Source organism: Xenopus laevis, chromosome 8L, assembly GCF_017654675.1.
Source record: "Xenopus laevis strain J_2021 chromosome 8L, Xenopus_laevis_v10.1, whole genome shotgun sequence".
In the NCBI taxonomy this organism is placed as follows: domain Eukaryota; kingdom Metazoa; phylum Chordata; class Amphibia; order Anura; family Pipidae; genus Xenopus; species Xenopus laevis.
In genome coordinates, this window is record NC_054385.1 from 86,645,103 (window position 1) to 86,915,279 (window position 270,177).

Here is a 270,177-nt window from a genome sequence, read left to right on the forward strand (position 1 = left end):
CAAAATGGGATCAATCTCTGTAGAACCCTGTAAAGTGCATTATGGATTTGCTGGATGAATTGAGTGATGAGGATTAAAGAGTATTGATAGTTTGGCAGATATCTAGGTTTGTTTATGGTTGTGAGTGCATTTCCTGTAAATATAGTTTTTAGTCCTGTGAATAAATGAACAGTACTATCTAACTGTGGCTTCCCATAGTAATGCTGGCTTTGTGGTCGAAATTGGACATCAGCATCTTGGAAAGATGAGGTGGGTTGTTTGTACTCTTGTATCACTGTGGTAGCGTTTATCACTTTTTATCTTATCATTAGTTTGTAATCAATCAACACACACAATTATCATCAGTATCTGTCATGGAAATGTAACCCTATCTTGGCCACCACCTGTTTATAGGATATACATCATTAATATCTTACCATACACAGGTCCTGAATCCCCTTTGCTAAATGAAAGGGTACTCAGAATTTCTTGGCAGTGCCTCCACCTAGTAGGATCTGGGGATACACCTATGGGTGGCCCCATTAGGAAACAAATAATACACACAATGCAGTAAAACAAATAAAACTTTATATAACTGGCAGAAAAGAAAAATACAAATACACAATGTTAATCAATAACACCCCTGTCCTGAGGAACCTGTGTGGTAGTCCAACCCTGGCTCAGTCCTTACCAGGTAAAGTCCCACACTCCACCCCTGGTGGATAAAGAGAGTCACAGTCCCTTTTTCCCAAGAGCTTTTAACTTTCCCCAGGTAGCACTACCTGCCCAAATACCTCTCCTTTTGGACAGAGGTAGTTGCTCCCACATAGCAGGCACGTGGATAATACCTGTCTTTACACAGGGGACACATGCTGGAGCCATTCTAAATACCCTTTCCTCAGACAAAAACTTGTTGAGGGCTCACATAGAACTGGTACAGGCATCCACAGTGTTTTACAGAAATCTTCAGGTTGACTCCAACACTCATTTGGAGTGTGAGCACATCCCAGTCTCTCTCATAGGAATCAGGCAGCTTCTGTCACAGTCTCTCTGCTGCCTTGAGGTTCTAGACCCTCCTGGTCAAGTTCCCCAGGCTTGGGGCCCTGCACCCCAAGCACTTCTCAATTCCTTAGGCCCCTGCATCTTGGCTACAGTCCCTGCACTCCCAACTGGAGTGAAACCAGGAAGTAGCATGAGCACATGACAGCTCAGCTTTATGAAGAAATCTAATATAAGTAATTCTTCTTGCTGAGTAATCATTGAACACGTTTCACTACTCACCCAAGCAGCTTCTTTAGTTCTCGGATGAGTAGTGAAATGTCTTCAATGATTACTCAGCAAGTCCAGTTGTTTTAGAATTACTTAGAGATGTACCATGACCTGGATGAATAATAATCTTCATAGTCATACTTAATGAAGAAATGGCTCAATAGCTCATACTGCACAGGGTCAAAGGACTCGCTCCCCCTCCCTTATCCTATTTAGGCCCTACACTTAGCTGGCCACAGCAGGGAATTTCCAACCATGTGGGATTTTGAGACCATAGGGAGAATGTAGCCCTATGGATCCCTACAGAAATTTGGATTCCTGAGGGTTTACCAAATAAAACTATGATTGGCCATTTGGAAGCCACTATGTGAAGTGGCAGGAGGGTCTGTTTGGCCATAAACCTCGTTTTTATGCAACCAAAACTTGTCTCCAAGCCAGGAATTAAAAAAATAGCCACTGGGAGCAACATCCAAGGGGTTGGTGAGCAATATGTTGCTCCCAAGCTAAGGGTTGAGGACAACTGATGTAAACCCTCAAAACAAACTAATGTGAAATTGCTCAGAGGGCTTGTCTAAGCCCTTTCCCAATTTACATTCTTAAGAGATATGTACCATTTTTACACATTACAATGAATAGTCAAGAGAAAAGTCATCTGAAAAATGTCCTCTTCTTCTCAGATTTTTTCTGTTTTGCAGAACTGAGCAGCAGGTGGCACTGTTTCATTATATTAGCTGTGTAAAATTGCTAATATCTTAAAATATAGAAAAATAATATTGTAAACTGCAGGTCAGGACCGGACCAAGCCGGCCAGACAGCCACCATGCTCCCCCCCCCCGTGTGTGAGCTTAGGGGGGAGAGTGGAAAAGGGGAGGACAGGGATGGAAGGAAAGTGTGGCAGAGGGGAGGGAGGGGGAAGTGACATAGCGGAAGGGAGAGAGGGGAGAGTGGCAGAGTGAAGGGGTTTGACCTACATAATTGTCGGATTTTGCTGCAAAGAGCCTTTAAATGACCACGGCATTTAGAAGTTCTACAGATGATGAAAATCCAAGGATCAGTGTAGAATTTACAGACAAAAGTCTCAAAACTGTACGATCAGCATATTCATTTTTTTCAGCTTTAAATGCTCCAACATAAACCCGTGCCTATAGGACGTGATCACAGGAATTAGCAGTGCTAATGAATGGTTTTGTCATTGTATAAAGCACATCATCATGACCGAGCAGCATAGACTGGAGATTCCCCACTGACCATTTGGTTTGTGAAAGAGAAACAATTACTGTTTAGAATTAGTTTAGAAAAAGTTATTTAGAAGCAAAAGTTAATTCCATTTTGTGTACTTTATATAGACAGTCAAGAATGGAGCCCTACTTTAGGTCAGTGCTCATCTTCTATTAGATGGAGTCACAGATGTTGGAGGGGTGATTATAACTGGGGAAGTGTTTTATGTTCTATGATGACAACAATGGTGTTTATTATGTTTTAATTTAAACCAACCACTGTAAGGGCACGCTTGAAACGATTAGTCGCTTATGACAAATCTCCTCTTTTGCAGGCAAAATGTTCAAATCCACTCCTACTGTTAAATAAAGTGTACCACAGACTGTAAAACATATGCGGCACATCGTTCTTCCAAAAGTCGCCCCAAAGTTGCCTTGAGGAAACTTCGGCTGACTTTGGAAAAACAAAGAGACTCATGCGTTTTACCACTTCAATTCACTTTATCACTGGTGGAAAAGCATTTGGAGGAGATTAGTCGCCCACAGAAGAGGAGATTTGTCGCAGGCGTTGTCCTAAGGGTCACTGTGTACTGTCTGATATTCATAAAGAAAATGGCAAAAGTGTTTGCAGTTTAAGCATTGCTCAAAGATTGGACACCTACTCATTTTATATGAGCAAGTAATTGAGCAATATGTGATATTGCTGAGACGGTGCACAAATAGTATGTTATCATTGGTCAGCATTTGTGGCAGATGGTTGTTAAGTTGCAGAATCAGTTCTTTCAGCTACTGGGCAGAACATTCCCATGATGTGGCCTGCACTCTTCCCTCCCTGCTGGTGCAAAATGCATTAGGCCAATCTGAGCTCTAAAGAGGAACTGCAAAGTGAGTGTACACTGACCCAATGAGCTCACTTAAGCTATAATGGTTCTAACTCATGACAGAATCAAACTGCTCTTTAAACTGGGTCACTGCTTGAATGTTGCTTCTGTGGCTCCATTTGAATTGGATGCAAAAATAAGCAACAGTAACATTATGTTAGTGAAAAGCTTAATCTGAGCACATCTAAAGTTCTAGATGTTTCTTTTGACATGTATATCAATTATGACATGTAAATGCAGCATTTAAGGACTTTTCATAGAATTAATCAAAAAGCAATAATACAATTAAAAAGATTTTATAAAGCTAATTTGCTGCACTTTATCTGGGTGAAGGTGGATCAGACAATGAAGCAGCCTGTAACTCAACATCAAGTTTATTACCACTCCCCACCATAATACGCACACAGCCCCCGTTAAAAAGCTTTCAATGCTAGATAAAAAAGAGCCTGAAGCTGTAGGTAATTGTAGGGCAGAAAATAATATTACCTTCAGTAACTACAGCTATACTAGAACCTGCTGCCACTCCTTTGAGGTTTCCAAGACACAACAGACAGTTTGTGCTTTGCCGAGCATTTTCTATTGAAAACAGATTATTATGTACCAAAAAGGAGTATGTTTTAATATTGCAGTACCTAATTTCTAATCCTTTAAATTAAAAAGAGAGTGGTTGAATTGTAAAGCATGACTATCCTGCAGATGCTATATTTTGTGCCCTCTTTGTATTCATAACTTATTGTTAAAAAGGTTATGTTATTTTGGTTAGTAGCGCTAGCACTCCAAGATCATTTAATAAAAATGGAAGCTTAAAATTCATTGTTACAAAGTTATAAAACGTCTACGTATAGTATTTCATCAAAATCAGAGCAGCAGTTTTTTGCCATATCTTCCTGGTCTAGAGGTTAATAGCAGAAGGCAAGAAGATGATGCTGTTGTAGGCTGGGAATTATATATATATATGTATAAATATATGAATGTACTGTATATATATGTATGTGTGTGTGTATACATATATATGTACCACACCCTTGAGTGCACGTTAGCTGTGTGTATTGTATTGTATGTACATGTGCTTGTATTGTGCCACTGACCCACATGTACCTGAGCAACTCCCTGCAACTCCCGGTACCTTGGATGTTCCTCTTGGTAGAATGGAATACAGTCACAAGTATTTCTTTGCAGCAATAACTTGTTTATTAACATCAGAAAAGTCCAATAAATGAAATGAGCTGTCCCTCTTTCAAGGCAAAGTGTACAAAACTGACATCTCCTGCCCAGAGATGAAGCCAGCAATTAGTATTAATTGCCATTCGCTCAAGGCATTTCCTCCCTGTGGGCAGAACACTTTGCAGAGGAATCCTCAGCCTGGGGTCTTGTATTTTTGCACCCTACCAGGTCCTCAACTCACGCACTGAAATCCCTGCACTAGTGGTTCACACAGCACGGGGTCCTAACCCCACTATTCCTCCTTGTTGGAGCGTAAGATGCTCACTATTATCCTTGAGCCTTCCTCTTGCTCCTCGGGCAACTATGACAAAACTTACTAGCACTAGATAACTCTAACCTTTACCAAACTGCAGCCCTGGGCCTGTAACACCTCCCAGAAAGGTGAGGTCCCAGAAAAGACCCTGAGCACATGGTGCTCTATCCTGTCAACAATATTCTCCTGCCATCTACTAGCAAACCTTGAACTGCAATGGACCCAGGAAAAGGGGCATAGCTGCCTGGGTAATCAAAGGACCACTTTAGTTGTCTCAGCTAAATGGGAAACTGTCTATGTAAAACATTCCTAGACCTCACGGTCTCTACATATTTGTTTGCTTGAACTTCAGTTCAAGGATAGAGAGAAGCAGAACTTACTACAATAGCTCCAAAACACTGACTGAAAGAGACCCAGGGTTGAAAGATCCCAGCCTAGCCAAGTTCTAAGTAAACCAAGGAACAGTAATGACTGGTGGAGAGCTGCATCACAGTCAGCATACCCAAGTAATTCCAGCTACAAGACCAACATTCACCAACAGTGAATGAGCCTCAAAGGTGCATATAGTACTGTGTAGGAATGTATTCACAGTAGACTTGACTTGCCCATGTGCTATGGTAGGTGTTAAATACAGGACCCAAGAGCACTGCACTGTGCTTCTTGTGCTGGATTTTTGATGCAACCGAAGGTGCAGTAATTTGCTAGTTGCTAATATTGCCTCAAGTGCTATTTTCTACAGCAGAGCTTTCTGGGCAAGCCTAAAAGTGGAACTCACGTATTAGCCAACAACTTACTGTGAATGTGGTGTGGACCATAAAACGATGGTGTAAAATCCAGGAAATGTGGAAAAGCAAATTACACTTCAAAGAATGTTTAAAATAAATAAATAAAAGGGCAACAGCAGGGAACCTTTTCTAAGTGTAGTGATTAATTTACTTTGTGCCCGATCCCCATACATAACATGCACTTACAAGATTAATATAAATAACTGCATATATAACTCTTATTTGTCCTTATCCTTCATTAACAGCTTCTTTTCAGGTCCAGCCACTTCTGTGTGCCCACAGCTTTGGTTTACTCCATCTTTATTCTCATAGAGATATTCAGTCACTTAGAGGCACATTTACTTAGGGTCGAATATCGAGGGTTAATTAAGTCGAAGGATTTACCGCATTTTCTTCGTTTGTACAATCGAAGGAAAAATTGTTAAATCGAACGATTAAATCCTTCGAATCGAACGATTCGAAGGATTTTAATCCATCGATCAAACGATTTTCCTTCGATCAAAAAAAGCTTGGAAAGCCTCCCCATAGGCTAACATCCCCATGGGCTAACATTGATGCTCGGTAGGTTTTAGGTGACGAAGTAGGTGGTCGAAATTTTTTTAAAGAGACAGTACTTCCACTATCGAATGGTCGAATAGTCGATCGATTTTTAGTTCGAATCGTTCGATTCGAAGTCGTGGTCGAAGTAGCCAATTCGATGGTCGAAGTAGCCAAAAAAATACTTCGAAATTCGAAGTATTTTTTATTCTATTCCTTCACTCGAGCTAAGTAAATGTGCCCCTTAGAGAATTTGGACTCTGTGCCCAAGATCCACACAACTCCAGGAACACTTCTTTTTTTCCAGATACACAGACTTTTTGAGTTCTTTTGTCCAACTCTTTTCACAAACACCAGCCTGCTTTCTCAAGGACTCCCCATTACCTCACTTCCCCTTTTTATTCCCTCTGTAATTAAGACCTCCCTTACCTCCATACGTCACTTTATTAATTACCAAATTAAAACTCCAACAGTTAATGAAATATTTCCACCTTAAAACACACAAAACACGATAAATTATTCATTATATGAACTAACCCATAAAATTCACATAACATGATAAAATACATAAAAAAATACCTTATATTTCATGCTGCTAATATCAGTTGCGTTCATACCATAAAAGCTGCCAGATCAATATCTGCATTTAATCCACTTGTATACATGTATACATCCAATAAGTCTCTTGTTTTCTCAATTTGTTTAATCTATCTCCACCTCTACTATCCCTCTTCTCTACTTCTATATCTATGATCTTTAAGGGAGAGGTTAATTACAGTTACAATAGAAAGGGGAAGTGAGGTAATGGGGAGTAAGTCCTTGAGAAAGCAGGCCGGTGTCCGTGAAACGCGTTGGATTAAAGAACTCAAAAAGTCTGTGTATCTGAAAAAAAGAACTGTTCCTGGAGTTGTTTGGATCTTGGGCACGGATTCCGGATTCTCTAAATTACAGAATATCGCTATGAGAATGTAGCGCTATAGTAAACTGCCTCTTATATAGCAGTTATAGCTACTTTCCTTTGTGGACTCTCACCACAGATGAGCTCTCTTTCTCAGGGGCAAGCCCTCGCAACGAGGTGGAGGAAGGATGTAATGCAACTGTAACTCGGTGCAATAGCACAATGATGGGCGCCAGTAGTTCTTTAACCGTAAACCAAAAGAATATTTATTGAACAATAGAGCATGAAGATGATCAGTACAATTATCCACAATGGAGCATCAAATACCACAGCAGCATTAAAGGAGCTTATACTCACAGCACGCATAGGCTGAATCCCCACAGGCCAGGGAATAACAGCAGAGAGTAGTTGCAACAGGTGTGGGTATTAATATATCTTCAGTACTCAGGAACTCCTGGTTGCTCTTAGGGGAAACCTACCATCCCTAATCTCAACACTTTAGTCCCTCTCTGGGTCAGTATTACCCGGGAATCTTAATCCCACTAATCTCCTCGTAGGAGCCTTGAGCTGCTCAACTAGTTAACCTCTCTATCACTCCTAGAGTGATCTATGAACAAGTATAGCTATCTACTTACTAGGATGCTGGGCTCTAGGGTCAGCACTACCCATTCCCTTCCAGCCTGCTTGGTTGGGCTAAAGTAATGGACCTAGAGCACATGGCTCCTAAACCTTTTATACTCTGGCACAGCGCCACTCAGGTCACCGTGTGAATTGCAAGGGTTACATAAGACAGGAGCACAATACCCCTCCCAACTGTATTTTAGGACCCACTTAGGTATCCAAATAGCTAGGGATGGGCCTGTCAATAAAGTGTAAGGGTGTCTAAGATTTTCACATCCCTACATTCTCCCCCTGGTGAATTCCTTCCGTCCCGGCAAGGAACCTTCAAAGAATCAATACTGAAAATATAGCAGTTAAGGCACATCATGCAAGAAACCTTTTCAAAGAACACATTGCATTACTACACCATTACCTTATAACCTCTTCGGGGTAACTCTCCTGAGTAAACCCAGGTACAATGCATAACTAAAAGAAAACATATCAATAGCACAGTTTCCTTCATGAACAGGTAAACTTTTATTGGTACACCTATAAAAGAACACAAGTTAGAAATACTGCAGTTCAAACACAATCAGTATTCTAGTCCATCAAACATTCGAACCCACAATCCTTTTTGAAAATGCACTTAGGAGAAATTGGATGAACCTACCAACGGACAGGTATTACCTAAAACAGTCCTTGGGCATAACTCCAACTGAAGTAAAACGAAAAACAATCTTCCCCTGTAGAAAGTTCAGTACCTTGAAGGGACAGGAAAATAGGCAGATAGCTCAAAAAAAATAGCTACAAACAAACTCCCAATGGAGTATCAGCAGATTAAATCATGTGAAGAAATCTTGCCTTGGTATCTTCATAGGGGATGTAGTATTTGGGATGGGGTTTGTCCACCCACTGTCCATCTCCCAAATAGACTTCCAAGTTGAAGTACTTGGTGGGGTTATACTTGCCACAGCTTTTCACGGCATTCTTTAAAATGGTGCGGCCATACCACCATTCCCTTTCTATGGAACGCAGATACTGCCAATCCTTCTCTCTCCTCACTTTGTCAGGATTGGTAAGGCAACTGTGGTGCATCTTTTCTTTGCGGAGAATCTCATCTATGAGCCAATTTTCATAAGATGCCGCCACCTTCTCATACACCCACAGTGGTGCATAGGGCATGAAATATCCCCAAGTTCTATGAACATGAAAATTTATCACCCTCTGTACTCTGGATACAGAGGTGAATACATTGGGGTCTGCCCGTCCTGGCAGCACCCAAAAATCTTTTTCCTCCTCAGGGCCAATGATGGGAGGTGCAGTGAAGCTGGAAGGTCTCTCTATAGAAGGTGTTGGCTCAGACACGGCTTCGGGAGTTTCCTCTTCATATTCTTCCCATCCAGGGGCTCTTTTGAGGATGGAGTCATCAGCAACAACAGGAATGATAGCAACCAGTCCTTCCTCCCTCTCTAGGGATATCTTACCCCACTCGTGATGGTACAACTCCGACACGTGAATGCTCTCTCCTGGCTCACTAAGAGTTTGAAACACGGTCACCTTGGGGCACACATTCTTTGTTGGCTCACTAGCCACAGATCGTCGGCTCTGACATCTGACCTGAGCCGGAAGGTCCAATGTGGAAACTCCATCACTGTCCACACTGGCAGAGATCCACTTTTCTAACAGGTCCTCCTCATCCTCCAGGATTGGAGGATCTCGGATGGTTGGTGCAACAGGCGCAATAGTCCCCAACCTGCCAAAAGAAAACTTCCTCCATTCCACATCAGAACTAAGGACTGGAAGTGGTGCAGGAACAGCTAGGGCTGTATAGACAGTCACTGTTAAATCCCCATGAGGTCCCATGCCACTGAGCAATACTTTGCGGGGCAAAGGATCATCTTTGGGGCAAATCGTCACAAGAGGCTCCTGGTCAGTTCCAACATTCTCCTCTGCTGAGGCATGGAACAATTCAGGATTTGAATTCACCTCCCACGAAACATCAGACTCAGCATAGCTAGATATGAACGGCTGAAACATTTCCTCCTCTGAGGATACAAGAGCAGCTTCAGGCCTGCAAGCTGCATCAGGCTCTAACACGTGCCACACCCCTTCTGGAAAGTTCTCTTGGGGTGTGCCAGGGACCCAACAGTCAGGATCCTCAACTGTTAGTAAGGGATCCAAATCTCCCCCTGGTACATCTGAAACTGGGGAAGACACTTTAAGAGGCAAAAGCGCAGGACACGCCAGAATATTTTGTTCACCCTCGGACTTTAGCAAGGGGGTAGTAGGAGTCACATCAGCCGCCCGGCAAGACGGCACTCTTTCGTGACCCGCAGTGGCGATCACAAGTTCCTCTCCCCCTGGTAGAATCAGATCAGTCTGCGAAGCACAATCGCACATGAGCTTAACCTCACTGAGTTTTAAGGCCGGCACTGTTGCAGACACTGAGACAGACTCGGGCATAGACACAAAGTCCATAGCAGGCTCAGGGACCGGTGTAGGGACAGGCTCTGGAGCGGAGTCGGAGACAAGCTTGGGTGCAGCTCCAGATATGGGGCCCGCAGCCGCTGACACCCCGGGGGCACCCTCTATCTCGTTGTAGATGAGAATAGTTTTGCCGCTCACCTTGTCCCGTATCCGGTCCACCAAGGGGGATTGATCAGCCCGCTTGAATGGTCCCATCCACAGATGAGCTTCACACTGGAAACAAACACTCTCCGGATCTTCCAAGGCGTCGGGTGCTTCCAAGTCGCACACTCCACAGCCCGGAATCATGGTTCCCCATTCACTTGGGGTAAAGGTTCCTTGGTATATATACTGCCACTCAGCCTCCACCCGGATAGGAACGGAATCAGCTCTCGCTCGAGGGGGCAAAGACTCCATGGGCAACTCTGGAACACCGGGTTCGGAAATCGGCTCCATAACAGAATTCAGGTCCCGGTCTACTAGCTCCGAAGATCCTAGCAGCATGAACGGCAAACAGGATATCCCAGCCAAGCTATCTTTTAAATTAGGACGTCGCGACATCTCCTCAATAACGCCTCTTAGAGGTGAGTGAGCACGCCCCTTCTTTCTTCGCGGGCTTTCCGACTTAACCCCTTCTGGGCAGGTCAAGGACACAGGGTGTGGCGCAGCAGAAAATTTCTTAACAGCCACTTTTCCTGTGCGAGGGGGAATAGGTGGCGGTATAGCAAAACAGCTATCCACCAACGAGTCTTTTTCCTGGGCAATATTAGGACATTCCTCAACGGGCAAACTGTCACTACAGTCCTTGACATCATCAGCTAGGAACGGATTAAGCCCAGGGGTAGACACATTAATCTCATAATCATCAGACACTTTAGTACTGCAGCCCTCTTGTTCTCCCGATAAACTCGAGCAGTTGAAAGAGTCAGTTACACAGTCACTAAAAGGAGCTAGCGGAAACCCAAATGGAGGGAGTGTTGGCGGGCTCTGGTACCGACAAGGGCACCCTTCCTTCTGTACTCCCATCGGATAGACTCTAGAAGGCCAGGTGCTTTTCTGGGGCACTGCAGGAACCCAATATAAGAGCCGAACAAATCCCTTCTTGTCTGAGGGTTCTCTAGCTACATAAGCAAACGCATCAAATATAGAATTTCCCATTAGCGATTGATTCACAACGTCTATGGGACATTTCTCAGGTACATCATCGACCATAAATGTGTATTCAGGATCCGCTCCCATATCCAGGGACCAATCCCACATTGCAGCTTCAGATAGGGGAGCCATAATGTTTAATAAGGACAGAACCAAGCAAACAATACACTTCTCACTGAAATCAGTATGGCAGCACTGGGGGAATAAGAACTACAGACTTTCCCCACAGTAAGGTGCCTTTTTCCTACTGGGTCCGCACACGCAGCGCCTGTCACACTAGGCTGCGTGCAGTATAACAATTAATGGTTACAGTTAACCCTTTAGAGCCCCACGTTGGACGCCAAAATGTAGCGCTATAGTAAACTGCCTCTTATATAGCAGTTATAGCTACTTTCCTTTGTGGACTCTCACCACAGATGAGCTCTCTTTCTCAGGGGCAAGCCCTCGCAACGAGGTGGAGGAAGGATGTAATGCAACTGTAACTCGGTGCAATAGCACAATGATGGGCGCCAGTAGTTCTTTAACCGTAAACCAAAAGAATATTTATTGAACAATAGAGCATGAAGATGATCAGTACAATTATCCACAATGGAGCATCAAATACCACAGCAGCATTAAAGGAGCTTATACTCACAGCACGCATAGGCTGAATCCCCACAGGCCAGGGAATAACAGCAGAGAGTAGTTGCAACAGGTGTGGGTATTAATATATCTTCAGTACTCAGGAACTCCTGGTTGCTCTTAGGGGAAACCTACCATCCCTAATCTCAACACTTTAGTCCCTCTCTGGGTCAGTATTACCCGGGAATCTTAATCCCACTAATCTCCTCGTAGGAGCCTTGAGCTGCTCAACTAGTTAACCTCTCTATCACTCCTAGAGTGATCTATGAACAAGTATAGCTATCTACTTACTAGGATGCTGGGCTCTAGGGTCAGCACTACCCATTCCCTTCCAGCCTGCTTGGTTGGGCTAAAGTAATGGACCTAGAGCACATGGCTCCTAAACCTTTTATACTCTGGCACAGCGCCACTCAGGTCACCGTGTGAATTGCAAGGGTTACATAAGACAGGAGCACAATACCCCTCCCAACTGTATTTTAGGACCCACTTAGGTATCCAAATAGCTAGGGATGGGCCTGTCAATAAAGTGTAAGGGTGTCTAAGATTTTCACATCCCTACAAGAATAAAGATGGAGTAAACTGGAGCTGTGAACACACAGAGGAGGCTGGATGTGAACAGGAGCTGTTAATGAAGGATACGGACAGAAAAGAGTTCTATATGCAGTTATCTGTTTTAATCTTGTAAGTGCATATGTGTGGGTATCCGGCAGAAACAATTAATTACTACACTTAGAAAAGGTTCCCTGCTGTTTTTATTTATTTTTTATTTTGTATTTTATTTTTCACATTTGTATGTGTGGAGAAGGAGTACTCCAATAATAAAGCAGCAGAGTGGGGAAGTGACTATAAAGTCAAGGGATGATGGCCGTAGGAGATGCAATCTAACTGGAATTCACTATTTACCACTTGCCAAAAGCCTGTCGGCAGCTTATTGCCCTATGTACGGTACCCTCCGACCGATAACTGGGTAAAAAATGACCAGATATTGATCAAATAGTTTTAAAAATCCAGTTGGAGCAAGGACCACATTATATTCATTTATTAAGGACTTAGTCAACATCTGCCAGGTGTTATTTTTAGACTAATTAGAAACAGAAGATATTAAAATGTTGCATCCCACCAAAGAAAAGGATTTGTATATTTGGTAAATCTGGGAGGTATTTTTCTTTGAAAAGAAAGCACAGGCAATGGTATCCTCAAAAAATTTCCACGGGGGGGGGGGCAGGTATGCTAATATCACATAGGGTAGCATCTCACTGAACATTAAACTATTCATGACAATGCAGTAGAATACCTAAATGTGCATCATATGGTAATCAATTAATACACTCCTACCTAAATTAATTTTCATTTATAAAACCATTTACAACAATTATTATTGTTTAATGCTATTCTGCTCTAATCTGCATAGGTGGCATAATTTTTACATAATTCAGTTATCAGGAAACACTTTCTCCATCTTAAGTCCTCCCACTAACGTAACAGCAAATGAACACTCCCTACTGACTGCATGTTCTTAGCTCAACCAATCCCCTGCAAATACTACAGGTAAGCTGCTGCCTACCAATTAACTTTATTACTACTGGCACTGCAGGCTTCCCTTCAAATCCTCCCTAGTACCTTCCAGTATCACTGTGTGAATAAAAGATGATTAAGGCTTGCTTTGGGATAGGAAGTATAAAACATATTTTCTTCAGCTAGTTTCTTGGAACTAGCTGAAGAAGTCAGGGTGGGGAAATTGTCCCCTTTTGCCCCCTTCTACGGACACCCATTAGGAAATTGTATCACAGTCTGTGCAATAAAACCGCATATTTATTTTATTGTTTAATGGAGTTTTTCTGAGTTAAGATATGAAGAATGAGCCATTTGGCTGCTTAAAATGACTGGACAGTAATAAAATTCAGTCTTTGAAATATGGAGACTGAGAGACTGAAAGATTTAGATGTAGACAATTGAATTGAAAGGATCTCAGATTGCAATAATTGGCAAATGGACATATAAAATTGCAGTGGTTTAAAAGGATGTTGCACAAAGGAAATAGGAACAAGGCAAAACATGTCAGTTGTGACAGGCCGGTGAGATAAGATTAATGCAAATGACTCATATAATAATAACTGCATACGGTAGTGATTGAAATTTTGTGAACCATTTTGAATATTTATTGTTACATAAATATGACCTAAAACATGATCTGTTTGTCTTACAAGTCTTAAAACAAATTAATGTCAAACCACTTCAAGAAATAAGTCAAAAACATGAAGCTTGTTCATTTATTTATTGAGGAAAACTATCTAAAGTTACATATTTCTGTGTGTGAACCTCTGGGATTCTGGAGAGGCAGGCGTTTGAATCAATAGGATGATAATAAGATGAGTGAACACAGGTTTGTGGAAGTGTATCATGGCTCAAACAAAGGAGATTTCCAAAAAACAGTTAGGCCCTATATATGCAGAAATATGGAAAATGCAAAAGCATTTGAGACCCTATATGCAGCAAAAGCAGACTGCACTCTGCACCTTGTGCCATATTGAGAAAGAAGCCCTGCACTTGCAACCTGCCTTGAGCAAAATATTGGCCTTTGTATGGCCAGCATAACACTTCCATTCTGGCAAACATATCATGGTGCACAGTTTTTAATAGTAACAGGCTGAATTTCCCCCTAATGGTAGACACCACAATCACAGCTAAAGAGACTTATTTAAATGCTAAAAAGGAATAACTGTTTATAATATACAAGAGCCATAAATATCCTGTAAATGATATACTTATAAATGGTGCTTAGTGATGTCATCAGTTATAATTGATGCCATTTATGTCACTGAAACTTGTATATTAACTCACCTTGAAGTGTTATGACCTATATAAATACATGCCGTCTTTGGCCTTGTGCTTTTATACGGTCATGGAACTCCTCAGTGACTTATAAAATTATTATAGTTTACAATAGGGAGTACCTTATTCACTACATATATCATTTGAATGGTGCTGTCTCCAAGTGGGCCACTAGATGGCAATGTTCTTTGTGTGACATCATAACCTATGTACCTGGCTGCACTATGGAGTTGTCAATGTTCCCTCTAAGGCATGCACGTGCACACACATTTTGACGCCAGCTCAAACTGCAGATTGTGGTGCACACAAAAATTTTGTGTAAAAACACAAACTTTTGTATTAATTCTGACCTGAGCACATCGTTTTTAAAAACTGCGCACACAGGTTTAAAATGTGCACACAACATAAATTTTTTGTGCATATAGCTGAGAAGAAATTAGAGGCAACATTGGGAGCTGGTAAAACTTGTTGAAAGGGTTTAAATGTTAGTTTGCTATTATCACTTATATATTCAACTCAAGACTGGTTCGACTGAAACTTAGTCAACATCTGTTTAGACTAATTAGAAACAGAGGATATTAAAAAGTTGCATCCCACCAAAGGAGAGGATTTGTATATTGGGTAAATCTGGGAGGTTTTTTTATTTGAAAAGCAAGCACAAGCATGGGTATCCTCAGAAATTTCCCAGGGGGGGGGGCAGGTATGCTAATATCACATAGGGTAGCATCTCACTGAACATTAAACTATACATGACAATGCAGTAGAATACATAATTGTGCATAATATGGTAATCAATTAATACACTCCTACCTAAATAAATTTTCATTTATAAATCTGGAAGATGATCGATTCGTGGTACGGGCCGGTGCAGTTTTCTGCTGATAGGAGCACTGGCCCAGACTATCAGGTAAGTAAATACAATCCCCTAACATTTGGCATCTCCAAGTGCCAAATGACTTTCCTTCTCCTTTAAAACATGTTTCATGTATGCCTCCCAATAAATTGATAATGATAAGTGATATTAGTACTTACTGTTACTGGAAGTGAACAGATGGCAAACAGAACAGTCATAATAACCAAGAGAATGAGATGTTCTAGTTCCTCCATGCCTGCAGGCTCTTGTTGGTTTGGAAAGTTGGCACTGAGGATGCACGTTTGACTTTCACTTTTATACATTTGATAGAGGTGTTTCATAATCATCATATTCAAAACACAATAGCTATTATCAGCAGACCCATGGTAGTGCCATATAGCATAGAATAAGCAAGGACCCCTGTAGTTGATTCCTCTGCCATCATTTGTATGAAGCACCATGTCCCAGGGCAATATTGTTTATATCTACCAAAGCCAAATAAAAGGTAAAGAGCAAAACCAATAATAAAAACATACACGACAAGTGAGACCACCAGAGCCAATTTCTTTGTGATTTTGTCTTCATAGAAAAATGGGTAGCCCAGAGCAAGCCAGCAATCAACTGCCATAGCCAGGAGAATAAACTTTTGCGCCAAACTAAAGAATATCATAAAGAAGCTAAAGACTTTGCATAGATGTAGGCTGTCAGTCATAGCAACCAAAGACTGATTTTTGAAATAAGCAACTTGAACCACAGGACAGAGCAGAATCTTCCCATCAGATTGGTTACTGTTAGTACAGTTACCAGGACATAGAAAACAAAAGTCTTCTTGGCATGTAGTTTGTGGAATGTAAAGGGTGATGAGATTTCCCAGGAGGCCAGCAGCAAATAGCAAAGAGCTGGGTACAATGGAATTATTGCTTTGTATTATTTGGCTCGTGGAGCAAGGGTTTAGCTCCATTTGGAAAAGTATTAATGCAGAGCAGAAAACAAAAATAAACAGCTTTTCTCCGTTTGCCTCAGATCAGAACTGCAGTCGCTTCCTCATAGGATGGGCTTTAAAAGGTGGAGAAAAGCATTACAATTTGGTTTAATCAGTTATCTTCCCTTCCATGCTATCATGGAAAAAAGCCATAAAAGTGGTTTTACCAAGGAACTTGTATTTGGGTCATTGTAATTAATTATACTTCTGTTACGAGAATTAGAATGGCTTTTTCAATATCTGAGAACCCTTACTGCAATGTCTGGCAATGTGACATTTGATTGCTTCACAAAATAAGCAGTACTTGATCTTGCTGCATCCCTCAGTGCTGGGGCTTCACATCCACACATTGTGTTTGATTGCTTTGGTCCCTCTGGGAGAATTATAGGAATCAAATAAAGTCACCTTTGACCCCTGTCAACTACGTCACAACCAGACGACTGAAACCCCCTCTGTCTATTGCCATAAGCATAATTCAGTGTTGTCTCGTGATACCCATGTTTATGGAACTATACAGAAACAAGACCATAAGCTTTCCAGTCGAATTCAGGGAAACAGCTGGTTGGACTACTACCAGTTCTCCCTGAAAGGAACAGTGAGCAAAATAGCAGCTGTTAGTAAGGCAACGTTAGAATTTTATCCTAGAACAGAGGGCAATATAACTTTCTATAAGATTACACTAAAATTAGTGGTGTTTGAAGCCGTTGTTGGTGAAAATAAAGAACACACCTTCTTTTTTGGAAGCACCCTTTAAAAACCCAACCTCCATAAAGTGTGTCTTCACAAGGTTTTATTGCTTCAGAGCTACATTTGCTCAAAGTATAATAGCTGTATAAAAGAGGAAAATAAATAATACACAAATCCTTATTTACATTGTATGATTTCTTGCAGTAGGATAGCGATCAGTTGGGATAAATACTGTGGGAGTTGCATGCAGAGGAGTCATATTGTGAAACCGGACAGCTGTATAATGATTTAATTCTTCTGAAATAAGTACACATATCTGAGCCATATGGTAGCCCAGTTCTGGAAATACAAAACATGCAGAAATCATAACCACATTAATTCTTTCATGGAGTGAATCTCTTCTCAATAAAAAGCAATAATAATGATTTATAGCCATGTATTTGTAGCACTATTTAACTCCAGATGTTCCATTTACTAGAGCATGAAAGTGCCTAGGTTATTGCTGCACTGTGTACCCTAATGAAAGATAAGAGCACAGGGCACAAGAGCTGTGGGGCTCTTGTGCAGGGATGATGGATACCATCTTGTTCCACAAGATAGACAAGTTTACGGGTCCCCAGTGGTGAGTTTAGGGAGGGGGCACCTATATGCCTTCCCCCGCCTGCTCCTCATTAAACACATTGCTTCTTCTTGCTCAAGGACAAGGAGTGTTGATTGTGGTGCAGGATGCAAATTGTGAAAAACAGGCCACCTTGTACCTGTTCTTTATATTCTACAGGCTGTCCCACCAAACAGACACGACCCTCAGGTATCAAACAGTAAAGCAGATTCAAACCGATTTAGGGGCTTTTATTCATCTTGGATTAGAAACACTGTAAATCCGATTCTTTACTTGATTGGAGAGTATATACCCCTACATTGTGTTTGACCCATAAGAGTCAGGCTTTCTGAAATATCCCCAAAAAGCATTCTTTATTTGACTGGACTGTATCAACCCCTACATTGTGTTTGGCCCATAAGAGTCAGGCTTTCTGAAATATACCCAAAAAGTACATTTAATGGCACTCTATTTAAAGCTTCCACATTTACCCCAGATCAAAGAACCCATAGCAACCAATCCATTTACCGATCATCTATTTCAAAGAAAACATCTGATTGGCTTCTATGTGTTACTACACCTGGTGCAAATGTTGAGTGTTTTATTACATTACACCCTAAGAGTTATAGTTGTAGAATAGAAGCATCACATGGCACATAGCTATGGCTGTTGAACTAATGACAAACCAGGCATTAATATCTATGCACTACAGAGCTAAACAGGTTCCATAAACAAATTGAAATATATAATTGTGTTAATGTGAAACATAACTATACCTCCATATACCTCTACCACTTCTTCATTGCACTTTGATAGATGGGTATTGTGGCAGACCGATGCTGGAGGTTAAAGTCCCAATAACAGATTCAGTATCAAGCATTCCCTAGCTGTGATTACTGCAATGGTGCATGAAAACCAAAATGACTAAAACAGGCACAAATGCATAGAATTTTGCATGAAAACCAAAAGTACATGAAAGCAGCAGCTGAAATTAGTAAAAATAATTAACCCATTTGTCTGCCATATTTTATACATACCATGAGCCACAGCATTAATAAAACAAGTTAAGTGCATTTGTATCAGTCAGATATGTATTTTTTAACTGGAGTTTTATTAAGCATTTAATCTTACATAACAGCATACACCATAGTGCATAAAGGGAAGGGGATAAAAGGAAGGGAGGAGATTTTAGTGGGGGAGAAAGGGTAGAAACAAAAATGGTTCAACTAAGACAATCAGAAGACACAAGCATTGAAGCTAGGAGTCAAATATTATACTTTCAAAGTATCTAATAGAGGGTGACTGGGATACTTTGTTTACTTTCTAACCACACTCTGTATAGTTTCTGAAGTAATCAAGTTTATCTTCACTATCCTTCTCTCAGCATCTGTTTCTCTTCATTCTCTCTTCATGTAGGAGTTGGGTGTCACATATTCATTGACAGTTTGATCCAATATGTCTTATAAGGGGGCTCCTTTTGCAGAGAAGATGTACCAGAAAACATGTCTCTCTACATGCAGAATTTGTGCAAAAGGCAGTTATTTTGTTCGATTTTGTTTGTACTGGAATCTGTTTTGTTTGTGCTCTGAGCCCCCCTATAAGATATATTGGATCTAACTGTCAATGACACCCAACTCCTGCATGAAGAGAGAATGAAGAGAAACAGATGCTGAGAGAGGAATAGTGAACATAAACTTGATTATTTCAGAAATGATGGATAATTTTTAATTCACTGTATTTAGAAAGTTTCTTATTTCAGTATGATGAAGCTTGTGTTAAATTTTCATTTTCGCAATAGTTCTCCTTTAACAATAGATTCCTTCCTACTGGAACAGATAAAGTAGTGCAGAGAGCGCTTAATGGAACAATTGCCTGTTGAATGGAAAAAAACAGCTGGCACAGAGCCATGGAAAGTTGTATCCCTGACTAGCTAGGCTTGCTAAGAATTTTTTGTGCAGTTATGTAGTACATTTCCTTCATTGAGAAATGGGATCATTTACATGATACTGCTGTCTGGGTAATTTCCCTCCAGGACCACCAACCTGGCAGTGAATTATGGCCCAGTAAAACATAAAGACTAGTGTATATATATATCGGTCATAGACTTGTGATATGCATCTGCACATTTTGTGGAAAGATCATATTCCAGGTGCTTACTCCATTTATTTCTCCCAGGGAAGTACCTCCTTTATTCATGTACCTCCTTCAGTGGCGTAACTAGATATTACTGGGCCCCACAGCAAATTATTTTTCAGGCTCCCAAAATGTTTTGGGGTTGACTTGTTTCTCCAATATTTATTGAAATTTTATATATTGAATTAGGGCCTCATGGGGCCCCTATACCTCCTGGGCCCCCCTGCAGCCGCAGGGTCTGCTTCCTCTATAATTACGCCCCTGACTTCCTTTATTTCAGGGAGGTATGTGCTTATCTTTACAATTTACAAGAGAAATGTTTACTAGTTTTCACACCCTGAAGACCCTGACAGACGAGAAGATAAGCTGGCCCTGAATTCTCACCAGCATTTATGTGAATCGGCAGTGGGAAACATAAGAGTCACTTCGACTTTCTGAAGTCACCCAAAGATGACTCGTGAGAAAGCTTCTGACGACTTTGCAAAGTCAAAATGACTCCTATGATTTCCCACTAGCGATTTACATTACTGCAGATGGGAAAGCATTCAGAGAAGATTAGTCACCTGTGCTTGAGGAGATTAATCATGGGGCAAAAAATTTCTTTGTCTGTCAGTGACCTTAAAGGGAAGGCACTACAGTGCTGTACAATATTATGAATAAGTCTTCTTCTTCATACAATATGGCAATATGGACATTTTCAATCTATATCTGGTAGGGCACATGCACTGATATTGCCACACCGGTGACAAGATTTTTTCTAGTTCACCCAACCTTAAATGTACGTACCTTAATACCAAACTTTTTATGGTTAGAAGTATGACATTTAATATTGTCAGTATGTTTTTTGTTACCCACAATGCAACTTTTTGTCCCATAACACGCATGATGCAATTTTTGCTGTGATGCAAATTGTACTATGTGCTGTTGCAACTTCTGCTTGGCCTCAAAATTGCAGTGTTCCTAAATCTGTAGACGCAAGAATGCTGCAACTTTTGACACAGGCCACTGTGGAAATGTATAATTCCAAGTTTCCCTAGGTCAATAGATGCACTTATGCTCAGTTTGCAATAGGATGTGGGATGGAGGCAGCAGCGCCAATCACAACTATACAGAAGTGCAAGGCATGGCTTTGGATGCAGATGTGCACAATGACTGTGCCCTTTTCCCCATGGCATCTGCAGTTGCGGTCATAAATAGCTTTGGTTGCATTTTATAACTGAACATGGCTGCATGTTACAAACATTGCAATGTGGTACATACTTTGAATATTTCTATACTCATTGCTTCTCCTACAGAGCATGAATTGGTGACCTTTTATATAAACAACAAAGAAATATCTAGTTTGTCATTGTTGGCAAGGCTGGAGGAACCTGTTTTTGCTTTTATTTTCTTTACTCTGCTATATATATATATATATATATACATAGTTAAATAGGTGCAGTTGAAAAAAGACATAAGTCCATCAAGTTTAACCTTTTTTTCCCCAAGTAAATCCTACTTGCCTTATATGGATCTAGAGCAGACATTTCCAAGCTGTGAGGCTGGCTCTCCTAACAGGACATAGACCTGAGGCTGGTTCCCCTAACAAAAGATAGAGCTGAGGGTAGAGTCCAGCCTGTAGAATAGTTAGGTTGAGATTTGGGGATGGTGTTTTTTTTTTTATCTCTGTTGATACTCGTGGAAGCCCATCTTGAAGTTTTATTAGGCTATCTTGAGTGAACACTTATTTTTGCCCTAGATAGTTTTAAAGTATGGTTGAATGGGGCATACAGCAATATGTACATATATTTGTAACCCTATTATGAGCCAAGAGTGACCTGACCAAATGTAAGACCTCCATTGAACTGAATTAAAAAAGAATGGTAGAATGTGATTTCACTGCATTCTAACTTTTTAATGTTTTCAATTGAGTTGTTGAATTTCAAGTTTTTTTTAAGGAAGTGCACAGTCAAGATTTTTGAGTTTTTGAGTTTTTTTCATTTAAATTGTTTTGAAAATTCATAATAATTAGCATTGTATTTTCTCACTTGCTAAATAAGCATACCATATTTTGATAAAACTATGTATCAGCCAGTACTAGGGATGCAAGTATAATACATGCTGTTTGAATTCCACTGTTTAGCAAAACAGTATATCAACTGCAAACAGAATTGCTTTCAACCCCTTTCCTCGAGTAATTACTTGTTAAGATAAATCATCTAAAAAGGTTCCCAAACTGCTTATCTGGTCCACAAGGAGCCGAAATCCAAGGACTAGGGCATTTTGAAAGTAGTTTCTGAATTCTCACCCTGCTATGGCAGGGTGACTGTAAACATAACATTTTATGTATCTCTATCCTTGCTGTAAGCTTATAGGGGTTTGAGCAAAGCATGCACAAAGTGCAAAAGCATAGATGTATTGCCCAAGGTAAGCCAGAACTATTCTACCTGGGCAAGGCAGATAATAAGTACAGGGCTTCTTAGTGCCTTGACATCTTCCACCTAAATATTTCCATAAAGAGCACAACAGGCACATTGGCATCTCTCATGACACCTATTACATGATATAGAAGGGAAGATTGTGCCAAGTTAATATGTCTGCACATAAATATTTAGCATAACTCGAAAGCTTGTAACCATAACAAATTGGGTAGGCTTGAGTCAGAGAGAGCTCATTGTCATAACATTATATCAGGTTTCCAATTTTTCATTCTGAAATTTCTCCTAATCCAGATGGATGCAATTATCATACTGGGAAAGATTTTTTTCCCCACAGTGCAGAAATATAAAAACAGGCAAACTGGCATACTTACAGACAATCATAACGTTATTTTCATTTTGGACTGAATTGTTTCATTGAGCAAAACAAATTTTTACATACGCTGCTGAAATGTAAATGTGCAGATAACATAATGCAGGGAGGCAAATGTTCTTTCCCTGGATAACTCTTTGCCAGCACTTAATGGGTTATCCATTTCCCAATTTCTGCCAAAGAAGCAGAGCAAATTAGTTGTTTTTAACCTAGAGAAAGCAATGTCTGCCAACAAGGTCTGTGGTTTTGGCCATAGGGATTTTTCCTTCCTGAGCACATTAAGTCATATGCATGGGGTTTTCAATCCATGTGCTGAGAGGGCATCTATTGGCAAGTGCTTGTCCCGCAATCCATGTACCTTACTAGCCTTCTCAAAAGGCATGTAGTAGCAGTAGTGCTGCATATTGTCTCTAGTCTAAACCCCTTTTTATATAAATGATTGGTCCATCTAGGGCCTTTCCTCAATGATGGGGCCAATATTTTTCTTTAAATGGAGGGAATTGGGGTTCACAGCAAGTTGCCTCCTTCACAAGTCTCTCCTATGGTTGAGGCCTATTGGTTATTTAGCCTTGATATGATTTTCTATTAGACGTACGATATGAAGATGCAAATTACGGAAAGATCCATTATCCAGAAAACCCCAAGTCCTTTGCATTCTGGATAACAGGTCCCATACCCATTCAATTGTTCCTTAGATGCCTTCCTAAATTGTAGTATCTTCTGAAGCCCAGCTCCCATCAAGCCTCTAAAACAATGAACCTCATATCTTTATTGTGTTGTGCAGAAAGAGGTATACCAGCTGGTGCAGAGCAAGTTATAGCAGGAAGCTTGAACTCCGCTTTTATATGCAAGTAGGATCAAAAGCCCTGTATGTAATTTAATGTACAACCTTGAATAAAGTATAGAACCCTGTCAAGGTCATTTGAAGCTGATAATTCCCAGAATTAACTAGAAAACTACTTTCAATTTCATTATGTGGGATTATGTGGATTTCCCCCCCAAACTGTTAAACGTAAAAAAAAAGTGCTTGGACATGTGCATGCTGGGAGTAGTAACGTAACTAATGTATCATTTATAATAGTTTATAGAGTCGGTGACCCCCCTCCCAGGACTGTTTAAAAAAACATTAGGTGAAAAATGAAACTTTAAACTTCACTTTCATATTATAAAAACGCTCACAAATAGAAGGCAATTGAATAAAGTTTTTATTTCTGGAGAACTATCTGAAACAAACAACTGAAAAAAGTGTTGGAAGGTCAACAACTCCTTAAAAATCTTTTTATATTTTTGCTACCCACATACCCCACCAATGTTCCTGGTTTAAGTTGGACAGTCGAAGGGACCAGACTTGCTGGAAAGTAAGTGGAATTTGTTGCATACCTCCCACCATTTGAAAACCAAGTGTTTGTTGGTTTGCACAAAGAGGATTCCTATCAATGACAGTACAGTGAACACTATAAAATATAAGCAACTTAAATATCTGTATATTAAAGATATGTTTGTAGCTATTGAGTCACTTTAATGTACAAGAACAGTTCAGCAACATATTACAATGTATCTTCTCTTTTTCAAGAATTTGTGATGGCACAGTCCCCCATGCTGTTTGCTGAGCTTGGAAAACAGTTAGATCATCTTGAGTAAAATACTCTTTTCATCCCATGACCTAAATATATTTTTAATCGGCGACATTGTGAAATATTTGTGCAGTACAGTTATAACTTTAACTAAAATATAAATTACAGCATAACGTTTTTCCAACAGTAGTTTTGATTTAATCTCAAGACAGAATATTTTGGCCAATACGTTAAAGTTTGTTTTTAATTGACTGTTACTCTATTGTCAGATGTTATAAACCCCAAAGACTTGATGCATTTTGAAGACACTTTATTATGATGTGTAAGTATTTGATGTTTGGAGAGCCCATAGAATATAAGACTACATTACATTTATCAGTGGGTTACCATCATAAACACCGGTCACTATAAATGTTTGTAACTCTCTTTGACCTTTTGGGAGGACATGAAATGGTAATTAGACAACGTTCAAAAGAATCTGAGAAAATACTCTAGCATAATAAAACGTTTTGGGGCATTTATGTAGGAATTTGTGAGGCATTTTCTCTTTACCAACTGGGGAATATCCCTTAGAGTGATTGGTTAGATTGCCTACATGTGCAGCCTCACCAGGAGTTTATTTTTAAACATATATAAAGTTGTTGCTTTAAAAAGAAATAAGTGACTTAATTCCTATGGGATCTTCCTCTGGAGATAAGCAACTAATTATTCTTCTTATTTTCCTAGAGAACTTTTACAAGCAGAGTTAAACACAGGGAATAAAACTACAACCTTGTTTGTGTCTGGAAGTAGATCAAAGAATTACTCATACCTTTGGTAGTGAAAACAAGTAACAAGGGACCAAGAAATTCCTGTGGTTAAATGGATCTGCAGGCAAGACAACCATGAATCCCACATCATAACAGAAAAGAATAAGCCAGTACATTTTTGTGATGAACAGAATTAAGTGGTTTAAGGATTTGGAGGAAAGGAAACACTTTGGTTCTGCAATGAAAGGGGATAAAAAACTATAGTCACAATGCCCTACAATGTTCTTAAAGGGGACATGTCACCTTAATAAATTGTTCCATATTCTTTTCTATTGGTTTTAACAATCAAAATAAACTTTACTTGCACTATATCATTTTTTAAACTGTTGTTTTCTTCTGTCTTGGAATTCACAATCACAGAAAACAGCCATTTTGAAAACAGTTATTAAGGCAAGCTTTGTATTTTCACAAAATCTTAATTATGTGCCAGAATGGGGGACCTGATGCCCATTACCATGCACTGGCTACACATTTAGATAGTGAGGAGGGAGGGGGGATGAGAGGAGTGCAGTGTCATCTAGGAAGTAAAGTGAAATTAAATGTCAGCCCGCCTCTATGTCTAAGGCATAGTAGGGGCAGGCAATATATGATTTACAAATAGCCTTATTACAGGTATGGATGTTTTAATAAAATAAAAATGTGAGTTTTATGTTTAATTTAAAAAGGATGTTATGTTTAAGTTAAAAATTGCTTTTTTATAAGTGGGTGACAGGACCCCTTTAAGTGCAGGCAAAACCCTAGATAGCTGCTGTGGTGTTGTGGTAAAAGGTGAGCCTGGGTTTTCTCAATAGTTTGGCCTGGCACCACCCATTTTTAGGTTTTGTTGCTAGTCTGAAGATGCACACTAAGTGAAATAAACAGGTTAAAAATGCAACATACATTTCCACTGTGATGAATAGAATGAGAGGTCAGAACAATCTTCTTTAGTGAATTGTTTGCTGACCTACACTGAAGTAATAGTGTAACACTATACAACAACTTAAATATATGAATATTCGCCAAATAGCTCAGATCTGCAAGAGGTTAAATTCCTGACAGGAAGAATCACTTGGACTGCACCAAAATACTGACTAGGAGTGCAGGATGTAAATTTGAATGTTTTACTCTTTATTAGATTCTAATGAGGAAATAAATAGTTTCTAACAGAGCAGCTAACTGTGGGAAAAAATCATAGCCACACACTGAGCAGAATCTTTGCCAGACTATAATCCTTAATGGACTTTCCCTTACCCCCATCTATATCCTATCATTTGGTCTGGCGCCTCCTTATTGCTTTAGCTCCACAGAAAAGGTAAGGTGTCTGCTACTGCTCTAATCACTTCAAAAGTTTTACAGTTGACTTTAAGGGTTATTTCTTTGCTGAATCAACTTTACCTCCAGCTATACCAACTTCATGCTTTTAACAGTTTAGTAGTGTGTAACATGTTCCAAAAAGTGTGTCATGGAGACAGGCAGAGCACATGGGATCTAAAATGTCTGCCATGGGAAAAACCTGTATGCTGTAATCCTCACACTGTCACCTCATTGTTATAAACTGCCTATTGTACAGTGCTGAGGTTGTTATATGGTAATGTGTCATGTATATTAACTATGCTGCTTTTCCTTACAATCTTATAAATCCTGTAATATGTCAGTGGGGATGTATTGAATTAACTGCCTGTTGTAATGTAGGTGGGCTGGTGGCCTGTGATGTACCTGAAAGTGGCAGTGTTCTCCTTACTGTTTTACAGGTATGTTTATACTTATGTTAAAACTTCTCTGTTATGTAAAACCCACTATATGATCACTGTTCTGTTACTCAGTGCTTTAGCTCCACAGAAGAGGTGGGCTGGTGGCCTGTGATGTACCTGAAAGTGGAAATGTTCTTCTTACTGTTTTACAGGTTCCCAGACAGGTGCACACCAATACAACATTATAAAGTAATGGTATATCTGCCTGTGTTCAAGTCCTTATACCTGCTGCAGTGACTATCCCTACACTGGTGGAGTTACAATAGCAAGAGAAGGTTACAATAGCAAGCCATATATAACCGAAGCCTAATATATTTTGCTTACGATGAAGTGTCTTCTCTGATTTTTTTATATTTATTCTCTTGCTGTCGACTGACTACAATACATGGACCCTTAAAGGAACAGTTCAGTGTAATAATAACAACTGGATAAATGGATAGGCTGTGCAAAATAAAAAATGTTTCTAATATAGATAGTTAGCCAAAAATCAAATCTATAAAGTCTGTACGTTTCTTTAAAGGTAAAGTTATCAATATAGGTCTTCTACACCACATATGTGGTGTATAAGTGTAAGTTTGCTATGTATGACAAGAAAGTATCATGACAATGGCATCAAGATTTTAAGTAGGGTGAGTAAGAGTACGGGGTTACTTATAGCTGTCCTCCCCAATTCATAAAAGTCAGGGCTCACATGTGATGGGTCTGGCTACAGGACAGTGCTGCAGGTTAATATATGAGCAATGCAACTGTAAATCAAATACCTTTAATGAAGAAATAAAACAGTAGATCCCCAGTACATATACAGGGTGATTTTAGGGACAGGAGTACACTGTCACACAGCAATGAAAATCCAAGTTGTGCTAAGGCATAAGTAAAAAAAAAAATTGTAAATTCCTAGAAATTTTGCAGAAAGGGGAAGATAATGTTAGCAGATAAAGCAGATTGTCTTTCTGAACAGTTGAAAGAAATTTTACAGACAAACGGGATATCCAAGTTGCACATCAGTTGATAAGGAGTGGGCACATAAGATAAAGACAATGTCAGTTATTTGAAAGAAAATAAGCAGAAAGGGTACCACAATCCAAATACGATGAAAGATAGCTTGTTGTAATAGATAAGAGAGAGCCTGTTTAGAAATTACAAGTAAGTAATACTTTGTCATTTCAGTGAACATCAACAGCATGGGGCAAACAAAATAAGTTTAGCAAGAAAAGGCAAGCTGCTACCTGTCCACTAAGCGAGTTAGCGGAGCAAGCACAAAACACTACTATGTCAAATGAAAGAAAATCAGTAGAGCAAGAAAGATTTAAATATCTTTATCTGAGTGTTAGAGCCATTATATACAGAGCACATTCAACGTCATCATTCAGGCAGGTAGCAGCTTGTCTTTCCTTGCTAAAGGAATATACTTCTACCATTGAAAGTGTATTAAGAAAGAGAAAAAAAAAACAACAAACTTTTTTGCCTAAGTTTATGAATCGGTGTCAGGTAAATAGAATTTGCACACCTTTATATTACAGGACTGTTTCTTTTTATAAGAAAAATGCTTTTCAAAAGTTGACTATTAGAACTGACCACTGTATAGCAGCTTATCTATAACTTATATCAGCACTGGGTGGTTTAACAATGCCTGACTGGTGACTAACAGGTTGGGTGCAACATAAATCATTGCTTCAACAGATGATCAAGCCAATATAGGTTTGTTTTTGTCTTTTTTTGGCTTGATACATGGCATTCCTCACCAATGAGCAAACATGCTCCAATAGTTCATAAAATTAGTATTACCCTTTATTTATAAAGAGCTGACACATTTATGTAGGGCTTTAGGGTTTGTTCATCATTCATATCAGTTCCTGCCACAGAGTCCAAAGTCCCAACCACACATACATATTGGAAGCACCAAAAGCCATTTAACCTGTGTATACTTAGACTGTGGGCGGAAACCTGTGAAAATACAGGGAGAACATCCTTTCAAATAGTGCCCAGTCTTGAGTTGAACTCAGGAGCTCAGCACTGCAAGACTGGGTGCTAACCACTGAACAATCATGCCTCCAAGTTTGGATGCAAGTATCGCAAGGAGCTCAGAAAAAGGTGTTTATGTGTCTTAATATAAATTTTTCCCAAGTTACGTAAAAAGGCAAAATACATATACTTGTATAAGCACAGCAAATACCGTATATACTCGAGTATAAGCCGACCCGAGTATAAGCCGAGGTACCTAATTTTACCTACGAAAACTGGGAAAACTTATTGACTCTAGTATAAGCCTAGACACGACTACAGCCCTGTCTCCCAGCAGCGCATATTCTGCCAAAGCAACCCCCCCAGCGATCAACCAGACTTCTTTGCAAAGTTGATGGTGACAGAGAATTGCCAAACGGATTACTGTGTGCATTGTCCCACTGTCCCACTACCATGTGCAGAGGGTGCTGTGTGATATTGCAGTCACTGTTATTCTTTCATATAACCAACAGAGGGCGCTGTGTGATATTGCAGTCACTGTTATTCTTTCATATAACCAACAGAGGGCGCTGTGTGATATTGCAGTCACTGTTAATCTTTCATATAACCAACAGAGGGCACTGTGTGATATTGCAGTCACTGTTGTTCTTTCATATAACCAACAGAGGGTGCTGTGTGATATTGCAGTCACTGTTATTCTTTCATATAACCAACAGAGGGCGCACTGTTATTCTTTCATATAACCAACAGAGGGTGCTGTGTGATATTGCAGTCACTGTTATTCTTTCATATAACCAACAGAGGGTGCTGTGTGATATTGCAGTCACTGTTATTCTTTCATATAACCAACAGAGGGCGCACTGTTATTCTTTCATATAACCAACAGAGGGCGCACTGTTATTCTTTCATATAACCAACAGAGGGTGCTGTGTGATATTGCAGTCACTGTTATTCTTTAATATAACCACAGAGGGCGCTGTGTGATATTGCAGTCACTGTTAATCTTTCATATAACCAACAGAGGGCGCACTGTTATTCTTTCATATAACCAACAGATGGCGCTGTGTGATATTGCAGTCACTGTTATTTTTCCTAAAACAGCTACAGTAAATGTTGCCAAGTTACAATCCAAATATTACTTGTTCAAGCTATTATTTTTGTCACATTAAAAAGATAAAGACAGCAAAGATGAAACCCTTTTTCATCAATCATAGTATGTCTTGGCATACTATTTATAATTTTGCCATAAAATATTTGCCCAATGCTTTTATATTACCTATCTGAGCCATATCTCCCAACATTTGAAAATCAGAAAGAGGGAAAAATTTTTTTGCTGTGGTAATTTTTTTGACCACGCCTATTTTGTGGCCACACTCCTTAAATACCATATCTATTTTACAAAATGTGTTGTTATGAAAAGTCTGAACACATTTCTGGGGGTTTTAGGGTCACATTTTATGTTATTACAGTTTTGCTAATGAAGGTGAATTGCCCTTTAAGCTGTTAGTCTCAAGAGACCTGCTTATCTTAAATAGTTACAATTGTATATTTGCTGATCTTAAATAGTTACAAATGTATCTGTGCAGGTTCTGCCAATAAGCCTCTTATTAAGTTTTAGAAACTTTGCATTTTTTCTGGTGTCAGTGCAGGAGATTAAAGGGAAACTTGAGACATTTCCATAAAAAACTGGGACTGCAGGCTGAGCTGTCAAAATTGGGACTGTCCCACGAAAAACGAGACAGCTAGGAGGTATACTGATCCCCCATATTCCTCTATGAAAGGGTTGCCATATTTGTGCAGTAGTAGTCTGTTAGCATTAAAAATTCTGACAAGATGAGAAGGGACAGTCAGGTTGGAAAAACCGGCAAGTTTAGGAATTTTAAGCAACAATTGCTTACAAAGCAGACCTGTCGGCAAAAAACATGACTTATAGGTAATTTTTAGGGGTCCATTTATTAAACTTCAAATTTATCTGGTAGAGTTTCTTAAGGGGAAAACTAGAATTTTAGAGGGAAAAAAACCCTAGAATTTTTAGAGATTTATTATACCCCAAAACTGCTAAAAATTCAAATCCGAATAAGGAAATACTCCATCTGAAACCTGTAGAAGTCAATGGCAGATTGAAGTTGTTCCTTGAAATTGTGATCTACGCTGAATAATATGGTTTCGCCAGATAATCCGATAAAGTTGTTTGCAGCGACAATTAGATTATGCCGAGTGTCAATCGTATGTTTTGAATGCTCAATTTTGTCGCTCCTACTTTTTAGGGAAAAATGATTGATTAATGAGTATAATTTGTGGAAGGGAGTTAGGTCGACTTTGATTTAATAACAAAAATTTGATCAATTCGAGTTTTAGTATATAACTTAGATGTACATTAATATTTTCAAGAGTAGTGCGTCAGTATCTTTTTAAACTTGCCATGCACTTAGAGCTCCACACTAGTTAAAGGAAGACTAAATGCAATACTTTCCATTGACTACATTGGTCCATTTTCCTCTTTAGGTCTGATTCACACCTCTCTCCAATGATGGAGGGGTTATGTTTTTATTGGGATTTTTACAGACAAGAATATTTGGGTGCTGCTGCAGAGAAACAAACAGCATTTTTGTAAGAGGCTATGTATTTCATAATGTACATAAAATATAGCATTATTATAAAGCGGATCTGTTCTGGTTAAATAAACTCCATTTATCATATTGTTAATCGTTATGGGTTCCGCAATGATAGCTGAAGTTACCAGAACAGTTCCAAAACCCTTATACAACATTTAATACTGTACTGCCCATTAATTACTAAAATAAAAAAACTTACTCAGTGTACGTCAGAAAGATTTTAGCCAGCACATAATAAATCAGCATTTTGTTTGGCTGCTATGCCACCTAGTGGAAGACCAGTTGAATGTTAAGGGAAATATGGTAGGACAGAGTTCTAAACTACATGGTGTCAGCCTTCAATACCTCTGCTACTGTGAGTTTCTTTTTCTCATGTAATGTTCCAATGAACACTTGAATAATGTCTCTGACTGAGAAACTGAATATTACGGTCATACAACACATGCCCTGGAAATGGTAAATTCCTCCTGAGACAATGGGGGTCATTTATTAACACTGGGCAAATTTGCCTATGGGCAGTAACCCATGGCAACCAACTTGCTGCATTCAGTGTTCTTCTTGCAGCTGGCTTTAAAAAGCTAATCACTGATTGGTTTCTATAAGTAACTGCCCGTGGGCGAATTTGCCCAGTGTTGATAAATGAGCCCCAATGTATCCAAAGGTTTAAATACTTAACGTGACAACACCTTGAACCTGCTGTTCATCAAACGGGTATGAAAGCTCCAGGTAATGGAGTTCCTGTAATGTGTAATTCTTAAAATTATTCTGACATCTTCCAATAATTCATAGGGAGGTCTCGGTATCTCTAGTAAAGGACAATTGTGCAATTATTTTAATACAATTTTCTCCTATCCCATCCCACATTCAATTATTACTTACAGGTCCAGCACTCAAATATGGCTTAACCTAGCATGGCAAAGGGAGCTGATTTTCAATAAGGACAAAGGATTTAAGGTGGCCATAGACACACAGATCCGATCGTATGAATCGAGGATTCGTATGATTTTCGGATCGTGTGTGGCGTGTGCCGACATCTTTCGTCCGGCGGAGATCGTCGTTTGGTCGATCGGTCGTTTGGTCGATCAGTCAGGTTTGATTTTGACCCGACCGATCCCGCCGGAGCTCATGGCACACCGTAATCAGATTACCCCCGATATAGCCATGCCTGTTAATGGCATATCGGTGAAAGATCCGCTCGTTTGGCAACATCACCAAACGAGCGGATCTTTGCATCTATGGCCACCATTACTCCCCCTCCCATATCTAATTTAGGTCCAACACTTAGCTGGCCACACCAGGGGATTTCAAACCATGTGGGGTTTTTCAGACTATAGTGGAACTTAACCCTACACACCCCAACATTATCTTTTAGCACAATCTTATATTACTTTTTTGTTATCCCTTGTATAAATACTGAACTAACCCTTACCATAAATTATTCACTGCACAGGCAAAAGTATTCATCCACAATCTCATTCCCAAACCAAGGGTATTAAATATAAAAGTGGGTCCTCCTTTTGCTGTTATAATACCCTTGCCAATCCTTTGAGGATTAATGGTAATGATTGTGAATGTGTCCCATTTCACCCAAAAATGGGTGAAACAATGAAAGTTTGCAAAATGCATTGTCATTGGACTGATTTTCATGGCGACACAAGCTGTACAACTTTTTTTTACAATACATTGGAGGCTATTGTTTTTTTTTTCGCAGTGAAAAGAGCAAGAAGGAACAGGTATGGGTTGGATGCGGGTCCTACAATGGCAACATTTTGCGGGTTGGGCTTGGATGTGGGTTGAGTTTTTCCTGCCAGCACATCACTAATTGACATGAAAGGAAACCTGTCACCAGAGTTGCTCCTGCCTTTACCTGGCCAGCACATTACTAATTGACATAAATGAAAACCTGTCACCAGAGGTGCTCCTACCATAAGGAGGTTGAGAAACTTGTCTCAGGCAGCAGTGCCCCATGGTTTAGCAGGGGTAGGGAAAAAACAGCTCCAAGTAACTTTAAGAGCCAAACTTCAGTTTATTAAACTAGGAATTCTGGTTTTCCACTGCAGAGAGTGTAACTTGGCTCTTAAAGTCACCAATGGCAGCTTTGTACTGCCCTTGGTAACCTGCTACTAGGAAGCAGATGAGGTTATCATTTGTTTCTTTGCAACACAATATGTGCGATTATCCTAAAAGTTTCTTAGTGCATTGAGTATTACAGGAAAATGTAACTAAAGTTTTTAATGGAAACAATATGCATAAATTTAATATAGACTTTGCAAACCCTCAAAAGAATTTAGCACTCTCTCCATCAATGGAAAAAAAGATTTAAAATGTTCTAGTTTGCACCAGGGTGCGGGTGCGGGCTATGTAATAAAACTTCTGAAAAAAACAATATATTTGAGCCATAAAATGTCACCTTCAAGCAGGTCTTCAAAAATTGTTAGTGCAGTTACAATTAATTAAGTAATTGGAAAAACTCTCTAATGAATAATAATACAATATGAAATACAAATAATTGTTCTTTTCTCTTTGAGTTGCTTTTTATATTTACAACTTTTATTCCACAAGACAGTGAGGAAGCGCTAGAATTTTCTGTTTTATAAAGTTGTAAATGTAAGTGGTGATGAGACAGTGGTGAAGACTGTTTAGGGACCTATAGGATCTGCTAGGCTCCTATAGCTTTAAATCCCTACTCTTCCTTATTTTCTAGTTACTAGGCAAAAGTCCCTGTATCTAGTTTAAGTATTTCACTATCAGTCATTGGCCAAAGGGTGTATGACCACTACCTGCCACACTTCCATATAGTGTTGGAAAGTAGTGGCCTCTTCCTCTTTGGCTGCTGGTGTCCTATCCAACTGGTTGTGCTAATTGAGCCTGGGTACACCAAGGACCAGTTAAGCCACTGCCCTAAAGGGACCTGTACCTTTAGTGACTATGTCTGGAACCAGGAAATCCCATGAACGAGGTTAGCAAGCACAGGTTATACTCTTTAATTGACTGTCTATTTTTCTGGATTGTATTGGTGTGGAGCAAACACTAGAAGTAACCATTGTGCTAAAGTGTGAGATTAACCAGCAGTAGTGGAGTTCATGGTTTATAGAGAGAATGAATGGACAGTTAAATACACGATAGGAAAGCAGTCCAAATATGTATGGGAAAGATAAACATGGAAATTCCAGCGGGTATATCGCAAATCTGAAGACCTTGGGTAGATATTGTTTATAAAATGGCTGGTAGGAACAATCAATTCATAATCATTTCATAATACTCATGTAATTCTCCAGCCAATTTTCCATTTGTGTACAAAGAGACTGCCACTGGAAAATCCAGTACCAACGTCACTGATATATTTATTCCATCCGTTCCTCTCTGTGTCTCCGCCGTGAACTTTCTGTAGCTATTTTTTTTTTCTTCAGTGAAAAGCAAGTTTACTTTTACAGGGTTATAGAGGGACCACACCAATGATACTTATGCTTTGGCACTTATGTGTTTTCTTTTATGCGAAGACTGCTATATGATTTTTTACTTATGCTTGTAATATTTTATTTTGCACATCAATCTGATTTGTTTGGTTAAAATATAGGACTGTCTCATTGTTAAGGTATTTAATTGAAAAGCAGACTGAAAAAGTAAAAAAAAATCAAATTGCATCTTAATAGTAAAAAAGCTTGAAGCTGACATTGCCTCTGTGTCATTTTAAAATCTCAGCTGTTAATATCAGAAACAATATACTTGTTATCAATGTTTGCTCCTGATGTATATGATGAACCGCATGATTATTTTACCACAGTGAATCCTGTACTCTTTCCAAGGGAAAATGGTAGTTACTTAGTTGTTTGGCCACCACAATGGACATTCCATTACAGCAAGAAAGAAGATCTGCTCATAGGAATGCAGACAAACTACTGTGCTCAACAGAAAAGACTTAATGCATTTGAAGAGCATTGGTACATCTCTCATAGATATGAAACCCCCTGAAGTCTAAGAACCAAAACACGAACAAGAGTGTATATATCTTCCAAGTGCAAAAGAACCCCTTGCAGAGTTTGGCAAACCCAAATTCCTATTTTATGCACCAGTGAGTTTAAACATGTGAGCAGTAATCCTACACAAAGCAGCCTTGCAGATGGTTAATAGCTCGGGTTGTCACCTTTTCTGGGAAAAAAATACCAGCCTGCTTTTTCCCCATTAATAACATTGGCATTAAGCATAATAAGGTGACAACCCTATTCATAGCTGAACCCTAGAGTATAAATGTTTTGTTTTTTTTTAATCTACATTGTTTCCTTAGTTTTTTCTTAGTTATCCTCGTTAAGTCGTTTCCACCTGAGTAAAATTCAATAACTATATAGAACCGTACAGAGCTTTGGCTCAAAATGTTTGCCGAAAATAAATAAGAGTTAATATAAAGAATTTTAATTGATCAAATATGCTCTGATATCCTATGGATTTACTATATATATTTAAAAAGAGAAAAAGAAAAAAAGAAAAAAAGATTTAAGCGTGAAGCAATCTATTTCTCTGTTTTTCAACAGAACTGATTATTATATTACACTATTATTATATCATTATATATGTATTTCTCTTAGGTTATATTTTATTTTTTTTTTATTTTTTTGATGAGCTTTTTTTCAATAACATTTTTTCCTTATAATATAAAGGTTTTAAGATTATTTGTTTAAAAACGGCATTTTAAGGTGCACTACAGCTTTGAAATAGTTAACATCAGGAGTTTCCAATGAATGTTAAATACCGGCTTTGATCGGATTACTAGCGTAGGATGATGTCATTTCCTTAAAACTCCTTTAAAAAGCCGTTAGAAGTCTCTGTGAAATTATGCCTATGACTACGTATCGGATGCAATGGTTTTAATGTATTTTGAAATAAAGCAATAACTTTTACTTACTACAAGAGGTTTCCGGTGTGCTTGCTGACCTTTTCCTAAACTCCATAAGTGCATATACCCGCAGCTACGGGTTCGGGGCGATGCACCCGGACCACTTGAAACGTCGGGTGAGTGCTTTTCCCTCATTTACTGGAGACTCTATACCACAATCTTCATTTATGTGATTGACCTGGGGTTTGTACACCCAGGTCACTGCTGTTACCGGGTGAGATATTTCCCATTACTCATCCAGCGAACATATCCAGTAGCAATTTGCAATTTGTATTAGGACTGTGCAGCTGTTATCTTTTCCACCCCCTGCATTGCCCAGTACTATGTTTCTACTGTATAATGCTTGGAGCTGGAGGACCTAGCACATACAGATCAATTAATTTTACACTCCAAAACAGATACTCTCTAAATACTTCTCCCTTGACCATGCACTTTGAGTTAAGCAGAGGTCAGATACAAATAAACTTTAACTGCACATGCTCATTGTCTCCATTTAGGGAGGTGGAAGAGAGAGCTGCAGAGCATTTAATAATGACAGAAAATCATAATATGGGCTGGCTAAACTTGACCATGAAAGGACCAGCTAGTTTCCATATAACACACATCAGTAAGATGGATATTGTACCATATGGACAAATTTGGATAACTAAATTGCACTAAACTTACCAGAAAGCAGAAAAGAAATTCAAATGGTGCAGTTTCATGTTGGCCAAACCATGCATTGATGGAGAGCATTTGTAATTAATTGTGGAAATAAAGAATAGTTTGATCAGACAGAGCACGTTTCGAAGGTGGGCACACACCAATTTTCATATAGCTAAATTAGAAATTAAAACATCAATCTTGTTTTTTTGCCTTACTTTTAAATACTTTATAAATATGTTGTTGTTTTTTTTTATTCCCAATAATTGGGCCAGACCCTAAATACTTTATAACCGTAATGGAGTAACAAGCTGCTACGTATTTGCATTTTTATGCTTGCCAATGGCATTATATAACCCTTATCTGGAAACCCATTCAATTTAAAGCAAATAATTCCAATTTTAAAACCATTTCATTTTTCTATGTAATAATAAAACAGTACCTTGAACAATCCTATTGGGTTTATTTCATGTTATTTTTTAAAGGCTGATTTTTATTGAATTTTGGTAAGAAGAGGGATAGCTTAAGAAAGGCAGAGAAAAGAAGAGGAATTAGAAGAAGAGCTGTAGAGGGAGATAGTCTTTACGGCAAGTGATTCTAACCAAGGAGACTAGATGTTTTCAAATTTCTTCTGGCATCCTCTAGCCAAGTAGGTAAGTTTATACAGCTCCAACTGCAAGTTGATTAAGATGATCCATTTGCGGAGTGAAGACAGCGATGGGCACATGGGCATAAAAAAGCAGTCTCGTTAAGAGTCTGGTGTTTATTCTGCTATGATTTTGATTTCCATATTAAACAATGACAGTGGTTGGTACGATGAGCACAGAGTGCTTCCGAAAATTATTTAGGTAGGGAGAAGTTCTCAAAGGCATATGCCAGAGTTCCATGTAGCTTGGGGACCATTTCCTTAATATGGATCTGATACCATTCTATGATAAAACCATCTGGTCCGAGGGGAAAGACAAAATAGCTTCAGCTAGTTCAAGCTGGGTAATGGCTAATGGGTAATGAGTCCATATATTTGGTTTGGGCATGTGAAAGTTTTGGTAGTGGTATTGTGTTTAGGTAGTTGTGTAGGTCTGTGTTAGAGTGGGCTATAGATATGTAGAGTAATAAATAGAATTCATCATAAATAAATATATTTAGGGGAGGTTAATGTCTCTCCAGTGGAGGATATCATTTTGGGGACAGCCTTGGTGCTCTTGGGTGGCTTGGCAAGAAAGGCCAGTGGTTTCCAATTTTTATCTCCATAAGCAAATATAGTGCTTTTGGCGTGTGTTTTTTTTTAATTAGTTATATTCTGTGCAAATTAAGTAGTGCAGCTGCAAATTTAGCATGGTTATTTGGGATGCATAATCTCCATTATCTACTTGTAGGATCGAGTAGCAACTCAAGTGAAAGGAACAAAGGTGCATGGTCTGAGATTGCTTGGGGTAAGAACTTAATCTCCCGTTCTTTAGTAAAAGGTCCAGGGAGAGCAGTGCTAGATCTATTCTGTGTAAAGAATGGTGTTTTTCGGAGTAGCAGGAGAATTCCTAACTAGCGGGGAATTTCTAGCGCCATACTCTACTTGGTGTATGACAAAGCCCAGTCTGCTAATTTTGATGTGGTTGAAGCCAGCCCATCCAAGGATGGGTTGAAGCAGGTATTAAAGTCACTCATTTTGGGGCATGGGCAATTGTACGATGGCCTGATAAGTTTCTTGTTATACGGTGCCAGTAAATGGTGGGGGGATGTAAATATTTATTAACAGAAGGGGGTAACCTGCTATGGCACACACTAGTATTTGATATCAGCCTGACCTGTCTGAACGACTCTTTATCAGATTAAATGGCAAGCCTTTCCTAACTAGGAGTGATGTATCTATGGCATATGTAGAGTTCCTTTGAGTGGTGCTCATAGGCGACCCACGGCCTCTGAAGTGCAAGGACTATTTAACCTGTCAACTGTGTTTCCTGTAGCAAGAGAATGTAAGTGCTGTATGACTTAATGTAATAAAAATTAGTGCACTCTTCACACGTCAATTTGAGTTGTCAGTTGACCCACGAAATTCAGTACCAATGTTGTTTACCATACGGTCAGTCATCTCAATGATCCGGCATCCAATTAGAGGATCACATTTAGCATAGGGATGGAAATTGCTGCTCCTATTGAGTATCATCACAGACTATATAGCATTCCAGTAAAGTTTGTGTCCAACATGAGGCAGTTATATACCCACCACAATTGGAAGTAGGAGATGATAAACTACCCCTTATAGTAGCCATCCGAATAAAGTCTATGTGAGTGCCTGGATTGGGGAGTGTATAATTTCCCTAACACCATGTTGTGCGTAAATGTGCAGAGTGATCAAGCTTTAGGTGTTGTCTAACGTAATGGGAAGTCTTACCCTCTTATTATATTGGATGCGTTTAGGGCTTTGTACATGTATGACAATGTGCAGGATACCGTTGCAGAGTTACAGCTGTAACCGAGAACGGTTCAGGGCCTTGGGCTTCTCATTGGTCTTGCCTCGATCCCCTCCAAGGCTTCTTTAGGCGTGGTGAAAAAAATTAGCTTCATTGGCATCGATGATTTTGAGCTTTGCGGGGAGTAAACCAAATTGAGGTCATGCAGTGACTGCAGGTGCGTGGAGTAGTTCGGGTTTAGTGACACTGTTGCCCCGATATGCTCTAGTTGTCCTGCTGCCTGTGCTGCTGTTAGCGCTCCGTCTCAATTACAGGGACGAAGACATATCAGAATGGACACATTGGGACCCCTGGTGGTCTGGAGTGTCCTGGAACTTGGTGTAGTGGGCGGTGAAAGCTGCTCGCGGTAGAAGGTGTTTGAGCAACTGTTCTGCAAAGTCGGTTAGGTTACCAACTTTGAAGCCCTGTGGAAGGCCCACTACACAGACATTATTTCTGCTTGCTGCTTGAGCTGTTGCTGCAGGTCTGCAACTTGTGCTGTAAGAAGAGAGCAGGTCCATCCATCTTCAGGATCTTTGAACCCACTGAGCTCACCGTGATGCAACCTGTTAGTTCGGCATTCAGCCACACCCTCCCAGGTTTATTTAATATTTAAATGATTTTTAGCAGACAATGTATGGAGAGCCAAATACTTATTATACTTCTTATTTGGAAAACACCAGGTCCAAAGTATTCCTTATTATAGATGCAATACTGTTTCTAACTTCTGCAGACTCTGATAAGACCACTAGAGGGTATAGTTGCCTCACCGTGCATCTTTCACTTTTGTTCTCAAATACTTTATTAATGCACTGAGCTTTTTCAAAACTATAGATTCACAGTTAATTAATTCTGAAAGTTTTTTTGAGATTTGAGGAAAGATCCGCTCGTTTGGCGATGTGGCCAAACAAGCGGATCTTTGCATCTATGGCCACCTTTAGTCTTTCATGAAATGCTAAAATAATGTGTTTTTGTTTTCATACTTTGTGGTGTTTTACATTGCTCCAGACTAGAGCACTACAAAGAATAAAGAGCAAGAGTGCTATGTAATTAGACAAGCCTATGTACTTGCTTTTAGCATTGTACAGGAACATATCCTTTGATCTCTTCCTAAGTATTTCTCTCTAGGCACATGCAGGCAGTGTTAAAATGATGATAATTTGGGTGGCTTTGTTTTAAATAAAGCTAAGTGATTAGATCAAGAGTGGCTGGGGGCTACAAAGGAAGCAATTTGCACCCTCGCTTGTTTTATTTAGGTGAAACACTTAAAACAGAAGATGTGCCTTAAGCATGATGTGGACCCTCCTATTCTGTATGTTCACCAAGCAGAACATTTTAAGTATACCTTAAATAAGATGAAATACTTAGCATGTGAAGACCGAAAATATTTAATATCTAATTTTGTCTGTTCATTCTGATTTATATTCTATTTATGTATGTCTACAGTCACTACAGATAAATATAAAAATGGCAGACCACAGATGATATAGAAAGATAGACAACAGATACTGTAGAAGATGATAGTATGCAACGTTAACTACACTCTCCTTAAGTAGGAGTATCTCAGTGGATTGCATATTCCATACTATTTTATATTTAAATAATATCATATGCTGTGTACTGTATTGTCCAATAGATTTACACAAGCACATTCAGAAGGTTAGCACTACTGCCTTGCATTTCTCTGGATCCAGCCAGGGCACAATCTAGAAGGAGTTTGTATGTTCAACTTGTGCTAGGTGGGTTTCTTTTACATACTCGTGTTTCCAACCACATTAACTGGCTTCTGACAAAATTGGCCCTACATTGTGTGAACATCATAGGGACCTCAAGCTGCACTGGGACAGGGACTGATGTTAATGATGTATAATCTCTGTAAAGGGGCTGTAGAATATATTGGCATTTTAATTATTGTATCAGTATCCTTTTAAACTTGCGCACCACTAGCTTACTTTAAATTATGTACTTTTGTTTGATCTGTTTCTCAAGGACTATGGCACATATAGAGTTTTGGTGGTCACTTGTATCAGCCACCAAAATAGCCATAACTCACTATGGGCTATTTCCCAGGGACTTAACCCCCTGATACCCCCACGCCTGATGCCTTCAATGGCACTCACCCATTACTGTGCACTTATAAAAATTTTAGTCTAAAAAATGAGCATTCATTTTTCCAGTCTAATATTAAAAAAGGAATGACAGTTGGATTCCAGTGCCATTAGGATATCTGCTGCACCAGCTATTAATGGTTAAAGGTCAACATGGACTGAACCTTCATTGAAGAGTCTAATTTGCTCCAGAGATCAGCCCAGCTAAATATATAGAAGCCGTTAATGACTACATGTTGCTTCAACCATCCCTTTGATCCCAGCAGTAGTGATGGCTGAGGCTCCAGACACAATGGTCTCATTAGTCACAGCTGCAGTGGTCCCTATGTGACTTTAGAGTCAAATGAGAGCTGCACAATGCAACACAGACCTACTTACTTGTACAGAGATAACAATATGCCTTTAGTACTGATGGAAATGATAACTAAAATATTATTTAGGCTACACAATATTGTATTTTATTTTTACAAATAAATAGGATCTTTACACCATGGTTGCATGCCTGACTTCAAAAGAGGCTGGCACAAGCCTGGGACCCACGAAATAGTAAAGCCGGAGTTAGATAGTAAAAGGTTAAAAAGGCTTACATTTTATTTTTCCAAAAATTAAGAACCAGGGCCTGACACGTTTCGTGTCTACCAAGGACACTTATTCATAGGCTGTACAGCGGTAAGCTCTTTCAACACATCTAAATATTGCATATACTGGTTATATATTTGTAAACCATGGTTGCATGCCCTTGGTTTGTTTGTGTGCACCTTGAATGGTGGTGGCCCTTAGTACTTTAAATTGACATTTTCTATTTAGAATTACAGAATGGCACATACTACTTAAAAAGCATATTTTTGTTAAAGTGGTTTGTTTAGGTGAAGCAAGGTCTTACATATAAGCTGTTTTATGCAATATATTTTTTTATAGAGACCTATATATAGTTTCCTTTAACTAAATGAAAATATCCACATGATTTAATAACATTTAACAAGGCAATGACTGAGAACATTTTATGTATGTGAAAAAAAAAATTTCAAGTGGATTTAAAAATGTTCATCTAGAATTATTTCACATGATTTGCTATCTTTTTTAGCTGTGCTCTGACTGAAATAGTGAAATAATTATTGCTTGCGCAGTGAGTCTTTATTCCCCAAACACAAGAAATGATCTGAAACACCCCCGTTCCATAAGAGGACACACCCCTGGAAAAAATGCGCTGTTCTGCATATTCTGTACAACCAAATTATTCATACAAATTTTGGCCGCATTAATGAATGGTGTTTGCATTCCTTTAGCATGTCTCATACTCTCAGCGTGGTTATTCCAACATTTTCTTCTTTCTCCATCTTCTGGGGATTTTGCTTTTTTTCCCTTAATGATGAAATGTCTTGTTATGACAACCGCAAAACCAGAGAGTGCTTTTTTGTGGCTCTCATGATATTTCAGAGAAACAATGCCAAGCATTATCAGCTTCCAAGGGAACCAGGACTTTTATCTGAACACCAGCTGAAGTACATTATAAATAGCTGCCCCCTTGAAATCTGTTTTGACCAAAAGCTGGAAACATTGTTTAAAGGTATATTAAAACAATAGTGAACAAATGTTCAGTCCTGAATTTGTTGCAAGGCCACAAAGGCCTGGGCCTAGGGTGGCAAATTGTTTGGAGCAGAATGCCGTTTAGCCACTCATTGGGGAGCACTGGCGATGTGTATCACCCCAGTGCTCTGGCGCTTGCACTCATGTGCCTGCGGGGGTGCTGGCAGGCGTTAGGACTGTGCTGTCGCGCACTAGGACTGCATGGCCTAGGGGTGCGTTTCTAAGAAATCCAGCTCTGTGCATGTTTATCTTGTGCTTGGTGGTTTTCCTTTGTATAATCATGTTTCCACCCACATTAACTTGCTTCTGACAAAATTGACCCTACCATGTGTGAATGTCATAGGGACCTCAAGCTGCACTGAGGCAGGGACTGATGTGAATGATGTATAATCTCTGTAAGGGGCTGTAGAATATACTGGCACTATATAAATAAATATTAATATTTCAGCTTTGTCAAAAGTAGTGTAATAGTTTGTGAATGAGCAGAGACTACCCATGGATGACGTTTTCCCATATGGATTAATCTGGTATATGTGGCTCAGTAAAACAGCTGAATGACCCACTGGCGGATGGAGTTCAGCAGCACAGTCTTGTTGAAAAATTCTGAACTCACTCTAAGGAAAATACTATTTTTCTAATTATATTAGTGTATGACATGCACCTGGATTGCTGCTGGGCAAGGAACTTCACAGTTCAGTACAGTATATATTATACAATGTCCCTAATTAGTGATGGGCAAATCTGTGCTGCAAAATATGCGAAATGGCGAAAAACTCAGATGTGTGTCAATTTTGACCGAGCTACAATTTTTATACGTGCAACTATTTGGTCCAAATGCATTAAAGTCAATGGGCGATGTGGTGGATTTTTTGCCGGCGAATTAATTCATTTGCCGCGAAATGCGGTAATTTGCAGTAAATTCATGTCTGGCGAATTTATTCGCCCATCACGATCCCTAATCACCAAGGCTACACATTGTACTACATAGACTTTAGGGGTCATTTATGACCACAGTTGCCATGTTTCTTTAACCACAAGCAGAATGCAGGTGAGATGTCTGACACAATTCATTACAATCCAGTACAATTTACACAATTATATTTGTGCTCTGACACTAATCAGACCCAATTGCTCTTTTCTAATTCTGAATGTCGTCATTACCGATGTGACATGCGTGTGACCTGTGCATTTGTGCTCTCTGCACTAGTGTTGTGCCCCCCCCTCGACCCACTCTGATGTGAAAGGGTTAAGCACTGGGCAGGTAAGGGAGCGGTATCGTAAGATCCCTGTTATAAATAAATGTAAAGCACTGTGCAGCTTGTTGCTTCTATATAGATAAATTATGATCCCCTAAAATTGACCCTGCTTAAATAACCCCTTTTGTTAGCACAGTACTCAGGAGTGGCTGCTCATATAACCTACACATCATACTATACATACATACATAATATGTGTGCACATGATCCGGCCCACATCTCTGGCTAAATCTATTATGAAGTAGTTGAACTATAACTAAGCACATTATTAAGAGACTGCAAAAAGCTAACTGGTGCAAGATTACAGCTAGGAGGAGACATTAGAGCCTAACAATCATATACAAAACTTATAACTGACTCTGAGAGTTTATCAGACATAATTGAAGGGAAATTAGACTATTATAATGATGGGTTAGGCCACAAGATGATGTGCGATAAACTGGCTGGTAGTGGTTTAAATGATTCTGCTGTGTTAGTTCAGCCAAAGCAGCCAGACAAGCACAGTAACTTCTGGACTCAGTGGCATTACTAGATATTACAGGGCCCCAAAATGTTTAGAGGTTGACTACTTTTACCAATACTTAGTGAAATTGTATATGAATTAGGGCCTCATGGGGCCCCTATACCTAGGGTTGCCACCTTTACTGAAAAATATTACCGGCCAGTGGGGGGCGGGCACCAAAAGGGGGCGGTCCATGATGCAAAAGGGGGCGGAGCTACATGGCGTGCCGCAAAAGGGGGCAGAGCAACATCGCAGAGATGTCCACAGCGCTGGAAAAAAGGTAAGTTCTTTGCGAATTGGGGGCAGGTCAGGGGCTTTTTTTTAAAGGGTATTGCAACTGCATTACCGGTCAATTTGTAATACCGGCCCCGGCCTTGGCAGGTGTTTTACCGGCTAGGCCGGTAAAATACCGGCCGGGTGGCAACTCTACCTATACCCCCTTGGCCCCCTGCAGCTGCAGGGTCTGCTTCCTCTGTATTTACACCCCTGCTTCTGGTAGATTTATTACAACATGGCAGGTAGGTGTGGCCTGCCCCATTCTTGCTCTCAGCTTAGACAGGAAGAGGGAAACAGGAACAGGAATATGAGTCATAAGACAATGGCAAAACAGCAGGAATGCCCTTAACCAAAATGCCCACACAAGCATATTACTACAACAAGAATAGCTATATCACCTAAAATGATCATATTTATGTTTTGCATACTTTTCATTCTCTACACTCATTATCAGTGCAGCATTATATTTCTCAGCCATTTGTAAGAACTTCCAATTAGGAACCTGTAGTGTTTAACAGCGGCCCTTTTAAGAAATGTTTGTTCATGTTTCTTACTATGCAGCACAGGGGACATTACAGGGAGCCCTCTGTAGCAGGCCAGATACTATGCCTTAGGGATGATGCAGCCATGTGGAGCAGAGCTGGCAACTTTTCATCTTGTTTGTTATATGGCAGTAAGCTTTGTTCTTATTGGTTCAGGAATGTGACTGACAGTATTGCTTCACAGAATGGATATTTTATCTGTTTTGTGAAACTTAGCTTTCATTTTGTGGAAAGAATGAATCATGTACTATAAAATATTGCTTTCTGTCACAAATATCTATTTTGTCATTTAAATCTAGCTTGACATGAACTAGTTAGTTACACTATTATATATTATGTCCAACTTTTTTTTACATAATTCATTCTGTAAGTAACTTTGCACATAAGTGTGTCCGTTACATGGATTTTATACAATTGTGAGACAGATTAAAATGTACAGAATGGAATTCATAATATAATTATATAATTTTCTGCACTAACCAGATTTTGTTCTCCTTCTTTAATAGAAAGAAATAAGTCTTTTGTATATTTTTTTTATATGTGTATGGTCACACATACTTATATACCATGAGAGACATTAATTCTGTGTATTAGGGATAGTTTTGTAAACACTAGAGGGGCTATAAAAGCCCCTCTGGGGTCATCTTGAGAAAAGTGTGCTCAGCACTTAACATGATTGCAATAAAGATCTTAGAGTTTGCTCTTATAATCTGTTAAAAGTATGTAGCTATTGAATCAATATTTGCAAGTAAGGAGGAAGCTGTTGCCCTTGACCTGAAGAGATGGGGAGTTTTGCGGGTATTCGCTGGTTTGTGTTTCATTCTGTTAAACACACAAATAATGCAGTTTTTTTCCTTCTGCAATGATTAACGTGCCCCAAGGTGACCACCTTTAGTCAAACAAAGCCTCGGTGTTCACATAGTAAATTACCCTTCCTAAAGTTTATTGAATGGTGCAGTGAAGCAGTTCTTCTAAGATCTCACATACTGTAATACTCAGTGGGAGATGAGGGTTTATATAGCAGCTTGTACTGTACTGTTCCTTCCTCTCTATTTCCTCTCCTTCTCTGCTGCAGGAAATAAGGGTTGAGTGCTCAGTGACCTGTTAACTGTACGAGTGGAATGGATTAAATTTTCAGTTACTTTGAGGTTACTCCTTAAAATAACAAACTTAATATGCTGGTCCCTGACCCATGTCACAAATAATTATTTTTATTGGTGGTTTTTGCAATATGGACAGAGGTTGTTAAATGATCTTTGTCCGATAAAATCTCTGTGTTTTGCACAATGACGAGGCAGAAAACTGGAATACATGTGTTTAGCTGGAATAGGCAGATGAAGTTCCAACTCCCACGTATTGCTGCTTTCTCTGCAGAGGGATAAAGCAATGAACTTCTGTACAACAATAGCAAGAGAACCACAGGCATCTAGTTTTATTGCATTAGCCAGTTAGACATGGGCATTAAAAGCCACTGTTCAATACTAGACACTTTAGGGAAATGTAATTTATTTAGGGGCCTATTTATCATGCTGTGTAAAAAAGTGAGTATTAATGGTGATGTTGCCCAGAGCAACCAATCAGCTATTAGATTTCAACAGTTAGAAGCAAAAATCTGCATATGGCACTCTGGACCTAAGCATATGGTCAAAGACATTTTAACATGAACTATTAAAGGTGAAATTTTACTTATTTATTGCTTCTTCTTGGTGCTCCGTGTTTTCTATAATTCTACGCTTGTGGCAGCTTGTTGGGGGGACATGGATACATGTGTAGCACAGAAAAGAGCTACCGGTACAGTAGTGGCTCCCTCAATTGTATTTTTACAGTACACTGTTCTGAAAACCTGATCTGGAGAATTATCATAGAAGAACCTTAACCACTCTGGGTTTCCCACAAAATCACTGGGGGGGGGGTTCCTTGTTGTTAGTCAGCCTAAGAAATTCTAGTCCCTTACTGGTCACCATGAGGTTGTGCCTGGCATTTTGCAAGCAATATATTGGCTGGTGCCTATTTTTGAAGAAGAGGAGCCCGGAGTAGTAGGTAAGCAACTAGAAGCAATTGAGTCATGAGGCACAGGCCCTTGGGGCCTATAATAAGATTCAGACTATATAAGTAGGATAGAATGGTAAGATTCAAAATTTAACATACATTATCTATAGGCCTAAAGGACCAGATGAAGAATTTGAATGTCAGCAGAGAGTTGTCAGTGAGAGATGAGGTAATAGTTATGGGAGATTTTTATATGCCAGATGTGGATCGGAATGTGCCAGTTGCTAAAACTTTGATACAGATATAGATTTCTCACTTAAAGTTTCTTTCACACTGTTGGCAAGACAACCAACACACCATCTAGAATTGTTTAAAGTATTTAAAGTATTTAAAGTAGTGGTGCACCTATCTTTAAACATCTTGGAGGCAGTCACTGCACTAATATTTACATTTTTGTATACGTTTAATTTATTGAGCTTCCCAAATACATGAAGTTTGAGGGGTTTATTTATCAAAAGTCGAGTTCTAGAGTGATGTGAGCTTTTTTACACCTCGAATGAACTCAAATGGTTTCTAATTTAAGAAAAAGTTGGAATGTAAAAAACTCAAATCAAGCTTTCGAAGCTCGAATCGCTCAAATTGATCGAGTTTTTGAGTGAAATTGTGCATCTTCAAATGGTTCAAGGGACCTCTGCTATTGAATTCTACATGACCTCAAGCTATTTCCAGGGTTGGGGTATAATAAATCTCAAAAAATGTTAGTTTTTTTTTTCTAAAAAAAACCTCAAAAAAATAGTTTTTTCTTAACCCGAAAAATTTATTTTTGACTCAAAAATAACCTCGAAAATTCGAATTGTTCGTGGAAAACACAACTCGAACCTTAAAGGGATAGTGTCATAGGAAAACATTTTTTTTTTCAAAATGAATCAGTTAATAGTGCTGATCCAGCAGAATTCTGCACTGAAATCCTTTTCTCAAAAGAGCAAACAGATTTTTTTATATTAAATTTTGAAATCTGACATGGGGCTAGACATATTGTCAATTTCCCAGCTGCCCCAAGTCATGTGACTTGTGCTCTGATAAACTTCAATCACTCTTTACTGCTGTACTGCAAGTTGGAGTGATATCACCCTCCTCCCTCCCCCCCCCAGCAGCCAAACAAAAGAACAATGGGAAAGTAACCAGATAACAGCTCCCTAACACAAGGTAACAGCTGCCTGTCAGATCTAAGAACAACACTCAATAGTAAAAACCTATGTCCCACTGAGACTCCTTCAGTTACATTGAAAGGAAAAACAGCAGCCTGCCAGAAAGCATGTCTCTCCTAAAGTGCAGGCACAAGTCACATGACCAGGGGCAGCTGGGAAATTGACAAAATGTCTAGCCCCATGTCAGATTTCAAAATTGAATATAAAAAAATCTGTTTGCTCTTTTGAGAAATGGATTTCAGTGCAGAAGTCTGCTGGAGTAGCACTATTAACTGGTGCATTTTGAAAAAAACATGTCCGATGACAGGATCCCTTTAATAAATAACCCCCTAAAAGTCAGTTGCTAAGCTCAGTGACCTGGACAACCAAAAAGTAGATTGAGAGGCATATTTAGTATAGAATGAAAAGTGTAAATAGACATTTTCAACAAAAATTCTCTAAAATGTTATGTCAGCTTATTCTTTTGGTTAAATCAATGGTGACTGATGTGCAAATATTGAAAAAATGAATAAAAAAAATTAATATAATATGAATTGGAATCCTCCTCCAGATGCCTTAGTTGCTAAGATTTTTTCATAGCTATTCATTTAAGGGTCACACTTTTTGCCTAGTGATATAAAATGTAATTCTAAGTAACTCTCCTTTCATGAAACATTTTCAGTGGTTTTAAACTTATTGGTAATTTCAGTTCACAAATTTTATTGTGTAAACCCCAAAGTAACCCAAAACACCCTACAATATTCTTCTCATGACAAAGTGATTCAACTGCATCCTTCTTAATTACTGGAGCCCAAAACTGCACTGCATACTCAATGTGTGAGGTCTTACCAGGTATGTAAAAAGGCAAAACTATGTTTTCTTGCCTGGGGTTTTCTATGAAAGACAGTAATTTATTCGCTTTAGCAGCCGCTGAATCACACTGCCTAGAATTACACGGCTTGTTATCCACATGCTTTTCTCCACTAAAATCAATCATATAATTTGAACATACATTAATAAAGTCTTCATCATCTGTGACTGGTCAAGAGTTTTTTTTTCCTTCAGCTGTGCTACTCAATTTCATTTCAATTCATAAAGCCAATTGCAAGAAAAGTTAAAGGATAAAATGAAAAGTGTAAATACTTTAATGACATTGGTGAGACAATGTAGTTTAGTCTAGTAACTAATAACATAAATGTCCATATAAACAAAGGAACAGGAAACTTGAGAGTAGATTTAAAGGAGTGTTTCACCTGCCAAACACTTTTTAGATTAGAGGCATGGAACACTTAAATTATGAGGGTAGACTGTCAAGGTTGGGGTTGTTTTCTCATGAGGCGACTTCGGAAAACAAAGCACTCCGAGTGCCGTCCCGTCGGCGATTTTCATTCTAGCTGGAGGGAAGGCAGTGCAGGGAGATTAATCGCCCAGAAGAAAAGGAGATTTGTCGCCGGGCGACTAATCTCCCCAAATCTGACTGTGTATCTCTGCCCTAAATGTATCAATTTTGAACAGTTTCAGGGTCAGCGATCCACCCCATCCAGAGCTGCTTTAGAAGGCGAAAAATTACACTTAGGGGCACATTTATCAAGGTTTGAATATCGAGGGTTGATAAACCCTCGAATTCGACCCTCAAATTTAAATCCTCCGAATTCGAATAACGATTGATCTAAGGATTTTTCTTCGATCAAAAAAAGCTTAGAAAACTGAAGGGGAAGGTCCCCATAGGCTAACATTGTACCTTGGTAGGTTTAAACTGCCAAAGTATGTAGTCAACGTTTTTCTTAAAGAGACAGTAATTCAGCTATTGAATGGTCGAATAGTTGAACGATTTTTAGTTTGAGTCGAAGGTTGTAGTAGCCTATTCGATGGTCGAAGTACCCAAAAAAATACTTCGAAATTTGAAGTTTTTTTCATTCAAATCCTTCACTTGAGCTTAGTTAATGTGCCCCTTAGTAAAGAATTGGAATAAATCTTTATTTCTGGTGAACTATCTGAAACCAACTAATGGTGAACAACCCCTTTAAGAAATTCCAGACTATGGCATCCTAAAGGATTCCCTATTATCACATTTATTAACACATACATGTCCCTGACTGTCATGAAAGGGTTTTAAGGATCTGACACTGAATATGTTTGACTGTTTTGCACCATTATGCTCTGTCGGGGTTTGGACCTTAAGAGGCAGCTCTGAGCTTTTGCAGGTTGCAAGAGGATATTTTCGATACCATTATCAGTAAAAAAAATGGCCCATAAAAATCATCAGCTAGCATTTATTAAAGTATTGGATGAATATGATTTTCACAATGAGAAGTCTAGATTATTGGCTTAGTATAGACATGGCTTGACAGTTTAATCTGATAGACCTCTGCTGTTGCATTTCTATCTGACAAATAACCTGTTGTATTGGGCTTTATGCATTAAGAAGAGTCCCAACAGCTGTTCTTCAATCTGACATTAAACATCTTTCAGTCTTACATTGTTAACACTAGTTAGTGGTTGTTGGTTTTAACTGATTTACAAATCATACCAAAACAGTCACACACAGCCTCCCAACCATCATTCTTCCTCAGCCTGCCCCTTTTCAATTGGTTCTTTCCTCATGCCTCACCAGATACTCTTTGTACAAAATATGAAACGTAAATGCTGTGCCCTGATATAATCATGTAAAAACTGTGCTTGTGTAATGTATGCACAACTCACTGTTGGTGTTAATAACATGTGACTGCAATTTTAGTCTCTTGATTTACAAAAAAAAATCTTAAAATTACCAACAGTAATTTAGGCATCAAACCAGAATGCATAAATGAAAGGAAAGATAAGAAGAAATTATATAGATTTAAAATTATATAGATTTAAAATTAAAGCTTTCTGCTAAATAACTAATGTCCAGAGCCAACTTTTATGCTTTAATGCTATCCGTTGTCACTTGTTTCAATGTCCAGATGGCAGCAGCCTAGATATGTCAAATCAACAGGACAGTCATTGCTTCATGCACTTTAGCCTGTTCCCACATTCTATATCACCACTATCTATTTATAGAGATTGAAACAGAGTACAGTATTAAACATGTACAGTAATTGAAAGCCATTTGTTTCATTTGTAACAACATTGTTTTCTGAAGGGCACTGAAAAAGCACCTACATTTTTAGTCTTTGGTGGGATGCTTAAACTAGGTGGACACCTACTAGGTAGGTTTTTATCTGGTTGCACAAGAGATTTTAATTTTAACATGCTGTAAAATGTACACCAGGAAACCTTAGATCATGGACCCACTTGCAAAATATTCGTTTTCATTATCCTCTGTCATGGACCTCTGGTCATTCCATTATTCTTCATCACATTCTGTTTTCCTTCTCCATTTTGGTTCCTACTCTGCCATGCTTTATTCTTTGATTCTCTCTTCTCTTCTTATTGTAATTTTTTTTATTAGAATGGATGAACAATAAGACTAAAGAAGAAAAGTTCCCTCTGTGCCATTTGCTCATTTACTGTAATTTGAGTGAAGGCTGTCATGATAGTAGCTTAAAAGGGCAACCATGTTTGGGAGTTTTAATCTTGAAAGCAAGCAAGTTGTAGGTAAAACTTATCACCTGTGTAAAATGTATAACAAAGCAGTCTAATTCTTTTTTAAAAATATTTTCTTTCTTTCAGAAGATAGAAAGACATTGATGAGCAATGCCCTGGCTACCAGTACATATATCATAACTGAGCTGTACACTGCCGTATCTGTTTGTGGTCAGCCAGCCACTTGTCCCATATTTCCCCAAATTTGCCAGGGCATCCCTGGGCCTCATAAATCAACTTGTGCCTTTGGGAAATGTCATCAATCAGCTTAATCCAGAAGTTTAAAGCAGGAGGCTCTGGCACTTCCAGGTCAGTAAGATGGCTTTTTTTGCAGGAGCTGTTGTACGCATTGTCTGTCACCCTGGGATAATGATAGTTCTTCAAATGGCCTAACAAACAGAATGTAGGCGTTCGCACTGTTGGCAGTCCAAGAGATACATTTATAAACCTGAGGATTATGACCCAGTATTGCTTTTTTTTGTCACTCTCAGAATACATGCAGGTAGGTGCCCCTTTTTACATTGCATTTGAGACAAAACCCAGAGTAACCATTAGACATTCGTGCAAGTCTGTGTGGAGTCAATTACACTCTGTTTACAAATTTGACGTGTATAAAACGGTCTTTAACCCTTTCCCTGCCAAGAACGTAGGTACTACGTGCTTGGCAGTTAGGAAAAGCCCTAACTGCCAAACACGTAGTACCTACGTTCTTGCTGTAAAGTGCTCCTCTTTGCATTAGCCGTTTCTGCAGAGGGCTCCAGTGCGCTCCCAACCCCCTTGGAAACGAGCACACCAACCAGAGGGGGAGTTCACATGGGTACTGCGACGCGCTGCGTCTCCTCTCTGTCTGTTCCAGCCAGATCGTGATTCCTGCTGCGTGGACTCTGCTGTTAGGACCCCCATGGCTTTAAAGGACCCTCCTGGACTTCAAAACGGCAAGTGGCCTTTGTTACACTTATACACACATTTACACACAAATTCATGTACACAGTACACATTTTACCAACTTAGCTTTATTTTTTTACTTTTCAGGCTTTATTTTTTTTGCAATTTTGTATTTGCCAAAAATATATGGTTTTGGGGGGGTATTTGTGCTGTTAAGGGGTCTTGTGGCACAATACACAGTCATTGGTCTATTTTCACAGAAGGCGAAAAGACAGCAGAGAAAATTCAAATGCACTAAATTTTTTTGGGATACGCACATGCCAGATGCTTTGGTATATATATGCATATTGGGCACCAAACTGTTAAGAAGACCCTTGGCGTCAATATTTAGGGTGTTTTACAATTGTATGTACGAAATTAGGTGAGATAAATGCGGCCAATTGCAATATTTTTAGACAATTTTCAGAAATGTAATAAAAACCGCTGCCTTTAGAGTTGCATTGCAGTATGGTAGTTTGGCGTAAAAAGACATAATTACCTATTTTGGATTCGTCAGAATTAGGGATGCACCGAATCCAGGATTCGGTTCGGGATTCGGCCTTTTTCATCAGAATTCGGACGAATCCTTCTGCCCAACCGAACCGAATCCTAATTTGCATATTCAAATTAGTGGTGGGGAGGGAAAATCCCGTGACTTTTTGTCACAAAACAAGGAAGTAAAAAAAGGTTTCCCCTTCCCACTCCTAATTAGCTTATGCAAATTAGGGTTCGGATTCGGTATTCAGCCGAATCTTTCACAAAGGATTTGGGGGTTCGGCCGAATCCAAAATAGTGGATTCAGTGCATCCCTAGTCAGAATGTGTACTTTGCAAAAATATATGGTTTTGGCGGTATTTGTGCTGTTAGGGGGTCTTGTGGCACAATACACTGTGCTATTTTCACAGAAGGCGAAAAAACAGCAGAAAATTCAAATGCACAAATTTTTTTTGCTTTGAAATATCTATGCATATTGGGCATCAAACTGTTCAGTAGATCCTTGGTGTCAATATTTAGGGTGTTTTACAACTGTATGTACGAAATTGGGTGAGATAAATGGGGCCTATTGCAATATTTTTAGACAATTTTCAGAAATGTCATAAAAAACGCTGCCTTTAGCGTTGCTTTGCAGTGTGGTAGTTTGGAGTAGAAAGACATGCATACCCATTTTAGATTCGTCAGAATGTGTACTTTCTAAAAATATATGGCTTAATGGGATGAACATACATTTTTGTACTTTAAAATGCTTTAAATGTGCTGATTTTGCGGTATCTGGAATTACAGAACTGATATTTGTTTTGAGTACAAATATATATTTACATTTCGAACTGTTTAGAATCTGTTCTTTCCAATAATGTGTAGTTTTTTAGGGTAAACCTACTGTTAGTGGAATGTTTGGCCTTGAAATCAGATGTATGCAGTTTTGTGGAGCGGTGCTTTGGTAGTTTGCTGCTTCTAGTTTTTGATCTATAGAAGTGAGAAATCTCCATAAAACAATATATATTTGGTATTGACATGTTTGGGAGACACAGAACTTTCCAAATCTGCCATGTTCTCGTGCATAAATAAATTATGTTTCTGATATTTGCATTTGTATCATGCCAAAATGTTTTTTTTGTTTTTTTTTTATACACTTAGAAGCCCATATCTTTTTACAGGAGTGGAATTACAACAAAATTCTAGCATATTTTGAAAGTTTAGGTGAAAAGAGTGAAAGAGCACAAAAAAAAGTGAAAGAGCACAAAATGTTCAAAAATGGTCTGGCAATAAAAGTACCGACTTGACCAAATTGGCTGTAAGTGAAAGGGTTAATACAAATGTTTGAGTATGTCCTCCCAGGCCTCCTCATCCAGCAATAGGCGGTCTTGGACCTATTGTTGACATATATTTTTAATAGGGTCAAATTGGCCTTGTAACAAAATGGTGTAAAACCAGCTCAGGGGCTTTGAGAGCTCTTGTCTTCGCAGATACCACTCCAGGGTCTGTTCAGATACCTGTGGGGTTCCCTCTAGGAATTGGGCATGGAATGCTTGTCGCATTTGCAAGAATCTAAACAACATGTGGTTATTTAATTAAAATCCCATCATTAGTTGAGTGAATTGTTTTAGCTCTCCTTGCCCTTCAATATCCCCTAGGTGTTTTATTCTGGCATTGGCACTGGCGTCTGGTAGATCTTAAATTGCTCCAGACTCTTATTCCCCCATAACGGAGGATATTTAATTTCTTGTAAGCCAGTACTACTGTTTTCTGAAATATTTGGGTTACTGTTTTCATGGGGGGCGTCGGTAAATACACTAACGGTAGCCCTCTGTGTAGTTGGTTTGTTAAAGCTTCAAAGGAGGAAATCACTACGGCCTCTGCCACTGTAGCTGGATTGTTAGGGTCTGGATTATGCCACCACCAGGCATATACAAACTGACTAGCCTAGAAGTACTGTAGAAGATTGGGAAGGGCAAGACCACCTTTCTTAACCGTGGCTTGGAGCATCTGCATACTTTTTCTTGGCCTTCACCTGCTAAAGATGAAGCCTCTAATGTAGCTGTCCCCAATTTTAAACCACCTCTTAGTGAGCAGCACTGGGGCATTGTGGAAGGCATACAAATCATTTTAATTACATTTATACAGCCTGGTAGAGACAGGGGGAAGTCCGACCAGTGTTGTAGTTTGGTTCTTAAGGACCTGACTATTGGGTCTAGATTCAGCTCTGGGAAGCAGTACAATTCTTAATGAATCAGAGAAAGTTGAGTGTAGGACTGGCCAGACCAGGGATGACTGATATAGTTGACCAGCTTAAATTTATTGCAATATATGGACAAACAATACCTGGGGAATGCATTTTTAGTAGCTTAAGGCACATAATGTCTCAATGTCCTTAATATATTGATAATGGGTGGAATGCAGAGGACCTCTTGTATTTGTCTGTATAATAGAAGCCTTTGGCATGGCAATGTATGTAAATGGACTATGCTATTTATTAGGATTTATAACAAACTATAAATACTATACTTTTACACAGTAATTATTAACTAAATCTTCAATTGTGTATCTAGTTGGAAGAGACAAAATGAAAGATACAATGAAACCTCAATTTTACATCCCCTGGTTTTAATTTTTCCCTCATTTTTTTGTGGTCCCACCTATATATTATGCATAATACATTTCCCCAGTAATACATTTTCTTGGATTTTACACCATTTTTTTCTGGTACCCTGAAAAATGTAAAATGGGGGTTCAATTGTAAAAGCAATTGCTAAAACGATGTTTCTGATTTTAGAAATGTTGTAGCATCTATTATTTTTCTTCACTGTTAAATATTATACAACCATTTCTTGGGGTACTGATGCATGGCAGGGAGCCCTGGTGTCAATATAAAATCAATCTAATGATTGAATACCATACTGTCTTTTGCACTGACATAGGCTTGACAGTATGTGAGTAATTAGTCCTTGATAAAACCAGCTGGTGATGCTGCTGGTTTCTTTGCATATAGCAGCCATGTGAAACTGATGCCCCATCAATTGAAAGACATGCAACTCCTATAGTTTTCCAGCATTGTAGTCTGAGAAGGAATTTCTAGAACCTTTTATTTCTGACATAGAGAAACTATTTTATTGTTATTAAGGTGGCATTAGCATCTAGGCTTGGCTTTCCAGTTGCTTACTGTGATAGTGAGACCTACTTCATAGTCTAGGAAACTTCTACGCATCTAGAAAAAGGTCACTAATCTACATAATAAAAAAAATGCCTTTTCTTGCATCTCTCAATGGAAATGAATCATGTTTCACTGCCTGCCCTACATGAATATTCTCCAGTAATAAACTATTTCATTTTGTCACAAATTATAGGGCAGTGGCTGGTTATTTGCTAAACCTTTTTTTTTGCTTATAAAATCATCATTTGTACCACTCAAAATGTTAGGTTCCTGTATGTATGGGTGCATATCTTATATTCATATTCAAGACATGATCTAACCAATGCACAAAGGCAGAATTAATTATCATGCTTACAACTATCTGTCATTCTTATTGTGGATACATTTCTAGCTCTTATTCAACAAATTAGTTTGTCATCTGTAATATATAATCATTACATACAAGGCTATCAACAATATCAATTGGGCTCAGTACTAAACCATTTGGCAATCCGCTTGCAACTTTCATCCATGATGTGATTCATTGAGGAAAAATATAAAAAGACATCAATTAAGGGAAATTAGTTATGAAAAAAAAACATTAATAGTGGTAGATAATATTGGTCATGGGGATCTCATTTTCAGCACAAGCAATTATGAGTTTACTAATCACACAGGGTTTTGTGCCAACAAAAGGTCAGCAATAGTCATAAGTTTGCCCAAACAGGTTTTTTATAACAAAGAAAGACATTGGCAGCTTTTAGGTAAAAAATAAACACATATTTTCATGGTATGCTTTATTTAATGGGCTTATAATAAACATAGATGTATATTTCCTTTTTTAATACATATTCCAAAGTGGGTTGTAAAGCTTTAATTTGCCTTAAAATCATTGTTGGTCTCACGCAGCTGTTCCAGCTACACTCTCATGTTCAGCTCACTTTCCAGATGTCATTTATCTTTTGTGGTATCATTTAGCCATTTAAAAAAAAGGGGTTTCTACCTGACCAGCATTTTACCAACCAAAGGTGGCAATCCTAAAATTAAGCTAACATTTTTACTTACCTGCAAGACGAACTATGTTGGGAATAGTGAGGAACTTACATGAACTCCTTTTGTGAGTATGTTACTATAAATACATACTTTACATGAGTTCTTTATGGAGCAGAGCATAAAGTAGTAGTGTTATATATATATATAACACAAGGGAAAGTTGTGCTCACCACAATTAAAGGGCAGCCAAGTTTGGGAGTTTTACTTTGAAAACAGCTAGTAAGTTGAGGGTAAAACTTAGTCCCTTTGTAAAATGTATAATGAAGCAATAGAATTCTTAACGAATCAGATGAAAATTGAATGTAGGACTGGCCAGATATGGGATGACTTTGATGTAGTTGGCCAGCTTAAATATATTGCAATATAAGAACAAACAATCCCTGTTTTGTTTAAAGGGTAAGGCATTTTTCAGTAGCAGTATGCACAAAATTTCTCTGTCTTAAATATATTGATAATGGGTTGAGTGCAGAGGACTCTTGTATTTGTCTATATGTATTTTGGGTCACAGCCTCATTGCACCTCCGCCTGATGGTTTTAAAAATTAGTGGTGAGCACAACTTTCCCTTGTTTGTTATAGTTAAACAGGAGCAGTGACCAGCTCCATGTTGTAGCTCCCACTTGTGTGCAGAGGACCTCTTGTATTTGTGTGTGTGTGTGTGTGTGTATATATATATACATATATATATATATATACATATATATATATATATATATATATATATATATATATATATATATATATATATATATATATATATATATATATATATATATAGACAAATACAAGATTCCTCTGCACTCAACCCATTATCAATATATTTAAGACAGAGACATTTTGTGCATACTGCTACTGAAAAATGCCTTACCCTTTAAACAAAACAGGGATTGTTTGTCCATATATTGCAATATATTTAAGCTGGCCAACTACGTCAACTGCACAAAATGTCTCTGTCTTAAATATATTGATAATGGGTTGAGTGCAGAGGAATCTTGTATTTGTCTATATGTATTTTGTGGTCACAGCCTCATTGCACCCCCACCTAATGTTTTTAAAAACTAGTGGTGAGCACAACTTTCCCTTGTTTGTTATAGTTCTACAAGAGCAGTGACCAGCTCTATGTTGTAGCTCCCACCCCCTCCAACTATAGTCAGGTGATCCCACTGGTGTCTAATAAAAGGGCAGCCAAGTTTGGGAGTTTTACTTTGAAAGCAGCTAGTAAGTTGCAGGTAAAACGTATTCGTCCCTTTTATAAAATGTATAATTAAACCATAGAATTCTTAATGAATCAGATGAAAATTGAGCATAGGACTGGCCAGATATGGGATGACTTTGACGTAGTTGGCCAGCTTAAATATATTGCAATATATGGACAAACAATCCCTGTTTTGTTTAAAGGGTAAGGCATTTTTCAGTAGCAGTATGCACAAAATGTCTCTGTCTTAAATATATTGATAATGGGTTGAGTGCAGAGGAATCTTGTATTTGTCTATATGTATTTTGTGGTCACAGCCTCATTGCACCCCCGCCTAATGTTTTTAAAAACTAGTGGTGAGCACAACTTTCCCTTGTTTGTTATAGTTCTACAAGAGCAGTGACCAGCTCTATGTTGTAGCTCCCACCCCCTCCAACTATAGTCAGGTGATCCCACTGGTGTCTAATAAAAGGGCAGCCAAGTTTGGGAGTTTTACTTTGAAAGCAGCTAGTAAGTTGCAGGTAAAACGTATTCGTCCCTTTTATAAAATGTATAATTAAACCATAGAATTCTTAATGAATCAGATGAAAATTGAGCATAGGACTGGCCAGATATGGGATGACTTTGACGTAGTTGGCCAGCTTAAATATATTGCAATATATGGACAAACAATCCCTGTTTTGTTTAAAGGGTAAGGCATTTTTCAGTAGCAGTATGCACAAAATGTCTCTGTCTTAAATATATTGATAATGGGTTGAGTGCAGAGGAATCTTGTATTTGTCTATATGTATTTTGTGGTCACAGCCTCATTGCACCCCCGCCTAATGTTTTTAAAAACTAGTGGTGAGCACAACTTTCCCTTGTTTGTTATAGTTCTACAAGAGCAGTGACCAGCTCTATGTTGTAGCTCCCACCCCCTCCAACTATAGTCAGGTGATCCCACTGGTGTCTAATAAAAGGGCAGCCAAGTTTGGGAGTTTTACTTTGAAAGCAGCTAGTAAGTTGCAGGTAAAACGTATTCGTCCCTTTTATAAAATGTATAATTAAACCATAGAATTCTTAATGAATCAGATGAAAATTGAGCATAGGACTGGCCAGATATGGGATGACTTTGACGTAGTTGGCCAGCTTAAATATATTGCAATATATGGACAAACAATCCCTGTTTTGTTTAAAGGGTAAGGCATTTTTCAGTAGCAGTATGCACAAAATGTCTCTGTCTTAAATATATTGATAATGGGTTGAGTGCAGAGGAATCTTGTATTTGTCTATATGTATTTTGTGGTCACAGCCTCATTGCACCCCCGCCTAATGTTTTTAAAAACTAGTGGTGAGCACAACTTTCCCTTGTTTGTTATAGTTCTACAAGAGCAGTGACCAGCTCTATGTTGTAGCTCCCACCCCCTCCAACTATAGTCAGGTGATCCCACTGGTGTCTAATAAAAGGGCAGCCAAGTTTGGGAGTTTTACTTTGAAAGCAGCTAGTAAGTTGCAGGTAAAACGTATTCGTCCCTTTTATAAAATGTATAATTAAACCATAGAATTCTTAATGAATCAGATGAAAATTGAGCATAGGACTGGCCAGATATGGGATGACTTTGACGTAGTTGGCCAGCTTAAATATATTGCAATATATGGACAAACAATCCCTGTTTTGTTTAAAGGGTAAGGCATTTTTCAGTAGCAGTATGCACAAAATGTCTCTGTCTTAAATATATTGATAATGGGTTGAGTGCAGAGGAATCTTGTATTTGTCTATATGTATTTTGTGGTCACAGCCTCATTGCACCCCCGCCTAATGTTTTTAAAAACTAGTGGTGTGCACAACTTTCCCTTGTTTGTTATATATATATATATATATATATATATATATATATATATATATATATTAAATTCTGCAAGTTAACATGAACAAAAGCTTCTATTATCACTACAGAATGGAATGACAGTAATACGATCCCGCAATCTATTTGGACATATGCTGTGCTAGAATCATGCAAAGGAGATTAAATGTTCTGGAAATACAATAGGTAGCAAATGTTTAGTACAATATCAGTCACTTGAAGACAAAGCATATGTTCATGGCTGGTCTCATTTCTCTGTGCAAGTAAATGTTCCTGTGGCTAACTGACATGCTTTAGCATCAAGATAGCTTAGATACTATACCCTATAAGAAAAAGACATTTTGCAATTGGTTCACGTTATTATATATTTAACTGAGCTTATGTAATTTCAACTTTTTGATTTTTATTTAAGTAAAGTTAAGGAATATACACGATTATACACAGAAAAAGGAAGAATCAAATAGACCAAATCATTGTTGCATCTGATGTACAAAAAAGTTTGGGTGTTAGCTGTTTTGTTCTTTGACTTTCTGTCCTGTAGTATGTAAGTAGTACAGAAAGAGTCAGATACCTGGACTCAAGCTTGAAAAACAGACACAAAACAGACACAATAAAAGATGAAAGGGGCCTAGTGATCTACCTTGTAAGCACAAAACATACATAGGGGCAGATTAATCAAGGGTCGAATTTGTGAAACTTCGAAGTTCAAAGTTGGTCAAAAAGACCTACCAAAATTAAGTCAAAGTTTTTTTTTGGCCGAATAGGTCCGTTTTCAATCGAATATATTCGGACAAATTCGAATCATATGAATCGACCTAATATCGAATTCTATCAAATTTTTCAAAGTCCACCAATTGACTCCAAATGGGTTCTAGGAGGTCCCCCATAGTCTAAAACAGCAATTTGGCAGGTTTTAGATGGAGAATGGTCGAAGTCTAATTTTTATAAACCTTTGATAAATCTGCCCCATATAGTAACATAGTAAGTTAGGTTGAAAAAAGACACATGTGCATCAAGTCGGCCAGATCTCGATCGGATGGGACAGAAAATCCCGTCGGATCGCGGCCGCATCTATCCGTTGATGCGGTCCCGCGATCCGACCACCCGTTTGGGCATCGTTAGGATCCGATCGATGGGCCCTAGGGCCCACAATCGGATCAGCCCGATATTGCCCACCTCGAGATACATCTCTCCATGTATGGCCACCTTTAGTTGCACTTCTCTGGACCATCTCTAATTCAATAATATCTCATTTCAGCACTGGAGACCAAAACTGCATGGGATATTCTGGATGGAGCCTTACCAGCACTCAGTGAAAGAATACCCCATCTCCCACGAATCTATACCTCTTTTAATACAGCTCAAGACTTTGTTTGCTTCTGACTGGCATTGCTTACTACAGCCAAGTTTATTATCTACAATAAGTCCAAGGTCCTTTTTTATTATGGATTTGCCTAGTGCAGTCCCATTAAGGGTCCCATGCCCTAGTCCAAGTCCATTAGAAGCCCTTGAAACCTATGCCACTTGGGGATACTAGCAGGAGCCCTTGTAGTTGTCTACCTTTACTCCCATGGAGTAGCTTTAATTTCCCTGATTGCCCTGTTTAGCTTAAACTTGGGCCAGTCCAACACAAGCCTTATACATTGAACTCATATCCAACAAGTGGTATACTGCTTATTGTTAGCTCCCAAAGAAAAGAATTGACGCCCACCCCCGGTTGAAGCAACACAGCCACTCTCTGTCTGACAAAATTGTATGAATCAATGTGAAGGGGATTCCTTCCAACTCCTAAGCATGACTATAAACCCTTTATTGTACATCTATTCGCTAGTCTCTGCTTACATTAATGGGAACCAAGAAAAGAGAAGACATTGAACCAAATAAATCAGCATATACAACAGGAATTATTTGGGGCTTTTGTGTCCAAGGATTATAGGTTTCCTGTTGTATACATTTAGAAAAAACTATATATAGATATAGATATAGAGATAAATATATATTTATATATATTGTATATTTATAAGCACTTCTCAGTAAAAATAAACCAAATGTTTGTATGGAAACATTCGCAAGTGTCAAGGTTTCAAGGGCTGCTAGTGGGCTTGAACAGAACAGAGATATGCTTATCCTTTGGAATGTTTCCCAGATCGGAGAGGAAATATCCACTTAGGCCTTAGACAATGGGGGGTTTACAGACATTTACTGTTCTGAGCCATTGTAAAATCCAGTCTCAGAAAATGAACTCCAGAGAAGTACATGAGTATTTAGGTAGTCTCCCTATCAATGGCAACAGTCATACAGATATCTGATGGTAATAAACTGCACTTTTTTGGGCAATGTTTCTGTGTGGTAGTCATAGTTACTACTCATGATGGAGGAATCTGTACCTTAAAACATCCATGGACAGTACTGTATATAATAAGTAGCTCTGTGCTATCACGTTTTAAAATGAATGATTATCCTTTATTTATAGAGCACTAACATATTCTACAGAGCTTTACAGAGATTATACATCATTCACATCAGTTCCCTGCCCCAGTGGAGCTTGCAATCTAAAATTCCTATAACATTCACACATACTAGGGTCAATTTCAACAGAAGTCCGTTAACCAGCATGTAAGGTATATGGAGAGTGGGAGGAAAACAAAATACTTGAAGGAAACGCAAGCAAGCACTGAGTTAACATACAAATTCTTTATAGATGATATTAGGGCTGGAACTGAACCCAGGACCCGAGAGCTGCAAGTCAACAGTGCTACCTATTGCACCAAAGTGCACAAGTACAACAAATAACAAATTTGGCATTTACAGAATGGCCACTGTAATATGTTATGCTAACTGCTGCATTGTGATATACATTTTTTTAATGCAAGGAATTGAAAAAGTACCATATATTAATATGTACTGATTTTGCAGCAGTGCAAGTATGGTCCAGAACCCCACCCCAAAAATAGTTCCAGTCACCATTTGCTTCTGAAAGGCACTGTAGCTAAAAACGAAAGGGTGTTGCATTATTTCATTTTATGGTGTTGGGCATTTTACTCTATATTTGCCATATTGGTAATATTACAGAGAGAGAGCTGGAGTGGACATATATATCAATCAAAATATGGAAGATAACAAATTTATTTTTAGTCCCTCCAAGTAGCATACCTACCAGTACTCTGGCTATAAAACCCTGAAATAGGATAGGAAATAGGACTTCTAGAAAGCATAACTTACTATCCTATGCACAAAAACATGCCAGAAATAAGCTCAGTATGGTGGGATGTCTGTTCTTTTTTTGAAAGACATGAAGGAAAGGGAGCTCAAGACTTCCTTCCTGTCTTTCTGAGAAAATGTATGAAAAGAACAAAATAATATAAGTATGTGTACTTGTATGATGGTTATTATAACTTGACTATTTTACAGTATAGTAGAACATATCTATATATATCTATATATATATCTATATATATATCTATATATATATATATATATATATATATATATATATATATATATATATAGATATAGATATATATAGTGAATAAAGTACCCCCTATTGTAAAATATAAGGATATTATAAGTTACCGAGGAGTTTCATGACCATATAAAAACACGAGGCCGAAGGCCGAGTGTTTTTATACAGGTCATGGAACTCCAAGGTAACTTATAATATTCTCATATTTTGCAACTGGGGGTACTTTATTTATTATAATACACAAGTTTCGGTGAGTCATGTGACAGAAATGACATCAGAACTCACCATTTATAACTGATGACATCAGAACTCACCGTTTATAAGGATATAATTTACAAGATATTCATGGCTTTTGTGTATTATATATATATATTATGCTTTATAGATAAAGTATAAATATATTTGATATAGTATTCTTTAAAATAGCAATCTGGGTAAAAGTCTAGGTAAAAGTTAGAAGTATCTCACAGCTAAACCCCTGTCTAAGGGTAATAGCTAGTCACCAAACACAAGTTATAGTGTTTGAGTCTTAAAAATAACAAATGCAGTAGTAAACAGTAGTGATTTTTAAAAAAAATAGTTTATTAGGACATGAATAAGCCTAGTGTTTGTTGTGCCAATCAAGACACTTACGTTGACAAAAAGTCTTCCATAGTTTTGGATGTGCAATATTCATAGTTAGATTCTCTTTTGGAAAATCTGTTAAATACCATTTTAATTCAAAAAGCAACTGCTACACCCTTTCTTCTGGGGGCTCAGAACATGACCTATGGCAATGATGGCCACCCTGGCACATCCACATAATTAGTGTAGTAGTAGTGCTATGTACCTTTAGAAGTTATGTCAGCAGAGAGAGAGATGTGCTTAGTTACCACCTTATGACCATAGTATCTCTCTAGGTGAAGTTCTTTCTTTTATGCATGAGGATGTGGCTTACTCTTCACATCATGTCTGTGCAGGGTTCAACTGAATCATTCTGCTTCCTAGTTTGCTCTGAATGAGACCAATACTGGAATCATGGCAATTACTGGTAGCCTTGCTTCAATTGTAGGATGAGTGTGCTCAATATCATTATACTTTATTTAGATAGTACCAATATATTTTGCAATGCTTTACAGATGTTATATCATTCATTCATTCATTCCTGTAGAGTACCACTTCAGGTGTCCAGTTTTGGGACATCATCGTAATTTATCCGAGGTGCTCTTGTACAGTACAACTATATCACTGGTTACAGAAATAAAACGCACCACATTAAAACTTCACTTGAGAGATAAATAGTTATGAGTGATATATATATATATATATATATATAATTATTACATATATCAGCAATATTGATGCAATATTACTATCCCATCATTATCTAGGGATAAGTATGCAACACAACATGTTACAAGATGAAAACACAACGTCATACATGGAAAGTTAAAGCAGATGTTGGTCTTGCTTACAGAAACACTGTGCACCTTTCATAGACCTGTATTGTGAAGTTTGAATGCCTTTACACTAACACGTTTAATGACACAGTGGAAGCAGTTTTATTCCTGCCACTTTATGACTGGGGCTGGTCCTTGCTGTGCTGTCTTCAGGGCCACCATCAGGGGGGGGACAAGTGGCCCGGGCCTGAAGGGGGGCCCGGCAGTGCTGCATTTTTTAAAGAGCTAGGCCCCCCTTACGAGCGCCAAAGCCGTGCGGCCATTTCTCAGGTTGCCATGTGCGGAAGAACCGAAAAGCCGAACAGCCGAAGCCCCAAAGCGGCGAAAAGACCCGAAGTTACGAAAACAGCCAAAGTCCCGAAGCGGCGAAAAGACCCGAAGTCATGAAAAGAACCCAAATTGAAGTCCTGAAGTGGCGAAAAGACCCAAAGTCACGAAAGGAGCCGCAATTAAAGTCCTGAAGCGGCGAAAAGACCTGGAAGTCACAAAAGGAGAAGTTGAAGTCCTGAAGCCTTGAGTTCAATTCTACTGAACACCAGTTTGTGGGGTTTTTTTTTTTTTAATCCCCTGGCCACCAATGTATTATTTTTATATTCTATAGGCCCCAGCCACCAATGTTTTTTTTAAAAAAAATTTTTGGGGGGCCTCAATTTTTTTTTTTACTTGTAATGGGGGCCCTGGCACCAATTTTTTTTAACTTGTAAGGGGCCCTTGCCACCAATGTTTTTTTTTAAAAAATATTAAAACTTTTTTGTAAAAAAATTTTTTGGGGCCCCAATTTTTTTTAACTTGCCACAATGTTTTTTTTTTAATTTTTTTTTCTTTTTACATTTTTTTGGGGCCCCAATTTTTTTTAACTTATAAGGGGGCCCTGACCATCAATAGCTTTTTATAACTTGTGTGTGTGGGGGTTACTTTCTTAGGTGCTGATGTCTGTGTGGTCCTTTAAACTGTGATGTGGAGTGGGCGGGATATGGGGCGGGGCTTGAGCGTGAGGGTGGGCGGGGCTTGAGCGTGAGGGTGGGCGGGGCTTGAGCGTGAGGGTGGGCGGGGCTTGGGCCCCAAATGTTTTGTTGTACGGGCCTGTGATTTCTAAGGGCGGCCCTGGCTGTCCATTAGCCTTACAATGGGTGTTCAGGGTAGGTCCCTGGTCTGCCATGGTGGGAAGGAGGGGAAATTGCTCCCAAACTTCTCACGTTTTCCTTATTATGCAACATGCAAGAAGTGTATGAAACTTAGTTTATTTGGGTTGAAATAAAGACAATTGCCAAGTGGAAGGGGTTAAACTTTGCAGTTAATCTATAATGTTTGTGTGTAAGCAGTCATACTATATATCTTCTTACTACAACTTTGCGATAAGTTTCCATTTCTCCGTGACACACAATACGGCCCGTGTCACCATTTGCACCACACACCCGCCAACTCTAGCTCTATGCCCACAGACACATCCATTTATTAGTCGTGTAAAGTCGAGTGAGGGAATGTAGAAGGAACATACACCACACAGCTGCTACTGTTGCTGCAGAACATGCACATACCGACAGCCATCCCTGCGGGCACAGCTGCAACGGCGCGCAGCAAGTCACTTTTCCCCTCCAATCAATGCGCAAGAAGAGAAGAGCCAGGTGTGATATTGCGTTTAGGTCTGAGTGCCCCGTGCTCCAGTGTCTATTGGTCAGCGACAGCCACGCCCACCTTGGGATCTGCCTTGGGGTCGGATGTGGAAGCTCCAGGGTCAGAACTGCTCAGCACACTGGGGCGCGGTGCATATCCTCTTGCCTTGAATGTGGGTCTAGCTTCCATTCGCATCGTTGCCATGTGGGACAGAACTGTACGTCTGCTCCTGCCCTTGCACTGCCTGCTGGCCTTCTCTGCTGCTATATCCCGCCGTGAGCTCTTCCCCTATGGGGAACTGAAGGGAGATGTGCTCCTGCAGGAGGGGGACGATGAGACTTCTGAGGTGGTGAAACTCTCCCAACCGCTGCTCTTCTATGAAGCCCAGTTCAGCAATTTATATGTAAGTATGGCACCTCTCCTGCCAGCCATTCATTCAAGTCTAGCTATGGCATAGAGTATCTCTTCTATGTTCTTATGCCCTTTACTACACAGTTCATTTGCTTATTATAATAATGACTCAGGTTATCATTCAATCAAAGTGCTGTATAATTCCCAGCCTGTGCAGCAGGGACAGTGTGTTCAGTCACTTTACAGCCTATTTATTTGGAATTAATGTAAAGCTTTTGTATATAATCCCCCCTCTTGCTACAACACAGTTTTTATAATGATAAATGTCACAATGGCCATGGAATTCAGCTCAGCCTGAGAATATATGTGGATGGCATTTCAAAATTTGGAAGGGAACTGTACCGTTTTGAGAGAAAATTGTGTATATATGTATATTTTTATTTAGCACTGTTTGTGCAAGGAAACCTGTACAGGCAAAGGGGCAATAGAATGGAAACCGCACATCCGCTTTTTATTTACTTTGATGGATCAAAGTACAAAATTAGAGCTCACCCACTTTCTATTCATTCCTATGGGATTTTTAGAAGTGTATTTATCAGTGGGTGAACGTTAGAGTTCACCATTTGATTAATAAGCTTCTCAAAATTCCATATGAGTGAATATAAATCAGTTGAGTTTTTCCTGTGGTGGGCTCTATCCTCACATTTGATGAATCTGCCTTGTAATGTACTGCTTTTGTGAAAGCTGATGGTGAATACTAACTTATTTCCCTCAAAAAGACGGTAGAGTTTTAGATTATAGGTATAGGTAAGTGTGTCCTGGTACTTTACAGTTTGTTTGAACACTTTTCTGTGTATTACAACTTTATTTGTATCTAATAAGCTACACTTTATTAATTTACTTTTTAATGTCAGTCAAGCCAAATATCTTTTGATGCTGAACATTGGGCTGCTGTACAATTGCTCTTGTGCTTAACTTGCTGCCACAATTTCAACAAATAATAATTGGCTGCAGTGTTAGCTTCTGGTTAATTGACTCTCCGGTTACCACAGTTGTCAGTTTTAACTTGCCTCCAGGGGGATCTACACATCTAACATTGGGCAGGACAGTTGGTTAAAATCATTCTGTTCAAACAGCTTTAGGTCATAACATGTGGCTTATCATATATTTTCATTGACTCTTTTTAGGGCAGTGGCTGACAGAGAGATTTGTCGCCTGAGATGTTATATGAGCGGCTGTGGGCGTCAACTCCCAAAAATGTTTCTCCATTGCCAATAATTGAAATCGTTGGCGGTATGACCAACATATTGCTAATTCAACCCCCAAAGTTTCCTCCAGAGGCAACTTTGAGTGATTTATCGATATGTTGGTCATACCGCTAGTGATTTCAATTATTTGCAATGGAGAGGCATTTTGGGAGTTTTATCGCCCGCAATCTCGGGTGACAAATCTCCCCATCAGCCACTGCCCTTAAGTGGGAAGGCAGAAACTAGATAAGTCCTAAAGAGGTTATATGCCCCAGACCAGTTTCCAAATGTGCACTTTTCATTCAACAGTTTAAATTGCAATGGGTTATTGCCTTGTTTGAATGTAACACTTGTTGGCAAGTTATCCCCAGTATTTATGCTTTCATACCAGTAGAACCTATTTGGATCTTCTTAAGCACAGTCCCAATTTATTGGGTTGTTTTAATCATTTGACCCATTCATACCTTACCTGTTGTCCTGTGCTTTCTTCTGTGACCCCTATTCTCCAGAGGAATTTCACAGGCCCCTGTGCTGCCCCCCACCCCCAGAAGAAAGGATGTGTGCTTAGTTTGTAACACAATAAACATGACATGCTACAGGATGAGCTCTGTAAACGGATGCAAATTGCAACCTTGTCTCATCCACAAACTCCAGCAATGATACACTGTTTTAGAAAGAACAAATATGTAGCAATAAACACAGTTTGGGAAGTTATATCTGCTGTGCAGACAAAAAAAAAGTCAGATCTGGCATATAAGAAGTACCAGTCTTGCCAGCAGAAACATTCAAGAGTCTTGTTAGACCAGGACTCCCATTGCATACATGGATTCAGTCTGGTATACAGCCCCGTTCTTTGTAACCTTTACCAATAAATTTTATCTGTCATTGCTTCAGTTGTTTACATCTCCAGGTCTTTATGCTTTTGTTACTTGGCAGAAATTCTGTGTTTTTGAATGTATATCTTAGAGGCATTTCTCCAAAGATCTGTTAAATCTGCTTTAGCTCATCCATCTGTTATAAAGTTGATGCCCTATAAGGGTAACATTTATTTGCATGAAATTACCATGCTCACGCCATCGACAGCTGTTTCATCCTAACAAAAGCTGTCCTGTATTGTTATTATCCTGTGTAATCCAAACAATGTGCATGGCAGTTTGATAGCTCACATCCTGATGATCCTCGCAAGGTGCTGAAAGAACATTCATTAAGTTTAATATGAAATTTGATTTAGAGCACATGTGTCAATGAGAGCTGAAACTTGAGTACTTTTACATACTGTCTATCTGTACACTTTAGATATCCAAACCCAAACATATTTCCACTCTCACAGCATAGAGTGTAGAATGGGGATTTTAAGTCAAATACTTTTTTTTGCTAATTTAGTCTGTTGGTGGAAGAGCCCTGACCACAGTTACTAAGGATTAGTCAGATTTCTATTTAGGGGGACATAAAGCTTGGTTTTACACACCCAGCTGCTTTTTCCTCAATGATTTTTTTTTTTTTTTGCATTTAAAGGGATACTGTCATCGGAAAACATGTTTTTTTTTCAAAATGCATCAGTTCATAGTGCTACTCCAGCAGAATTCTGCACTGAAATCCATTTCTCAAAAGAGCAAACAGATTTTTTTATATTCAATTTTGAAATCTGACATGGGGCTAGACATTTTGTCAATTTCCCAGCTGCCCCTGGTCATGTGACTTGTGCCTGCACTTTAGGAGAGAAATGCTTTCTGGCAGGTTGCTGTTTTCCCTTCTCAATGTCTCAGTGAGACATGGGTTTTTACTATTGACTACATCTAACAGGCAGCTGTTATCTTGTGTTAGGGAGCTGCTATCTGGTTACCTTCCCATTGTTCTTTTGTTTGGCTGCTGGGGGGGGAGGGAGGGGGTTATATCACTCCAACTTGCAGTACAGCAGTAAAGAGTGATTGAAGTGTATCAGAGCACAAGTCACATGACCAGGGGCAGCTGGGAAATTGACAAAATGTCTAGCCCCATGTCAGATTTCAAAATTGAATATAAAAAAAATCAGTTTGCTCTTTTGAGAAATGGATTTCAGTGCAGAATTCTGCTGGAGCAGCACTACTAACTGATTCATTTTGAAAAAAAAAAAAAGTTATGTTGAGAAAATTGAGTTTGGAATTTGTGGTCTCTGAAAGCCACATGCATTTCATAAATCTATATATATTTGGTTTAGGTTTCCTTTAGAGATGCAAACAGCACAGTTTTGTGTGTCTTCTTTGAAAGGGTGGGCTATATTTGATGTGTTAAATTGTTTACACCGCATATCTGTAATGGTGTGCTGACTGGTGGGTCTGGGGTTATGTAATGAAAACTGCAGCTATTGCACTAGGTCTATAAACTTATAGTAATTGATCATCAGGTTGCATTTACTGGTTTAAAAGCAAAGAACTAAAGGTGGCCAGACACACACCGATAATATCGTACAAAACTTTTTTTTTTACTATATTCGTGCGTGTATGGTGGGAGATGAGCCGACTGATATCAGCCGGCTTGTAGATCAGGCTCCTTTGAAGGCACCCGAACATCAGCCATTGTTAATGACAATCATCAGATACAGGTAGAATTCTATTGTTTCTACCTGTATAGTTGACGATTCAGCTCTACACGTGTCTATTGTACCTAATGAACAATCTTTCTTGGAAAGATTGTAATTGTAAAGTCTATGACCAACTTTAGTGTTTGATATGGGCTGCTGGACCTGGCACAAACTTGAGACTTTTATTAGTGAAACTTAACGCTGGTTGAGCCACTAACAAACACAACTGCATCACTTTCCAAGGATTGAGAATACAGACCAGCCAAGAACTGGGCAGTCGTATGTATGGACCATGTACAGAACAGCTGTGCCCATTGCAATACAGATATAGGACCTGTTATACCACGGTAAAGGATAATTTTGTAAGGAGGTCAAACGCAGATAAATGCTGCAAAATTCCGGGTGCTTTTTATTTAACACACTACATGTTTCGAGCATGTAAGAATCGGTCTAAAACTGTGAGTGAATCTTCTTCCGAAACATAATGAGGTCTTGTTCTACAGAATGCTGTGGGCCTGGGGTTTTCCAGATAAGAGATCATTTTGTAATATAGATCACCATACCTTAAGTCTACTAGAAAATCATTTAAACATTAAATAAGCCCAATAGCCTGGTTTTGTTACTAATAAGGGCTAATTGTATCTTTGCTTGGCTCAAGTACAAGGTACTGTTTTATTATTAAAGAGAAAGGGGTAATCATCTTTAAAAAATGTGCATTATGTATATAATTTGAAACTCGCCAAGACAAGTATCTGTATTCCTTTTATAGATATTGGTGGACTAAGAGATGGGTAAATAATTTCTTCATTGGGTTTTTTCCTCTATAACAGGATTATGAGAGAGAGAGAAATGAGAAGATGTCCTCTACAAATCTCTCTATAAAAATGGAAAATGTTAGACCTGTTGACAGTGAAAGTTGATTTATAGATGTCCTTTTATCTGTCATACATGTGCAGGCTTTTCCCACAATGCCCCATTTCTGTGCAGCCCATGTTATACCAATATGTACAGGAGTGTTTGGGTTCAAAATGCCTCATTTTCATTCTTGTGGGAGATGTCTCTGACTGAGATTGCAGTATCTTTCTTTCTGCAGCTCCTGGGTGCTACTGGTCCAAAGTACCTACATCCTTATAAAATGTTTGACTGGCTTCACTGTAATAAGCAGCGTTTAGAGGGTCACAGTTTTGGCCTGTGGAATATGGGGACGTTGTGTTACACACATAAGCACAGTACCAGCAACAGAAGCTTCTTTGTTACAGTTTTAGGAGGATATAGCTAAGCTTTATGCCATTGCTTGCTTAGTATGCTAAGCATGAAATTCAATTCAAAGTATACTTAGAAATATTCTGGATTAATCATTATAAAAAAATGTGGAGATGTCCATGCCGATGCTCTATGTATGTTTTACCATATCTTTCTCTTCATTTTCATTTGTTTACGAAAATAATCTGCAGTCTAAACTGCATAGTGCAATGTAACAGCATTTAAAGGGGACTTGCCACCCAAAACAATTATTTCAAATTCTATTTTATCATGTTAGTCAAGCAAAATTAACTTTAATTACCCTGTATAAATTATTTGAATCTTGTTTCCATCAGTCTGGGAACTCATAATTATAGCAAGCTGGCATTGTCCACAAAATGGACAGAATCTTGTTTGTGCACCAGAATGGGGGATTTGATGTCCATCTGGTTACACAATTAGATGGTTAATGGAACTGGGGGAATGTGGGAATAGCAGTAAAATCTAGGTCCTAGGAAGTGCTGAATGAAAAGTGAAAGTAATTGCTTGCCCTGCCTCTATGCCTAAGGCACAGAGGAGGGGCAAAAGGTGCAAGGGGAGGTTTGAGCTTTGCGCAGGTTGAAAGTATGGTTGAGTTAGCAGCACCGATACTTAATGTGGATCCACTTGTCCACTTCTTATAATGTAAGTAATACAGGGTTCAGTGCGCTGATATCTGCTGAAAGTGATGTTCCCCCAAAGCCTAGATAAAGAAGACAATATTTAGTGTAGTATGTCTTATACAGTTAGATTATGCGTATTGAAATCTACTCACAATGTTCCCTGCTTAATAGGAGCATATTATCTTTCTTTGTCTGTGTTGTAGTCCTAAAACAGGCTTCACATAGTGAAATATCACCGGAACTTTAGAGATTAGAGTTTGCGCTTACCGAGTGGTAGTGAAAGGAAAGACCTGTAGATTATAATATTCAGTTCTCAGTCTCCACCTATCCGCTTGTAAGAGAGATCGTAGGTTGCGGGGGTGTGTAGAGATGTGAAGTGTTGCCGGCAAGTGCCCTATCTTCTATACAAACTGCTTCCGGATTGGATAATTGTCTCTCCACGCTAGTCGGCGTGTAGGGCTGTGAGCTGGTCAGGTCTCTCCTAAGCTGTATTAGCTCAGCGGTCCGGAGTTTATTAAGGAAAGTTTAAATCGGGCAGATAGCGCTGAAAGATCTCAAGGGGATCCAGGTATAAACAGTCCTCTGGGAGGTAGGGAAATCCAAACTGTTGGAGGGAGTCTTCCTGCCTCATTAGGATAAATTCCAAGGAACCGCAGAGGAGGGTGTCCTGTCGCAGCCAGGTTACACCCCAAACGAACAACAACCGGGCCATCTCTTAAGTTCCGGCGATATTTCACTATGTGAAGCCTTTCTGTTTTAGAACTACAACACTGACAAAGAAAGATTATATGCTCCTATTAAGCAGTGAACATTGTGAGTAGATTTCAATACTCATAATCTAACTGTATAAGACATACTACACTATATATTGTCTTCTTTATCTAGGTTTTGGGGAAACATCACTTTCAGCAGATATCAGCGCACTGAACCCTGCATTACTTACATTATAGAGGATTGACAGCTGAGATTTTTAAATGGGTTTACAACAGCTATGAATGCTTTAATAAAAAAAATGAATTTGGATTTCATGTTTAATTTGAAAAGGACTTTTATTATACAGCTTTATAATCTGTAACGTTGGCTGTAAAGATCCTCTCATTTGGTGAGGTTGACAAACAAGTGGATCTTTTACCAATTTACCCACCTTAAGGGGCCAAATGATCATATCACAATGCAGTAAAATGAGACCACCTTGGCCTTGACCACATTGGCTCCTTGTCCCAACAGGATTTTTAAACCTACCCAACCAACATCTGGCTGATTTTTGGCCATTGCAAATGACCGTACCTCTTAAAATGTTACAATTAATGTACATTGGAAAGTTGGTTGAATTTAGATTATCTTTCATTATCAAAAAAAACAACGGTTATAATCATTGTGTAAATCAATTGTAAATATTAAATACTGGTGTTGTTCTTTCTTTATAGGTAGGGACCAATGGAATTATTTCCACTCAGGACTTCCCCAGAGAAACTCAGTATGTGGATGATGGCTTCCCTACAGACTTCCCTGTGATTGCTCCATTCTTGTCAGATATAGATACCAGCAATGGCAAAGGAAAGATTTTTTATCGGCAGGACAATTCTGAACCAGTTCTCAATCATGCAGCCAGAGAGATCCAAAGGGGTTTTCCAGAAGCTACATTTATTCCTAATCATGCCTTCCTTGTGACTTGGGAGAATGTCGGGACCTATGAGGAGGTGACCCGTCACTCTGCATCGTCCGATAGGGTGAGTAACTGAATATGAAAATTCTTGAATAGAATCCAAAGAGATGTGGGAAAGTCACCCACGCACAATACAGGCTAAGGAAAAAGAGGAAGGAAACTGGAGTTAAATATGGAAAGCTGCATAGCTGTGTGTACCAAAGTGGCCCTTATGGCCTTTTTGTTATTTATGCATCACCATTGCTGGGGTGCAGTTTGCCTATCTCCCCACAACTTAGCTGTGAGAGAAAGGTGGGTGATAACCTGCAACAGCTGGAAGGTTTATCGAAACGTATTCGGTTAAGCATTTCATACTATGGTGGGCATGTACTGTATATGGTGTGCATAGGAAATCAATAAGTTACATAATGTACTCTGTTTATTAAATGAGCGGGTCACCTTTAAGTTAACTTTTAGTATGTAATAGAATGGCCAATTCTAAGCAACTTTTCAATTTGTTATTACCGTAGTTATGTTTTATAATTTTTAAAGATTTCTAAAAATTATTTGCTGTCTTTTGGCTCCTTCCAACTTTCAAATAGGGCTCACTGAGCCTATCTAAAAAAACAAATGCCCTGTTAAGCGACACATTTATTTTTACTGCTACTTTTGATTACTCATCTTTGTGTTCAGGCCATCTTCTACTCATATTCCAGTCTCTAATCCAAATCAATGCATACCTCCCAACTGTCGGGACGGTCCCGATTTTGACAGCTCAACCCGCAGTACCGGGTTTGTTACTGAAATGGCCCGACTTTCTCTTTGATCTCCTGCACTGAAGAGCCAGTAAAAGATACAAAGTTTCTAACTTAATTGGCTTTTGGCAGAGAACCCAGAATATATTTTTAAATGCTTTTGTAACGGTTTGAGATAAGGAGGTCTCTTGGGGAAACTGACTTGCAGCTTAAAGGGAAATTCACCTTCATTAGCAAAACTGTTATAACTCATAAAAACCACAGAAATGTGTTCAAACTTTCATAACCTGACAAATTTTGTAAAATGGACATGGTAATTAGGGGTGTGGCCACAAAAATGGGCATGGTCAAAAAAATTTGTCGCGATCCACGCTGCAAATATTTTTGTCCCTCTTTCTGTTTCCAAAATGTTGGGAGGTATGTAAATGCATGACTGCTAGGGTAACTTGGACACTAGCCACCCGATAGCTGAAATTGGAAACTGGAGAGCTGCTGAATAAAAAGCTCATTTGCAGAATATCACTCTCTTAATAATAGTTAACAGTTGACAACCCCTTTAACTGCTTGTCTGCTATAGAATGCAAAGTCTAAAGGTCTATCAAGGACCTGACATGTTGTAAATGTGAGCAGCTCTATGTCTTTAAATATTTTGCCGCACTGTAGCCCTCTGTTACATGTACTTACTGAATTCAGTTTGGAATTTACAGCATCCCTGTTTGCTATTTGGGTTTGGTCCCTGGGAAAACAGTTGCTTATTTGTTAAAGGGTCGAGGGTTGAATATGGTCACATTCCTGGATACTGGAGGCTTTAGTTGACTGATGCTTTGTAAATGTGTTTCAATATTGTTATGTGGTAGAACTGAGTATTATGAGCCAGCTTCAGTGTTTCAGTGCAGTAATGTCACTAAATGCTTGTTAACACAAGGAACTGTTCTACTATTTTATTTCTGCTGTGCCACTATGTAGGAATGAGATACCCAATCTAAATTAACCTTTGCACAGATATTTTACTTTAATGTTTGCTCAGGTGTTAATGGCTCATCTTTAGCTTTAGGACCATGACAGACGGGAGACTTTGTCATCAATGGGATATCTCCTCTTTCGCAATCCACAAAGCACCTAAAAATACTGTCTGCATCCATTGGAATAGCCACAAGTAAAACTGTTTACATACTGGTATACTGGGTAATAGCACAACAATGAGGAAGAAGGCATTTTCTTGCATTCACCTGGGATTTCCCATAGGTGACAAAGCACCCTGTCGTTGCCCTAAAGGTGGCCATAAACGTAGAGATCCGCTCGTTTGGTGATGTCGCCAAACAAGCGCATCTCTGCCCAATATGTCCATGTTGAAGTGGGCAATATCGGGCTGATCCGATCGTGGGCCCTAGGGCCCAACGATCGGATCATAATTCAGGTGAACGAGAGGTCTGATCGCGGGACCGCATACACGTAGAAATGCGGCCGTGATCCAACGGGATTTTTTAACCCACCTGATCCAGATCTGGCCGACTTTCAGACAGATATCGATCGGGAAAGCACGTCTGATGGCCCCAAACACGGGCCAATAAGCTGCCGACTTGTTCTGTCGGCAGATTTTATCTGCCCGTGTATGGGGGCCTTAAGATTGTGATTTTATTTGTAGTTATAGTCCAGGGACAGGGTCTGATGGAGCAAAGTTTGTCAATTCTATTAAACACAACCACAGGCTTGAAAGTGGAGATACCATAAAATTATAAATATTTACTAATCAATATAAGCTGGGCCACCAGCTGCCATCAGAATATGGGACAATATGTTAATGGTACATAAATAAATGATCCTAATAATAATAGTTAACCATCAAGATGGCCAATTGCACTGCTCCGTTGGGCTTAATGAGTGAGAGGAAGTGGCAGCATGTGCTAATAACCCAAGTCTGAGAAGGCATTTGAAGGGCAGGGGCAAGTCTAGGGAGCACTGTATCAGGGCCCGCTCATGCTGCGATCTACACAAGACGTACAAAGCGCAGCCAGACCCTGAACAGAAGTGCTCTCTCTGAATAAGCATTTCCACTGAGTACATGTTTTGCTTTAGAAAATAGTAATTTAATATAAACAGTCTCTTTATTGAATTTGTTACTATTCCTTTAAGCAAAATCTGTCACTTTGAACAGTGTGGAAGGACTATCTATTTAGTATGTCCCCAATAGTTTGTTCCCAACAGTCATTACTGTATGTGTTTGTTTCCCCCTGTCAGGATTAAACCCTCATGTTAGAGCAGTTGAATTTGGAGGACAATGTTATTCTCTCGAGACCTACCATTTATTTGTTCAAGGCTCTGTAAACTAATTAAACATTTTTCTGCTGTGTTTTGAAACACGTGTTTGAAGTGTAGACAAAAATGGCTTGAGGACACTGGAAAACATCTAGAAAACTTGGGAATTTCTTTCATTTTGAGAACTTCATGACTCTGAGCTGCCAAGATGATTATGTGAGCAAGTGACAAGAACAATAAGTGCAAATGGTCCTGTGATGCCACAAATGAGGGGAAAGTGGTGCTTTATTGCTGCCGCTATTCAGTTGCACTGATAAACTGATAAAAATTCTCACTCGCCTATTTCCAGCAAGTAATCAAACATCAGCATTCTAACTACGCTAGTCAAAGCTACTGCATTTTGGCTGGTTAATGTAAATGTCAATTGATTGATGTGAACATATAGTCATGTTGTGGTATTTCATTGCTCCTCACATCTGTGTGGTTAAAATCATGTTGGCTGGATACAGGACCTGCTGCTTTCTGGCTGCCTTTCGACCTTAGCTTGAAAGAATCCATCTGCTGGTTCCCAGTGATTGTACAGCTATGTTCTCATATTACTTGTATAAAATATGGTATAATTTCCCCACAGTAGGCCCCCACAGCTGTTGAGCATTTACCATCAGGTGCGCTTGTTAGGTCTCTTGCTTGGCAGAATTCTGCTGATCATTTGTTTACTGGTCTGACCTTTTCTTTGCCTGTAGACTTTAAAGGAACTGCCATGACCCTATCCTTGTTTTCTGACCATTTTCCAGAAATTATTCAGATTCTCATGGCACCTTCTCAGGTAGCAACTTGGCTCTATATCTGAAGAGTTACAGGCTAGATTCTACTATTACACTCAACACCCTCACTAGCCATGTGGGAATACTGGGGAACTGAGTGATAAGTCTTGGTATTCACCTGTATAGGAGTATGCATACGACGCTAAAAAAGAGCCCACAAGGCAACTTTGAGGTTCAGGGTGTCATAAATGATGGTTGTTAATTTGGGATAAAAGAATCTGGCCGCCAACTTCACTACAAAAGTTTTGGAAGTTTCATATATTGTTTCAGTATTCAAGTCTATACCTTCGTATGACCCAACAACTTTGAATTTCAACCCATGCGGCAGATTATGGTAAAGTTACAGCTAGCTAGGTTCAACAGCAAGGAGTATTTTACTACTATTTTACTTACATGCTGTTATAACAATTTTATGTGCAAAGTCTGCCCCCCCCCAAGCTCCCTTCCATACCAGTTTCTCCTCTCTTACTGACTAGATCTAACTATGTAATAATAGCAGTACAAATATCAGAAAAGAATGAATATGGAAGATGAAACCCTAGCAAGCACAGTGTTTTTGATGTTTACGGTATTTTCATAAGGGTCTGATCAGCTGTGACAACGGCTATACAGCAAGTGACAAGCAGGAAAGTATAAAGATATATATATATATATATATATATATATATATATATATATATATATATATATATATATATATATATATATATATATATATATATATATATATATATATATATATATATATATATATATATACTTTTTTTTTTTGCCTGACTAAACAGTTGTTGCCAAGAATTTTTATAGGAACTCCGTAATGCAGCTGTCAACTGTCCCACCCAATGTTCCCTCTACTCAAATGAGTTTTAGTCTAAACCCTAAACCTGCCCATACCCCCCCCCCCCCAAAATTGTGTAATTATTGCTTTACACTCCTACAACAACTCATTAAAGCTACTTAAAACTACACATTTGCTCCTGTCTATGGTCACACATCATTCACTTATAGGAAGATTTTGATGAGAAAGTCTTTTGACGAGAAAGTCTTGTGTGTAAAATGTCACAGCTACTGTGTTACTAAATTCATTTTGTGAACTAGTGTATGGGAAAATCTGGAACTGATTCATTTAAATAAATCTAGTCCTTTATTTGATATCTGATTTATTTTAAAACCCACAAAGATTATAGGTTTTTGCTTATCATAATCAATCTACTGAAAGATGGGTTCATTCAGACAGCCAAGGTATACTAATCCGTTCATGGCTTAGGTTCATCTAAGTTCACCCAGTGGAGATTCATATATATTCTCATTGGATGTGCACATTATTTGTATTTAGTCATATTTAATAAGGAGGCAGAAAAACGCACACAGCAGGCCTTTAATGGATAAACAGTACAGCTTTCACTGGGCAACTATAAGATCTCTGATTATTGTATAGCTTTTTAAGTGTCTATTAATTCACAAGCAAATCATCCAAATTCCTTTGCCTTAATAGAAGCCATGACAATAATCATTAATTCCATTATACATGAGTGACAATCACTGCAAGTAAATGTCAGTCTTTTTGAAGATTGTTAACCAAGAACTGAGGGCTGCCTACTAAGCTCTTTGTAAATGAAAAATGACAAAAAATTAAAAATGGTGCTGTCAGAATATTACAGACGGGACATTGTTGGCTTTCCTATTGTGGGTTTGTTTAAAGTTTTCAGATACTACAAATTGACAGCAGGTTTGACACAGGGCTGGTTCCTCTCCCACCCTCCTTCTATAGTTCTGTAGTATTTTATACCAGTTAAGCTCGGAATTGGGTCTTTGCCCAATATTCAGGCATCTGTTCAGTTATAAGTAACACGGTACTGTAAAATTGTAGAGTGAAAACTAACAGTGTGTATATCTCCTTGCACTAATATGTTTGTCATTTCCAAGAAGATGTTTGGCAGCAGTCATTTTGGCACGGAACCATCAATTCTTAAAGAATAGCAATTATAGCAATGGTGTGAAAATATCTTCAGCCAAAACTAGAAAAACCCCAGATAACCTTATATTCATTTTGCCTTCTGAGAGGAGGTACTGTTATCATATTCATCTGACAAATTCTGTGGGGGTTTATATGGCAGAGCTTGGGTTAGAGCTTAGAGAGGCAGTTGCACTATAAGTGCCAAAAGCATACAGTGTTCTATGTACTGAGGCAGAGCCTTGAAGGCATCTTGTATAACCTCATGGTCACAATGTACACTTGGCCCCCAAAACGTTGACTGCTAAAATTGGCACTTGTAGGCTGTGGGTATAAACTATAGTACCTGTAGAGAATTAGGACTGGATTGCTATGTTGAAATGCAAGAACAAGCTGCTAAATAAATGTTTTTGTTTTGTTTTGTTCAGAGAAACACGTTCCAGGCGGTACTAGCATATGATCATTCTGATGCTTACGCTATATTCCTTTATCCTGAAGATGGACTCCAGTTTTTTGGAACTCGCCCTAAAGAATCCTACAATGTGCACATTGAGCTCCCTGCCAGAGTGGGCTTTAGCCGATCAGAAGCAGGACCTTACTACAGTGTAACAAGTAATGAACAGTCGGTGAAGAATCTGTATCAGTAAGTTGTGTCTTGAAACCTCCTTCAAATAATCCCCATTCTCAGAGAATTATGCAACTTTCAGCGACAAATTCTTGAATTTGCTGAAGTCTTAAATTAATTGGACAGATACCTTAGATCTGATATTAGCAGCATTAATTTTTATATCTGGTCAGTGGCCATACATACATACATACATACATTGTTTGATATTGTCTAGAGACTGAGCCTTGGCAACATTCTACCTGACTGATATCTGGTCAGGGCTAGATATAGGTCAACTGTTTTTTGACCATTTTAATGGGTGAGCAACTGCATTGGACTGTGGGATGTGGTCCTCTCCACATAGGTCTGTATAGTAGCAGCTTTTGTAGCTGACTAGAATTAATAATTTTATTGTTTCCATTGAGGACATAATGGACTGTGCTGCTAGGCACATGGGGTAAGCCTGTAAATTTGCATGCAGAATGATTTTTGTCTTGAAAATGCATTCTTTTTGCCAAAATCTACTCTGTGTATGTACTTACAGGCGTATCCCATGCCTGGCAGGACACGCACGGGAACAGAAAATGAACAATGTACCATTGGCTTTACTGTAAAGCTGCTCATACATACATACAGGATACTGTGCAAAACTAATTTTGTACAATTCTTGATTCAGTTGGCAATTAATCCTAACTGATACCCATGTGCTATGAATATATCCATTCATAGATTGGCCATGTTTGAAAATCTAACCTGTTGCACCGTATTTACCAGTGAATAGTTATTGGCAAATTATGAAATGAAAAGGAACCACAGCTGTCGATCCAAACAATTGGAACAATAGAAAGGTGTATCAAAAACTACCTCCCGGGTCTTCCGGTTGAAAATACTGACTGGGGCACAGTGATAGGGGGGATTGGCACCTCTCCAGTAAGACGTAACTTCTAACAATAGAAAGGAGGCCATGCCATGTTTGACCTCTCTTACAATATCCATTCATTGGGCCCATGGTCAGATGGATATCAATTTTGGCCTGTGTATGGTTGCATAAAGCAGTGGATAACAGTACTGTTATTATGTGCTTTTAAGTGATTTTCATGCTGCTTTAAGCACCTTGCAAAATTCTCTGACCTGGTCCAGGCCTTAGAAAACAATAAAATCTGTTTTATCAAGTTACAGGTAGGAGCTACCATCATTCTATATGAGACAAACCTAAGAATAAAATAATATTAATACATAATAATGTAATTGTCTATTGATACTTGGACATTTAAGGAAGGCCATGTCTTTTGTACTTCACTGGTGTCAGTGGATATCTTTAGAGCAAGATTAGTGTATTTTCATGTATTTCTGTTTCCCTGACGATTCTTATTTGTCAATGACTTGTGTACTTTTCCCCTTTTCAAATAGAACAGGCAACGTTGGTGTCCCAGGAATTTGGGTCTTTCACATTGGCAGCATTTGGGAGTTAGACAATGTCATTCCAGCAAAATTCTTTGGTGCTCCCGCAAATGAACAATCACTTGAAAATTCACATACAAGTTTCCCAGAACACAGATTATTTGAAAATCATGAAAATGAAGACAGTATTGATTACCCAGAGTCCTTTTATGAGGAGAGCGAAGATGAGCTGGAAGATAATACAAGTGATGCCACACCAACACATGAAACACATCAAGAAGGTGATTCAAATACTGGAAATCAGGGATACTTAGACATAGATGATCAAGCTTCCAAACTGACCCATGCAGAAGATGAACAGAAAGCTACATCATCTGCTGTGCTTTCGTCTTCACATCAGAATCCTAACTGGACACCTTACACACCCAGTGAATCAGAGACTGACAGAGATGGACCATTACAGGAACCTCAAATTCAGACAGGGGAGAATCTAGATTTGACTAGGGAAGACACATTATTGACTGATGATCTGCCGTCCCATAATGCTCCTGATTCAATACCATCAAATTCTGAAGATCTCCCAATATATCCTGAAAGTGCAGTTCTTGTGGGCAGTCACCCAGAACAGGAAAATAATTTTGAAAGAGGGCGGCAGACTGATGCTGATCCTGGACTTCAAACTGATGGTAAGGAATTTTCATGTGTAGACAAATGCCTTGTTTTATAATAGGCCCATAGCATTGTTTGTGACTAAAGTGTGACTTTATGGAATCTTTACTGTAAAACAGATAAGTGGTGTAATGTGTATCCACTCAGCTTGTGGCACTAAAAAGTCAATGCAGAGGGGTCAGGCTGGTTTATGCTTCAGTTGTCTGCATGCTAGGAGTGCAACTGTTAAGGTTTTGAGCAGCTGTGCCAGGATTTTCTTTCTTGTAAAAAAAAAAACGTAACACCCAAGCCATGGTTGAAAAACAATCTCAGTATTACTTACAAAAGCCTAAAGGAAACAGCACTATTGCTTCAGCAATTATAAAACCCTTCATGGTGCTGGTGCAAAATGAGTATGTATTTGAAAGTTTTTTTCGGAAAAATATCAGGTTAATTTTACTTACTAAATGTTATGTTTTATACCAAGTGTTTTCCTTTAAACCTGCGGGCAAGGAGACTTGTGAGAGGAACCACGGGAGGTGTTCTAGGTTTGCTTTTTGTGCCGATTACTCTACTGGCTTCTGCTGTCACTGCCAGGAAGATTATTATGGAAATGGAGTCCATTGTTTGCCAAGAGGTAAGGCCTGCTATGTGTTTTTTCTTTTACAATTCAATGATATCTATCTATCTATCTATCTATCTATCTATCTATCTATCAGAGTAAACACAGGTTGCAATGGCAGTGCATTCCATAAATGAATGCTTCTTGCACATCTGTACATTCTCTCTTCCAAAACACTGATGTCGCATTCAGTAAACATTAATACTGATGACTTTAAACTGTTGCCCAGGTTGGACATGTTTATCTGTTCTGTCAAACAACCATATGTTCATATAGTTTATGCTAAGAGAAAAGAAGATTAAGAAAAAAAAAATGAAATTTGATATCTTTGTATTTATCTACACTGATCAAATTGATAGGCTGGCTTGGTAAATTTGATCAAAATTCTAGCAACCATCGAATAGCTAGGAATGTTGCAGGATTTTCTATTTGAGCTTCATAAATCTGTTCCTTAGCTAAGAGTTTTCCAAGTCACAACTCCAGACTTTCTAATCGCTACAAATTAGCAGGGAACATTTTCAGAGTGAAAAAATCTAACTTCTGGTCTATAGTTATGTTCTAATTTAAAAAGTCATGAAAATAAGGGTTCAGATATGCACTCAAACGTGCCCAGTCTTGGATTTTGCCGAATCCCGAATCGGATCTGGGATTCAGTGTTGGGATTCAGTGTATCACTAATGTAAATGTGTGTGTGTCTGTGTACAAAATGCAACATTTCTGAATTTGCTCTCAAAAGCTGTATCAAGTAATGCCTTATTTTAATGTTAGGAGCTCCACATCGCGTGAATGGCAAAGTGAGCGGAAACATCCTGGTTGGTCAAACACCTGTTAACTTCATTGATGCAGACTTACACGCATACATTGTGGCAAATGATGGGAGAGCTTACACAGCTATCAGTAACGTTCCAGACCCTGCATCCTGGTCCTTGACTCCTCTTGCTCCAATTGGGGGACTCTTTGGCTGGCTTTTTGCTTTGGAAAAACCAGGCTTTCAGAATGGTTTTAGCTTTACTGGTAAGCATGTTGTATTAGATATATGCATATAGAAATATTATTGCAGGATTCTATGTAAAAAGGAATTTTACAGTTTATTTAATGCAGTCTCCTGAGGCATGAGTTTGGCAACAATGTATCCTATAGTGTGTCGATTATAATGCTGCTATAGGATTTAATCAAATTCTAAAAGCTGAGTGCCATGTAACTTTTATGTTAATTTTTATATACTATTGTCTGTAGTCCCTAGAGATGTATATAATGATGGGCCAGTTGGAAGTTTTCAACAAGATTCACAAACTTTTACTCTGTATGTGGGACCATTAGCTGATTGCAAAATGCAATGACTTAAGCTGGCCATAGACGCAAAGATCCGATCGTACGAATCGTGGATTCGTACGATTTTCGGACCATGTGTGGAGAGTCCCGACATTTTTCGTCCGTCGGAGATCGGTCGTTTGGTCGATCGGACAGGTTAGAAAATTTCTGTCGCCTCCCGATAATATCTCTGCGTGTATTGCCGATCGTACGATTTTCAGAGGGAGACTGTCACTAGTGTTGTCAGACATAAGTATCGTACGATTGCTGTCAGGGGCAGAACATTGGGTGATCTGTTCTTATTTGATCGGAATGGTAAAGACTTTGATCTGAATGGTTAGTGGAGGGTCGGGAGATGGGAAAGTCCGATCGTACGTTGATTCGTACGATCGGATCTTTGCGTCTATGGCCAGCTTTAATTGCTCAAAAGCAAAAATCTGGTTGATGACCTTTTTGATAGCATGTACAGGCCTTAGGCCTTAGTCAGTAATAGAAGTCCATAGTTCTCAAGCATTCCTTCCATTTCTTGCTCAAGCAACATTACAAGATTGCTGTATATTGAGGATACACAAATGTGTGCTATTCAACAATCGGTTAATGTAGCATTAGCTTTATCCTTCTGTGAAAGTATAATGCTCCAGAACACCTGCGCTGACTCATGTATAGCTCTTTGAATCTACTAGGAGCAAAATTGCTTTCTGAATTGCACATTACTCTGCTTTGTAATATGAGCGAACTAATCACACTATAATGTACAGCCCTTATGATCCTGCCTGAGCCTGGTGGTCACAAATTTCTGTCCGAGAAATGCTGGCTCACTCTTTATTTGTGTACATGGCCAGAAGTTAGCACCTGGCCAATAAAAGCAAATAGTTCCAGGAATGTATCTGTGTGTGCATTGTTTTCATTACACTATAATTATAAAGCATGCTAATGTTGTGCAGAATGGGATGTAACAGAGCACAGCATGAGTACTAAACCAGAGCAAACAATCAAGAGTTTACATTCTAGTGTGAGTTTACAGTTTAGAGTAGTGGTTACCAAACTGGTGTGCTGCCTCACTGGGGGAATGTCTTGGAGCAGTGGTGGGGGCTCAGCTTGAATGCTAGTTAGGGTGAGAATTGGGGGGAAATGGCCATTTTCTTTCCTAAATACACCTGACATCCGGACTTGGTCAAATGTTGGAGCTTCAAGTGTGGCTTGAACTGAAAGAGTTTGACCAGCAGCAGTCCGGAGGGTTAGAGAAAAGGTAAATGTATGGAATTATTAAATAATGATCACTTGAAGCTTACTGCTGAATTATCTCTCTCCATATTTCCTGTTTTCTAGGTGCCAAGTTTGTACACAACATTGATGTCACATTTTACCCTGGAGAAGAAGCCATTCATATTACTCAAACAGCAAATGGCTTTGATTCTGAGGGTTACATGAATGTAAAGACAGCAATTCAGGGTAAAATTCCTTATATCCCAGAGACATCGACCATCAAGCTTTCTCCGTATACTGAACTGTACCAATACTCCGGCTCAGGTAATACATTCTTTTTTGATCATTCATGCACAAAATTGTATTAAACTACATATTTATAGTTTTGCTTTATATATTATAATATATACTAATACTTACATTACTAACTATGTAATATTTATTTTGGTTGTTTTTAGTCGTAACTTCAACAGCCTACAGAGAATACACAGTCCTCTCAGAATCAAACGAAGAACAAAAACTATCTTACCGGTTACGGCAAAATGTCACTTACCAAGAATGCAGTCATTCCCAGAAACAGTCTGTTAGTGCTCAGAAGCTCTACGTTGATCGTGTCTTTGCCCTTTACAATAAAGAGGAGAAGGTGCTTCGTTATGCAATTACAAATTACATTGGATCTGTGCATGGTAAGTTCACCCACTGATTATATAGAAATTGTAAGTGCAAGGGATCTCAACTGTGGAGCCATTCTACTTGTTGATTTCACAACAATGGAATTTTTATTCTGAAGCACATTTGACTGCCTGACTTTGTCAACAGCATCTATGACACTTGGGAACAGATCGACTTTTTCTCCACCTACATTTATATGCCCGGGGAAAAACAGCCTTGTCTGGAATTAGCATTTTTCAGTTCAAGTCCTCTTGGAGGACCAACCTTTCCCACCCAGTCCTCTTGGAGGACCAACCTTTCCGACCCAGCAGCCTAACAGAACAGTGGGAAGGTAACCAATTTTGGATAGAGGCATTTTCTTAACTTGGGTGACAAATCTCCCCATGTGTCATGGCCATAACAGTCCTTTAGGATAAGCCTGCCGCTGCTTCAGGTCCACCTAAAAGGGCAAGCCCCACAGTTTGAGAACCACTGCTTTAGAGCAACTGGGCCTATGTTTTACTCAGTGGTGAACAATCTCTTTCACTAAATAGGCTTGTTATCTTTTGTACCCATGTACAGATCCCACAGAAAGGTCTCTGGAAGTCCTTAAGAAACGGGTCACCATAAAATTACACTTGCAGTCATAGTTTGTTGGCCTCTAGATTTATAGCAATTGCCAGATACAGTATACCCATTATACTTTATTTCTATAATGACGATGAACCATGTCCTAAGGGCTGTAATTAAATAAGATTAAACAAAAAGCTGCATCTTTTTCCTACATCTGTGCCACAGTACTTGAACCACAGATGTTATGCACCGCACTTTAGTTGCCCACCCATTGGGGTGTTCTGATGCTTGTATATGTTAGGAGTGACATACAACATTCAAAAATCCTTCGGGGTTTTATCCATCTTGAAAAAGTGACATTATCTTTGTACAAGTGTATGGTTTGCAGCCACAACTGATTGTGCTTGTATACTCTGAGGCAAGACTAGAAAGCATAGCAAGAATGAATAAAGTGTATTTGCAGACACCAGAATAATGCTTTACATGTTTGTGTACAAACAGTCTTTGCTATAGGGAACGCTGGAATGCATCTCTTTCCAGCTGCTCAAACACCTGATAAAAAGCCTGTTGTTTCTCTCTTGGTCTGTCTCTTCTAATCACTAGCGGAATCTTCAAGATTACAAATACCTCTTCATGCACATCAAAAAGATCTGTGCTTTGACGAGGAGCAATAAAAGGGGCTAAGAAATTCACTGCAACAAAATGTCTTTCAGTTCGTTTTATTAAGTGTGCTTAGAGTTGGTGGGCAGTGGGTATTTAGCTTCTTTTTTATGTAACAAATCCACTGTTTTGTAGTTCTTAAACTACACGAGTAATCCAACTCCAGTTTTCGGGTCAGGAAGTCATGCAACTTAATGTGTACCATAAAGTGTCCTGTGGAGGAAAGCTCCTATTCATTAGGCAAACACAAAGATAAAGATCCTTTTGAGAATGTCAGGGAGACAAAGCCTGTAGGTAGTGTCAGGGCAAATTACATGGTTGTGAAAATCAAATGATGCCTTCATTTGTGAGTTAGTTTGAAGAATGTGTAAACAAGCACAAAGTGTAACAGGAGGGCTGACAATTGTCCTGTTTGTATATTTAAGGATGATTGAAGGCCACTTAATCACAAGCTGTCAATCGGTGTGAAAAAGTTAACGATGGATCCCTTGTGTACACATCCCATGTTTGCTTTGTGATGTTGTGTGCTGATTTCTGAGGATTTGGTAATTTTTACTGGATTGTACATTTAGTTATTCTGCTGAGCTTGACTGTTTGACCCAAAAAGACATATCACCAGACAACATGGCTATACACACTGGTAGCCAGATAAACCAGGACAGGCACTGATATAGCTGTACCGAAGTTGGTTTAATAGTTTGACCAGCTGGTGACCTATTTATTTGCCATGAATCTATATATGCACCAATATGCTAATTGACTAGTCATTGAAACATGAGTAGCCACGCATCAGCTCAGTAGCTACAAGGCATCAGATCTGCCAATATGTCGGTGAGATTCTGCACAATTCATTTGGATCTGAAGACACAGGCAGCAATCATCCATGTATGCAATGATAAATTCTAGTATAGGTACTATGCAGAATTTGTGGGACATGGGGTTTTCCAGATAAGGGATCTTTCTGTAATTTTGATCTCCATACCTTAAGGCTGCTAAAACTCATGTAAACATTAATTAAACCCAAGAGAATTGTTTTGCCTCCAATAAGTATTAATTATATCTTAGTTGGGATCAACTAAGCTGCTATTTTATTATTACAGAGAAAAAGGAAATAATTTTTAAAGTTAGAATTATTTGCTTAAAAATAACTCTGAGTTATGGCCTTTCCATGATGCAGAGCTTTCTGGATAACAAATTTCCAGATTAGGGGTTTTATACTTTGTCAAGTTATGTACATTTTAGTTAAAGGGGATGTATAGTCATTAAATTAAGTAAGTGATTCTGTTAGAATTCCTAAATATAGACTAGTATTTAATGTTTTAATTATTTTGTTACTGGTAAAAAGTCAGAAGTTCAGGTTCCTTCGGCTGTCTGCCCAAGAAATCTATGTGGCTACTGATGCCAAAGCCAATTGAAAATCTAGTATACACAGGACCAGAAAAGTACTTTATTCTCCATTTAACCAAAAGCAATGATTCTCTTTTTTTTTGTTAAAAAAAAAAAAAGCTTTGTAAAGCTCCTTTGTTCCTCATACCATTGGTGCAAGTGAATGATGTGCAGATTAGGGTGCTGCCCCCTGCAATCTCATAAATGCAGCACTGCCAAAGTCATAAAAAACTTGTCAGTGTTTGTATAGTGCAAAAAAAGGCACAACAGTAGCTGCCACCATTACACCATACTCAACATGGCACCCTACTGTTTGAGGCATAATTCGACTCTCAAATGAATATTGTATTACTGGTTTCATTCTAATTTTTTTTTTTAGTTGCCAGTCAGTATATTTTAACTTTTCTTTTGTTATAGATTCGACTGGAGAGGAAGACCTCAAAGTTAACCCATGCTATGATGGTACCCACTTGTGTGACACAAGAGCCAAATGCCAGCCTGGCAGTGGTCTAGAATACATTTGTGTTTGTGCATCTGGATACCAAGGAGATGGGAGAGATTGCACTGGTAAGGTCTTCTATGAAGCAGGTAAAGCTTGCTTTATTATAGCAAATGTCTTTCCCTATCCTGACTGCAGGAGCTAACAACTAACATTACATATGTTAAATATTAAGGAAGACCGTATAAAGAAAAAAGGGCAGACACTATGAGCCTAACTACTATAGAGCCCATGATTAAGTGTCTGAATGATATGAAACATGTAAGGCTGTATCCTTGTGTACTGAAATAAACTACGTAATTAATGATTTGACAAGCCTGCCTGGAAGATTGGTCTCTGCTAGTGCCTGCCCTTTTTTCTTTATACAGTGGTACGCTCCCCAAGCTGAGGGTTCAGGGCGGCGCCCCTGGACCTCCCTTCACAACTGGTGAGTTCTATTAAAAAAAAAAAAAAAACGAGATTTCTCTACTTTCATACTGACTACTATCAACAAAGGTGTGTGTGTGTGTGTGTGTGATATATAGATATATATATATAGATAGATAGATAGAGATATATATATATATATATATATATATATATATATATATATATATATATATATATATATATATATATATTTAAGAAGCTTTAGGCCAGGGGTCCCCAACCTTTTTTTTTTTTTTTTTTTTTTTTTTTTTTTTTTTTAACCTGTGAGCCATATTCAAATGTAAAAAGTTCCCTTAGCATGCCAAATGACAGATTTGATTAGCACCTCTATGGACTTGGCAGTCTACCCACTGCAATTAAAACTTGCTTCCAAGCCAAGAATTGAAAAATAAGCACCTGCTTTGAGGCCACTGAGAGCAACATCCAAAGGGTTGTTGCTCGCAAGCCACTGGTTGGGGATCAATGGTACCGAGGGCTACTGACTTAAAGGGAATTTCCATGTAAAAGAAATGAAAGAAAATGAAGTAAATTTTCAATGTACATTTAAAATAAAATCATTTACAATTATTTTTAAATATAATTTCTATTAAATGAGAACTAAACACTAGCTCCCTCCCACAGTATCTATACTTTTAAAATGTTTCCTTGAGTGTCAACCTAGCATAAATCTGCTAGGGGGAAAGTCTTGGGGAAAATCTGTCATGTTTTCCGATACAGATCTTGCAAGAGCATGCACAGTCAAAGCTGATTCAGGACATAGATTCAATGACGCATGCTCCTGCATGATCTGTATCTGAAAAATAACAGATGAGGATGCCGTTGGCATCCACGTAACTTTTTAACAGAGTAGGTGTCAAGATTAGAAGTCAGCACTCACCCTTAGGCTATATTAGATGAGGTGCAAGTCTTAAGTGGCCACTTCCACCTATAGGTGTTGCAGGGAGGGAGCTTGGAGTAGAGGCAGTGGAGGAGGCTGAGGATGGGCACCGACTTATTCAAAATAAGCCCTGCCATTTCAAGACCAAGAGGCCCAAACTGCCCCCACAAGCCCACTAAATAGTGACTGTCTATGGCATCTTACAGCAGCCTCTCTGCCATTTGCAAGAATCTACAGATTACCAGCCTGAGCATGCAGTCATTGTGCTGTATATCCCTTTCTGTTTTCTGCAGTCACTGCTAGTTCTGACTGTAACCAATGTAGCATTCAGCTCTCCTCCAGGACTGATAATCCGATGACTTCTGCTACATCATTTCAAGAAACTGGACTAGCAGTGCAGAGAATAGGAGATTATTATTATGATTATGTATTTATATAGCACAGCTTTGCATAGACTGCTGCCAGCCTCGGGTAATTTACAATCTATACTCTAAACCATGTACACAAACAAGGAAATTACTATTTCAATAATGCTAAGCATATGCAAATATGGAGAGAAGTGAGCTTCTTTAATTACAATAAGATATGTCCTCATTTGTAGTGTATTTAATATAAATGATTGAGTAAAACATTTTGCTAAGTAGCATTTGCCATCCGTAAAACATTGACCTGTAGTAAAGCCCCGATTTAAAGAAAATCAATTGGGGATACACCCTGATCACAGATAGTTCAATGGCAGTCTTCAACTTCCATATCTGGATGATTATAATTGTGAAAGTAAAGGTGCATTAGGATCTAATCACATATAGTAACCAATCAGCAGGTAGCATTTACATGTGTAAAAAGCACACATCTCATTGGCTGAAAAGCACCCATTGTTGCCTCCCTCTAGTGTGTCTTGCCTACCATTTTTAAATAGGACATGTCTTGTTTATTATTGATTTGTCTAAACATTATATAGTTCTTCATTTGCTGTGAATCTGCTAAATCTTGTTTTGTTCTGACATCACTTCTAGATGTAAATGAATGTGAAGTTGGCTTTACCCGGTGTGGCCAGAACACAGTTTGTGTCAACCTCCAGGGGAGTTACCGTTGTGAGTGCGCCAGTGGTTTCACTTTATCTGGAGATGAGCACAACTGCATCTGTAAGTGATCCTGACTTATTGACATGAGATTTGTCTATCTGTTTGATTAGATAAAATGTTATAGTTCTTCCACATCAATGAGACAAATATGAGTATGTTCCAGCATGTGGTCTCCCTGTTCTTGAGTTCGGTCGAGCCTTCTGCTAACCTGCCTTGCTGCTCAGTTGCCTCCATTCAGTCACTCGGCTTTCTAAAACTCGACAATAAAGTCATTCCTCTAGTAATTTCTGCATTTCACCTGTTAATTTCCTTTACATATAGAAGTCTATGCAAAGGAAACATGTTGGGAAAATTACATCAGTATTGTTTTTCAGCATACCGGCACACACTGTATGTATGGTTCACCTGACTATAGTCTGACTATTCTGTGTCTGTACTTTACTTCTACATTTAGTGGCTTCTTCAATAAACCCATGTGAAGATGGAAGGCATATGTGTAACAGAGATACATCCCGCTGTGTTCCCCATGGAGATGGCGTTTACACGTGTCAATGTTTCCCTGGATTTATTATGAGTGGAGAGAAGTGTGTTGGTAAGTACCAATGAATCAACTAATATAAATATATATATAAATAAATAAATAAATATATATATATATATATATATATATATATATATATATATATATATATATATATATATATATATATATATATATATATATATATACACATATATACACATATATACACACACACACACTTATAATACAGATTAAGGATGGAGGTCCCTGCCCCATAGACATTTCAGTCTAAATATATATATATTTTTAATGTTATTAATTTTGCACTTTGTTCACTATTTAGATTGATAGACAAATGTGTGTTTATATACAGACAAGTGTCAGTGCTGACTCTAGCCTTTTAATATCTTATCTTGCACTTATTACAATTACATTAGATTTTCTGTAGGGCATTGTGTAACGGTAGCAAACTTTCATACTGTAAAAGTCTGTGATAATATACGGCACTTCACTGTCCCTGCAGTATACCTAACCCTACAAAAGCTTGCCCGATGTAAGGATCTTACATCCTACATTCTTTTGTGTTCTGACCCCACTATTTAATACGACTTCTTTCTCCGAGGCGATTTAGGATATATTACTTTTTCAGCAATTATGTGTACTGCTTGTGTAGTTATGCATTTTCAAAGTCATCTGCAAACTGGTACATGTTCTTTTGAACTTTCTGCTGCTCTAAAGGTAACCATGCCTGAGGTTTAATAATGCCTCACCGAGAAGCAGTTATCTATCTCCTTACACCAGGGTCCCTAGACTGTTACATCCCACACGTACTTGTAAAATGTGTCTGTGAGGGGGGCATTAGTAAAACTAACACAGATGAACTTCAAAGAACTGGTTTGTGATGCATCTGTTATGCGAGTCACAGGCTTGCCTTTTTCACAGGGTGTTAAAGGGCACCCATAATTATCCATAGCACAACTGTGAAATAAACAGGCAATGTACTGTTGGTGCCATGTGGAAATGTTGCCTGATCATGAGTTCAAGGAATTTTCTGTATTTTCTTTAGTTGGCATTTGTGAGTTGTTTTTCATCAGTCCTTTGCTGTGTAATTTCCGAGCTTTACAAACAATTAGCAGTTCACTATAGGGAGAGTTCAAAACTTTTAGTCCTCTTTCTTCTGCCGATCTCTATACAGTCTCTCTGTTGTATCTAAAGCAGATTATACAATAATGATCAGCACCCGAAATGTGGCCATAGACGTTACAATTACGATTTTTTTTTTCTGGAAAAGATCTTTTTAAGGAAAGATCATTTATTGAAATATACATTTGTTGAGCTGAATCGTCCGATATACAGGTAGAAACAATAGAATTCTGATGATATCGGTCAGCCCCCCTCCGCCATACACGGATTGAATATAGTATGAAAATTTGTTTTGTATAGTTGTATAGTATTATCGGAAGGAAGGATATAAGGCTTTCAGCTAAATTGCCCATACATCGGCAGGTATTGGCCAACCATGACCTAGTTAGCAGCCTACTGGACTATGGGTCTAAACCAATGCCCTTCCTGACCATTGTCTGTTGAGGCCATTCTGTTAGTTGTAGTACAGCTTGAAGCCTGGGATGGAGCCCTCTGAAACTATAAGGAGCTAGAAAATCCTTCACGGGAAAAACCTTAGCACAGTTATCATTCAAATATACAACTTAAAGGAGAACCAAACCCCACCAGCGGAGCTCATGGGCGCCATCTTCCGGATCTTCGTTTTCCATAATGGTGCATGCACAGTTGGAGCAGTCTTCCAGTTCGTAGCAACTGTGCATGCACCAATAGTGCCGTAAATTGCTGTAGGGAAGGAAGAGGACCCAAAGAAAATCTGGAAAATGGCACGACCATGAGCTCTTCTGCACTTACTCTGCAACGATACGTGAGCAATGTATTCAGGACACTTTCAGGGTTAATAAACTATGCGGGGGGAAGCCGGGTTGGGGGACTATCTTGGGTAGTAGGTAGGGGCTTTTCTTATTGGGAGGGTTTAGTTCACCTTTAATGTCTCGTATTCTTTTAAATGGTATAATGCTGTAGAAACCGGAAAATGCTCTACTCCGTTCATTTTTCCACTTGATCTCTGTCTGATATATATTGTCCTACAATTTGCACAAGTAATGATGTGTAGCATGAAGGCTGAATGGGAGTGAAATGCTTTAGAACATGACAGACATAATATCAGTAACATTCTGGTAACACTGTAAGACATAACATTATCTCACTTAGCATCAAAGCCTTATCTTACAACAGAGCCAAATCCTTTCCTTCCCTTTCTTTGAGCGGGGTTTAACTATAGGGTCTCTTGCACGTAGTTATCTCAAGAGTCTCTTGTGGTGCCCCACTGAAGCCATGCTTAAAGTAGGAGATACCCTCCATGTTTTTTTCAGTGATGTATAATGTGCCCTGAATCGCTTTTCTTTATAGATTTGTATCTGTACATATGTGTGGGGAGCTGCAATATTGCTTCCCTTGGGTAAATTAAAGCTAAACCTTCTTCTTAGCATAGTGATTCATTAACACCAAATATTTATAACACTTTGTGACCATCTGTGGTTTCGCACCATGGATGATTTTCAAACGTGGATGAAAATATTATGGCAACTTCACCTCAAGCGTGAATTAAAAGATGCAGTGAAGGAGCTTACTGTTCACACAATAAACTATAGCTGCACCATAAAACAAACCCTTATCATTATTACATGTTTGACTTTGAAACCATAGAAATGTGCAATTTGTTGTACAAATCCAGGTTGTAGCTAAATCTTTAAATTTGTCTTTGCATGCTTAATCTTAGAAAGTATCTTAAAAGAAAATGACATCTATTAAAAAGTGAGCCTGCTATCGTTAAATCCAGAGGAACGATCCTGAAATGTAACGAAATAGTGTGTTCCACATCCTGTTGTATTGAGGCCCCTTTGTAAAGTCCATCCATAAAATAGCATAAAGGCCCCTGAGGCTGAGAGCCCTCATGCTATAGAAGTGAGGTATGTGAATGATCACAGTCCCATTGATCAAAGCATCTGCACACCCCTTTATTTAAGGACTCAGAGTGACAGGCACAAGCTCTTGGAGGGATTCTGAATTGGCAGGAATGAGAAATGGTAAATGCTAACAATGTCAGATGTGACTGGGTGTAAAATAAATAGGAATGGACATGAAAGGCATCAGAAGAGATGTCAGGCAAATCTGATGGTTATGTCTGGTCAGGATTCAGTGGGTGCTAATTTTGAACATCATTCCCATTTCATGTTACTAGTCATGTGCGTATAATTACACTATCTGTTGCACTTTACATTATGATGTATTTTACTCTTCTACAGATGTCGATGAATGCACTGAGCACAGATGTCATCCAGATGCCTCATGCACCAACACCCTGGGCTCTTTCTCCTGTCGGTGTAATAGCGGTTATGAGGGAGATGGCTTCCAGTGTACTCAGATCTTAGGTATAGACAGAAAGCAGGGAATGCTGTCTCTACAAGCACTATATAGCCTTGTTAGTCATTGATGGGATTATCTACGTAAAGTTGGTCACGTAATACAAGATCCTTTCCTTTTGCAAGGACACCAAACAAGTGGATCTTTCACCTATATGCCCACCCTGAAATGAGCAATAGCAGGCTGATCCAAATGTTTGATCCGACAGGAAAATCAAACCTACCCGATTGATATCTGGCTGATTTTTGGCCAGATATTGGTTGGAAAGGCCTGTTGGAAGGTCCTATACATGGTGCTGCAGACATGTAGTTTCCCAGGGGTTTTCCGCCTGCGTGGAGCTTGGAAAGTAGTGAGCTTTTCTGAGTGATAATCGCCTGAGCCACAAATTCACCAGCAGGTCCAGGCAATTACCATTCAAGTCAATTAATGGGCTGCACATTGCACGGGTGGCAAAATACTGGAAATTGGCCTGCATGCATTTTCCCTAAGGGCTTTTAGTTCTAGATCTAACCCCGTATTGTATAATGTTCTACATTTTATATAACATTTATATACATGTAAAACATTTTGAAGTTTCTGAGCCTTTAAACTCCCCTTGAATGAAACAAAATTGGGACAGTAATGGGGCTTATTTACAAACACTGGGCAAATGTGTACCTAAACAGTAACCCATGGCAATTAATCAGATGTTTACTTTCATTGTTCAACCTACAGTGTCTAAAAAAAAATACAATCACTGGTTTGTTGATATGGGGTTACTGCCCATGGGCAAATCTGCCCAGTGTTTATAAATGAGTCCTAACCGATATAGCAACTAAGAGCCTTACATTGAATGCACATAATTAAAACTCCAGTACCCTTAAATAATGTTTAATTTTGTCTCCAGATCCTGAGCCCCTGAGGACTCCTTGCTTAGAAAAGCGCCAGCAGTTGCTTGGACAGCTGCACCCAAGAGGCCCTCGTCCAGTCGTGGGACAGTTTGTTCCAGAGTGTGATGCAGAGGGCAATTATGTTCCATTACAGTGTCATGGCAGCACTGGACATTGTTGGTGTGTGGACAAATTAGGTGAAGAGGTTGCTGAAACAAGAACACCACCAGGCAGGCCATCCCCAAATTGTGGTGACAAAGGTAAATTAGAAATTTGAATACACACACGTTTTGTTTTCCTACAGAAGAACGATAGATATATATAGACGTATTGCATGATCTTCTTTGTCACCTTTTATAAATATGTCAATTATCAGTCTTGTTTACCCTTTATTTCCTATTAAGCAGACCATGCAGTTACAGTGTGATGTAACTTTCTGTGCAGAGAACATTATGCATATTGGCATTTGTTTGCTTTACCCCTTCTCTCCTATGCCACGTAGTGTAAATCAAGGAAAAATAAATCATTTATTCTGCAAATAGCAACTAAGAGTCTTGCATATATTGCACATAATTAAAACTTAGGTACCCTTAAATAATGTTTAATTTTGTCTCCAGGTCCTGAGCCCCTGAGGACTCCTTGCTTAGAAAAGCGCCAGCAGTTGCTTGGACAGTTGCACCCAAGGGGCTCTCGTCCAGTCGTGGGACAGTTTGTACCAGAGTGTGATGCAGAGGGCAATTATGTTCCATTACAGTGTCATGGCAGCACTGGCCATTGTTGGTGTGTGGATAAATTAGGGGAAGAGATTGCTGGAACAAGAACACAACCAGGCAGGACATCCCCAAATTGTGCAGACAAAGGTAAATTAGAATTTTTAATCTAAACACACATTCATTAACACAGCTGTCACACAGACATTTATATATATATTTTCCTACAGAAATACTAGACATATAGTAGAAGTATTGCGTGATCTTCTTTGTCACCTTTAATATAGAGACTGTATGTCACTTGTGAGTTGTTTACCTTCTATTTCCTATTTCATATTAGTTACAGTGTGATGTAACTTTATGTGCAGAGAACATTGTGCATATTGGCATTTATTTGCTTTACCCCTTCTTTCCTGTATCATGTAGTGTAAAGTCAAGGGAAAATATATTTTTTATTCAGCAAATACCAACTGAGAACCTTACATTGAAAGCACATAAATAAAACTAAGGTACATAAAATAATGTTTAATTTTGTCTCTAGGTCCTGAGCCCCTGAGGACCCCTTGCTTAGAAAAGCGCCAGCAGTTGCTTGGCCAATTGCACTCAAGAGGCCCTCATCCAATCGTGGGACAATTTGTTCCAGAGTGTGATGTAGAGGGCAATTATGTTCCGTTACAGTGTCATGGCAGCACTGGACATTGTTGGTGTGTGGACAAATTAGGTGAAGAGGTTGCTGGAACAAGAACTCCACCAGGCAGGCCATCCCCAAATTGCGGTGATACAGGTAAATTAAGAATTAGTTCTAATCACACACAAACACTACATTGGATATCAGTCCCCATGTCCCCTAGTGAAATTAGGCTGTAGAACAAAATGCCTGAGACATTATTAAAATTACAGTGTAACAGTTTTTTTTTTTTTTTTTAAGCAGAGCCCACTCAGAGACCTCAGACAGTATGTGAGAGGTGGAAGCAGAGTCTTATTGAGCATTATGGTGGGAAACCAAGCGGAGAACATTATGTGCCTCAGTGTGATCAATACGGTGACTTCAGCCCTCTCCAGTGCCATGGAAACAGTGGCTATTGCTGGTGTGTGGATAAAGAAGGCAGAGAAATTGAAGGATCTAGAACAGAACCTGGAATGACACCGGCATGTAAGTTTGCAAAAGAGGTGCAAATAAGTACATGTCAAATGGAAGCAATGATTATGGGCATACCTGTTTCTCTGCAGATCCTCTATGCAGATTATAAGACTGATCAGGTTAATATAGGAGTGTTAGTTTTTAGTTTTAAGCTAAAATATCACTGGGATGCATACATTTGTTGCCTTTAAAAGTAGGCTAGCAGTGTATGAAGATATTTAATCTGTGGCCCTCCTTTTTCTTTGTAGCTCCATTTGATTGGATGGGCACTGGCCTTTTTGAACTAAACTCAGAAACCAAAAGCCCTATGTCCAAAAAACCCGCCAAGAAAACACCATGTAATGGGCAGAAATATGTAAAGGAAAAATCTTGCATGAACTAATAACTTATCAGCTTGAGCTAGATTGCAAGATAAAAATACACCTGCTTCATTACATCCATGGTTTTTTCTTTATATTTATAGGTATACCCACAGTGGCACCTCCAACCATGCACCCAACTCCGCGTCCTGATGTGACCCCTCCTGCAACAGGCACCTTCCTCTTGTATGCTCAGGGTCAGCAGATTGGATACTTACCTCTCAACGGCACAAGGCTCCATAAGGATAAAGCCAGGACACTGCTGTCCCTTCATGTAAAGTATCGTCTTCAACTAGTGCACTCTCTGTAGTTATGGAGTGGTACCATATTAGACTGCATTATATGTTCTGGGGGGTAAAAATATTATGTAACTTTAAACTTGGCTAAACACCAAGCAGCATCAAGTCCATGTCCCATTTAGCAGCGTTTATTCACTTGTCTACTGCGTGCTCCTCTTAGATAAGAGACCTGTTATTAAATCTTATCATTGATCTTCTTACTTAGTGATTTGTGGCCTGTTACTCTCTAGAATGGTAAATGACAGACTTTGTAAATAGCTGCCAGCCATTAAGGTGAAGTTCAAAAGAAACAGACATACTGATTTGTTAGGGGGGGTTAGGTTTTGGCTACGGAATGTAACCCTCAAGGAGAGAGCAAGTGCTCAGTACAAGGGCTCAGAATAACTATGGTATGAGGATAAATCCACAAAAATGTGGTAGTACATCAACAGTACATGGCTCATGTCATTCATTAAAACATAGCTTTTGTTTAAACCCTCAAACAAATGAATATAATCCAGGTTAAAATGGTGTTTGTGTTATGCTAATGACATGATATTTTTCTAGTTTTCAAGATATACAGTTAGCAGGTGTTAAACTGCTAGTACAATGAATTTAAAACAAAATCGCCACCTAGATATAAAAACTAGATGTAAACAGTAAAGGTCTTATGGTCATTCATCAATATGAACTTAACGAGCCAAATTCTGCTCTAGAACCTTTCCATACTATAAGCAGATCATTTATACAGCACTTAATATTGACACTGTGGGACCAATGTAAATGATTACAAATATGTTTTCCCCACCAACCAAGGCAGAGTTTTGAGGTATGACTTAGTCACCTGGATGTCAATTAAAGTTTTTATCTATTGTGATTTGAGACGCAAATTGCTGATTTCTGCCTTACACAGGAGCTCTACCCGGTTTCTTTTGGACTGATCCTGCTGCTATTCCTCCAGTGCATGCTTGTTATGCTGCTGCTGGGCTGAATCAATATGATTGTTGTGTATGTAGACCTGGGTCACATTTTATTGTCGGGGAATGAGCCCCTGAAAAATCTCTGGAACTATTTATAATGCACTTGCCCATGATGTCAGTATAGTCTAATGATTTTCTTATTTTACCCTTAGGGTTCTATTGTGGTTGGGATCGATTATGACTGCCACGAGAAAATGGTTTACTGGACGGATGTTGCAGGCCGTACAATCAACCGGGCAAGCTTAGAACCAGGCGCAGAAGCAGAAATTATTATTAACACAGGTAACTGATCTGTAACACTATAGGAAAGTCATTGTGGCTGTGTAACTTCTTGTCTAGATCACCTGCTAGCACTGGAAAAATCTGAGCTACTATGTACTGGAATGGGTACAAACTGGGTACCAGATGCACTGTGGGGCAGTACATCCTTATAATGTGATCTGGGAATATGCCAATAGGAAGGCCCACTAGGAATAACCGTAACATTTTTAAATTCATCAGTGGGCAGGGCTATCACACTGCGTTCGGTTACTGGCTGATCGCCATTTCTTTAAAAGAGAGTCTTGTCTGGATTTCCTAATTTAGAAAACTGGACAGACAGTTTGACCTGTTTTCGTAAGGTCTTTCCAGGTCAAAACCGGACAGCTTGCAACCCTATTTGGAGCTTTCTGAATAATGTTTTTTTGGGTAACGAATCCCATAACTTTACTTAACCTCTACCCTATATAAGCATCTCATCATAAATGGAAATGTATGCATGGAAAGTTAAGGGCCTTGTTATGGACTGTTCCTTCTCTTTCTACCTGAGCCAATGACCAGTGCAATGGTGAGGTTTGCAAAAAAAAAAAAAGTAAATATTGGAGCTGAGTGCTTACCAGTCATTTGTTTGGGGACAGGATCAGTAACAGATTGTGTAATTACATCACAGACCCATGAGTAACAAGCACAGGATCTGTAATGTACCGTTATATGCGGCAGTGAGTAAACACACCACCCTTCAAAGCCCACTCTCCTTCCCCTTTTAGCTATGATGTTTGCTGCTTTAATTTGGGTGCATTGTAGAAAGAAATAGTTGCTATTTTTCTGCTTGCAAATTGGAAACAGGTTTTCAATTGTCTTTACATTACTTCCTGCATCTGCGCTGAAGTGTCCTCAAATGCACTGCAGTGCTGGACAAGCACAGTGAAAATCTTTGGCTGACTAACTCACTGGCTAGCACCACAACATTGAAATAAGAGACACAGCTGAATTACCGAGTTGTAATGGATTGTGCATTCGCAGTAGTGAAATCCAATCACACAACAGACACATTTAGCATCATACATAAGCTGCTTGCATAAAATGTAACAGATTCACTTACCTTGAAATTCTAATAAACGTTGCTTGTTTAAGTAGTTTCAGGGGTTAAAAAGGCTATTTCTACATATTTTTAAAAAAACACACACCAAAGTGGCAAAGAATGATGTGATGAGCTATGATATATTAAGTCTTAGTTATTCATCAATAAAACCTGCTAGCAGTTTGACCCAGAAGCTCTGTGCAGGTTACTAATTGATATGATGGGCTGATATATCAACCTTTACTTATTCACCAGAAGCTGATACTTGCATTTATCAGTATCCACTTGTATTTAGCATGCATATGTAGTAGTATGATCACTGCTGACACAGACACTTCTTTGATTCCATTTTGAATAAATGGTAATAAGAATTGTTCCTTTCAGGGTTGATGAGCACAGAGGGTTTAGCCATTGACTACCTTCGGAGGACACTGTTTTGGACCGACAGCGGCCTAGATAAGATTGAGAGTTCTCGCTTGGATGGTACAGAGAGGAAGATTCTGTTTGACACACAGCTTGTCAACCCCCGAGCCATCACTGTGGATGCAGTGAGAGGGTAGGTCACCACTCCAAGCTATTTGGAATATTCCTTTTCTCACTTTGGACCAAAAGGTGTCAGGAGTAGTATACACTTGTCATCACATCAAGGAGAACAGTTAAAACGAAGGTCACCCATACGGCAGTAAGACTTTTCACTAAGAGGCCCAATTATCAAAGGTCAAATTTCAAATTCATGTCAATTTTTTTTAATTCGAATATACTCACAATTCAACTGGGAGGTTATTTAAGAAAAAAATTGAATGTCTAATATTCAATCGAATGGTTCTGACTCAAAAACTTGAATCATACTCAATTCATACTCGATTCATACGAACCAAGTTTTTCTCCTGAAAAATCTCCAAATGGCTTAAGGTAAATCCATTGATTTGTACATGAACTTGGCAGGTTTTAAGAGGCGAATATTCGAATTAGCATTGTTTCCATGGTCGAGGTGTGATAAATCTCACATTCAAATTTTACATTTGAATAGGGAGATTGAAATTTGAATGTTTGAATTTTGACACTAGAAAATTTGAATTTACTATTTGACTCTTGATAAATCTGCCCTGAAGTGTCCATGAATGTTGGACTGTAGAAAGCGATGGTCAGGGTTTTGAAGTGGCTGTTATACTCTTTTTCTAATGTCAAGTGTATTCCCTGCTCATGTAACACGCCACACATAGGGATTCCTGTAGCTACGAGCCTTGAAAGATGGCAGTTAGGTCTGTAAATAAAGGCTGATGGGTGCAGAGAAAGGTCAGACCTCGGCAGGAGGCAAGCAGTAGGTAGAAAAGCATACGTAACACTTGGATGGCAGAAATAGTAGCGTACACAAGGCATGGACATTGGGAAAAAAGTCTTACAATACGTAACCGTGGTAGGTACCAATGCGTGGGGAACTAAAGCTGCAACGAGTTTCCTGGAGTATTATTATGTGTATATATATGAATCATTCCAGTGATGGCACTTGCAAATGAACCCTAAAGTGACTTGTGGAATTTAAACCGTAGGCAATTTAGAGAAGGCTGCAGTTACTGGCTGCTTGATTTAGTCATTCCGCTAGCTTCAAAAGGCATAATAATTACTTCTACAAAGGGGCATAATAAGCAGTTGGTTGTGTTTTTAGCAAAAGCTCTTTTTCCCTGTCACACAAAGGAACCTGTATTGGACAGACTGGAACAGAGAGGCTCCAAAGATTGAATCGTCCTTTGTAGATGGATCAAACAGGAGGATTCTGGTTAATGACAACATTGGCCTTCCCAACGGTTTAACCTTTGACCCCTTCTCCAAACAAGTCTGTTGGGCTGATGCAGGTAATTCTGCAAAGGAATTTCAAGTCCTTGCCACACAATTGAAATATGTCAACTCCATTTTGTTTTCTGGGAAATGCGGTTCATTTTCTCCCACCATGCATTTCTATTAATCCTGGTTGGTGTGTGTATTTATACTTCTGAAAGTATTTGTGCCATTTGTACACACACAGTACGTTTCCATTGTCATTCAAATCTTCTTTGTTTTAAAGGAACCAAGAAGCTAGAATGCATTTTGTCAGATGGAACTGGCCGACGGGTCATACAGAGTAACCTGAATTATCCTTTCAGTGTTGTTGCATATGCAAATCACTTCTACCACACAGACTGGAGGAGGTACGGTTTTGACGCTGCACAGACAGATGAGTGTTTGTACAGTAACCTATTAATTCATTGTATGGAAGAGTGTATGACTTACTGAGTTAGAACACATGATCATTGTAATGAGCTGTTAATCACTGTCACTTTTCTAGGCACAATTTCTTTGCCACATGAATTTGTCCCACTGACTTCAGTGGGCCACACCAGATGTGAAGTGGTGTAAAATAATAGTTTATATCTGCCCATTTAGCATTGGCCTGGCACCAGATGATTGCAGCAGCTCAAATTAACCAAATCTGGCAAAAAAAATAATTAATACGGAGATAAACCAGAATGAAATATCATTGGTTTTATGGGATTACTGGCCCTTTAAACTAAATAAGAAAAGAAGACCTGTAACCAATCAGATAATGAATTCTAACTGTCTTGAATAAACTACCTCATATTGTGAAATATATAGTGAATAAAGTACCCCCTCTTGTAAAATATAAGGATATTATAAGTTACCGAGGAGTCCCATGACCATATAAAAACACGAGGCCGAAGGCCGAGTGGTTTTTATACAGGTCATGGAACTCCGAGGTAACTTCTAATATCCTCATATTTTGCAACTGGGGGTACTTTATTTATTATAATACACAAGTTTCAGTGAGTCATGTGACAGAAATGGCATCAGAACTCACCGTTTATAACTGATGACATCAGAACTCACCATTTATAAGGATATCATTTACAAGATATTCATGGCTTTTGTGTATTATATAAGGATATTATAAGTTATTGAGGAGTTCCATGACCCTGTAAAAGCACAAAGCCTAACTCCAAGGTCACTTCTTATATCCTCATATTTCGCAACACGATTTTCAGTGAGTCACTAAGCAACAATTTTATAAATGGCGCTTAGTGATGTTCTTGTTTATATCATTATTAGTTGACATTATATTAATGGGTTTTATGTATTATATACCCCCCCAGAATCACCAATAATTATGTGAGGTCTGAGGTATATATAATATAACTGAACCTATTTCATGGAGTGTTGCCATGTTGCTACGTCCATCTCTGTAAGATTTAATTTTATTCTCAGAACTCAAAGCCCATTCTCATGCTGAAACTAATCACAAATCAATAGATAGCAATTGCATGTATTACAGTGGTAAAGTCCCACATTTTGTTGGAACTGCTGCTGCAGTCATGAATTGTCAAGTATTTATTATATCAGGCCAAAATAGAAACAAATATTACTGTCATTATTTTGATTCTATGGTCTGGTTTATTAGGAGCCAATGAGCCATATGTCTGCACAAACTAAACTATATGAGAATGGTAGTCTGTAATACAAATGTATATTTAATATATTCTAACAGTAATAAGCACATAAGCATTGACATGTGTATTGTGTATCTGTAGGGATGGGGTAATATCTATTAAGAAGGACACTGGGCACATTGTAGAAGAATACCTTCCTGAGCAGAGATCTCATCTCTATGGAATAACAGCCGTGTATCCATACTGCCCTTCAGGTAAGTTCACTATGGTTAAAATGTAACACTGCTACGAGGTAAGAGTGGCTTTAACAGATTAAAAAGCACAAGACTGAGTAAAGTGTTACATTCCATACACCAGTTCCCTGTTTTATGGCCAAGAATATTTTCACCAGAAAATGTAAATCGAGAGATTTCTGCAGGTCCCTATCAGACTTAAGGGAAACCTATTTGCAAAAAGTGACGATCCCCTTTCACTAATTTAGTGTTTGAACTGTGCCTATGGCATTCACCAGGCCGGAGCTGGGGTCAGGAAAGAACAACCTTCACATATGGCTAAATTAATCCTACAGTTTATTGCCTCCTCTGTCTGTGCCTAATCCCATCCTGGCTTGAGGCTGTGGGCCTGATTTTGAATGACTGTTTTAAATTAGAGATTTGGTGAGTTATCATTCATTTTGTCTTCCAAATGAGTAATGTAAAATGCTAGCGTCAAAATATACAAAGCTACTTTTAATCACATTTTTTCTATACTGATCGGCTTATTGATCTTATCAGAGGAGAAAAGTAACTTGTGGTAATAAATAGATCATGAGCTGAAATCTCAGGAAACCTTTGCTTCACTATAGACCCAAAACTTGTCACCAAAATGCAAAAAAAAAAAAACACGCAGGCGACTAATCTCCCCGTGTGCCAATGCCCTTAAATCAAATACATCTTTTGAAAGGGGATCCCCAACCTTTTTTTACCCGTGAGCCACATTCAAATGTAAAGAGAGTTGGGGAGCAACACAAGCATGAAAAAGTCCCTTTGGGTGCAAAATAAGGGTTGTAATTGGCTATATGGTGGCCCCTATGTGGACTGGCAGCCTACAGGAGGCTTTACTTGGCACTATACTTAGTTTTTATGCAATTAAAACTTGCTTCCAAGCTTGGAATTAAAAAATAAGCACCTGCTTTGAGGACACTGAGCAACATCCAAGGGGTTGGAGAACAGCATGTTGCTCACAAGCTACTGGTTGGGGATCACTGATATAGAAGATGTATTACGTTTGGATGATAAAAATCTTAAATGTGCATTTCAGGGAGAAAGTGAAAAGTGGAAAAGAATTTTGATGGAAGATCTTCCCCTTGCTGCAGTTAAAGGGATGGCAAAGAATCAGCACAAATACTACTTGGAAACTGCAAAGAAAAAGCTTTATTTTCATGCAAAAAGCCAACAAATATAGTTTGTAAAGTTTTTTTTTACCTCAATTTTTTTACTACTGTATTTTTAAAGAAATTTTACCTGTAAAAAAAAAAAAAAAAACCTAAGCATGTTGGGCCTGCTTGGCACCAAAAAGACGTGCCACGTGTACAGAGATTGCACATGCCACAGATTTTTAAAAAATATTTTTAACTTGTTTAATATTTGTAACTTGAGTTTTTTCAATGGTGCATTTTTATATATTTTCCTTTTCCAATGTAGCTTCTAATACTCTTATCAAACCACATTACTGTATACTGTGAACAGATATGGCTTTGAACTGCATCCATCACAACAAGCTGTTTAGTACATTTGTGAAATATCGGGAACTTTTTGTGCCATAAAAAAGAAAAAAAAATCTTCACAGATAAGTTCAATAAATCCATTTCCTTTTCTGTATGTTTTGTGTGTTTTACCACCTACCACTGAGCTGCAAAATGAGTTAGGTTGCAGACACAGGGATTTCTACTATAAATAGGCAACGAAAACAAAATATTTAGTGTAAGGAAAAAACCCTCTGAGCAATATTAACTATTGGCACCTTCTGATGGTGTATTAAACTACAGGCTTATGTACTAGTTGCTAAAGGTACAAATGTGCCCAATCAGTGATTTCCTCTGTTCAGCCAGCTGCAAGAATGAAAGCAAAATCTTGATTGGTTGCCAAGGATCACTGCCCCCAGTTATAGGTGTGGGTATAACACGAATGTATTTTGCAATGTCGTTTTTTTGTGCTGAGACAAAGGGGCTGATTCACTAAAGGTCGATATTCCTTAAAGGAGAAGGAAAGATTAAAACTAAGTAAGCCTTATCAGAAAGGTCCATCTAAATATACCAGTAAACCCCCAAAGTAGTGCTGCTCTGAGTCCCCTGTCAAAAGAAACACTGCATTTATTTCCTTCTATTGTGTACTCATGGACTTCTGTATCAGACTTCCTGTTTGCAGCTTAAACCTCATTGCCCTGGGCAAGAGCATGCTCAGTTTGCTCCTCTTCCCCACCCCCCTCCCTTCTCTACTGTAATCTGAGCCCAGAGCAGGGAGAGACTCAGGCAGGAAGTGATGTCACACCATGTTAATACTGCAGCTCCTATCCTTAACAAACAGAGAGTTTCTAGAGCTTTTTACTCAGGTATGGTAAAGGATTCTACAGAATAAATATAGCATTCTAGCTTGCACTATTGCAGCTAATCTATTGGCAATAAAATACCTCCGTAGCTTTCCTTCTTTAAGGCACAGTTTTGTGCGTTATTTTAGGAATGATTCATCAAAGTATTTTCACATGCGTTAATAAACATATCGCAAGTGTTAATTCTACATTTCTGCATAGCAGTATTCTAATCGTATTGCCATATTTATAAAATAGAATAAATCTTTAAGCATTATTCACCAACATCTTTTAAGCGATAAAAGCATAAAATAGTGCGATAATCACACTGAAATGTAACACCTCACAGGAGTAGGCTTTACTAAACAACATCAGATGGATTAAGAGGAAGATGTAGTGAGGAGCTGTAGGGCAGCAATTAAAGACCATTATGAGGAACTGGAGCCTTACCTACAGCCAACAACATATTTTCATGATACCTTGGGCAGGTCCAGAATGCACTACGTTCTGTGTCATGGAAATATATTAAGTTTCCCAGGGAAAAGAATGACTAGAACTGGAAAAAGAGACTTCTACTCTGCCAGTGGCATCCAGAATGTCTTCGGTGCTATAAATTTCACTAATAACGTGTGCCTATATCAAATGCCCTAAAATAACGCATGCTATAAAATACCGTTCACAATTCAGCTAAACTGAACGTAAAAATATCACTTCTTAAGTTAGACAAGTGAACTTTTAGTGAATCGATCATTAACGTTAATTCTAAAAACACAAGAAGTCATAAAACTTAAGGCATGCTATAAATAATACACTTCTTCGACCTTTAGTGAATCAGCCCCTAAGTATGATGCAAGGCTGTTTGGTAACGTTTATGCAAGACAATAAACCACCTTTTTGTATGGACAGTGAACTTGAACTTGTGAAAGGAGCACCAGCACCAAGCATAAGGAGGTTTGCTGAAAGTGGGTGCATTTGTTATAATATGTGTTACAGGAGCACCCTCTGCCATTCTGTGCAGTCAAGGGATACGCAGAACAGCTAAACTTTAGATTACTGATGCAGAAGCGATTTTATTACTTTTCTGTTCAGTGATAGAACAGAGCAGAGACGCCTCAGGAAACACTTCCTGCATCAGTAACTTTGATATTCTGTCTGGCCCGTTGTCCAATAAGAACACCATGGGGTGCTCCTGTAATATATACATGATGTTAAAAATCTTAACAGATGAGGGTGTGTGAAACCAGTTTAAATATTATGCTGTAACCAGCCCTGTTCCCAGATTCCACTCACTGAACCGCAAGAGGTTTCTGAAGAAGCTTGAGAAGGCATTTCTTAACAAGATAACAAAAACACCCAACTGATTGAAGTCCCCACACAAAAATGTTGTTACATCCTTTCTGTTGGGATTTGCTTACTTTTTACTTAGAATCTACACCAAGGTGCAATGGTTCCCTGCAATCCAGATTTCCTTCACTGGACAACTCTGTGTCTTAGTTACCAGGATAGCCCCGTCCCAGTGCTCCTATCAGAAGGAAAGAAGCTCCCCAAAGCTTTAAAAGCCCAACTCCACCCCTGTGTCTAGTGATAAGCTTCTTGAAACTACAGAGGTATAGGAAACTATGACATGGGAGTTGTCCATGAAATAAAATCACAGTAAGTATGATACAATTTTCCCTGGTCAACTCCAAGTCATACTTACCAGGACCATAGCAACGAATATCCCCAAATGCGAGTGTAGTAGTTCCACAATGAGAAATCTGGATCCAAGTGTATAATGTATTCTCAGATGAATGAAACCTCCACAGGGGAACATAGAAACACCTAGTACAAACCTGTGAACTCTACTTCTGCAGAGGAAACGTGGACTGCCGAGTAAGAGAAAGAAATAGGTCTCTCTAGAGGCAAAGCCCACACCAATGTAATGAGACCGTGTGAAACCAGCAGGACACTTACACCTGGAGGGAGAGAACTCCATTGAAAGAAAAGATAGTAACAGAGTATATCACATTCTCATTCCTTGCACGATCGGAAATAGCTCAAAAAGCAAAGGCACCTGCAAAAGACGATTTAGTAGGAAAAATAAACACTGTCAGGAAAATTCTACACCCACCAGATCTGTATAACTACATATACAAATGCACCTAGGGGCCCATTCACTTAAGTTCGAGTGAAGGAATAGAATAAAAAATACTTCAAATTTCGATGTATTTTTTTGGCTACTTCGACCTTCGACTCGAACAATTCAAACTAAAAATCGTTCGACTATTCGACCATTCGATAGTCGAAGTACTGTCTCGTTAAGAAAAAACTTCGACCCCCTAGTTCGCCACCTAAAAGCTACCAAAGTCAATGTTAGCCTATGGGGAAGGTCCCCATAGGCTTTCCAAGTTTTTTCTGATCGAAGGATAATCCTTCGATCGAACGAATTGCGCAAAATCCTTCGATTTCGATATTCGAAGTCGAAGGATTTTAATTCGCCAGTCGAATATCGAGGGTTAATTAACCCTCGATATTCGACCCTTAATACATCTGCCCCCTAGTGTAGACCACAGTCTTTCCAAAACTAAACTCTATAAAGCACACAAGGAATACTCAGGATTCTAATCACGGATACTGCAGGTAGTTCTAGATTAACCACAAAGAGAAACACAGTAAAATAACCTAGTTTGGAATCAGAACAAAAAGGGCAGACCTGGAAATAACATGATATATACAACTGGATGAACAGAACAAGGAAGTACACTCTCGGCAGACTATATATCCACCGATTCCTCCACACCCATGCTGAATCAGAGATAGTGCCCAACACACAAATCCTGCAGGGTACTAGTTTGATACACACCACACCTTATCAATGAAAGGTTCACAGACTGACTCACAGAAACTGACTGCCACTCCCGCAGACACACCATACTTCCTACATGGGCTGAAATTGTTCCTATTACCATATGCTCATGATCACCAGCCAAACTAGACTGGATAGTTTCTGGAACGGGCATCCTAGCAAAAATACATGTAGGCATGCATAGCCTTTGCCAGGATACAGTCCTCTTGAGCCTAGAACCAAAAATCTGTTTGGCATGCTACAACACGAGTCCACCCAATAGGAAGTGATAAGACAGACACCAAGAAGTATAACTAACTCATGTAATACTGCTAGAGATTAAACTCTTTGGACTATAAATTACTGGAAAACGTCTTCTGTATCCTATTGCTCCAGCCTGGAACACATCTTCCTTATCCTAGGGCTCTAGCCTGGAACATCAGATAGATCACTAGTTTAAGCATCCAAGATAAGTAAGAATGAATCTAGATATAGGGATATGGCTATTTACCTATTGTTCTGGAATGGAACACACCTACTACCCAAGCCTATAAGCAAACACTTGGTCAAAAAGTATAATCTCCATAGGAAAACTTATTGTGAAGCACCCTGTCTGGAAGTTAACCTATAGTTTATCAATCCCCAACTAGCAAAGCAGGTCTATGGCTGTCTGAAAGGCAAATTACCAACTCGAGTGGCATAGATCCCAAAACCCTGCAGCATGCCGTGATTTCATGCCCATTGTCAACCATGAGGGTTACAATGACAGAAATAATAACTTGTTATAAAGAGACTTTAAATATTTACCTGGATGAAAAGTTTTTGTTGTATGTACAGTCAATCCCTAAACAGGTCTGCTACTTCAGCTACAGCCCCATTGATTGTGTGTGCTTACTTTACAGACAATGTATGGCAAGCATTAATATAATATGGCCCCCAGGTATATACACTCAGTCAGATGACTGGCTCCATATTGTACTGGAGACAAACTGGATAGGCCTGTGCTATAGTCTTACCTAAAAGCAAGGCCCTAAAACAGTGAGACAGTTATGACCCCAGAGCATAGAAAAGTAACTACATTTGCACTCCTAGATGTAAAAATGTAAATCAATGTACACAATGACACGGTCTACTGGACTAAGTGAATAATGAATTGAACCCCTGTAGCCAAAGTAAGAGACCATGATAAATATCATTATCAATATTAGGAATGGCAAAAGATGGCCATAGGTTGGGTTGCCACCTTTTCAAAAAAAATGTTACCGGCCAGTGGTGGGGGCAGGAACTAAAAGGGTGGGCCGTGATGCAAAAATGGGCACATCGCTATGCCAAGAAGACGAAGAGGGTCAAGGGCTTTTGTTGAGAGTATTACAAATTATCAGCAACTACACTGCCCATGAATTTGTAATACCGGCCTCATAAAGGCATTCATTTCCCAATCTCAAATTATACAACCTGGCAGCACAACTTAGGCACATTAAAGATTAAAGAGACCTTCACTTACAGCCCCAGACCAACAGCCTATACCACACATGAACTTGGATTTCTTACTACACACTCTACAATCTGCCAGAAAAAAACTCACCACACCCCCTCCTCTACACAACCTGGAGGACTTTGAGGCAATGCCAGGCCAAAATTGGCCTTCAAGCTACATACTCACTGTGGATTCCCTTTGTCGGCAACTCAGAATTTCAAAATGGCATAACTGGGCCAATCTGCTGACATTGGGACCAAAATGGCATTGAGTAGGCCAACAACTAGGAAAAAAGCATCAGAGGCATGCAGGGCAGCCATCAGGGGGGGACGGGAAGAGTTGTAGTAGGCCCCACGGGTAAGGGGGGCCCAGCCACGCCACACTTACTTGATTAGCCGGGCCCTCCATCTTTCTGAGAGCTGCTGACTTCGGGAATGCATGGACTTTTAAGGGGCCCTGGCCACCAATTTTTTTTCTCATGTGGGGTCCTAGCCACCAATATTTTTTAATGGGGGGGCCCTGGCCACAAATGTTTTTTTTATGGGGGGCCCTGACCACCAATATCTTTTTATTTATTTTTTTTTTTTAACATGTGGGAACCCTAGCCACCAATATTTTTGTGGTGGGGGGGCGGACCTGTAGGTGGGGCTTGCGGTGGGTGCAGCCCAGGAGGCTCAGGAAATTTTGTCATATGAGGCCCTATGATTTCTGATGGCGGTCCTGGAGGCATGCACTCTATTCCCAACGATAAGCACACATATGTTCTCTTATTACCAAGCAAAGAGCTAGGTATCCATGGTGTGGTGTGCCCTGCTGGACAAGGACTGGGACAATGATTTAAATGGATTTTCTATTAGGCAGAAATACTTTGAGCTATTGCAAGGGCATATATAACTCTGTGTAAAACACTAGACCAAGCAACTATCTAAACGGGTCTATCACAATGGCAAGTTACCAGCCCTAAAAACACCAGAAATCTTGAAAGCTACAATAGATCCAACCTTTTCTCTAAAGGCAGCCACCTACACTGAAATGATGCTGAAAATAATTCAGAGGCCACGTATCCCTACACTGCAGACAACTCATAAACCCGGTTGTCCAAAATATGCAACACCACAAGCAGACTTGTTCCACTGCCCATGGGATTGCCACACAACTTCTGGATACAAATTAGAGATTGAGCCACATCTGTCCTGATAAATGATGTGCTGCTGTCCCCTGAATAGACAATGTTCAATTAATACTCACAATGCCAATCAACATTTGCTGGTAGAATCAGAAAAATTTACGTTCATATCAGTAATAGCTAAAAAACAATACCCCAATGGTTGATACACAGCAGCCCACCTCCAGTCACACTCTTACAGGGAAAAAAACGATTTTATGCCTTCCTAATGGAATGGGTAGAGGAATCCCTGCAAAAAGAAAGCCGCACTGACAAACGCTTCTCCACCTGGGAATTTACATTGATACATTACCACTGGAGCATAAAAACAGCTATACAATGGTTGCTTTACCACCACATAGTATGAGAGTAGAATACTACAAGACCCACCTATCTGCAGAATAATAGTGTGTGCAGCATGAGGAATCTGGATCCAGGTCCTTGTTTTCCTACTTTATTACCCCTCTATCCTTTTTCTCTTACTGCCTACTGTCATTTTGTAAATATCTTATGTTTACTTGATACACAGTTTAGTTTTTACATATGTATGGATAATCAGCAGTGCAATGTATGGGAACTACTAACACTAAGATTGATGTAACGCACATTCCTTAATGTATCTTGACACCTTTACAATGTTTACTTTAAGTTCCTTAATGTGCTCTAAATAAAATAAAAAAATAAAGTTTGAAAAAATATATCTCATTATCAGTTTTAAACAACCACATTGTTCAAGCTCTAATTCAATGCCCTGCTATATGAATAAACCCTGGTTTTAACTGCAGAACATACGGAGCTACTGAGCCTTTAACCTCTGCTGCTCCTGATGAAGTGCTAGAAGTATCTGCTAGAGGCTCAAGCCATGGAAATATTTAGAATCCTTGCTGAATCACTAGCCATATATTCAGCCCAAGACCTATCATATGTAGGGTTGCCACCTGGCTAATGTTTTACTGGCCTGATGGTAAAAATCATGCTTGACCCCAATGTTATTAATAGGGAAAAAAATTGAAATATACAGGAAGGCCGGTATTTTTTTCCCAATAAAGGTGGCAACACTAACCATAGGCAAAGGGAGGATCCAGCATACAGCTCATTTTCAAAATATACAGGCAGCCAGTCACGTCATAGAACCTGATATAAATGAATGAATTCCCTATGGCTGATCACTACACATCATAAGCTTGCAGTTCTGAATGTGAGAAATACAGACCACATTGATACCAAATGGTTGTGACATGAAAGTCATCTGCTATAATACAGCAACTGTATAATACCGATCAGTAGGGGAGCGCAGCTTCATACGCCTGTGAGTAAGGGCCCATATACTGAATAGCCTTTGTATAAAAGTTAAAATTGGCCTCAGCCACTCCCATTTATACAAGACCTATGTGTAGAACAGATAACCTACTTGGTTGGACCCTTAAGCCACTATTGACTGGTTATATTTATAAAAGTATAATATTTACCCCCAGCATAGTTGCTGCATAATACCTATATATTGACTTGCTATTGCATTTAAGCAATTCTTAGCTGCTACATGAAGCAGGTGCATGATAGACAAACTGCATGTTTCCAAAAGTAATCAATGTTTATCTTGATTTGAATGTTGTATAAAACAAACATGACACAGAGAATAGTGACCTGTTACACATGGTTACATACAAACCTGGAGGCTGTATAAGCAAATACAACAATAAACACCTAATCACTGAGTGGTGTAACACATACCATCAGTTTGATTGTTATATTAACCAGTGCCAAAACCAGAGAACTGTAGAACATGTACATTTATTTGGTTATTACCTCAGCCAGTCCCAGAACCACTGCAATGTTTCAGCATATACATTCAGTTTGGTATTACATTATGCCAGACTGAGAGCCTTCTGCAGAACACAGTGTCTCTGGCTGCAATTCCCAGCTAATTAGTATCCCAATATACACACACTGGCTCAGAGTTCTACTAATCTACAGCATTGTCTTACCTTTGAAGCTAGCTATACTCTGAAAAATCAGAGTAAAAGAAGTATGTTAGCTAACAAACCCGCACAGTAACAGGACAGAATTGAAATCCTACCTGATGCTTCTGAGCTGCTAATGGAGGGAGTGGGGGAACCTACCTACTCATTACCTGCACCTGAGAGTAATTACCTGATGACCAATAGGCAATCTTTGTATCTGCACAGCTCACAATATCCAAGCTGGCCAATCCATTCTGAGAGTTAAGAGACTCCAGAATCAGGATGGCATTCAAAGCTTACGCACAACTTGTAACCGGCAGCAGACACAGGTTTTGGTTTTTTTTTTCTTGTTTTTTTTTCAAACACGTGGCGAGCACAAAAAAAGATACATGTATTGTGTTAAACCACTTTTTTTTTTTGATGCAACTATGTTTCTCCATTCCAAAAACAACCCTCTGTTCTATTGCTAGCTGAACGCACATCAAGAGCAAGATAATGCAACATAGTGCATATAAACAAATGCAATAAAAAGCAGTAATGGAATAAAACACAACTCTACAAGTACAGGCAGGAAATGATGGAATCAATTACCAAATGCTTTTGTTTGAGTGTTAAATACATGCTAAATGCAGACAAAACACTGTGTGTAAGAGCCCTAAAGACCAAGTTTTTTTTTCAGTTGTAAATGACCTCAACCTTGGGAAAGACTAGTGAGGGCGCCAACTGGCTCTGAAACCTAAATTCATCCATTTAAAGAATATAAACTATATCCCAGTATAGGGAGGAGGAGGACAAAAGGCTTAAGTTGCTTATTAAACATGCCTCACCACAGAGATGTCTGCTATCCACACTCCACCTGGCCAACCCTGGAACTCCAAAACAGAAGTGACTTCCCATCACCCCAATGGGCTGGGCCAGCTGAAACCTCTGGACTAATTGATTAACTGCTCTCCCACGTCAATAAAAATAATAAGGGGTGTAGGGGCCATACGCACCACTGTAGCTTTTCAGGCAAGCCCAGTAAAGCGGATGGATGGGGGGGGCGGAGCACTTGTCAAGCTGTAAGCCGGCCAAGATGTCACATGGATCAAAGACAAACTTAACGTAACACCACTGTGCCTACCTGATCCAGCAGACGAAGCACTGAGAACTCCATACAAATGAGGTGCTTAAAGTTAACTTCTGGAATGTTATAGAATGACCAATTCTAAGCAACTTTTCAATTGGTCTTTATTTTTTTATATAGTTTAATTATATGCCTTCTCTGGCTATCTCCTATAAGGCGGGGAGGAGAAATTGAGCACTGCACAATGGATCTCCTTTTCTGAAGAGGAGCGCAAGCGGAGTTTCAGTAAGTTATTTCTTAATAAAGACTTAGCGATTTCAACATTTAATTTTTCTTTTGTGTTTTTTTAAAAACATTTTTTTGATGTTACTGGTCCTGTAAATACTCCCTGCTGTAATATCAAAATGGAGAAAAGTAGATTAGATCAACATGTACAGTATTTACCTTTGCATTATGTACCTCTAAAAACTGAAGGAATGTCTCTTTAAAAGTTGTGCTACTTTTAAAATGAAAGTAGTCAGTCAGCATTTAGGGGACTATATATAGTGCATACATTTTGTGTGAGGGTAGAGCAGTGCTTGGCTCATTTGTAACACAGACAGGGACCAGAAAGGATCTAGCACTAGCTCTAATAAAGGTAATGATCTTTTGAAGCCAACATTTAAATAATGAGCCATGTTTAATTATTTCCTGCATGAAAAGGGTAGTTTTCATAAACCTTATAAAAATCCCCTCTAATGATTAGGAGCACAATACCTTTAACAGTAAACATGATTTGTTGGTTCTTTTCCGTGCTCTTCTGTAATAACTGGAATCCAGAGAAGTTTCTGAATCTCATGGAATACCCTATAGGCTGAATCTCACTAAAGCACAGGCATGGTGACTGCAGATCAGATTCCTACTGCAAATCAGTTGCTTCCTTTATTAAGAGCATTTCATTATAGTGCAGCAAGTGCTGATCAGCATGTGCAAGGCCAGAGAAGTGGTTCAATGAGCAGGACATTGGTATCTCCAAATGTTTATGCAAAACTGGAAGGATTCAAGTTTTCCATTTCCATAGAATACCTTATAGACTGAAGCACACTGCAGAAATTGGTGGAACCAATGTGGGATAAAAGAATAGTTTGTGGCATAGCCTAGCACAGATTTAATTACTGAAGCGCATAGACCTTGTGCAGCAAAAGGATGGTATTTTATTGGGTAGCAGATTTCCCCTCTCCAAATCATACACTACAATTTTTTCATCTTTCGTCATGATGGAAAATAAGTTCTGTGTTTCAGATCTTTTATAAATAATGTTTTTTTCAACAGTAAACCAAACAGAATGTTTAAAGGGATACTGTCATGGGAAAACAAGTTTTTTTCAAAATACATCAGTTAATTGGGCTACTCCAGCAGAATTCTGCACTGAAATCCATTTTTCAAAAGAGCAAACAGATTTTTTTTTATATTCATTTTGAAATCTAACATAGGGCTAGACATATTGTCAGTTTTCCAGCTGCCCCCAGTCTTGTGACTTGTGCTCTGATAAACTTCAGTCACACTTTACTGCAAGTTGGAGTGAGATCACCCCCTCCCTTCCCCCCAGCAGCCTAACAAAAGAACAATGGAAAGGCAACCAGATATCAACTACCTAACACAAGATAACAGCTGCCTGGTAGATCTAGGAACAGCACTCAATAGTAAAAGCCAAGTCCCACTGAGACTGATTCAGTAACATTAAGTAGGAGAAATAACAGCCTGCCAGAAAGTAGTTCCCTCCTAAAGTGCAGGCACAAGTCACATGACTGGGGCAGCTGGAAAACTGACAATATTTCTAGCCCCGTGTCAGATTTAAAATTGAAATATAAAAAAAAAAATCTGTTTGCTCTTTTGAGAATTGGATTTCAGTGCAGAAGTCTGCTGGAGCAGAACTATTAACGGATGCGTTATAAAAAAAAAGTTTTTTCCAGGACAGTATACCTTTAAAAATAGCACCCCAGTTATCCTCGTCCCTTACCTCCTACCTTAGCCCAGTGTTCCTCTTCTCCAAATAAACACAGACCTTGAGTACTTCCTGTGATGCACCGCCATCTTTTGCGAGCTTTCCTGGTATCACATGTACAGTAGCTTTTATCATATTACTGTACATATATATATATTCACTCTTCCAGCTCAGAGGCCAGATAAACACAAATAGCCTTCAACAAGCCCAGCCCCAAACCATCACAAGTTCATTTTAAATATTTGAGATCTCAAATAATACATTTTTGCTGAGTGCATGCCTGATGCAATTTGAACATTCTCAACTTATGGCCCCAGTTGCCAGATTCACACACACAATTTGCTTCTTTGAAGCCTTGTGTTCTTTTTCGTGTGTGCATTGGCACCTGTTAAGCTTTTAATGTTAGACTCTCCATTTCCTCTGCTGGCAGCATCGGGCAACACTCACATTTTCTCCGTTGGCAGAGAAAACACTTGGTATCACATTTGCCTTAGGTTACTCCATTTTGATTTACTTTGGGGGAAAAGTTAGTGCTGGGGTTTTAGAAAGAAATGAAAGAAAACATTTAGGATAGCATATCCTTAACAGTCAGGATGAGTGCTTTATATCATTGTGCTAAAACTATACATGAAAAGATGGCAGCTCCATGCTAGCTAAGGTTGTTCACTGACAGGAGTTGGTAAGGGGAGAGGGGACAGGTTAAAGTCCTTATCTTCCAACCTTCCCCAGTCTGTGATCTGTTTTAGGATCAGCAATAATTGCCTGAACTGCTACTATAGCTTCATTGATTTTTGTCTGTAATTCTCGCAGCTCTTCAATATGAAGTAATCTCAGGATTCGGGCAGCATCGTTTAAAACAGCATCTAAGAAAAAATACAGACAGAAGATGTTTATTAAAATACCAGCATCTCAAATAGATGCAGAATGCTGAAGTTCAGCTACCTATCTGAATTAAAAGGATGTGAATAGCTACGTTTATCTACTGTTATAGTAAAAGAAAATGAAGATTTAAGGATATACCATTGGGCAGAAATATTAACCATCACTTGATGGTTAATATTTAACAATTTGTTTTCTGAATTATTACAGAGAAGTAAATGTAAAAAGGCAAGGGGGGTTGGGTGTTAGGTACCCCCAGTTGCTGAACCTTTAATCCCCCCATTAATATGCATTCCATTCATTTAAACATAATACACATTCATTTGGGGAGGAGGATTAGCAATTCAGTGTAGTGTTTGAGCAGTCAAATGTTATTCTGTAAAGTGACAAACTGATATTCTGCTTTGATACTTTACCCAACCACTGGGGGGTAATTGTTTCACCTGACCCAGCCCTGTGGGTTTCCGCTGGACTGACACATATAATAAAGATCTCAGATCACAAGTGCCTTGGATATTAGAGCATTTGTTTTAAAGAGGATGTCCATACCTCCTGTGTCAAACCCAAGGATGTGCTTATCCAGTGCAACTGGGAGGCCCTTTAAAATAGAAGAATACAAATTATACATGTTCCATAGCACAAGTACTTTGTGTATGGGCTATATATGGTGAGAATTTTGTACAAACACTATATTATATAAATATATATATAATAGTGTTTCTACAAAATGTTCGCCATATATAGCCTTTTTAAACATTTTTTCTTGCAGCCTTGTACCAGATAGTCTGATATTTGGTTGTAAGTGACTAAGTAGTGTTTTGAAAGTCAAAAGGGAGATTAGATATAGGAGGGTGTGAAATGGAAGAAAAAAAACCCAAAAGCAGTAAACTGTTAAATGAAGTCTCGAGTAACTGTTTCTGGTTGCAGAGGAATAGGAAGGCTAATACAACTGAATACCAGCTAAAAATGTACAATATGTAAAACACAGTAAAAATGTAGTTTTTTTTTAAAGCAGTGATCCCCAACCAGTGGCTCGTGAGTAACATGTTGCTCACCAACTTCTTGGATGTTGCTCTCAGTGGCCTCAAAGCAGATGCTTATTTTTCAATACCTGCTTTGAGGGCAAGCTATATAGTTGCATAAAAACTAGGTGTACTGCCAATTAGATCCTCCTGTAGGCTACCACTCCAAATAGGGGCTACCAAATAGCCAATGGCATCCCCAGGAAATTTTTTCATGCTTGTGTTGCTCCCCAACTCTTTTTACATTTGAATGTGGCTCACGGTTAAGAAAGGCTGGTGACCCCTGTGTTAGGGGCATATAAAATAACCTAATGGTAGGACCATCCAAAATAAATACAATACAGGAGTAGTCTGTTTCACTACTCCTGTACTGTAATATGAGATATAGCGTCATGTTCTTTTTAATAAAAATGCCCCATGGAATCAGGCCTAAACAAAAGTGTTGGCTACAATACATTAACAGGCGCAGGAACAAACATAGTACAGAAATGGTCCAGGACAAATTATGATCATTCCACCCAATATTTTCTCATATACTGTATTTATCATCTTATTACATTTTACACACCATCACCAGGCCCTAATTACAAAGGGGCAGATTTACATGTATGTGTTTACTCCAAATAAATGTATTTATACAGCTTAGGCATATGTTTGACATGTAACAGCTCCTCCTCAGATGTCATTTCTGAACCCCTCTCAGCCTGCATAATAATTTACTCCACTTTCAACAAAAAAAGAACAGTGGTATGACTTTCATTTCCCAGGAACATCAGAGTACTGGGGTGTTTTCTGAACAAAGATTTGTAGTGAATCAGTATTCAGTTGTATAAAATTAAATCAAATGTGAAAGCTGGCTGTGCAAAAATATGGGTACCCTTGTAATTTTGCTAATTTGAATGCATGTAACTGCTCAATACTGATTACTGGCAACACCAAATTGGTTGGATTAGCTCGTTAAGCCTTGAACTTCATAGGCAGGTGTGTCCAGTCATGAGAAAAGGTATTTAAGGTGGCCAATTGCAAGTTGTGCTTCTGTTTGACTCTCCTCTGAAGAGTGACAGCATGAGATCCTCAAAGCAACTTTCAAAAGAACTGAAAACAAAAATTGTTCAGTATCATGGTTTAGGGGAAGGCTACAAAAAGCCATCGTAGAGGTTTAAACTGTCAGTTTCAACTCTAAGGAATGTAATCATGAAATGGAAGAACACAGGCACAGTTGCTGTAAAACCCACGTCTGCGGGCCAAGAAAAATACAGGTGCGGCATATGCGGAGGATTGTGAGAATGGTTACAGACAACCCAAAGATCAACTCCAAAGAACATCTTGCCGCAGATGGTGTATCTGTACATTGTTCTACAATTCAGCGCAAATTTGCACAAATAACATCTGTATGGCAGGGTAATGAGAAATTTCTGCAATCACGCCACAAACAGTCACTTGTTGTATGCAAACGGTCATTTAGACAAGCCACAGTCATTTTGCAACAAAGTGCTTTGGACTGATGAGACAAAAATGTAGTTATTTGGTCATCGCAAAAATCGCTTTGCATGGCGAAGGAAGAACACCACATTCCAAGAAAAACACCTGCTACCTACTGTCAAATTTGGTGGAGGTTCCATCATGCTGTGGGGCTGTGTGGCTAATTCAGGGACTGGGGCCCTTGTTAAAGACAAGGGTCGGATGAATTCAACCCAATATCAACAAATAATGTTCAAGTATCAGTCATAAAATTGAAGTTACGCAGGGATTGGATATTCCAACAAGACAATGACCCTAAAAACACTTCAAAATCTACAAAGGCATTTATGCAGAGAGAGAAGTACAATATTCTAGAATGGCCGTCACAGTCCCCGACTTGAATATCATGGAAAAATCTATGGGATGATTTGAAGCAGAATGTCCATGCTCAGCAGCCATCAGATTTAACTGAACTGGAGAGATTTTGTATGGACGAATGGTCAAAAATACTGTCATCCAGAATTCAGACACTCATCAAAGGCTATAGGAGGCGTCTAGAGTTAAAGTTACATTTGCAAAAGGAGGCTCAACTAAGTATTGATGTAATATCTCTGTTGGGGTGCCTATATTTATGCACCTGTCTAATTTTCTTATGATGCATATTGCATATTTTCTGTTAATCCAAGAAGCTTCATGTCACTGCTGAAATACTACTCCATAAGGCATGTTATAAAATTAAGTTGCTACTTTGAAAGCTCAGCCAATGATAAACAAAACTCCAAAGAATTAAGAGGGGTTCCCAAACTTTTTCATATGACTATAAATAGTGAAGACATTAGAACTGTTAAATGATGAAACCTACCTCTTTCGCGCTGTTGGATTTAGCAACAGCTTCTTGAGACAAGCGTTCCTGTACTAGGATTCGAATTGCCTAAACAAAAAAGATAGTAAGATAGCGTTTACACAAGAAAGAAGGAAATTAGAAATACTTTTACACAGAATTTCAATTATAATCACATAGCCTAACCCTGGTGACAGGTCACAGGCAAGAGAAACAATATCAGTACTTGCTTTAGATCATACAGTGATCTACAGTGCTGGATCTTAAAGGGTTGCTCACCTTTAAATTAACTTTCAGTATTTTACAGAATAGCCAATACTAAGCAACTTTAAGTTTTTTAAATTATTTGCCTTTTTCTTCCGACTCTCAGCTTTCAAATGGGGGTCACTGACCCCATCTAAAAAAACAAATGCTCTGTAAGGCTACAAATTTATTGTTATTGCTACTTCTTATTACTCATCTTTCTATTCAGGCCTCTCCTATTCATATTCCAGTCTCTTATTCAAATCAACGCATGGTTGATAAGGCAATTTGGATCCTAGCAACCAAATTGCAAACTGAAGAGTTGCTGAATAAAAAGCTAAATAACTCAAAAAACACAAATAAAAAAAAAATTAACTAATTTGTGATGCACGGAATCCTGGATTCAGTTTGGAATTCGGCCTTTCAGCAGGATTCAGCGGAATCCTTGAGCCTGGCCGAACTGAATCCTAATTTGCACATGCAAATTAGAGTTGGGAAGGGAAATCACATCACAAGTAAATGTTTTCAGACTTTTGCCTTTCGTTCCCCTAATGTGCATATGCAAATTAGGATTCGGCTCAGTATTCGGCCAGATCTTTCATGAAGAATTCCGGGATTTTGCCAAATCCCAAATAGTGGATTTGGTGCATCCCTAAAACAAATTACAAAATGGTCTCAGAATATAGCTCTCCACATCATACAAAAAGTTCATTTAAAATGTGAATGACCCTTTTAATTAATTAGTTACAGAACTTCATTAAATCATGAGTAGGTCATCACTAAGCTTTTAACAGGTATCATATTTAAAGAAAACAATCTTACTTTTAGCATCATAAGGTAGTCATCATGTCTCTGGATTTGCAGAAGATTTGCCAAAGCCATTACTCCAGCTTTGAAATCAGGATTGTTAACTGTGGATGAAGAACATACCATATGTTTTTGTGGGACACGGCATCACCCTGCATTTACTTATATTCAATAAACATATACAGTGGAAACTCAATGAGTAATAATTCCTAATTAAAAGCCATAGTATTTACTCTACTGCGCATGCTTGTGGTCTGGGGCAGCTTGGGTGATCACTTTAGGAAAGATGCTGACAAGAACTATAATTTAATCTCTTAGAAAAACAATACAACACATTAGTATTGTAGTTGTATGGAAAAAATGGAATCTCCACTGTACAGTGCATAAAAAAAAAACCTAAACATTTTAAAAACTTCTGGAAATGGGCCCAAACAAAGAATGGATTCTGCAGAGAAATGTACAAGCTTGACTTTTCAGCAAAATGAAGCAACTGCCAAAGCATGCACACCACACAGTAAGGCCATTAGAGAGGATACAACTGGACAGCAGTCTAGTACACATTATGAAGTCCAACTTGCAACCTTGAGCACTAGCTACAATGCCTCCAGCAGTCAAGAGCAGCAGGCTGCATCCAATTTCTAGATACAGGGCCGCCAGCATGGGAGTACAGGGGGGAGTCCAGTCAGGGGCAGGGGGAGTCAAAAGGCCTACAAAAGTCTGGTGAGCGGCCATCAATGGTGCAGGTCTTGTGAGCAGGGTCTGGGTGGACCATGGCCATGTTTTAGACATAATGTGACTGGGCCAGATTGGGACATGGCCAGATGTGGATTTATGAATTAAATTCTACATATTTAGCAGGGCCCACCAACAAGCAGGACTAAGTAGCGTGAGACATCTTGATTTCTGATTTCTGCCTAAATGGCATACAATTTGGCACACCTACAAACCCATAACTGTCACACATGCATGCACTATTCTAAATTTGGATCAGTATAACTTCTTAAAATACACAGATAATATTGGATTAATTTTTGCATCTTACCATCCAAGTTTATTAGTGGCTCTGCGCTCTTGGAAACATCAGAGTTATATGGCTTGGCATTCTGATATTTAGCAGCTGCAGAAATATACAAAACAATGAAAATATAACAACTGCAAATACCTCTAGAAGTAACTCATAAATCCATATAAATTTGAATTAATAGTGCATCAAGGAGCAGATAATTGTATAAAAAACAAAAAAAGGCAAAAGCAAAAGACATTGGCCCAATTCTAAAATTGTTTTAGCTTTATAAAATGTTTATTGACCTTTAGTAGTTGCCTCATGGTTCCAGAGTCGACATGAGAAAAGGGAAGGGGTATAATATTTTGTAAACTTAAGAGGTTACATCTCTGTATCATGGTGCCATTCATGACCTTGCTGTCTTGGGACTGTGCTGGGGTCTGAACAGGAGACCGTGGATTTGTTTTTTTAGGATATAATAGCCTCTCATACAAACTTAGCGCTTAGCTTAAATACTGAGACCACAGTCCCGGTTACTCTGCCTTCTCCATCTTTGTGGTGTCCCAGGGAAAGAAAATGTTAGGAAGTAGTTTTGGGACAACTCCACCTCCTATTTCATTTTCCTCTTTTATTCATGAATTTGAGCATTGATTTTAGTTTTTATCGGATGAATTGGCAGTCTATTTAATTTAATTTAATCAATCGAATCCTCAATTGCCTACGTATAATTATTATTTTAATACAGCACTCTCAAGCACTTTACAACTTATGAATTTATTCTCTCTAATTTAAGTAACAATTTGAATCAAATTTTTAAACGTATTACTATTTATCAATTTAGCACCGTAGCACTTAATTTTTATGAATTAACAGCCACCAATTAAATCAATTAATTATTTTTAGAACTACATTTATACACAATTAATTAAGGAGGGTATAAATCTCTGTTAAGGGACCCCCCTATGTATTAATGGTTCTATTGTAACAAAGATCATTAATGGGTCCCAAAGTTTCTTAATTCAATTAATTATATTGCACAGCACTTTATTTTCAGCTGATACAGTTGGATAATTGTAACTTATTGCAAAGGACCGTATAACTTAATTATCTAGTGATTACTTAAAGGAATTGTACAGTGTAAACATAAAAACTGGGTAAATAGATAGGCTGTGCAAAATAAAAATGTTTCTAATATAGTTAGCCAAAAATGTAATGTATAAAGGCTGGAGTGATTTTTTATATAACATGTCAGTCAGAACACTACTTCCTGCTTTTCAGCTCTCTTGGTTTACACTGACTGGTTACCCTGGCTACCAGGCAGTAACCAATCAGAAACTTGATGGGGGGCCACATGGGTCATATCTGTTGCTTTTGAATCTGAGCTGAATGCTGAGGATCAATTACAAACTCACTGAACAGAAATGTACCATGTGGCCCCCCTTCAAGTCGCTGACTAACTCAGAGTTATAGAGCTGAAAAGCAGGAAGTTGGATTCTGGCTGTTTTATTAGACATCTGTTCACTCCAGCCTTTATATATTACATTTTTGGCTAACTAACTATATTAGAAACATTTTTTATTTTGCACAGCCTGTCTATTTACACAGTTTTTATTTTCACACTGAACTATTCCTTTAATCTAGTTCACAATCAGTGGGTTTTTCACTTGAGTGTGTATTATCTAATAGGCAAGTGAAGAATAGCCTATATTGTGACTGCTTTAGTTTAATTGATTAAGTGGGGGTACTTTTCTATCTTCTTTTACATTGTGAATTACCCAATACTGACAGAAGTCAGACCTCTGCTGGAATCATAAGGATAAAAACGTTTATAGTAAACAATGGGCTCTATGGTGCGGTTTGTGTTTTTCAAATGTCTAATATATATTCTTGAAGTTCAATGTATGTAGAAAAGATTAATACTGCAGTTACAAATCTTTTCATAACATAATAATCAGAACATACCATTATCACCATACTCAAGGCGCACAGCAAGACCCAGGAGCCAGTCTATTGATTCTTGACGTTCCTGAACTTTGAATGGACAATTCACATCATTCAAATACTGTTGGAAATTGGTAAACATTAAGAAAGACGTTTTAGAAGCAGAACATAATTTAGATTAATATTGGCATAAACGGTTATTCTAAACATCTGAAGTAAAAATGCCACAAAACCAGGAAACTGTGGTATTTACAGAAAAAAATGGAGTTAAAAAATTTGCAGAGGTAGTTTTATTGGTTTAGAAAAAGTGCAGGCTAAGTTTGAGGAATATACAATGAATTAGCAGTTACATATGTTATACCTTGGAAAAGCAATTTGATTTTGCATATCCAAAGGCAACGAATCCCGCCACGCATTAATGGTTACATTGCACTGCCAGCAAGCTCCATGTATTATCATCTTCATGTATGCACAGATAAATACAATTTTAAAGTATAAATGTTTAAAAATAAAAAGGGACAGAAGAGGGTCCAATGCCCTGCAAAGCTTAAAATATGACTGTGCCAGGAAGGAAAGCTAGCTCAGGTGCATTTATATATGTATATTGCTTAAGTTATGAAACCCATTGAAAGGGGTGTACTAGAAGAAATGATTTCCCCTACCTTGGATTTGCTTGATCTTTATAAAAGCACCTTTCCTTTAATTTACTTTATATTGTTAAACAATTCTTTGGTGACATTTAATATCCTCATGATTTACAAAAGGTAGACAATATTCCTTGATTAGTTGGAGCACCACAGCTCAACAGTTTTGGCCAATGCATTTTACTCACAATTGGCCATTAGATCAGAGGCAAAATATAATGTGTGTTCTAAATGTAATACCAATGATTGAAATAAAAGAACTACAAAAAAAAAAAGCACCAAAGAGAGCTCTACAATAGAACTTCTGTTTAAAAAAAAAAAAAAATAAGTATGATAAAACCCATTAAAAGATCCCGCCATTGCCATCAGCGCCATTGATCACAGTTTACCTTTTCATACTGAGCCGGCCATTCGCTGCTGTGTATATTTCGTAAATTTCCTCTTTCTTCTATCTTGTAATGTCTAATTTTTTGATCTTCTAGCCAAACAAGAAAGTTTCTAAACTCTGTTTCATCTGCAATAAAAATGTTACATATAGCACATCCTTGTCAATATATTAAGTTAGATAATGTTTCAATATATTTCAAAACAGACTTCCATGGCAGGTAAAGAATAACAGACAGACCAGTAACGTCCATGACTAGCCACGATATGAAAAGAATAGATTAAGGATAGATCGGGAGAATAATGCAACAGCAATGAGTTACCACAAACAGCATAATCTAACTAGAAACAGGAGGGCTTATTTACATCTGCAAATACAGTGAGCAAAGTTCAGTGTCAAACACAATTGCCCCACAATGCAGCATTTCCCCCCAAAAAAATTCCAGGCCATTGACGTGGTTGCAAGGATGCAATTGCACTGAAGTCCAGCAGGAATTTTTTCCAGAGTACAGTGTTTGAGTGATGTCTGCGGCCGATTCTTTAGGTGAAACTGCGCTGCGCCTACTGACAATGGGCACAAAAGGGACCCTAAAGCTGAAGTCTGGTCAAGAGATGTCAGTAGGGGTTTCCATGTGTGAGACAAGGTCAGAAAACACTTCCCACTCATGACACTGCTGCTGGACACCGGGAGGAGGAAGAAAGGCGATGCCTGTCAGTGAATAGCCAGGGAGGAGTAATCGATCGCTGCAGTATGGATGGTCACCTTTTCTGAAGAGGAGCGGAAGTGGACTTCTGTAAGTGATTTCTTAATAAAGGCTTTATCATTTTAAAAGTTTCATTTGTCTTGGTGTGTTTTTTTTCATTGTGCACTAACAAATTTTTAAACATTTTTTTATGTTACTGTTCCTTTAATGTACTGTTGTTTATCCATGCCCATCTATAGTTAAAAAAATATAGCCATATTAATCTTGCTTGTGAACTGCTGACTGCATAAGTACTCAAAATTCCAAATGCTATTCATAAATAGCCTACCGGGACACATAGATTTTGAGTAGACTAACGTCTGCCACCATAAATTAAGCTGTATCAATTTTTTTTTGTAAGTATTATAATCCGAAAGAGGTCCATACCTTGGTGATATGCAAAATCAGCCTCTCAACTAATTTGGCAGTTTACTGGCCCATGTGTGGCCCCAACTTGAGACCCTCCCTGACCAATATTTGGGGCTTGGTCAGACATTGATAGAGCTAGCTTAAACATCCTGTCCACTGGCTAATATGGTCCTATTCTCTCTCAATCTGCTGTTCTGGCAATCTGATGATGATGAGATATGGTAATCTTAACACTGTGTTTGAGGGAACGGTTAGTAAAATAAAGACACTAAAACACAGTGCTACGTGAATACCTGTATTCATAATTTGGGATGAACTGAATCCGGGGTTCGGTTCGGGATTAGGCTTCAGCCGCATCCTTCTGTCTGGCCAAACAGAATCCGAACCCTAATTTGCATATGCAAATTAGGGGTGGGAGGGAAATAGTCACAAATCAAGGAAGTAAAAAGGGTTTCCCCTTCAGATTCAGTTCGGTATTCGGCCAAATCCAAAATAGTGGATGGGGGGGGGGTTTCCTGTAAAAACTATAAAACAAAAACTTAAAATTAGGGATGCACCTAATCCACTATTTTGGATTCGTCGAACCCCCGAATAGTTTCGAAAGATTCAGTCGAATACTGAACCGAATCCTAATTTGCATATGCGAAATAAGGGTGGGAAGGTGGAAACATTTTTTACTTCCTTGTTTTGTGACAAAAAGTCACGTTAATTCCCTCGCCGCCCCTAATTTGCTATCTGCAAATTAGCATTTGGATTCAGTTCGACTAGGCAGAAGGATTCGGCCGAATCCGACTGAAAAAGACAGTGTCCCGAACCGAAACCTGGATTCGGTGCATCCCTACTTAAAATAAAAGAAAAAAGTCACTCACAGCAAAAACCATGGATTCTAAGGAAAATTATGCAAAATTTTGAGGGAAATGCGCCCACTGAAATTCACTAGAACATGGGGGGGGAGTAAAATCTGGGATAGAACATAAAACTGGGGTTTGACTGTAACGTGATTTTTAATGATATTCATCAAAACTACAAAACTGCTGAGTCAATAATAAAATGCAAGATTATTGGCAGCAATCTATTTGTATAGTTCTGTTTTGGGGAAATGCAAGTGATTCAGGGTGATGATTATGTAAAGGAAGGCAGTGGGCAGAGCAATAAAATGGTTCTATAGGGGAATAGCATCAAAAGACCATATATCTCTAACACACTCAGGCCACTGAATCCAAGACAATATCAATGCGCGTCACTTGCTGGAAACAAAGGAAACCAGAACAACCATTTAGAGGTAACACGGGAGGAAAAAAAGAGGTTGAACTGCTTAGTCACAATACACAACGTTTGCAATATAAAGACGTCAGGGAAATCTGTTCCTGCACAAAATGTGTCTTTCTGCGCACAGGATTCTGGGTACCGGCAGCACCACGTTACACGGACAGACAGCCAGAAAAGGAATTGACATTGAAGTATTGTATGTGCTGCAACCAAAGTTGATATCTTATTTACAACTCACCTTTAAAATTAAATCCGGCGGGATTGTGATAATCTAAAGCCTGCAGCTTCCTACGGAACATTATGCCTTCAAGTCAGCCTGTTCACAGCTACCCCTTAGAGGAGACTGCGCAGCTGCCTTCTGCAGCCAATCACAACCCTTCATTTACCCCTCAACCAATGAAAGGCTGCAAGTCTTGCTTTAACCAATCGTCTAACCATATTGCTAGCTGTCTGAGTAAGGCAGTTTATGGCTCTTTTCTTCATGCTTATTGTTGGAAAATGTAGAATATTTGAAATAGCAGAAATAACGTTAAGTCTGGCAATTCTGTTATTTAAGCATAACAAAGGAATATAGTATACGCCACTGCAAACACGATTTAACTCCTAATGCCTCCGTCAGAGCCGTGGCGGCTGCCAGTAGTAAATATGGATGCTAATTGCTTTCTGTACGTCATCGCGTTCGAAGGGCAGCGTCAAGGAAGACGACCAGTTGCGTCTACTAAACTTGATGGTGGCATTGAGCGCCTGTAGAATTTAGTATATAGTCAGACAATAAAGTTATGAAATCCTAGTAGAGATATAGTTCATCTAGTGACTGAACTACTAAAGCAAATTTGAGAAAATAATGTTTCTTTTGAGTGTGACCATTATCCTAATGTCCCAAAATAATAAGCACTTTTACTGATAAGAAAAAAAGAATTATACATTCTTCTAGCCAAAACCCTGGCCCAAGCCCTTACAAGTTAACTTTTAATATGTAACAGAATGGGCAACTTATTTTTAAGCAACTTTTCAACTGGCCTTTAATATTTCTTTTTTTTTATTTTATACATGGTTTTTGAACTTTTTGCCTTCTGGCTCTTTCCAACTTTCAAATGTGGTCACAGTCACATCAATGCACGGTTGCTAGGGTAATTTGGACCCTAGCAACCAGATTGCTGAAATTGCAAACCTGGAGAGCTGCTGATCAAAAAACTAAATAACAAAAAAAACAAAACAAATAAAAATGGAAACCCATTGCAAATTGTCTCAAATATCACGTTCTACATCCTACTAAAAAGGTGAACAACCCCTCTAACCAAAAGTCTCAAAATATATTACATGAAATCCAAAATGTGTTTCCTTTCTCGCCTTCTTTCTGGGAAGGTTCTAATAAATTATTGATATTTGGGGGGTGTCCTCTTTATTTGTCCTTGATTATAGTTGTTATTTTTTAATCTATGGGTACAACTACACAGACGATTTCCCCACGATTGTGCCGGATCCGGTGTGCTGCGCCAAAACGCAGGCGTCAATTCTGATGCGACGGAAAACAAGGCAAGCAACAGCAATATCGGATGGTGTCGCAGCGTTCAGCCGACGTGACACGACTGTTGGATGCAGACACTTATGCTGCGACACCATTCCGGCATTTTGTATTTCTTACCTTGTTTTCTGTCTTGACGCCTGCGTTTTGGCGCAGCACGTCGGATCCGGGGGGGAAATCGTCTGGGGAAATCGTCTGTGTAGTTGTACCCTTATGCTCACCAGTGGACCTCTTTTCATGTAAAGACTTAAATTTCATTGCACTAAAATACTGACAGGCTGATCCCATGCACACACATACATGGTGTGAAAGTCAGTGGATCAGCTTTTCTCTGCTGGCGTACATATGCTAATGGGAGAGACAGCCAGAGTAGTTATTAGTATTCGATTGTTTGTGTCCAGATCAATGTCATCATTGTATTTACCATATCTTCAGCGTATGGCGAAGTTCATGGTGGATAGATGTAAAGGCATGCACCCAAGCCACCTTAAGTCTGCTAAAAATAATTTAAACATTAAATAAAATTGGATTATTTGGCCACTATCAGCATTCATGCATCTCAGTTACCCTCAAGTACAAGGTACTATTTTGTTAATACAGAGAAAAAGGACATTTTTAACAATTGGAATTCAAGTTATATTTATCTCAACTGTATAAAAACATACACAGTGGGACGAAATTGTAATTTTTTTTCCTTAAATGGGCTCTATGGGAGATGACCTTTATGCAATTCAGGATTATGGGTTTCCGGATAAGGAATCCCATACTTGTATGAAATATTTGCAAATCAGTAATAGAAATGGATTTCAGAATTTTAGGAAGTAAAAAACATAGTTGTAGCCCTGAGTGCCAGAAAAGGACAAACAAAAGCATGCACATCAGCATACAAACATCATAGAAAGGAGAACTAAAGCTTAAAGGAGAAGGAAAGTCATCCTGCACTTGGGGGTGATTGTATTGACTTACATGAAACCCCGGGGTGGTGCTCCTATCAGCAGAAAACTGCCCAGGGTTTTACCAGTGAGCACCACGGATTGCTTCTCTTCCTTCTACCACATTCTTTGCTTGGCTGTGCATGCGAACAAACTTTAACTAAAAAGTCGGCTATTTTGTTCAACTGCGCATGCGTTAGCCCCGGGAAATTTGAAGCAAGAAGAAGCCGGAAGACGATCGCTCCGTGGTGCTCACTGGTATAACCCCAGGGCCGGTGCAGTTTTCTGCTGATAGGAGCACCAAATATATCAGGTTGTATCCAAGGACAAACTTTGGTTTCCCCACAGTTCAGCACTTGCAGGTCCTCCTCCACCTGTTTGAGACGATCTCCAAGTACAGAAAATAAAGTGCTAAATTCCTCAAAAATTCATTGAGGAGGGGGATTTAACAGAAAGAATAAAATATAGTATAGTATTTTTTTAAAAGATTTTTGTTTTTTGTTTTTTAAAAATTATTAACACCCACCGTGATTATTGACAGTGATAATAGTGTTCTTTTATTTAACTTAGAAGAAGAGAGCCCAAAAAAAGTTGTGAAATTTTGAAAATATAAAATATAAAAAATAAAAATAAAAAATAAAGAGTGAAAAAAGTGAATTTATTCGGTGAATTAATAAATGTAAACGATTTCTCTCCAAGTGATAGTGAATGCAGTATTATTCATTACTTAAAACACATTCATTGTGCAGTAGGTGAATATTAATGTGATTATTGAATATTTAGTGTGGGTTAAACTTTCCCTTAGATTTTTCTCGTTTAAGGTCCACACTCTATGGATTAAAGGAAAGATAACGTAGAATACTTTGCCACAATTCCGGTACAACCGGTTGTGCAGCTCACTCACCAAATGTGAGTTAAGGGAGAGCGTCTGATAGGTCCTGTTCGCGCTGTTTCCACTCTTTTTCTACTCTCCGGGTTGTTGCAATAGGGATAAAAATAGAGAGGGGCATGTGCAGGGATCACTTTAAAACAGTTTAATAGAATAAAAATACACTCACAAACACGATCGGTAAAACTGCAAAAGGATAGGTAAAAGTCCCGCGGAAGTCGCTGTGTCTCCTTGGCGTCCCTCGGAAGATACAGACGTCTCTCTGGATCGGGTACTCCTGCAAATAGTTAGCGTGGTCTTTTTCGCTTGCAAATAGTTAGCGTGGTCCTTTTCGCTTACGCGTTTCGCCTGGCTGGCTTCTTCCTGAGCTAATTCCGAATAAATTCACTCTTTATTTTTTATATTTTATATTTTCAAAATTTCACAACTTTTTTTGGGCTCTCTTCTTCTAAGTTAAATAAAAGAACACTATTATCACTGTCAATAATCACGGTGGGTGTTAATAATTTTTAAAAAACAAAAAACAAAAATCTTTTAAAAAAATACTATACTATATTTTATTCTTTCTGTTAAATCCCCCTCCTCAATGAATTTTTGAGGAATTTAGCACTTTATTTTCTGTACTTGGTGATAGGAGCACCAGCCTGGGGGTTTCAAGTAAGTCAATACAATCACATGGGGTGCCTAACATTTGGCAACCCCAAGTGCAGGATGACTTTCCTTCTCCTTTAAGCTTTCCTTCTCCTTTAACAAAGGAGTAGGTTAAAAATGCAGCACATTCTGTTTTGGGCTTCTGTACCAGTCCAAGGCAACGACTAGCAGCGAAGATCTGTGCCTCCAAATATGCCCCAGTAGCTCCCCATCTTCTTATCTGCTGATTCACCGCACATGCTCTTTGCTGCTGTTACATAGCCAAGCATTGTGACCTGCTACGCACAATATACTATACAAATAATACAAAAGTCATGATACAAGGCTGATTGCTAACCAGGTTCTAATTCTATACCATGTCAGAAACCATATGACTTTACATCAGAATTCAATTAGTCCTGTAGTAGTGTCCGTTTCTATAAGCGAAGAACCTCATTATCTGCTTGATGATTTTCAACATCCCATAAGCTTAGCTTCTTAATTAACAGCTGCCCAGATTATACTGAGCATGTGTAGTGTTAGTGTAGTGACACTTCTAACAAGATCAGAAGATGTGTTGTGTACAACTTTGAGATGTTGAACGTTTAAACTGGTGCAGTGAATTCAGCATATAAAATATCAAGCAATATTAATTTTTAGGATTTAGGTGCAGGAATAATTATACCTAACTATAATCATTTATTAGCCTACACAGAAAATATGGGGTACAGAAATGACCTGAAAAATAGAGATGGACACCCACATTAATTAAATGAATGGATGATCTAATGTTTAATAAAAAACTTGACACATTGGGACAACTCTCCCTAGAAATTAGGCACCACAGAAAGAATATGTTCAATGTGTATAATTATAGAAGAATTATAAGAATCAGTGAAATAATACCAAATAACTTCCACTGGATGGCAGAAGTGAGGAGCTCTGAGACTGGATGAAAGTTGATTTAAACTGAAACAGAGGATTTACTTTACTGTAGACAGTCAATGCATGACTGTGGTTCCTAAACTCTGGGGATGGTCATCAGTGCCTTGGCTGGGGCTGAAAGGGTGAAGGCCAGTTTGGAAAATATTTAGGTAGAATGAATATTTTCAATCCTAGCTACTCCCATAAGCCAATTTTGACGGTAAATTCGAGGTCGATTTTGGGTGAATAATTGTTTGATTTCCTGTATATTAAAGGGACATATAGCCTGAAGTAAAACTTTAGGTAAACTTGCCCCTAGGGCTCGTATGAGCACTTTTGCAATTTACACCCCTTAAGCAAGAACAAGAGATTTCATTTTTGAGCAAAGGAAGGGATTCTTTTTACTGTTATTAGAGAAGTAAGGAATTCTCTGCCAGGGGAGGTTTCGGTTACATGAATTCATTTAAACACAGCTACTTGGTTTGCCAGGGAGAAATATGGATTACAGTTTTAATATGAATAAGGATTTTTTACCGTCTTCATTTGGTACCAACATTCTCTGACCAACAGCAGCAAATGCAGCTTGTGAATAAAGCAGCAAATAGATGAATGTTTTTGTATTTCTTCCAGGCAGTAGAACACAACCCAGCCTTACTGATAACATTTGGGAGGAATGTTGGTTCTGTTTAGCTCTTATATACATGCTGAAAAACAACATAACATTGCTTTTATTATTATTCTGAAAATACAATTTTAAGTTGATTTAGAGAAACTGAACAACTCCAGGCTTCTTGCAGACTGTATCCTCGTATTGAAAGTATTTCCTTACTATAAAACTATACTCATATTTCATGTGCAAATAGCGACAGCACTCTCCTCCCCATCTGCTGGACTCTTGAATTTGTTATTATATGTACCCTTGAATTTGTTATTCTATCTAGCAAATTGCAGGACAAACAAGAATCTGTTAGAGCTGTTTACAGGTAATATCTGGAATGTCTGATTACTTAGAATATCATGATTTAATAATAGTGACATTATATTGTAAGAGGGAAGTGAGAAAACAGTGCATGAATACTGCTTCTGTGTGTGTGCTGCAAATTTTTTTGTTCTCGACCAGAAGGGGGCTCTCATAGACAGAAAGAAACATCATTCAGCAAAAGCCCAGGATATTGTTACTTAACAGAAATATATAAAGCACCTGGCTGCCCAGATCCTTGTCCACACATTTTTGTTCAACAGACTTGCTTTAGGAACAGAAATAGTTGGACCATAAAAGACTGTTCGTTTTTACTAATGTGACTTTTGAATGTGCAGCATCATTCAACTCTAAATCCCGAATGACAAGATCATGGGATTCATGGTATATCCAACTCAAAGTGTTCTGAAGTTTCATCTCTCCAGCTATGATTTACTGAAACACCTTTGAAATAAATGGGAAATAGATATCTGTGTTTTTTGAAAAATCACCATGAACACTCCAATTTTTAATAAATGTGCCCCATAATAACAACAGGTGTTCCTTCCTCTGTAGGTAACACTGCGAGTAGTTCTCGGAAAGAAATGTTTGCTCCCCCAATAAAGCATAGATTTTGTTAATATAATTTGTTAATAGAATCATGAGAACATTTTGTTCTGAAGTATTTTTCGTGCTGAGTCACACAGCCAACAATTCCCTTCCTTTGACAAGACATATCAGGCCACTCCAATGAAGTTAGTCCAAAAGTTTATTGAAAACAACTACAGTGTTTCACTTGGGATGAAAATGAACATTTGGGTCTCTCAAACTGACAAAGTGTTTTTAGTCCCCATCTCTCCTAACAAATCCACAAAATGACAGCATGATCTAGATTCAAGTACTGAAAAGTATTTTGAAATAATCGCCTTTCACAAGCTCCATGTGTCTTTCAGTAAGGAATGCCTTCCCCAGGGGTATACTGTTTATTCACAGCATTCATGTGACTGAGGTTATTTTCTGCACTCAGACCCTAGCAGTAAAGGGCAGAATTCAAAATTATTCAATAAAACCTCCTTACAAGTGAGATATATATATATATATATATATATATATATATATATATATATATATATATATTGCCAAACAACATATAGAAGAGGATTTTTTGTGTTTTGATCACTTAAGACACAGCTAGAGGGTCCACATTGTTGCCTTGGCAATGGCTGACCCTCAAATCCTCTCAACCTCAGCTGGCTAAGGCTAGGGGTGGTAAATAGCAAACTTTTGAAGATAATTTCCAAGGACAGCTGGAGTGCCTAAGGTTACATATCCATGTTTATGCCATCGGTATGTAAAGATGTATGTTTTATTTTTAGCCCCTATTTTTTTTTTTATAAATGAATGCAGTAGTTAATCAGCATTATTCATAGTAGTATGGGGTGCTTTGTTTAAGGGCCATTATCAAAATAATAACACATTTTCTTTTGCTAACACAATTTGGCATGTACAGATTAGATGTTTTTGGCCTTCTATTTATTCATAAAGAATTCAAGGTTCTTTAGTAGGGCCGCTTTTGTGGCAAGGCACAGTGAGTGTTTGCCCTGGGCCTCCAGCAACCAGAGGGGACCCTTAAGAGGAAACAAAGAGATAAGTACAAATATTATCATTTATATTATAACCACATCTTTACTTAGTGCTTCACAGAGATTATACATAAATCACATCAGTCCCTGCCCCAGTGCAGTTTACAATCTAAGTTTCCTATCACATTTACTCACAAACTTGGGCTTCTTACATCAAAAGCCAATTAACCTGCCAGAATGTCTTGGGATATTATATTAGACAATAATTGTTTTTTAGGCTTGCAAACTGTTTTTTTTAGCTGATGCTAAACTGTAACTCCCAGCATTCCATCTACAGGCACACAAGCACAAATAGGTCATCAGTTGACTGTCGCAAGTGATTTGACACTGACTGCAATCAGACTGGTCAGCCAATCCAATTTAGTTTTTTAACTGATCACTTCACCATGAAACAACAGAACTGACCATATTCCAGCTCAATCTGGGTGTGGATAACAAATTTCCATGTTGGCTACACTGTATTTTTACTCTGGAATAGTGACGAATTCCACTTGTAATTTGTAATCAGGAAGGTTAACTGGCATATGCTGCCAAAAGTCTACTAACACATATTCTTACCTTTTCAGTTTAGCATTAATTGAAATTAAAATATTATTTTGGTAATGGGGGGGGGGTCCAGTTTCATTCAGCCATTGGATTTGCTGCTGCATTTCATGTCAACACCATTGTTATAGTGTCACGGGGACTTCGTTCCGGCATTGAAACAGTAAACGAGCACCAGTACTGATGAGCATGGTAAATATGTTATGGACAAGATCATTTGATTTAATAAGTACCCTGCATATTATATTGTATGGCAATGTACATTTTGTGCAATATTGGTATTCCAAAGCTTGACTCCAATGTCAGCCTCAAAATTTCAAAATGGCTGCAAAGTGGCTGTGGGATATCTGGTGTAGAGGTGCCATATTGGGGAATAATGCATTTACTGTGAGCACAATGAGAGTACATGGACTATACAAGTTTCATTTCAGAGTTGCACAAAATAACAAGTAGAAAAAGAGGCTTTGCTGCTAGTATTAGTAATTGTCTTGCCTGCACTTGGGCATGGGTTGGAAATTGAACCCATATTTGTTATGTAAATCTTGTGTGCTAGGCTGGTCTCTTTTATTAGATTGTAAGCTCCTACGAGTAGGCCCATTGATTCTATTTCTTACTCAGTAACCCTTGTTTGTTAAATTATTGTAAGACCCCTGTTTATTATAAATTAATGTGAAGCACTGTGTAACTTGCTGGCGCTATATAAATAAATGATGATGATATCCGTACACTAGCATATCTCACACATACCAGTCACACACACTAACGCCACGGTGTCAAGATAACTGACCTCCACATCATCCCTGAATTCCTAGGTATCTAGTATCTGTTGTGAAATGTGGGGTGCTCCAAATCAACTGGTTGACACCACTGTAGCACAATGGCTATTACACAACAACTGTGCCACATATTACAGGAGTAGAAATAATGGATATTATAACAATACAGTGGTGCATAGGTTTGGAGATTCCAATCCCAGACCAGTTAAACTAGTAAAGACAGAGGGGTCTCAATGGCATCCATACAGCTACTGTTGAATTGCAACCCCCCCCCCCAGCATAAATCTTCCAATGGGATGAATGTAATGCTGTAATTTTACTTGAGCAGGCTGGATATCCTCGGCAGAAGACATTAGTAAAGGTCACGGTGGTGGTGGAGCCTAATGATAACAGGTACATTGTGCAGATAATGAGAAGAGTAATGAGGATAATGGTAACAAAAAATGATTAATATTGACTAAACTATCCTGATTTAACCAACTTCACTACGGCTACACAAAATCATCGATCAGTGCATCTATGGTGAGTGCTCACCTTACTTCACTAAAGGAAAACATATCTTATTAAGTAGTTTATTATCATCATCATGTGCTGATAACATAAATAAGGGGAAGCCATACTGCTCCTGTGCAGATAAGAGCAGGTACTTAATGAGAAGAAAAGTAAAATCAATATGGATGTAATTGGGTGGAGAACCCGCACATATTTCTTCTACAAATGGATTTCTGATCATGGATTATATTTTTTTGGCCTTGGCACTTACTATTATGGCCTGCCAGTGTAGGTTTTAACACAAGCAGACTATAACAGTATAAAGAACATCTTAAATGCATGGAGTGATTTGTTATGATCTAGATAATACAGTGTAACATTTGGCTAATAAATTCAGAATGCTGGTTAAAACTAAATCACAATGCCCTTTCCTGGGTCATTGAAAACAGACCCTATGCCTCCTCAAATGTTTTCTCTCTGTATTGATAGAAATATAAAGGGCTACTAAAAAGACAACAAAAATACTCTTTGTTTAAAGTGGATTGAGATAAAAAGGAATGAGAATTAAGCATAAGAGAATTAGTTACCTGCTTAAGGGTAATGGCACACAGGGCACTTTTCCCCAAAGCACCTGAAAATACCCTTTTCATTGTGTTAAATGGAAAACATTTGAATCACATAATCATGTGAAAATGCCTTTGTTACCATGTAGTAGGGATGTAGCGAACGTCGGAAAAAAAGTTCGCGAACATATTCGCGAACTTGCGCAAAAACGCGAGCGGTTCGCGAACGGTTCGCGAACCCCATAGACTTCAATGGGAAGGCGAACTTTAACATCTAGAAAAGACATTTCTGGCCAGAAAAATGATTTTAAAGTTGTTTAAAGGGTGCAACGACCTGGACAGTGGCATGCCAGAGGGGGATCAAGGGCAAAAATGTATCTGAAAAATCTGCCTGTGTGTGCTTGGAAGAGATAGTGTAGGGGGAGAGCTGTTAGTGATTTCAGGGACAGATGATAGTAAGTTTGCTGGCTAGTAATCTGCTTGATACTGCTCTGTATTGGAGGGACAGAAGTCTGCAGGGATTTGAGGGACATTTTAGCTTAGGTAGCTTTGCTGGCTAGTAATCTACTGTTCTCTTTAAACAACTGCCATACGTTGACCTTGTAGGCATTGTTTGCCCAGTTTTTTTGGACGCAGCCACTGAAGCACAGTTGCCAGAAAAAATATGCCATATAAATGCTGAAAATAGTCATTTTTCGCCATACGTTGACCTTGTAGACATTGTTTGCCCAGTTTTTTTGGTTGCAGCCACTGAAGCACAGTTGCCAGAAAAAATATGCCATATAAATGCTGAAAATAGTCATTTTTTGCCATATACGTTGAGTCAACGTATGGCAAAAAATTACTATTTTCAGCATTTATATGGCATATTTTTTCTGGCCTCTGTGCTTCAGTGGCTGCGGCCAAAAAAAACTGGGCAAACAATGCCTACAAGGTCAACGTATACACTACTACAGCGGTGGATACGGATTACGTAAAATATATGAATGCTGCTTGAAAAAAGTGACTCCGGTGTTTTTTCTGGAGACGGTAATATTATGGATATTTAGACAGAATGGGAACAAGGTCACACAGCTCGATGGCGGGTTGAAGAAAACAGTGTGCAAATAATGCCTACAAGGCCAACGTATACACTACTACAGCGGTGGATACGGATTACGTAAAATATATTATGGCTGCTTGAAAAAAGTGACTCCGGTGTTTTTTCTGGAGACGGTAATATTATGGATATTTAGACAGAATGTGAACAAGGTCACACAGCTCGATGGCGGGTTGAAGAAAACAGTGTGCAAATAATGCCTACAGGGCAAATAATGCCTAAAAGGTCAACTTATACACTACTACAGCGGTAGTAAAATAAAAAAAAGTAAAATAAAAAAAAAATGAATATTAAAAAAAAAAATTAAAGTTGGTGCTGCTGAACTACTAGGAGCAGCAGATTAGCACACCAGTCCCACTCCCCAACACTGCTAGACTAATAGCACTGGGCTCTTATAGTAGTAGTAGTAGTAGTAGTAGTAAAACAACAAAAAAATAAATAAAAGCAGTCCTTACAAGGACTACTGTTATTGCAGCAGTCAGCAGATGAGATCAGAAGCAGGACAGCTGCCCACTGCAGCTACATACAGAGCACTGCAGTAGAAGGTAGATTACTAGCCAGCAAAGCTACCTAAGCTTAAATGTCCCTCAAACCCCTGCAGACTTCTGTCCCTCCAATAACAGAGCAGTATCAAAACGATTACTAGCCAGCAAACTTTCAACTGTCCCTGAAATCACTAACAGGCAGCAGCTCTCTCCCTACACTATCTCTTCAGCACACACAGGCAGAGTGAAAAAACGCTGCAGGGCTTCGGTTTTTATAGGGAAGGGGAGTGGTCCAGGGGAGAGCTTCCTGATTGGCTGCCATGTACCTGCTGGTCTGGGGTGAGAGGGCAAAAAAAAGCGCCAACAATGGCGAACCCAAAATGGCGAACGTCGCGCGACGTTCGCGAACTTCCGGCGAGCGCGAACACCCGATGTTCGCGCGAACAAGTTCGCCGGCGAACAGTTCGCGACATCTCTACCATGTAGCACAGATATCTTTAAATCTATTACAGGTATAGGATCCGTTATCCGGAAACCCCTTATCGAGACAGTTCTGAATTAGGGGAAGGACTTCTCCCATACACTCCATGTTATCCAAATAATCCCAAGTTTTTAAAACTGATTTTCTTTTTATAAAAGAGTACCTTGTACTTAATCCAAACTAAGATATAATTAATTATTATTGGAAGCAAAACTGACCTATTGGGGTTATTTCAGGTTTAAATGATTTTTCCAGTAGATTTTAGCTATGAAAATCCAAATTACGGAAGGATCAGTTATCTGGAAAATCCTAGGTCCAAAGCATTCTAGATAACAGATCCCATACCTTTATTAAAATATATTATTTGTAGCATCACTAGTTGGTAGAACCATCTGGCGACTTTCTACAACAAATTGGGCCCAGTAAGAAACCTAACAAATTTTAGCACTTGATCTGTGCAGCTATGAGACCTGACCACACCGGCTATTTTGTAGCTGCAAAGTTGTTGCAGCCAGTTTCAGTTTAAGTCAGTTTTTTTTTTCAGTGTGGCAGTTAACACCAGCACACAACTGACACTGCGAGAATGCAATTTATTTCAGGGATAAAGTCTCCCGAGTGAACGGGGCCTTTTCCAAAAAGGGCCTAGACTGAAATGGTTTTATTTTTTTTCATGCACACACATTGCCTTCTAAAGAATCACAAAAATAGGTATCAAAAGTACAGCATAGAACGTTCCTTTCCGTGGACTCAAAAAACACAATTAAAAATGTTAGAATTCATTCCTAGAAAACAAATAGCCTTAGCAGAGTAAACTGGTTGTGAGTTCTGGCTAGCTCCCTAATAGACACTGTGAGAGTTGGTTATAGTTCTACACTTTCCTGCTGTGAAGATTATTGTTGTGCTACCCTAATGCAACAATGCACAATATCCAAATATGACATAAGAACACCATGGCAAACATATCCTGCAGCTAGAAGTTACAATTTCATTTAAATTAAATATTATGCCCCAAATTATTAAATATTTGCTTTGTCTCGAAAACAATAACAAAACAAAAAAAGGAAAACAGTTTTAAAAACTTAAAAAAGAGATTTTCCTGTACAAGATCTCCCTTCTCTAGTATGTATTATCATGGTGGATTTCATATTCTTTAACCTCTATAAGGGTGACACATTTCTTTGGACATGTTTGCAACTGCAGCTCCAAGCCTTATCTTTATAAATACATTTCTCTAATAAATCTGCAGACTGCATGGGTCCATTGATATTCAAAATTCGACATCAGTTTTCAGGGAGCCTGATCGCACAATAGGTAGCTTCCGTTTTACAGGATGGCACAGAAAAACTTCTTCTCTCTAAATGGGTTTTCTGATGCAGGCACTGGGGAGAGAAGTGGGTCTTCCTTGGCGTGGGCTTCACAGTAAGCCATCAAGTCAGCTGCCGCTTTCGATACCTTAAAAGACAAAGTAATAAACAGTTTAAACTTTGACTTTCCAGGTTTCATGATGCAGTACAACATTAGCTGAGATATAACACACACAGCCAGCTTCTTGTGATGACACAATAGGTCTCTCTTTATCACAAAAAACTTGCTATATTAACTTGCTGAAAAATATGAGGATATTAGGGGGTTATTTACTAAACTCTGAATGCCAAAAACACGAAAAATTTGTGTTTTTTTTTATATGAAATTTAAAATTTTTAGTGGAAAAAAAACCAACAAATTTTTCGGGATCTATTATACCCTGAGGATGGAAAAAGTTTGAATCCAAAATTTCTGTATCTCAGACCTGCATTTTTTGATCCAGGCTGGGTTCCGTGCAATAATCCGAAGATTTGGGGGTTTTTTGGGTAAAAATCAGAAAAAATCTAAGGTGGAAAATCCAAAAAATTTATACGATTAATTTTTTTGGGGCTTTTCCCGCAAATAAAATTTTCAGCAAAGTGTATTAATAAATAAGGCGAAAATACCCCTCCGTGCAGATTTGGTCTGAGTTTTTTTTCGAAAATATTGAGATAAATTTGGACTTTGATAAATAACCCTCTAGAAGTCAACTCAGAGTTCCATGACCTGTATAAAAGCACTCAGGCTTCAGACTTATGTTTTTATATAGTCATGGAACTCCTCTGTGACTTATCATATCCTTATATTTTACAATAGGGGGAACTTTATTCACTACATAATGAATCTGAAACTAAATCACCAACTAGAGTCCTGCGCAGGTCCATTTTTTGGAACCCGTACCAAACCCGTACCCGCAACCTGCAATCCACAACCCGGACCTGCAACCCGCATTCTTACCCGCTTGGACCCGCTACCCGACCCTCAAGTACCTTATCCGCAACCCAGACCAGAGACCCGCTGACCATCAAGGAAGTGCTGTCATTGTAAACCGGAAGTGACATCATCGGAAGTAGGCGTGATCAGAAAAAAGCAGTGAAAATTGCTATTGAGAAGAACCACGGCCCGACCCGCGACCCACAAACCAGCAGAACCGCCAACCCATGTCTATACTCGCACCCGGAACTTCTACCCGCAACCCGCAGGGTAACCCGGGGTACCCAACCCGCTGCAGAACTCTATCACCATCTCCAGTTAATTTTGGCCTGAAAGGACACAGTTGATGGAAAGTAAGTGAGAAAATTAAATAAATTATTTGCACAGAAAATGAAGGGAGTGAGTAAATGATGCTTCTCAGGCTTCTCAAGCAGAGCAACAGTTCACCAAACGTGTGGATCTTTGCATGATTTGTAAATTCATGAGAAGGTTCAAAATGGGTGGATCTGATCATTTGGCCACCGGATCAACAATCAGATGATACATCAGGCCTAGGCAGGTGTGTTGGGAGAGGAGCACATGAGCTCTCTGATGCAATCCATGCCCAATGGAATTTTCTAACCTGCCAATAGCCAAGCATACAGCTGGGAGGCCCCATACACAGGCTCATAACTGGTGAATTTGTCTACAGTGGTCAATTTGGCATCTTAAATTGGCCTGTGAATGGCCAGCTTTATACTTCAAATGCTTTGTGGCCTTGCAGGTCAGGGAGCGAGGGCAGAAGACGGAGCTCTTTTGAGTCAGATTTGCTGTTTTAAGAAAATTTCAGTATTCGTGTGAACGTGAGAGAGGAAAATGGTTATTTGGTGATTTTGTTTTTAATCCATTTAAATTAGACATGCTTCTGCTGTGAGAAGGCATATACTGCATGACAGCATTGTTTTTGTGCCATAGTAAAACTCTTTAATCTGACTACAGAGTAATACACTGAATTTAGTATTATTTTACTCTTTGATTATATTTTACTCTAGAGCCAATCACTGAATTCTCCCATGCTGATTCACTGCACATGCTCTGTGCTGCTGTCAGTTACTCCACTTAGGGACCAACACACAATATACTCAATATATGTCACATTATAAGGCTGAAGCTGATTACAAACCGCCCAATGTTTGGAAAATGTAACCAGGTACAAAGAGATCTGCCGAGCATAATGATTCGAAATATTTTGACCAGGCTGTTTTATGGCAGCACCTGCTAAATACCACGTCTATTCTACAACATTTTGCAGGTTATGTAAAGTTTTAACACATTTCTGGGTGTTTTAGGGTCATGTTTTATGTGTTATTACACTTTTGCTAAAGAAGGTGAATTGTCCTTTAAGGTGCAAGTCACAGTTTCCAAAGAGACCTGCTAACCTTATTAGTTGCAATTGTATCTAAGTGCAGGTGCTGAGTATTCTCGGCTCTCTGCCAAAAGCCATCTTATCTAATTAAGTTTCAGAAACTTTGTATCTTTTTCTAGTGCAGGAGATCAAAGAAGAAACAGGGACTGTGGGACAGTTGGGAGGTATGTGATTAGTAAATAATTAATGGTACATGGCAGCTCTGAAAGCAGCACAATCAGCATCAACAGCTGCTCAAGGTACACTGAGCATGTGCATGTCACAGACATTCCTAACAGAATCCTAAGATGGGAAACTCCTGTGGCAGCTTTGAAGGCCTGGATCATTACTACTATAGAGATGCTGAACCTTTAGGTTGGTTCAATAAGTTCAATATATAAAGTATTTCATTTCTAGCCATATTAACTTTTAGGGTTTAGTTCTCCTTTAAACTACAGTTGATCATTAGAATAACCTAATAGCTTTGTCCTGGTGGCTCGAGTCCCCTTTTAAATCTGGGGGCTTTAAAGGAAACATAAACCTCAAAACAAATGAATGTCCATGCTAGTATATGTTATATAGTGATGAGGCCAGGTAAGTTACTCCTTCTATTAAAACTTTATAGGCAACTCTTCATCAGGAGACATATGGACATGCTATGTGCTTTCCGCTGTAGGACTGCACTTGTTTCAACAGCCAGTGACAGAAAGCAAATAATCTTTCTATAAACCAGTAGGTTTATCTAAATCTAAACCATTATGATCTCTTAAAGGGCCACTGCACCTTAACTGTTGTTTCTATTTGTCTAATAGTGTAGTAGACAAACAGTCAGCACAACGATTTTCACTCTTTCTTTGTGGGTGGTGCACGTCCACCAGTGGCCACTTTCCACTGGCACCACATACGACAAAAGACTTCAGGACAGCACCAACGAATTTTTTATATATATCAAAACTCCTTTATTTGTGCTTCACAGGGGCATCACGGCAACGTTTCAGGCCACAGCTTGATAAAAGGCCATGTGGCCTGAAACGTTGCCGTGATGCCCCTGTGAAGCACAAATAAAGGCGTTTTAATATATATAAAAAATTCGTTGGTGCTGTCCTGAAGTCTTTTGTCTATTTGTCTAATAGAAATATTATGAAGTGGATCTATTATTATTTTTTAAGTGTCCCTTCCCGTAGTTTGTATGAAGTTTTCTGTTTCTCACCTTTGACTTTCAGCCATGCCTTGGTAGTTATTATTTCCCAGGCTAGCTACCTTATCACACCCTTACAAGGAACCAGAAGTTGTCATGTCGAGGTGAATGGTGTTCTAAATGGACATCTTCATAGCAAGAGTCATTCTCTTGGTCTGTATAGAGATGCAACGGAACTGCACCACTGCTATTTACCTGTGCTAAGTACATTGCTGTTTAACAGTGAGGGCCCTATATTGTGTCCTTATTACTTTCTGAGTGCCCATTATGTAGCCTTCTCCTGGTCTGATTAGAATATGGGTTGATGCAGCCTCACAGTGAATCATGTATATGTTCTGTTTCATAGGAATATGTTATATTTCTTTTTGCTCTCCATTAGAACCAATCACAATTATCAGATAATAATTTGTTTGTGTTTAAAATATATTCAGAATTACATTGCCCTGCATGTATTATTCAGAAAAAAATGGCCTAAGACTGTTGGACATACCTGGAAAATGCCAAAAGCTGACATATGCTGTATGTGTCATTGGGACGGGCTGAATTAAACACGCACCATTTCTTTCCCTCATCTTTAGTGTAAAATACATGATTAACCCTGAAAACAGGGGCAGTGTCTCTATAATGTTTATATTTATGTTGGCTTGAATTGTACATAAGTGATCATCCACCTTATTTATATTTTTAGAGAAATATTTTATGAATTTATACTGATGTATTTTTGGTTCCTGGCCGGCCAGGTTTTAATGAATCAATCTAATTTATGGATAAATAAAATTAATACATTTTATATCAACTTTGTCTTTGATCACACTTTTCAATTATTTATTTTATTTATTGTTATCCCCAAAAGGACCTTTGGGGTTTAAGGTGCGATTAGGACTAGTTGGAGAAAACACTTTCCCTTTAATGCCACATTACTGTATATTTTCTTTATTTATGTTGGCTTGGCAGATATACAGCTGATGATGCAGCATATCTCAACAAATGTAGAATCTGTGTCAGAAGAATTTTAATTATATTTTCCACACAAAACACACGTTTGAATTCACCAATAAGTGGCAGCTAATTTAATGAAACATTTACCCCAATTTTATTTAAATGGATACTGTCATTAATTTAAATCAATACCAGACACTCTTTCTCCTTGAGGCGTTATTACTAGCTAAAAGCTTAATTACTCAGAACTGGAGAGCTGTGACTCCTCCTGCCTTCTCTACTTGGAAAGCGATAACGCAGGATACCTGCAACACTGAGTATTTAATGTACCTGTACCTAAAAAGGGGAGTCCCCACCAAATTTTATAGAATTTGGGGTCCCTGGACTGACGTTTACCTCCTGCACCCAAGACAGCGTATAGCAGTTTAGGTCAAAACGGTTCAGGAAAGGTTAATGTGAAAAACTTCACAAATCTAGCTAGGACTGAACTCCTCTTTTGTGAGAGACCCTATTAAGGAAAAAAACCTCTGTATCTATGACGGAATGTCTGATACATGCTATGCCTTCTTTTCTTTGCTATATTTGGACGTGTAACATGTAACACTGTATCTTCCCTTGTCTTGATTATTTGTTGTAAATTGCTTGCTTTTATTCACTCAATAAACTACCCAAAAAAAGGGATACTGTCATGGGAAAACATGTTTTTTTAAAAACGCATCAGTTACGGTAATAGTGCAACTCCAGCAGAATTCTGCACTGAAATCCATTTCTTAAAAGAGCAAACAGATTTTTTTGTATTCAATTTTGAAATCTGACATGGGGCTAGACATACAGTTTCCCAGCTGCCCCCAGTCATGTGACTTGTGCTCTGATAAACTTCAGTCACTCTTTACTGCTGTACTGCAAGATGAAATGATATCACCCCCTCCTTCCCCCCCCCAGCAGCCAAACAAAAGAACAATGGGAAGGTAACCAGATAGCAGCTCCCTAACACAAGATAACAGCTGCCTGGATAGTAAAAGCCAAGTCCCACTGAGACTGATTCAGTTACATTAAGTAGGAGAAATAAAAGCCTGCCAGAAAGTAGTTCCATCCTAAAGTGCAGGCACAAGTCACATGACTGGGGGCAGCTGGGAAACTGACAATATGTCTAACCCCATGTCAAATTTCAAAATTGAATATAAAAAAATCTGTTTGAGAATTGGATTTCAGTGCAGAAGTCTGCTGGAGCAGCACTATTAACTGATGCGTTTTGAAAAAAACATGTTTTCCCATGACAGTATCCCTTTAATGTTTACATATTGCTCAATAAATGTTCAATAAAACATACTTCAAACATGTCGGAGTCACCCAGACAGTCTTCTTGATTTGTATTTATTTGATCAAATTAACACAAATATAGAACTTAATATGATGTCTGTTCAGAGTAGCCTGTACCAGTATCAACCTGCTGGGGTATTATTTGTGTGCGTCTTGCCCTTTACGCCCCTGATCACACCCCCAGTTCTGTCAAATGCTGCCTGTATGTGAGACATTTTTGGCAGAGTTTTTATTCATTTCATACAATTTTCATGTGTGGATTGTCCCGCCTTTTTTGCACCATGCCGATCGATCATTTAGTCAGTCAGATAGGTTAGAAGATTTCTGTTGGCTATCGATATCTATCTGATATCAGATGATATCAATGGGTGACTTTCGCTACTATTTATCAGACAGAACTTTCGTACAATAGCTGTCTTTAAATTAATGGCCAGAACATTGTCTATTTTGTTTTTTATACTACTTTATTTAATTTGAATGGTTAGTGGTAGGTCGCTACATTGCATCGAGCGATTGTTTGTCGTACATAAGGGTATATCTGCACATCAATGGCCATGTTAAATTACTATTTAAAAAATGTATTCTGTTTTTTGTGTAGTTCTAGATTACAAAGTTCTGCCCAGGCTCACTGTTTCAGTCTCAATTCAGGACTGTTTTAAGGTGGTCAGCGCAATGCAAAGAACCCACTGAGGGGTTCTCTGCAGGCAGGGCCGTTCCTGCTCACCTTGCCTCAGGTGGCAGTGAACGGCCAGTTACAAGGGGCGGCAAAAAGCCGCCTCCTGTAACTTTAAGAGCCGAATTTCTGGTTTGGAAATTGGGCTCTGCTAGTGCAGAACGCGCAGTACATGCTCTTGCGCTAGCGATGCAGCCCCTTTTGACCCGCTCCGACGCTAAACTTCTAAGTGCGGAGCGGGAGAGGGGGGCAGTATCAGGGTTGCTGCCTCAGGCAGCTGCAGCCCGCGGATCGCCCCTGTCTGCAAGATGCAGCCCAACAAATCTATACCCTATTTAATAGACACATTAGTATAAGAACAGTGGTATAACTATAGAGTAAGCAGGAAGCAGGGAGGGGGTTGTATACTGCTAATCTAATTATCTACTTTGCAAGGACCAAACATGGAGTAGCTTCAGTTTCAATAGGAAAGTGTTTGTTCAGCACAAGCCCCACTCATTGAACTCAAGTTGAACAAGGGGGTATACTCCCCCTTCAAGAGAAGGGATCACTAAAAATATTTAAAATATGTATACTGGAAAGTTTATTTCATTACACAAAAATTTTTTGGGTGGAGGACCCCTTTAAATAAGAGTAAAAGATCACATAAAAAAACAGGGAGATGAATAAATGTACTTTGCTGTGCCAGCTGAACTGATTGCAAACTGACTTCAGCCCTGCATACTGGATATTTTAAGGATACATTATAAAATGTAGTGCCTTAAAACTTATTATAATTCAAATAATTTTGATAACAGAAAATAGTTTATCCAGATAACTGCTCCTTTTAGTGATTTTACCAATGATACATTTCCTGCCCTTGTGATAAGTATTAATTATGATTTCCAGGACTTCCTTTGAATACAATGTCGAAAATGTGAGATTATAGTATACTTGAACTAACAAAAAGTACAGTCATTTAAAGTGGCATATTCAATGGCTAAAAATAGATAATCATACCAGCCTTTCAGGAAATAAAGGCCATAAAAAGTAGAAGACACCTATATCTTTATCTTACACTTGCAGAGAATTGGTTTGTGCCATCCTATCTAACACAACCCCAATAGTTAATCAGCTGCCTAATGACATTAATAGCTGCCAGCATGATGGCAGTGGGGGGTGTATTGCTGTGCAATGAATGCTGCTGAGCTAAGGCTAAAATGTGCATCTGCGTTGCTTTATATGATCTCTATACTGTTTGATGTATCTCTATTATTCCAGAAGACATAGATGGAGGACCTCTTACTGACAATGCACTCATTTTCTTCCGTATCATACTGTGAGGGAGTATTATATGTATAAAGATCATTATTCTTCATTGCAACTGCCCCAATAAAATTACTAAATTCATTCATACAATGCTTTGGCATTCTCCAGTTATTTTTCATTAATACAGTACTTTGTCCAAAGAGCAATCCATTTTACTGCATATCTGAATGTATATTTATGATCTGGACATTAACTACAGCAAAGCCCCACTTTTAAGGTACAACAAAAAAAATAAAAAAAAATGCAGGAAAATGCTAAATCCGGGTTTAATTATAGAACTGGTGCAGTGGCATAACTAGAGTGCGCAGGGCCCCCTGCAAAAAAATCTTCAGAGGGGCTGGTGCACTCCGATCCTCCCACCCACTTCCTGCCCCACCCATGCCCCGCCTCTACCCACGCCCCACCCAACTTGCTTCCCTCTTCCTTGCCAGTAAGAGAGAACGGCTGGGGAGGAGGGGGTTTTCTCATTAGCTATAGAGGAAACAGACCCTGTTCCCCGTGCCCCCCTACGACTGCGGGTCTGCTTCCGCTATAGTTACATCACTGAGACAGTGAAAGTTTGAAAAGAGCAAAATGGTTCATGAAAAGTAACTTTGATAAGGTACAAACAGGCGTTTTTAAGGAGAATGGGACAAAATTATGCATAAAATGTAGTAAATGCACCTACTGAAATGCATTATAATTTAATGGAAATGCAAAAAAACAATCTTTACAATCTGTACAATTTGGGAAAACGTAAAAGTCAGGAACGTGAAATTAAGGTTTCAATGTGCTTTTTTTCAACCAAGATATTAAAAACTAGGTACAGACCAATCACCCAATTTAAAATACGGCAAACATCTAAAACAGCTGTGGTGGAGGGGGGCAGAACAACGTAGCAGGCTGAGACAGCCACCCAGGGGAGGGTGGGGTAGGGACACAATCTATACTCCATCAGGGCCAGCAAGACCCCAGGAAAAAAACCTGATGGGCCCCTCTGATCCAGGTCCAATTCATGGCTGGAACTTTCAGTGCTCGACCCCCAAACCTTATCGGGAGGTTAAAGGAACGCAATGCATGGTGTTCTTGATTAAAGGGGGGGCAAGCTGACAGCAGTGGAAGAGTTCACTACTGGGGTGCAGACCCCAAACACCCGAGTCCGACACTATACTCCTTTACTACATAGATATATTCCATTAATAATACAATAGAAACATTAATATAATAATATTATTATAAATAACTGATTAAATGATTTGTCAAAATCACAAAAGAAAATAAAGACACCCATTCATGAAAAAGTTGTATGGGGAAATGTAACAAAAGTCACAAAGAGCAAAACAATTTGCACTAATAAGAATAAAAATTTGCATTTTGCAATGTAATATTCTTCCTTAAACTGTTGTTGCGAATTTTCATTGTGCATTGCAAATTTTTATTGTGTATTGCGAATTATCATTGCACATTGCCCACTTTTAAGAAGTGCTTGAAGGTGTCCTAATTTTTTGGAGCAAATGTAACAACTTTTTCAGTAAGACGTATTATTACATTCACTGCGCACTGGCGCAAACTATAACATTCACATACCTTCTTCAACTGTCGGAAGTGGTCGCTAAACAGCTATATTAAATTCATCATGCAAAGGAAAATTTGTTTGCACAGAGGCATAACGTTTCGCATTGCGAATATTTTTTCTGTTCCGTTACCTTTTATTACATTCCCCCAGTAGTCTTCAAAACCTGATATTTTACATCTCCATTAAGGTTTCAACCCATATTTTCATACAGAAGCAACTACCATTTTAAAATTAGACTTAGTACATTAGAATTAGCATTTTTTTTTACCTTTATTCTGTCAATGTTGGCTTCCATTTTTAGCTGTTCCACCAGCTTTCTGGCTTGAGCTATACTGGCTGTGTTATTGCTGGCCATTAGAGCTCTAAGGGGATTTGCTGAAAGAAACAAAATGACAAAGTGTTTAATGGGAGTATTCATGGATGATGAGGAAGGCACCCTGTATCGAATATTGAAATGCACCTAGCTCATTTCCTATATGTATAAGAGGAAGACCAAGTAAGTAGGACCATGAAATTCGATAATGTTGATGAAACATACGCAACAGCATATCAAACAAAAGTCACTGCTGTAGCCAATACCCTAGGGTTCCCATCAGTCCCCATTTTCCAGGGACTTACCCAGCTTCAGGAACTAGGTCCCCAGGGAAAAGTGTCCCTGATCAAAATTCTTAACTGCAGCTGTTGTGTCAAGAATGTCCCCATTATTTGGTTCCCCTGCCTTATAATTCTGCTGAGGAACATGCTACCATATTTATTTTCTGTTTTCTTATTAAAGGAGAACTAAACCTAAGCCCCTAATTAAAAAAAATGTTTGAAAAATGTGCCCCTAATTGTGGAACTCACGTGCAGTATCTGTGCAGAGTAGCTCAGCGGAACTCAGGGGCGCCATCTTACACATCTTGGTTTTCTTCAGGAAGGGAAAGCCTACACAGAGATATTTGGTTCATGCAAAGTCTGATGCCAGACCGGAAACTCTGTAAATGGCCGAATGGAAGGAAGAGTATCCAAAGAAAACCAAAGATGCAGAAGATGGTGCAATTGAGTTCCTCTGCGCTACTCTGCACAGATAATTGAGTTCCACAATTAAGGGCACATTTTTTACTAATGAACTATGCGGGGCAGAAGCAGGGAGGTGACACTATAGAAGGTAGTAGAAGGAGATTTTCACATTAGGGGGGTTTAGTTCTCCTTTAAAGGGGGTCAAGGGGGAGAGAAAAAATAGGTGTCTATATATCTGGGGACATTAAAATGGCCAACAATTCTATTAAACAGCAAAACCTCTATAGAGGTACAATAGCATATGCATATACAAAGCTGAGAACAAAAACAAGACAGTAAACAAATAGTACATTTAATGTAGCACTTTCAAGAAACAATCACAATGCGCTACTTACAGCTGAGTGTAAATCTAAAACGGACTGTAATTAAAAAAAAACTGAATAGTGATAGTTTCCTTTTAAGGAAAGATGCCAAAAGCACATTATAGCAAGAGTAATATATGTGCCCTCGTACTCCACAGCAATATTATTCAGACCGCAGTGCATTGATCCTTCACAGGTTGTGTCAGTTGTATACATAATCCTCTTTGCCAGATATTTATTTCTGATTCCTTACAGGATTATTCACAGTGGAAATTACAAGGAATATTCCATCTCAAATTCCTTTTTGAGGATTCATTTATCAAGAGCTGTGGATCAGGATAGTGGGGGCATCCGACTTGCCATCTACCCAGCTTGCCATCTATGTCAGAGGTTCCTAATCTTTGGGGGCACCCCTGTCCCCCATAGAAGCATTAAAATTGTGGATCAGGTAACAAACCCTGAAGGCCATGTAAGGAGAGATCTAGGGTGTGCATTTTCTCACAGATATGAGATGATGCTATCTAGAGTCTGAATAAGGATGGACACTGATTGGCTGTTGTAAATATTATTAGAATAATGGCAAGATGACAATACTGAAATGTCTTTATTTACCTGTAACATGTTACTAGCTAAAGACCATGGCACATGGGGCAATATGGAGCATTTGAAATCACCCATCATTCAATTAAAATGAAAATCGTCTGAAAATGTTTGGTGCAGTTTCATGCAGAAGGATATTCCAAAAATGCCTCAGTTATTGTGTCTTATAATGTCACATATGGCAAACCCAAACCCCAGGGGAGTGACTGGATTCATATCTAGGTGTGCTCTTTTACCTTTAACAGCCACCAGTGCCGGGCCAAGTCAGTCAGGCGCCCCAGGCAACCTGGCCGACTACGTCGCCCCCTCCTGTATTGAAGAGCGCCGATGACGCGCGAATGCGCATGCGCCAATGGTACTACTGCGCCGATGACACGCGAACGTGCCCAGAGGACGTGCGAATGCACATGCGCAGAGGACGCGCACACTCGCAAGCAGAGAAAAACTTCTGCCACAGCTTCTGGAACTAGGGGTAGGCGTCGGAAGAGGTAAGTGCCTGGCGCCCCTCCACCTTTGTGCCCTAGGCACGTGCCTCTTCTGCCTATCCCTAGTTCCAGCCCTGACAGCCACCTTTGACTTTAGGCCTGGCACTCAGCTACTAGGGTCCCGCCAGGACATACCGTACGAGAATTCAGTAACTTCTACAGGGGCAGGCAAGGGTGCAAAACGTATTCGTTGGGAAGGAGCCAGTAAGGAAGGAGCTGGACGTAATCAGATAACAGGAGCAGAATCATGAGGCACGCTCAAGGTCAGGAATAAGCCAGGTTCAGAATCAGAAAGTCACACTGGGGACAGGATCAGGTAGCAAGAGCCAAAGGACCAGCAAACACAAAGAACAGAGCACCTAGGACCAATCACACTTGACCTATAACGGGCAGTGACTCAGTGCAGAGCAGGGGGTTTTATAGCCAGACTAATGGCTTACACTGATCACATGTGTCCAGATTAACAACAGGTGAAACAAGCCAAGACTACTTGCAAATACAGGGATAGCAATAGCAGTGAACCAGGACCTTAGCTGTTTGCTCATATAGAGCAGACACAATGCAGACAGCATGAAAACATCAAGTCACTAGTTCAACTCCAGGCAGGATGCTACAGATAATTGTATGCACTAATCTGCAGCATGTCATTTCCATTCAAAGAGAATATAACCTTTATAAATTCAAAGGTCTGTGATTCTAAAAGCTCCTATGTGCTATATTTTAGATTCCCATTATGCTCTAATTATTGAACAGATGTGGTGCCTGCCCTGTGCTTATCGATCTTTGGCCAGAACCCAGCTAGACTCCAACCCTTGACATTTGGCTAGGCTTGACTACACTCTTTATATTGCTCTTCCCAGCCCACTAGCCAGCTGGGAACTCGTGGACAGTCTGACGTTAGGCCCCTAAATGAGAAGCAGTGCCCTTTTGTTTTTTTACATTTTCCAATTTACAATACAGTTCCAAACAGATTGATTAATCTCATGGAACCAATGCTGGGGTCTAGGTTATCTCTCCCCTTTGAAAGCTAATGGCGGGGGAGGACTAAGCCCTATGATGAAAACCAATGCCCAGGTCGGGAGACCTTATTTTTCAGGTAATGCTCTTATGCCGGGAGGCTTCAGCATTTGAAATTATGACCAGAGGTAAATAGTTAGGGACCGCCATATGGGTTTTACCTTGACGTGGTATGGTGGCTTATCAACCTTATGATCATAATTTTGTAACTAAAAAAACCCCTGTCTTTGTAAATACATGCATCTGCATAGATTACTGATATGACAGGGGACCAGGGAATTCATTGATCAATTTTTCTTCTTTTTTTCTATGTCTGTAGTTAATTTGGCCAGATCAGTAGCACTTCCAATGTATTTTAGTACATTTTTATTTAGCCATGGAGTGCTCTCACAATTTTTCCTTTTTGTATTTTGTATTGTAGCAGATTTATTCTGTTTGGAAGTTCAGCAGCTGCAGGCCAGGCTTCCATGTGGTTGTAGCACCCCCATACCTGTCTCTTTAAATGGTGGAACAATGCCTTTGGAAATGGGTGTTGGTCTGGGCAGTTTCTCTCTCTTAAAAGCCGCAAGCGGGGGAGGATTAATCTCATGGAACCAATGCTGGGGTCTAGGTTATCTCTCCCCTTTGAAAGCTAATGGCGGGCGAGGACTAAGCCCTATGATGAAAACCAATGCCCAGGTCAGGAGACCTTATTTTTCAGGTAATGCTCTTATGCCGGGAGGCTTCAGCATTTGAAATTATGACCAGAGGTAAATAGTTAGGGACCGCCATATGGGTTTTACCTTGACGTGGTATGGTGGCTTATCAATCTTATGATCATAATTTTGTAACTAAAAAACCCCCTGTCTTTGTAAATACATGCATCTGCATAGATTACTGATATGACAGGGGACCAGGGAATGTGCATTGATCAATTTTTCTTCTTTTTTTCTATGACTATAATATTTACTAGGCTAACAGAGATGCATGGGCAATTTTCTCAATGTCTGCATATAAACAAGTAGTTAAACCTCAATATGGGTGTTACTTGAGTCACAAAGGAAAATTAACCACTTTATGCCTTAAAATGAATGATTTCCTTATCTGTTTGCTGTAAAATGACTGGCAATGAAAAAAAAACATCTATCCTAGGATAGGATCTATCCTTTTTTCCATTCTGCCTTTGCCGCCCAGCCCCCTACTAAATGACAGATGCAAGAGGCAGACTTGCCATTGTGAGCAAGTGATCAATGCCTTATAATCATCCTAGAGACTGAAACATCAGGGAGTCATACAATTAATTTAGAATGAAAACAGATATAATCAGTGCTGCACACTGCCACCAGGTTTTCTTAGGAATGTTTTCCTGTGATGATGAAATATTTAAGAGAATTCTGCAATTAGCACTTGTTTACTGGGTCAACATTTCAGCCCTAATCATGGCACTTATTAGAGGATGTCACTGAGCTACAAGTTAGGATTTACAATAATTATATTAGCAAACCTGTGTGCTTGCAAATAAATATCTGATTGGTTGCTTAGGGTCACTAGATGTGGGCAAACAGAATACTTTTTATTACATTACCCCCTTAGCATTTCATCTTGAACTTAATTATATTTTGTATTTATTTGTATCTTATTACTGTTCTCTACAGCACAGTGCACACAAGTAGCGCAACTTAATAAAATAGTCCATGTATACATACATCATTTGCCATGTCTGCTAGAGATGAACTTTTCCTGCCATGTGAAGGCTGTCAGCAGTTGCTGGAAATAGTAACTCAATAACAGCTGGAAGGTGACAAGGAAGACATTCCTGATGTGAATAGATCCCCCATGCAAACTCTTAATGAATTACTGTAGCATGCTCTTCTTTCAATATAATCATAATGCTGTCATTATATATTATATACACATGCCATTAAAGGAGAAGGGAAGTTACCAAAGCAGTTTATTGGCAATAAATTAGCCACAACAGTGCAAGCTAGAACACTATTTTTATTATTTAGAGTGCTTTTCCATACTTAAAAAAACATCTTTAGATACTGTCTCTGTTTGTTTAGGTTAGCAGCTGATATATTAGCTTGCTGTGACATCACTCTCCCTGCTCATTCACAGCTCTGAGCTCAGATTACATTAGGGAGGGGAGGAGGGAAGGGGAGAGGAGCAAACTGAGCATGCTCAAGCCTTAGTCCTGGCAGTTTAAGATGAAAACAGGAAGTCTGATACAGAAGCCCATGTATGCACAATAGAAGGAAAGAAATGTGGTGTTTCTTTTGAAAGAGGACTCTGAGCAGTTCAGGGTTTACTAGTGTATTCATATAGACCTTTCTCATAAAGCTTACATAGTTTTAACCTTTCATTCTTCTTTAAGTAAGTTTATTCAATTTCCAAAAACACCTAAAGCTTTTGTTTATGGTTTCAGTGGGTCCCTAATTTTTATATGAATAAAAAATATGAAACACAACTAAACAAAATTAAAGCCAAAAATTGTGCAATACCACATATACTGAGGATCAGTCAAACAGAAAATCACATGGTGGAAACAAACTAACGAGAATATAAAAGGGTCATTTACAAGTGCACAAAGCAGTGTGTAATAAGATATTTTTTTTGCCCACAATGAAACTATTTCTTATAATTTCAGCATAAGGGGGAGATTAGCGGGGTGCATCCGGGGGAGATACACCTGTTTGATCGCACTTACAGTTTTACGCGAATTGGATGCAATTTCACAACTTTAGTCGGGATTCATTATTTGTGGTGCTTGGTTTCAAAATTACACCTTTATGTCATTCTATAGGTGCATCAATGCAGGCAACAAATTGAGTACATTTTTGCGAAAACCACAACTGTGGTTGCAGTCATACATAAGCAGTCTAGTAATTTTAGATTACACTGAATACAGATTGATCAAGTGTAGCCCTTCAGTCAAATAATCCCTAATAGGCTAGTGCCTGAAATTAGCCTGCTGAAACATGCATGAAACATGCTGATATCAGCCATAATGCACGTAGTTGTCTCATCTTCTTTTTCGCATGTGGAACCTTTGTGCTGATTCCAGCGTGAACACGCTTGGCTAATTATGGCAAAAAACACAAGACATTTGCTGAAATCAGCTGAGTCGTTCGTGCAGTAGCCGACTTAACAGTTACGGATACAGAATGAAGATAATGCTACTGCCTGCGTAGGGGCTGAAATTGGCCTGCCCTTGCCCTTATACAGCTAAACTAAATAGGTTTTCAGACAGCAAAGTTGTGGCCTACCAATGGCTAAAATCTTTCTGCTTAAACAGACTGCAGTTAAATTCATAGGCAAACTGTCCATCCAGTTACATGTAATGGCTGTGGGGATCACAATCATTAAAACAATGTAAATCTCATTGTTGATAATTAGAATCAGACTACAGCTGCTTTCAGGAACTCTTAGTAGAACATTTAAACACATTTGAGATAATTTGTGATGAATTACCCTTGTAGTGTGTGTACCTTTCTGCATTAATGTGTGGATAATAAATCAGCAACACTTCAGCAGGCAGGGACTAGGCTAGCCAAATGTGTATTTGCAAAGTAGCTCAGTCTGCAGACCAGCAACATCCCATGTGTTCACTGATGAGATAAGCAGGACATACAATTTCTAATGTTGCTCACAGGAACCCATATAAATATTTGCCCAATTTCCTGTATGTGTATATAACGCTACATAACAATAACACAGCCCCCTGTACAGATTTTGCAAAAAGGAAAGGTGGAAGCCGTAGGTATGACACCCCTCTGAAATCCATCAAAAATCACAATAACCAAGCTTTATTCTAGGCCACCAAATTTGTACTAAGACTCCTAATAATAAAGAGATCTACTACTATCTATTCACATATAATTATATGTTCTCGCCAATTCTCCCCTTAATATTAAGGGACGAACGCTCTTTTTTAAATCCTTGATATTTCCCAAGCTAATATATCCATTAATTAATCTCCCTTGCTTATAAAGCACTGCGATATTAAGAAACTTGACTCTGCTTTAACTAAATTTATTTGGAATGGTAAAAAGGCAAAAATTGCCCTCTATAAATTGAGAGCTCCAGTTAAGATTGGAGGATTAAACCTTCCTGATACTTTTAATTTACCAGCCCTCACCAGATATCTTATTGAGTGAATATCTCAAGGCAATAAATTTACAAACCCCGATATTGAAATCTTTCAAGAACCCTTTTTTGATATATTATCTGTTTTGCATAGAAAATGGAGCAATTTTCCTTATGATTTTAAGAGGAATCCTATCTATCGCGACTCTATATTTGTGTGGAAACATTTAGGGGCAGATTCACTAAGGGTCGAATATCGAGGGTTAATTAACCCTCGATATTTAACTAGGAATTAAAATCCTTCGATCGAATGATAAAATCCTTCGAATCGAACGATTCGAAGGATTTTAATCCAACGATCGAAGGAATATCCTTCGACCAAAAAAGTTAGCCAAGCCTATGGGGACCTTCCCCATAGGCTAACATCGACTACGGTAGCTTTTAGATGGCGAACTAGGGGGTCAAAGTTTTTTTAAAGAGACAGTACTTCGACTTTTGAATGGTCGAATAGTCGAACGATTTTTACTATGAATCCTTAGATTCGTAGTCGAAGGTCGAAGTAGCCCATTCGATGGTCGAAGTAGCCCAAAAAAAAATTCGAAATTTGAAGTTTTTTACCTTCGAATCCTTCACTCGAAGTTAGTGAATCGCCCCCTTATTCTCTCGTCATGGGTATAGCTATACAGTAACCCCTTACATGCCAGCCAAACTCTTACTCAAACCTTCAGATTATCAAAAGTCTGATACGTTTATATTTTCAATTAAGAGAAAATCACTGGTTTTTGTAAAAGATATATTTGATCCGCTTAAGAAAACCTTAATGCCCTGGTCAAATCTCAAAGAACAATACATGCTTCAGGATTCTGATAGATATTATTATTTAGCGTGTCAAAGCAGTCTTTCTCTGCTATATAATAATAAAAACCTGGTTTTAGCTGAGCACAAGCTTGCAGACGATTTGGCAGAGTTTTTGGAATTCCTTGGTTTGATCTCTATTAGCTCTCTTTCTAAAAAAATTTGGAATGATTATAGTTTAGATTCACACCCGTTATGGAAACCTTCCTCTACAGTAAATGTTCTGAATTTTTACATTGTCAAACAACTCTCTCAGATTTGGTAAAATCAATTAGGGATTATAATAAATTAATTTTAGCAGAAAGTTGGAGGATACAACATTTTAAGATTACCCATCTAGGCTATGGAAAATTGTTTTCGAAAACTTCCTCTAATAGCCCTATTTCATACTGTCCTAAATGTGATGAAATTAATGTATCACTTTTCCATTATCTATGGTCCTGTCCAAAGATTGATCTATATTGGAGGGAAATCTTTGGTTTTTTGAATTATCAATTGAAGATAAAGATTAAATTGTCTCCGTGCTTTGTTTTTTTGCATCTAGATAATATGGTATTTTCTTCAGTTCCTAACACAAATTCTATTTCCCATGAAAATAAATTATTGACAGTTTTTTTCCTAGCTGCTTCCAAGAAAGCTTTATTTAATTCTTGGTTACAAAAAGAACCCCCCTCGTTAGCAGATGCTATTTCTTTTATGAACCAGCTTAGTTGGCAAGAAGCCTTATTATCCAAAACCAAAGGGAATAATTCCATAGACTCTTTTAAACTGATTTGGTCTCCTTATCTTGAAGCTTGTAACTCTAATTCAGGTGAACAAATAGGACGGTTTCTTCATTTGTAAGATACGCTTTCAGACATTCCAGTCAACGAATGGACATTTTTCTTTCTTTCAATATGTTTACTTCCACTGGCTTACGGTAGTTAATTTTAGTTATTTTCAGTTTGTTGTTGTCAGTCTCTTTAAATTGTATTTCGTTTTTAATCACACTATGCCATTATATTGAATACATCTTTCTTCATCTGCATAATATTTGCTTTCATAATGTTATTACTTGTTTAATATGAAAAACAAATACAATATTTTCAAAATAAAATAATTATATGTTCTCCAAAGGTAAGCCTTCTGTCGGTAGCCTCCCCAAACATACAATTTACCCTCCTGAAATAATTCTGGTCACTGGTAAGCCCGTTGCCTCCCCCTTTGTTCCGCACTTAAAACGTTAGCGACCAAGTGGATCAAAGGGGGGCCACTTCGCTAATGCAGAGATTTCTCAGAGGTTTTCTCCTTGCCTCATTGCAGGCGCAGCCTTGACACTCAGGGCTGATCCTGTCAAATGTGGGGCCCAATTGGGACCATGTTGGCGGGGCCCCTAGACAAAGTGTTGCTGGCTACTGACACACCAAGTATTTAGGAAAATAAGGGCATACAGGCACAAAATAGAACGGAAAGGGGCAGACAAGGTAAGAGAGTGAGAGGGATGAAATAGTGGCACATAATAGGGGCACACAGGGTAAGAGAGAGAGGGAGGAAATAGGAGAGTGGACTGGGCCAATTAGTTTGGGGCAGGCTGGGCCGATTCAGCTTGGAAGCAGGCTTGGTTGGATTGGGGGCAGGCAGGGCCTATCAAGGTTGGAGGAAAGCTGGGCCTATGAGAGTTGGGGGCAGGCTAGACCTATGGAGTTGGGGGATAGGCTGGTTTAGCAGAGTTGGGGGTAGGCTGGACCTATGGATTTCGGGATGGGCTGGACTCTCAAAGTTGGGGGCAGGCCAGGCAGCATCATGTGCTGAGGGAAATATTATCTGTGGTGCGGGGCCCCCACAGGTGCGGGGCCCTATTGACACTGATTCTTCTGCAGTAGCTTCACTGATGTGAGATACAAGGGGTCATTTGCAAAGTGTGGGATGACAGAGTGTATGTGTTTGGGCTGGGAGAGATATGTTGACATCCACAATCTTGTTCCCCACCCACTCCCTAGATAATAAGTACTACTAACTTCCACTAACATTACCATTTAATCCAAATGAACAGCTCTACCATAGCGAAGTTGTTTTAACTAACCAAACTAGGGCATTCAATTTAATGGACAAGAAAAGCCTTATTCACTAGGGAGTGTCAATATGTTAGGTATCCCTCAGTGAATTTAATGACTATATTTTTTCTCTGGGTCACTGCTCCTTTTAGGAAAAATGCACTAGCCCAGAAAAAAAACTCTGTTTTACTTACCTTTCTCAGACCCTTCTATACTATGCATGGGCAAGTGTAAAGCTATACAATAATGCCTGCCAAAGACAAGTAAGATGTGGGGTTGAGCTGGTACATTTTTTCATCTTGGCGCCCCCGAAGTGAAAAGGCTTACCTTGTCCTTTAACAACTCCCTTTTCTCCATAAATGCTATCTGTAGCCAACAACAAAATCAGGAGCTTATATATAAGTGGTGCTCCCCCCCCCATATAGCCAAAGAAATAATATTACATTTACTGAGCAGTCGAGACTGAACCACTAATTATGAAAGGAGACAGCTGAGTAACAATATCTGAGTTGGCGAGCCGTCGAACGCCCCCGCCCATACAGACATCGAAAGTGGCTGAAAAGCAGTCATTGATATATTTACTAATTTGTTACAAAACAGTTCTTGGGCTTTTATTCTGCTGTGAGAAATCCAGACTAACTTCCAGGTGTGTACAATTTGAGATGATTTTATAAGTCATTTAAGGAACAATACAGACTGTATCTTTTATTCTTCTGATCACTGCACATCATATATTTTCCTTTTAAAAGAAAACTCAATGAATATACTAGTTATTCTAGTAATTATTTGTAGGCTGGAAAGAAAAAAATATGTATTTATTTATATTATGCTTTCCTTTCACTTTCCCTAAAACAGACAGTAATGTATGAGAACACATAATAGATATATAGAATATAATCTCTGCAATCATACATATATATGAAAGATGCCATATTGTTTTTCTCAATTTAAGTATGCTCAGCAGCTATCAAATTAATGGTGCTCTACTCTTGCTGCCTGCTGAACTATGTTGACAAACAATACAATATTGATAAACAATATAGTAGCTCCTATTCATCTATATAGACAGAAATACATGCAAATAAGCCAGAAATATGCTACATATTTACCCTGGACACCATAATTTCATTTCACTGTCTGTCTGTTTAGCTTTCATAATACTGCTAATTACAGGCATGGGGCTGTTATATAGAATGCTTGGGACCGGGGTTTTCTAGATAAGGGGTCTTTCTGTAATTTAGATCTTCATACTTTAAGTCTACTAGAAAATTATTTAAACATTAAATAATCCCAATAGGATTGGTTTGCCTGCAACAAGGATTAATTCTATTTTAGTTGGTATCAATATAGTGTTTTATTATTTTAGAGAAAAATTGATATTATTTTTAAAAATCTAAATTATTAAATTATAATAGAGTCTTTGGGATATGGCCTTTCCATAATTTGGAGATAACAGGTTTCCAGATCTTATACCTGTATTACTATTAAGGGCCCTAAGTTCTATGGAACAAGTCACATATTACCTAAAGTGGATCTAAAATCTACAATTGTGGACAACAGTAATTGTGTGAAACTCATAGCATAGGCAAATTTACATTGTGTACAATAACCCATAAGAAGAATGTGCAGGGGCATTTTATTGCTGTAGATTTCCTCTTGACAGATCATGTCTATAAGAACTGCCTTCAATGGTTCTGTCATTGGTGAGAGGAAATTCCTCACCATCAATATGAAATAATTAGGGATGCACCGAATCCAGGATTTGGTTTGGGGTTCGGCCTTTTTCAGCAGGATTCGGCCGAATCCTTCTTCCCAGCCGAACCGAATCCGAATTTGCATATGGAAATTAGGGTCAGAGAGGGAAATTGCATGACTTTTTGTCACAAAACAAGGAAGTAAAAAATCCAAATTAGGATTCAGATTTGGTTAGATATTCGGCCAAATCTTTCACGAAGGATTCGGGGGTTCGGCCGAATCCAAAATAGTGGATTCGGTGTATCCCTAGATTCAGGCATGGATATAAATATATATATGGATATAAATATATATATATTTATATCCATGCCTGTCATAGTGTCATAGTGTCAAGTGCAAACAGGACCTAACATAATTGCTGCATACAAAGTGATGACAAGTTAGTAGAGAAAGGCATAATAAAAGATGCAAACCTGGCACTAGGGGGGTTATTTATCAAAGTCCAAATTTATCTCAATATTTTCTGAAAAAAACTCTGACCAAATCCACATGAGTTTTTTGGGCTGATTTATTAATATACTTTCCCAAAAATTTTGTTTGCAGGAAAAAATCCCAAAAAATTGTCAGATTTTCAAGTTTTTTTTTCTGATTTTTCATCCAATTTTCATGTTTTTTTCTGATTTCACCGGAAAACTCATAATTTTGCCCGAAAACTCAGAAAACTTTAGGGTATTGCCAAAAGCCCAGCGCACATCAAAAATCATTGGGACTTCTCCCATTATATGCAACCTGTACATGTCTGAGATGCCGGATTTTTTTAGATTCTGACTTTTCCCATCCTCAGGGTTTAATAAATTCCGAAAAATTAGTAATTTCTTTAAAAGTCCAATTTGATAAAATAAAAAAATCACGATTTTTTCATGAATTTTGCATTCGTAGTTTAGTAAATAACCCCCTTGGTCTAGCAACCCACAGCAGGTGCTGGCTTTCATTTAGGTGGCTAGAAAGTGCTACATACTGGCGGGTAGGTGTGTTTTACTAGACCTGGAGCAACCTTGTACCCTCAAAGTATTTAAGCTTAGAGCACTCATATGATTTTAATTGGTGATGGTTCTGTGCCAACAGATGGGACTTGCAGAATTCCGGCTCATTATCCAGTTACGTGAATAAGATTTCCTCTGGGATCATTCATGCTTTACTGATTCTTTAGGATTGCAACAAGATGTTACAGAGCTTTCTCCTGAGTATTCACACATTCTATTTTCCATTTTCCACACAGGAGGGAATACGATGATTATTTGCTTTTAAGAAATTAAGATTCATGCTTTTTTATACTGATGTACTCGTACTTCTTTTTTTGTGCAGGCATCAGAAAATTACCTGTGCTAGGGATTTTGTACCAGATGTGATCCTACCAGGATTCATTTTACCCAAAGGAAATGTTTCTGTTACATTTTGCAGTTTTGCTGACAATGGGAATATAGAAGTGAGTAGCAACAAAACTCAATATACTCAATTTAGACTAACTAAAGGTATAAATAGCATGAAACACTGGTATGAGTTTTATTCAAAAGCAAAGTATCACAAGCAAATGTGATGGGATAAAATAACACTGAACTGAAAGAAAGTTTAGAAAATAGAGCAGGAATGAAATGTTAGAATTGAATCCATATTTAGGGAGGCCTATTTATCAGAATTCAAGTTTTTAAAAACCCACACATGCTACTTTATTAAAAGATCCGAATATAAAAAGCTTGAACTGATAAAAACATAGAACGAATATGAATAAGAATATGAAAACCTTGAAATCCTTATTTTAGTACGAATTTTCACTAGGGATGCACCGAATCCAGGAATCCTTGTACCTGGCTGAACAGAATCGGAATCCTAATTTGCATATGCAAATATGGGCAGGAAGGGAAATCACGTGACTTTTCATCACAAAACAAGGAAGTAATACATTTTTTCCCACTTTTTCATTTCCCGCCACTAATTTTCATATCAAATTAGGATTCAGATTCGGTATTCCGCTGAATCTTTCCCAAAGGATTTGGGATTTACTCTAAATCAAAAAAGTGGATTCAGTGCATCACTCATTTTCATGGAATTACAAATTTTTAAATAAAACAAAAACGTTGGAGACGTTTTCTATTACAGCCTTTTGTGGTTTTTACACTTAATAAATATAACATTATTTGGGGTTTAGAATAATCAGTTAAATACACAATTTTTAGAGAGAAAAAAGTTTGATTCAGGGAAACAAAAAGAATGCGAATTATGTAAATCAGTCCCTATGCAGATCATTTTTTCAATCCATCTTCATTTTATAAAATAATCTACTGTTAAATAAATACCACCGAATAGTGCATTGCTAATCCAGTGGTATTTACCTTCTTGACAAAAGAAAAAAATTTGAAAAAATGAAGATCAATCGGAAAAATATTTTAGTGACAGCAGCTGTTCATATTCGGACACATCCCCTTTAATCACTCTCTGTATGGCACAGAATTTCCAAATCCATATTATTCCAGCTAAATAAATCACCAAATATTGGTCTTGTAATGGTTCAATATGCTTCACCTTCATTGTGTTGAGGTCTTTTGAGAGCTGAAGGAACGCCAAGTAAGTCAACACACTTTGCTATTCCTTGGAAGAAATAGACTTGGCCCAGCTTCCGTGTCTGTTTAGAATCATTGTTCTACTAGAAGACAAATCCCACCCCACACAACATGAAGTCAGATAGAATGGCATGCCTCTGCAGGAGTTAGATTGTTCTTTGATCTACAGTATGTATAACTGATCCTGTGTAAGTCACTAACATTTCAGAATAGGCAAAACATCAGAATGCATTATATTTCCACCACCTTGCTTAACTAAAACATTTATGCACTGTTGTTTAACCTCTCATCAAAGAAGCTCTATAGCTGCAACTGTAAACTTCTTCCTGACTTCAACAGTGACATTGCAGATGGTCACTTTAGGTCTGCTTGGTCTTGTGTTGCTCCCTGAACCATGCAGTATACCTGCAGTTTGGTGGTGGGATAGTTTTTCCAGTACTTAGGAGAAAAATCTAGTCTCGAACGGTATCACTAAGCCATTCTTACATTATTACAAATAGCTTGAACAATTGACAATATACTGCCATTTAAAGTAGAAGGTAAGTCCTTTTTACTTGGGGTGCCAAAAGTTAGGCACCCCAAGTGATCGCATTTACTTACCTGACACCTCGGGCAGATGCTCCTATCAGCAGAAAGCTGCACCAGCAAATTCTTCAAATTTCCTGCATGCACAGTAGAACGAAATAGCTGTGTTAAAATTTGGCTTTTCGCTCTGCTGTGCATGCGCAGCTGCAAGAAGAAAGAAGAAGCCAGAAGATGATCGCTCCGTGGTGCTCACTGGAAGAATCCTGGGCTGGTGCAGGTTTCGCTCGTAGTAGCAGCTGCCCGGGGTGTCAGGTAAGTAAATGCGATCACTTGGGGTGCCTAACTTTTGCCACCCCCAAGTAAAACAGGACTTTCCTTCTCCTTTAATACTACTTTTTACATAATTTTTCCAGTGTAAATCATTTTCACAGTGTGATAAATAGGTCACTATTTATTACTACAGCAGCATGTTACATTCAAATGGCGTGGTCTGTTTTTATAGGTATGGGATTTTTTCTACATAAGTGATCTCCATACCTAGTCTACTAAACATAATTAACATTAAATGATTCCAGTAGGATTATTTTGTCTCAAATACGGATTCATTATATTTTAGTCAGGATCAAGTACAAGATACTTTTTATAACTACAGAGAAAAAGGAAATAATACACTATTTGATTTTATTTGATTAAATGAAGTCTATGGGAGATGGCCTTCCCATAATCTGGATAACGGGTTTCTGGATAACAGATGCCAAACCTGTAATACCTGTAATATGCCAGAGATCGTATTTCTGTCCAGTGATGCCCAACTACACATGTGACAATTGCAAAAGAAAGGGGTCCCACACCCCAGTGCACAGGCCCACGGCTTCTGTATGCAGCCCTGCCAGTAATACAGACTAATTCTTATCATTTTAAAATAACATAAAGGCATTTCAAATACATTTTTTCTATTGGTGGAGCAGTAGTCCAATTATAAAACATACCTATATAGTATTTTGGATCACGCGCTGTTTGAGGGAGAAAGTTCTTATGCACTTCTGGTCCTAGCTGTTTTGCTCTGTGGAAATAGAAACAGGATTATTCAGATGTGTAGAAATACAGACTGGAAATCATATGGTTGCACGATGGCCCAGCCCAGGAGTATAAAGACCTATCAATATAAACAATGTGTGCAATCCACCGCAGAGAGTGTTATCACAGATATTATGCAGATAAATATTCTTATTAAATATCAGGCATCCTTACTATATATTTGCATTTAAAAGATACATTGTATGTTTGCAAATGTTAAGTATATCTAATGCTGTTCTGGGGCCTGCTAATAACAAAACACTTATGTTTGCACCTGCTGCTATTTTTTCAGCATTAATTTTACTATTCCTCCCTCAAAATGCTTTGTACAAGTATCTATAGGGATACAGTCACAATTTCTGTGGTGTAGTATTTAAACATCACACTGTAAGCCTTGCAAAAATAATTCTACCAATTAAATTTTATTTTCAAACTGATATTATGTATGATCCAGTACTTGCAGAAACAGCCGGCATCATGCAAGTCCTTATAAGCTACTTTTATCTATTAATACCTATATATTATCTCTGGTCGTATATGATACAGCTTCTCCTATTTCTCTTGCTGGATGCAAGTGCCACCTACCACTAAGAGGCACATAGGCAGTGGAGGTCAGTTTTCAGCAAACTGTAACCTGCAAAATGCTGAAACCTGCTCCATCTCCATGCATGATAATCTTCACAGTGAATGGGAGGCAGTGTGCCAGTTCTGGTCATTTCCCACTAAAATATGTTTGTCTACCATAATGTGCTATTAAAGGAACAGTAACATCAAAAAATGTGTTTCTTAAAGTGATGAAAACATAATGTACTGTTGCTCTGCATTGGTAAATCTGGTGTGTTTACTATAGAAACACAACCATAGTTTATATAAACAAGCTGCTGTGTAGCCATGGGGACAGGCATTCAAGGGTGCACAGAAGACAGCAGATAAGTTCTAAGGGATCTTATTGTATACTAAAGAACTTAATTGTTATCTATAGGGATGTAGCGAACGTCGGAAAAAATGTTCGCGAACATATTCGCGAACTTGCGTCAAAAATGCGAACGGTTCGCAAACGTCGCGAACCCCATAGACTTCAATGGGAAGGCGAATTTTAAAAGCTAGAAAAGACATTTCTGGCCAGAAAAATGATTTTAAAGTTGTTTAAAGGGTGCAACGACCTGGACAGTGGCATGCCAGAGGGGGATCAAGGGCAAAAATGTATCTGAAAAATACATTGTTGACACAGCGCTGCGTTTTGTGCTGTAAAGGGCAGAAATCACACTACGTCACTCAGGTGATGTTTCTGGACACGGAATGTGAAAAAGCTCACACAGCGAGGTGGCACTTGGTTAAAGACTGGGCAAACAATGCCTGCAAGGGCAACGTATACAGTAGTGGATACGGAATATATTATTGCTGCTGTAAAAACATCACTCAGGTGATGTTTACGGACACGGAATTATTATTGTTATTTAGACAGAATGTGAAAAAGCTCACACAGCTAGGTGGCACTTGCATACCTCCCAACTGTCCCTCTTTTGACCACTCAACTCCCTGTCCCTCTTTTGTACTGGAAAGTCCCTCTTTTCTCTGCACTGAACAGCCAGAAAAAAAAACAGTTTCTAACTTAATTAGCTTTTGGCAGAGAGCTCAGAACAGCTAACAGGTGCAAATAAGATACTTTGTAACAATTTTGACTCTGGTTGGTGCTGGTGGTGGTGAACTACTAGGAGGAGCAGCACACCAGTCCCTCTTTTCTCTGAACTGAACAGCCAGAAAAAAACAGTTTCTAACTTAATTAGCTTTTGGCAGAGAGCTCAGAACAGCTAACAGGTGCAAATAAGATACTTTGTAACAATTTTGACTCTGGTTGGTGCTGGTAGTGGTGAACTACTAGGAGGAGCAGCACACCAGTCCCTCTTTTCTCTGAACTGAACAGCCAGAAAAAAAAACAGTTTCTAACTTAATTAGCTTTTGGCAGAGAGCTCAGAACAGCTAACAGGTGCAAATAAGATACTTTGTAACAATTTTGACTCTGGTTGGTGCTGGTAGTCGTGAACTACTAGGAGGAGCAGCACACCAGTCCCACTCCCCAACACAGCTAGACTAATAGCACTGGGCTCTTACAGTAGCAAAGTAAAAAAAACAAAAAAGAAAATAAAAGCAGTCCTTACAAGGACTATTGGGTTACAGGCAGCAGTCAGCAGATGAGAGATCAGCAGCAGGACAGCTGCCCACAGCAGCTACATACAGAGCACTGCAGTAGAAGGTAGATTACTAGCCAGCAAAGCTACCTAACCTAAAATGTCCCTCAAATCCCTGCAGAGTTCTGTCCCTACAATACAGAGCAGTATCAAGTAGATTACTAGCCAGCAAAGTTACTATCAACTGTCCCTCAAATCACTAACAGCTCTCTCCCTACACTAGCTCTTCCAAGCACACACAGGCAGAATGAAAAAACGCTGCAGGGCTTCAGTTTATATATGGAAGGGGAGTGGTCCAGGGGGTGTGGGGGTGGTCCAGGAGGGAGAGCTTCCTGATTGGCTGCCATGTATCTGCTGGTCTGGGGTGAGAGGTCAAAAATAAGCGCCAGCTAAGGCGAACCCAAATTGGCGAACGTCGCGCGACGTTCGCGAACATTCGGCGGACGCGAACAGTCGATGTTCGCGCGAATTAGTTCGCGGGCGAACAGTCCGCGACAACCCTAGTTATCTATGATGTATCCTGTGCTTCAATGGCTGCCCCCATGGCTACACAGCAGTTTTTTTCATTACTGTAAGACACTTAAAATTTTGGTGTTACTATTGCTTTAACTTGTAAATGTTCAGTAAATTTTAAAAACTAAATTTTTGGCTGCCTATATTAGAAATATTTTTTATTTTCCACCGTCTAACTGTTTACCCAGTTTTTATTTTTACACTGAACGGTTCCTTTAAATTGCAATTGTAAAGTAAAAACACACTTAATATAACTATATGTTTATCAGTCAGAGCATTCGCAGAGCACGCAGTTTGTGATTCATCCACTTTTGAAACCTTTTAAATGGTTCTATAAATATGACTGTTTTCTTTCATAAATAGAAAGAAGTTTATTTATGATATTTCCTGTTCGTCCTTACTTAACTCGCTATCTCAAAGCATTACATGATTATAAGCATAACATGATTTTTAATGGCACATGCACTGCTTTTTTGGGCACACTCCAGGCTATTGTGAATGAATATTGACTACATTTTTCACATTAGAATGATGCAACATTTTCACTAACGTTATCATTGCCCAGAACACAATCACAAAAAAAATATTGGTGAAGCTCAATTTATTTTTATGACACATAATAAAAGAAAATTATTTGGATTATTTCTGTTTTATTTGCAAGTAACTGAAAGTGAATTTTAAAAAAACTGTAGACATTACCCACACCTAGTATTATAAATATCTTTATGTGTCTATACATACAGTGATCTGTGCAATAAAGTAAATAGCAGGACCTCGTACAGCCTGCAAAATCGACTAGGGCAGCTGGGAAACTGACAATATGTCTAGCCCCATGTGAGATTTCAAAATTGAATATAAAAAAAATCTGTTTGCTCTTTTGAGAAATTTCAGTGCAGAAGTCTGCTGGAGTAGCACTATTAACTGATGCATTTTGAAAAAAACATGTTTTCCCATGACAGTATCCCTTTAATAACAGCTTCATAGTATCATGAAGGTATTCTGAGATTGTCATTTAGAGTGAATACTGCACATACACAGGACTGAGCTATATTAAATGGCGCATAATACACTGTGATTTATATTCATAAATGCAGAAACAGCACTATGGGAACCAAGATAGACATCTGTGCTTTCAGTTAATAGCTCACTGCAATCAGAACTCATTTATTATCAAGATAGTTCCTAAGCACTGGATGCTGAAATAATATACGCATAAAGGAAGAAATACAAGAAATGCAAAATCATAGAATACATTTCGTTATCAGAAGTCAGCACTTATCTGATTATCATTCTGTGGTAGCTGCTTAAGTCTCAACGGCAATGGATAAAGGAGTAAAGTCATAAAGATCGGGATAAATGGCATCATGGTCTCGCCTGTAAGCTCCTTTAAAAAGTATTATAATGTGTAGTTACAGCATGCCAATGACGTCACAGGATTTTAACGTCAAGCCTAAATTCCAGTTAAAACATTTGTCCTAGTGCATTACCCATAGCAATCAATCTGCTTTTAATGTCCAATGCTGTTAAAAAATATGAAGCAAAGCAGGATTGTTATGAGTTACGGCATTGGGGCAGACTTTGCCCAGTTACTACATCGGCTCTTAGACTACTACAGCTATGGGACCTGTTATGCAGGACCTGTCCAGGTATAATGGATGTTTCTGTAATTTGGATATTCATACCTTAAATCTAATAGAAAATTATAAAAACAGTTCAGGAACAGTTCAGTGTAAAACTGGGTAAATAGTTAGGCTGTGCAAAATAAAAAATGTTTCTAATATAGTTAAAAAATTACATTAAAAATGTAATGTATAAAGTCTGGAGTGACTAGATGTCTAACATAACAGAACAGATCACTACTTGCTGCTTTTCAGCTCTCTAACTCTGAGTTAGTCAGCGACTTGAAGGGGGGCCACATGGGGCATAACTGTTCAGTGAGTTTGCAATTGATCCCCAGCATGCAGCTCAGATTCAAAAGCAACAGTTATGACCTATGTGGCCTCCCCTCAAGTCACTGATTGGTTACTGCCAGGTAACCAATCAGTGGAAACCAAGAGAGCTGAAAAGCAGGAAGTAGTGTTCTGGCTATTATGTTATACATCCAGTCACTAACTAACTATATTAGAAACATTATTTATTTTGAACATACTATCTATTTAACCAGTTTTTATTTTTACACTGAACAATTCCTTGAAATAAACACAAAAGCTTGGTTTTGCTTCCAATAAGGATTAGTAATATCTTAGTTGGGATCAAGTACAAGGTACTGTTTTATTATTACAGAGAAAAAATAAATCATTTTTAAAAACCTGGATTATTTAGATAAAATGGGAGCATCTGGATAATATGTTTCTGGAAAACAGATCCCATACCCATTATGAAAGTGTCATGGGTATAACCCTGCCTTCTCAATAAATAGACCTTTCTCCTTTGTGTCAATTTCTATGGCATCTACAACAGATCATACCTCCCAACAATTTGGAAATAAAAAGAGGGACAAAAAGATTTACAGCGCAGAGCTTATCTTAAATTGTTACAATCGCTTCTTTGCTTATCTTAAATTGTTACACATTTATCTAAGTATCTATTCTGGGCTTTCTGCCAAAAGCTAATTTAAAAAAATGGGACAGTTGGCAGATATGAACAGATGCCTGCCAAGCCTGGTGCCCAAAGAAAAAAATAAAAGCAATTTCAGCATATTTTGCTTTACAGGTTAAAGGAGAAGGAAAGCTATGGATGCATTTTATTGCTGATAGATTAGCTGCAATAGTGCAAGCTAGAATGGTATATTTATTCTATAGAATGTTTTACCTTACCTGAGTAAAAAGCTATAGAAGTTTCTGTATTAGCTTGGTGTGACATTACTTCCTGGCCAAGTCTCTCCCTGCTCACTTATAGCTCTGGGCTCAGATTACAGCAGAGAAGGGAGGAGTGGGGGGAGAGGAGCAAACTGAGCATGCTCCTGGGTCAAAGATATTTAAGCTGAAGGCAGGAAGTCTGATACAGAAGCCCATGTGTACACAATAGAAGTAAAGAAATGCAGTATTTCTTTTGACAAAGGATTCAAAGCAGCACTACTTTGAGTGTTTACTGGTATATTTAGGTGGACCTTTCTGATAAGGCTTACTTAGTTTTAAAGTTTCCTTGTCCTTTAAGGTAATAAGTTTGCTATTTTCTGAAACAATCCTTCTATTTTGCTGATAAAAAAACGAGGCAAATAAAAAAGAACAAGCAGTCTCAAACATAATGATATAGCTAAATGCAGCAAGCCCCTCCAGAAAGTTGTCTTCCTATTTTACAGAGTGCCCAAGCCCAAATCAATTTTAGGCTTGTTGCTTACCTGGCCTCATTAGAATAGATGTCCTATGTCATCTAAAATTAGCCACAACCCCCATGCTCTTCACATCGTTAACTGAGAAATTAATTAAATGAAGTCATTACAGAGATTCACGCGGGTCTTTTTTTTCCTCTTTAATTGAATTAAGGGAAACATAGATAGTAACATCATGATTCCGCAGAAGAATAACTCAGACAACTTAACTGGGACAAAATGATCCCATGAGCTTTAGCTGAGGTGCTGATGAGCGTAAGTGATATTAAAATTATGTCACTGCTAAGCATTAGATAACTCTTTCCAACAACTAAGTTTCACAGCTTTCTCTGCCCAAATGAAATGGAGTCAATTACGTTTTGCTTCATGGAGAGACATAAAAGTACAAGGTGGCACTAATTTGGTAGGCAGGGCACTAGGGTTGCCACCTTTTCTGGAAAAAAATTCCGGCCTTCCTGTAGTTTTGTCATTTTTTTTAATTAATAACATTGGCATCAAGCATCATTTTTACCGGCCATGCCGGTAAAATACAGGCCAGGTGGCAACCCTACAGAGCACTGAACTGAATACATTCCAAACAGTTGCAGAGCTCCAGGTCATTCCTGATGTAAATATACTAAAAAACTATCTAACAAATGTTATACCTGTACTATGTAGTATGCAATTTATTCCTTTTTTTCTTTTTTACTCCCCAAGGATCACTGTGATGTTTGGGGTCCGAGGACAAATCCCAGAAACCACTCCTGCTTTATCCCTATATTCTGCATTCACAAATAGTTCCTCTGCTCTGTATACTTAAGGACTAATACACATCTTATTATACAACTGTAAATGCAGCAAGAACAGAGATTATTTTTAGCCAAAATATGAATAAAAGCAGAACACTGAATAGTACCCTAAAAATCAGGTGAGCCGTGAACCATGGATGCCTGGTTTGTATGGTTTATGATGCACAGTACAACATTTTCCAAAGGATATACAGAGTTAATTTTCGGAAATCTGTAAACAAGCCTGGAATGTGACTATAATATTGGCTGGAGAACGATTCACAAGAACACCAAATGTTGTTTTTCTGCATGTTTGGCAAAAATAATGTGTAGCTGTTGCTGGGATAAATATAATTGAACATTCTTGAGAACAGTCATATTTTTAATTAAAGAACATGCAGACAAATGAAGTAGAATTAGTGCTGTTAGTAAATAACAAAAGTCTTCCCACAAACCCTGCCCAGTTTAATATTCCAATGACTGTGTAAAATAACCGCACAGGTCAAGAGTCAAGACCATAAACTTTGAATCGAAACTGCTTTTAAGAGTCCCAAAGAACCATTTCATTAATGGCTTGTTTGTTTAACAGATGCATTTAAAGTAAAAAATATTTCCTGCGTTAGCCAGGAGAGCATATAATCAATATGAATATGTAAGCAAATCCATTTGGAGGACAAACATTGCACTGTGATGCTGATACAAATAAGAACTTGTCTAAATTAAAGCTTTCTCTGTTGGTGCCTTATTGACCCCTGAAGGAACTTTTAGTGACCTAAATTCTATGATGCTTCTTTTCACACAGGCTGGAGAAAATAGGCGATCTAAAAAAGCAGTTCATCAATAGCTGCAACTGTCACTTATTGGCAGCAATGGGGATGATTTTTTTCCCTCTGGGAACAATAAATGTGCCCATTAAAGCAAGTGACAGATACAGTAGGACTGCTTTTCTAACTCTGGCCGGTGAAGCAAAGAAACTTGATTACATTTCCCATGCCAGTTTTCAATGACCCAGGCCAAGTATATAACCATCCCTATGGGCAACAGAAATATGATTGCAAGCTTCATAGTTAAGGGATTTAAAGAGATAACTGAGCTATTTTTTAAACAAATGTGTCCCTTGGTAATGGAGGAATAATAAGCCCTCAAATTGAGAAAAAATGGTCAGCTGTTACCAAACCACTGACTCTACAACTGATAATGAATTCCTGATGTAAGGGATCTTGTGAGCCGTATCCCTTACAAAGCTCCAGTTTTGTCATTCTAAAAAAAGGTTGTTCACCTTCCAAACACTTTTTTCAGTTCAATTATTTTCAGATTGTTCTCCAGAAATAAAGCCCTTTTTTAATTTTTTTATTTTATTTTTTACCATTGTTTTAAGTTGAAGATCTAAGATAACCTAAGTTGAAAGTTTAATGTTCCTGTCTGGTGTTTCAGTCTGGCAGCTCAGTAATTCAGGTTCAGATTCTGAACTGTTACAATTTTGCAACATTGAGTTGATATATTTCTCAGCAGCATCTCTGCAGTATTAGCAACTATGGTATCAAATATAACAACCTTTAATGAAACTCTGGGATTCTGCTCATCAAGGACAAAAATAAGAAATGTATCAAATACAGTAAATGTATCCATTTAGAACAGTTTAGAGAGTCAACGACCCCCTCCTCCCAGAGCTGCTTTAGAAAGACAAAGTAGGTGAAAAATTACACTTTACATTTCATTACAAAAATGGTCACACATAGAAAACAGAAAGTAATTGGAAAAAGTCTTTATTTCTAGTGAACCGTCTGAAACCAACTGAACTGAAAAAAAGTGTTGGAATGTGAACAACCCTTTTGAAGGGGAACTAAAGTCTAAAAAAGAATAATGCTAGAAATGCTGTATACTAAACATAAACATGAACTTACAGCACCAGAAGCCTAATTAAACAAATTATTTATGCTTTCAAAGTTGGCCGCAGGGGGTTGTCATCTTCTAACTTTGTCAAACATCTTTGCAAGACCAAGACCATGTGGTCCGGGCTTCAGTTGGGAGGTTAAGTTTAGGGATTGTCATAAATTATCTAAACAGCAAAAGTCAAATAATAGCTACCATTGAAGCTGATACTGCAAGACTGATTAATAATCAGAATATGCAGACTGCACTGGGTCTGCAGATACAAATCTCTACACAGTCGCCAGCTGCTTTATAGGGAAACAAACAAAGCTGCCCGCGGTCAGGGAAGTCAGGTAGGGGGCTCCCCCTGCTGTGAAAGTATGATTGTTTTCCTGCAGAGAAGTTAAGGACAGTCTGAAGTTTCCTATCTGCAGCAGTCAGAGCAAGTAAAACAAAGGGAGAATTTCACTTCTTGCAGTCAGGTTTTTAAAAAAATCATACACATTTTTTAATTAAAGTATATTGGAGATAGATTTCTTTTTCATTAAAGAAAGTAAAAATTGGATTTTATTTTTTTGCCTTTACATCCCCTTTAATGACAGCTGCTCGCTATCTTTATCACAAAGCATTTAGATCGAAGTAGTCTATGAAAGCTACTGTTAAGGACCTTGTTCAAAAGAGCTTGTAATCTAAAAGGAGAAAGGGGAGTGAGACACAAGGTCTGAGAATGGACAAAATCATAAAATCAACAGAGTGATAGTGTTAGGTTAGATGATTTCTTTAAAGAAATGTGTTTTAAGTGATACTTTAAAGGCAGGAAGATTGGGAGAAGGTCAGACAGAACGTGGGAGGGAGTTTTAGAGAAACAGTTCAGTGCTGGCAATGTCTCGAGTGCGAGGTTGTGAAGTGAAGTGTTAAGGAGCAGATCGGTACAGTAGACTAGCAGGTGGTTTGGTGAGTAGCTGGAGCAGAGTTGTAAATTGCTTTCGCTGTCAAGGTCTTTAGTTTCAATTCAATTCTGAAAGGTAGCAGAAGCCAGTGCACAGATTGGAAGAGTGGCATAGCAGTGGTTGTAAGAAATGTATTAAGAAGGACCAGAGTTCACAGAGGAGAAACATTGGATAAAATTTTTTTAAAGGGGTGGTTCACCTTTAAGTTAACTTTTAATATGTCATAGAATCGGGAATTCTAAGCAACTTTTCAATTGTCTTTTCATTTTTTATTTGGCTTCTTCTTCTGACTCTTTTCAGATTTCAAAGGGGGTCACTGACCCCATCTAAAAACAAATGCTTTGTAAGGCCACAAATGTATTGCTACTGTCTATTCCTCATCTCTCTGTTCAGGCCCTCTCCTATTCATTTTCCAGTCTCTTATGCAAATCAATGCATGGTTGCTTGGGTAATTTGGACCATAGCAACCAGATTGCTAAAACTGCAAAATGGAGAGCTGCTGAATAAAACACTTAATATCTCAAATGCAACAAATAATAAAAAATGAAAACCAGCTGCAAAGTGTCTCAAAATATCACTCTCTAAGGACTCTTACAGACGAGCATTTTTACCTGCGCTCCCCTGCGTTCCATTTTTCTGCGTTCAGCCACAGGGGAGCGCAGGAATAGACGCATTACATTTTTTCCAATGGGGCTGTACTCACACAGGCGCGGATGTTGCGTCTCAACCTGCGTTCGACGCCTACACGCTCCTGTGTAAGTACAGCCCCATTGGAAAAAATGTAATGCGTCTATTCCTGCGCCCCCTGCGGCTGAACGCAGAAAAACGGAACGCAGGGGAGCACAGGTAAAAACGCTCGTCTGTAAGAGCCCTTAGTTACAAATTAGCAGCAGAAGACAAAATTGCTTCCTCAATTCTCCAGGTTGTTCAGTGCTGCTTGCAGATAATCCAGTATCTTGTGCTATGTATCTGCCATGTCATTTCCTTACCACAAGATACTTGTGAAATATTAGAACCGCATTGATTAACTGACATTTCCCTAGCACTTGTAAAATATGGAAATGTTAGCATTAGTACTTTCCCCAAGCTAGGCTAGCACTGAATATACAAGCAGATGATTGGAAACCAGAGTCTGATTAACTAATTAATTAATTAGGGATCAAAGTAAGCAGGCTGTGCAGGAAAGGACAGAGTTTAATGAAACCAGAACCACAATTTTGGGGCGGTTTTTCCTGCGCTCCCCTGCGTTGCGCTTTCTTCCGTTCAGCCGCAGGGGAGCGCAGGAGTAGATGCACTCAATTATTGTGAAGGGAGCTGTACTCGCACAGACGCATGTATGTGCCAAACACAAGTGAAATGCAACATGCTGCGTCCCACCTGCGTTTGCTGCTTACATGCGTCTGTGTGAGTACAGCCCCATAATAATTGAGTGCGTCTACTCCTGCTCTCCCCTCCGGCTGAACGGAAGAAAGTGCAATGTAGGGGAGCACAGGAAAAAACGCCCATGTGTAAGAGCCCTAAAAATATCTCTTAATCACAGAGGAGTGGCCAGAGGTGTCATTTGGAAACAGCTATCACAAGTTTTAAATCAAAATGGACCTATCAAAAAGTCACTGGGAGGACAGATACAACCTAGGAGAATATTACCAGAAATGAAGCAGGTTTAGAGAGGGCTGCAATATAATGGAGCATATAGTACTATATAACAGAGACCATGATATGCACACAGGGTATCATTTAGTCAGGGATAATTGTAAGAAGGGGTCAAACGCAGAATAATGCTGCAAAATTCCGGGTGCTTTTTATTAACAAGAGGTCAAATGCAGGTTAATGCTGCATAATTCTGGGCGCTTTTATTAACACGTGTGTTAATAAAAAGCACCTGGAATTTTGAAGCATTATTCTGCATTTGACCTCTTCTTACAGTTATCCCTGACTGAATTATAAGGCATCATTGGACAGAAGCAGTAAGAATCGGTCTAAAACTGAGGGTGGATTCATATCCTACTTATACTGAAAGATTGTTCTACAGGGTATCATTTGTTACTACCAAGCCCTAATTAGAAATGCATGAAAAATAAATGTAAGAAATATTTCGTAAGGAAATTTGTTGATGTTAGAACCGCAAGAGACAGGCTGGATTAGGTTGCTGATTATGTTCTGGGGAGCAGCAATAGAAAACCTAAGATGAAATATACTAGTAACCACTAAAGACCACACTGAACAGAGCCTTCTAATATTGTATGGCAGACTGTTTACCTGTTAACAAACCAGACGAATTCCTGTGACAATGAGGATTCCGATTAACTTTCGAACGAGAACTCCTGCCCAATGACTAGCACATCCCTGGGCACCATTTACCTGGAGAGAATGCCTCAACATGCAAGACAGAACTTTTCAGGCTTAATGAGGTTTGGGATTAGAAGATTTCCCAGAAGGATTTCCTGTAGGGATCATGATGATATCTGGAAACAAAGTCTCAATTTATTGGCATGAGAACAATAAAAGTAACATGTAGCAACCATGCCCGCATATTATGCAATGGGTAGTACATTTTGCAGTGCTGTATATAATGGTAGAACAGTTGTCTGATGAAGGAAACTACACTTTCTTTGAAAAATACCTATATCCATATTCCACTCTAGCTATGAAATCCTTCATAAGCGCTTTATTGACGCAAGACTTCTCCTTTCAACCCCCACTGGATTCTCTTATTTTTTCCTTATCTTTTCTCAAATGCTGTAATGGAAGCTGAAGTTACTCACCTCCAAGATGGCCACGGCGTCCAAGATGGCGGCGTCCAAGATGGCGACTCCTTGCTTCCCCATGGCGATCCTGCCGGTCGCAGCATGATGACGTCAGCTTCTCCTGGTCCGCCGATTGGTCGCCGGAGACGGAATGGTCGCCGGCGTCAGAACGTGCGTCAGCGTCATGACGTCATTGCGCCCAAACTTTGGCGCCAATTCTGCCTATTTAAACCCCTTGGACATTACAGACCTTGCCCAAGTATAGGTTTATCTTCGTGAATTCCTGGGTGTGATATTATTGCCTGATTACCTGTGTACCTACCTTGCCTGTTATTCGGATTGACCCTTCGCTGCCTGGACTGAACCTTTTGCCTGAACCACGACTACTCTCTTGCCTGATCCTTCTGTACTACGAACTCGGTGACTACCTGCCTCCTCCTTGGTCCGCACTCCAACTGAGCCCTCGGGCCATTACATTATACTTGGGCCATGGACCCATCTGAGGAGGCCTCGGCTCAACCAGATTTCGGAAGAGTTTTTCGTGGTATAGCCTCACGCATGGAGGCCTATGAGGCTAGGCAGACGCATTTTGGCCAAGCTCTTGAGGCCATTCTGGAAAAATTGTCTGCTCTCTCTCCTACTGTTCAGGTTCCTGCCACCACTTTGGCCACTATTCCAGTAGCACCGCTTCATGTCTCCGAACCTCGCATTCCTGCACCGCCGATCTTCAGTGGTGATTCTGAGGCTTGTAGGGGGTTCATCAATCAATGTGAGATCCAGTTCACTCTGCTACCCCATCAATATGTGTCTGAACGTGCCAAGGTGGGATACATCATTACCCGCCTGACTGGTAAAGCCTTGGAATGGGCATCCCTGTTGTGGGAGAAAGAGGATCCCCTGATTGACGACTCCAAGGCCTTTATCCGTGATCTGCGCACCGTATTCTATGCTCCCGGCCGGGCAGCGTCAGCTTCCTCCCGCCTGTTCCAGATTCGTCAGGGAACACGTTCGGTGCCTGAGTATGCTATTGAATTCCGCACACTGGTTGCTGAGACTAACTGGAACAACGACAGTTATCATGCTGCCTTCTATAATGGGTTGTCCATGCGCCTCAAAGATGATTTGGTCTCACGAGAATTACCTACACGCTGGGAAGACCTGGTGGCCTTGGCAGTCAAGGTGGATACCCGTCAAAGGGAACACCAGGTTGTTATAGAACGTGTGAGAAAGTTTCAACCTCCCCTGGCTCCTCGCTTCCAGAGACCGGTTCTTCCGAGTACTGCTTCATCTTCTTCCTCGGCTCCGGTTCCTTCTCCCTCTATGATTGATGAGCCTATGCAGATTGGTCGTGCCCGTCTTTCCGAACAGGAAAAATTGCGGAGAAGGGCTGCTGGACTCTGCTTATATTGTGGGGGCAAATCCCACTTTGCCCATGAGTGTCCTGTGAAGTCGGGAAACGCCAATGCCTAGGTAAGTTTGGGGAAATTTACCTGGGCGGAATTGATCATCTTCCCCAATCCTCTGCTCATCGTTTTCTTCTTCCAGTACAGTTCCAGTTTGCTTCCAAGACCATTTCTACGCAAGCCTTCCTAGACTCCGGCGCTGCAGGAAACTTCTTGGACAAAGCCTTTGCAGAAAGTCATGCTATCCCTCTTCAAAGTCTGGCTGTACCACTCCGAGTCCTTGCCATTGATGACCGGCCCCTCTCTTCTGCCTTCATCTTCAAGTCTTCACTGGAGATATCTTTCAAAGTGGGCACCTTGCATACTGAGAGACTTTCGTTTTTGATTATTGATTGTCCATCGACTCCAGTAGTCCTAGGACTTCCTTGGTTACGTATCCATAATCCAGTCATTAACTGGTCTACAACCCAAATCTCTCACTGGAGCTTCTTCTGCCAACGGAATTGCCTTCCGGCTCAGTCCCTTGTCAAGGTATCTTCTGTTGTTCCTAATTCTGCTATTCCTTCTGCCTATCAAGATTTCTCTGATGTCTTCAACAAGAAGTCTGCTGAAACCCTACCCCCTCATCGCTCTTATGATTGCCCTATTGAGCTTCTCCCTGGTACTCTGCCTTCTCGTGGACGTACTTACCCGCTCTCACCATCTGAAACTGCAGCGATGAAAGAGTACATCCAGGAAAATCTCCAGAGAGGCTTCATTCGTCCGTCTTCTTCTCCTGCTGGGGCTGGGTTCTTCTTCGTTGAAAAGAAAGATGGCAGCTTACGTCCTTGCATCGATTATCGCGGATTGAACAAGATTACTGTAAAAAACCGCTACCCCCTACCCCTCATCTCCGAATTGTTTGATCAGCTCAAAGGTGCCAGCATTTTTACCAAACTAGATCTTCGTGGGCCTATAATCTCATCCGGATTAGAGAAGGAGATGAATGGAAAACCGCATTTAATACTCGGGATGGGCATTACGAGTATCTCGTGATGCCCTTTGGACTTTGTAACGCTCCTGCGGTTTTTCAAGAGCTAGTTAATGATGTCTTTCGGGACTTAATTGGCCTGAGTGTGGTCGTGTACTTGGACGACATTCTTATTTTTTCTTCAAATCTCACCGAACATCGGATCCAGGTGCGGGAAGTCTTATCTCGTCTGAGGAAAAATAATCTTTTCGCCAAGCTGGAAAAGTGCTCCTTCGAAGTCTCCTCTATTCCCTTTCTGAGGTATATTATCTCCCAGCAAGGCTTCAAGATGGATCCAGCTAAAGTTTCGGCGATCCGAGATTGGCCCCTCCCCACCAGCACTAAAGCTATTCAGAGGTTTATTGGTTTTGCCAATTACTACAGACAGTTCATCAAGGGTTTTTCGTCCAAGATTTCTCCTATCTTGTCCCTCATCCGGAAAGGTGGAAGGCCTCAATGTTGGTCTTCTCAAGCTTTAGAAGCTTTCAGGATCCTCAAAGATTCTTTTTCTTCAGCTCCAATTCTTCGACACCCTGATCCTCTTCTTCCATTCTTCATTGAGGTGGATGCCTCTGATGTCGGGGCTGGAGCCGTATTATCCCAAAGATCTTCTAATGACGGGAAATTACATCCTTGTGTGTTCTTTTCCAAAAAGTTTTCTTCTCCTGAGCAGAACTATGACGTGGGAAATCGTGAGCTGTTGGCTGTTAAACTTGCGCTTGAAGAGTGGAGACATCTTTTGGAAGGTTCTTCTGTGCCTGTGTCAATCTTTACTGATCACAAAAACCTTGAATACATCCAGTCTCTTAAACGTCTCAATCCCAGGCAAGCAAGATGGGCACTCTTCTTCTCAAAATTCAACTTCATTATCACGTTTCATCCTGGCTCCAGAAACAAGAAAGCAGACGCTCTTTCTAGAAGCTTCATTCCCGAGGATACTAGTTCCGAAGACCCTGAACCCGTTGTGCCTCCTGTCAAAATTATTGCTGCCTTATTTCCCACCATGGCCTCCCAGTTGTTATCCGCTCAGTCTTCTGCTCCTGCTGATACTCATTTGGGGGTCGCATTTGTCCCTCCTGACCTTCGACACTCCATCCTTGCTCAGTCCCATAATTCCAGGCAGGCCGGCCATCCTGGAATTAAGAAGACTACTGAACTTCTATCTCGCCTGGTGTGGTGGCCTTCTCTTCGGAAGGACGTCAAAGACTTTGTTTCTTCCTGTTCCATTTGTTTGCTTCTACCTTTACCCATTCCCTCCCGTCCATGGACTCATTTGGCGATGGATTTCATTGTAGATTTACCTGTCTCCCTCGGTCATACAGTCATCTGGGTCGTGATTGATAGATTCAGCAAGATGGCTCATTTCATTCCTCTGCGCAAGCTGCCTTCTGCTCAGGAACTTTCGAAGTTATTTATTCAACATATCTTTCGCCTCCATGGATTCCCGGCTGAAGTGGTGTCCGACAGAGGTTCTCAATTTGTATCCAAATTTTGGAGATCCTTATGTAAAGCACTGCATATTTCTCTCCAGTTTTCCTCTGCCTACCACCCTCAATCCAATGGGGCGGCAGAGAGAGTCAACCAGGCGTTGGAACAATTTCTTCGTTGCCATGTGTCTTTGTGCCAGGACGACTGGGCAGATCTTCTTCCTTGGGCAGAATTTGCTCACAATAATGCTATGCACGCCTCTTCAGAAAAATCTCCATTCTTTTGTGTCTACGGGCTGAATCCTCTAGCATTTCCTCAAGATCTTCTTCTCACTGACGTTCCTGCTGCCAATGATCAAGCCGCCCACATGCTCGCTATCTGGGTCACCACCAAGGCCAATTTGGAAAAGAGTTCTCTCTCTTAGAAGAAATTTGCTGACAGGAAAAGAATTTCGTCTCCTCTATATAATCTCGGGGACAGAGTCTGGCTTTCTACTCGAAACATTCGTCTCAGAGTTCCTACTCCCAAGCTCGGCCCCAAATTCATTGGTCCTTTTCCTATTATTGAGATTGTTAATCCTGTGGCAGTTCGTCTTCAACTTCCTCCTGAGATGCGGGTTTCAAATGTCTTCCATGTGTCCCTCCTCAAGCCTGCAACAAATTCTTCTTCTTCTTCTTCCTCTCCTACTCCTGTTCTTGTTGATGGGCACCAAGAGTTTGAAGTCAAGAGAATTCTGGACTCACGGATTTCTAGGGGCGTGTTACAATATTTAATTGAGTGGAAGGGGTTTGGTCCTGAGGAGTGCTCCTGGGTGAAAAATTCGGACGTCCATGCTCCTCTTCTTATCCGAAGATTCCACAAACAATTTCCTTCCAGTCCCAGTCTTGGTGGTCCTGAGGCCCCCCCTAAGGAAGGGGGTACTGTAATGGGAGCTGAAGTTACTCACCTCCAAGATGGCCACGGCGTCCAAGATGGCGGCGTCCAAGATGTTCGACTCCTTGCTTCCCCATGGTGATCCTGCCGGTCGCAGCATGATGACATCAGCTTCTCCTGGTCCGCCGATTGGTTGCCGGCGACGGAATGGTCGCCGGCGTCAGAACGTGCGTCAGCGTCATGACGTCATTGCGCCCAAACTTTGGCGCCAATTCTGCCTATTTAAACCCCTTGGACATTACAGACCTTGCCCAAGTATAGGTTTATCTTCGTGAATTCCTGGGTGTGATATTATTGCCTGATTACCTGTGTACCTACCTTGACTGTTATTCGGATTGACCCTTCGCTGCCTGGACTGAACCTTTTGCCTGAACCACGACTACTCTCTTGCCTGATCCTTCTGTACTACGAACTCGGTGACTACCTGCCTCCTCCTTGGTCCGCACTCCAACTGAGCCCTCGGGCCATTACAAATGCTCAGCGGTTTCATAGAGATCTGTACACTTTACCCCAAGCTACTCTAACCAGTCATCCCTACTAATTCCTTGCTTGTGTTTCACATGTTCCCTAGCCCCCTAGACTCAAACACACTTCCACTTTTTCCAGAGATCCTTGCAGGACTGCAGATAAATTGGTAAGTGGATGAATCATTTTGACAGATTTTCCTACACTGCTGATTAGCCCAACGGTACTCCTAGGAGGAAACTCACAAAACAGCCACGATTTCTGTGTGAAAGTTTTTTTATTCTGAGGGTGGGGGGTTATCCCTTAAAGTTATCCCTGCTCTGATGTTCTTCTGTTTAGGAAAGATGTGAGAAAGGTTTCTAATTTTATTCCTAAGCAGAAGAACATTAGAGCAGCCTCTTTCTTTCTCCTGACTACTTGGTGGTCAGACTGGTGGGAAACTGACCAGCAGGTGGCACTGTTTTAACAAAATGTATTCATATTAGCAGTACATGTATCCATTAATATCTTCGAATAAAATATAAATAAATAACAAGTTTAAATTAAAAAAGTGCTTAGAATAGCCCCCTCATCAAATTTACATTCGCTTATTTTAAAGGTTTAATTATCCTTTAAGAACCACTAAAATTTGTTTTTTACTCCCTAAAATAATAAAAAATAATATTATTTTGTACCATTTCAATGAGTAATGAAACTGTGCCTTGGCAACTAGGGGCTTGTTTTACAGCGGGGAAATCTGCACCTGTGTAGTAACCCATCGCAATCAATCAGTGATTAACATTTTTTATACCAGTTTTAAAGTAGAACAATAAAAGCAAAAAATGGATTGGTTGCTATGGTTTGCCATGGTTTATTGTTCAGGTACAAATTTGCCTAGTGTTAATAAATAAGCCCCATTTTACAATTTCTTCCTTGCTGCCTTCAACTCCTTTCACTGTAACAAGAGTTAATTAGTACAGGATCTGTTACCTGGAAACCCGTTATCCAGAAAGCTCTGTTTTATGGAAAGGCCCTCTTTCATAAGACTCCATTATAATGAAATAATTCACATATTTAAAAATGATTTACCTTTTTCTCTATAATAATACAACAAATCCTTGTACTTAGGGTTGCCACCTGGCTGGTATTATACCGGCATGGGCAGTAAAAATCATGCTTGATGCCAATGTTATTAATAGGAAAAAACAGCAAGAATACAGAAAGGCCGGTATTTTTTTCCAAAAAAGGTGGCAACCCTACTTGTACTTGATCCTAACTATGATATAATTAATCCTTATTGGAGACCAAACAATCCTGTTGGATTTATTTAATGTTTAAATTATTTTTTAGTAGGCTTGAAGTATGGATCTGGAAAGATCCCTTATCCAGAAAACCCCAGGTCACATGTATTCTGGATAAAATGTCCTCTGCTGTTATGTACAGCTATACAATTTTACCCAATCTCTTGCTCCATGCCGTAACTATAAGGTCTCCTTCCCTGGCTGTATTCACCTCATTTTATATGGGTCCAATTATATGCTCACTAGTAGTCTAGGCCCCCCATCATGTTGGGCCCTGCCAACAAGTAGAATGGAGCCCCATTCAAAAAAAATAAATAAATAAACCTTGCATACATGGGCATGCCCCTGCTGTAACTGCCCCTGATGATGGCCCTGGGTAATGTCTATAAGTGAAAACTTTGGTAAGCATACTTTCCTGGTTACTACTGTATATGTCTCCAAAACACTGAAACATGTAGCTAGCAGAGAGAGTTAGCCATCCAACAGCTCTGTGTTTCAAATTTCCAATGTGCTATGCTTAAAGACAATCAGGTACAAATAGTGGGCACCTTTTCATCAGAGCAGTAATGCCTTTGTATGCATTTGTGAGGCATTATAGCGATTTTAGTGTTTTAGCAGAGGCAATTCTCAGTATTGTCTATGGCTGGGTATTTTATAGCTATTTGTACACACACTAAAATGTGACAGACAAATAGAACCGTGTGTCGTTGCTCTTATACATCAGTGTCTAACATAAATAGGGGAGAGGAGGAGGGATTAAGAAACAATTGTCAATGATATCATACATATTCATGTAAAGTAGCTTACAACAATGAATAGGAGGGGGTTGTGGTTTCTACTTTTTGTAGGTTTGGGGATTTGTCTTCAAGCTCACGTGTTTGTATTGAGCTTGTGGGAGGCTATCAGAATACTACAAGTTCTATTTTTCCCCTGTTAATCCTGTGCGTCATTTTTGGAGGAATCACAAATTATAATTTATACAGTAACACAGACTAATGCACTGATCTGATATGTTTGAAAAACATGGGTTCTGGAACCAATATTTCTTTTATTTCTTCCTAAGCTGCATGTGCAAAAATACTCCGTTATGCAGTGTTTAAGTGTGAAACATGTTCACTGCCAAATGGGTGGGAACTGAATTACTCAACCTCCATACTTACTGCACATTGACTGTGCTTTCTGTGTTCACCGCATTTATTATTTGCTAGTGTGCCAATATGGATATCTAGGACAGATAAAATTGGCCTTTGGGCTGAGCACCCCAAACCACCCCTTGGTGCCTCAACAAAGGCTAGGTTAGCAATAAGGGAAACTATACTTTAGCAGAATAACTTGCTACTTTATTTCATGCCAGCAGCATTTTTATTTGTTCCTGAAAACAAGTCACTTTTACATCCAACGTCATTTTAAGGAACACATTATATAACTGAATATGTATTATGCCTCTCAAATCTTCCTAGCCTTTGCAATCAAATATGATTGATTGTTCAAGAATTATATTTACATTTTAATTCTTTTCACTTATCTGCAATAGTTGAAGTTGCTTACTGATTCTTGCAAACACAGACCTGCATGTTTTACTAATTTAGGATGTTTATGTCAAAGTCAGTACAGCTGTAGGGAAAAAATGGACATTCGGGTCACTCAGATCTAATTCACCCTTTTAAGCTGGCAATAGAAGAAGGCACTGCATATATATATTTGGATTTTAATAATACATTTGATAAAATGGAAACTGTTACTTGTATGTGCATGTGTGTGTGGCAACCACCAATGTTTATTCAAAATTGGCTTCATGACCTTTAGATTATCTTTTGGCCTGAGGACTTCTACAATTCATTTGAGTATTCCAGTATCCTAGTGTTCTTCATGGGCCAATTTATCCCATCAATAATACATGAGGGCACAGTAGGGGGAACTTAACACCATCTATAATTCAAAACTAACTGTAGGGGGGTACTTTATCCAACGTATAAACAATAAACATGGGCCTCAAACACAAAATACATTTTGCTGATTAATGGTCTAAAAGGATCATCTTATTAATTGCACAAATAAATGTTTAAATATATAATCTATTCTCATGTGTAAGTAGCTTTTTGACTTTACAAACCTTGCTTTTCTGGCTATTTGCATTCATCAATGCCATATTGCTGTACCCAGCTAAGGTATTATGTAATGTGGCCCTGATTATCCAGAAAGCATTTTCAGATTTAACTAAGATGAGGTAAAACACAGAAATAACATATGATCTAATGGACTATACGTAATTATATTATATTGAATTATTTTATTTTAGTAACAAACTGTAGGCATAAGATGAGGTTTTATAATATTCTGTGCAAAATAGAGCGGGGTATAATTTGTGTGTATGAGTATGTGGCATGAGTGGGACAAAAAGAGTAATATGCTAATACAGATAGATTGTTGGGTCTGGGATTACAAAATTAGCTCTGGAAATTGCCCAAGGCACCATTATCGTTATCTTTACTCATTTAGGTGTAAGAAGGACACAAAATTAAACAGATAAATCAGAATTTGAGGCTTACCTGGTGTAGGTGGATGCCTTTCAAACAATGAGTAGGAACTCTATGTTATCTAATAGCCATAGACCAACCATCAGTATTTTAGATGTTGCTGATCTATGAGAACAGAAGCACTTCTAGGTCAGCAAAACTAGAAAGCTGTAGTGATAAGAGATGTCACAGCAGAATTCCTGATCATTATGAATGCAGAAGGCCATAGAAGGAAATTATTTATAAATACTTGTTTTTTGGAGCTATTGTTCTTAGGTTGTGTAATAATGCTGGAAAACTTGATGATTATGGAAAAGATAGGATGGCACCCAAAATAAAAGGCAGAATTATACAGAGAAGAAAAAAGCTATGTGGCTTTGTGGGGAAAGGGATGGATGCTACAAAAGAGCATTTACTTTTGAACTTCTACAATTGTTCTGTATGTTATGTCTAACAGAGTACACCACAAATAATCCATACCATGCACTTCTGCCCAGATGCAATGTTATTCTATGTGCCAGCGTGGCTGGAAGTCAACTAAAAATAAGTTCATGCAACTAGCCTCATAGTCAGCTGTATTAAACATGCATAGAAGTAAGAACTAATAGCTGTACCATTTTCCCTAAACCCAATGTAAACTGCAACATCCAGATGCTAACCATAGTTGCATGTAACATGACCAAAGGCAGGACACTATCACTTGGTCACTGGTCATTATCACCAGTGCAGTACAGCTGCTGAAGATCCCCAAAACTTAATCAACAGACTGTGACTGTTAAATATGGTGGTTCTGTAGGTCATTATGTGCTATTATCAACTAGGTGAGTGACACAACGCATTCAGGGCAAAACGATTTTATCAAAGACTGCTATTGAATTAGGGCTCATAAAATAAAAGTATTCCTGTAAATTAGCCACAGCCAGCTTGCTATGCACAGATAAGATACTAGCACTGCTATATAACTTTGTTAAATAAAAGCTGGCTCAAAAATGTGGAAAGATCAGCAGGACTAAAACTGACAGTGGATGAGATAACAAGCTCTTTCTACTTAGGGTTACCATCACACCCCTTTAAAAGAAGACACTTATTGAATACACATGCTGAAAGTTGGATGCATGACTCGACACAAATCATTGATCCATGCACCCAACTTGCATCCTGTGCATTCAATAGCTGTCCTCTTTTTAAGGGCGGTGAAATCGTAATCCTATCCCTACCGTAAACAAATAATAAAAAGAAAATTAGTAATTGTTACTTGGGCTGATGGTTTGTTTTGCAGGATAAAGGTAAATAGCACACTATTCCATATTTTGAGAGAGCATTTTACCTGAGAAAGTACAAATTACACATCAATATATTATGTAAAAATGATTTGTTTTTTTAGTATTCCTAACAGGGACAAGATAACCTGTGTCCAACAACAGTTGTCAACTGAAGAATATTAATATTATCAATACTGATCTGTATCAATGGCATGCACATTCCACATCCTAGACTTTCATTACTTTCTGAAATATACAGTACTGGTGTTATCCTTAATATGATGTTTACACCTAAAGGCTTTGCCTTTTAGATGCATACATATTTTTGCTGATTTCCACACACAAATAAGGACATTTCTCAAAAAGGAACTGAGATAGATTTACTCAACTCAAACGAGCAAAAAACACAGATACACCCAGTGACAGCACTAACTGATGTCACAATGTACTGTAACAATCAGCTCTAGTCAGTGTATACAATAAGGAGCCATTAATTCACAGTGCATCTCCAGAAACAAATGTGACTTCCACAAAAGAGGAGCCTTGCCCCCAGTTGCCAGAGTCTGATACAGCAGATGCACTGGTGTATAGCCCTTGAACAGAAAAAGAGATGTAGATTAAACTGTAATAAAAACTGTACCTATGCTTTTCTGTTTCAGGTCTCAACTGCTTGATACATAGGAATTAAACGTTAATGATTTCATTCATTTCATTTACATAACAGATGGCAGGAAAGAGGATTACAATTTTAGCCCCAAAACATATTTAATTATGATCTGGCCAATAAACTGAATTATAAATGTAACCCTCTTGATGGCATGTGATATATGATATCTGTATTAATAGAGTAGGAATCTATTTTGAGTCTGTTAAGATCACTAAGATTTGTTCCTAGAAACTGTAAGGATATCTGGATCACAAATAATCGAGGTCCATTCTACTTCTAAAAATGTTAACTATAAATTGTGTTAAGGGAGAGAAAGTGAACATTTTTTAGGATGCTAATTTATGATAGCAATAATTCACTTATACACAGGGTATCTCTAGAAATGGCAGTTAATAATTTATAAAGAACATTGCATTTCCCTTTGCTTTTATGCAATCTAATACTCCCACTAGTCCTTTAAAAATATGGGTAAACTAGACATATAAAGAAACTATAGTATAATATAAAACCACACAAATTCAATTCAAGACTTTCTGTATTGAAAGTAAAATTAAAAAAACAAATATATGATTTATACAAGCAGTCTAATTTATGCCACAGATTTAACACCCTTTACAGAAACAAATACACACAGGATATCCAAAAAAAAAGATTGTAGACCACAAGCTGTTGTTGAAATGGACTATTTGGTACGTTAAAATGCAGCCCACCACACACAGTTGCCATGGTAATTACATCAGAGCAGATGCTGTTTTATGTAAACGAACAAAGCAGCTGATATGTACATAGTATTCCATTTTATTGCCAATGCATTAATCGTAGTGATATGGATCTGAATGCATATGTTTCCCTTAGAAACGGTGAATGTCCAACTCCACACTGAACAAAATGATCTCCTCCGGATTTTCTTGCAAATCTGCCTCAATGAAAGTTTGTTGTCAGATATTTACTTCTATCTCCCCCAGATATTTATGTACCTTGCATTTCTCTGAATTCTAAATCTCATTCTTGCAACAAGATGTCTGCTATACAAACAAATCTCACAGAGAGAGCATTGTATTTATGAATGGGAGTAGAAGGAGAGAAAGACTGAAATAAATGGGGGTTTAGAGCTTAAGCCATTTACCATTCTGAGCTTAGATTTCCCACAATTACATTCTGCAAATATATATACAGTATGTAGAAACAAATACACCAAGCCTATTCTATTATAGCAATAGAGAACAGTGGGAGTGATAATCTGTTTATAAACTACACATCTAACATCCAAAATACTATGTACCCCACTTGGTAATCTATAATATTATTTTCACTTAAGTGGTTACATTATAGCACACAAACTATTCATTTGTAACAATATATGGAAGAATTATCATTGTTTATATTTTGAAATTGCTGGTCACAGAGAAAAAGGTTTCCAGTATCAACAGGGGAAATAACCATCTACACAACACTCTGAATTATAGTCTGGGCAAACAAAGCACAACACACCCTCCCACCCACTGTATATATATTTTATATGTGTGTGTGTGTGTGCATAAATGTGTATTTATATATATATATATATATATATATATATATATTATATATATATATATATATATATATATATATATATATATATATATATTAGTAGCCTATATTGTTTGCAGAAAATGAAGAGTAAGTATTGGCTAACAACATAAGAACAATAAAAGGAAGAGAAGCAAATGTGAATAAATGAAAGAATGGCAAGGTAAAGCCATCTTACCCAGCTGATGTGAGGGATGCAGCAGATGCAGTCAGCCCTTAGAGCTGTGTATGTGTGAGACTCTCCCAGAACAGCAGCTGGAAGGGAAGCAGAAGCTTTAGAGAGCAGACTCCACCCACAAGCATCGCTCTGTCTGCAGGAAACTACACATCGCCCACTTCCTCTGGATTTACTGGGGGGCTTCATGATTTCTAAGCAGCATCAGCAGCATCCATGTCTCTTTAAGTCAGTGCCAGCTGGCCTTTAGCTGCCTCTCCCCATGTCTGAGCTTGGCATTTCTATTAACATGATGCTGCCTCCAAGCCATGTGGCAGCAGCAACACTGAGGAAATGATGAGGGAGCATTCACCTCCCCAGAAGGAGCCAGTGATAAATGATTAAGCCACTGTTGGAGGCTACCTTGTGCTCTTCTCAGAGAAGCATATGGGCTTTGTTAGCCTGGCTGTTCCTTGCTAGTTAGCTAAGCAGGGAGTGGTGATTAAGGATCACTGCAACATCTGCTCAGAGGGAATCTTTAAAGCTCTAGAATTGATTAATAAAACTGCTGCCCATTCTAAAACCCTGGCTGTATAATCGAACCAACAGGCATTCTGAAACCCTGGTGGTATAATAGCACTGCTGTTCTGTCCCTGCTGAAACCCTGCCTGTATAATAGAACTGCTGCCCATTCTGAAACCATGCCTGTATAATAGAACTTCTTATTCAGAAACTCTGCCTCTATAATAGAACTAGAACTGCTGCCCATTCCGAAACTCTGGCTGAATAATAGAAGTGCTGCCAGTTTTGACACCCTGGCTGAATAATAGAGCTGCTGTCCATTCAGAAACGCTGCCTGTATAATAGATCTCCTGCCCATTCAGAAACCCTGCCCTTATAATCAGGGGCGATCCTGTATATTTTGCTGTCTGAGGCAGCCATCATTTTGCCACCCCCACCCCTCACCACGGCACTCACCTATCAATGCCGGAGGGGGTTGGGGGCGGTCTACATGGCGCCGGAGGGGGGCGTGGGTGGTCCAGTCACTAGTGCAGAGAGCACAATTGCCTGCACTAGAAGAGCCGCATTTCTGGGTTGAAAAACGGAAATTCGGCTCTTAGTTACCAGGAACGGCATTTTTGCCGCCCCCCGCAACCAGGGGGGCGCTGCTGCCTGAGGCAAGTGTCTCAACTCACCTCATTGGTGGAGCACCCCTGCTTATAGTAGACTTGCTGCCCATTCAGAAACCATGGCTGTATAATAGATCTGCTGCCCATTCCGAAATCCTGCCTGTATAATAGAACTGCTGCCCATTCTGAAACCCTGCCTGTATAATAGAAGTGTTGCCCATTCTAAAACTCTGCCTGTATAATAGAACTGCTTCACATTCTGAAACCCTGCCTATATAATAGAAGTTTTGCCCATCACAAACTTCAACTTGCCTGCAACTGTAGTTAATAATCTACAACTGCCTCTGCGTGCAAGTCTTTCTGCTTCCAGTCCCCTGCCCCCCTGTTAACATTCTCTCTCTTTTTGGGTTCCTTAGAGACACAAGTGTGAGTCTGTTTACTCTGCTGGGAACTTGAAAACTGACTAAAGAGGTTTGAAAAACTCCTCTGCCCTTTGAACATTTTTATACTGCTGAGAAAAGCTGTTATGACTTGACATCTTAATTTTGTGAAATCAAAACTGCTTTTTTTTCATGTACTGCTGCCAGCTACAATAAAAGGAGAATGTTTCCTTTAAAATACATTTGGTGCACTGCAGGGACTTACCACGGTACCATAAACTCTTAAAGTAAACATTCACCACTTTGGTTGCTTGCACTTTGATAAACTCAGTACTCTCCTCCAGGCTCTGGAACTGGGGTTGGCTCACTTGAGGATTTGACTTATAATGTATTTAGATCATTAAAATAACTTTTACCAATATAATACTGCACTGGAAGGTCTAGAGGGAGCCAACTTAAATTATTATTCCCCTTTTCACAATTCCTTCAACCCACCCACCACACTTTAGAATGTGGGCCCATTGTTTTTGGGCCCAAGAGTGAAGTTAAACCCCATTACTCAATTATCTTTCCCCCATTCACCTTCCTCCAGGAGAAGTATGTATGACAATACTCACCTTAATCACTTCCAACTTTGCCATATTTTTTCATTCCGAGCTTGGGTGGTTGGCAACTTCAGTGATGAGAAATACTACTGCATGGGAGCGAAACATTACCAGTGATATTGCCCAGAGCTACCAATCAACATTTGGATTTAAACAGTTAGAAAACAAAAGCAAAGATCTGATTGGTTGCTATGAGCAACATCACCAGTAATGTTAGACTCCAATTTTTACACAGCATGATAAATAGACCCTATATCTATCCCAGATAAGCCCTCCTAAGGTGGTTTCCAAGATACGTCCTGAATCAATAACAACCACTAGAAGAGAGGGGACTCGTCCCATCTCTTGATAAAGGTAACTGGACTGAAATCACATATAATATTAGCCCTATCCTTGTCTCCACAAAAGAGGGATTAAGACAATTTAAATGTATACATGAGTTATATACACAAGTCCTAGTGACCAGGGCTGATGATGTGAGAGGAAGAAAGCTGGCTGTCGTCTTTATTCTAAGACTGCCTGATTAGTAACACCTAGTGGCCTTTTCTGTCATACTGGACACTAATATTGTTCAATTTGCTCAACAAATTGAGTAAACAGACATAATATTCCAGGGTAATAATCCACAAGAAAATATGTGCTCTTCCATTGGATAGCACAGATTTATGACTCCCCTTAATTGGGAAAACCTTAAATGGGACCTGTCACCCAGACAAAGAAGCAAAAAACAGCATCATTTTGTAGATGCCTAACAGCAATCAAATAGAGGAGGTTCTGAAACATGTAAAGCAATGTATCAGATATTAAATGCTAATGTTAATAATTATCTAAATTCGTTCTGGACATCCACTGGTAAACAAATTATGTACACAAGCCGTGGGAAAATGCAGAACATATCACAAGGGAAATGGAAACGTATGGTTAAGAAATCACAGGGAAAATATACTCTCTCTCTTCCATTAAATGAAAAGAAACTATAGAGAGCATTGAGCATTTCCATTTTGTATATTGGGCTGGAAGTCCACAGCTTAATTGCCAGAGGTTCAGGGAATTAAGACATTATAGGGATCCTCCACTAAAAACCTTTTGCATAATGAAAGAAAGTGAAATTTTTCGTAATCTATCCAATCTTCATTAATATGATATGTTATATTACATTTTTTATTATATATACAGGTATGGGATCCGTTATCCAGAAACCCATTATCCATAAAGCTCCGAATTACAGACTCCATTTTATCCAAATAATCCAAATGATTCCTTTTTTCTCTGTAATAATAAAACTGTACCTTGTACTTGAGCCAAACTTATATATAATTAATCCTTATTGGAAGCAAAACCAGCCTATTGGGTTTATTTAATGTTTAAAGGATTTTCTAGTAGACTTAAGGTATGAAGATCCAAATTATGAAAAGATACGTTATCCGAACAAACAGGTCCAGAGCATTCTGGATAACAGGTCCCATACCTGTATTAAGTTATTTGTATATAAATATTATTGCAGTTGTTTTCTGGTTCTAATTCTTGAAACAATATAGCAGTTAGTCTGTTTTTCTCCTGGTCTGTTAATCAACTGACTTCTTTTTATGCTTTCCCAGATGTTCTTGGCACAGCAGAAAACTGTTACAAAAAGTTTTTCACATATCTGTTATTTCTGTTGTAGGAAAATAATTAATCAGTTCTCAGTGTAAAAACTATTCTAGCACATAGGATGAAACATTTGTAATCTAAAAGATGCAATTGTTTCTTCTGGAATGGCACCATAAGAATGCATTGTGCAACCCCCCTCTTCTCGATGAACATCCCGTGTGCTTTTCCCTTGCGCCCACAATTGGGAGTTGTAAGGGACTATCATGTCTGCTAGATAGAGGGCAGTTACCCTCTTTTCCCATGAGTTTACCTCCTTCCAGGCTAGCTGCTGCTGACTAGCATTGCTAAAGCTGGCCATAGACTCAAAGATTCGCTTGTTTGGCGACATCGCCACTAACGGCATGGCTATATCGGGGGTAATTCGAACGTTCGGCCGTATGGACGAACGATCGAATTACCATGGGTCGGTCGGTTAAAAATCAAACCTTCCCGATCTATATCGTGGCCAGATATCGATCGGGAAGACCTGTCGGAAGCCCCCATACACGGGTAGATAAGCTGTCAAATTGGTCCAAACGACCGATATCGGCAGCTTTATCTGCCCGTGTATGGCCACCTTTAGTCTTCTGACTGTAATTACTCCAAGGTCCCTCTCATTCAAGGATTAATACACCTTACTGACATTATGGGCATATGTATTCTGCATGTGTTTACACTCTAAAAATTTAAATTTTCACATATCTAAACTGTATTTAATCTTCTTCTTAGATACCTTAGGTACCAGATCACCAGTTCCAGATCATTCTAAATGATTATATTCCGTACATGGCTTAAATGACTTACTGATTAGTGCAATTTCGTAAAAAATAAACATAGCTTTCAATGCATGTTACATTCATTAATAAACAAATTAAATGAAGTAGACACAGAATACAGCATGCCACTCTAGATTATGTACCATTAGCAGAGATGTCAACCTCCAAAGATCTTTTTGGTTGTGCCCGTTTCACAACAGACCGAGCCCCATTAAGCCTCTACCACATGCCTTGATTTTCCTTTCCCAGTGGTATAAATCATGAAAAAAATTCCAGGAGGGTTAAAAACTTTTTTTCTGTTCATTTTAGTTCAACCTGTTCTCTATCTGCATACTGCATTCCCTAGACAACTTAGTTTCAATTACACTCCCTTCCTTAAATTGGGCATTTATCCGATACACTTTGTTCCTATATAAATACCAAAAACTGTTTCGTTTTTTAAAGTTCCTTTTAAAATGTCATCTTGTACCCCAGATCAGCCGTTTGGTTTGGGTCTACAGTTTGGGACATCACATGGGTATGCAGCTTAATACTTTGGGGTGGATTTACAATGAATTAATGCTGTTTCGGAGTTGGTATGATGGATACTGCCCAGTACAAAAAGCATACAGCCCCATCCAGGTCTAACAATTTATTTTCTTTGCTGGAACATATTGTTGCAATTTGCAATGGGGATAAAAGCATTCTGACATACTGACGCATTGTTAGATACACGTGTTTGTTAAAAACGTTCCTTAGTATTAGGAAAATATTCCTGAAAGTTTTAATAAATAGCAAAAATATCGAGTTGTGACAAGCTATGGTGTACCCTCCTCCTCCTGCATCCAGGCGCTCCTTGGTGTGATTGCTGCCCATGGAGTCACTTCAGGATTATATGAGCTAGTCTTGCTGAGGAAAGTATTAATTGAAACTGGGGCTGAGAACACTGAAGAGGTAATGGACGGAACTGTGGCTGATTGGTGGAGGCTATGCAGGTGAATTGCAAGGGTAACTTTAGAGATGTAAGCTTCCTTGGAACCAAACTGGAGATATTTTTGTCCATGCCCTGTTACTCCCTGACCCTTTTACATCCCAGTCATGCCCTGCCTGTGCCAAGTATATTATTATTGTAGCTCCTGTTGAGCTGTTCTGTTCATATTCTGCGGGATAAGAAAATGTGGCTGAAAATAAACCTTCATTTGTTGTGCTGTGTCTCTATGTGCCCCTTAATGTGAGCGCTTACTGTCACCACAGAAGTGTTGCTGCTGCTGCTGCTGCTGCTGCTAAGTATGCTCGGAAATGGACTTCCTTTTCTAAAAGAACTAAACAAAGTACATGTCCATAGGAAATATTGTGTTGAATTTGTGTTTTCGCTGTATTTCTTTTTATATGAGGTCCCTAATCACCAAGGGAGCTTGTGCAATGTGGTGTGTTCATATTAGGGTGGTTATAGCTCTCTCTCAAATATATTGAGTAAGATTCTTGGAAGTGATGCAGCGAGTGGTAATGAAATGGCTGTACACCACATTGCTATGGTAACCAAGGATGACTACTTTCCTGTGTTGTCATGTAAGAGTCATGTGATGTCGGCTTCTGCACAGCAATAAGCAAACCGTGATCACAATTATATCTTATTATTCTTCCAACAATTACAAGCCTTATAGCTATTCCTACCGAAACAGGCCATTTTATATCACAACACACACACACACACACGTAATAATTAGACGCATGCAACAAATAGAAACACACACACACGTAATAATTAGACGCATGCAACAAATAGAAATCAGGTATCTTCCTTTATAAATGCTATATTAACTGGATTGACCACCTTCGATGTGTGTTTATCCAAGAACACGGATTTCACTGGGATGTGGTTATTACTTGACAGTTTAATGGGACAAATAAAATAAGATTACCATTTTTAAAGGGGAGTAAAGCTATTAATACAGCATCCCTGTTCACCAACCCCGCTGCATAGCGGTGTCTTGTTAATTCAGGAATGTGATCAACTATGGACTTTTTCTGTATTATTGGCTTTATGCTTTAATGCTCAGCTGGTGATGATATGTGCAAACCCACAAAAACATTTTTAAAATTCTGCAGCAATTCCCTCATACCTACCTTTGGATTGAAATAATAGGTTAATTTAATAAAAGGGGGAAATTTGGTAATTTTAAGTATTCCATGGCAATCGACTGAAAGGCAGCATCACTAGAAAAACCCAGAAAAAGATCAAGCAGGGTGGGATGCTGTCAATGGGAAGGGGCACACAACAGCTATATTTGTACTGTTTATGTGAATAAACAATGTGCAGTTCCTTGCTGCCATCTAATGGCAAATTTTTATATCATATGCTCTTTGGATACTAAAGTTTGAAGGAAGGACTTGCGCAGGGGATCTTTTTTTTTTTTTTTGGAACACATTTTATTAAAGAAAATAAACATAAAAAACACTGCTGAGAAAAGTACAGTTTAAGGTACATTTTATTTTATGTCATGAGAAGATCCATGGGTAAAGCATAGAAAGAGTCAGACATTATTAACTGTGGGGAGTAGTGATTTTACACCTCTTTTCCTGCATTTCATCACTCTGTCACTCTGCCTTGTCTTTTCAATCGTTTTTTTGTTTACATTGGTTTTGTTAATATTTCTTTAAACTTATGCACAGTAACCAATGAACACTCATTTGGTATCCTTGTATTAGTTTCCGTGTGTTCCCTAGGGCAAAACCAGGTTGCATTGTTTTAATAAGGCTAGAATAAGGCTAGAAATGCTGTATTTTGTATACTAAACATGAATTTACTGCACCACAAAACCTAATCAAGCAAATGATTTATGCTTTCAAAGTTGGCCACAGGGGGCTGTCATCTTGTAACTTTGTTAAACATTTTAGCCTGACCCTGACCCTGCACATGCTCAGTGTGGTCTGGGCTGCTTAGGAGATTGTCATAAATAATACAAAACAAAACAAGTCAAATAATATCTGCCAGAAGCTGTTACAGCAAGACTTATTAATAATCAAAATATACAGACTGCACTGGGTCCTGTGTTGTCATGTAATCTAATGTGGATTTTATAGTTACAGTAAACAGCCTCTTTGTAATCTTTAGATAACTGCCACTCTGGTTGTTAAAAGGTTAACAGTAAGGATGTATGATCCCACTCACTCATACATAATCCTGCTCACTCATGCATAATCCCACTCACTCATGCATAATCCCACACACACATGCATAATACATTATAATCCTGCCCATACATGCATAATCCCGCTCACTCATGCATAATCCCACTCACTCATGCATAATCCCACACACTCAATCATAAACCTGCCCCCTCATGCATAATCCCACACACTCAAGCATAATCCCACTCACTCATGCATAATCCCACTCACCCATGCATAATCCCACTCACTCATGCATAATCCCACTCATACATGTATGCATTAGTGGGATTATGTGTATGAGTGAGTGGGATTACATATATGAGTCAGTGGGATTATGCATATGGTGAGTTGGATTATGAGTATGAATGGGATTATGCATATGAGTGAGTGGGATTATGAGTATGCGTGGGACTATGCATATTAGTGAGTGGGATTATGCATATGAGTGAGTGGGATTGTGAGTATGAATGGGATTATGCATATGAGTGAGTGTGATTATGCATATGATTATGAATACGTATGAGTGGGATTATGCATATGAATGATCAGGATTATGCATGAGTGAGTGAGATTATGCATATGAGTGAGTGGGATTACATGTAGGAGTGAGTAGAATTACACATACTTGCTAATAAAGTTACATTACCTAAAAAAACTTCTGAGCAAGGTCATCATGCGTGGCTGGATATGCAAATGTAAATGATGATGTAGCCGATAGAAAATGGCTGCCTGGTTGAAGCAGATCTTGCATTCTGGAAAACACTACAGTGCAGGCTAACGGAGAGGATACAGATACTACCTGACCCAATACAGAGACAATGATGCATTTTGTGTGGGAAATATGTGCCCTATCAGAAGTCATTGTAAGGGTTTACATGTCCTTTAATACAAACTTTCTCCAACTCTCCATAACCAGTGGCTGACCCTGACCCTGCACATGCTTAGTGTGTTCTGGGCTGCTTAGGGATCGTCATAAATAATACAAAACAACACAAGTCAAATAATATCTGCCAGAAGCCGATACAGCAAGACTGATTAATAATCAGAATATACAGACTGCACTGGGTCCTGTGTTGTCATGTAATGGGGCTTCATAATCCCATGTAATCCCATGTGGGACCCTGGCCGCCAATGTATTTTTTAATTTAAATCTGGGTCCTGACCACCAATGACTTTTTATAACTGTGCAACTGAGTGCAGCTTCTGCTTTGTTCCAGGTACCCATAGCAGAACGGTGGTCCTCCCAAATAAAACACGAGAACAGGTATTTTCGGGCCTTCTTCTACTCAGCGTGCCCTCAGCCTATAATGTTCAGACTTTAGAGGGAAACAATTCAAGTAAAATAAATAAAACAACATAGTGGCAAATTGGTGGGCCCTGGGCAAATGCCCCTTTTGCCTATTTATGAGGCATGGCTGATAGTTAAGACCTTGGTCGTGGCCAAAGAAGAGTGCAGCGCCCACTAAAAGGGGGGCAATGCCTGATCTCAGCAAATATTTGAATATCTCCACATAGCAGCCAAAAGTCAAACAATATGAAATAAAGATGGATAGAAATTGATAATATTTCATTTTAAATGCATTATTTAGTTAGGTTTTTTTTGGATAATGACCCATTCTGTGACATACTAAATCAGTGCATTCCAGTGCAGTGCATTATGGGGAAACACTAGATAACTCTTGTTACGTTCAATCAAACAATCTACACATCATTCCTTTTTGCATGTGACAGAGCCATCATTCCCAATGTGTATCCAGGGCTAATGACAAGTGGTGCAGGCTATGTCTGTGCTTCGCTCTGCTGGCTTAACATGATAGGAGTTGACATTCTATGAAAGCAGCAGGGTGAAGAGTCCACCCCTGATTATAAATAGTAAAGCAATTTTGTTTGCTAGTGAAGGCAGAGGCATAGCCACATTTGTGCCACCAAGGCCATGTTCTCCAGCTATATACGCTCTACAGATAATATATATATATATATATATAATATATCTAATATAAAAAGGTGCTTCAGGTTGCAGCTCCCCTATAGCCATTTCTATATTAAAACTGTGCGTATGTATATATGTACTGTATATAGAGATGCAGAACAATCTTTTAAATTTGCTTTTGCTAGGTCACGCACATGCAGGTTCTGTATGCACACAAAGTTGAACTCCTATTGAACAGCTAATTACCAGTAACAGCTAGCTGGCAGAGGATGCTGGGATTTGTGGTTCAGCAGGAGCCATGGTTATAGTTTCCATGTCGCTGCACAGTTGCCCATTTATTTTGTACAGATTTATAAACACAAAAGAGAAAGGACTCGAGACATGTTGTTACAGCACAGATCTGCCAGAATGTATTTATTACAGATATACAATAAATAGCTTTATACACTGTAAAATCTTTTACAAATATTTTAGCTATAGGATAATCACAGCATGGTACAACTGTATCTCTTGTGTATATATATATATATATATATATATATATATATATATATCTATATATATATATATATATAGTGAATAAAGTACCCCCTCTTGTAAATTATAAGGAGGAGTTTCATGATCATATAAAAACATGAGGACAAAGGCCGAGTGTTTTTATACAGGTCATGGAACTGCGAGTTAACTTCTAATATCCTCATATTTTGCAACTAGGGATACTTTATTATAATACACAAGTTTCAGTGAGTCTTGTGACAGAAATGACATCAGAACTCACTGTTTATAACGGATGACATCAGAACTCATAATAAAATTTATAAGATATTCATGGCTTTTGTGTATTATATATATATATATGCTTTTTTTTTTTAAATCCAGAACCAATGAAACATCTTCCATTCTCATTATTCCCACTGTACTGTATGAAGTGGGTGACCCTTTACTCTTTAAGATATTGTTGTAAACTCTGAAATATGATGTGATTGACAGTGAGATTCTATAGCAGCAACCTCCATACAGATGGCATGTAATCATTATATTGTGCAGACTTTGCATATTAGCAGGGCGATGCCAACATTAGCTGGGCAGTTTGAAACATGATCTGGGTATATGAGCAGAATGCCCTTTTTCTGAAAAAGGCCCGACCTGCTCTTCGTTTTGTCTGACAGTCAGGTGAAAATTCACTTGTGAAGTTGTTCATTTTAGGAGATTAAGTTAGAGAGCAGAAAAGAGTCATCTGACAATTCCAAGCAGAGCTACATCACAAGACTCTCCTCAGCTGACTGCAGCCAGTTGGCTGAAATGAACAGCAGGTGGCGATGTTGTTTCAAATTCGTTATATTGGTTTTCAAAACTGGAAAACCAATAACGTGAATTGAAGTGCTTAGACGACTACTCTGAGCAACTTTAGATTAACTGATTTTGAGGGTTTACATTTCATTAAATAAATAAATATGGGTGTGGATATTCTGACCCCCCCCATACACACTGAGGATATATTTTGTTACTATATAGAAAACATACCGCTTTTCATTCTTTTGAACGGATGGCTTTCTTCAGCAGCCCTAATATTTTTATTGTACATACATCCAAGGCTATAAAAAACAGAATCCACCTGCCAGTACAACCTGAAGAACTGACATTCCCCATCCACTGACTGCTACTTGGAAAACATGGCGGCAATTGGCATCTTGTTAGTTAACTTGCCCCACACAACAAATGAATCAAAATTCTTTTCCACCACCCTCCAAATGTAGCAGTTTTCCCTGTAGCAGTAATAGTTACGCAGAGGTCAGCACATAATATATAATCCTATGCCAATATCAGAGATAGAATGGCCTGAACCCATTTGTTACCATACTAAGCATTTTGCTGCCTACCTATTTACAAAGCTATGAAGCTTCAGTTATAAGAGATACAGAATGAGAACAGCATGTACAACGAAGTGTTGCTAGCAATATTCTGCACTACACACAATCCTACTTTTAACAAAACAGTATTAACACTGATTATATGCAATGAGTGATATAAAAAAAATCTCGATACAAAAACAATACAAAAATAGGTTTTTTTTTCCTTGCAAAAGCCTGAATGTTAGAAAAGGACAATATTTAAGCATTTAGAAAAAACATACAGTAAAAAAAAAATAAAATAAAGTTTTCATATGAAATAGATACTGTGCTATAATTTGTGCTCTTAGCAAGCACACCAATCAGAATGATGAGTCTTTACCCCAGGCACTATTTCCATGAATCCGATTGGCCAATGGCAGTGATATCTGTGCCTCAGCCAGGCCTGTGTATTAACCTCTAACTAGCAAGGCAGAAGCACAGAGCTACATTTGCTGAATACAGCTGGAAGAAAAATCAGGGACACCAAAGCTGTGCAAATGTCCTTCCCCAATCTATCCATGACATGCTCTGTCTCAGCCTTTAGCAGCTACATATGCCAAAATGAATTAAAAGATGCGTCATTGCCCCTCTATGTACCTGGAAGAAATTCATGTCGGTCAAATGTATCATCTGCCCTGCACTGCTTCAATAAATGACTCCCTGTATGAGTGGGTATCCCTTAAAAGAATTTCACATGATGGTGTTTTAAAATGGGGGAGGGGTGGAAGTGCATAAAGTTGTTTGGTTATAAAACCTGCAAAATGGGGTTTCTCAACACATGGATAAATAGAAGTCAATTTGCCATTCTCTACACCAGCAAAGTACAAGTTCTGTCCCCACCAACTTCTAAAAGTAAAATCCTCAGCAACCTTAGATAGCTAGGGGTTTGTATTGAATTATCAATTGAGTGCCACAGGCTGAATATCACTGCTCCGTAATGTAGTGTCCTGCGTGTGAATTATGAGCGGCCGGCACAAGTACACATGAACAATTTGTTGAGCCCTTCAATGTATCATTGTACTAACAAGCTAAAATTAGCATTTGAATAAAGAGCCTATAAGACCCATAGATATATATACAGTATATATATATATACACGTAACATTTGATATATTTTACAGGATGTATAAAAATACTTAATGAGATCAACTGTCAAAACAAAAAAAACACCCATAAAACCTTGATATATATCTTTCATTCAGCATGTAGAGCTCAGCAAAGTCAATGCTTGAGATTGAGTGCCACTACTTTCAACTGAGATTTCTTTCTTAAAATAGGGGTTTCACATTTTCATACGAGGCGTTATAGACAGTGTATTAATGTTTTTTACACTGCCAGTATCTTGTCATTCTAACAGGTTCACTGTTTGCAGTTCTCTCTGGGACAGGGGCTCAATGTGATAGGAGACACAGAACTGAGCAGAGAAGAATCAGGAGATGCTTAATGCATCTGTTGCTTAGTCTAGCACTTGTGTGGACAGATCAGCAGAGGGCTCAGAAGGGACCATTCAATTATACATTATGTATTCTTTTCAACATGAGTTCAATTAACAGGGCTTGGGCTGAACATACCATTTTCCTACTGTTCTAATCATGAAAAATCCATGTTTTTTCTTATTTCTTGAGCTAAACAGGGAAAGTAAAGCAACTCCATGTTTGGTTCTTGCAAGGTAGATTGCTAGATTCCCAGAGGACAGATAAGTAGAAGTCCATTGTGCTGGGGGATTATCTGTCCACAGGGAATCTAATTATCTGCCTTGCAAGAACCAAACATGGAGTAGTTTCAATTCCCCTGTTTGCTCAGCCAAAGTCCTATCACTAACATCATGGTGTACTGCCCTTTCAAGTGTTGGGAGTTCATTGTAGAATGTACACATGTGGAATAAATACAAATCTTTTGGTGATAATTTACCTTTTCCTATCATGACACCACGAGTAGTTCCAAAAATGTTTCTATTACAATGTCTTCAAAGCTATTCAAGCTGCTGTATACACAAATAGAATGGCTGAAGGAGGTGCATCAGCTTTCTGTATCCCCCTTGCTGGGCAAGAAGTTTGCCTCTTTGGAAAAAGTAAATAGGTCCCCAGTACATGGGCATTATAAATCCTCAGGTTTCACATAATGCGCAATTCCTTAAAGAGAACATTAACATGGCATTATTGCGGTTTATAATACTACAGGTCTTAGCATAGCTTAATTCACGATGCATCCATCTGGATTGGGATAACAAAAATTCATGTCCATTTTTCCTATATGTGAAACTCGTTCGACCACTGTTATCTCCTTTCTTCCTCCTGTTATTGGCAAGAGTTTTTCTTAACTTTGGCTTGCACGTATTTCCAATGGCACTGAATTTCAGACAAATGCTCTTCACGTGTATAAGATAAAAATATCCTGGATGCAAAAATCAGAAAAAAATATGGTACCTTGTAAAACGAACATCATTTAGGTTACTGAAAATAATGTTTGATTGTCTTATTTGTAACAGAAAAGTACTTAGAAAGATATTGCTCTTCCTATATGCTGTTTGGCAAACAGGCAGCCAGGCCTGGATATAAGAATTCTGGGTTACACTACAAATTCTGGGAAGTCATCGTGTGTGAGATCCAGAGAAAAATATTTACTCGCTTTCTTGGCTAAAAGAGGTTCTTTAATGTTGATGCATTGTTGAGCGAGACAGCCATTGCAGTAAAGGCCTCTCTCATGCAGGTCGTGACCGCAGCCAAATGTATAGCTCTGGGCTGTTTCCTGATTGAGGCCCGCAATTTGTAAAAAGTCTTTCTGGTACAAACGGATGTCATCCAGACTTAAACTGTGCCGGTCTGTAGAAGTCTTTGGTTTTCTGCAAGCCGTCTGTAAAATAAAGTCTGTATGTTACCAGCAGCAATCACAACAGATAATTCACTTCTAATATTACTAAGATCGGGTATATGTAGTATTGTGGAACTCCTGTGCAAGTTGCTCATAAATGGAAATATAAAAAGTATAAATGTAAATATTATGCCAACAGAAATGTTATATTCCTTCCTGGGGAAGGCAGTTTGCAACAACCAGGGTGCCTCATCTTGGGTAGGAATCAAATGTAAAAATACAATGAGAAATGGCACTTCTAATAAACTCTTTTAAAGACTTATAATATAGACAAATATATTCCCCATGACAATTCATTCCACCAATCACACATCTTACCAGTATTTATAGCTACATCCCACACTGCCTCTATTCAAAATCCTATTTTTTGTAACATACTAAAAAAGATTTAATCTAATTTAATTCCAGATTCCCCATAGTCTCCAGTGGAGTTTTCTCAACAAACTGAATCTGGTCTATTATTCATAGGGGCAGATTCACTAATGAGCGAATTTTCTCCAGCATCAGCTTCAGACCCCTTGCACCACTTTACCAGACGCAAATGCGCTACGAATACGCTAATTCACTAATATGCCAAGTTTCATCGCAGGCGTCAGACACTGGTGACTTTTCGGTAGCATTACTTCAGCTGAGCAAAGATGCGCTAGCGTTCATTTGTGTCTACCGAAAATTCTCTAATGATCTTGAGCTTATGTCAATTAGCATACAGTGGGAAATTTAAAGTTGTATTGAGGTCTTTATTATAAATGTTGGTGCAAATGCTTGAAGTTATCTCTTTTTATTACATATGTCCAGGGAACCTTAATAAAGACAATACAGTTAATATAATGTCCTACACATGAGCCCACTGTAAAATGAATGTTCCATATGTTATAAAATGTCTGGAGAAAACCAGTTACCCAAAAAAAGTCTAAGTTAGGACTTTTGCAGCCAATCCCGCTTTAAAAAAGGAAAAGTCGGCAGCGTTTTTTGAACTTTTTTGAATAATGCATTTTCGGCACACAAGATATGATGTAAGTGACAGAAGATTGAGGAAGATCCAGATTCTTTTTAACACTTCGCCTGGTCTGAGGTGGCGAAGTCAACTCTGACGAAAGAGGTAACATTCAGTAAAATCCGCACTTTAGTGAATTTGCAGAGTAACGATCATTCGCCAGAACGAAAAGTCGACTGGCAATAGAATGTGAATGAACGCTACCGACAGTCCCGTTCGCTAGCGAATTGGTGCCTGCGCCTGTTAATGAATAGGTGATGTCCCTGCAGGTGGCAACGATGGCGAAAAGTCATTAGCCACTTCGCCCTTTAGTAAATCTGCCCCACAGGCTCTGATTCTGCCTTACAAGTTTCAAACGTATTCATAGATAGTGCTTGCCGACAGCACCCTAAACATATGCAACATTGTTTCCCATGATGATGAAGTAAAGTTCTAATCACTGGGGTTGCAAAATGTTTGGCAAACATTGATTATAATCACTTGCCTAATACTGAAACTGCACTAGCTTGTGGTACTTCTGCATGAGCACCACAGAAATATCTTTTTCCTCTTCGATGGCCTTGGGCCAACGCATGCATAGAATGAAAGAGTCTTAATTTGGCCTTAATTTTCGTCTTATCACTTTAATGTGCATGGGTACCCGGCCTAAAGAACTAGGAAGCAGAAGAAGTTGGCTCTGTGGTGCTTCTATATATGTACTCCGGATCAACTCAAGTGGCACCCTCTAGGTATTATAACTTTACTTCTCCTTTAATATATTTAGTTATAAAAGTACAAAAAAGTCCTGTACCTGTGGTAAAGAGTCAATGCTTTGGCCACGCAGCTTCACCACAGTTTCCGAGGAACTAGAAGTTGATGAGTTTACTTCTTTAACAACCAAACCTTAAAAAAACAAACAAAAAAACCCCATAAAATATATAATATAATATAATTATATATATATATATATATATATATATATATATATATATATATATATATATATATATATATATATATATCTCCTTCCTCCTGTGTATCATATCACAAGTCACTTCATCTTTGTAACTATAATAAATTCATGTTTTGCAAGCTTTGTTGCCCAGTCTGTACTAAAAGTAAATTTAAAAATGTACTGCCCAGGCTGCCCTAATACATATGATAGAATTTGGCAACATTGGATGAGAATAACCCCTAAGGCTAGTTAGGGCCAATATCTTAGATATAAAGTAAAAATAGAAGATTAACATAAAATGCAGTACTCAGAGGATCAGTTTACATAACACTGCATACATTCCACAGTCTATAGTAGTGTAATAGTAGTGTCATATATTATTTGTCTTTAGACCAAAATGAACCATGTGTATATTCATATTTGTCCCCAGAAATGGGATAGACTACATATTCATGGAACATAAACACCCACTAGATACATTCTGGGAATCCTCTTGCATGTGACATAACAAGGAAAATAAAGCAAGATAATGATACAGCGGTATGCTTACAACCAACTGGTGAATCCAAAAAGTAGCAGCAACTTACCTGAATGTCCGTTTAGTTGTTGGGAAACCAGCATGTCTTCTGTGATATAAATACACAAGTCGGGGCTGATGTCCAAGGGCAAGTCAAGATCTTTTGGATCATCAACCAACATCTCTATTTCTGTAAAAATAAAAAGTATTTTTTTTTTTACATTAATTAATATTCATGCAGTGTACATACATTTTAACATGTTTCAAATATAATAACATAGATGATATATTGCATATTTAATTAATCATATTTAATTGTTTATTACAATGAAGGAAATCAGTTATACAATACTATTGCTTAAGGGATCAGTTGTCAGGCTTAAGTAGTTTTCTAATCCACAGCATATTTCCTCTTCACTAAAATCTAATATGGAAGCTGAAGTACAAAGGCTCCTATAGATGTGGACGCACCAGGTGCAAAACATGTTTGCTCATGCAAGTATCCAAAAAGTTTCACAGCACTGTAACTGGTGCTAGCTTTAAAATTAAGCAATATTTTAATTGTGCATCAAAAGGGGTCATATATATGGCAACCTGCATTTGCGGATCCCAATATGTAGGGAAGATTATCAGGACAGCCAGCACTCGGGTGTCAGAACATATGTCAGCTGTGGAACGTTTGGATACTAAATCAGCTATAGCGAAGCATTTGATTGACAAACATCAGGGTTCATCATGCGTAAGTTTTCAAATTATAGATAGACCCCAAAATGATATGAGGAAGGGCGATTTAGTTTAAAAGCTGTGTCGCCTCGAGGCTTTCTGGATTTACCAGTTGAAAACTACTGAAAATTATGGTGGGCTTAACAGAGATTGGGAACTCGCTTGTTTTTGTAATTAGTGCATTTCTTTAGTGTGCATATATGTTTTACAGTATATATTTTATATTTGGGATCTTACTGTGTGTTATCTTACATATATGTAATATATTGCACTCTATTAGTGTAAAAATAACCCCTATAAGAATATGCCTGACAGCCTAAATCTGCTACATTGAGGTATAGAAATCTTGTAAGTATTATGTAACTATTAACAAACATTGTATACTAAACCTATATATAGTAGCAATTTGTAGCATTCCACTACTGTGCAGAAACCCTTTATTGTAAGTTTAAATGGGTCTATGCAATGCACAATGTGTTTTTGGTACTAATTTATTCATGTATAAATCCTGTTCGGGGTTAATGTTTTTATGGGCGTGGTCTGTGAGGCTTTTTGTGGTGATATATTAACTGGTGTGGGGGTTAGCATACCTTATGCTTCTGAGGAAGTGGCGAGACGCCACGAAACGCGTCAAGCGTAGGGGTACAAGTCACTGCTATGATATTTATGCTTTTAACCATTTCCAATAAATTAAGATTTTATGATTCAGCTGCTGATATGATCCGCAATTTCTGTTTTGTTTCTACGTGATATTGGCCTGGACCGGGGGCATGCTGCGTGCAAGCACACAGGTTTGCTGAATTTACACGTGCAGGTGAGAGAGGGGGAGTGCTCCCTTTTGACTTTCTACTAAAATCTAATATGGCAAATTAACAACACTAGCCGATGAATGGAAGGGAACAGCTCTTTGCACTATACAAAGGGATATTGTTTTATGAAACTAGAGAAGTCTTTTGAACAAATGAATATTAAAAGTGAATTTAAATGGAATATAATGTACACAGAGGGACCATTGCAGCTGCAGGAGGTGGGAAGGCAAAACTATATATATGCATCCATGCTTGCCAGCAAGCCCTTCTGTCTTAGGTTTAGTGAATCTGGGCCAGAAGTGCTGAATTTAGTTCCAAATTTAGCTGACTAAACTTATCACTAAAGGATAAGTATAAAAACTATTTTAGTGTTGCATGACGACCAGTGAAGTAGTGAATTTGGCAGTGGTCCTTTGGTTATGTGTAGGTTCTATTGTTTGGCAGGTTCTTCTGACAATGTGCAATGATTTCAAACAAAACAAAACATTTCAATAAAAACATAAAATGTTATTGCCTTAAAATGCTATTTTCTGCAGTGCTAGTTCTAAAAACATGTACCATTGACATAATGTAGCAGAAGTCAACTGGAGTTCACTGCTACTACAGTACATGGCTTTAATGTTACATGTATTTAGAACTAGCACTGCAGAGAATAGCACGGAAAGGCAGGTTCTGTTTTTATAACATGAAATTATTACATGTAAGTAATGTGTCTTGGAAAGTTGCTTAGAATTACATTTTCCTTTGTTATGCAAAACTTTATATTTGGGTTTACAATCCCTTTAATCAATGCATGATCAAGACCTTCTAACGTTAATATGCCAAAACCTACAACTGGCAAGGGGCAGCAGGAAAGCTCAAGCAGCTTCCACAAAGCCATTGCAGCAGATGGGAGAATAATTCTTCCTTCCCCCCTACTTAGCTTGACATCTCAGATTTGACCTAATTGTCAAATCTGAGATTTTCAGGACTGCAGATTTACTATAGATGCTACTTGGAGATGCAACAATACAATTAGGTATGGTTGGATAAACAGATTAAAGTCATTCACTGCAAACAACAAAGAATCCTTTATTTGTTTATGTTTTCTAAGGTTAATCAAAATATGATCAATCAAATCATAGTACAAGTATGGGACCTGTTATCAAGAATGCTCTGGGCCTGGGGTTTTGCGTATAACGGATCTTTCTGTATTTTGGATATTCATACCATAAGTCTAATAGAAAATCATGTAATCATGAAATAAACCCAATAGGCTGGTTTTCAATAAGGATTCATTATATCTTAGTTGAGATCAAGTACAAGTTACTGTTTTATTATTAAACAAAAGAAAACCATTTTTAACAATTTGAGATATTTGAATAAAATGGAGTCTATGGGAGACAAACTTTCCGTTAATTGGAACTTTCTGGATAATGGGTTTACGGATAACAGGACCCATACCTGTACTGCTGATATGGAGGGGTGGAAAGAGAAATCAACATAACAAGCTGGAAGTTCCATTTATTAAATTACCATCATCTTGAGAGTCATCTTCCAGCCTGTCCTTCCCAGCACTCTCTGCCCCAGAAGTGTGGGAGCTGCTGTTGCTCGTCATAGAGCTGCAGGTTTTCAGCTTTCTGTGAAGTGATGTCCCCGAGAAACTGTCTTCTGGCCCAATGTCCCTGTGCTTAGTATCTGCCTCTATCCCTGAGGTGTGTGAGCTGCTGTGGCTTGTTGTGGAGTGCCTGGAGAGACGCTTGTGCTTGGCACTGCCCGCACTGCTGCCACTGGCACGAGAACGCTTCTCTAACTGATCCATGTCCTGATCCAGAGTGTCACTGATGTATGATTCCCTGTACTGTTTCTTTTCTGAAAGGCAAAGGGACCTTGATTTAATGGAAAATATTTAACTTGCACGGAATTGATTTTCAAATCATAAATTAGTTTTAGTAGCAAATTCTTAACATTTAGGGGCAGATTTATTAAGGTCCAAATTGTAAATTCGAATTTGAATTTTCGAGTTGGATTTTTGGTCAAAACTCACAAATTCAATTTGGGAATAAAGGGTGTTATTAGCTTTTAGTAATTTTTTAGTATATTTTAGTATATTATAGTAATATATAGTAATATAAGTATATTTAGTATATTATAGTAATATAAGTGAATTTTACTATATATATATATATATATATATATATATATATATATAGAGTAAAATTCTTTTCACTTATATTACTATAATGGGAATAAAACCTAGGCACTAATCTCATTGGTTTACCTAAAATAAAAAAAAAACTGTTCTTTCCTTTGAGCAGCAAAATACCCACGCACTCTTTCGATTTCCATTCAAGTTTGCAATGGTAGGGTAGCCCTATGGGGATCTTACACTGCAATTTTATTCTTAACAAAGCTTATATTCCCTGCTGATGCCTGTTCTTCCACTGCTCTGCAATTCTCTTATTGCTATTTAATTTGAATAACTGCCTTTAATAAACACAATGTACTCGTGCTTCAGCTATAGCTGTACAATATTGCCAGGATTATTTGGCTCGTTCTTAAAGAAAAATATATATTTTTTTACTCTTTGTGAATACAACTCACAAAATTGTAGCTTCTTTTTAAAAACAAACAAACCTCTCTTCTATTTATACTATTACAAAAATCCCTGGTCACGGATTATAGTAAAAAATGATGTTGTAAAATATAATCTCAACTGTTGCAAATAGCATAAATGTGCTGATCTTGGAGAATACAAAATCTTTATGAGCCAGTCAGGCACATTGTGCCAATTCTCATGACTTTTTCTTCTCAGCACTTACATGCCCTCATTCTTTGCCATCTCTTCCTCTCCTATGCAGTATCAACTTCTATGATTATGCTGTGCATTTCCTATAGCCCCTTCTCTGTCATCAGATTTTTTATGCCTGATTTCTCTTCAATGTTTTTTTCATTCTCTTCTGTGTGGATATTCTCCCTGCTTCACTACAACCACCTCCTACACTTTCTTTTATTCTTTTCTCAGCTTCCATTTTGTCTTTTGCCTCTCTACAAACCCATTTTGCCCTCTACAGAACTACAATCCACCAAACCTTTTGCTGTTCAACAGAAAATATGCTGTTTTCTTTGGGCAGCCTTTTTGTGCTTTACTTATAGGCATTATTTCCATTATACAATAACACATTATTTTGAAAACTGAACCCAGTGTACTATACCTTCATGTTCTTCTAGCTTCCGGACTTGGCGCAGAACAGGTTGCAGGTTCATGTAGAGACGGTGGCTATTGCTAAGCAGCTGAAGAAGATGTCGAGAGCGGACAGAGCAGCCAGTATAGTAGATCAACTTTCTGGCTGAGGGTAAGCCATCTGGTAAAATTTCAAATTTCTTTCCCTATTTCAAGAAAAATACAAGAATAAAGAAATAATATTTTTTTGCACAGAAGGTCATTCCATCACAAAAAATAAATGCAGAAAAGAACCACGAGCACATTAAAATAGGAACCAAAAAAATGCATTCTGCAGAACTATATCAAATCCTACCATAGCCTGCTGCATGTTCTATTATAAAGTTACTTTCAACATTTAATGAATACTATACCAAGCACAAGAAGCATACTTAAGAACAGTTATTATTATAACATATCATTATTATTATAATAAACAATATACCAAGGACAGGACATTCATTATGTTTCCTAGAACCACAGTACTCATTTAAAATTCAGGATATTAATATATAAAATCAGCTAGGACATATGGATCTTCTTAATGGCTTGATTTTGCTTCCATGCTGGATAAAGGGGTTTACCCCGAAACGTTGCACTTTCGCAAAATAAACTCAGCAAGGGCTTGTACCTGCTTGAATGAACCTTCAAGTGTTGATTTTGCTTCCATTCACACATTGATAGTGAAGATAAGCATACATTAGAGATACATGGTATGGTCGCCTTTCCATTGATCATTCATATGAGCAGACAGTTCAAACTTGCTGTGTTTCCTCTACAATTCCTCATCTGCTGATGCACCATACACTGGCAGATTATAATTTTACCAATCCCTGAAAGGATTGATATCCAATTGATCGGGCCAACATAAACTTAATAAAATCATATTAAAACTTTATGTTTGCAAAATTTGATTGGTATGTGTATGGCCAGATTTATTGTTTGAAAGCACCACAAAGGGTAGTGCTCATTTCAACAATGCGGTTTGCTTTGATCCAAAGTTTTCCTCCAGAAATTCCAAGAATGGTTTTATTTTTACAACCAGAGGTAACTGCAAAAAGATTGGAGGCGCTAGGTCACCTGTTCAAGATGCTTTTCGTATAATTATTGTAAAAAAAATCCCCTCTGTCATTTCTTTTTCTGTGATAAACTTACCACAAACACTAGCTTTCCTACATTTGTCCAAGGGAAGTCATACAGCAATTGCTTCCCTTCATCTGAACTCTGTAAAAAAATAAATACAATTTTAGTGAAAATGACTGTTGAAAATGACCACATGGGCTCCCATTATTACATGTAAAGTTGATGTGAAGCTCAATAAAAACTTAGGCTAGAAATGCTACATGGTAATGTTTTGGGATTCTGAACCACCACAGCCCTTAAGCAGTAAAGAGCTATGCCTTTGTATATGCTTTCATGCTATGCTATGCTTTCAGTTGGCTGTTAGTTACCTGAGTTTAGGGACCAATTCACAATATAATGTATATGATTAGTATTTAATTCAGATTCAAGAATGAATGGTAGAATGTTATAAGGCTGATGTACGGCTGTATAAGGCAGGTCACTACATTCAAAATATAAATATAAAATTTCCAGCCATATTAGTTTTTAAACTTCAGTTCTCATTTCATGACTATTTAAAGGAACAGTAAGATCAAAAAATGAAAGTGTTATTAAGTAATAAAAGTATAATGTGTTGTTACCCTGCACTGCTAAAACTGCTGTGTTTTCTTTAGAAACACTATTATTTTTTATATAAATAAGCTGCTGTGTAGCAATGGGGGCAGCCATTCAAAAGAGAAAAGACTCAGGTTACACAGCAGATAAGCTCTGTAGAACATAATGGTGTTATCTGTTATCCCCTATTTAACCTGTGCCTTATAGCCTTTTTTCAATTTCCGTCATTGCAGCTTGTTTATATGAACTACAGTAGAGTGCACTACTACTGCAGGACAACATTAAACTATATTTTATTTATTTTAAAACACCTTTTTTTTTTGGTGTTACTGTACCCTTAAGTAACAATTGTTCTCTGTAAGTTAATGGCCAGAACATTGTCTGATTTATTTCTCCTACTTTAAACCTACAAATGTTAGTTTTAGATTCTTGCATTAAAATTAATTATCGGTATCAGAATGTTCGGCCTTACAAGGAATAAAATATGAATGTGTGTGGCCAGCTTTAATATCATCTGATTTTGTTGTGTTGTACTTAAAAATATCAGTTAAAACTATACTCTGAACAAGTGACTATCCTAGGTACACACAGGCAAGTAAAACCAGTCAATATGGGCCATCAGCTTTTCAATATTATCTGTGTGTTTGTGGCCAAACTTTTCGAAGTCTAACTGGAATCTGTGATGATATCTATATGTTTAAAACCAAATAAACAGACTTACCCGCCTGATCTGATCGTTTGGGCATCTGCTGAATGACTGAACTGGGTACTGTAGCCTTATAATTGATCCTCAACTATGGTTCAAGTAAATTCAACTTAGTTCCCTCATTTTACTGTAACTAGTTTAGTGAAAGAAAGAGCATGTAGAAGAGCCAACCATGTCATCAACTAAAAGCCTCAACAGACTCTATCACAGCATTACAGCAAATAACTAGCTGTCCTGAGGAAGTCAGGAGACGAAACGCGTCGGCAGTGACGTCATCCACAGGCACCCAGGGACACACGAGGCGGTTGAGACGCCGGCAATTCCACCTAGACCAACTGCCTGGTGACCCAGAAAACGGCGAAGTGGTGACTTTTTAATGCGAATTTTAATAGTAACATTGTGAGTGTATTTTTAACTTTATCGGGGATTAAAAAAATGACGTTTTTACACTATGTCAGCGCATTGCTTTAAAGCTACGGAATTTGGAGATATCTGGAGAGACGACTGCTAAATAATCCTTCTAATGCCTATTTCTACTTAAACGTTCGTGAGTACCTTCACATAAGACTCACTACACTGTGTGAATTAAAATAAGTGACATATCAACTAATAGTATAACTGAAAAATTCACTTTTCTTTAGAAATATTCTAATCTCACAAAGTGGTGTATCGAATTTATGTAATAATACTACACTATATTGGAATTACTCTCTTTTTTGCCCCTTTATTTTGTCTAAACCTCGTGCTAAGTGAGCGCTGGTTCTTTCTACAAATATTAAACCAAATCCTTGTACGGGTCTGAGGGAGAACAGACATCTTCGTGGACCAGCAGAGGAAGTGGACTACCGGAATCTTTGATATCCTTTGACTTTGGCACACATATACATATAGACCATAACAAACGTGAAAAAATAGAGATGCAAACCTGAAAGATTTGGATTCCTCTTAATGTGAGCCCAAGAATCAATGATGCTTCAATTTCTCTTTTATCCTTTAAGCAGAAAAACATGTTAACTCAGTATAAATCTATATGCACTGTATGTAAATATACTATGCAAGCACACTCAATAAACTTGTACCATTATTTATTTCTGTGTATTGATGCCATTGTTTAATTTCATGTTAAAAAAAAAAAAAAGAGACGCCCTGGTGCATTAGCAAGCCTGCTCGGTTCTGCTTGGGTTATCTGTGAGAGTGCTTAGAGAATAAATAGGGCCAGTATTTCAGAAAGGAGTATTGGCATAGCTGTCCCTCGACTATAAAACATAATTTCTTTAGGTAAAGACTGCATGTTATTTACTATGTGTGTCAAGGTTATCCAGCCTCCAACACAGGGATTGCTACATATGAGAGGGAAAAATGGTTATACCAGTGTGACTATCAACTCTATTGTCTTGTCAATGTGTAAATAACAATAGATTACTTTCTGGAATGCTTGGGGCCTGAAGTTAGATAAAGAGGCTTTCCATAATGTACACAGTGAGACCCACACATTTGGCGACCTCTACTTTATTTGGCCACCCACGCACTGGGCCAAATCAAGCTGATCCAATTGTTTGCCCAGGAGATTTTCAAACCTGCTCAACAGATTACCAGCTGCAGACATTACAATGGCAGCAAACTGTGCATGGGTCACTGTTCTGGTGCAAATTTGACCAGTGCTTTTCAAATGACGCCAGTGACTTTGATGCTTCACTTCTATTGTTATTCTTTTTTATTGATTACTTCATTCATATTCTACCTTCTTAATTGATGCCTGGTTGCTATGGTAATTAGCCCTAACAACAAGATAGCAGTTAAAATTCCAAACCTAAGTGCTGCAAACATAAAATATGCAAATAACTGAAGGTAACACAGAGGAAGAGGGACATTCGTGGATTTGTACAGGACTATAGAATGAAAACTTCCCTTATATAAAATAGGACATTTTATATATAAATACTTTATATAGAAGTGCTGGATAAACAGGACAAACTTATAAAACATGTAAAAAACAATCTTCACTTTATGATGTTACTGGTACTTTGAGGTCAATCCTCTAATTTTTCCAATATCCACTACTTGTTAAATAGCAATACTGAACTGCTTTGCCTTATTAAATGTCCCGTCTCTTTAATGATAAGGACATTCTGGATACTGTCCTTATCGCTGTGTTCCATTTGATATTGCAGTTCATTTCTAATTGCCTATTCTTACATCAGAGCTGCAGATTACAATTCCCCCAAGGACCAGTTAATCTCTCTCTGCCAAAGAAGCTGAAATTGCAATGTGCCTTTGTTGAAACGATTCCCTTATTCTCCAGAATCCTGCAAGTGCTCACAATTTGTCCCTTACCTTATACAAGTTGTAGTAATGCACAGCAACATCATCAAGCCTGGCTGCCTCTTTAATATACATAAGGTGTGCTTCCGACACGGTCAGAGCAAATTGGTCACGATGAATGTTTGGAATGTGCTTTAAGATGTAGTCCTTCCCTCTCTTCTTTATCACCTGCAAAAAGGGAATCGGTCCTTTTAAGCAACAATGCATGCTTCCACCAGAGAAAGGAATAAGGAAGTATTATTTTTTGATGCAGTGATGGCCAAGGGTTGTTGATAAATACCAGCGACAGCTGAACCTTTTACAGTTACATGAAAAGATCACTGTGGGAGATCATTGTAGCTTGGACAGACAGAATGACGTTAATATTTATTTACAGGTTATGCTAATAACAATGGTGTATATGGGCTGTTGGTTTCTAAATGCCTTTCTTTTCCAGGAATGATTCTATATTTTTCCCAGTAAAGGTTTAATATTTACCAGGGGTTCTGATTCCTCAATGGACCATTTGTCAAACAGAAGAAGCTGTCAGCATCTGATAATCCCCAAGGCCCTGTGTGCAGCTGTAACATTAATATTGTGAGACTGTCTTGGATGATATGAATATAGACACTGGCAAATACAGACTCCCTGCAGTTTAAAAGCTGAAATAACTGGAGATGATGGGGCACAACTATATTCCAAATGTATAGCAATTTTTTGCTGTGTTATTACTTCAGTTCCAGATACTTCCCTTTAGATAAATGTACTCCAGTCACATCAGCGCATACATTACCCAAAACTGACCAAATTAGCGTTTGGATCGATTTCCTATTTCAAATAGCGAACAGCGCATCCTCCCGAAGATAAAGCTCCCAAACACACTGCCCTATTCTTATATGCAGATTTTATCCCACGGTTTAAATTTTTCTTTGCTTCAATAACTTAATGCATTGACAAGAAACACAGTGGGAGGTGATATACAGAATATTACACTTTGTGCAGCACAATGTTATTTACAGCTGTGGCTCAGTAGGAGGATATCTAAAGATGCATAAACTGGAACACATTTCCTTATGTACTGTTTTCTCATTGCGGAGAAGTAATGTACTTCTACACTCATCTTTTCCTGAACAATTAGCTACAGCCTGGCAATAAGAAATGGCCCAAAAAATTAGGGTAGACGTAGATGTAGAGCTCTTTGTACCACACAATGGGTCAGATTCAATTTTGTGAGAAAAGGGTTTATCCATGAAAATTTATGGACGAGATACAACTTGAGATGCAATTCAATTTAGAAAAATATATCTCGTGGTTCAACACCTGAAAGCTCTATTGAAGTCCATGGGAAAAACCTGGAACTGAATTTGGAGAAAAACTTTTAATCTTGTCAATGACTTTTCACATGATAAACCATGAGATAACTTTTTCTCACTGAATTGAACCTGGCCCAATGTCTTCTGCTTGACATTGCCTTCTTGTGCATATGTTATTGACAAGCACAAGGGCAAAGCAAAAAATTTGTGTGCAGTTCATAAACACTTTTAACAAAGATACTTTTTCTTAAACACCCATGAATTGGTGTTAATGTACAGGTTCATGACATGTTTGCAATTGTGTACAATGTGCAAAGTAAAGGCCGAAAGATACAAGGAAGCCTTAGGGTAGAACTACACGAGCGTTTTTACCTGCAATAGCATCCATTCCAACGCGCTGAATGTAAGGTATGCGCCGAATCTAAGGTAAGTAATAGGAATGTCGGATGCTGTCGATGTGTGCATACGACACGACTGACGGATGCGAACGGTGCATGTTGCGTCTTTATCAGACAGTCGTGCTATGTTGGATGAACGCAGCGACAACGTCCGACATTCCTATTACTTACCTTAGATTCGGCGCATCCGACGTGACACCTGCGATTCATCTCTGTGTGTCTGAACAGATGCCATCGCAGGTAAAAGCTCTCATGTAGTTCTACCCTTAGAGTAACCGTTGCCTTGAAGTGTTACTTTCAGGGCTCCCTTTGCATGTTGCACCAACACATGCAGCTGGCACAAAATGAGAACTTTACGCCCACATTAGTAAACGGAGTGCATTTGTTATTGCACACAGCACTTTCCAGTTGTGTTAATTAAGTGTATTTTCCTGGTGACATTGCAGTTTTATTAAAATCATATTTACGGCACTACAAGTGTAAATTCACTAGTGCATTTCCCTATACAGTTGCAGTGGGTGGAGTGATTCTTCCATAGGCTGAAGTCCTGTTATTATTCGTAAGTAGCCTATGGAAGGATTGCGCCGCCCCCGGCCCAGCGTCACTGAAACAGCACCGAAGATCCTTAAGCATTGTTGGAGGGTCGGGTTCATACAGGTTCGCAGGGCTGGGGGTGGCTGTGAGGAGAACTATTGCGGCTGCAGCACATACTTGATACAAACACGTTCCTATGATTTTTATAGGAATGTGTCGCTATGCTTTAAGTAAAACTGCCTCATTGTGGTAACATAGCTTTACCTGCATGCAGTCCTTACAGAAGAAATAACATTTCCAAAAAACATTGCAATGAAAATAAGTACATGCATGGAGCCTTACCCAAGAAGGGAAGTAGGCTTCTGGCTCAAAATATTTTCCGTAGTGCTTGTTCCTTTTGAAGTTGCCCATATCGGCCTGAAGAGCAAAGGCAGCCAGTAGGAAGTAGGCCTCTTCTCTCTGCGTACACTGGGAGTGTAGCACTTGTTTTCTCAGGTGGCAGTAATAGTAATATCTTGCTGTTCTGTCACTGAAAAAACAAGAGCAGGAGGGAGGCTACTGAATAACTGCGAGAGAATTAGCTGGGAGTTGTGTTCGTGAAATTCAGGCTACAGAAATACACTGCCCTAGTAATGATTCTGACCCAGTTCTGATATAAACCAGTTTGCAGGTGTAATGGTTAATATTTTTTAACTCTGATATTTTATCACCTGACAGCTCTGTAAAATGCATTATGTAGATGTCTAAAGCATAGCATATATATTAATTTGCCTTATTTCATTGGTAAAAACTATACTTATGCACTGGATATTCCTTCTGGTGCTGCATTTTTGAAGAATGTTTCAAGGATACAGAGAGGTCACTGTAGGACAAGAATCTGCAATATGTACCCTAACAGCTGCTACCAAACAAAAGCCCCGGGTTTCCCTCTTTAGTTAATAGTGGGACTTGTAGTTCAACAGCAGCTATAGAACCATGGCAGATTCATGTCTTAGGAAATAGGTGCTGCTGCCACTTATCTCCACACAGAGGTTGCTATTTCCTGTTTTAGTAAGTGAAAGGAATTCTAATTTGGGTGGCCACCGTGTGAACTGCAGCTGGCGTGTAACATTACATCATTTATACAAGAGCTTAGATACAGAATATACAAAGTTTAGTATTTATGGTCCCAGGGAGCATAGCAACTTGTAATATGAAAAGAAGATTTAAAGGAGATGCCTTTAATGGCTAACTCAATAGGAAATAACTGCAAGCCTTCTCCGTCAAAGTCACTCCAGTTCCCTGAAGGCTTACAGAAGGTATTCATTTAGTTAGTTTATTATTAACGGTGTCCCTTATAAATTGGGCTGTCTTTTACAGTGGTGGAGCAAACCAGTGGACAACTAGGGACCTATTGTTTAAATACAGGTTGCCTAACCCATGGTTCTTCAGCAGGCCTTCAATAACCCCTGTAGAAACCCATGCTTATTGCTTATCAGGTGGGTGCCTGACATCTGGCTGTAGGGGTTTTAGAGACTTTCAAGTGGTCCCATCTTTACCTGCATAATAGTGAATGTATCTGTGTCCCAGGGTAACTAAAGGCTGGGAAAAGCTTTCACAAGGAAAATTATATTCAATACATCTGTTTCCCTCAAATGAAACGGAGTTACCACATTTCCTGCAGAACATACCTCATTTACTTGATGAAACCCAGATGTTATTTGGAATTGCGCTGATGCCAGTAGCTTTCCAAAAAATGAAAATAGTAGGCGTGTGATACAGCAAATGGCTACGCCCTAAGGTAAGAACATCTGCAAGGCCCTGCCAGTGACGTACACAGTTGCAAGCTATATGAGGTTGCAAAGTGCTATCAAAGGAAAAAGCACAATGCAAACAACAGTTCTAGAACAGGAACAGGCAACCTCCCATGTATTAGCTGCCTGCAACAGAATCAGTGGCAAAGTTGCCACCAGGAGTGCCTGCTGTAGCTCTCCGTGACCCATTATGCTTTCACTGGTTTGCAGTCAAAAGTTTCAGCTTATTTCTTAGTGCAGCTTGTGTTTCCCTTTGTAACAGTCTGAACATTGTTGCTATAGTAAACTACAATTCTGTGATGTGCAAAAGAAATATTCTCTACTCCCCACCACTTTTAAAGTTTATGAGCTTAAAATTAATCATCTGTAAAAGTTGCTACATACTTGTTTGTTTGAAAGCAACATATGGTTTAGCTCCTGCCCCTTTAACGTGCCTGTTGGGCCATGATAATGCATTCCAAGCATAGTGTACATATCAGTGTGTTGGAGTGCAGGTATTAGGAAATAAAGAGAACTTTAGGGCAGAATGTGTAAGGGAATGAGGGAGGAGACATGGCAGTGGAATACACAGAAGCATAGTATATTGTGCTCCATGAGAGTTTAGCTGGGAATCTATATAGAGATGGAATAGTACTAGGGTTACCACCTGACCGGTATTTATTATGGTTCATCCCAATATTATTAATAGGGTGAAAAGATAAATACATATGAAGGCCGGTATTTTTTTCCAGAAAAGGTGGCAACCCTAAATAGTACACGAGTATAGCAAATAAATTGAGGCTTAAATCAAAGGTTATTTAATAAAAAAAGTCACTGAAGCTCCATGTGGTTGAAAGTGAAGCATTAAAGGTCTCCCATTCTTTACTATGGGTAACTAGACCCAGGGCAAAACCTTTTACTCTAAGGGGCATATTTATTATGCTGTGTAAAATAAAATTCACCGGAAAACCGGTGTAAAAGGCTGTGTAATATAAATGTCAAATTTATCAAGATGTGTTTTATTTTACGATATGCGTATGCCAGATTTGCCGCAGTTATTTTACACTGCTTCAGACCTTTGCAAGTGTGTTCTGGTGGAAGTTGTTTAAAGGAAAAGTGTGTAAAAAAATTAAGAAATAAGAATTATCCTGCCGTTTTTTATACCCCTAGCCCCGTTTTTTTCTGCCCCTAAGTACATTACTACAAGCTAAATGGAGTATGCACATTATAGCAAGTAAGAATGGCATTGACTTAAAGGAGAAATCAACCTGTGGGGAGAAAACCCTGTACCCCCCACCCCAGGTAGACCTCCTCCCCCCAGGCTAACAACCCCCTCGGGGAAATGCCCCATACTCCATACTTACCCCTACGCGCAGATTCTTACATTGAAGTTCCACGCATCCATCTTCCGGCTCCTCGGTAAGCTGACAGAGATCATCAATTTCCATGTAATTCCATGCGCAGTTGTCGCAAACCAGCAAACTGCTCCAACTGCGCAAAAATTCCGATCTCTCAGTCAGCTTACAGAGGAGCCATAAAATGGACACGTGGAACTTCACTGGAAGAATCTGCGCCGAGGGGTAAGTATGCAAGTATTTCCCGGGGGGGGTAGTTAGCCTGGGGGAGGAGGGAGGGAGGTCTACCTGGGGGTACGAGGTTTTTTCCCCACAGGTTGATTTCTCCTTAAGTACCAGGGCCTTTATTCGTGCATTCCCATACAGTGGCTTTATGATGCCTTTCACTGCATTGAAATACATGAGTTAATGGAGCCTGTACTATGGCGTAAAACTAAAAAACAATTTGAAGTTGGCTAAAGTTTTTTGATGTTTTCCTGGAGTTAATAATACCAAACTAATATTTCATGTTTTGATGTTGGAAAAAACATTTTAGAGTAAAGTTATGTAAAAAAAATGTAATTCAGATGATTTAAATGCTTTCCCAGCACAAACAAACATTTTTCTCCAATTCAGCTGTAAATTCGTCGTAACTACACTTTTGTGAATTTTCCCCCTGGTGTAACAGGGACAGTGAAACTGGTTAGTGAAAACAGTGACTCAGTGCCTATGTTACCATTAATGGATGACTAAATCTTATGTTTCATCCTTCCCTTGCAGTTTGAAATGAACGTCTCTCCCATGAACTCTCCGACACCTTGCTGTCAGTGTGACAAACCAGTGGCAAGTCATGGCAAAGACCAAGCAAAGCTACATCAGGATGAATACGAAGCATGCTCAGAACCCGAAGAGAGAAAACATAAGATGATGTTTTGTGTAGGTATTCCCCTGTACTAATTCCAGTTCAGCAGAAAAATTATAGCTTTTAGCCTTCCTTTAAAACTCATTTACCACACAAAAAAACACAACTAATTAACAGCTGCAGCAAAAATTTGGGAGAAACGAATACACTCCCCGGACTGAACATCTACTTGACTGGTAACTCTAAACCAGAAGATCTCCCTTTCCACAACTTAAGCTACAGCTGAGATCTGCTGTTCAACTCACTTTAGTGGTACTTCATTATTAGATTATAGACAGTTATATTCAGAGACAATTTTTAATATTTTTACTTTTACAAAGGTTTTTTCAGCAGCTCTCCCGTTTTGTATTTCAGCGGCTAGGGGTTATATTTTCCATAGCAACCAGGAAATGGTTTGAGTGAAAGAATGTAATAAGTATAAAAGGAGGACTAAATAGGATGATCAGTAATAAAAAGCAATAATAATAAAATGATAGATTGATATAGATTGGCTGCTGGGGTTATTGACCTCCATTTGAAAGCTGGAAAGAGATAGAAGAGGAAAGCAAATAGCTCAACAACTATAAGAACAAATAATGAAGACCAAATGGAAATTTGCTAGTAATAGGACATTCTCTCACATACTAAAAGTTAAAGGTGAACCACAGTTGTTAAGAGTTGTTAAATATTGCTTAGCTTTCTATTTCTGCCCCCAGTTCAGGCCAGTTTTTTACCTTGACAAAGGAATAACCGTAGAAGCTACAAAAATTGTCCATCCCAGAAACGGCATACAATTGCAGGGTACTGCACAGCTATAGCTGGGATTAAGGGACAAAAGATTTAGCTCCAGCCATAAAAGTATTATTTTGCTACAACAACACATGTGACTGTTTATTTATCTTGGGCTCCAGGGAGCGTGCCATAATGATTACACATGGACTATTATTCCTCCTCATGATCTAAACAAACACTTGTTGGTACAATTAATTGAAATTGTTATGGTAAATTCCTTTGAAAATTGGTGTAACAGGATCCCACGCACTCCTATAACCTGTCCACTTTTGAAGTATAAATGATTGGACTATAAAACATAGTAGTGTGACACATCGCAAACTGCATGTATCTCTAGCCAGCTCTTCTTGAATTACACATCTCGGCAGTTCCACATAAGCCTTAGATATTCAGACGTCATTGTTAAATAACTAAAAAGATGCAGAACCTATCCGATAGCGAAGAAAAATAACCAGTACTGGTTATAAAGAGAAGGGCTAAATGGAGCCAAAAGATTCCAAAAAATGAGAGGCTTTGACCTGCACTTAAGGAATTATAGGTAGAGACATGCACATTACTTCTTAGGGGTTGATCATCTTCAAACACTTTTTTCAGTTCAGTTCAGTTTTCAGATAGTTCACCAGAAATAAAGACTTCCAAATATACTGCTGAAAAACTTATCAAATAATTTATCAACTAATATAACAAATTGTAACAGTTCAGAATCTGCACCTGGATTACTGAGCTGCCAGACTCCAACACCCGAGACAGGATTATTAAACTTTAAACTTCAATTTTGGAAAAACAATAAAATAAAAGAAATAAATAAAATATAGAAGGCAGCTGAAAAAAGTCTTTATTTCTAAGGAACAATCTGAAAACAACTCAACTGAAAAAAAGTGTTTGAAGGTGAACAGCCCCTTTAATGTCTATGTGGCCAACTATGCACCCAGAATTGCATAACTGCCTAATAGTTCAGAGCAACAAGTTGTAAATGGCTGCACTTAGTACAAGCTCCCTATACGGAGTTGTGGCTATTCATATTGTGCTATTATTGCACAACAGTGGAGAGCCAGGCTAGAATGAATTTGTTGCATGCAAGGGTAAATCAACTAGACCACACGTCTGTAGGCCCACATATAATGATTGGTCACATCAACACAGTTTGGTAATCCAAATGTGTGGTTAAACTGTGCAAATAAATGAATGACTAGCCTTTAAAATAAGTATAATTTAGTGGTCAGTAAGCCTATTCCCCCAGAGATAAGTGCTATACATTTGTATCTTTTAGCTCTTCCCAGAATGGACAGCAGGAAGCTAACCATGGCTATTCCTAATCTTTTATAAAGTCTACCTTTTTGTTAGAAACTGGGGTGCAAAACAGATCATTGTGACATAAATAAATCTGCATTGGGTGTTTGAAGAGCATATCAAGATTAACCTTTAAGTTAACTTTTAGTATGTTATGTATGTATATTTGTTATAGAATGGCCAATTCTAAGCAATTTTTTAATTGGCCTTCATTTTTTTTAATAGTTTTGACTGACTCCTTCCAGCTTTCAAATGGGGGTCACTGACGCCACCCAAAAAGCAAATGCTCTGAAAGGCTACACATATATTGTTATTGTTACTTTTTATTACTCATCTTTCTATTCAGGCCTCTTCTACTCATATTCCAGTCTCTTATTTAACACAATGCATATCTATTAGGGTAAAGTGGACCCTAGCAACCAGACTGCTGAAATTGCAAAGTTGAGGGCTGATGAATAAAAAGCTAAATAACTCAAAATCCACAAATAAAAAATGAAAACCAGTTGCAAATTGTCTCAAAATATCACTCTCTACATCATTATAAAAGTTAATTTCAAGGTGAACAACCCATTTAAGTTTGTTATCAATGCATTGCTCTTGGGTCAGCTTACTAAACTCTCTGGGCATCCACTTCCCGTAAAAAAGCTTACATTTTTATGCTTTTTTGATGTCCTCGGGTGTACATCTTATCTGACCTCTTAAACCCAGGAGATTTATTTTTTATAAAAAAGAACCAGCAAGCAAGCCCTGTATCCCCTAGATCATATATTTTTAGAGCCCCTTGTTACACATAACCATGAAATGAAGATAACAAAAATAAATCAGACTGATTATTAAAATATAGCACAGGTCTGAGGGGAAACCAAACCTTCCCTTTCTAGTTGCTTTAGTAAATATAACAAATATTACACTTGACTGATGCTGGTAATAAGAGCATTTTATTATTTATGTTCAGCTCAAGCTTTAAGAAATATGAGAATCGTTTGTGTATCATGGAGACAATCCACCAGTGCAAATTCATTTAATGGTGAAAGATACATATACTTTAAAGAATGCAACAGATACAAGAGATATTCACAACAATCATTTAAGATGAGAATCAGAGAAATTCTCAAAGCCAGCCCCTCCCAAATACGGTTAGTTTTCAAGGTCAACAAATACCCAGCATTGGATCCAGTAACATTTACCGATTTTATATGCTTCAAACAGGGTACTGGACACTCTAATATACCCAAAAGCTGCTGCTGCATGTTGCAGCTGGTGCAGCAAAATTTAGTATCATAGATGGCAGCAATGGGAAGAATTGTAAAACTGAACAAATAAAAAATAGGTGGTGCAGAGATTAAATAAAAGCCACTGTCTGCAATGTGTTCAAACTGTAAAGAAATGTTAGAGAAAATGCTTGCCAACAGGGAAAAAAGAAGTTGGGTTTATAGAATGAATAAATCTGTGATGCACAGAAAGTCCATGCTCAAATGCCCTGAGTATGTATATACCACTGGAACCCATCATATGTAAAACTTGCATCTATGATTATCTCTAGTGGCAGCAGTTAATCCTTTGAAAATCATTTTGCATCAACTATGGTTTTCATATGTAAGAAATATAGTTGAATATGTATATTCTAAAGTCCCTGTAAGGGAATAGTAACTTAACAACATTGTATACATAATAATGATGATCAGCACTAACAAAGCTACTGGGGCTGTCATACGGAGCTGGGCTGGTGACGGATTTCAAACACCCGAGGGGTGTCAGTATATTTCCTTTGCCTAAAAAGGAAGTTTAAGATAACACTTGCTCTTAATAAATAATCCCCCTTGTGTCTGACCACCGGTTTTTTTAAGGATTGAGTTGCGTTTTCCACAAAAATTCTAGTTTTGAGTTTATTTTTTGGGCAAAATCACATTTTCTGGTTAAAAAAAAAAAAAAACATGAAATTTAAATTTTTCGAGATTTATTATACCCGAAGCCTGGAAATAGCTTGAATCTGAAAATACACCATCTAAAACCTGTCGAGGTCATGTAGAGGTCAATGGAAAAGGTCCCTTGAACCATTTGAAGATGTTAACAGCCTTCATGATGTTCAATGCACAATGTTTACCCGAAAACTCAATCAAAACCCGAATTGATGGAGTTTTTTCCCACCAAAAACTCCATCAATTCGGGTTTTGTGTTGTAACCCTAAACACTCTGATTCAATTTTTTTCCATATAAGTTTTTATCTCAAGTAGAAACCATTCGAGTTCATTCGAGGTATACAAAACTCTAAAATTCAACCTTTGATAAATAACCCCCAAGGTGTGGGTTACATCTTAGTCCAAGAATTTATTTTATTATAAGAATATATTTGTTGACATGCATTCTGCATTGATCGATTTATTGAAATATACTGAATTAGGCTCAGTGTCTTGCCTCTTATTCTTACAAAAATACAACCTATTGAGCATTAAACTGACTTTAAATAGACAGTACAGTATGAGGCACAGAGTTTGCCTTCTCTGCATACTTGCATTTATACATACCTCTGGGATGGCCATAATGACTGCATCTGCTAACGTATTCAGACATCAAGGGGAAATTGCTATCTAGGGGTCCATTTAAATAAATGCAAGTATGAGGAAAAGTGCTATTCTGTGAATGCAATTATAATACAACCTGTGATAAATATAATATACTGCCATGTTGCATCACTCATGCCTTTTTTCACTCCATGGCTGCCACCCACCCTTGTTTTACTATCTGAACTTCAAAATATAAATATAAATGCATTTTTATACAGTTTTTATCCAGACTGAAAGGAAACCATACTCCTATAAACCATTTCCCAAGCCCCTTTAGGCTTTCCATAGTGGGTGCTGCACAGATTTTCTGGAAAGCAGAGGGACTTCATGTTAAATTATGATCCATTATTTCCCAGTGGAATAAGGTGAGGGAGGGCTTAGATCAGTCTGTGAGCCTAAGGAGGGTGGGGAACTGGTCCCAGTGAGAACAAAACAATAATATCATGGATTCCATCTATGCAATCAGGTATGTCTTTGTAACAAAAACAAATATATATTTATTTTTTATAGTTATTTATATGCCTAATTGAATAAGCTCATGCCAAAAAGAGGGGTATATTTCTCCTTTAATGTTTGACTAGAATTTAAGTACTATGCAAATGCAGCATCTCTTGGTGCCTCTAATAATTGTGCCCTTACTGCTGTGAAATGTTTTGCTGGCCTTTCATCAAACTTAATGTAATGTTTTTCCACCAGCAACCCCATGTCATTTTCCAAGCTATGGACAAATAGCACCTTTTAATCTTAATGAAAGTGCTTAAGGCATTCATTTATAATATGCAAAAAGTTGCATGGAAGATTATTTAGCACATTGTGTGTGGAGCTTTTCCTAAAGGCACAGTATGATTTAAGTAGTGTTCTTGTATAACCTCTAGTTATGACAAGCATTGCTACATAAACGAGAATATGTTGTTTTTATTTATATTTAACAACCTGGGGCGAGAACCGGTGTAATTCTGGGAAATTAAAAGAATGTTACATGACCAGCTCTATGCCAATATAAGCAAGTCCTGAGAAAAATGTTTGAGTTAACTACCATCTAAAAAATACAACGCACACATGCCTTTGTGATAATGTAACAACGGTTTCTAAAATAATAATTTGTCAGGTGTGTGATGTGCTCAAGCATAAACTACTGTAGGAAATATAATTTTCCCTAGTCTGCTGGAGCATAGCACAGCTTCCCATATTGCTGTCTTACATACATGTGTGTGTGTGTGTCAAAGCAGTCTTTCAGGTAAAACTATTTTATTTTAGGCTGTGTGCCTGTACTATTGTACCAGCTTCATGCTCGACTTACACAGATGTATCAGTAATCATGCTTACCTTATTAATCTACCATTTTCAACATAATATTGCACTCGAAAATGAATAATCATAGGTGGGCCAAACTGGTCAATACCCTGAAGAGAAATAAACACAAGTTTTATAAGTACATGCATGTTATAGGTTGCAACTTAGGTTAAACAGTATAACAAAGCAACATCCACAGGGATCAAGGCTCTTCATCTGTTTTGCTTTTTTGCATTTGGCAACCTGTGTAGTGCAATGCCAGATTGGGGGGGGGGGATACTGCGGAGGGCCAACAGTAGTCTTTATTTACCACACCCTCCAGGTGAAACAAATTCTACACACACATGCACACTACCTCCAACCCCCCCCCCCCAAATATGTAAACATCCATTCCTTTTCTACTATATGTAGCTCTCTTTTTTTCAATATTCTGTAAGTGCAGTTCTGATTAACTGATTCTGAAGGGCTACAGGCTGCACATCTTACATATCGATAGTAAACATGTAATTGTTAAAAACCAATTGTCAGCTATGCTTAAACTTTTATAAGAGTGGCCAAGGTTCTAACTGCACAATCAGTGCAGTGCCACACAATTCATTAATTCTTTAAAATATCCAGCATTATCATGCTCATCTATAAAAGCAAGCAATTGGCACTGACCTAAACTGCAGTCGCAGTAATGTAAGTGAGACCAGCAGTAAAATCCTTGGGACAATATTCTTATATAGCAGGACCCATGCAAACCAGTGTATTTCCCAATGAGCTTACAGCCAGTGTTGGTGCCCAGTCTGGAACGGACACAAAATAACTTGGCAAATAACACCAGCCTTGAAGAAAGCTTTTAGTCTGATGGCCATGTGCACACCAACTGTGTTCCTCCCCAAAATCAATGTCAAGCAGCAGTTGTTTTTACTGCACCAAGGATATTTCTAAGATTTATGTCTTGGGACTCTGCTGAAGAAACAACCTTGGTATATAAAAGAGGTCTTTATGCCAAAACCTAATTTTATACTCACAACGTGATTTGAAAACTCACATGGCAAAACACCTGATATTTAGATTGTAAGCTCTAATGAGCAGAGCCCTCTTTATATTTTGCATTGGTCCTAATTTATATGTAATCTTCATGTTTGATGTGTACACCCGAATATTGCACAGAACTGCTAAATATGTTGGCTGCTTTATAAATGCTTTCTCACTACAACGGACTTGATTCAAGGACACAACCACTGTGTGTTACTTGCACTGTGCCAATGCTGACAACTTTTTACATATGATTAAATAAAGGATGTTGAAGACTTTTAACGTATCCAGATTGTGTCCTTGAATCAAGTCCTTTGTAGTGAGAGAGTTGAAGGAATCCAATGCCAGGATGTGGGACTGGAGGTCACGTGAGTAGTCTGGACGAATGGGGAGCTCCGCACTCGCATCGAGGAACTTTATAAATGCTTGTTCATACATGTAGATATGCAGTATAACCCCTTTTTATATATATGCACATTACACTATACAAAGTTATTGTTAATGCTACTTTTAATTACTAATCTTTCTATTCAGGTCCTCTCCTATTCATATTCCAGTCTCTAATTCAAATGAATGCATGGTTGCTGGGTTCATTTGGACCCTAGCTTACAGATTACTAAAAATGAAAATTGAAGAGCTGCTGAATGAAAAGCTAAATAACTCAAATAATAAAAAATGAAAACCAACTGCAAATTGTCTCAGAATATCACTCTCTACATCATACTAAAAGTTATCTCAAAGGTGAACAATCCATTTAAGACTGTGACGATATGGTTTGTACACTGGTCTGTGCCTATTTTTTGGCATGCTGGCATCTTTTCATATGGTTTAATGTGTGCTAATATGGATTTGCATTTGCCTGCACCAACATTGTTTTTGCATTAAATCTAGCCACTTTCATGTGAGCAGGTGTCCGAGTTAATTTTCTTCCCAACTTTTTCTCTATCACATTTTGCCATCCACCATTCGAGGCATGAGTCTGCAAACAGCTGAGCATCTGACTTCCTACGGTATTATCCACACACGCATTTCTTTCATTTTATGCCAACGGCAAAATTCCTCAGGAATTCAAGCCAAGAAATTTGTTGAACAAACATAGCTCGATGGACTTACTTTGCTAGCTTCTTTCTTCCATTCCTTAGGGCAGTACTTATAAAGCTTCTGCGAAAGCTCCATATAAACATGCTCATTGTCTGTGCAGAAGAAAGGGGAAGAAATGAATTTAATCTATTTACACAAATACATTTAGTATGAGACACTGTGGCGTCAGTGCAGGGGCCAATAAAGGTATGAAAACCAAGAATCCCTGCCTGCTACCAAAGGGAACTCTGAAGCTGTTGCTAAACTCCAACTCCAAATATATTCATGTTCAGATACAATTAGCCAAGATGGTGATTCCTGAATTGCTGTGACTATTTCTATATGGTTATTTCTTACAGATCTTTTAAATGGTACAATAGAGTATATCCAGGTGTTTACACAGTCAAAATTTAGACTGTAACACTTTTGAGACACTTTTGGGGCAGTTTCGCTCACATGAATGACAGGGGCACGTTAGCATTTATACAACCCCTGTGGGACATTGCTTGTCCCCCTCCTCTAATCAGTTTCACCATAAGTTCAACATCATGCTTTTTTAAGCAAGACAGCTGTTAATTATCTTAAATCACACACTGTGAGTTTGTTTCGGCTGAATGGCATCTTGGGCTTCATTTCATCTATGCCAAAGGAGTCACCAGTTTGACTTGTTTATTGAAGCATCATGACACCCTTTTGTTTTTTTTCGCATATCTAAAAAAAATGTGTGTGTGCTTGATGTTAATGCCTCCCCAGTCTGTCAGGAGGAATGTGTGTGCTCTGAGGAATGTGGCTCCCGCAGAATGCATCTCTTGGGGCATGCCTCAGCTGTCCCCACTGCTCACATTGGGCTCAGCATTCTAAAGTCATGTCTTCCACCGTGTCCGGGTATCCAGCATGGAGGAAAGTAAAAGGAGGACATGATAGGACAAATGCAAAGGCTTTGCTTGTCAGTGCTATTTGTAGGGTGGGGCACCTCTGATCCATTTATTTTATTAAATTCTAGTTCATATTCAACAATGGCCGATGTTTGGGTGCCTTCAAAGGAGCTCAATCAAAATTTTCAAATACAGCACTACAACTGAACTTTGGACAACACAGCTTCATCGCTGGTAGTATTATGGAGAAACAACTACTCTACTACCTACTGTAAATATGCTCCATGTTCAGACAAACTGCATAATGTAAAAACACCATACTTGACAAAAATAAATTTCTGATCAATTTTGATGGATGCTTTTGCTGCTGGAAATGTATATGGCTTTAGGCCCTACAAGTCCTAGCAGCAGCTAGGTAAATCTATTTTACATACAAGCAAAAAAAAATAATTTCTATGTCCTCAAAAAAAAAAAAATATGGATAAAAAATGGATAGATAATTGAAATTTACAGAGAAGGAGTTTGTTTGTCGGTTCTATTCAGGTATTTTAACTTGCACATTTAAATAACAGCAAACTCTATCAGCAAATTGGAATTCGGTTTGACAGAGCTCAACTCTGAGTGGACAAGCAAAGTATTTATTCATTGTGTTTGAAAAGCATTTCAGCTACTCAAATGTCAGTCAGAAATTATTGAAACTCTTCCTGGTGATGAGAGGTCACGTAAATGATATATCCAGACATGTTCAGATGTGCAAAAATGTGACCCACAGAGAGAGAGCAGAAAATAACCCACTATGCCTATTTATTTTAGCTCAGCAAGATGTAGAATGGACTGTTGAAATGACAGAAGCTTGTAAATTGCATGGCCACTAAAACTAGACACAATACATATATATTCTGTTAATGCTTTCTGTAGTGCTTGTAAAAGGAGTATGTGACTTACTTTGTATTACGCTCAAGCCAAAGAGATGACAGTCTTTCAAATGCAGGAGGTCACAGACTTGCTCCAGTAACTCCTGACAAAGTGCTTTAACCTGTAATAGAGAACACATACTGTATAGATAAAACATGCTTATACCTTAGTGTAGTTTCACAGAATTAAAGTTACCCATTCTAAAACCTAAAAAATAATGTTTGAAAATTCTTTTAAGACATTAAAAATGAGTCAACTATCATACTTACACAGCTAGGCAACGCAGCCACGACTTTAGAGACCAAGGCGCTGGGATCGCTAGAGCCACTTGCTACTATATTCTACAGGGGCCCGTCTCAATTTCATACAATTACATACATTTTAAAAACCCCCACTGCTCCAACAGTGACAGATGGAAATGTGTGATGATACATTTGTAATGTCTAGCACTCCCCTGTCTTTCTTTTTCCTTTACACCTCTTCTCTCACTTCTTTTCTCTACTAAAGTTCAAAAAGCAAACTAAAAACTTGAGAAAAAAAAAATCACAATTGAAAAATATTAACCCTCTACAAGCCAGCTGATGATCTTAAACAAGCAGTTAACTTTTATTTTCTACAGGTAGCATTGTTCTTAGGCAGCCAGAGTTGCAACTAGGGTTGTCACCTTTTGTATTAAAAAATACCAGTCTTAGCCCCGCCCAAAGCCCCACCCTCAATCCCGCCCAAAGTCAGACCCCCTGTGCCTAGCTATTAAAGCCCCAGTCACGCTGACACCGCCCACAAACTTCTCATCATCACGCGAGAGTGCGCTGTAGCGCAGCCCGCATACAGTAGCTGAGCAGGGGAATTTGGAGCAGGGAGGGAGGAGGGAGCAGTGAAGCTGCTTAAAAGTAAGTGTCATTTCTCCCCACAAAAAATTACCGGCCAATGTAATTGCCGGTATTGTCTTAATACCGGCACCGGCCTCCATACCTATTTTACCGGCTAGGCCAGTAATTTACCGCCAGGTGGCAACCATAGTTGCAACAGTAGTGAGGGGATCTTCTGTGGGATTTAGAATTCCATATGGGACTCAAATGAGCAAGAACTGTTCTATGGGTGGCAAACATTTATATTAATGAAAATTCCACCCAACTGGAGACTTGTGCTCCTGCCATACAGACCAGCTTGCTACTGCTTGTTAGACAGCTAAGATGAGACAAAGCCACCTACTGTGTTAGTGATTTTTAATTATTATTATTATTTAGTTCTTTAGTGCCTTTTGGTTAATAAAGGTGTCAGTCAACATTTGCATTTCAAAGCTTTGCTGGGCTTCAAGCAAAAAGGCTGCTTATATCGGCGTTTCTCCAGTGGATCTGAAGTAGCTGGTGCAGTGTACTAGTGTAAAGTACAGAATTATAGATTAATTAAATATTACTTATATGCCATTTACAAACATAGGAACTTATATCTTATAACAACTTATATTATAATAACGTCAAGAAAAAGCATCTGCCCTTTAATCCGAATAGTTTCTAAATGCAGTTTTATAAACATTTGGAAGTAGCAGTGTTTAGTAGGCATGGCTCATTATTAAATACATATATACCAGATTCAACATAGTTTAGATTTGGTTTGGTTGAATATATGACCCAAATGCCCAGTGGAATCCTGGATTTAAGGAAATTACTGTTGCCAAGAATCTAAATTACTGCCATGTAACGGCTATGAAAGAATCTCCTTTGTCTAGCCCCGGTACTGATTGTTTTTTCAACTAACAACCTGTACATGTATTTAAAGGAGTTCCAATTTCCCAGTTCTTTCAAATCCTAAGCATCAAAACAATGGACCCTGACCACTCTACATTTACCCATGGGTTAAGGAACGTCAGCATTCATGATAAAAACAAGCCAACAACAAATATAGTACCACCACCTACACAATGCAGAGATTGTCTAACATTGCCTCAAGCTCTTCTCTCACTACAATTCCCAGCAGCCACTGAGATGCCGTCGTATAAAGAAGTAAAATGGTGCAGAAATGCCATTAATCACTCAAATATACGTTCATATTTGAGCTCCAGACCCTGGCTGTTGGCCTTCAAATCCTCTACATTGCTCATACTCACATTTATAATGATATTCAAAGTATCATCGTTTGGTAGGAAGACACATACGCTCCGTCGGTCCTGCATGACTCGATTGTTGTGGAAGTTCAGTTTGCTCATTTTGTTTAGGGCTTTGTCTGGGGGTCACTGTGGTGCTCCAAGCCTTAGCAGACACCACAGACTAAGATTCACTGATCTCTCAGGGTTTCTCATTATCAGGCTCTATCGGGGAGGCGTGCTCCTCTATTCAACAACTATCTCTGCAAGAGAAGAGAACACTGGAATCAGACAAGTGTACTTATCACAGATTTGCTTCTCTAGATTAGCATTCTCTAATGATACACAGCATGATAATTTTAAGAGAATGTGCATGCTCCTTTACCATGAAATCGTCTGGGGTTTTGATAATAAAAGAAGTGTCACCTATAGATTATTGCAATGTGTTGTCACTTTACTGGAATTACTATTACTTCATTGTTGTTTTTTTAACAGCCTGGGGGAACAGACTTTGCACAACTCATTTTACAGGGACAAAAAAAAAATAGTTTAGTTATTTATGTTTGTGCTATTGGCTGCAGGTGGTTTCATCTGGATGGAAGAAATGTTTCTACATTGATATATGCTTTGCTACAAACAACTTAAATGTGACAAAACTGGTAACTTCCATTTTTGCCACTTTAAATGTGACAACTTAAATGTGACAAAACTGGTAACCTCACTTTTTGCCACTTTAATTATTGACAAGATATTACAAAAGATGTTAAAACAAAAGCTTATAACAAAATTACACATTTTCATAAAAATTTAAAATGCTACCAACTATTTCCCGAACTCTCTGCCAGCAGTCACCTAATGACTATGTAATTGCTAGGAAAATAAAGGCACAGCAGTCAATCTATTAGGTACCAGCTAAACTCACTTCGGCACAAGTGATAGGCTGCTTCTAGGAAAGGACAGTGAGTAATTTAGGACTCAATCTAGAAACACATGCCTTATTGCTGGAATGTAGAGAAATGTATAAATTCCTGTAAAAAAGGAAACATTCTTTGTATGTAACTTTAAAGGCATAATATGCCCCATTAATTATTTCCTTTAAATATTCTGAAAATGGATTAATCAAAGTAATCCCTGCTTATCTACATATTATAGTTATTAATATGTGTAAGAGGTTTCTCTGCCTGGTAAAAAAAAAAAAAAAGATAAATCTTCAAACACCTCAGTGAAACTATAATAGCAGGTATATTTTATTCATGTACAGGTGTGGGATCCCTTATTCAGAAAGCCATTATCCAGAAAGCTCTGAATTATGGATGATTTACTTTTTCTCTCTAATAATAAAACACTACCTTGTACTTGATCCAAGCTAAGATATAATTAATCCTTATTGGAAGCAAAACCAGTCTATTTGGTTTATTTAATGTTTACATTATTTTCTAATAGATTTAAGGTATGAAGATCCGTTATCTTCTGGATAATGGGTCCCATACCTGTATTAGCTGTTTAAATAGTTCCGACACATTTACACAGCAATTTAGAGATTTTACATATTTCGTATCAGTCCCTGCTCCAGTGGAGCTTACAATCTAAGGTCAATATCACATTCACACACAGTAGGGTGAAGTTTTATCAGTAGCCAATTAACCTGAGGAAACCCATGTAGATACAGAGAGACCCTACAAACTGGGAGACCCTAGGATACTAACCAATAATATTTAAATTCAGCATCTCCCAGACATGGGAACAAGGCAAGAAATATAAATTGTAACAAATCTGTCCTTTTTCAGAGAATGTCTCTTTAAGTGTCCAGACTGTCAGGTGATATTTTAACTTTGTTGGCGTGTCACCATGAAACATACGGAAATGAGTAGTTCTAAAAACAGTCTGAAATGAAGCAGGAGTGCAATATGCTACTTTCTTGCACAATTCTGTGACACACACAGGGTTACATTGATGTCTGACAAATCAGCTAACTGGCCTAATCAGGTATACACCAGCACCCATGTTTTGGAGCTCCAAGCCAACCTAATACATTATTTTATATTAAAATATATTACTTTCCATAAACCATTATCATGGTATGACAACTGGTTTAGCCACGTATAATCTGTTCTTGCCAGCCTCTTTTAGTCATGGTGAAAGTGGCCAGCAAGCCAGTTTATTTTCCCCTAACAGAAACCTCAGGTTAATGGTTAGTGAGCAAAACATTTGTCCGACACACCCATCCCGCAGAGTCTACTGAATGCATTTTATACTTTATAGTTACACATACTGTAGATACACACATACAAGCACAAATATAATATACAAAGATATGCAGTTCAGGCAGCAGCATGACATAGTTTACCAGGTGCATTTTCATTGATCGAATGTCCTAAAACATCAGTGCATAAATATCAATTTTTGGACTTTATGAGTGTTCACCTATTTTGCAGAACTCATTCTCTTGTTGCGGTCATCAGATGAAGACATCAACGTAATTGGGTCATTTATTGTAGATGATGAAAGCATACCATAAATGTCATATGTAGCCTAAAGCCAATGGGTCAGATCCCACTTACCCAGTGTATTGCTTTTGCCTCCTTCTGACAATAAGTAAATCTTCCACATTTTGACTTATCACCTTCCTCTATAACAGTAATTATTTAGGGCATATTGGGTTTCACGGATGTCCCTTTTTTTTTGTTTTGGGCTAAGTAAAGGGCTTTCTCAACAGAACAACCAAGTTAGTGATCACTTTACTGTTTTAATAGACAGACTTCTAATATTTTCAGTGTGCTGCATGGTTACAAGCGCTGTTCCTGTATTATTGTAAACAGATTCTAAATTTTGCTTTTTAAGCTGAGGTCAGGGGATGGCTGTAAACAGAGCAGGCACACGGGGAGCAGTATGTATATTTGTTTTCCAGATTGCATGCAGAGATCATTACTCTGGCTTACTTTAATGGTATCCAAAGATGCCTTTGGCTAAGATAGGCATTTTTAAGAAACAGTAGTTTGCCAGCAATACTTTTCCAGCGCAGCAGGGTTTCCATCCTGCATTTTATTTGAAAGTACTGTCATCCAAAACCAGTCGAAAGTACAGAATATTTATGACAGCCAGTTGAAAGAAGCATTCAGATCACCCACAGTGTCCTGTTATTCGGAGCTGAAAAGAGCCATAGCTGCTTATTTTTAATATAGATTTTTGGGTCAGCTGTCAATACATATTTACACAATGATAGGTCTAAAGCAACACAAAAGAAATGTGTACACATAGATCTCTTCCACTGAGTGTATCTAGTACACTACTAAATTGTTATGTCCCTGTGTTTGTTATCCAGTATAATCCTCAGCAACCACCTTTTAATAATTCAAAAGGCAAAACCTACTTCAATAAAAGTCATGGAGATATGGAGAAGAGCTATACTAAGGAAGCAAGAGGAAACCAAAAGACACAAGCGCTAAGGAACAGCAAAGAGACTGTCAAGGGCAGAATGAACGGCAGAGGTAGGAGAGATGAAATGGAAGAAAAAGATGTAGTGAAGGGATGTGAGGGGTAAAGGAAGAGGCAAGAAAATGGAGAGAACAGAAAAATGGGTTACGGGTGGGTGCACTGAAATAAGGTAGAAAACAGAAATTGTGAAGGGGGCGTAAAAGTTGGAGTGAGAATAGGGGAAAAGGAAAGGCAAGCAAAGAATAGCCTTATCCTTTTTTTTATTACTAGTGTTTCTTCTATTCATATTTCAATCTCTTAATCAATTTAATGGATGGTTGCTAGGATAATTTGGACTCTAGCAACCTGATTGCTGAAATTGCAAGCTGGAGAGCTGCTTAGTAAAAGTTGAATAACTTAAAAACCACAAATAATAAAAAATTAAAACAAATTGCAAATTGTCTCCGAATATCACTCCAAAAGTTGTCTCAAAGGTCAACAGCCCATTTAATAATCAATAATGAAAGTATTTCTATCACCATCAGCCACACAGCAGGTGCCATTTGTATGATCAAATCAATGTGCAGTTGTTCAAGACTGAACTAAATGACATAAAGATAAATAATTTTTCTAATAAAATCATATAATGAAGATAAGACATATTTGTGATGCCTTTTTTGCCCTTTCCTCTATTTATATATTGTCTCATTAAATGGCAAATTAAGTCAAACTTTTAGCTTGTAACCGACACTCAAAGTAGCATCTTTTGAGGAGACTACCTTTGGAAATTCCAAGCTTGAATGGCAAATATTCCGAAAACACAAATGTGGGCAAAAACGCATTGCTTGTCTTTCTGAAGAAGTGTCAGATTCAGCAAGTAGGCAACAAAAATGCCTTTCACTCCTGATGTATAAAAGAAAATGTTCTTGGGAAAATGTTCCAAACTCCTGCTGTAATTCTATAACAAGCACACCTACCATTCTATCAATCACAGCAACTGGTAGTTTAAAGCTATTTATTTTATGTAAACCTTTATGCTGTAACCTTCCCATATATGTAATTTCCTGATTTTGCATTGGCAGGTGTGGAAGCATAGCAAAAATTTTCTCTGGGAGGGAATACTTTGCTTCTATCGTCTTTAACATACAACCATATTAGTTCTCACCTAGCAGGCTTTAGAACTGTGTTTCCCAAACTGTGGCCCTCACCGGGGGACCTTGTGGGAAGTCTAAAGACCAGTTAGGGTGATATTTGCTGTCCCATATACTTATCCAACAGTTATATTTAGGTGAGATTCGGAAGGAGTGCTTATTTGCTGTAGCTATGGTTAAAGGAATGGTATCTGTAAGATTCATATGGACTATTAGGGTTCTTGCTCATCTTCATCTGTTCCCCACTAATGTTATTGTTCAAGCTTGTCACAGCAGTTTTCTGTTCAGCAATCATGAAGTGAGCTGAGTGAAGATTCACTCTCTGCACATTTTCTTTGGGAGGTGAGTAAAAACTGACCAAAGTTCCACTGTTCTGAAACTCTCAAGATTAAAATTACTCAAATTTATAGTTGACTGTTTACTCCTTTATGTTTATGTAAACCCATGAACCCACAAGCACAGGCTGGAGCAAGAGCACAGTCAGTCTGCAGATGGAATGTGATTAGCAGGACCCCAATGGGTGAACACTGAATTACAGAACAGAGGATTTTCAGACTTTTGTGTGTCAAGGTGCCTTGTGTTGTTATATTACAGCATGGTCACCCTAGACCATGCATGTCCAAAGTCAGGCAAGGGGGCCAAATGCGGCCCATTTTAAAATTTACACTGGCCCTCAGCCAAGTCCGGACTGAGAATTAAAATAGGCCCTGGCATTTCAGGTACACAGAGGCCCAATCAGCCCACACAGAGGCCCAAACAGCCCCCACCAATACTGACTTTCAATGGGACCTTATAGCAACCCACAGATTGCCAGTCCGGGCCTGCCCTCTCCATTAAGAAATTGATAATAATGTGGCCGGTCAGCACAGTGCAATCAGGAATCGTCTAGGCTTAGCACGTATTGGCACATAGTGACGTGCCACGTCACATACTTCTTTAGGGCTGAAGGTGTCAATAGACATACTGACATGCCAGTACTGTATACTAAAGAAGTATGCAAGAGCAGCGCTTCACTATGTGCCAGTACATGTCTATTGCTAACACCTTCAGCACACAGGCAGCAGTATAAACTAAGTGACAGATCATTTCACTAATGTGCCCAAATATTACTGCTACGGTTATGCGATTCCTTGTTTAAATGAGTTAAATTATGTTAATGGTTTAAAGAATGTCAGGCTGAATGTTCGGCCCCCACACATTTTCACCTCACCAAATCTGGCCCTCGTTGCAAAAAGTTTGGACACCCCTGCCCTAGACAGATCTATAGGGACACTCAAGACTAAACAAAAACTCACCAAAAAAAATCATGATTCAAATCAATGGAGCAGGATCAGGGAGCAGATCTGCTTCTCTCAACCTGCAGAAATACGCAGGATGAGAACATGTGTGCCCATAGCCTAACAAGTTAACAGGCTGCAGCTTCCCCAACCAACCCCGGAGAAGGGACAATCGTGTATCCAAGTAACATCTTTTCCTTAATCTATAGGCAGTCAACATCTCTCACCCAATTTCTAAGGGAGTCAGTGATAAAAGACATTCTATGTACCCTTTGCTCACATTGTACAACTTCTTTTACTACCTTACTAGAAAATGTACCGTTTTGGACCTTTTCAGTTCTATAGTTTATCATTTTAAACTAATATTTACACTTAAAGCAGATAGTATGCCCCGTTTTCATCATTCAATGAATTGGGCTCGTACAAAACATACCTTTTGCCTATTGTTTTAATCAGGAAAAATCTATGGGTTTTTCGTTTTCAGATCAAAAATAAACAAACACAGATTTGTCATGATTAAAACAAGAGAAAAAAGTATGTTCTGTACAAACACGCTTAATAAACAAGGGGGTAAACTGCCCCATTTAATCCCATTTTCAAACAAGATTGTAGAACACACAGGGGTAAATTTATCAAAGAGTGAAGTTCCGCCACTAGAGTGAAATTCCGCAGCTCTTCATTCATTTCTATGGGATTTTTAAAGGCGTATTTATCAATGGGTGAAAGTGAAAGTTCACCCTTTGATAAATATGCCTATAAAAATCCCATAGAAATGAATGGAGAGCTGCGGAATTTCACTCTAGTGGCGGAACTTAACTATTAACTTCACTCTTTGATAAATATACTCCACAGTGATCAATGCAGCTATGTTGGTTAGTGCCAAGTAAGCACAAAGAGTAACAGGTGGGCAGACTAAACACAAGTTTCTAACAATGAAAATAATAGAAATAATAGAAATGCAACCCATGACTATTGCCACATGACTACTCAGCAGTGGAAAATACAGGAGCAATTTAGAAATCAATCACTATACTATTTAATCAAGCTTCTGAACATTTCTAAATGTCTAAAACACAGATTGGGTCCATTTACAAACAAGATTCAGTCTATGGGAAGAAGTGCACTTATTCTACTCCAGGTTGGTCTAAGAATTCATACGTGTGTCATCTGTCAAATAGTAATAAACTCCAAAGCATCTGGATCAATATGCGACTGCTGAATACAGGTAAACATACAAGAACAAAGAGGTCAGTTGCTTTACACACACATCCTTTCAAACAGAAAAGACAGTTTCTTTCCACTTAACATTCAAGATATATATATATATGCGTTTTAAACAACTTCTAATTTTCTTTTTCTTACAACACCCTACATTAAAAGTTTAGTTACAATGTAAGCGTCAATATAATATTTAGCAAATATAAAACTCATGAAAAGAATAAACCATTGTGGTTGTTTTATTTGATATTTTAACCCATATACAAATACAGTTAGAAAAAATACTCAGCATATCGATGGTCCGTGTAATGGAATGGATGTTCCTTTAACAGCTACAACGATTAAAGACAAAGCATGACCATTATGAGTTAGGCGTGTGTTTGTAATTAACCCAGACGCTGTGCTTTCATGCCTTTAGGAAAGCATTCTTAAGTTGGGTTTGCAAGTATTTTTATCACTAAATAGACAGAAAATTCCCCAGAATTCCACTGGTATCATGACTTGGATATGCTGTAGCTTGAGGGCGTGCAAAACTGGCAGCAGTTGAGTCTGAAGAAGTTCAGATCAGCATTTATAAACAGCGCAGCAAAAAATAAATCCTTTATTCTGCATATTTGGTAACCACAGCTATAATCTGTCTATCCCATCTGGGGTCCCTACATTACACAAAAACCAGCTGAGATCATCCGGACGTGAAAGTCACATACATCTCTGCATCTGGTACAAATTAACATTAATGTGGACTTGGCTTTCCATTTTTCCAGTTAAGAAAAATTAAAACTCAACATGCCTGCATCTGAATTTATAAAAAGCCAATTATTTGCCAGCCTTTTCATAACCCAAGGTGCCACTATAATAATGTCAGACTCACGTCCCTCAAGCACCTATAACCAAAAACCTTTGCCTTGCTGATTGGACTGCTGTGGCTTTCCTGTCCTACAGAAAACTTTTATAATGTCAGAATTGCACTGTAATATCCTCAAATAGTAAATACTATAGGAAATTATGACCCCCCCCCCATTGTAAAACATAAGGATATTAGAAGTCAACAATGAGTTTCATGGCCATATAAAAGCACCAGGTTTCAGTTGTATACAGGTTATGTACCTACACTGAGACTTCTAATATCTTAATATTTTAGAACAGGAGTACATTATTTTTTAGACTACACGTATGAGACCAGTTATCCAGAATGTTTGGGACCTGGGGTTTTCCGGATGATGGGTCCGTAATTTGGATCTTCATACCATAAGTCTCCTAGAAAATCATGTAAACATTAAATAAACCAATAGGCAGGTTTTGCATCAAATAAGGATTCATATCTTAGTTTAGATCAAGTATGATGTACTGTTTTATTACAGAGAGAAAGGAAATCATTTTAAAATTTGGATTATTTTATTATAATGGAGTCTATGGGAGAGGGCATTTCCGTAATTCAGAGCTTTCTGGATAATGGGTTTCCAGATAATGGATCCAGTACTTGTACAAAAGCTACTGAGTCACGTGACAGCTGTATCACTAACTGCTGACATTAGTGAACAATGAATTTAACCTGTTCTCCAGAATGCTCGGGACCTGTGGTTTTCTGGATAAGGGATTGTTATTTGGATTTCCATATGTTTCCTTAAGTTTGCTAAAAATAATTGAAAGTATTAATTAAACCCAATAGGATTGTTTTGCCACCAACATGTATTAGTTATATCTTAGTTGGGATCAAGCTATTACTATTTCAGAGAAAAAGGGAGTAATTTGTAAAAAAATTTAATTGACTGAATAAAATGAAGTGTTTATGCGCAATGGGTTTTCCTATAATAGATCCTATACCTGTATTGAAAAAGGGCATATGTTGCCTGAAACATGTGTGGAAAATAAATTTGCACACCAGCAGTAACTCTGCTTCAGCGTCCTGTCTGTTCTCAACTTTTGTGAAATTATATTACTAAATTTTGGTGCCGGGACGGAGCACCAGTGAGACAGTTATAGGACCAGCTATACCCTCCACCGTGTATATATCTACTATTGTGACATCCTATACCTGTACTATAAGTCACCAAGGAGTACCATGTACCATATAAAAGTATGTGTACTTTAATACAGGTCATGAAACTCCGAGGTGACTTTTAACGTCCTCATATTTTACAAATGAGGGAATATTATCTATGATAAAACTTTCAGTGAGTTATGTGACAGCAATGACATTACTAAGCACCAATTATAAGAATATAATTTACAGGACATTCATGGAACATGTTTGTTATATAGTAAATTAAGTACCCCTTCTTGTAAATCATAAGGATATTATAAGTTACTGAGGAGTTTCATGAGCGTATAAAAACACGAGGCCAAAGGCCGAGGTAACTTTTAATATCCTCATATTTTGCAATAGGGGGTACTTTATTATAAAACACAAGTTTCAGTGAGTGTTGTGACATCACTACTCACCATTTATAACTGATGACATCAGTTGTGACATCACTACTCACCATATATAACTGATGACATCAGTACTCACAGTTTACAGATATTCATGGCTTTTGTGTATTATAAAGATATAAATGACTAGTTCTGAGACATTTCCATGGTTTATCTGTTTAACCATTCCTTTTCCCTTAACATAAATATCATTTCTTTCCCGATATTTTCATGAAAGCATCTCAGTAATTATAGTGCTACCTACCCCCTTTCCAGGTTGGACTGCAGTAAAGTCAATAGTTTAAATCAATTACATTGAGTTTTGACCGTCACTAATTTTTGTCACAATGGGATCAGTAGTAGAGTGATTTATTGCTCCAAAGCACTGTTGTCAACGTAAAAGCCAATGTTCAGTCAGTTGTTTCGGTGGCCTAACACCAGTGATGAAGATTGGCTGGAACATTGTGCAGACATTACAATATACACCTGCACCAAAAAGAATAACAAGAGTAACTATTCGGGTTGAGAACAGAACAGATTCTTCTGACATTTAAATGACACAAATTGGGTAGAAATTTAAAAACAAAACAAACTATTTTTGAGAAATTGATTTACAAGTCATATTTAGCAGACTAAAGCCCTATGTCCTAAAGGGTGCTTTAAATGGTGGTGTATTCACAAGAGATACAGACTTAATTAACCTTAACAGAGGGCTTCCGTGAGTATCTAGGAAGAGAGAAGATATGCATTCTCACCAAATATCACCCCAAATGGCATACAAGCTGGGCCCACCCAAACCCACAGCCCTACAGCTTGGAAATCTCTGATGTAGAGGGTCTGAGACAAAGCACAAGCCGAAACAAGTGGAATACTAAACTAAGGCATTCTGTGAAATCAAACAGATAGCACTAGAAAGACATAAGGTGAAAATATGTATATTCATTGCTATATAATTGTCATGAACATTTTTATGCATTTTACTCTTTAAATGATCTCATCATGTCACTTCATATCAGGGTTGCGGTAAATAGAAGGAAAATAGAGTTGTAGGCAAATTTGGTTGCTCGCCACCACTGCAAGTTTTGCAATGGTTTTGTCTAATATTTAATAATGGAGAAGTAAATAAAAATGTGTAGCTATCACAATATGTGGAAATGTGTCCTTCTTTTAATCCTTAAAACCTTTAAACCTTAACAGTTCATGTATATTTTAATTCTTATTCAAGCCCCTCAGATTGGATTGGATTGGATTTTAATTCTTATTCAAGCCCCTCCCAGTGTTATCCTAAAATGCCACATCTAGGAAAAACGTAACATTGTCCTAGTGTGTGAGGTGGCCACGCTGTACTAACATCATTGCATACGAAACGCCCTCTAACAAGAGAATAAAGGTGGCCTTAGACGTTACAATTACTTTCCAGGAATGATTGTTTGTTTAAATATACATGTGTAGAGTTTAATTGTCAGATATACAGGTAGAAACAATAGAATTCTACCTGTATCTGAGGATTCAGCACTAACAATGGGCGATGTTTGGGTTACCTTCAAAGGATATATTGGAGAAACTGCAGGATATAGAACCCATTATTTCTGGACCAAACCTACAGCTACCTTGCAAACCAGTTCAGGCGAGATAGCAAAAATGCTTCCGAAAAATGAAAAACTTTAAAACGTAGCATTTAATAAATACCATTTAAAAGTAAGCAGGGCCATGCCCTCAGCACCACAAAACCAAAACAAAAGTGTAGACCCACTGCCTCAATAGCATATAGACAGTGCAGGACAATTGCCTTAAAACACCACACATTAAAAACTGCAACAAGTGGTAATCGGTGGAGTGAAAAACGCCATGAAGTAGGCGATCATTTAAAGTTTAGGGAGACCTAGTATCAGGTATTCTACCCGCCCCTCAAATTTTTCCCATTCCCAGGAGGACAATTCTGCCTACCTATGTTGGGAACGGATGGGAGCTTCTCCCCCACCGTCCACCTATGCTGCCCGACGCGTTTCGCTGTCAACACGGCTTCTTCAGGGGCATAGGTGTATTCTACCCGCCCCTCAAATTTTTCCCTTTCCCAGGAGGACAATTCTGCCTACCTATGTTGGGAACGGATGGGAGCTTCTCCCCCACCGTCCACCTATGCTGCCCGACGCGTTTCGCCGTCAACACGGCTTCTTCAGGGGCATAGGTTTGGTCCAGAAATAATGGGTTCTATATCCTGCAGTTTCTCCAATATATCTTTTTGTGCGTAATATTATTTTTTCAAACCTGCGGGTGTATTTAGTACCTCTGAAACTATTAGGCTCACCTATCCTTTTGATTTACCTTCAAAGGAGCCCGATCATAATTTTCCAGCCAGCCCAATCGACAAGCCGACCAAGTCTTCTGCCGATATCGGTCAGCTCGTCCATGGCCATCTTAAGATCCTGCATTTATTCAAGAGTTATATATTGCTTAACAGATCCTTACATTGGTTCTTACATTGTATTAAATAGCGTATGATTCTACCTTTACAAAAGGTAAACAAGGTTCAACCAGTCTCAAACTCAAAGCTATGAGGCATGCCATCTGTCTTTATAGAAACCTGAGGTTTTTCCTCCTTACATGGAAGGAGGAAAAACCTCAGGTTTCTACAAAGAGACACGGACTATACTAACCATATTGGTAATGAAGGAGTCAGTCTTAAGTATATTTCTTGGGACATAAGTAACAATAGAACAACCACAATAATTACCATACATCTGATTAGTCCACACAGATAATACCCACATATGCATAAAGATAAAAGCAAGATATGCAAAGCACTGGTATATCCGGGATTTCCTGCCCGCTTCCTACAATATATCCACCAACTGTTTGCTTGAGCACATGCCTCCATCACTGGTTACATTTAGACTTTTTGAATTTGAGAATAGCAAGGCTGGAAGTAACCAAAAACAATCGTCTGACAACAGGCTGCCCAAAGGGGTACAGCAAATACAGAAGCAGTGCTATACATCACCAGTCCCAAGGTCTCACCTCACTGCCCATGCATTCATTCAGGGGGGAGACACAACGCATTCCATGTTTGTCTGTGATCACACAAGAAGAACAGATTGAGTTTCCTAATTACTATAGGCTCATCTTAACCTACTTTCATTTACTTTTTATGTAGCATGCCTCCATGAGCTGGGTATGTAGGCATTTAACGTTACTACATACCTGTGCCCCAGGCATCACTTTCACAAATATGTTCCTCGGTAACATGTGTTAAAAGGTTAAAAGATTTCTGTTGGCTGTGGGTAATATCTCTGAATGTATTGGCGATCATACGATTTTCAGAGGGAGACTTGTCACTAGCTTTTGTCGGACATAACTTTCGTACAATTGCTGTCAGGGGCAGAACATCGGCTGATCTGTTCTTTTGTACTTTATTTGATCGGAATGGTTAGTGGCAGGTCGGGAGATGGGGAAGTCCAATCGTACGATCGGATCTTTTCGTCTGTGGCCAGCTTTAGGATAAATAAGCCATAGCAACCAGAGGGCAGTTTCAGATCTGGCTGTTGCCACATGTGTATGTTTTAAACAGCAGTGGAGATATCACGGATGCCACCCCAAGTGGGTAGTAATAATTATTATTAGCACCTGCCTGGCACTGTGCACCCGGGCCAAAATTTGGTTCATGTGCGTGGTTCCATGCCTGTAACTTCACATAGCACATGCCACACCATGGCAAGGACTAAGACTGAGGGCAAAAACCAATGTGAATGATAAAAAGTCTCAGTAAAAATGTGTCTGTGCTATATAAATTAAGGATTATACATGCAATTTTAATAAAGGAAATTTATAATTACCTACAGTACTAGAGGTACCTTTGCTTGATTTGTGGCTCAATAGCAAAGATTGTATACAGGCATGGAATCCGTTATCAGTAAACCTGTTATCCAGAAAGCTCCAAATTACGGGAAAAGGCCATCTCCCATAGACTCTATTGTAATCAAATAATCCAAATGTTTAAAAATTATTTAATTTTTTTCTCTGAAATAATAAAAAAATACCTTGTACTTGATCCAAACGAAGATATAATGCATTCTTATTGGAAGCAAAACCAGCTTTTTGGGTTTACATAATTTCTAAATGATTTTCCAGTAGACATAAGGTATGAAGATCCAAATTATGGAAAGATCCATTATCTAAAAAAACCCAGGTGCCGAGCATTCTGGATAACAGGTCCCATGATACCTGTACTACTGATCTTATACATCTAAAGAAATAAAAAAAATACACCGGTTCTTGAGTTAAAGGCTGGACACAACCACATTTACCAAGCCCCACAGAAATCTAAGGATGATGCTAAATGAAATAATTGGTTCATTGGAGGAAGTGGTGCATCCTTACGGTCACTGCTGATTTAGATTTAGTGGTAAAAGTCTTCCATACCCAGAACAAGGAATGCCTTGCAAATCTAAAATACTTCTGATTTACAAAGCAATGTTTGTTTAGAAATGTTTAAACATCTTTTAATGATGAACCCTGCAAAATAGGGAAGCTCCAAGTGATTCCAAAGGGAATAGTTTTGGAATGATGAGGTCTTCAAGAACAGAAGAATCCAGCTGTCATGTCGAATTTCAGCTTCACAAGCAATTCAGTGATAAGCAGACATCACAACCCAGTGCACATGCACCACAAATGGCTCAGACACAGATGCAGGATCCCACGACTACAACCCCCAGCAAAGACAGATATGAGTTGTAGCTTTGTCACACAAGTTTGGCCATAAAGTACCCACAATAAGGAAACTACATCTATTAACACAGATATAGTAAATCTCAGCCATGTTCCTCATTATTCAGGACGTAACTAGAATATGACTTTTTTTTTTTTTAATTGCACATCTTGAACCAGAACGGTTTGTAAAAACATTTCAGTATCCCAGATGTACATATGAAAACATTCTGTTTGGATTTAATGCACTGAAACATCAGTATCCTGAAAGGAAATGACTAACATTCTTGTACAGTGAAATAGTATTCCAGGCCCTTAGTAATCCTACAAACGTCTTCACCCTGTGGCCATTTCAATGCAATAAACGGTAAATGAAAATGCAAAGCATAAGGGTGCCACAGGCAGCTGCAAACACATACAACGCAGGAAATGCCAGAAATTTGTAAACTGGCAGCAGTTTAAACTTATCTCTAGAGGGAAAATGTCAGTTTCTTTACAGAAAATAATAAAATTCAAATTCTCATTGTGGTTAAACTACAACATCCATGATCAATGGCTAAGAATGATGAGATAAGCACTTCAACAAAAATGCCACCATTTCTTTGCTAGTCATTAACACTGGGATTCAAAAATAAGGTGTTTTAGCTATTTTTAGCAAAGCAAAGGATCCTCAGCCTGACATTTCTGGCTAAGGATGTTTGGACTACTTAGTGCTGCTGGCAAAGCTGAATAATTTGTGTTTTTCAGAAGTCTATGGAATTTATTTTTGATTCCACTCCTAGATTGAGTAAATCTACCTCTAGCTGCATGGGTTAGTGCAATACCATTTGCATCCCACAACATGTAGTATGGCAGCACATGCAATAACGTTTGTGTCAAGTCTGAAGAATGAATGGCATTTGACTTATAAGTGAGTGCTACACACGCTCTTTCATATGGTAATAAACTGTAGTTTAGGCCTTGCTGGTGTACAATGGGGAAGCACCAAAAATATGCATACTTCACCAGAAAGAAACAGTTGTCCTTAGCCTGACCCATTATAAAAGGAACCCCATGAGGTCTCATTAAGGAGATAGCTCATCCTGGGAACAAACTGCTGCATGTCGAATTTAAGTCCAAATCCTGCAGTGATGATTGTTTACATGACAATTCAGCTAATTCTTTTTGTATAACTTGAACCACCATATTGTACAGCACACAGCATGTACAGCTATATAGCTTTATTAAATATGTAGAGATCAAATGTTTGCACAGCACAAGTCATATAATACATTACAGTTGAGGGGGCCCATAGAGCTTACAATCTAAATTTTACTGCCTGAGGCTCAGGGAGGTGACATGATTAACCAAAGGTCACAAAGAGTTTAATTAGATATATAATACCACTTTAAAACAGCCAAAATACCTGTTCCTGCTAATACCTGCTAACCCTTTATGTTAGAATGGCCAATTCTTAGCAACTTTTCAATTAATCTTCAAAAACATTTTTTTTTTGTTTTTTTTAATTATTTGCCTTCTTCTTCTGACTCTTTCCAGCTTTAAAGGGGGTCTAAAAACACATGCTTTGTAAGGCTACACATGTATTGTTATTGCTACTTTTTATTACTCATCTTTCTATTCAGCCCTTCTCCTATTCATATTCCAGTCTCTTTTTCAAATCAGCGTATGGTTGTCCAGGTAATTTGGACCCTAGTAACCAGATTTGCTGAAATTGCAAACTAAAGAGTTGCTGAATAAAAAGCTAAATAACTCAAAAACCACAAATAATAAAAAATGAAAACCAATTACAAATTGTCTCAGAATATCACTATCGACATCAGTGATCCCCAACCAGTAGCTCGTGAGCAACATGTTGCATCCCAACTCCTTGGATGTTGCTCTCAGTGGCCTCAAATCAGGTGCTTGTTTTTAAATTTCTGGCTTGGAGGCAAGTTTTGGTTGCATAAAAACCAGATGTACTGCCAAACAGAACCTCCTGTAGGCTGCCAGTCCACATAGGGGCCATCAAAAGCCAATAACAGCCCTTATTTGGCACCACCCACGAACTTGTTTCATGCTTGTGTTGCTCCCCAACTCTTCATCTGAATGTTGCTCAAGGATGAAAAAGATTGGGGACCCCTGCTCTAAATCATACTAAAAGTTATCTCAAAGGTGAACAACCCCTTTAAAAAATGTAAACATGACCAAACACATCAGCAAAATGTAACTTTGTCAGAGAAATCAGCCATACAACAAATGTTGTATTTGTTGTGGTTCCAGTGTGTTTATACACACTGGAACCACAACAAATACAACATTTGTTGCTGAAAGTAAAGGGAATGATGCATTTCCTTAAAACAGGAAAATCATTATTGGGGAGAAAAAAGAAAAAAAATATATATAACACGTTGCAGCCACGTTTTTTTCGCCCTCTAGTTCTCCCGTGCACCATCAGTTCAACTCTTGCACCAATGCTAAACACCCGAGCAGAACTGTGCCCGGACATAAACAGAATGACTGAAGTGTTTGGATGAAGCTCCCTCCATATTTATATATTATCGCAGCTGTTTCTTCCAAGACATGAAACCTTTTCCAGCCAACACGGGGGTTAAACACATTTAAGGTGGCATAATTAAAAGCTATTGGGGCAGGTACAGTCGTGCCAGGAGCAGAACTGGTGGAATAGACAGGGGGCAGCCATTACTGTCACATTTCCATTAGGCAAAGCTATAAGGGGAACATTTGTCAGACAGCCTTTAATAGGGTATTTCACGCCTCAGTGCACTGATCACACTAATAGTGCTCAGAGTGGAACGGCTGCCACATGAAAATGCCCAGTGATCTTTCACTTACACAGATCTGCAGCTCAGGGTTTCCGGATTTGTGATATTGTGCATTTCACACACTTGCCTAAAGCACTGGTGTAATTATTACCAGAAACACAGTGTGTATATAAGTTCAGCCCTGGTGTAATTATCCAGTCAAGCTGCAGTCAGAAGGGCTCAGACTCCCAGGCAGACATTACACATGTGCTAAGTCACAGCATCCCTAATACAGCTGCAAGTCCCTTGGTGAAACATCATTACTGTCCTGCTTGTGATTGTGTGTAAGTTCTGTCTGTGACTGACAACATGTGCACAAATGATCTACAGGGCTGCCCAGTGCCAGGAAGATGGTGCCTAATAATGAGCAGTTGCAGCAGGACAGACCGTGTGTATTGAGCTGTTGGCACGGGCACTGCTTGGCAGGGTAACACATTCCTAGTCTCTGACAGCAGCCCTGCCTCACTAGCCACTCACGCAAAGAAGAACTTCCTAATGAGAGACTAGCGATGGCTTCCCGGGATGCCAGACACACAGCAGTCACTCCAACATGAAGGAAACTCACTTACTTGTATCCTCGGGGTGAGCGCACCAATCTGCATGGCCATACAGGGGGAAGTGTATCCTTGGGGAAGAAGGGAAAAGTGAGGAAAGTTTCCCACTCCCACAGTCTGTCAGTGCCTTACAGATGCCGATTGTGTGTTTGCTTGGAGCCGAATGAACGCTCCACACTGGCTGGATCCTATCGCTGCACATTCCCATCCCCATCCCCTCCCTGTGCCTTAATCCCACCCCCTGCCCTGCCTCCCTCGGCTGCCTCAGGCTCAGCAGAGAGCTGTTTTGTTTTGGTTTTTTTTTTTTTAAAATCAAGAACATGCTTTATTGAACCTTTACAAGAGAGAACATAGTAGAAACTAACAACCATTTCTATTTTTTTTTTTTTTTAATTTTTTTTTTTTAAATCCCAGCAAGGATGGTGAACACTATAGGAAAGCAGGATGACTACACTGAGGGGCATATTTATTATGCTGTGTAAAAAACGGCGGGATAATACACCACACATCGGCAGGCTTCGCCGTGTAAAAAAAAAAAACGGCGTAAAAACCGGTGTCAAATGTTTACGTGTTTTTTTTTCTTAGAGTGACTTCCACCGGGAAAATAACGGTAGCAAATCTGGCATTCGCATGGCGTAAAATTATACACACACTGCAATATTTTACACATCTTTTTACAACTTTTTCATTTTACACAGTTTAATAAATATGCCCTGAGAGTTGTTTGCTTGCAGCAATCTAGCAGCATATCTGTGTATAATTTTCCAGAAATACCCTACATTTAAACGTGAACGTCAACCCAAAAAATTATTTTTGCCATCATTTCGAAGGCATTTCACAATATACATTCATTACAAATTTTCTATGGTTTTTAAGTTATTTGTAAATGTATTGCTATTGAAAGCAGTGTTTGTCCCTTTCTATTCTCTGCCCTGGTGGCTGGGGTTGCCACCTGGCCTGTATTTTACTGGCATAGCCGGTAAAACACCAAGGCCGGGGCCGATATTACAAATTTACCGGCAATGCACTGAATCCACTATTTTGAACCCCCGAATCCTTCGCGAAAGATTCAGCCGAATACCGAACCGAATCCTAATTTGCATATGCAAATTATGGGTGGGAGTGGGAAAACATTTTTTACTTCCTTGTTTTGTGACAAAAAGTCACACGATTTTCCTTCCCGACCCTTATTTGCATATGCAAATTAGGATTCGGATTCATTTCGGCCTGGCAGAAGGATTCGGCCGAATCCGAATCCTGCTGAAAAAGGCCGAATCCTGGCGGAATCCCGAACCGAATCATGGATTTGGTGCATCCCTAGTAAAAACCAAGAGTTAAATGTAAACTGCTTTACATAGCAATTGTTTTTACAAATAACTTTAGAAGCACTGGACATTTTTAATAAATATTTATCGGAAAGTTGCTTAGAATTAGTTTTCTTTTATTAGACAAATTTTTATTTTGGTGTTGACTTGCCCTTTAAAAGGAGTTTTGTAGTTAAAGTACAAATCATATCATAATAATTTTAATGTGTCTGTCTGTGCATCCATCTTATTGTTAGTGCGTCTAACCCCTGTGGGTCCAAACTATAGACGTACAGAATCCAGAACCACCCATATACAGCTGTATATTTTGTAAAGTTAACAATTTTGGATCAGATAAATCTGTTTTACCAACATATGATTTCCATGTGGGAGGGTTATAGAGAGAACATCCTGTAGGCTTGTGGTTAAATATTTGTTCCTATTTTTTTGGCGTTCTTATAAAAAAAAAGCAACTAAATTGGTTTGTTCTATCACAGTAGAAGGCAATGATTATTGGAAGTGAATCAAAGCAAAGCTCTTGACAAGTTATTGTGCCAATGTCACTGGTTTACCTAGGCACCTGTGGGTCCTGGTACAAAATTTTGCAACTGCCTTGACGCTCCTAATGTCAGTGGGCCTCATGGGGCTATCGAGGCAGGCTCTGGTGCAGTCACACCCCAATGCAACCCCATCGTTTAAGTCACTGGTGGTCCCCAACCGCCATGCATAATAACCATCAGATTCTTCACTCTAGGCCCTCTAGCACCTAGGTTATAGGGTTTGAGTAGATAGTATACTTGTGAACATTTCTATAAATGCTCAACACATAGGGGCCCATTTACTTAGTTTGAGTGAAGGAATAGAAGAAAAAAACTTCGAATGGTTTTTTTTTGACTACTTCGACCATCGAATGGGCTACTTCAACCTTCGACTACGACTTCGAACTAAAAATCGTTCGACTATTCAACCATTCGATAGTGGAAGTCCTGTCTCTTTAAGAAAAAACTTCGACCCCCTAGTTTGCCACCTAAAAGCTACTGAAGTCAATGTTAGCCTATGGGGAAGGTACCCATAGGCTTCCTAAGTATTTTTTGGTCGAAGAAATATCGTTCGATCAATGGATTAAAATCCTTCGTATCAAACGATTCCAAGGATTTAATCCTTCGATCGAACGAATATCGCAAAATTCGGGTTAATTAACCCTCGATATTCGACCTTATGTAAATTTGCCCCATATTCTGGCAAACTTACATTCACAGTGCAATATTGCATCAATATGATGTGACACATTTAAAAACTATGACAATAATTTGCTAAGAAATGCAATGATATTGTAAAGTCCTTTAGTACCAGCAATTTAATTGGCCTAGAGCAGGCACAAATGAAAGCAATTGTTTGACTGGTTGACGTACTTTGCACAGGTCTGTGGATGTAAGATAAGAAAACACAGTGGCGTAACTAGATGTTGCTGGGCCCCACAGCAAATTAATTTTAGGGCCCCCAACATATCCAGTGTTTGTCCTGTTTTAACAATATATGTTGAAATTTCTCATCAATGAGAGCCTCATGGGGCCCCCTGTACCTCATGGGCCCCCCTGCAGCCGCAGGGTCTGCTTCCTCTGTAGTTACGCCCCTGAGAAAACAAGAGTGCAAAGGCAAATAAAGGAACATACAAATAAAATGCATATATAAACATATAAAGTAAATAGATCTTGCACACTGAAAAAAGCATAGACACAAAGGTGGTATTGCAAACATGGAAGGATGCATCTAAATTTATACAAAACATGCATCATATTTAAATGATATACAAGTTAATGACAGTTTTCAGAAAAAAAGAATGTATACTGTACATACCACCTAGCAGGAAAAATGTATAGATATGAAAGCAGATACTTCAGGATGGAGAATTGCACCAACAATTCAACAAGAGTGCCTTTATCAAGGAATGAATCTTTAACATAGGTGGAATTATATATATATATATATATATATATATATATATATATATATATATATATATATATATATATATATATAGACTTGCTTGAAGCCGGCACAACACGTCTATGGGTTTAATGTGCCTGGGTGTAAAATGCAAACAATAAGATCCCTGTCCCGAATAAGGCATGCGCTCACAGGTCTTATCCAAGGTGAAAAAACGGTGTTTATTCAGCAAAAATCTGCTCTAACGTATCTGCTAGCCCTCTAGCCTTTCTCACTGGTGAAAAATTGGTGTTTATTCAGCAAAAAACTGCTCTAAAGTTTTGGCTAGCCCTCTAGCCTTTCTCACTTTCTCACTTTGAAAAAGGCTAGAGGGCTAGCCGAAACCTTAGAGCAGTTTTTTGCTGAATAAACATTGTTTTTTCACCTTGGATAAGACCTGTGAGTGCATGCCTTATTTGGGACAGTTATCTTATTATATATACACGCAGTATGGAATAAAGCATTCCTGGGCCAGCACTTCCCTTGGTGAAATAAGTGTCTTTTATTTCTACACACATTTTTTTCAGTGCTCCAACATTTCGGTCCCTCTTGGGACTTGAAAAGGTACCCAGAAATGCTTTGTGTTTTTCCTTAGTTTGTATTTATAGTTAATCACATGTGCTAGGAATTAGGATCATCCTCCAAACCCACTATGGAAGATCTCCTCTCTAATGACACACATCCTTCTTTAGCTGTTTTTACCATGTATGCTCAGGTCGTTTCCCACTGCATTTCCAGAGCAGGAACATTCACATGAGTACATAAATTCCCCCAAGTCTACTGATAATCTCATATATAATTACCCCTCACCTTACACACTCTTCCTTTTAATAGCATTAGATCCCTTCCACACATTCAGTTATTTAAGCTTCTTATTTCATATCAGTTTCATATCAGTTATTTAAGCTTCTGATTTCATATCATATCATGTTTGATACCTCATTATTGGTTTAGTTCATATAACTCAGTAACACCCTAGTGATAGGAGTGATTAACATTCTTACCTATCAAACCAATAGAAGATACTCCTTGGCAATACTACCACTATATGTATGTATATAATGTACATATAACTTTATTTGTAAAGCGCTGTTAGGGAGCTGCAGCACCATACAATGCATAAAAGTACAATATATAAAAAGTACACACAGGGAGGACAAGTCACATAAGAGATACAATAAATAGGCACAGTACACAGAGCATACGAACATTTAGCTTAAATGCTATGGAGTAAGAGACACGGTAAGAAGGAGGTTCCTGCCCAGTAGAGCTTACAGTCTAAGTGTATAAAAGGCTAATATACCAGCACACATTGGAAGGGGAAAAGTGCACAAGGTAAAGGCATTATCCAATAAGTACCAGGATTAGATTAATGTTCTAGTGCTCCAAAAGGTAGACTATTAGTTTTTTTCTTGAAGGGATTGAGAGAGCACTCCTTACGGAGATATTCAAGGATGGCATTCCAGAGTTAAGGAGCAGCAAGATAGAAGGGTTTAAGACGAGAGGTGGCAGCGGATGTAAAGAGTATGAAACACAGGATAAAAAGAATCACACACATCTACACACACACAAAAGAAAATGTGGACTAATACTTGTATAAATTATTGCGGTGTAATTACAGAGTTGAAAAACTATAAATAGTCAAACAAATGCAAATTCTCAAAAGGATGATTCTTATCTACACTGAGTAATGAAGCATATAACGGGAGAAAGAATGAATAGGCACCTGTTCTCAGTTGCACCGATTATATGCAAAACTCTTCCATGCTTGAGGCAGACTCCGGGCAGGGAACTGATAAGATAAATCAGAGGTGAAGTAGCCAGTAAAGCAAAACAAGTCAGTGAAGGTAGAGCTTGTTATTTCCTGATGCATTCACATTCTAGTTCATGTCCTATTACATTTTAACTGGGGATCTATTTTCTGTTTTATTTTCCTGTCTGCATAAATGACTTAATATGTTTCTTATGTGCCAGTATTATTCTCAAAATGTTTCTTTTGGTCTAGGCAACATAATTCTTCTTACTTTATGCTGTTTTACAGCTACCCCAAAGAGTGTCTTCTGGAGTAAGGCAAGATAAAAGGGGCACGGCAGTTTTATCAATTTTCAGTCTGTTAATAAGACTTCTAACAGTAGGATTTTGCCAGGTAACACCCTGGCACAGCTGCAGAGTCATTAGTCAGCTTGCTAAAATGTGGGGTAATATAATAGAGAGTTGCAAAGCTTGCTCCAGTACAGCATTAGTACCAGAGGATCTCCCAATGGGCCCAGCCCCTAGTTGGTCCCATTTTGTGAAAATTCCCATTAGCCCTTTCTTATTTACACCACAAACCTTCATAACCTCTATACCATTTGTTACTGTCTATATCAAATTGTTGTGTGAGTGGGACCATGAAGTGAGGTTCTCTAGTGGACCTCAGGATACTCTACGGCAAAAAATCAATGTTAAATATTATATTTAAACTGGTTACCATTAAATGATTGACTGGTATTGGTTATGAGAACCCAAAGCAACTTGGTATTAGATTGCTGGAAAGGGACTTCACAGCTACTTATGGTATTGACAGCAAACATATCTTTCTATTTTGGTAGTACAAACTACAACTTTCCCTGTCTGATGTTGGATGCTCTTCATCTATCTATAAAACTGTATTAAAGTAAACGTGCGCTTCTTGATCTATAAAAATACATCCTTTTTTTTGTATCATGCCAATAGTGATAGATAGAACAGTAAAAATAATGCTTGATGCCAATGTAGTTAATAGGAAAAAAGATAAAAATATAGGAAGGCCATCCTATAAAAAGGTGGCAACTCTAATTACAAATAATTCCAGAGCACCTTAAATTGCTTCAGACTAATTTTTCGGAGCAAAAAAATGCCCTTTCCTCAAGTCCTGCATTGCCAGGAATTATTTGTGATCTACATGATATGAGGTGGCTTATCCTGTCTAATAAGCGCTGGGTGTAAAGTTTTAGATATTAGGGGGCACATTTACTTAGCTCGAGTGAAGGATTAGAATGAGAAATGCTTTGAATTTCAACTGTTTTTTTGGCTACTTCGACCATCGAATTAGCTACTTCGACCTTCGACTACGACTTCAAATCGAACTAAACATCATTTGACTATTCGACCATTCTATAGTCGAAGTACTGTCTCTTTAAAAAAAACTTCACTACCTAATTTGCCACCTAAAACCTACCGAGCACCAATGTTAGCCTATGGGGACCTTCCCCATAAGCTTTCCTAGCAATTTGTGATCGAAGGAAAATCGTTCGATCAATGGATTAAAATCCTTTGAATCATTCAATTCGAAGGATTTAATCAATTTTTCCTACGATCGTTCGATCAAACTAAATGCGGTAAATCCTTCGCCTTCGATATTCGAAGTCGAAGGATTTTACTTAGATTGTCGAATATCGAGGGTTAATTAACCCTCGATATTTGACCCATAGTAAATGTGCCCCTGGGTCTCCACTGTTGATAGCAATGTGAATTGGTACATTGATTCTCCCGTTTTTGGCTGTAATCAACTCACTTTAACTGTAAGCTCATGTGGGCAGGAACCTTTCACTTAATCTAAAAACAGACTGCAATAAAACGGTGTTCCTTCTATTTAATCATTCACTTGTAGTATTTGTAGTAATTACTCCCTTGTCTTTGGTATACATGCTTTCATAGAATATTCGCACTATGTCGCCGATAAATAGCATGCAAAGTTTTGAATAAAAGTTTTGGCGCTATATAAGCAGGGGCACTACGCCAATGAGGCAGCGCCAAGCAGTTTACGAGGGGCAGCAAAAAGCCGATCCTGGTACAGTTAAGAGCCGAATTGAAACAATATGGCTAAGGGCAGGGATGAGTCGATTATCTTCTTTCTTCAGCCTGTGTTTTGTACTCAGGTGGAGGAAAGTGAGCCTGCTGTCATTAGCTATTTCATGTAGTCTCATTGACAGGCATGACGTTGGCCTGCCTGGAGCTACACTAAGCGAATTTTGATGCAAAAATGCATTGAAAGTTTGTTTCCTCATAATATTTGTTCAGTATAGTTCCACACATGCCGATGTTGTGCCTGTTAATAACGCTACATAGAAAAGAGGATGACAGTGGATCCTATTTCCTCCACATATGTACAAAAGACAGGTGCAAATAAAATGGCCCCAATGTTTTACAGATATAGGGGCCAATCTATCAAAAATCTAGTTTTTCACGCAGTTAAAAAACATGAGTATCAATATACTTGAGAATATTTTGTAAGCTCGAATAGTAGCCATTTATTAAAGAAAAAAAACATGAAAACTTGGCAAGTAAAAGCTGGCGAGGTTGTATAGAAGTGAATGGGAATGTTCTCAATTTTGTTGACAATTTAATTTATTTATTTTTCCAGTTTATTAAAACATTCGAAGTGTTCAGCCATTAAAAAACACTTGTATGAATATTTTGTTTCACTTTTTTCTTAAATAAGCTAGCATTTGAGAAAAAAAGTCACATGATTTTGTCTGCGTTTTTTTTCCTCAAACTCGGATTTTGATAAATCTGCCCCATAATCAAAGGAAAAGAAAAGGATTTTTATTTTGGTTATATTTCCTCTTTCTATTTTTATTCTTATTATGTTTTTCTAAATAAATTAAAAAAGTTATGTCTACAGATGGGCCACCTTGATTTATGAAGTAACCAGTATATGATAGCTTGCAAGTACTGCAGACACTCCCAACTATTTGCCGTTACACCAAGGGTCAGGGCACACGCTCAGATTCGGGGAGATTAGTTGCCCGGCAACAAATCTCTTCTTCGGGGCGACCAATCTCCTCGAACTGCCTCCCACCAGCTAGAATGTAAATCGCCGGTGGGATGGCACTCAGAGCGCTTCGTTTTCCGAAGTCGCAGTTCAGGAAGATTAGTCACCCGAAGAAGAGGAGATTTGTCGCCCGGCGACTAATCTCCCCGAATCTGTGCATGTGCCCTGACCCTAAAGGAACAATTTGTGTTTAAAATCAAGTTAAACTTTTATTTTATGAGATAACACTCAAGTAAGTGTCTGATCTCAGCCAAAAGCCTTTGGTGAATAGCCTTAATTGGTTTCTGTGCTGTGAAGTTTGAGATGCTGTTACAGATGTTTATTCATCCCATGTAACCTAAGGGCAATGCATTTATATCTCAGTCACACGTGCCTTAGTAATTACAAGCTGCATTTAGTCTCTTGTGATGCAGATTATCACTTGAAACCTGTATACCGGTACATTGTTAGTGCATGTCATTGGTCATAAAGAATAAACTAACATAAGATGTATATATGCGTATACAGAAGTTACATACACTGTCTATGAGAAATCTCCATTTCTTAAAGTGAGGCCAGCAGCATCGTTATTTCAGCATTATCTTTAGGTTAAAGTGGAAGTTCATCATTAACTTTTAATAAGAACACATAATGATATTTTTTTTAATTATAGTATTTGAATTAATGTTTTGTTTGCACATACCTTAGCAACCAGTCACTAGTTTGAATGGAAGACTGGATGATAAATTGGAAAGGACCTGAACAGAAGCATAAGTCACAAAAAAATAATAAATGAGCAATAAATATTTAGCCTTGGGGTTAATCAATTACATGCCTGTTGAAGCCAGACATTGCTATGAAACATTTTTGCCCATAGGAAAAACATAAATGATAAAAATAGAATCTATGGTGCTACCACATTGGTACCTTGTTGGTGCAGTAGATTCTGCCATCTAGCACACTTAAAAGGTTATTTTATGGTGCCAGTATCTCTTTAAAGTCTCAAGCTCTTGATCAAATAGTGTAAGATGAACTGCATGCTATTGATTTCAGTTCAAAAGTCCATTTGACCTAAAGTAAATCTATATGCCCCTTTAGCTGTCAATGTTTTTAACCTATTGCCCCTAGTATCTGCTTCTTTTCCAACCTACATTGACAGTGTGTCTGTTCAGGTTACTACGCTATCCCATTCTCTATTTAACATGGAACAAATTCAATGCCAGAAACCTAGGGGCAATGCTAGGGCTGCAAGCACACACAGTTTCAAACAGAGAGCCTTAGTTCTCAATGACCTTTTGCAATTATCTTATATTCTCTTTGTTAGAAGACCCCAAACACGTGCTTTGTTTTTCTTTACCTGTGCACATTTGCTTAGGGTACATAATGACCTAGAAAAAATAAGGAAAGAGGTGAAGAAATAAAAAGTATGGGCCCGCCCACAACAATAGTTGCACAGTGTATCTCATGTGTTAAGCTCCCCATAGACGCGACGATTCTTCAGGCCGAACGACCGATTTTAGGGATGTCCAACCAATCCTTCGAAATTATCGTGCGGTTAGCGGGATTCGAACAATCGTACATCTTACGATTTTTCGGCCGACATCTGTCAGGAAATTGATCGGCCAGGTCAAAAAATCTTTGTCGGTTCCAGTTTGCAGGGCCCTTTGTTTTCCTGGCAAATTGGTCTTTTAGTTGATGGTCAATTTGTATGATCGTACGATCGTTCAGAGAAAATCGTGGTCTCACGATGAGGATCAGATCTTTTTAAAATCTCAACATCTATGGCCAGCTTTAGGTACGCCACACTGAAAATTGCTAGCTATTGTACCTCTGCTTAAAAATAAACAGACCCAGGGAATTTTATTGCAGATCACTGCACTGTATTTTCTCCCTAATCCCAGGTATTGGATGACCCAGTTCAAGTTGGGTGCACGCTAAGCATATTTAGGGGCAGATTTATCAAAGGTCGAGGTGAATTTTCAAATGAAAAAATTCAAATTTTGAGCTGTTTTTGTGTACTTCGACTAGGGAATAGTCCAAATTCGGTTTGAAATTGAAACAAATTTATATAGAGATTTATCATGTACTATCTCTTTAAAAATTCAGCTTCGACCATTCGCCATCTAAAACCTGCACAATTGCTGTTTTAGCCTATGGAGGACCTCCTAGAGCCTCCAGCCTTGGAGTCAATTGGTGGACTTTTTGGGAAAAAACTTTGAATCAAATTCGATCGAATATGATATTCCTTCGATTCGAACGACTCAAACTCGGCCGAATATGAACTTATTCAATCTAAAACGGACCTATCAATCTACCTATCAATCTTCAATCTAAAACGAACCCAAAAAAAAACTTCAACTTAATTTCGGTTGGTCTTTTTGAATTCGAATTTTGAAGTTTCTTCAATTCGAAATTCGACCCTTGATAAATATGCCTCTAAGAAATCAAGAAAGTCCTATATTGTGCTTTTATCTGCCCAAGCGGCACAAAGGATATTTGGGATCAGGTAGGATTTGTGGCATGGCTACCCACAGCAGATTTATCAAGGGTCGAATTTCGAATTAATGTGAGTTTTTTTGAACTCCCATAACTCGAAAAAAGACCAACAGAAATCTATTAAAAAAAAAATCTACGTTTTTTTCTGCGGGTGAATAGAGGCTGTATTTGAATCCTTCAAATCGAAGTAAGATCGTATTCTATCGAATTCTATTCGAAGTATTTTCAAAAGTCCCCCAACTGACTCCAAATGGGTTCTAGGAGGTCCCCCATAGGCGAAAACAGGAATTCAGCAGGTTTTAGATGGTAGACAGCCCATGATAAATTTCAGTATTCAAATAGTCTAATTTTTTAAAAATTTGAATAGAATTTTGGCCTATTCGATAGTCGAATTAAAATTTTTACTTTGACCCTTAATAAATCTGCCCCTTATTGTCACTGAGTGGTTCAAATTCAAATTGGCACCCCAGTGATTGTGACTTTGCTTGTTGCAGAAGCGGGATGTTGTGAGTTAATGGAATAAAAGTATTTTTACCACATTATTGTTTATATCTAATGGCGATGGCACATGAGGTGTTGTTACGTGCATTTGCTCATTCATGGGAGTCAACAGACTAAACATGTTATTACTCTGACCTTGACAGTTTAATCATATTATCACATGAAAAGGCAGTGAGGAAAAGAGCCCAAGAGCGACAAAACGTCCTGTGTGCCATTGACTTAATGCAATGTATTCCAGTAGAAATACATTCTATATTTAGCATCTCTGGCTATTAATGTTATTAAGAAAGGCCTTGTTGTTACCTCAATTTTTGTATGTAATATGTATGCTCAGTATATACGCCTATCTATTTTACATCAGTGTAACATGTCGGTGCTTTTTAAATATGTGTTAACAATACTTAGTTTCCATTACATTTGGAAATACAGTTTTTAAATCAGGCAGTCTGTATGAAGCATAAACAGTGGCAAAACAATAAATCACTTTAAAGTTCAAGCAAAAAAAGTACTTAAAAAACCCTTAAAGGAGAACGAAACCCTGAATTAATATAGCTAAAATGCCTTATTTTACATACTGAATTTATTGAGCCAGCCTAAAGGTACAGTATCTCTATAGTTTTGTTGGAGTGTCTGTGACACACACATGCACAGCGTGCTTGAGCAGCTGTTGAGATTGAGAAGCTAAGCTTAGGGGGTCACCGCAAATCATTATGCAGAAAATAAGGTTTTCCTGTCATATCAGATGATTATTACATTCTGATGCTGGTTTCTAATCTGCCATGTTACAATAATCTGAATTATTTAGTAATCATCCTTATATTGTGACATCTATATTATATTTCTTCATTATATTGTGCATCAGTCTACAATCTTAGTAAATGAAAACAGCACAGAGCATGTGCAGTGAATCAGCATAAATGAAGATGGGGAGCTACTGGGGCATTTTTGGAGGCATCTCATCTTCATTACCAAAGAGCTGTACCAATTGCCTTGGGCAGGTATAGAAGCCCAAAACATAATGTAGAATATTTCTAGCCTACTTCTTTAATTAAGTTTTAGCTCTCCTTTAAACAAAACAGAAATAAATAATTTCCCATTATAACAATAGCAAATAGTGCTTCTTTGTAGTGGTATAGGGCCTGGTGTTACAGGGTCACATCTATTACTGGGCTGGAGCAACAGGGGCCCTCCTGGAGAATGGTATTTAGAACCTAGCTACCCCCCACACACAGGATCCAACAGGGTTTCCCCCAAACAGCATTTTACTTATTTCAACTGGCGTTCCAATGGTACTATAGTTTGTAAATAATCTGTAGTATTAATTTGGAATTCTAGTTAAGACACAACCTCTTTCTTGTACCTAAATATACAACATTCTAGTTAGGAACACACAATAGTTGCAGGGCAGACGATCCCTGCCACAAACTGGATGTTACTGCACATTGCAACATGTTTTTATTACCCCCTAAACCTACCTTACTGCTTTTAATAGACCCTCAAATAAGTAATACGTTTCCAAAACATAAAGTCATAAATGAGAGCATATTTTTCTCAGGGGGTTAATACATTAAATAATTTTTGTCCTTTTCCATTTAGCATTATTTTCTCACCAGGTACTAGAGTCACAAAACAAGATGTGTGAAAGCAGGGCAGCCCATACATGTCCTGTAATTGCTCAGCCCTGGCAAATAATCAAAGCTTAACTGCACAACTGAGGCTTTCTAAGGACTATTCTTTTAGTTAGGCACACCACACTGCAGGAAGGACACATTTAAGACACACCATGTAACTGTAACTGATTACATACAGATGGTTGGATCAGCTTCATTGGAATATATTGAGTCGTACCTTTTCAGAGATGCAGAGTTCATGCTGCAAACTTTTTATTCACACTTCATTTTTCAAACAGTGGCTGTTAGAGCAATGGCACACAAGGTAATTGCGGGAAAATGGCTTCTTCTTCATTTCCTGACAATTAGCTGGTCTTGCTGCAGGTGTTTTACATGATTCTTGAAGGCAAGGTATTTTTTTTTCTCCCATGGGAACTATGATTTCACACAGGCAACACATTGCTGTGTGTGCCCTTAATTAAGTGGCCCTGTATGTTGTATTGTTAAGTGCAGTTCATTACAGGTACACTAATACACAATTGGTATAAACAATGCATGAATGGCTCCTCCCCATACAGTGTTCAAAAGCTTTTTCATACCTCAATAAAATGAAACATCTGAGCATATTAGAAAGCCAATAAAATGTAGCTTGGATGACTGCAAGAGTGGGAGAATGGGTTATGGCAAATGTGGTGTTTGCCTGGTGCCCCAGTAAGGAGCTCTTGTGGGGAAAAATCCCCTAGTCCAGATGTGATGTCAGAACAAATGAAACC

At 38.7% G+C, this 270,177-nt stretch overlaps 4 protein-coding genes across 7 annotated transcripts; 1 reads left to right on the forward strand and 3 right to left on the reverse strand.

Annotated features, from left to right (window-relative positions):
- Positions 1-67,498: 67,498 nt before the first annotated feature.
- Positions 67,499-108,034, forward strand: nid2.L (nidogen 2 L homeolog). Of its 2 annotated transcripts, none has more exons than XM_018229098.1 (23): positions 67,499-68,002; positions 75,089-75,391; positions 81,524-81,738; positions 83,113-83,789; positions 84,239-84,388; positions 85,142-85,387; positions 87,014-87,214; positions 87,349-87,576; positions 90,578-90,727; positions 92,982-93,110; positions 93,505-93,642; positions 96,942-97,067; positions 97,946-98,188; positions 98,546-98,788; positions 99,180-99,422; positions 99,567-99,791; positions 100,243-100,412; positions 101,549-101,678; positions 103,120-103,291; positions 104,431-104,588; positions 104,798-104,921; positions 106,317-106,429; positions 107,475-108,034. In XM_018229098.1, the coding sequence occupies exons 1-23, from the start codon at positions 67,514-67,516 to the stop codon at positions 107,483-107,485; spliced, it is 4,884 nt and encodes a 1,627-aa protein (XP_018084587.1). In that variant the 5' UTR covers positions 67,499-67,513; the 3' UTR covers positions 107,486-108,034.
- A 10,372-nt stretch (positions 108,035-118,406) lies between these two features.
- Positions 118,407-131,142, reverse strand: rtraf.L (RNA transcription, translation and transport factor L homeolog). The gene is given in 8 exon segments (NM_001094644.1): positions 118,407-120,080; positions 120,646-120,694; positions 123,442-123,510; positions 124,486-124,574; positions 125,513-125,587; positions 127,436-127,535; positions 128,448-128,572; positions 131,062-131,142. Coding segments are annotated over 8 exon segments (723 nt in total). The 5' UTR covers positions 131,123-131,142; the 3' UTR covers positions 118,407-119,925.
- Positions 131,143-143,424: 12,282 nt separating this feature from the next.
- Positions 143,425-194,886, reverse strand: gng2.L (guanine nucleotide binding protein (G protein), gamma 2 L homeolog). Its single transcript, NM_001093855.1, is given in 4 exon segments — positions 143,425-144,215; positions 153,686-153,792; positions 169,661-169,734; positions 194,831-194,886. Coding segments are annotated over 2 exon segments (216 nt in total). The 5' UTR covers positions 153,773-153,792; positions 169,661-169,734; positions 194,831-194,886; the 3' UTR covers positions 143,425-144,086.
- Positions 194,887-205,242: 10,356 nt separating this feature from the next.
- Positions 205,243-256,955, reverse strand: frmd6.L (FERM domain containing 6 L homeolog). 3 transcript variants are annotated; one of them, XM_018230538.2, is made up of 16 exons: positions 256,749-256,955; positions 251,000-251,100; positions 248,940-249,160; positions 239,227-239,465; positions 237,150-237,240; positions 235,363-235,442; positions 233,260-233,336; positions 223,623-223,809; positions 221,069-221,224; positions 219,660-219,725; positions 217,507-217,575; positions 216,344-216,518; positions 214,665-215,000; positions 211,688-211,807; positions 210,957-211,048; positions 205,243-209,154 (listed from the first exon to the last, which is right to left on the reverse strand). In XM_018230538.2, exons 4-16 carry the CDS (start codon positions 239,323-239,325, stop codon positions 208,870-208,872), a joined length of 1,833 nt encoding a protein of 610 aa, XP_018086027.1. In that variant the 5' UTR covers positions 239,326-239,465; positions 248,940-249,160; positions 251,000-251,100; positions 256,749-256,955; the 3' UTR covers positions 205,243-208,869. The 3 variants fall into 3 exon arrangements, with proteins under 3 accessions (XP_018086027.1, XP_018086028.1, XP_018086026.1); XM_018230539.2 differs by lacking the exon at positions 248,940-249,160; XM_018230537.2 differs by lacking the exons at positions 248,940-249,160; positions 251,000-251,100.
- Positions 256,956-270,177: the final 13,222 nt, after the last annotated feature.

Bases quoted from the DNA above. Each gene is read 5' to 3' on its own strand.
- nid2.L (XM_018229098.1), top strand. From the start codon at position 67,514: ATGCACATACCGACAGCCATCCCTGCGGGCACAGCTGCAACGGCGCGC. The intron at 97,068-97,945 runs GTATAGACAGAA...TTTTGTCTCCAG, and splicing joins CCAGTGTACTCAGATCTTAG to ATCCTGAGCCCCTGAGGACT. The intron at 104,922-106,316 runs GTACGGTTTTGA...GTGTATCTGTAG, and splicing joins TACCACACAGACTGGAGGAG to GGATGGGGTAATATCTATTA.
- frmd6.L (XM_018230537.2), bottom strand. From the start codon at position 239,325: ATGAGCAAACTGAACTTCCACAACAATCGAGTCATGCAGGACCGACGG. The intron at 219,726-221,068 runs GTAAGGGACAAA...TTCTGCTTAAAG, and splicing joins ATTACTACAACTTGTATAAG to GATAAAAGAGAAATTGAAGC. The intron at 216,519-217,506 runs GTAAGTTTATCA...TTCTTGAAATAG, and splicing joins TAGGAAAGCTAGTGTTTGTG to GGAAAGAAATTTGAAATTTT.